We start from the raw sequence: 288,358 nt of genomic DNA, 5'->3' as shown, positions 1-288,358 counted from the left end.
TTTCTCCTTTGCCTTTCACTTCTCTTTTCACAGCTACTTGTAAGGCCTCCTCAGACAGCCATTTTACTTTTTTTGCATTTCTTTTTCTTGGGGATGGTCTTGATCCCTGTCTCCTGTACAATGTCCCGAACCTCCGCCCATAGTTCATCAGACACTCAATCAGATCTAGTCCCTTAAATCTATTTCTCACTTCCACTGTATAGTGGTAAGGGATTTGATTTAGGTCATATGAGAATGGCTTAGTGGATTTTCCTACTTTCTTCAATTTCAGTCTGAATTTGGCAATAAGAAGTTCATGATCTGAGCCACAGTCAGCTCCTGGTCTTGTTTTTGATGACTGTATAGAACTTCTCCATCTTTGGCTGCAAAGAATATAATCAATCTGATTTCAGTGTTGGCCATCTGGTGACATCCATAGGTAGAGTCTTCTCTTGTGTTGTTTGAAGAGGATCTTTGCTATGACTAGTTCATTCTCTTTGCAAAATTCTATTAGCCTTTGCCCTGCTGCATTCTGTACTCTAAGGCTAAATTTGCCTATTACTCCAGGTGTTTCTTGACTTATTACTTTTGCATTCCAGTCTCCTATAATGAAAAAGGCATCGTATTTGGGTATCAGTTCTAAAAGGTCTTGTAGGTCTTCATAGAATTGTTCAACTTCAGCTTCTTCAGCATTGCTGGTCAGGGCATAGACTTGGATTACTGTGATATTGAATGGTTTGCCTTGGAAACGAACAGACACCATTCTTTTGTTTTTGAGATTGCATTCAAGTACTGCATTTTGGACTCTTTTGTTGACTGTGATGGCTACTCCATCTCGTTGAAGGGATTCTGGGCCGCAGTAGTAGATACAGTGGTCATCTGAGTTAAATTCACCCATTCCAGTCCATTTTAATTCACTGATTCCTAAAACATCGATGTTCACTCTTGCCATCTCCTGTTTGACCACTTCCAATTTGCCTTGATTCATGGACCTAACATTCCAGGTTCCTATGTAATATTGCTCTTTACAGCATCGGACCTTACTTCTAGCCCCAGTCACATCCACAACTGTGTGTTGTTTTTATTTTGGCTCCATCTCTTCATTCTTTCTGGATTTATTTCCCTACTGATCTCCAGTAGCGTATTGGGCACCTACTGACCTAAGGAGTTCATCTTTCACTGTCCTATCTTTTTGCGTTTTCATCCTGTTCTTGGGGTTCTCAAGGCAAGAATACTGAAGTGATTTGCCATTCCCTTCTCCAGTGGCCCACATTTTGTCAGAACTCTCCACCGTGACCCTTCTGTCTTGGGTGGCCTTACACAGCATGGCTAGTTTCATTGAGTTAGACAAGGCTGTGGTCCATGTAATTAGATTGGTTAGTTTTCTGTGACTGTGGTTACAGTCTGTCTGCCCTCTGATGCCCTCTCTCAGCACCTATCGTCTTACTGGAGTTTCTCTTACCTTGTGTGGCAGCGCAGCGCTGGAGCAGCAAGCAGCTGAGAGGAGATACCCCACGTCCAAGGTCAGTAACGGTGGCTGGGAGGAGATACCCCACATCCAACGTCAGGAACAGTGGCTGTGCTTTGCTGGAGCAGCCGTGAAGAGATACCCCACGTCCAAGGTAAGAGAAAGTGGCCAAGGGCATGAAAAGGGTGGTGACTTAATCTCAGGATCAAGTTCAGCTCAGTCCTCAGTCCTGTCTGACTTTGTGACCCCATGGGCTGCAGCATGCCAGGCTTCCCTGTCCATCACCAACTCCCAGAGCATGCTCAAACTCATGGCCATTGAGTTGGTGATGCCATCCAACCATCTCATCCTCTGTCATTCCCTTCTCCTCCTGCCTTCAATCTTTCCCAGCATCAGGATCTTTTCCAATGAGTCCGTTCTTCCCATCAGGTTTCCAAAGTATTGGAGTTTCAGCCTCAGCATCAATCTTTCCAATGAATATCCAGGACTGATTTCCTTTAGGATAGACTGGTTTGATCTCCTTGGAGTTCAAGGGACTCTCAAGAGTCTTCTCCAACACCACAGTTCAAAAGCATCAACTTTTTGTCACTCATATCCAACTCTCATATCCTACATGACTACTCAAGAAGCCATAACTTTGACTAAGACCTTTGTTGGCAAAGTAATGTCTGCTTTTTAATATGCTGTTTAGGTTGATCATAGCTTTTCTTCACAGGAGCAAGCGTCTTTTAATTTCATGGCTGCAGTCACCATCTGCAGTGATTTTGGAGCCCAGGAAAATAAACTCTGTCACGATTTCCATTTTTTCCCCATCTATTTGCAATGAAGTGATGGGACCAGATACCATGATCTTCGTTTTTTGAATGTCGAGTTTTAAGCCAGCTTTTTCACTCTCCTCTTTCACTTTCATCAAGAGGCTCTTCAGTTCTTCTTTGGTTTCTGCCATTAGGGTGGTGTCATCTGCATATCTGAGGTTATTGATATTTCTCCCAGCAATCTTGATTGCAGCTTGTGCTTCATCCAGTCTGGCATTTCACATTATATACTCTGCATATAAGTTAAATAAGCAGGGTGACAACATATAGCTTTTACATACTCCTTTCCCAATTTGCAACCAGTCCAAAGGATCAAGGCAAGCCATAAAGATGTTTAGTATCTTGACTTTTAAATTGATTTGTTAGAAATTATGTGATTTAAGGAAGGATATAAAAACTGCTATAGTCCCACTAGGAGGATTCTTTGCACCTTCTCAGTTTCTATGCTGATAGCTTTGTACTTTCCTCCTCTTTAATAAATCCTATTTGCTTGCTACTGTGGGTGTTCACCTGTTCGTGGATTCCATTCTTTGTCTCCACAGTACTTAATTCAAATTTCCCATTTCAGTGTCATCTGCACGTCTGAGGTTATTGACATTTCTCTCAGCAGTTTTGGTTCCTGATTGTGCTTCATCCTGTCCAGCATTTTGCATGATGTACTCTGCATAGAAATTACATAAGCAGGGTGACAGTATACAGCCTTGATGTACTCCTTTCCCAATTTGTAACCAGTGTGTTGTTCCATGCACACTTCTAATCTGTATGCTTCTTGACCTGCATACAGATTTCTCAGGAGGCAGATAAGGTGGTCCAGTATTCACATCTCGCACAATTTTCAGCAGTTTGTTGTGATCCACACAGTCAAAGGCTTTAGCATAGTCAATGAAGCAGAAGTAGATGTTTTATTTCTGGAATTCTCTTGCTTTTTCTATGATACAGCAGATGTTGACATTTTGATCTCTGGTTACTGTGACTTTTCTAAATCCAGCTTGTACATCTGGAAGTTGTCAGGTCACATATTGTTGAAGTCTAGCTTAAAGGGTTTTGAGCATTACCTGGCTAACATGTGGAATGAGTGTAATTGTGTGGTAGTTTTAACGTTCTTTGGCATTGCTATTCTTTTTTTGTTGTTGTTGAAGGATAATTGCTTTACCGAATTTTGCTGTTTTCTGTCAGACCTCAACCTGAATCAGCCATAGGTATACATGTATTCCCTCTCTTTTGAAACTCCCTCCCCATCACACCCCTCTAGGTTGATACAGAGCCCCTGTTTGAGTTTCCTGAGCCATACAGCAAATTTCCTTTGGCTATCTATTTTATATATGGTAATGTAAGTTTCCATGTTACCCTTTCCATACATCTCACACTCTCCTACCCTCTCCCCATGTCCATAATTTTATTCTCTATGTCTTTTTCTCCATAGCTTCCCTGTAAATAAATTCTTCAGTACCATTTTTCTAGATTCCATACATATGCGTTAGAGTACAGTATTTATCTTTTTCTTTCTGACTCACTTCACTCCGTATAATAGGTTCTTGGTTCATCCACCTCATTAGAACTGACTCAAATGTGTTCCTTGTTATGGCTGAGTAATATTCCATTGTGTCTGTGTACCACAACTTCTTTATCCATTCTTCTGTCGATGGACATCTAGGTTGCTTCCATTTTCTAGCTATTGTAAATAGTGTTGCAGTGAACGATGGGATACATGTGTCTCTTTCAATTTTGGTTTCCTCAGGGTATATGCCTAGGCATGGGATTGCTGGGTCAATATGGTGGTTTCATTCCTAGTTTTTTAAGGCATCTCAATACTGTCTTCCATACTGGCTGTATCAATGGACATTCCCACCATCAGTGCAAGAGAGTTCCCTTTTTCCCACATCCTCTCTAGCATTTATTGTTTGTAGACTTTTTAATGAGAGCCATTCTGACCAGTGTGAGGTGATAGGTCATTGCAGTTTTGATTTGCAATTCTTTAATAATGAGCCGTGTTGAACATCTTCTCATGTGCTTGTTAGCCATCTGTAATACATTCTTTGGAGAAATGTCTCTTTAGGTCTTTTTTCGACTTTTTGATTGGGTTGTTTTTCTGGTATTGAGTTGTATGAGCTGCTTGTATGTTTTGGAAATTAATCCTTTGTCAGTTGTTTCATTTGCTATTATTTTCTCCCATTCTGAGGATTGTCTTTTCGCCTTGCTTATAGTTTCCTTTGTTGTGTAAATGCTTTTAAGTTTAATCAGGTCCCACTTGTTCACTTTTGTTTTTATTTCCATTACACTAGGAGGTGTTTCATAGAGGATCTTGCTTTGATTTATGTCATCAAGTGTTCTGCCTATGTTTTCCTCTAAGACTTTTATAGTTTCTGGTCTTATATTTAGGTCTTTAATCCATTTTGAGTTTTATCTTTGTGTATAGTGTTAGGAAGTGTTCTAATTTCATTCTTTTACATGTAGCTGTCCAGTTTTCCCAGCACTATTTATTGAAGAGGCTGTCTTTGCCCCATTGTATATTCTTGCCTCTTTTGTCAAAAAGAAGTTAGCCATAGGTGTCTGGGTTTATTTCTGGGCTCTCTTGTTCCATTGGTCTGTATTTCTGTTTTTGTGCCACTACCATCCTGTCTTGATGACTGTAGCTTTGTAGTATAATCTGAAGTCAGGAAGGTTGATTCCTCCAGCTCCATCCTTCTTCTTCAAGACTGCTTTGGCTAGTCTGGTTCTTCTGTGTTTCCATATGAATTGTGACAATTTTTGTTCTAGTTCTGTGAAAAAGGCCATTGGCAGTTTGATAGGGATCACATTGACTCTGTAGATTGTGTTTTTGCAGTATTGATTCTTGCTGCCCAGGAACATGGAATAGCTCTCCATCTGTTTATGTCATCTTTGATTTTTTTCACTTGTGTCTCATAATTTTCTGTGTACAGTTCCTTTGTTTTCTTAGCTAAGTTTATTCCTAGATAGTTAATGCTTTTTGTTGCAATGGTGAACAGGCTTGATTCCTTAATTTCTCTTTCTGAATTTTCACTGTTAGTATATAGAAATGCAAGTGATTTCTGTGTATTCATTTTGTATCCTGCAGCTTTTCAAAATTCCGTGATTATCTCTAGTAATTTTCTGATACTATCTTCAGGGTTTTCTATGTACAGTATCATGTCATCTGCAGACAATGACAGCTTTACTTCTTTTCTGATATGGATTCCTTTTATTTGTTTTTCTTCTGTAGTCCTAGCTGTAGCTGTAGCTAGGACTTCCAGAACGGTGTTGAATAATAGTGGTGAAAGTGGACACCCATGTCTTGTTCCTGATCTTGGAGGGGATGCTTTCAGTTTTTCACCATTGAGAGTAATGTTTACTGCAGGCTTATCATGTATGGCCCTTACTCTGTTGAGGTAGGTTCCTTCTATGCTCATTTTTTGAAGAGTTTTAATCCTAAATGGGTGCTGAATTTTGTCAAAGGCTTTTCTTCATCTATTGAGATAATCATATGGTTTTTATCTCTCAATTTGTTAATATGGTGTATCACATTGATTGATTTCTGTATATTGAAGAATCCTTGCATCCCTGGAATAAATCCAACTTGTTTATGGTGAGCTTGTTGATGTGTTGCTGAATTCTGTTTGCTAAAATTCTGTTGAGGATTTTTGCATCTATGTTCATCAGTGATATTGGCCTATAGTTTTCTTTTTGTGTGTTGTCTTTGTCTGGATTTTTGTTATCAGGGTGATGGTGGCCTCATAGAATGAATTTGAATATGTTCCTTCCTCTGCAAATTTTTAAAGAGTTTTAGAAATATAGGCATTAGCTCTTCTCTGCATGTTTGATAGAATTCTGCTGTGAACCCATCTGGTCCTGGGTGTTTGTTTTTTGGGAGATTTTTGATCACAGCTTCAATTTCAGTGCTTGTAATTGGGTTGTTCATAATTTATATTTTTTCCAGGTTCAATCTTGGAAGATTGAACTTTTCTAAGAATCTGTCCATTTCTTCCAAGTTATCTGTTCTTTCATTTCTAATTTTGTTGATTTGATTCTTCTCTCTTTTTTTCTAGATGAGTCTGGCTAAAGATTTGTCAATTTTGTTTATTTTCTCAAAGAGCCAACTTTTAGTTTTATTAAGCTTTACTATTATTTCTTTTATTTCTTTTTCCTTTATTTCTGTTCGGATCTTTACGATTTCTTTCCTTCTATGAATTTTGAGGTTTTCTTCTTCTTCTTTTTCCAGTTGTTTCAGGTGTAAATTTAGGTTGTCTATTCGATGTTTTTCTTGTTTCTTGAGGTAGGATTGTATTGTTATAAACTTCCCTGTTAGAACTGCTTTCTCTGCATCCCATAGGTTTTGTGTTGTCATGTTTTCATTGTCATTTGTTTCCAGAATTTTTTTATTTCTTCAGTTGCCTGTTGATTATTTAGAAATGTGTTGTTTAGTCTCCATGTGTTTGTGTTTCTCTCATTTTTTTTCTTGTAAATGATATCTAGTATCATAGCATTGTTGTGAGAGAAGATGTTTGATATGATTTAAATTAACTTCAATTAACTGAGGTTTGATTTGTGACCCAAGATGTGGCCTATCCTGGAGAATGTTCCATGTGCACTTTAGAAGAAGATGTATTCTTCTGCATTTGAATGGAATGTCCTGAAGATATCAATGAAATCCATCTCATCTAATGTATCATTTAAGACTTGTGTTTCCTTATTAATTTTCTGTTTTGATGATCGGTCCATGGGTGTAAGTGGGATGTTAAAATCTCCTGCTATGATTGTGTTACTGTCAATTTCTCCTTTTATGTCTCTTAGTGCTTGTCTTATATATTGAGGTTCTCCTATGATGGGTGCATAGATAATTACAATTGTTATGTCTTCCTCTTGGATTGATCCCTTGATCATTATGTAGTGTTCTTCCTTATCTCTTGTAATCTTCCTTATTTTAAGATCTATTTTGTCTGATATGAGGATTGCTACCCCAGCTTTCTTTTGCTTCCCATTTGCATGGAATATGTTTTTCCATCCTCTCACTTTCAGTCTCTATGTGTCTTGAGGTCTGAAGTGGATTTCTTGTATACAGCATATATATTAGTGTTGTCTTTGTATCCATTCAGCCAAGCTGTGTCGTTTGGTTGGAGCATTTTATTCATTTACATTTAAAGTAATTATTGATATATATGTTCCTATTGCCATTTTCTAATTTTGGGGTTTTGATTTTGGGGATCTTTTTTCTTCTCTTGTATTTCTTGACTATATAAGTCCCTTTAACATTTGTTGTAAAGCTAGTTTGATGGTACTGAATTCTCTTAAATTTTGCTTGTCTGAAAAGCTTTTTATTTCTCCATCATTTTTGAATGAGATCCTTGCTGGGTACAGTAGTCTTGGCTGTAGCTTTTTCCCTTTCAGTACTTTAATTATATCCTGCCATTGCCTTCTGGCCTGCAGAGTTTCTGCCTAAAGATCAGCTATTAAGCATATGGGATTCCCCTTTTATATTGCTTGTTTCTCCCTTGCTGCTTGTGATATTCTTTGTGTTTAGCCTTTCTTAGTTAGTTGGTATGTGTCTTGGCATGTTTCTCCTTGAGTTGACATTGCCATTCTTTGGGATTGGAGTGAAAACTGACATTTGCAATTCCTGTGGCCACTACTCAGTTTTCCAAATTTGCTGGCATATTGAGTGCAGCACTTTAACAGCATCATCTTTTAGGATTTGAAATGTTACCCAAATGTTCATCCAAGATTAACTGGTTTATAAATCAAAAGAAGCACATCATTTTGCCACAGTACCCTTTATTTTACTCCATGTATTTCTTCTTCTTCTTTTTTTTAATCATGCCCCTTATCTCAAGGATCTGAAATCAGTTACTAGGTTGTGCTCAGTTGCTGTTGTGTCCTACTGTTTGCAACCCCAAAGCCTGTAGCCCACCAGTCTCCTCTGTCCATGGGGCTTCCTAAGCAAGAATACTGGAGTGGATTGTCATTTCCTTCTCCAGGGGATCTTCTCGACCCAGGGTTGGAATCCCCCTGTCTTGCAATTGCTGCATTGGCAGGCAGATTCTTTACCACTGAGCCACCAGGGAAGCCCTCATTTACTAGATTACCATGTAATTAAGGAATCACATGAAACAGTTTGAAGTGAAAATATTGTAGTGAGTGCAACATGTCACCTGGATTGAGCTATTTATTGTAATTGGATTCGAAATTTGCTTTGTAGCTTCATAGCACTAGAATGTAGGTACCTTGAATGTAGAACTAATAAAACATTTTTTCATTACCACCTTAACAGAGCTGAAACTATCTGAATTAACAGATCCAACTGAAATTAAAAATATCATGATACATTTTATTTTAGAATATGAAAATTTTAAAATAATGCTTGTTCAACAAGTAGTGTGTTTATATTTGTGTCTAACATTCAGTAATGAACAAGGCCAGGTTGCTTTTTTTCAAGGAGCTTATAGCTTGGTGAGTGAGTCAAGAAAATAAGCAATTTCAATACATTGTAAAGAGTTTTAAGACACCACAATTTCACTTGTTACATAGAAACATAAAACAGAACCTAACAAATAGTGGGGACCTAGAAGAACAAATTCTTGACACATTATGTGATGGACAAGGAGGCGTGGTGTGCTGCATTTTTTGGGGTCGCAGAGTCGGAGACGGCTGAGCGACTGAACTGAACTGTGCTGAACTTTCTCCTTTTCCCTCCTTCTCTGTTTCCTTCTCCCTTTTTTGCTCTCCCTTCAGTTCTTTTCCTGCCCCTCTGTACATTTGTGGTATAGTAGTATTTATTGCTGAATAACAAATATCCACACATTTGGTGATTTATTGCAACTCCCAGGTGCTGTTTCACCGCTGTACACATCAGAAGTTGAGACAGGCCATTGCTGGATTCTCTGCTTGGTGTCTCTGAAGTCCAAAATCAAACTGTCAGCCCAGCAACATTCCTCTTTGGAACTTTAAGTCCTCTTCCAAGCACATGTGTTTGTAGCAGAATTCAACTCCTTGCAGATTTGTTGAAACATTACCTTATCTAGTCACACTAAAATGCTATGCAAGTAGAAACATTTTGAAACAAATTTCTGCATTCCTTTCCATTAGCCTTATTTCCTTGATGAAGCTCAACATTCTTTCACCTGTTTATACTTGACAAATATAAATGGTTACTTAATGATTTGTAAAAGCCAAAGACAGTGTTGGATGTTTGAAGGTTGGAGGGAATAGGAGGGGAGGGGATAAGTCTCAAAGCTAAAAGAAGCTACAGCACCTGCTAATAGGAATGTAAAGACACTATGAGGTAGCCACACATATATGAAGTTGGAGGTCTGATATGAAATTGGGATTCAATATTTTTGATAAATTTTTAACAATCACAGAGGAATAAAGGAAAGAAGAGATCTTGTCTAAGTTAAGATAAGGGATACAAACCATAATTCATGACAGTGAGAGATGAGTTTTGTCTTAAAAGGGAAAGGGAAGAGTTTAAATTTGGAAAAGAAGAGCATCCCTGGAAGAGGATGGATCCAAGCAAGTGTCATAGCAGTTAAGCCACAGCTAGGCCGACTTAGAGTGTACACTGACGTAGACCAAGCCACCATCAATGAACCTAGAACAGTGACCTGAGTTATTGACAAAACATAGAGCCAAATTAGTCCTGATTTTCTGTTCTTATGAAAATAAGGCAGTAGAATCAGGCATGCTCAAGAGACAGAGCAGAAAGATTAAAGCTGTCACTTCTCTGGACTACCTTGGTGGTCCAGTGACTAAACTCTGTGCTCCAATGCAGGGGGCCTGGGGTTTGCTTTTTGGTCAGCGAACTAGATCCCACATGCTACAACTGAGATCCAGCACAGCCAAATTACTAAACACATTTTAAAACACATACACATCTAAAGCTGTCACAAATCAAATGTATTTTTTCTAGATTTTTTTTTTTCATTGAAGGATAACTGCTTTACAACATTGTGTTGGTTTCTGTCATCCACCAACATGTATCAGCTACAGGTATACATATGTCCTCTCCCTCTTGAACCCCCCTCCTGTCTCCCTCCCCACCCCAACCCTCTAGGTTGTCACAGAGTGCTGGGTTGAACTCCCTTTGTCACACAACAAATTCCCTCTTGCTGTTTATTTTACATATGGTCATGGAAATGTTTCCATGCTATTTCGTCAATTATTCCCACCCTCTCCTTCCCCTACTGTGTCCACAAGTCTGTTCTCTATGTCTGTGTCTCCACTACTGCTCTGCAAGTAGGTTCATTGGTACTATCTTTCTAGATTCCATGTTGTTGTTCAGTCACCTAGTCATGTCTGACTCTTTGCGACCCCATGGACTGAAGCATGCCAGGCCTTTCTGTCCCTCACCAACTCCCAACTTTGCCAAAGTTCATGTCCACTGCGTCAGTGATACCGTTCAGCCATCTCATCCTCTGACATCCTCTTTTCCTTCTACCCTCGATCTTTCCCAGCATCAGGGACTTTTCCAATGAGTTGTCTGTTCTTATCCGATGGCCAAAATACTGGAGCTTCAGCTTCAGTATCAGTTCTTCCAATGAGTATTTGGGGTTGATTTCCCTTAGGATTGATTGGTTTGATCTGCTTGCTGTCCAAAGGACTTTCAGGAGTTTGAAGACATTATTCTTTGGTGTTACGCCTTCTTTACAGTCCAGTTGTCCCAGCCATACACGACTACTGGAAAGACCATAATCTTGACCATAGTGGACCATTGTCGGCAGAGTAATGTCTATGCTTTTCAACACACTGTCTAGGATTGTCACAGCTTTCCTGCCAAGAAGCAGTTGTCTTCTGATTTCATGGCTTGTGGTTACCATCCACAGTGATTTTAGAGCCCGAGAAGAGGAAATCTGCCACTTACTTCACATTTTCCCCTCCTATTTGCCATGAAATAATATGGTCAGGTGACATGATCTTAGTTTTCTTTTTTTTAATATTTAGTTTTATGCTGACTCTTCCACTCTCCTGCTTCACCCTCATCAAGAGGCTCTTTAGTTCCTCTTCCCTTTCTGCCATTAGAGTGCTATCATCCGCATATCTGAGGTTGTTGGGTGTTTCTCTCACCTATCTTGATTCCAGCTTGTAACTCATCCAGGCTGGCATTTCTCATGATGTACTCAGCATATGGTTTAAATGAACAGAGTGGCAGCACACAGCTCTGTCATGCTACTTTCTCAATCTTGAACCAATCAGTTGTTCAGTACAGGGTTCTAATTGTTGCTTCTAGATTCCGTACGCATGTGTTAATATACAATATTTATCTTTCTCTTTCTGACTTACTTCACCCTGTACAATAGGCTCCAGATTCATCCACCTCATTAGAACTGACTCAAATGCATTCTTTTTTATAGCTGAGTAATATTCCATTGTTTGCTTTGTGAATGGCAGAGAGAATGCAGTTGGAAATTGAAGCCAGAGAGTTAATTCTTCCAAAAATAATATCACACACTTTGTTAAAACTTGGAAATTCCAGCCATTGATCATGTGTGTATTATGCAGTACACTCTCCATATCTGCTTGCATATTCTCCTAAAATGGGTGTGATTATACCTTACCCCATGGCATACATGTCTGAGGCAACACAGCATCCAAATGCAGGTCAAACACTTCTCCTGAGACTGTGGACTGCTACATTGTTTTCTATTTAATGTGGTTTATTTCAACCAATTCAATATTATTTAATGACAGTAGTTCACCTAAAGGTATTAATTCTGATGAAGTTCAATATAAGGTGCTAGAATATTTCAAAAATACCCTGGTATCATTATGAAGGAGAACATTATTTCTCAGCATATTTAAAGCTTTTTCAATGTATTAATGCAAAAACACATAAGAGTCAGAGTAGATTCCTGTTTTATACTCCTGAAAAACATTATCAGTTCATTAAGAACATTACAACTGATTCTGATTAAAGTAGTTAAGGAATACAGTCTGTTAAAACTGTACAATGGAATATTATTGGAGCAAAACTTACAAAAAGTATGTGTTATTAGTGTCAAAGTATATAAAAACTGAAAGCAATTCAGTTTAGCCCTAACATATTTCACTGTATTGGGTTTTATAGTTGAAACCTATAGCATGCCTTTTTTTCCTTAGCAGAGTATTTCCCTGATGACCTCATTTGCAGTAATTATGAAAGGAAGTTATGCATATTTTGTTGGAAGATTTTATAACATTTTAACTTGATAAGACAATATGTCATTTTAAAAATGAACTATTGTTTGAATCAAATTAAACTTGGCAATGCTATTGGAATTAAAAAAAAACAAAAAATCTTGGAATGGTGGAGCACACAATCCTGAGAAACTCTTAAAATATTGAGGGATAAGAAATGTAGAGACCACTATTCATGATAAGCATTTTAACATACTTTACTATGTAAGTGGATGTTAGTTAAACGCTCTATTCAAAATGAGTGAAACTCACCATATAAGGGACAATTGATATTCAGAGTATTAAAAGGCACAATATTCATGATGGATGATGAATTTTTAACTCTAAGAAATATTTTTTACAAGAAGCAGTGAGAATCAAATGATTGTCAAGGCATAGAACTCATAAAATAAGTTCTGATTATAAGCAATTACTGATGCAAGAGAGGAAACAGGCAGCTTCCTTGAAGAACACAAATATATCAATAATTCACTTAGTAAAGAGTCTCAAAAATACTCTGAAAACTCATAGTTTGATATGACTTTACTTGGCTTCTAATACTTCCAGTCAAACCATGAATGTACATTGCTCTGAAACAGCAATGTTAGGGACTGAAATAAAGGTCCATAATAACGATCCTGAAGGCTAGAAAGGAAGAGGGAGCTTAGTATGGAAGGCAGGTGCACTGGCCTACTGAGGGAGGCATTTCTGAAAACGTGCTGATGTTAGAAAAGCTTTTCAAAAGCAATTTTCCATATGAAATAACGGCAAAAGATGTCATTATCTAGTTTTCAAGATACCGAACACTGCAGTTGATTAGTTGTCAGTCCCTGGGCTGCAGTGAAGGGCTGCTGGGTGTCCCTGCGTCTTCCTCCTGCCCGGGGAAGAACTGGTGTTCTGAGCATTGTGCCCTTACCTCCTACCAAGATGGCATCATTTTGGTTCACTGGAAACTCTGGTGACAAAAGTACATGAAAGCCATTCACTGAACTTAAAAAAAAAAAAAAAAAAATCTAGTGACTTTCACTCATCCGAGACTTCTAGTGGCTTTGTAAGCACCCTTTCTCTATATTTAATTTATTTTTGCTTGAAGTACCTAAAATAGTTTTTGGTTTCTTTAAAAAAAAAAGTATGAATGAAACAAAAAAGAGTGCTGTGTGTCTCTAAGAACTGGAAAATCAAAAATGGAAAATGAGAATTGTTTATTGGAGATTTGATATATTCTTAGTGAACAATGTATACTGACTTTCCAGAGTATGGTATTTCAAGTAACTCCTTACATTATCATGTGTGCTCGAATAAAGTGTCTTTTGAAGACATGGCTTAGGGAGGCTAACTTAATTGTGCTCAGATACTCAGGCATGTTCCACCATTTGCGACACCATGGACTGAAGCCTGCCAGGCTCCTCTGTCCATGGGATTTCCCATGGGACTCCAGGCAAGAATAATGGAATGAGTAGCCATTTCCTTCTCCAGTGGATCTTCCCGACCCAGGGATCGAACCTGTGTCTCTTTCATTACAGGTGGATTCTTTACTACTGAGCCACCTGGGAAGTCCGGAAGTCTAACTAACTTTTACCAAAACCAAAACAAAACAAAATAACAACAACAAATGTAAAAGGTTGGCCACTACAAGACTTGGTGGGCTGGTTACTTCTGTCAGTATAGAATCGCCTGTAGATAGAAATTACTAGTTTGGGATTTCAGCTCTTCAGCCCAAGCATGATAAAAAGGCTTTGATGCATTTTAAAGGGGTTCCTAGGTGGCGCAGCGGTAAATAATCTGCCTGCCAATGCAGGAGATGAAAGAGTTTTGAGTTTGATCCCTGGGTTGGCGAGATACCCTGGCGCAATAAATGACAACCCACTCCAGCATTCTTGCCTGGAAAATTCCATGGACAGAGGAGCCTGGCAGGCTACCGTCCATGGGGTCGCAAAGAGTCAGACAAAACTGAGCATGCACTCACAGCACGGCCTTTTAAAAATCACTCTTTAAGTGATCGTTTACATTTTATAGTTGTAGAATATAGCAATCTACAAACACAAGACCCACCTAATCCTGTGGTTTTAATTGAGCAGTAACTGAATTAAAACCATCAATTTCTTACATGAAATTTAGAGCATTAATTAGGAAAAATTATCACCCTTAAATTTCAGCTGAGTATATATGTGGAAGGATTTAGATGGATCTGGGCATTGAGCTATAAGCTGGATAGTTTACATGCTACGTGTTTCATGGCTCTGGAAACAACTGGCAGTGGTGTGGGTTATTATTTTGGGTGGAGTGATGGATCCTGCCACATAATGGTTGTAAAGATGTGTATCTGGAGTTCAGAAGATTTATGGGTGAACTGCATTGTCTTTCCAAGTCTAATTAGTAAAACCAGTGACTCCAACACAGTCAAGGGTAACAAGAAACTTCCACCAAGTTAATAATCACAAAAAATTGAAATGATGGCTGAGAGTAAGAAAGAAAAGGTAGTAGAAAAAGGAAATTTAAAATGTTTGCAGGTAGTGGGAAAAGGAAATTAAAAAATTAAAAACACCAATACCTCAAGAGTAGTTTCAGGCCTTTAGTAATAGTGAGGTAGACTTCATCCATTACATTTTAATTGGCACATATTTGGTTGATTAATATTACTAGTTAATGTCATATATTTAATACATTTAATTGCCACTATTTCCTTATTCCTAAATATTGCATGTAAGATGTGTTGGTGCTCCATGTCCTGGCTGCTGTAAATAGTGCTGCAGTGAACATTGGACTGCGTGTATCTTTTCAACCCTAAGTCTTAACTGACAAATAACTGCAAATTAGAGCTTACTACTTGTCCTTAGGCCAGTGCCTTCCTAAGTACTTGATTTTCTGAAGACTCTTCATGTCTTTGGATGTGGATCAGTGCATTTAACTTTCCCTGAGTATGAAAACTCGTAGCTCACTGCTCTTTTTATAAATGTAATACTCCATTTTTTTTCTTGTACAAATTATTACAAAAAGGTTGATGAAATTCTAATTTTTGTGTAGTATATGTCACTTGAATTTTTTGTTCTAGACTACCAAAAAACTTTCTTTAAAGCCCAGCAGTTTCAGCAGCATATGCTCTGCCCTTACTACATCCAAGTTCTGTGCTCAGTGCACTCTTTTAATGTGCAGTTTCAAAGCACTTTTGGAGATTTTTCCCCCAGAACTTAGTCTGTTCACTTAGAAAGACATGTTGGACCACTTCCCCATTCTTCTCTCCAGGGAATCCTGATATGTTCATGGATTTCCACTTGGGGATCCTTATTGAGAGACATTTAGGATCTTTTCCAACATTTCCCTTTCAGAAAGTGATGCAAAGAAACTAGATTTTAGATCTCCTGGGCCAAGGTAACTACAGGAAACACTCCTAGAAGTGAAGACGCGGAGCCCATAGGAGTGGGAAGATTCAGTGTTGACACATGGGGCCAATGGCGCCTCACAGAGGCTAGCCACTGCCTTGTCCACTCAGCAGGGTGATTGTCACCGCGGGGGCTGGGAGCTGCCTGTGCACTCTGCAGTGAGGAAGGGCCTTGACCTCTGACCCCTCCTGCCACAGGGGCTTGCCTTTCATCATGTTACCTCCACACCTGCCTGCCCAGTCTGCACCCTCGTCCCTCTTTTTCTTCTCCAGCTGCCTTCACATTCAAAATGCCTCTCTCTGCCTTCCTAGTTGCACCTCAGGACCATCAGGCTCCTCCCTCACCGGTGCGACCAGCTCCTGGTCCATGTGGCAGCCGACCTGTGGTCTCCTTTAAACCTTCAATGACCCTGTGTTAAAACTGGGCTCTGTCTGCATCAATTTAATAGTTTGTGTTTTAGGGGAAATCAACAGTTTCATCGATATTTCCAAGTTCACTGGAAAGTGACATACATTACTCTCATACAACAAAAGCAAACCCATCCCTCACTATAGCCCTCTTTGTTCCCAGTGTTTTTATACCAGGTTTTACTGACTGTCTTGTGTGAGATTTGTCTATATCATTAGTTTGTTCACTAGCCATTAGCTTTGTTGAGATCCTTCACTTTATTTTTCTGGGCAACTGCTGGTCTGATGAGGGCTTGCCAGGTGGCTCAGTGGTAAAGAATTCTCCTGCCACTGCACGAGATGTGGGTTCGATCCCTGGGTGAGGAAGATCCCCTGGCATAGGAAATGGCAACCCACTCCAGTATTCTTGCCTGGAGAATCCCGTGGACAGAGGAGTCTGTTGGGCTATAGTCCATGAGGTCACAAAGAGTTGAACATGACTGAGCAACTGAGCACGCACACACACACACACACACACACACACACACACACACACACACTGATCTGATTGTGGTTGCTTATTATCAGTTGCATTGATGTATAATTTATATATTATATATTCACCCAATATAAATATACACTTCAGTAATTTTAGTGTATTATTAAGTTGATTAATCAACATAATCCAGATTTAAAATATTTCTATCACAGTGTCTGTTGAAATGAAAAACTAATTTTATTATACAATTTACTAAATTTTGTTTCATTACTCATTTTTTTTAGGTGTGTGTGTGTCATATCTAAGAACTCTGTATGTAGTTCAAACTCACAAAGACTTTACCCTATGTTTTATCCTCTTAAAAATAATTTTAGCCATTACATTTGGTGTCTAGGGTACATTAGGAAAAAACAAAGACAAGCCCACTAACAGGGAGACCATACTTGCAAATCATTTACCCAATAGCAGACTGGCATCCAGAATGTATAGTGAAATCTTAGAAATCAGAAATAAGACACACTTACACATGGCAAAATATTTGAATAGACATTTCTCCAAAGAAGATATGCAAGCATGCAGAAATGCATTCCTCACAGTTCTCTGTTAGGAAATACAAGTTAAATCTACAGTGAGACATCACTACACACATTCTAGTGTGTTTCTACATTCTAGTAGAAACACATGTCAGAGGAGGGTAAAAAATTAAAAAGGTAGAAATGTATTTTATTCAGTCAGGTCAGGTTTTCCGCCATTTCAGTTTTGGGGCCAGACTTAAGGAGAATGCCATTTTAAAGAGAGCTTTATGGATTCAGAATTGTGGGGAAGATCCAGAAATGGATTATTGCCTAAAGAAGTGTATTTGAATTTTCAGCATGACCCCATCACCCTTCAGGTGAGCAAAGCTAGAAGGAACAAAACATCCTTGACCTCCTTCATCACAGGGCTTCTAAGGCTAAAAGGGAAAGTGATCACCATGCAAATTGTACACGGATCCATGAATCCTTACAAGCATGTGCACTGCATTGGAAGAGAAGTGCAGGAAGCTATAGGGGCACATAAACCATGCTTTCTGATGTGGGAATGAAGAAGGTGTTTCCTTGCTAGAACAACATTAGAGGGAGACATCATGCTTTATCTCACAACCATTGTATACGGTTTCCTACATGTTTGTGTTTACTTGTGAAAAGGCTTATAGTGGTGGAGGCAGGAGTTCAAACTGCAATTACCTCACCCTTGATTTTATGCTAGGAGGCCACTGTTCTGTCTCACATGTGTTGAAGCACTACCTCTGCTACTGAGGTCTTCTTTAATTGAAGTACAGCTGATGTACAATATTTTATAATTTGTTGTTGCTGTATTATTCGCTGAGCCATGCCAACTCTTTTGCGACCCCATGGACTGTAACCCACCAGACTTCTCTGTTCATGGGATTTCCCAGGCAAGAATACTGGAGTGTGCTGCCATTTACGTCTCTATGGGATCTTCCTGCTCCTGGGATGGAAACATCTCCTGTGTCTCCTGCACTGCAAGCAGATTCATTACCGCTGAGCTACCATCAGAGAAGCCCCGTGATATAAGTTACAGGTGTGCGACATAGTGATTCGTAGTTTTTAAACGTTATACTCCATTTACAGTTATTATACAATACTGGCTATTTTCCCCATGTAGTACAATATATCTCTGTAGCTTATTTATTTTACACATGGCAGTTTTATCTCTTAATTGCCCATCATTATTCTGCCCCCCCTACCCTCTCCCCACAGGTAAACACTAGTTTGTTCTTTATATCGGTGAGTCTGCTTTTTTGTTACATTCACTAGTTTGTTGTGTTACTGAGATTCCACATATATGTGATATCATTCAGTATCTGTCTTTCTCTGATTTATTTCACTGAGCATAATACTCTCCAAATCCACCCTCCACACACACACACACACACAAATACATATATATATATGTATATATACACACACATATACCACATCTTCTTTATTCATTCATCTGATGACAGACACTTAGGTTACTTCCGTATCTTCAGTTCAGTTCAGTTCAGTCACTCAGTTGTGTCCGATTCTTTGCGACCCCATGAACCGCAACACGCCAGGCCTCCCTGTCCATCACCAATGCCCAGAGTCCACCCAAACCCATGTCCATTGAGTCGGTGATACCATCCAACCATCTCATCCTCTGTCATCCCCTTCTCCTCCTGCCCTCAATCTTTCCCAGCATCAGAGTCTTTTCCAATGAGTCAGCTCTTCGCATCAGGTGGCCAAAGTATTGGAGTTTCAGCTTCAACATCAGTCCTACCAATGGACACCCAGGACTGATCTCCTTTAGGATGGACTAGTTGGATCTCCTTGCAGTCCAACGGACTCTCAAGAATCTTATCCAACACCACAGTTCAAAAGCATCAATTCTTCAGCACTCAGCTTTCTTTATAGTCCAACTCTCACATCCATACATGACCGCTGGAAAAACGATAGCCTTGACTAGACAGAACTTTGTTGAGAAAGTAATGTCTGTGCTTTTTAATATGCTGTCTAGGTTGGTCATAACTTTCCTATTAAGGAGTAAGCGTCTTTTAATTTCATGGCTGCCGTCACCATCTGCAGTGATTTTGGAGCCCAGAAAAATAAAGTCAGCCACAGTTTCCACTGTTTCCCCATCTATTTGCCATGAAGTGATGGGACCAGATGCCCTGAACTGATGTATACATATATAAAAATCAAAATTTACTTTGCAATTTTCTTCTCTAATAAGTTTAAAAAAGTGATATTTTTCTTTCCTCATGAAAATTAGATGAGTAATACTGTCAGATTTAAGACAAATTCTGAAAATCTTCAGAGTGAAAACTATGGAGGAAATACGCAAAAGCCACCATATGTTCTTTTGCATTTATCTTTCATGATTCCTGAGTCCAGATGCAGTCGTTACAGACGTCAACTCCATATGAAACTGCTGTTGCTGCTGCTAAGTTGCTTCAGTCAGGTCCAACCCTGTGCTACTCCATAGATGGCAGCCCACCAGGCTCCTCTGTCCCTGCGATTCTCCAGGCAAGAATACTGGAGTGGGTTGCCATTTCCTTCTCCTAGACAACTTATTTATTTTCAATAAGAAAAAGGATTAATGCCTCATATTAGCAGCTCTTAGGACTTTGAGAAAATGTTTCCCGAACCCTCTTCTCAGCAATACACATACTCACCTGTGATATTATAAGAAAGACATTTTAGTAATACCATATTAAATACAGTTATTTCATAACTATAAAAGTCATATATATATATGTATATATATTTAGTTGTCGTAATAATAGGGTCAAAATTTTCAAATAGATTTAAGGTATTTACATTTTAGGGTTACACAGCATTAACTAGACTTTTACATACTAAGATAATTATATAAGTAAAAAGTGTAATGACTATATTTGACTAATATATTTGAAGTTATCCAGGGCAACACAGCTGCCCAGAATATATAAAGTAGGTTGCTATGCGAAATTCTTAATATTCTATGAATCTACTGCTCAAAAAAGAGAAAGAAATTTTGAACAGGTGGTATTTTTACTGTTTATTTTAAATTATTCTCTGGTTTCTTCCCTTTGGCTACCATTTCCTATCAGATGTGCTTTTTATTTTTCCTTTTAATTAAAAAAGAAGCTTTAATGTGATCTATATTTTCAGTTGGCTTCATACCCCAGAAAAACTAGACATTTATATACTATATTTAATCACCATGATAAGAGAATATTGTAGAGTTAAAGAAAATAATACTAAGTTAATCAAACATGTCAAAGCTATGGTTTTTCCAGTAGTCCTGTATGGATGTGAGAGTTGGATCATAAAAGAAGGCTGAGTGAAGGATTGATGCTTTTGGACTGTGGTGTTGGAGAAGACTTTTGAGAGTCTCCTTGGACTGCAAGGACATCAAACCAGTCCATCCTAAAGGAAATCAGTCCTGAATATTCATTGGAAGGACGGATGCTGAAGCTGAAACTCCAGTACTTTGGCCACCTGATGCGAAGAACTGACTCATTGGAAAGGACCCTGATGCTGGGAAAGATTGAAGGCAGGAGCAGAAGGGGATGACAGAAGATGAGATGGTTGGATGGCATAACCGACTTGATGGACATGAGTTTGAGCAAGCTCAGGCAGTTGGTGATGGACAGGGAAGCCTGGCGTGCTGTAGTCCATGGGGTCACAAAGAGTCAGACACAACAGAGTGACTGAACTGAACTGAATGAAACAAGTAGAAAGTAGTTATTTAACAAATATTAGATACATTGGGTATTATTTTTTAAAAAATTGGGGAGCACAAAGCCACTTTTCAGTTTCTGGTTACAATGTAATCTCATAGTTATATATTTCTAATCGTAAAATGCATTTACATCACTTTATATCAGTCTTCTGATGGTAGATGAAATACACTTTCTATATTAAAATGTTCTCAGTATCTGTGCATAATATGGTTCTAAAATATGTAGACTTAGCGATTTTACTCTCTTTTAGAATTAGTTTCATGACAGAATCATAAATTAACTCTTAAATACTGAAAGACTGAGAAAAAAAATCTTCTTTAAGAAGTCACAGTCACAGGGTTTTTCTATTTATATTAAATGCGGATGACTTAGGCATTATTTTAATCATACTTTTTTAATTTGTATATTTAGAAATTAAAAAGCCAAATATAAAAACATGTAGTGAATAGAATGGTTGCCAATTGTGTTAAATCCCTAACTATTCAGAAATAAATAGTCATTCCTTGGCCATGGGCATGATGGAGAAGATGTAAATGTAAAGAAGGATTTCATATATAAAACTTGAATAGAATGATTATAAATGTTATGTCTGAGTGTTAATGAGCCCTAAATTTAAAAAAAGTGACCTAAACTAAAGGAATAAAGGAAAATAACTCATAGGAAATAAGAATGGCTTTTATCTTGAAAAATGAGAAAAAAATCAATATAAATTAATGGAAGGGAGCTATTTATGAGGGAGCTCTGGGAAGGGGCAGTCCTAGAAGCTGAAGGACCACTTATATTCTAAAAGTGTTTGCATGAATAGGAAACACAGATGCTACTAAAATTGTAGTGTGTTTTCTACCATCTACACACACACACACACACACACACACAGCCCCACCTCCCCTTTTTTATACTATGACCAAGATAAATGAGCAACTGAGTAGAGATAAGAAAGGAAATCCTCCTGTGATTTAGATGTGGGAGTATACAGGGAAATGAACACAGCACTTAGATGCTTATCTATTTCCCTTTAAGAGTTGCTATCTTAGACTAAAGAAACGCACACACACACGTTCTTTAAAACAATAAGAAGCATAGTTCTCACTGCACTGGAGATGCCATACTGGTTTCCAAAATGCTCAAAGAGCATTGGAACTAGAGTGAAAAACCACTCTACCATGGCACAATACTTTTGCAAAACCTGCAATCCTGTCTTTTTTGTGCAGTCTCAACTCCTTCTATACCCACCCGGTCCTTCAAATTTAGAACATCTGCTCTGTAGAGCCATGGGACCATTGGAGTGAGGGCACATGGACACAGGGATCCTACGTTGCACATCCAATTTATAAACTCAGTTTTTAAAATGCCGAAAAATTTTCAGCATGTATAACTCTTCCTAGTACAGGCTTTTTCTGTTCAATGCTTTGCGTTCCACTGAAATCATGTTCTAGCTATGAGTCTGCAGCAGTGAGAGTTGGTGGTTTCTGAAGCAATCAGCATCCTTTTTTTTTTTTTTTCATTTTTTAATGGAAGAATAATTGCTTTACAGAATTTTGTGGTTTTTCTGTCATGCATCAACAAGAATCAGCCATAGGTATACATATGTCCCCTCCCTCCTGGGTCTCCCTCCCCCCTCCCTCCCCATCCCACCCTTCAGCCTGTTGCAAAGCCCACATTTGAGTTCCCTGAATCACAGAGCAAATTCCCATTGGCTATCTATTTTCCATATGGTATTGTAAATTCCTAAGTAACTGGATCCATACATAATCAGCATCCTTCTGAGGCAGGCAAAGCTCTGCCTGAAGCCAAGGCATTACAGAGGCCTTTAGGGCTTCCCAGGTGGTTCAGTGGTAAAGAATCAGCCTGCCAAGCAGGCTGACCCGCTTCAGTCCCTGGGTTGGGAAGATCCCCTGGAGAAGGAAATGGCAATGCTCCCCAGTCATCTTGCCTGAGAAATCCCATGGACAGAGAAACCTAGGGAGCTATTGTCCATGGGGTCACCAATGAGTTGGACATGACTTAGTGACAAAACAACAAACAGAAGGGTCCTCTCATCTCTCCAAAGGAGGGAGAAGGGGTGGAAGAGAGATGGGAGGTAAGCAGACTGACAGGAGTCTATCAAAGTTACTCATTCTCAGGGCCTTCTTTCCCAATCCAAACTAGAAATTTCAAGTAAAAGAACATTTGAAATTACATTATAATATTGCTACTCTCGTGATTAAATTGGAGAACTTAAATTCAGATAGATGTGTTTTCTGCATTTCCAAGAAACTAGAGACTGAGAGTGCCCACAGAAGAAGTTCTTTGGCCCCAAACCTGTAGCATGATTCCAGAAGAGCACAGGGGGTAAGTTTTGTGGTTGTTGCTGTTGTTTGCTACTGAATTGCATTGACTTCCACTCTCCCAGTTCCGTGAAGAATAAACCATTGCCATCCTCTAACCTAACCAAATTAGACAACCGATTCCTGATTCCAGCTTTAAGGGTCTCTTTCCTGGAATCACTTCAGTAGCATATGGTTTCTATTTTGTCTCTTTTTATCCTTGATTAATTTTTCAAGAAAACAAATTATTATATACTTGGTCATATTAGTTCTCATATAACTTAACATCCATGTAGTTGTGTAATTTTTCTTCTCATTACTCCTTCAAATATAAATTTCAATGTAAATATTTATGGGGTAACTCTTCTGAAGAGGAAAGTGTATGAGAAACATATATATATATACACACACATATATATATACAGATGTGTAAAGTGAAAGAAAGTGAAGTCGCTCAGTCGTGTCCGACTCTTTGCAACCTCATGGACTGTAGCCTACCAGGTTCCACCATCCATGGGATTTTCCAGGCAAGAATACTGGAATGGGTTGCCAATTCCTTCTCCAGGAGATCTTCCCGACCCAGGGATTGAACCCAGGTCTCCCGCATTGTAGGCAGACACTTTACCTTCTGAGCCACCAGGGATAGACAGATGTGTATATATATGTATATATTCACACACACAAATGTATGAATTATCCCCTCATATTTGAAGGTGATCTAGTTGATAAAATTTTGATTCCAGCATTCTTTTTTGTGTGATTTTTTAAAAAGTTAAATTTTATTGGAATGTAGTTGCTTTTCAACGCTGTGTTAGTTTCTAATGTATAGCAACATGAATCAGCATACTTTACATACATCCCCTCCCTTTTGTACTTCCTTGTTATTCAGCTCACCACAGAGCATTAAGTAGAGTTCCCTGTGCTGTACATAACGTTCTCACTAGTTTTGTTTTAAAATACATAAAATATTGCATTATATTACTACTGAGCAGTCTGATGGCTAGCCCAATCCTTGTCACAGTCTCAGATGCAGTCCTTGGGAATATCAGCCTGTTGTATAAATTGTGTATGGGGAAGCAATTGCAGGCAAGGCCCTAACTTGTACATATCTTTTCTAGTTTATGTAAAAATGAGTGCCCAATTTAAAAGACAGCTATATTATGTCATGAAACTCATAAAGATCATTTTTAATTACTTCCATGTCCAGCTTCCCCAAAGGGCAATTCCATTCATGGGACTGGAGATATACTGAATTCATGGTGACTTAGAAGGAAAGGAAGAAGAGAGTTGAATGTCCACAGATGTGTGGTTAGTGTAAACCAATATTCATCTCTTCTGATAATGACCTGTGAACACATAGGCTAGGTGTCAAATATTGTGAAAGAAAAAGAAGGTCATAATTATCCTGGGGAACCAGAGAGAAATAAGAGGTCAATGGAAACATTCCACACTATTCTATTTAATACATATGCAGTATTCATTGCAACACTGATGCATATTTTTCCGACCTAAGAGATTCTTTTGTGAAGATTTTTGTACTTAAGGCTTTATATAAGAGCAATTCAAGGGTATATACCTGGAAGTGGAGTTTTGGGATCATGTGCAAGGGCATCTTAAACTTTCTCAGATATTAGCCAAATGTAATCTAAAGTACCGTAAAATATTTCTATTTATATTCCAGCAGTGTGTTAAGAGTTTCCTTTACATTTTTTTAAAAAAAATAATATTTTAGACTATTTAAAATCAATATTAAATAGGTGTATAGTAGTATCATTGTCACTGTTGTTCAGTCGCTCAGTTGTGTCCGACTTTTTGCAACCCCGTGGACTGCAGCACGCCAGGCTTCCCTGTCCTTCACCATCTCCTGCAGCTTACTAAAACTCGTGTCCATTGAGTTGATGATACCATCCAACCATCTCATCTTCTGTCGTCCCCTTCTCTTCCTGCCTTCAATCTTTCCCAGCATCAGGGTCTTTTCTAAGGAGTCAGCTCTTCACATCATGTGGCCCAAGTATTGGAGCTTCAGCTTCAGCATCCGTCCTTCCAATGAATATTCAGGATTGATTTCCTTTAGGATTGATTGACTTGATATTCTTGAAGTCCAAGGGACTCTCAAAGTCTTCTCCAATGCTACGGTTCAAAAGCATCAATTCTTCAGCACTCAGCCTTAAAAATTAGTATTTTAGACTATTTTAAATCCATATTATAGGTGGACAAGCGTATCATATAATCTTTTAATTTGAATATTCCTGATCATCATGTGATTGATTATTCTATTTGTTTTCTGACTATTTTGATTATTCTTCTGCAGATTAGCTGACAATCCAGATTTTTCATCAATTATGCTATTGGTCTTTTCCCTGTTTGTGTGCACACATTTAATGTGTATCTTTGAGACTAACATTGGTGATTTAGTTACATTGCATATTTGTCATAGTATTTAAGGTCAATTTTTAAAAAATAAATTCTTTGCTTCTGTGTGTGTGCTTAGTCACTCAGTCGTGTCTGACTCTTTGTGACCCCATGGACTGTAGCCTGCCGGGGTCCTCTGTCTATGGGGAATCTCCAGGCAAGAATACTGGAGTGGGTTGCCATGCCCTGCTCCAGGGGATCTTCCCAAACCAGGGATTGAACCCAGGTCTCCCGCACTGCAGGCAGATTCTTGACCATCTGAGCCACCAGGGAAGCCAGTGTTATTTTATATTGTAAATGTATAGAAGGTTGATTCCCCCTTTGTACTTCTCTCTTTTTGATTGGAATTGTGTTTATTTTAGAGATTATTTAGGAAACATAATTCCTATCAGTGATATTGTTACTGTACCACTTATCACCTTTATTTTTGCATGAGCACATTTTTGTTTTAAACTTCAGTGTTACTTCTGAGCATTTTAAAAGTGGCATCTTAATGTTTTTATATTCAGAATTTATAGAGAACTAACTTGGCATGTTTATTTAATTAATTTATTTAATCTTTTTATTCCTTAACACTATATATATATATATATATATATATATATATAAAACCTTTTGGCCATGCCAAGTGTCATGTAGGATTTTAGTTACGCAACCAGAGATTGAACCTGTGCCGCTTCAGTGGAAGCTGAGAAATCTAACCACTGTATCTCCAGGGAAATCCCTAACACCTGGCATGTTTTTATTTTGCTTGTTTATTTAATTAATTTATTTTTTAATGAAGGATATTTGGTTTATAAAATTTGTTGGTGTCTGCCAAACATCAACATGAATCAGCCATAGGTATACATATGTCCTTTCCCTCTTGAACCTCCCTCCCATCTCCCTCCCCAACCCACCCCTCTAGGTTGATACAGAGCCCTTTTTTGAGTTCCCTGAGCCATAGGACAAATTCCCATTGGCTATCTATTTTACATACGGTAATGTAAGTTTCCATGTTCCTCTCTCAATACATCCCACCCTCTCCCTCCTCCCTTCTCCCCATGTCCATAAGTCTGTTCTCTATGTCTGCGTCTCCATTGCTGCCCTACAAATAATTTCATAAGTACCATCTTTCTAGATTCCATATATATATGTGTTAGTATACCATATTTATCTTTCTCTTTCTGACTTACTTCACTCTGTAATAGGCTCTAGGTTTATTCACCTCATTAGAAAGGACTCAAGTGTTCCTTTTATGACTGAGTAATCTTCGATTGTATATATGTACCACAGCTTCTTTATCCATTCATCTGTCAATGGACATCTAGGGTGCTTCCATGTTCTAGCTGTTGTAAATAGTGCTGTAATGAACAGTGGGGTCCATGTGTTTTTTTCAGCTGCTCTAACCTGGCACGTTTTTAATAAGCTTTATTTGTGGTAAATAATTATAAAATGATTAATAAAACGTATTCAAAGTTTGTTTCTTTTTACAGCATGTTTTTTAACTCTGGTGCAATATATATATATAAATATCGAAGCATAGAAAATGAACATTTACCAGTAATTTGAAGAACTACAAAAGTATTATTAGTATTGAATCTAGATGTCTGATCTAGTGTAGTTTAATTTCACCCTATTTTCTTTCGCAGTTTATTGCTCTTTTAAATGTAAGTTATGCTTTCAGATATAATTTTGAACATCTTTTTCAGACTTATTTCAAGACTTTGAAATGTTGCTCATTTTTACAGATTAACTTTACAGAAACAAATTTTTAGCTGTCAACTTTGTTGGGATTTTCAGGATTGCATTACGTATTGTTTTGTTTTAACTTTTGTTGAGAGTTCATTTTCAGCAAGAGCTTTTGGATTTTTTTTTTCTCTCTTCTTCTGTTTGGCTTTTTGAAATTTTGTACCTCATGAGGAATTACAGCCTTAAGACATGTCTGAGCGAGTGAGTGCTGAGTCCCTCAGTCGTGTCCAACTCTTTGTGTCTCCATGAACTGTGCCCACCAGGCTGCACTGGACATGGAATTTTCCAGGCAAGAGTACTGAAGTGGGCTGACATTTCCTCCTCCATGGGATCTTCCCAATCCAGGGAGATATGTTTAGTAATATTTAATTATTTTCCCTTCTTTTATTCACTGATAAAAGTGGAAATACTGACTTCAAGTATTAAGTTAACCTGAGGTCCCCATGATCATAACAAGTAAATTAGCATACCAACCAAGAAGGAGCAACACTCATGTGATAGACAGATTCCCTGTTCTCAGGGATTTATTTCATATATGAACCTAACTGTCTTTTTTAGCTTTCTTCATGTTTATAGTTGCTCTGATTTTAAAGCAAAGGGCAACATCAAAGCTAGATATAACTTGCTATACTGTCCCGGTTGTTTGGGCTGAGTTTCAAAACTGCTTCAGAATCAGATAGAAAACGCAATTTTCAATTATTGGAAATAAGTACAATATACTTGACAATATAATAGGTAACCTAAACTGTATACAAAGGGCCATTCTATTTCATACTGCCTTCAAATTTATGATTTTGAGGAACCATCGAGAATTTTTGTGCAGCATTAATTAACATTTTAATCTATGCTGATTTATTTATTTAGATTAGAAAGTTTTACGTTTTCTAGTTTTGTGGATAACTTCTCAATAACGTTGCTTGTGTAATCATATGTATTAGTACGTATAGTATATCAGCAACTTCATTTTTTAGTTTGAACTATTTCTGTTACCTATATTTTATTTCCTTTTTTCTTGTGGAAAAGTTAGAGTGACCTAAAAATAAATTTACTTAAATTTACAAAATGCATTATAAGAGGCAGAAAACTGCTGCCTCTCACTTTGGCCTATACAGACAAGACTGGAGATTGACATACTATGAGGAACTGATATTCTTCGGGAAGACTCAGCTTATGCCTTTATCTATCATTAGTGTTTATGTGATAAGTGTATTCAGCTATTCATGAATTCTGATGTTTGTTTCACAGTAAGAACTACCTAGTCAAATACCTTAACTTTATGACTAAGAAAAACAAGGATCAGACTTGTGACATTTGCTATAAAGTGTCACAAGTTGGAATGCATTATGAAGATGATAAAAATTTATAAGTAAAAGGATACAATTCTTTGACATTAAGCATTGTAAAACTGCACACTTAAGTTTAACTGTAAAACTCCTACATTAACAGTTAAAAAGTATATTCAAGTTTAAGAACTGGGTTATCATTTTTTAACCTGATTTTTTCTTACATAATACAGTAGCCTGTAATTGGGTTACTCCCATCAGATAATTCAGTTTTAAGAAAACATAATTTGACAACGGACTGGAATATATAATGGCTGCTTCTATGTACTATTCTGCTTGAGTGCATGCTGTCATGTTTGATTCTTTGTGACACCAAGGACTGAAGCTCTCCAGGCTCCTCTGTCCCTGGAAGTTTCCAGCAAGAATACTGAAGTGAGTTGCCACTTCCCCCTCCAGGGGATCTTCCTGACCTAGGGATCAAACCAATGTCTCCTGTGTCACTTGCATTGGCAGGCAGATTCTTTACCACTGACCCACCTGAGAACTTCAATGTACTATTTTCCTAAGGCATTTAAATGTTTCTGGGAGGAAAACCTACTTTATCAAAATGATAGCTTGATGGTACATACATTTCTTTACTCTTTGCAATGTCAGTTATACTGACTTTGCTATTAACATAACTTTTCTTTACTTCCAACAGTGCTGCTCTATGCAAAACAAATTACACACCCTCATTATCCTAGACTAATGTCAGCCATGAAGTCTCCTGAATAACAACTTTTAACTTTGTTAGGGAAATTAGGTGTGACAGCAATGCAGATTTGCCTTACCAAGCAATAAGTAAGAGCTTGTTTTATTTTGGTTAGGCTATGTGACTTCAAAAAACAAAAGTTTAAAAATATCCCATAAAATGGTTATTTTCTACATTATATAGATGTTCTGAAATAAAGGTTTTAGTCAGTACTTTTTATACATATCAGAAGATGGAATGTAAACAAAATTTCGACTTGAAGGTGGAAGATTAACTATATTAATTTAGATCCACAAAATTGGTTTTCTAAGTGTGAATGAGTGTTATCCAATTTTTATGGATCTTTCTATAAAAATGAGATTTCTTGTTTTAAAATCTTCTGCTCTTGGATACGTGCCTTACTCCTTTTCAGAGAATTAATGTGGTTTGCATCATTTCTCAGACAGGACTCTCGGTGTCTCTTTCTTTCATCTGGACTGGTGTCAGTCCTGACGTTTTGCAAGGTCTGTATAGACACAGGAATCTTATCGAAAAGTACACTCTAGCTAGCTCTGTAGAGAAACACAAGTGATGTTCTGTTCTTCTTGGGCACATTTCGGGCTTATATCAGAAAGTTTTGGTTCATATTCTGATCAACAGAAGTGATATTTATTATACCTTATCAGTTATTTTATTTTTTACTATAAAAGTACATTTAATTATACTAATAAAGTTACTTGCTCACCTATTTTCTGTATTGAAATCTAATTCTGTAGTTTCTCTTTTATATTTTCCCTTGTGTACAGGAATAATAATTACATTTACACTTGTTGGATGTAGCAACTAGTTTAAACACACACACACAATTTATTCTTCTCTACAGTTTTATGACATAGCTGTTATTATGTCTCAGATTAGGAAGACAAGATAGGAGAAGGATGACTAACCACTCCTAGGATACAGACCAAGTAAATGGTAAACTAAGGATTCAAGCAGCCTAATTTCAGAGTTCATATCTTTTAAAATTTATTTTATATCTCACATAGCATTTTTACTACTTTCTTCTTTACAATTATATATAACATAAAATAAAACAAAGTAGTTATTCCAAACAACTGATGGTATACTTCAGTTCAGTTCACTTCAGTTGCTCAGTCGTGTCTGACTCTTTGTGACCCCATCAACTGCAGCTTGCCAGGCTTCCCTGACCATCACTCCCTCCCGGAGCTTGCTCAAACTCATGTCCACCGACTAGGTGATGGCAGTGGCACTGAACAACCTCTCTATCTGCCAGGAATGCTTTGAGCACCGTTAGATCTGCTGACCCATGTGACTTAAGTGGCAGAGCAGTTTCAGCTGGTGCCCCTGGGCTTCCAGTCTGCTGCAGTCTTCCTGTCTGACTGCTGCCTGTAGACATTAAGCTTCAGCTCGGTGTTGAATATTCTCGACTCTTAATGAATATTGCTTGTACATGTGAGTAGAAATAGGATGTTTGAATCAATTTGCATCTTATCATTATTAATATTATTAATTTTTCTATTCCTGTTCATCATGAGGCAAGATATTCTGACCTACCAAGGCACAAAGTCAGGCACGTGTGACAGTGCTCCATTATCCACTGGAAGTGGGGGTGAAGGAGACAGAGCCTGAGCAGGGCTGAGGGAAAAGTAGCTTGTGTGAAGGAAGTAGCTCACATCCCCATGGCTCCTACTCATATACCACATTCTTGAGCCCAATAAAGACACTGTGGGATATAAAGAGACCACCCAAAGCTGACAGCTGTGGCCATCTAGTTTCTATCTGGGGGTACCCCTAAAGGACAGGGCTGAATGGAGACTTGCCCAGGAGACTTGTAACAGAGCACAGCCAAGTGCAGACCTCAGCACAGCCATACCTATTAGCTATTACTCTGTACCCTGTCACCAGGCAACAAGTCCTGTTCAGCCATTTGCAATGGGCTCCTCCCCCAAGGAAGCAACTGTCAGTGAGTGACCGTTAGTGGGGGCATTCTGACAAAGTCAGTGGAGCAGGGATTGTCAGGTAAGAAAGTGAGGTAAGAGTCAATCTTGGCCTTCTCCCCAGGGGGCTCCAGTTCATCCAGCCTGAGACCAGTGGGTGATCTGAGGGTTCAGGGGACATGTAGGGGGCTGTGTCCTGCTGACCTCCAGAGCCCTCACTGTGGGCCCTACTGGCCGGGCCCAGGCCTTGAGGAGGCAGTGACCCTCTCCCCGCCTCTGCCACCTCCTCCTGGCAGCACTATCTGCCTGGGATGCCATCTGCAGGACCTGCTCCCACATTCCCACCACATGGCCGGCCTGAGTAGCCTGAGGACCAGTTGGGTTGGGCACCCGGCTCCCTCAACGATAACGGCTGGGCAGGATCTGAGGACCCAGACCTAAGGGCGCTGCCAGCTGAGCTCTGACTCAGCCAGGACTGGACCCTGGAGGGTAAGTTGTGCCTCAGGCCCTGCCCTTTCTTGTCAGAACAGAGACTAACACTCATGAGATATTTAGGGGAACAGTTACCTGACCATGACCTGACTCCCAGAACAAGGGCTCTGACACCAAGTTGTTTATAACTCACCACGCCCCTGCCTCACCTTTGTAGGAAAGGGCTTCACTGAGAGCTTTCATGGAGTTTGGGGTTTTTAAGGCATGAGCCATTCCTCTGCTTGCAGGGCCCTCAGTACATCTTTCTGGGCTCCACACCCTGACCTTCTTTCTTGTTTAGCCTCCCTGTAAGTTGGGCATAGGGACTTCTTTTTCAGTAAAAGGCAGAGTTTCAGTCAGCGTAATTGCCTGTTTGTTTTTGCCTATAAGGAGAGATGCCAAATGACCAGCTCGATACCAATTCATGAAATGTGGCCAGTGGTTTGGTGGAATGATCAGGGCACAATTGTAAGATCCATGAAAAAAGAGTCTTGAAGATGGTATGTAGATAGATTCTTTAGAAACAGGATAGGAAGATAATTGTGTTCCATGTGAGTTAGTAAAAACAAAACAAGACAAACAAATAAAAAAAAAAAGGGACATTAGCAATCAAGTGACTAAAACGGCCTCTACTATGATTGTCTGTCAGCATCCTGCTCAGCTACCTCTATTTGCTCAGTGACTCATGAACAAAGCAGCCCTGGTGACAAGGACGGGATCAGCATAAGCTTAGCAATGCTGAATTCCAACCCCAGGGCTGGTCTGGCTGTAGACACTGTTGAATGTCCATATACCAACAATGGAGACTGATGCTGAGCTCTCTGAGATGATCAGCCAACTACGTGGTGGCAGATTGACTACCATATATGCCTTTCTTTATAGAATTGGGTAACATCTTGCTTTTAATGGAAAATACACTTACTCAGAAAATGAATTTGCTTTCCTTGTCCACAGTGTTTCCCACCAGACTACCATGACTGCTATATCCACCGTCATGGTTTCCCACACAGCTTTGCTTCTGAACTAAATCCTCCAGAATTCCCTTTCTAGTGTGTTTCTACATTGGGTAGGCTACAAGAGCTGCAGTCCTGGACAACTTCAAGGAGGCTTTGAAATAGTGCACACACACACACACACACACACACACACCTCCTAATGACTTAGTTACACACTCATCTTTGCACTGGTGTAGGAATTTTGAAGCGCAATGAAATTGATTTAATGAACAGTCCTCAGCAGTCAGTTTTATTAAAAGATATATCATCTTGGGTGGGCCAAACTTAATTAATCAAAAGGCCTTTAAAAGAGGGTGTGCGCGCGCTCAGTCGCTAAGCTGCGTCCGAGTCTTTTGTGACCCCGTGGATGGAAGCCCACCAGGCTCCTCTGTTCATGGGATTTCCCAGGCAAGAATCCTGGAGCATATTGCTATTTCCTTTTCCAGGGGATCTTCCTGACTCAGGGATCAAACCCAGGTCTCCTGCATTAGCAGGAGGCTTCCTTACCATTGAGCCACCTGTGAAATCCTGTTAAAAAAGGATAGACCCTTTCTGTGTCCAGAGATTCCAGGCTTCAGTTCATATAATTTCCAGTCATGATTTTTAGCTCCTGACTGTATGCTTTGCTAACGTTCTCTTCTGTAATCAGCCACCAGAAATGGGTGAGCCAATCCCTCGTAATAAGTATTGCTTCTTTTATTGAATTTCTGTGCACAAAATAATTCATGTTATTAGAGATTATTTCTAACACCACAAAAAGCACTTTTATTTATTACATTTCTGTATTTTTTATTATAATTTTTACACCTGATGGACCAGTGTTGTCACATGATTATTAAGTAAGCACCATAATTTATGTTAGGCATCACTCTTCCTGTTGTACAGTTCTATGGGTTTTGACAAACGCATCATGCCATGTGTCCACCACTGTAATATTGTATAGATAGTTTTAGGACCCTAAAGACCCCTGGGCTCCACTTATTCATCCCTCTTTCTCCTCCCCTTCCACCAAACTCTTCCACCAAACTTCTGGCAATCCCTGATCTTTTCAACACCTGTAGAACTTTGCCTTTTCCAGAATATCATATAAGTGAAAGCATCCCTTTTTATTCAGGATTTTGAGAATGACTTCTTTCACTTAGTAATAGCTCTTTAAACCTTCTCCATTTCTTTCACGGCTCAGTAACCCATTTCTTTTACTTGCCAAATAATAATCTATTGTATGAATGCATCAAAGTTTATTCACTTATTGAAGGACAACTTGATTACTTCCAATTTTTGACAATTATGAATAAAGCTGTTCTGAACATCTGTGTGGAGGCTTTCATGTTTTCAATGCATTTGGATAATTAACTAGAAGTGAGATTGCTGTATTACATGGTAAGTAGCCTATATTTAGCTTCACAAGAAGCCCACAAATTGCTTGTACCATTTTATATTCCAACAGCAGTTAATGGATTGAGTACCTGTTGCTTTGTATCGTCACCAATATTTGGATTTTTCTGTTTATTGGAGTTTAGCCACTCCGATAATTGCATAGTGGTATACCTGTTAAAAGAAATGAATTTTTCATTCTGTCTTACTTTACTTTATACCTTATTTTTGTATTTATTTATTTAGTGGTGTAGCTATAGTGCAGTACCTGAAAACTTTAATCCTAGAACCAGGTTTCTTAGATTCAAATTCCAACTCTACCTTTTGCCCTTGGGTGACATAGGTTAGCTACTTAACATGTGCTTCAGTAACCTTATGGGTTTCCACAGTAAAGAGCTCAGATGCTAAAGAATCCACCTGCAGTGCAGGAGACCTGGGTTTGTACCCTGGATCTGGAAGATCCCCTGTAGGAGGGAATGGCAACCCACTCCAGTATTCTTCTTTGGTGAGTCCAGTGTCCAGAGGTTTTAGTCCAGGGGGTCACAAAGAGTTGGACAGGAATGAGTGACTTTCACTTTTTTCAGTAGCCTCTAGGATAAGATGTACCTCACAGAGTTGTTAGAGTTATTAGGCTTAGATTATTTTGGAACATATAAATAGCCATGAGTATCTGGGCTGAAGTAAACACTTTTATTATTTAATTGTATAAAATAACATCGTTTTTTGTCAAGAGGAAGCCATTTAGAATGTAAATAATTCCAAATATTGATGGAATTATGGTAATCATTTTAATTTTAAATTAATTTTTAGGAAAACTTTCACATAATGATAACATTCCTCCATTGCTGCAGCATTACCATATTCAGCTATCACTACACTATTTAAATTGTAATTCAGTAACTTCACTGTTGTAGGTCTTTTCACAAACTTTCAATATTGAGAAGGGCAGCCTAAAGAAGTCTTCCTTCCTTCCTCTCTTTCTTTCTTTCTTTCTTTAGTGAAAGGGAGAAGGATACATTTGGTTTTCTTTTTTTTTTTTTCATTTTGACACTTAGATTGTATTTTTTTTTTAACTTTACAATATTGTATTTGTTTTGCCATACATTGACATGAATCCACCATGGGTGTACATGTGTTCCCCTTCCAGAAGCCCCCTCCCACCTCCCTCTCTATCACATCCCTCCGGGTCATCCTGGTGCACCAGCCCCGAGCACCCTGTGTCATGCATCTAACCTGGACTGGCAATTCGTTTCACATATGATAATTTACATGCTTCAGTGCTATTCTCCCATATTATCCCGCCCTCGCCCTCTCCCATAGAGTCCATAATACTGTTCTGTATATCTGTGTCTCTTTGCTGTCTCGCATACAGGGTTATCTTTACCGATTTACTAAATTCCTAAATTCCATATATATATGTGTTAGTATACTGTATTGGTGTTACATTTTAACCACCACTATTTTGTAATTTTGTTTGGTCATGGCTTTGACTTGATGAAACTGAGTTCAGTATAATAAATGAAATTGCAAGTTCAAGATTTTGATCCTATATTTATTGTTAACAATTTAATAAACTGAATTCCTAAAATTTCAATTCTCTCTAGAAGATGCCATAGCTAAGCATCTTAATTTCCATATATAAGCGGATTGTTATTGGTGCTCTGATTCATCTACCACAACTGAATAGCCTGTGGCCTGACCCTACGAAGGCACAAAGTTCAGAGAATTAATTATTACAAACAGTAAGTCTTCTGTTTTAATTTTCTAATGGAGAGTAACTGTAAGTCACTTATGCAAGGAACTGACTTATGTTTCGTGGCCTTGAAAAATGTTGCTACCTCAGTTTAAATTAACCATCTAACCACTTTGACCATTTTGGCAGAACTGTCAGTAGTTATATGTCCTAAATTTGGCCAGTTTCATATTAGCATTGTTAAGAAGTTATAGGACTTCCTCAGTGGTCCAATGGTTAGGACTCTGAAGTTTTACTGCCCAGGCCCAGGATTCAGTCCTTGGTCAGGAAACTAAGATCCTGCAAGCCACAGATGTGGCAAAAAAAGAAAATAAAACAACCCCACCTCCCTTCCGAAACATTGATAAAACTCAGAACTAAATTGTGCTTCTTACGGACCTCATATTTAAGAGTTTTTCTATTACATCAAAATTTTCATTGACACCACCAAAGTTTAGAGCTGATTAGATTTTTTTACTATATATATATTTACTACATATATAGTTTTATTATATATATATATATATATATATCATAAATGTCTTAACTTTTTCATAGAATTTGTCCTGTGAACTTTCAGCCTTATCATGACACTGAGTAATGCTATTTGTCTTCAATAATGTTATTTTTGGTTGTTGAATGTGGGGCCTAATTTTTCTCCCGCATTCAAGAGATAATCCCTTATAAACTCTCCATTCCTAAAGAGTTTTAATGAACAGAGGATATTTTTCAATTCCTATGCAATTAGATTTTATAGAATAATTATTTGTTATATTTTTAATATTGATATTTTATAAATCTGGGGAATTTCCAACTATGCTGAGGAATACTACTGGAAAAAACAAAAGAAAGAAATAATCAAATAATAATACCCTGTACTACTCTGTGCTCTTATCTTGGCAGTGCAAAGCACATTTCTAAGAAAAAAATTAATTTCAACAACACTAATATCTTTAAGGTAAATATTTCCCTTAAACTTGCCTTATCATACAACTATACAAAAAGTAGATAGACTAAAAAAATATGTCAGAATTTTTTATCTGATTGATCAGAGCCAAAGGGCCAGTGATTCTTTTTTTAATATTGAACTAATATATAAAATAGAGTGAAACATACTTTTGTTGTTTGTAAGTCAAAGCCATCCTTAAATGATATTATATTTATCATATCAAATTTTATTTTTTATGCTATACTTTCCAGTTTATTTATTTTTTTAATTTATTTATTTTAATTGGAGGCTAATTACTTTACAGTATTCAATGGCACCCCACTCCAGTGCTCTTGCCTGGAAAACCCCATGGATGGAGGAGCCTAGTATAGGCTGCCGTCCATGGGGTCGCTAAGAGTCAGACACGACTAAACGACTTCACTTTCACTTTTTCACTTTCATGCATTGGAGAAGGAAATGGCAACCAACTCCATTGTTCTTGCCTGGAGAATCCCAGGGACGGCGGAGCCTGCTGGGCTGCCATCTATGGGGTCACACAGAGTCGGACACGACTGAGGTGACTTAGTAGTAGTAGTAGTGGTTTTCTCATACATTGGCATGAATCAGCCATGGGTTTACATGCGTTCCCCATCCTGAACCTCCCTCCCACCTCCCTCCCCATCCCATCCTTCTGGGTCATCCCAGTGCAACACTCTGTCTCTTGCATCAAACCTGGACTGGCGATCTGTTTCACATATGATGATATACATGTTTCAATGCTATTCTCTCAGATCATCCCACTCTTGCCTTCTCCAAAAGGCAAAAAGACTGTTCCAAATGACTGTTCTATACATCTGTGTCTCTTTTGCTGTCTTGCATATAGGGTTATCATTACCATCTTTCTAAATTATATATATATGCATTAGTATACTGTATTGGAGTTTTTCTTTCTGTCTTACTTCACTCTGTATAATAGGCTCCAGTTTCATCCACCTCATTAGAAATGATTCATATGTATTCTTTTTAATGGCTGAGTAATATTCCTTTGTGTACATGTACCACAGCTCCCTTATCCATTCGTCTGCTGATGGACATCTAGGTTGCTTCCATGTCTTGGCTATTATAAACAGTGCCTCGATGAACATTGGGGTACACGTGTCTCTTTCAATTCTGGTTTCCTCAGTGTGTATGCCCAGCAGTGGGATTACTGGGTCATATGGCAGTTCTATTCCCAGTTTTTTAAGGAATCTCCACACTGTTCTCCATAGTGGCTGTACTAGTTTGCATTCCCACCAACAGTGTAAAGGGTTCCCTTTTCTCCACACCCTCTCCAGCATTTATTGTTTGTAGATTTTTGGATAGCAGCCACTCTGACAGGCATGAGATGGTACCTCATTGTGGTTTTGATTTGCATTTCTCTGATAATAAGTGATGTTGAGCATCCTTTCATGCGTTTGTTAGTCCTCTGTATGTCTTCTTTGGAGAAATGTCTGTTTAGTTCTTTGGCCCACTTTTTGATTGGGTCATTTAATTTTCTGGAATTGAGCTGCAGGAGTTGCTTGTATATTTTTGAGATTAATTCTTGGTCAGTTGCTTTGTTTACTATTATTTTCTCCCATTCTGAAGGCTGTCTTTTCATTTTGCTTATAGTTTCCTTCATTGTGCAAAAGCTTTTAAGTTTAATTAGGTCCCATTTGTTTATTTTTGCTTTTATTTCCATTACTCTGGGAGGTGGGTCATAGGGGATCCTGCTATGATTTATGTCAGAGAGTGTTTTGCTTATGTTTTCCTCTAGGAGTTTTATAGTTTCTGGTCTTTTGTTTAGATCTTCAATCCTATGGTGTTAGAACGTGCTCTAGTTTCATTCTTTTACAAGTGGTTGACCACTTTTCCCAGCACCGTTTGTTAAAGAGATTGTCTTTTCTCCATTGTATAGTCTTGCCTCCTTTGTCAAAGATAAAGTTTCCATATGTGCATGGATTTATCTCTGGGCTTATTATTTTGTTCCATTGATCTATATTTCTGTTAAATTTTAAAACCCTAGTTTTCAAACAATATTGACAACAGAGAGATTAAGAAAAATTACCAACAACCTTTTGGATATTTTCTTTTTTTTTAAAGATAGCAAATGGTAGTTTATTAAATTTTTTAATAAATTGTGTACAATTTAGAAATACATTCCATGTACACTATTCTTGGACATTTTCTTACAATTGTAAATATTCAGAGCACTTCATTATATTCCACAATGACATTTTTAAGTTTATTTTCCATTCTATTCTGATCTATTGTGTACATATGTTTTTGTGCACATCAAGGAAAATGTCAAAGTGGTTTCGTATTACATTTTCATTACAAAAGGTAAGCTTCCATAAAGGAACAACTGTGAAAAAGATCAAACAGTATCAATTTTCTGTTTTATTGCTCTCCAAAGCAACCTGTGGAATTAAACAATTGCAACTTTGAGCTCTATTGCAAATGATTAATCAGCTAAGACATATTAAATGCTCTTAATATGACTGACAAAAGAAGATACAATTGGCCAACGAAATGGCCAGAGATGTATTAATCTTAGTTTTTAAATCTTTATTTGCACAATGACAGATATAAATATTCAACTCTTTCATTAAATTTATTCAATAAATACTAATGGTTTTCCCAGTGGTCATGTACAGTTGTGAGAGCTGGACTGTAAATAAGGAAGAATGCCAAAGAATTGATACCTTCGAACTGTGGTGCTGGAGAAGACTCCTGAAAGTCCCTTGGACAGCAAGGAGATCAAACCAGTGAATCTTAAGGGAGATCAACCCTGAATTTTCACTGAAAGGACTGATACTGAAGCTAAAGCTCAAGCTCCAATATTTTGGTCATCTGATGCAAACAGAAAACTCATTGGAAAAGTCCCTGATGCTGGGAAAGATCGAGGGCAGCAGGAAAAGAGGGCATCAGAGGATGAGACGGCTGAACTGCATCACCGATGCAGTGGACATGGGCAACTTGGGCAAACTCTGGGAGATAGTGAGGGACAGGGGAGCCTGGGGGGCTGCAGTCCATGGGGTCACAAAGAGCTGGACATGACTGGGCGACTGAACAACAACAACAGCGAGTATTTATTTAGCAGCTAACAGGCATTAGGCACTAGTCGTTTGGGATCTAGAAGAGCAAACAAAACATAAAATCCCCTTTATCTCACGGTACAAGGATTATTTTGAGAAGACGGATATTTACAGAGGAAAAAAGTAAACATATCGCATTGTATGATAGATTACTTGTTAGATTGTGATAAAAGCTAGGGAGACAAACCAACATTGGAGTAAGAGTGCCTGTGGTGAGATGTGTTAATAGAATAATGAAGGGTGGCTTATCTAATAAAGTTACCTTGAGCAAGCCTCAGAAGAAAGTAAGTGAATAAGCCAAGCCTTGAGGATGAACTCAGCAGGCAGAGAAGATGCCTAAAGCAAAGGCCCCTTCTGTGGACTGTGCCTACCAGGAACAGCGAGGAAGTCAAGGGAGTGGACATAAAGTGAGGTGTTAGGTGGTGAGTTTGGAGGAGTCAAGAAGAGCACGCGTGGCCTGACCTAACTTACTGTGTGTATGTGTGTGTGTGTATGTGTGTGTTTAGATCTGTTTAATCAGAAAGAGTGTAAGAAAAGTAGCAAAGTGTATATCTCTGTGTGTTCTTATTCTTTCCTACTAACAGTGCTAAATTCTTTGTCTGATTCTTGGACTTCTCTGATAGCTCAGTTGGTAAAGAATGCACCAGCAATGCGGGAGACCTGGGTTCAATCCCTGGGTTGGGAACATCCCCTGGAGAAGGGAAAGGCTACTCACTCCACTATTCTGGCCTAGAGAATTCCATGGTCTGTATAGTCCAAGGGGTTGCAAAGAGTCTGACATGACGGAGCAACTTTCACCTTCACTTTTGATTTAATTAAATAACTCTCCGTGTTAGAAATTTTATTTCTAGTTTACATGTGAAGATATGGTCTTCAGATTGTGTTTTTTTCTGCTTCCTAAACACATCCTCTTACTACCTGCCAAAACAGTCTTTCTAGGATCCCAGGGAGGCCATTGAGAAGTGCTAAAGAATGCCTTCAAGGCAGCATGGTGTAGATAGGGTGTGGAAATTGGCCCCAGGTTTATCTGGGTTTGAATCCCAGTGTCACTACTAGTTAGCTAAATTGACATTTATTCCCAGAGCTATACAAATATTTCAGATGATCATTGGTTTCATTGTCTATGAAATGAGTGTAATAATTTCATGTATGTAAAGATGGGTTTCCCAGATGGGACAGAGGTAAAGAATCTGCCTTTCAATGTAGAAGAGGCAAGAGACTCAAGTTCAGTCCCTGGGCTGGGAAGATCCCCTGGAGAAGGAAATAGCAGCCCACCCCAGTATTCTTGCCTGGAGAAATCCATGGACAGAGGAGCCTTGTGGGCTACACTCCATGGGACCGGCAAAGAGGTGGACCCTACAGGCACACACACAATTAAAAAGGGAGCTAGCCTTGAATTGCCAGATGTAGATAATATCAGTTCCTTTCTTCTCCCTACCTTTAATTAGAGATAATGGGGATCAAGCGGTTTGATCAGCCTGCTTTGGGGAAATTGATGGAGAAAAAGAGCATGTGTGGCATTGCCCTGTGAGGCAAAGCTCCCTTGCTGGAGGAGAGTTGAGGTGTGTGGTCTGGTCTTTCGCAGGGTTTGTGGTTCAAGGACTGAAAAGAGCTAATGGAAGGGGAGGTGTGATTCAGAATTGGTGGAGGTGGAGGTGGGGTGAGTCGTCACATTCTGAAGGTTGTGAAATGGGATGTGAAAGAAAGTGAGGGATTAATCCTGATTATCAGCTTTTTGTCAAGAAAAAAGCTGTAAGGAGTCTATGGGACTATGAAGTGATGCAGACTGCGGCAGAGAAAGATCCCTTCTCTTGAGTTGATGGCACACTTGAATATGACTCACAAATTCCAGGCAGAAGAGCTGGGACCCCCGACAAATTGGCATTTAAATAGGAAACCAAAAATGCATTAATTGCTTATACAATAAGATGAAGTCATTTTCATTTTATATTTAGTTACATTGTAATACTGTAAGAATTTCTAAGGGTGTTATTCATTTCAAAATTTTTCATTTAAAGAAAAACAATAATATTCTAACAGCCATATTGATAAAGAATAGTATTACCAGAATGAGAAGAAAGTAAAAATAAGACAAGATATTATTTGAATAATATTTTGTAAATTTTATGCAAACAAACTTTCTCTAGATGCCTTGGACTATTAACTTTTTTCTCTTCTCATTTTCTTTGCCCTTATATTGATAACATGAACCACTGACGGGATTGAATTTGTTGTTGTTTAGTTGCTAATTCATGTCCGACTCTTCGCAACCCCATGGACTGTAGCCCACCAGGCCTCTCTGTCCGTGGGATCTCCCAGGCAAGAATACTGGGGTGGGTTGCCTTTTCCTTCTTGAGGGGATCTTCCCAACCCAGGGATCAAACCCACATCTCCTGAATTGGCAGGTAGTTTCTTTACCTCTGAGTCACCAGGGAAGCCCTGAGAATGAGTTCAGTGAGTAGTTAATTGGAATTGGAAGTCACAGGAAAAACATCCCAAGAGAAAATAAGATTTATAGGGATGTACATCATGGTCTCTAGATTATTTCACTTGTTAGCCAACACAATCTGTTGTCATTATAAGCTATATAAACAGCTAAAGTAATTTAGATTCAGAGATGTTTTAAGGTCTTGTCTTAGTTTACTAAGGCTGCCATCACAAAATACCACAGACCCGGTTGTTTAAAAGACAGAATGCTGTTCTTTCCTGTTCTAGAGGCTGGGAGTTAAGATCGAGTTGGTTTCTCCTGAGCAGTCCATCCTTGGCTTTGAGATGACTGTCTTCTCATTGGGTTCTCTCATGGCTTTTTCTCTGTGCAGATACAGAATTAAGACTCCAACAGAAAAGTGTAGGATGATAATATTAAGTTGAGAACATGCAGGTGGCTATTAAACAATAAAACTGGGATTTTCCTTTTCCCAGAGTCCACAATGAAAGCTGTGCATGTGTAGTGTTTGACTTCAGAATGAGGCCTGAGACTAGAGATACACGTAGGAGCAAACAGTGGGTAGGGAACAGGGGTTACTTGAAGAGTCTTATGTAATGGAGATCTATAAATGCTGATACTTAAATTATTGCTTACTTTGCTTGGAGTCAAATTACCTGTAGGCCATTTAAAAATGTGTTGATTTTTTGAATTAATATTTAACTTTTATTGAAGTATAGTTGATTTGCAATGTTGTGTTTATTTCAGGTATACAGCAAAGTGATTCAGTTTTACATATATATATCTCCATACATATCTGTGGGCTTCCCTGGGCTTCCCTGGGCTTTCCTTCTGCAGTAAAGAATCCGCCTGCCAATGCAGAGATGATGATTCAAGTCCTAGGTGGGGAAGGTGCCCTGGAGAAAGAAATGCTAACCACTGGTAACCACTAGTTTGGTCTCTCTATCTGTGAGTCTGCTTCTTTTTTGTTACATTCACTAGTTTGCTGTGTTACTGATATTCCACATATAAGGCATATCATTCAGTATCTGTCTTTCTCTGATTTATTTCACTGAGCATAATACCGTCCAAATTTACCCATGTTGCTGCAAATGGCATATTTTAATTTTTATGGATGAGTAGTATTCTATTGTATGTGAATATATATATATATATACACACACACACACACACACACACACATACATATAACATCTTCTTTATCCATTCATTGAGTGATGGATACTTAGGTTACTTTCATATCTTGGCAACTGTAAATAATACTGCTTTGGACAGTGGGCTTCATGTACTTTTTTGAAATAGTGGTTTTGGTTTTCTTCAAATATATACTCAGGAATAGAACTGCTAGATCATATGGTAGCTCTATTTTCATTTTTTTTTTCTGTAGTGTCTGTTGTAATCTACATAGCCACCAACAGTGTTGGAGGGTTCACTTTTCTCAGTATCCTCACCAACATTTGTTATTTGTATACCTCATTGTTTGTTTTTTTTAATCTGCATTTCCCTGATGATTAATGATGCTGAACATCTTTTCATGTGTTGCTATTGAGTATGTTTAAACTGATATGTACAGGTATAAATCTTAACACCTATGCAATTTCTTTTATATTTCTCCCACTTAGATGTGGATCTAGGCCCTTTCCTTTAACAAGAGTTGATACAGAGTGATGAGGGTTTACTTACCACTGACAGATGTCCTGGAAATAACACTGTGTAATGTCCACAGTTAAGCCTGAAAAGGCCATGAGCCACTCAGGTCAGTCTCCTGTTGGAGCCCTCCACCACCAAGAATGAGCTCTGTGATCCTGCCTTCTAGGAGGAAGCCCAGGCCTCTCGGGGTGGCTTCCTGAAACTCCGCCAGCAAACCCAGCTTCAGCTGCAGATGTGGCAGTGACGTCACCTCCACAGGAGTCCAGCTCCTGGTGTTAGTGTCAACCCCAACTGGTGAGTCTCCTCTCCTGAGACCCCAACATCCTAGAGCAGAAAGAGCCATCCCTACTGTGCCCTGTCTGAATTCTGCACCTTGGGACCAAAGTGGGTGTCACATGCCATGACATGGGGGTTAGTTTATAAAAATATTTTATATTAAAAGCAACGAGAAAAACACACTTGTGAAAAATTCACAGGTTACAACAGAACATACATTAAAATCTGTTCCCTTCCTTCCCTATTCTGTAGCCTTCTAGATGCTATCTCTGGAAGTAATGTTATTTTTTCCAGATTTATTAATGGAACTATCAGATAGTGCTGACACTCTGACACGCATGTTTCTAAGAGCTTTACCTACATTTACTCATTTGCTCTTCGTTCACTATGAGTTCTCAAGTGGTAGCTGGAAGGGAAGTCTTCTGCTTCATTCTGATTTCCTTCCAAAACTGGGTGTCTGAACTGCTGTCCTTTACTCCTTTTTGAATTATATTCCTCCAATATATTTGAAAGTACAGTCCCTAAGGATTTGCCTGGCAGTCTAGTGGCTAGTGTTTCCCCTTCCAAAGTAGGGGGAGTGGGATGTGGGTTCAATATCTGGTCAGGAACTACTATCCTACGTGCCTGGGAGCCAAAAATTCGAAAACATAAAAAACAACTAAGCAATATTGTAACAAATTCAATACACTTAAAAAAAAATCTTATTAAAAAAGAAAGATTCCCTAATTCTTTTTTATAATTTTATTCCTCAATTTCCTTATTTATACACACACACACACACACACACACACACACACACACATTTTCCATCAGGCTGACAAGCACTAAAATTCTTCATTTAAAATAACAATATTACCTGTTATTTTCTACCCTCATATCTCAGTTGGGTAATCCTTAGAAAACATTTGACACCATCTTAATTATTGTTTTACTTCATCAAGGACCCACTTAATCTGTTAGTTCAGATATTTGGAGGTGAGGTGAGTCAGCAATGACGGGCTTCCCTGCTGGCTCACACAATAAAGAATCTACCTTCAGTGCAAGAGATACAGGTTCGATCCCTGGGTTGGGAAGACCCCCTGGAGAAGGGAATGGCTACCCCACTCCAGTATTCTTGCCTGGAGAATCCTATGGACAGAGGAACCTGGCAGGCTAGAGTCCATGGGGTTTCAAAGAATCAGATGCTGTTGAACACAGAGGTATACACACACAATACAGGATTCCATACTTTGTAAGGGCACCTAATTTGCTTTAAATGTGGCAACTTTTGGAGAAGGAAATGGCAACCCACTCCAGTATCCTTCCCGGAAAATCCCATGGACGGAGGAGCCTGGTAGGCTATAGCCCATGTGGTCGCAAAGAGTTGGACATGACTGAGTGACTTCACTTTCACTTTTTCATCCTTCTCTTAAAGTTCTCACTTCTGTGTTTTAGGGGGCTGGTCACTTATCATCCTATAGCCACTGTTCATGACCATGAGAATGGGGAGTGGTTAGGTGTTGAATTATGACCCAGAACACACATTTAATCCTAGAGTTTTGTGTTGTCTAATATTCTTCATGTAGAAAAACAATAACTACACTTTCACCTAACCTACAGGTGAAAACACAGTGAATTGTTTCTTGTTACTTGTTCAGTGAATAGCCATGCTTTACACACAATAACAGATAAATTGTTAAATGAATTGGCAGAGACTGAGAGATAAGTAAGTCTGTACATTTAGATGCATACAGAGAAAAGGAAGTAATACATGTAGAGAAGAAGAGAAGGATTTACATAATTTGATAAGTATATGCATTTTACAATAAGACTATGACATTTTTCAATTGAATTTCAATTAATGTTGCTTTTTATTTCAACTGGAACATATTTTAAATTATTTGATCTAGAAGTATCTGGTTACTTAGAAATCTTAGAAATGATTGACAATGAAATATGTACAGGAATAGAATTCATTTTATTCTCAACGTGTTAGCCTTGTTCCTCTTCAACGTGAGATGTTCACAAACAACTATATTTGGGGGGCAGGACTTTTTCTCTCATATACATTATTTTCTTAATCAGAGAGGAATCTGTGAACCTGGGATTCAGTTTGGAAATAAAATATTTACTTTGAAAAGCCCAGTTTGTCCATAGAAACACACTTTCTGGACAGTAGCTGTTGGGCTCATCCTGTGCAGAGTCCAGTTCACTCTGAAAAGTTCTGTGATGAATCGTCTCCACTGTAATGTGATAATGCACATTCTACACCAGGTGTCGCTTTGTGAGCTGAGAAGTTCACATATGGTGTCAAGTGAGAAGAGCTCACCTTCAACCTTGAGAGTGAAAATGGGCAACCTGAACTATTGGTCTGGAGGTAGGTTCCTACTGATCCTCTGTAGGCTGTTTCTTCAGATGGGCTGGTTAACTTTTACTGACTTTTTTGCCTCATTTGTTTTTTTTTCATTTCCATCACTTTACAGAGATATAAATGTATTTTATAGTTTTGTTTGATTCCTTAATTTATATTTTTTGGTTCTTCTGTCAGATAGCTGCCTTAAATATCTTCCTAAATTAGGAAAATGTACAATTGCCTGGTGATAGTTTTGTACACACTCTTCCAGAGAACACATGGAAAGAACCGAAGCAGGAGAACCATGAGGTCTCCCCATCAATGGACATTGCACGAAAAGGGAATTACAGCTCAACAGACAGGAGGGTCGTAGGTCTTAAAGCTGGCATGCATTTTAGTGTTTCTTTTTCCCCATCCATTAGGTTATCATTAGTTAATATGCAGAAGCTGTACCTCATTTCTTTCCTGCTCCTCTCCTTTGCTCTCCTTCATCCAGCAAAGAGAATGATTCAATGGCAGCTCAGTACATAGTTACTAACCTCCCACATGCATACACTCCACCCTGTGTCTCCATCAAACAAAAAGAAAACACTGAGGGATTGGTGAGCAGCCTCACCAGTGTCCTGACAGCTACTCTGTGTCTCACTAATTCCCCAGGTGGACCTGGTGGAGGAACTTCCCCAGGGCTGGAATGAAGAACAGGAACTGAGTACCCTGAAGGTATGGTCACCTCTCTTTATCTGGGATAAGACTATTGCTTCACTTCCTTCTTTTTTATTCAGTCGAATACAACTATTTTAGTCTGACAATGTACATTATCACTGATGCATACAGTTTACTTGGTTGCTGAAATATTGAGGGTATATCAATTATCAACACAGACCTGATTCAAAAGGACATTTTAAAACGAAAGCGTCAGTTACTACTGTATAACAGAAGTTACTTTCCTCAGCAGAAATTTTTCCTCTTTGAAAAATAATTTTGTAATTGTTGGTCAAATGGAAACTGAGCGATCTTACATGAAATAGGCCACGCTTTTCAGCAGGGGAGCCTTTCTATTTTCTTTTGGGGCCATTGAATTAAGGACTTTCAGTTTTCTGAGAAGAAAAATCAGAGAACAGAAGACTTAGTGCAGAGAATGAAAGATGCTGACACCCTCACACCGTTTTCTTTTCTCTCATCACAGGTTTATGAAACAGCCAAAGAGATTTCTTCATATTCAGGGTTATACATCCCTCTGCTCAGATACAATCTAATTGGTGAAGGTGGAGCTCTTTGCTGCTTCAATTTGGGGAGGAGCCCTGAATTTGGGTTCTTACAGGTGGTGAGACCAAGAGATTGACCTCCCAGAAAAAAGTGCTGGCCCAGTTCTAGTGTCTCCAGAAGCAACTGCATCATTTAGATGGTGTGGGATTGTGTGAAGGAGGGTGTTTAGAGGTGGGCATGTGTTGAAACCACATAGTATGACTGTGAATCTGCAGGTCTGTGTATTTACTCAGAAAAAAAAGAGGGACACATGCCCTCTTTGGCCTCACCTTTTCATGCCATGCCTGTCGTCCACACTTGCTCGTCCAGGTCTTCATCATCATCAATGACATCCCCAAAAGCATTCCTCAAAAAGATGAACAGAGAGTTTTCTGACATCTAGAAGGAAGAGATCAGTCAGGCAGGTCCAAGCCCTCCCAGGGCAGGAAAGCAACCATATGGGGTAGCCAAGGGCAGTGCAAACTTCATGGGGCCCGCTGAGCTGTGTGGGTCTAGACCTACTGACTCCAGCCTCAACTCCTGCTCAGGCCACTCATGGTGACAAAGCCCGGTTCAAGGGTGCAGACCTGAGGTCAGGAGCAAGGACGATGCTAAGAAAGTGGAGGAAGAGGGCTGCAGAGAGATTTCATAGATTTTATATAAGGTCCCAGGAACCCAATTGCCTGTGAAGACCTGGCCCTCCAGAATGATAATCATAAAAAGATGGAAAGAGAAGATGGGAAAGGGTTACCAGGAAGAGTCTAGGGATCAGAAAAAGGGGGAAAAAAATTAAAAGATATGAAAGAAGAAATAAATATCTTCCATATTCTTGCTCTTCTTCTCTCCTTCTTCATTATCTGCCGTACAGTTATCTGGTGTCGGCGGGCGGCAGTCATGTGGAGTGACTGTGAGAAAGCAAAGGGGAGATTTAGAGTCAGGATGTGACCAGGGGACGCTGTGCTTCTCGGAGCGCGGACTTGGGCCCCTGGTGTCCTTGTCTCCAGGGACCTCCCAGGGCCTCGGTGTTTTACCTCTTTATTGAAAACGTGGGTCTCTGACCTCCAACATCCTGTTGCCACCCTCAACATGTCTACCTGTGTCCAGGAATGAGGCTGTGCCTACCCGTTCCTCCTCCAGGTGTTCACTGTCTCCGTGTATCTCTGCCCGTGACCTTGTGAGAGAGCCATTTCCTAGGCAGGTTGATAAGAAGTCTAGGGGTCCCCAAGGAGAGAGGGGTCTGGAATTCTCAAGGAGGAAGAAAGGACAAACTTATTTTTTTCTCTTTCCCTCTACATTCCTTAGGATTATATGACAATCATGTATCAAGCTCGAAGACAGTGTCTGGAAAAAACCTTCTGGCTAATCCTGTTATCTTAAAATGTAAATTATGGGAGTAGGTCTAGTGAGGTCTTTACAACCTCCAGGCATTCTTTTGATTCAGTGTAATAACTGATTGGAGAGTATATAACTGCATTGCTAACACTAGCAAGGGGGTACTCTTTCTCCCCCGCTCTGATGTCTATGTCAGAAGCTTTCTCTATCTCTTTTATACTTTAATAAACTCTATTGCACAAAAGCTCTGAGCGATCAAGCCTCGTCTCTGGCCCCGGATTGAATTCTTCTCCGGAGGCCAAGAATCCTGGCGTCTATTCGTGGTCCAGCAACAACCTTTCATTTGGAGGCTCGTCCAGGATTCTTTAGGACAAGGTAAGGATGCTTGGAGCTCTAGTTCTTTGTTCTCCTAGTGAACACGTTTTCTGCTGTACTTCACTAAAACTCTACGGTGTGCTTGTGTGAATGAGTGAAACGCCCTGTGCAAAGCAAGTGAGGAGCCCTGCTCTGTGGTTCCACAGTGCCCTCATACGGCTTATGGCAGAAACCTGTCGGCGGTTATACCAACCTGCCAATGCCAAGAGGCACCCAATGTCTCCTTCGGGAACTGAGCAGAAATGGGCAAAGCGTGTGGACTGAGCGCTTCTTTCTTGGTCAAACTTCTCAGTCTCTTTGACCATTTCATAACTCCTTGGAAATTAGAAATACTAACCTAATCTGCCGCATCATAGACTTTCAAGGGACTTGTGATCTGTGCTGTTACTTTGTACTGTTACTTAATCCCAAACTTGGATTGATAATTAGGAAGTGCCTAGCCTCGCTAGGAATCGAAAGTTTGGAAGTTAGATGGAGCTCTAGCTCCAAGAGCATCTCTGAGGTTAGTTACTCAGGTTGGAACTGCAATGGGGTTTTTTCCTTTGGTAACGCTGGCTCTTAGTGGACCAGAGGAGGCTCTTATACTGTTGTGGTGATGCTTGGAAGGAACATCTCAGTCTTACGTTCATATCGGTCTTATTGTGGTCAGGAATATACTCAGGGTCGTGCACAGGCACTCAGGTGACAAATGTTTCCCTCAGGGTCTTAGCCTGGGAGGCATTCCAGAAGGTTACTCTGATTGCACCCCGGGTGGCATCAGAGGCAAGCAAGGTTTTAATGGTGAAGAACTGGATGTCAGTCAGGGATGCCATCAAGTCTACCCTTTGTGCATACCCCCCCCCGCCCCCCATCTCGGTGGTAGAACCGGGAGGGACGAGTACGGTGCCTGCGTCGGTAAGGGACAGACGAAGTCCGACCAGGAAAGGAAAGCTTTGGTGTAAAGTCTGTCTACACCCCCATCTAGAGCAGAGAGGGACGTCTCCGGTAGAAAGATGGCGATGGTCGCTTTTTTCTCTCTTACAGATGGGACAAAACAATTCCAGCCTCACTCCTTTGATCTGTATCCTGAAAAACTGGGATAGACTTGATCCCCAGGGCTTAAAGAAGACACACCTGGCCTTCCTATGTGATACTGCATGGCCGCGGTACCCACTGGAGGACGGCAAACGGTGGGTCTCTTAAGTATAATACTGTTTTACAATTAGACCGGTTCTGTAGAAAACAAGGGAAATGGGTAGAAGTAGCATACGTGTTGCCCTTTTTCTCTCTGTGAAACATGGCAGACTTGTGTCCTAAGGGTACAGATTTGGGTGTGACTCCTTTAGCTCCCTCCTGTTCTCCTACTTTGCTGGATAAGATGGAGGACAGGAGACAAAGAGATAAAGAAAAGCAGATTTGTCCAAACTATCCCTGCGATCATATGCACAGAGTAGCCGGAGAGACTGCGAAACAGCCACACAAGCTGTTGCCTCTTCATGAAGCACCCACTGGGAGAAATAATCAGTCTATGAGCGTTAATAAGCCTTTTTCTTATTGAGAAATACAAAGAATCAAGGAGGATCTGGGAGACTATTTAGAGGACCTAGAAAAATATTTTAGAGCTTTTAAAGGTGTTAATCTGCTTTATGACCTTACTTGGAATGATGTGATGTATTATCTTGGGACCAACACTGACTCCTGACTCACAAGAGTTGAGTCTTGGGAAAAGCGGTGGCTTATGGAGATGAATGGCTTGGTAATGAATCAGCAGGGAAGAGGAGAGACGAGATAGCCGCCCTCCCCACTGGGAATCAGGCGGTCCCAACTATAGAACCAGACTGGGACTACAACACAGCTAAAGGAAGATGGGATCAGAGTCATTTTGTCGGATGCATTCTTGAAGGACGCAGGAAGGCGCGTGCTAAGCCTTTAAACTATGGCAAATTGGCAAACATAGAAGAGGAGGAGAAGGAAGCTCCTGGTAAATTCCTAAATAGACTGAGAGAAGCCCTTCGCAGATTCACTGAGATTGATCCCGAAAGTGAAGAGGGAAAAGTGATCTTAAAAGATAGATTTCTCACTCAGTCGGCTCCAGATATCTGCTGTAAGCTATTAAAACGGGCGTATGGACCAAATCAGTCTTTATATAATGTGTTACAACTGGCTCAGAAAGTCTATTACGGTAGGGAATATGAGGAATAGAAAGAAAGGCAGAAAAAGACAAAGGAACAGGCGGAAGCCCTCGTAACGGCTGTAAGAGCCGTTCTGAAACAGCCTGAGAAAAATGCCCAGAGTGGGACCCAGGTGAAAAAGGGATGGGCTTGCTATTACTGTGGAAAGGAGGGGCACCTCAATTAGGATTGTCCTCAGGCATCTAAGCTGCCCCTGGCTCCATGTCCAGTCTGCAAAAGACCACACTGGAAGAGAGACTGCCCCCAGAGGCGTAGCTTTCAGGGGTCGGACTCTCAAGACAATCAGGACTGAAGGTGCCCAGGGGTCCCCACACAAGCTCCTGTCCTAATTACACCTGAGGAACCCCGGGTATTAATAACTGTGGGGGGCTAATCCGTCGATTTCCTTTTAGACACTGGGGCAACTTACTCTGTGCTTACTGAAGCCCCTGGCCCACTTTCTTCCCTATCCGCTTCCATAATGGGACTGTCTGGACGAGCCAAAAGGTATTATTTCACTTGTTCTTTAAGCTATAACTGAGACTCTGTGCTATTTTCACACAAGTTTCTGATCGTGCCAGAGTCTCCCTCACCCCTTTTGGGGAGGGATATACTGAGCAAGGTCCATGTCTCTGTTTTCATGAATATGGAGCCCTCCCTTTCTCTCCCTTTAACTGAACAAAAATGTGTATCCTAGAGTATGGGCTGATGGAAAAATCTGTGGGTCGAGCACAAACTGTTTTTCTTGTAGTTGTCAAGCTCAAAGACCCACACTTATTTCCACATAAGAAGCAGTATCCACAGAAACCTGAGGTTAAAGAAGGGTTAAAACCCATCATTGAAAATTTAAAGGAGAAGGGACTATTAATTCCCTGTAACAGTCCATGCCACACTCCTATTTTGGGTATAAAGAAATCCAATGGTAAATGGAGACTAGATCAAGGTTTAATAATAAATGAGGCTGCAGTTCCTTTACACCTCGTGGTGCCTAATCCTTACACTCTATTGTCTGAAATTCCTGAAGGAGCCAAATATTTCTCAGTAACTGATTTGAAAGATGCCTTCTATTCAGTGCCTTTGGCAGAGGAAAGTCAGTTTCTATTTGCCTTTGAAGACTGTAGGCAGCCAGCTTCTCAGTTAACCTGGACAGTTTTGCCCCAGGGATTTCGTGACAGTCCTCACTTATTTGGGCAGAGTTTGTCACGGGATTTACAAAACTTTAATAGCTCCGAAGTGGTGGTGTTACAATATGTAGATGATATTCTGCCCTGTGCCGAGACAGAGGAAGCTTGTTCACCAGCCTCAGAAGATTTCTTAAACTTTCTGGCAGGCTGCGGTTACAAGGCATCAAGAGAAAAGGCTCAGCTTTGTCAACAGTCTATTAGATATCTGGGCCTAATGATATCAGAAGGGACTAGGGCCATAGGCCCTGTGAGAATTAAACCTATACTAAATCATCCCCTACCTATAACTTTAAGACAACTGAGAGGATCTTTAGGAATCACAGGCTACTGTCTCATTTGAATTCCGGGTTATGGGGGACTTGCCCAGCCTTTATATAAACTTATAGCTGAAACTCAGCAGTCCCAAACCGACAAACTGTTTGGTCTCCAGATACTCAAAAGGCTTTTAAGGATCTTTAGACTGTTCTCCTGTAAGCTCCGGCTGTGAGCTTGCCCACAGGGTCAGAATTTAATTTGTTTGTCACTGAAAGAAAAGAGTTTTGACACAACCCTAAGGGCCTCACCAGCAACCTATTGCTTATCTAAGCAGAGAACTAGATGTAATTTCATGTGGGTGGCCCCACTGCCTAAGAGTAATTGGGGCAGCGGCTTTATTAGCACCTGAAGCTTTAAAAATAAAAGATGAAACCTTACTGTACTGACTTTTCATGATGCCTTACTGTACTGACTTCTCATGATAAATTAGAGTGATGGAAAAGAAAAAAAAAAGGATGAGGAAAATTCATCAGTAAAAGTTAACCAGCCCATTTGAAGGAACAGCCCTCAGAGGATCAGTGGGAACCTACCTCCAACACAGCAGTTCAGGTTACCCATTTTCAAAGGTTGAAGGTGAGCCCTTCTCACTTGACACTATAGGTGAACCTCTCAGCTCACTAGCTGGCATTGGTACAGAACGCATCATATTACCACATTACTGTGGCAACAATACATCACAGATCTTTCAGAGTGAACTGGACTCTGGACAGGATGAGTCCAACAGCTACTGTCCAGAAAGTGTGTTTCTATGGTCAAGTTTGGCTTTTCAGAGCAAACATTTTATTTCAAAAACAATCAGGCTCACACATTCCTCTCTGATTAAGAAAATAACTTATATGAGAGAAAATGGCCTGCCCCCATATTGTTGACAGTGAGCATTTCAGGTTGAGGAGAGATGAAGCTAACACATTGAGAATAAAAAAAGGTTCTCTTCTTGATTAGAAAATCAAATCTTGGTACTGATCACAAGTTTGTGTTCCTAACACACAGTGAAGCCAAACAATACCAAAACATCAGGAGCCTGGAGCAGAGAAAGCCTTACTTCAGGGCCACACAAGGACAAAAGACAAAAAAACCTGAGCTCTCAGAAAGCTTTCAGCAAAGCGCTTTTCTAGGGAAGCTGAGGCAGTGGCCTGGTTACTTCTGGGGTCAGAGTCTTTGTTCTTGAGGTCAGGTCATGGTCAGGTCGTAATGTGCCTGTAAACCAAATGCTACTCTGAGTTCTGACAAGAAAGGGTCAGGTCCCAAGGCACCACCCTCTACCTCGGAGGCCCAGGCCCAGGCCAGGAGGAGGGGTCCTGGGCGGGCAGGTTATCCTGCCGGGGTTCAGGAGGGCATCCATCCAGCACCCAGTCTGGGTCCTCCTGCCAGTGCCCTGCCCTGGCTGAGAGGGCAGGTCTCAGCTGGCAGCAGCCTCAGAGCCAGGTCCCAGACCCCACCCAGCCAACTAAATTGCTGTTATTACAAGGGTGAATGCTGGTTTCAGGCAAAAAATACCTTGACTTAGATCAGATAGAGAGAGACTTCTGCTCTGCTAGGCAGGCCTACGCCCATGCACAGCAGGAAGAAGTTACAGAAGAAAGAGACCTCCGCCCCAATTCCCAAGCAGTATCTTGAGTAAGAAGTCTCTCAGGGGGGAGTTGGTAGGGGAAGCACAGTGATTGAAACCGCCCACTCTGGCCAGGCACCATAGTAAGCATTTGCATGAGTTGTTTTACCACAGGAGGTCCTGCTAAGGAACATGGAACTAATATGCCACCACCAACTGGAAGAGTTCAGGAAAGGTCAATAGCAGACACCGCATGTCTGACCACCTCCCAGAATCCTTCTGTCTGGCATCCATCTTGGCTGAGCAAGGCGTGAACCACCAGGAAGGACTCTGAGTCAGAATGATTGGCTAAGGACAACCCAGAAACTTATCCCATCACCATAAAACCAAAGAACACCAAAGACTGCAAGCCGTGTGACAGAGCTATTCTCCTGGGTTCCCTTACCCTACTGCTCTCCACTCGGGTGCCCTTTCCCAATAAAATCTCTTGCTTTGTCAGCACGTGTGTCTCCTTGGACAATTCATTTCTGAGTGTTGGACAATAGCCCAGTTTTGGGCCCTGGAAGGGGTCCCCCTTCCTGCAACAACCCCACTGTGGATAGCAGATGGCAGTCATCTGTGCTCTGTGAAGTCAGAGCCCTTCAGTAAGACACTGATCTCAGTTGCAAACCTAAGGATAGTGATGCTGAAAGAGTCAGTTCTCAACCTCTCATTTCTACAGGCCCATTAGAGCTCTCACCTTCATACTAACCAATCTGAAATCACAAGTGTTTTGACACATGTATAGCATGTTTTTAAGCAAATTATAGCAGTCACATCTCGCTAGTGGCTACCAACTATAATACACAGAAACCACTATATATGTTTATATATGTGTACAGATAACTCATGCAGTTGATTTCAGCAGTTTGTGAGCCCATGGACTAGCCTGCCGGGGCCCTCTGTCATGGAATTCTCCAGGCAAGAATACTGGAGTGGTTAGTCATTTCCTTCTTCAGGGGATCTTCCTGACTCAGGATTCTAACCCAGGTCTTCTCGATTGCAGGTGAATTCTTTATTGTCTGAGCCACCAGGGAAGACTGAATGAATCTTAACATCAGAACCACTTGTTCTGCCATTTCTGACAGATTATGGCAGAACAGGAACTTTGGTACAAGGGAAGGTGTAGGGATTCCCAGGTGGCTCAGTGGTAAAGAATTTGCATGCCATGCAGGAGACATGGGTTCAATCCCTGGGTTGGGAAGATACTTTGAAGGAGGAAATGACAATCCACTTCAATATTCTTGCCTGGAAAATACCATGGACAGAGGAGGCTGGTGGGATATAGTCCATGGGGTCACAAAAAGTAGGACACAACTAAGTGACTGAGTATATACAGGATGTTCACACCCCTCTCTTGTTTATTCCCTTTGTGTTTTCTGGCCATTTCAAGATGGCTGTTTGCTGATAGATTAACAAAGAAAAGACCTCTGACCCATGAGAGTATTTAGCCTGAGGGGCTAAGAGGAATGTGGCCCTCTTCTGGTTTCCATGGTAACCAGTGAGCCAATCTGCTGTTCATTCCCAGGGTAACTGGTAGACTCCTTATCCCCCCAGAGTAAAGAATGTTGTAGCTGCTGTCTTCTGCCTGTCCCCTGCTATCCACTGGGGGTGTCTCTCTGAGAGGGTAACAGGCAGGAAGACCAGGGGTCTCCAAATGGAGGAAATAGGCTACAAGTGTCAGACATTTTTCTCTCTCTTAAGCGGCAGGAGGAAACAAACTAGTGATACATTTTTTCCCTTTTCTATACAAATTTAAAAGGAGGTTTCTCTTAAAATACTGTGTTGCCATAATGACACCTGGTTTCACCTGAAGTGAACTATTCTCAAACCTTGAGTTAACCAATGCATTCTTCTTATGGAGATGTTTGTCTTAAGCTATGTTAATGTGCTATGCATTTACCCCAAACTCTGTCCTCAAGTCAGTTCTGCCTAATGGCTCAGAACCTACTTGACAAACCATTATGTTATACTCAGACATTGTTCCCCTAATCTATGGAAACAAAACTATTTGTGTGGTAATCTGCCTTTCTACAAGATTCAAGTCAATCATTTTATGGCCCAGGTTGACTGTCTGGTGCCAAGATTATCCCCAAATACATCTTATGGATGAGGGGCCTGATGCCATTCTGAGATTTATGACATTCCTTTCTTTCATTTACAAGCTGCTAGTGACTATATAACATCCAGCTGAAGACTATCAGGGGGGTACTCTTTCTGCCCCCTTCTGATGCCTATGTCAGAAGCTTTTTCTATCTCCTTTATACTTTAATTAAACTTTATTACACAAAAGCTCTGAGCCATCAAGCCTCGTCTCTGGCCCCGGATTGAATTCTTCTCCTCCTGACGCTGACAATCCCGGCGTCTTGTTGTGGTTCAGCAACAACCTTTCATCTCCAGGACCCTTTTACTTCAGATATGTAAGACATCCCATCTATTAAACCTTTGATATCTCTGTCAACTCTGGAGTCTTTCTTTGGTCTCAAGTCCAGGTAATGGACAGGGCTTGCAGGCCTGTAAAGTGTAGCCCAACAGCTTCTGCAGAGTATTTGGCTGGTCTGATTTGATGATTCATTTGTAGGTATTTCCTGAGTTCATGCATACATCCCAAGTACTCATGAGCCTTTGGGACACTGAAACAGCAATGTCAACACCGAGATCTTAGAGGATTTCCCAGCAGGTGTTCCACTTGAGGGGAGAGGTATGGACACAGGGCCCAGGGCACCTGTGCTGAACTTCATCAGAGAAGAGGTGAGGAGGGAGGGGGGGAGGGACACTGAGTCTCCTCATGAACCCATCCCTCCACCACTGACTCTGAGATCAGGGAAGGACACAGGGCCTTCAGAGAGAAACGTCCAGCTCAGTGAACACTACACACCACACTAAGAGAGTGAAACAAGGCAGGAGGAACTGAAATGACAGATCATGCTCATAGACTTGAGACTTAGTACTGCTGACATTTCTACACTACCCAAAGCTAAGTAAAAATTCATTGCAACACCAATCAAAATATTAACATTTTCATAGAAATGGAAAAAACAAATCCAAAAATATATGTGGAACCACTAAGGACTCCACATAGACAAGATAATCTTGAAAACAAAGATCAAAGTATCTCATCTCCTGATTTCAAAACACATTATAAAGATATAGGAATCAAAGCTGTAAGATAGTGACATAGAAATAGATACATAGCCCTAAAGACCAGAATAAAGAGCCCCAAGAAAACTCATGGATACACGGTCAAATGAAATTCATCAAGGTTCTAAGACAATGAAATAAGAAAAGGGTAGTCTCTTCAGTAAATCAGGATGAAAAGATAACCTACAGAAAAATTACAAGCCATATATCAGATAAAAAGCTCACACTCCAAATACATAAGAAAATACCACAGCTCAAATGCAAAACAAATAAAATATTTAAAAGAGTAAATAAGGGAGTTGAGGAATGTGTAAAGATTTAAGCTGATGTTTCAGGAACAAGACATACATATGGCTAGCATGCAAAGGGAAAGGTTTTCAACCTCACTAATCATCAGGGCAAAGTAAATCAACACCTCATGCCTGTTAGGTTGTATATTATAAAGGCAACGAATTAACAGGTTAAGGCCATGATGTGGGGAGCTGGAACCTTTGTACACTGCTGGTGGGAATGTAAATTGTGTGGCTATGTTGTGGAAACCATTAAGAGGTTCCTTATAAAAGTATAAAAAATATCATATGATTCAGCAAACACAGTTCTTGATATTTATAGAAAGGAAATTAAATCAGTATCACAAAGAGATATCTGCAGTCCGAAATTCACTGCATGACTTTCCACAACAGCCTCGATACACAACCAACTTCAGGTAACAAGTATTCTGTGCCTGAGGTAACTTTAGATAACTGGGAGAAACTTAATTCTCAAAATAACTGCTTAAGTCTCTTAGCCCCTTAGGGAGGATGAAAACAATATTATAATTAAAGTAGTGTGTCCAAATTATCTTACTCTGAAGTGATGCCACAAAGGTTTTCCAGATAGGGAAGCCTCATATACACATAGAACCAGCCAGGATTTACCCCAACCTTGGAAGGACTGGGAGGAATGAAACCTGGGAAAGTTTGAGTAAAGGTCACAGGTTGGGCAGGACTGGGGTGTAGGGAGCAGGGGCAGGGCTGTCTGGGTGGAGCATTGGGTTCTACGGGGAACAGTGATCTTGTGTCCTGCTGCTCTGAGTCTCTGACCTAGGTCTGGTCAATCCCAGGAGACCAGGTCAGCAGGGCTGTGAGAGCAAATGTGTTAAGAAAGCCAGCGGCTCCTTCACATTTGCTAGAATCTGTGGCCATGTTGGTCTCTAGGGGCAGCTGGACATGGACTGCTCTCACGTGAAAGCACCTTCAGCACAGCATCCTTGGGTGGGAAGCTGAGATGAGCTCCAGGAGACTCAGTCCAGGCTGGGACGCCAGAGCCTGTGTGCTTTGACTTATCCAACCCCGAGAACACCCTTTACATGAGAAATAAACAATGAAGACAAACGTGAGGGGAATCTACAAGTCCTGCAAATGCAGAAATAGAGAGTTCATGTCTCACCCAGAACCTGACACTCACTGCAAGAACTTGGTCTGCAGTGTCAAGTAACTATTAGACTTTTGGTCCCATTAGGATATGGCCATCATAGGAGAATTTAAACAGGAAGCCAAAGTCCCTTGTATATAAGACCCTGAAGGCACTAACTATAAGCCACTCTTTCATATTTGTCAACGAAAGGACAAAGAAAGAGGAGTCTTGTGAGAAAGGACATTAATAAACGTAAAAGCAAGAAGAGATGCCTATAACAAGAGATGACTATGGGCACAGCACAACAAAACACATGGACACATAGTTCTATTATTTCATTAAAATATGAGGAGCAAATCACAACTTTACACATATTTCCTTCTTCTTCTTCAGTTTATATTCACCTTCTTTTATCTCCCAGTTGGACCAGAAACCCTCTCCCTCCAATTTAAATCCTCAGTTCCTATTCATCTATTTTATCTCCAAAGAAGCAGGTAAAATCTAAGTGGTTCAGGAAACCTCTCCCTCTAAATGCTACTCGCCCAGAGAACTGTGCCCTACCTAGGTCTCTTCTACATCACTGTTGCTTATCCTCTCTAGGATACATTCTGTAGAAAGACAACCATGAGCAATAATACAGTTATTACACAAGTTGACCCATCCATCATTCCTCCTCCTCTTGGCTCACAAAGCATCTCCCTGGTCTTCCCTCCAGGTTCACAGACCTTCCCTATGCTTGGTGGAGTCAGAGCCCTTCAACAAGATGTTGATCACAGTTGCAAAATTTCACATGGCAGAGAGATGCTGAGAGAATCACCTTTCAACCATACATTTCCACACGCTCAATATAGCTCTTACTTTCAATCTTATGAAACTGAAATTCCAACATTCATGGACACAAGTAATTGTGGCTTTTGTGAGTTTTTTTTTAATCTAACACGTTAATTATTGTTTGAAGTATATTCATTATAAATAGGCTGATCTGAGTAGTGGCTACTACACTGGAACATTCAGCTCTAAGAGCTCCAAAGGTAAGGAAAAGACACTGAACTGCTGTTCTGGGTTTTCTTTATTGCAGAAGATTTGATGGTCTGATATGCTCATTCATATGTAGGTATACCTGGGGCTCTTGGACACAGGCCAGGCATTGGAAGAGTGCTTGTGGACATTTCAATAGTAAGGTGAACACTCAGATTCAAAGAAAATTCCCAGTAGGGGGCTCACTTGTAGGCAGAGGTGAAGGGCATGTCCCTGCACACCTGTACTACAAGTAACCAGAGGGTAGGTAGAGAGGGGAAGGAGGACATTCCCTCTCTTCATGAGCCCATCTTTCCCATCCCTGACTCAGATGACTCAAACAAGGAAATGCAAAAGGCTCATTAGGAAGTGAAAGATTTGTGCACTGAAAACCGTAGGACACTGTTGAAAGAAAGAAGAGACAAGTAAATGGAACGACATACCATTTTCATAGACAGGACTATTTAGTGCTGTTGACCTTATACAACTAAAAGTGATGTACATATATATTGAAACCACTAACAAAAACTCATTTCAATTTTATAGAAATGGAAAAAAAATCCCGAAATGCTAATACTTATGGAACCTAAAAGAAACCCAAAGTGAAAAAATCTTAAAAGCAAAGAACAATGGGGCCTTAAGGCGTCCTGAATTCAAAACACATAAGAATGCCACAACAGTCAAAAGAGTGTTGTACCAGCAACAGAATAGGAAGAGAGACCAATGAACCATAAGAAGGGAATTGCAAATAAATTGACACATGTGTGGCCAAATGATCCTTGCCGAGCTTCTAAATTTACCAAGTGAAGAAAGGACAGTCTCAACAATCAACAACAGGCAACCTATAGAATGAGAGGAAGTATCTGGAAAATTTGCATCTGAATAAAGGGCCTATATCCAGAATATCAAAGAAACTACTACAACTCAACTTCAAAACAACAGTAGGCAGATAACTGAATTTTCAGTCAGTCAGTTCAGTTGTTCATTCGTGCCCGATTCTTTGTGACCCCATGGACTGCAGCATGCCAAGCCTCCCTGTCCATCATCAACTCCTGGAGTTTACTCAAACTCATGTCCATTGAGTCGGTGATGCCATCCAACCATCTCATCTTCTGGCGTCCCCTTCTCCTCCTGCCTCAATCTTTCCCAGCATCAGGGTCTTTTTAAATGAGTCAGTTCTTTGCATCAGGTGGCCAAAGTATCAGAGTTTCAGCTTCAACATCAGTCCTTCTAATGAACATTCAGGACTGGTTGGATCTCCTTGCAGTCCAAGGGACTCTCCAGAGTTTTCTCCAACACCACAGTTCAAAAGCATCAATTCTTCAGTGCTCAGCTTTCTTTATAGTCCAACTCTCACATGTGTAAAAAGCGACAATATCATTTCTTCATAGAAGTGATCAATATACATAAGAAAAGTGCTCAACATCACTAAGTATCAGTGAAACAGAAATCAAGTCAAAAGGAGATAACACCTATCAGGATTTGTATTATAAATAGAAAATTACCGATGTAGCAAGGATGTGGAGAAGTGCAACTTTTGTATCCTGTTGGTAGGAATGGAAAATGACATACCCATTATGAAACCTTTTGGAAGTCCCTCCAAAAATTATTAAGATCCAAAAATTATCATAGGATCCAGCAATCACTTATTTGAGTTTATGTCCAAAGGATATAAAGCTAGAATGTTCCAGGATATATCTACAGTCTCATATCCATTGCCACATTGTACACAACAACCAAGATGGAAATACTGTCCAGCATCCACAGGCAGATAAATCAATAAAGAAAATGTGATGCATAGATACAGTGGAATGTGATTCAGTCTTTAAAAATGAAGGAAATCCTGTCAGCAATAAATGAAGTGGAAAGATATAGTTAAGAGTGAAATTAGCCAGTCAGACAAACAGCACACGATTCCATTTACCTGAGGTATCCAAATGAAAACTCAAAGAGAAGCAGAGAGTAGAAGGGTAATTCCAAGAGCTGGAAGGAAGTTGACATTGGGAGGATCTGTTAAATGGTTGTAAAACTTGAGTTGCAAGGTGGAAAAGTTCTAGAGACATGCAGAGCAAAATGTTGCATTGAGTTAACAGGACTGACTGGACACTACAAAGCTGGACTGAACTTCCTCCATCTATGCCTGGAGGCTCCTCCTTTCTCAGATTCCTCTAGAACTGGGTGTGTCATCTGGGTACCACCAGGGGCTCCCGGCAGAAGGAAGAAGCCTCCCCAGTACCACTAGGTGCCTTAGATGGGGTGGGGTTGGGGGGGGGGACTCATTCTGAGGCTGGAATAGGAAAGAGTTTGAATGAGGAAAGTGGCATAGTGATGAATCCTGACCAATCAAAACGCCATAAGACCTACTAAGAGGTGAGATTTACTATTAAATGAAGGTGTAATTGACCCAGTAAGGGGGCTTCTGAAACACAGTTTTGCTCATTAAGAAGCCTGTAGGGCTTCCCTGGTGGCTCAGTGCTTAAGAATCTACCTGCCAATGCAGGAGATACAGGCACAATCTCTGGTCTAGAATGATTCCACATGCCCTGGAGCAACTGAGCTAGTGAACCACAACTACTGAGCCTGTGCCCTAGAGCCCAAGAGCCGCAGCTACTGAAGCTACGTGCCAAAACCACTGAAGCTTGAGAGCCCTAGAAGTCATGTTCTGCCACAAAAGAAACCTCCAAAGTGATGTCTATGCATCACAGCTATAGAGTTGCCCTCGTTCTCCACGAGTCGAGAAAAGCCTGTGCAGCAATGAAGATCTAGCGGAGACTAAAAATATTAATAAAAAATTTAAAAATCCTGTAAATATTTTCCTGGATAATGATCTAATTTGTCTTCCAAGTTAGAGGATTTCTTTTGCTATAAAATCAAATCATACAGGAAATGTGTATACTTTGTTTAATTGTTATACACATACTCATTCATGGTACAATGGTGATGCGAATTTTTAGGGGGAAGATGACACCAGTAACAGTGACATTTAGGGTAACATAAATCGAGAAAAACACAACACAAAAAAATCACACACACACAAAGAATCACACTCTTCATTACACATAGAGATATACCTAGTCCCATGGACACAAACCTACACTATTAACCATAATACAGCTTCTTCCTGGAACTATAGTACTGGCCACATGATTCTACTTGCAAGATACTTTTACCAGCAGGGCCCCTATACTCATTCCCAGCAGGAATTTGGAATCAGTGTGTGTCTGCCCTAACACCAGTGAGAAAGCCCCAAACTTCCCATCTACAGAGCTTTTTCTGCCCAAGTGAATGATTCTAGAATACTTAACCACTTTCACATTCTGGAAGGGCCACCTGCAAGTACAGAAGAGAAGACGCTGTGAGGAAAAGATCACAAAGATGCACAACCTTTGGTTCATTTGGTGACAGTAGAAAACCTGATGAGGAACAGTGGTGGAATCCAGGGAAGCCAGCAAGATCAGAGCATTGGTACTCAGGATGAAAGGCAAGACCTGTGCCTGGAGGATGGAACTTCCAAGTCCATTTGCGTTGGAAATTGCAGACTTCTTTTCCTAGGGGAAATGTTGCTGCAGGAGAGAGACCTCTGTACTCTACAGAGTGTAATGGATGCTAACAATTTTAATATCCTGTGGACTGAGGCATCGTGAGTCTGTAATAAGACTCTCACTCTACATTATCTCAACCCAGGGAATCGTCTCTAAATGGAACAAACACCCTCAAAGATTCATAACTTAATTCTACTGAAAGAAAAATGAAACAATATTTCTATCTCAGACCAGACCAAACAAACAAACAAACAAACAAACAAAAAGACAGCTTGCCTTGGAGACACAAGGAGTCTCTTCTGCCCTGTCGCAAGGTGGGTTGACTGGCAGGTCCTCAGTTAGATCTAGAGGGACACAAAATAGCTGTCACAACACTGGTGAGGCTGCTGTGTAAACATTCAGGGGGTTTTCTCTTCGTGTAGACACGGGGCGGTGTGTATGGCTATAGGATATTAATGAGCATGAGCTGAATTTGTGTTCATGCATTCTCTTCAGAGGAGGAAGGAAAGCAAAGGAGAGGAGGAAGGAAATGAAAACAGAGCTTTGCCTTCTAGCTAAGAGACACCTAATCAGAAGGAAATATTCAATCTAATGAAAAGAAAACTCAAAAATGAATGCTACCGTTCAATGAAAGAGACCCATGACGCCTCCTGCTTATTTTGAGCTCCTGCTAAATTGTCACTGTCTCTTGATGTTTCCCACATCATTCTTCCTCCAGGATCCACAGTTGCTGCTACTACATCATGTTTTCTATGAGACTTTGTGCTTGACTAAAAGTAAACTGTTAGAGGACTGAAGTCAATCCTGAGAGAAATATGCTGTTCTATTAATTCACTAGTCACGTGTCTTAAAGAAAATCAAATATACAAGATTTGATAATACAGAATTCCTACCATTTAAATACAGCTACTATCAATAATATCATATTGTTCTATAAATGTTTGTTTTCTATACAGTGTGTGCCTGTCCACTGAGTCAGTGGCTGTCCATAGTCACAGGGGCCAAATGTTTAGTGGGACAACTCCTTAGAAAAAGCACAGAGTAAGCATTGACCATCTCTAAACCACAGAGGTAAGAGATTTTCAACAAGAGTCATGGTCACCAAGCTAACAATCAAGTTTTACTTTGAGTTCTTGGTTGCTGCTGTCCCTCGGGTGTGCACTACAGGATTTCATCAAGCGACAGGCTTATGGTAATGCTACCCAATACAATAGCACATCTCCCTGATTCATATCTGTTTGTGCCCTAGTTTAAGCTCTGACACCTGCCCTAACGGATGTGACCTGTATTGTCTGCATGAAGCCGCACAACTCTCTGTGAGCTGTCAGAAGGATGAGGGTCCAGAGGTAACTTTCACACTAAAGACGGTGCCAAAGTCGGCCATCAATCCCCCAGTAGCTGCCCTGGGTTCTGTGACCACAGAGGCCACCTTATAATGAAGGGCAGGGTCTGGAACTCTGGAGCTACTAGTACTTCCAGGCATGAACATGGAGCAGGGACCCCTTGCTCCATGACTGAGGATCACTCGTCTCACTGACACAGCCAGGTCAGGGGTCCAGAGCATTCATACTCAGACCTAGCCCTGGGTTTTCAGTTTGACTTTTCCACTTAAGAGATCAAAAGCTGAGAACATCGATCTCTGCACCATCTCCAGCCAACTAATGGGAACATGAACCAAACCTGGGGAAGAGCTATGTTGATGGCATAAGAGGGAATGCGCAGAGACTGTGCAGTGTTAATGAGACTTTTTTTTTCCATATACACGTGTCAGACAAGAGGTGGTAATAATCCACACAGATAAGTGGAGGATGCCCTGAGCACGTCTCCCCAGGGCACAGGTCCCGTCCCCAGAAACCCCCGAGGTTGCTGGGCTGGCTCCTCCGGCCCCTCTTACATTTGCAGGGAGGCTAGGGGCACTGTGCGGCCACCGTGTGCAAGAGTCCAGGAGCTGCTGTTCCAGTGTGTTCTCTTTGAAGATCCCCACCGGGGGCTTCCTCATCTCCCTCTGAAGGACCCAGCTCTGCCCTCCAAACCCCCTAAAGGCAGCAGGGGGCACCCCTAGTTCATCACCAGCTGCAGAGAGAGGTTGGGGCAGCCCTGCCCTCCCCAGTCCTGGGCTCCTGGGAGCAGAGTGAAGGAGACATAGGCTCCCAGAGCTCGTCCAGGCAGGGGGTCACCTGGCAGCTCCACATACCTGTGGGTGCTCCCTGGTCCTGAGGGTCCCAGAAAGCCTGGGGGGTGCGCGAGTCTGGGGTTCCTCAGGTTCTGGAACCCTGGGGTCCTGGGTCACCTCAGGGCACCATCTCTCAAGCTGAAGTTGGAGGTTCTGTAGATACTTCTCTGTATGTATACAACTCCAACTAAAGAATACCGTAATGCATTTTAGTGCAGTGTGCACTTGGGAGGGTTGTGCTAGAGGTAAAGAACCTGCCTGCCAATGCAAGAGATCCAAGAGACTCACGTTCAATCCCTGGGAAAGGAAGATCCCCTGGAGAAGTAAATAGCAACCCACTCCAGTATTCTTGCCTGGAGAATCCCAGCAACTGTGGAGCCTGGTGGGCTATAATCCATAGGATTGCACAGAGTCAGACATGACTGAAGCAAATGAGCAGCACACTTGGGATGAGTGGGCAGGATTCAAGTTACTCATGTTCCTTTTATTTTTTTTTCCGGTTCTGTCATTAATAACATATTTTGATATATTACAGTTTAAAAAGCAGTGTCTTCTCTCAGATTTCCATGTTGTAATATGCTAAACAGGTAAAATGTCCTTTTTTATTACAACAACCTAATAACAGTTTAAAATCATCAATCTCAGGAGCATTTGGTCGTGGGTTAGAAACAATTATTAGGGAATATTGAGACTCCAAGTGTCTGTCCATTTCCAAGGCTCAGGTCCCAGGAGCAGTTGTACTGAGTGTAGGGTGGGTTGGCGTGTTCTCCTATCCACTGTGTCATCTGACCTCCTGCTCCTCCCAGGGCCTAGAGGGAAGGGGGAGACCCAAGCTTTCAGTCCTGGATTCCAGAGTCCCCTGTTCCTCTGCCTGAGTCTCACTGTCCAGGGGACCCATGAGTTGAGGTTTGACAGCCAGATGCCCAGGTGTACTTGCTCCTGTGGGACATTTCTAAACACTTCCCACTAACAGACAATGCCTTCAGCAAATAGCAGCAAACAGGCCCTGTGCTCTGCAGATGTGAGCCCCAAAGCCAAGTCTAGATCCTGGGAGGTCTTCTGGGTCCTGCTCACCCTCCGCAGGGAGCCCTCCTCTGTCTGACTCTGCACCTCCCAGGGACTATCACCTGTGTTGGTGTTGCAGGCTCTGCTCTGAATCCTTGAAGACCTGCACCTGGACGTCATCCTGGACCCCAGAGTGTTGTTTGGTTGTATAGATTTAGTGTTAGTTTCATCTACTGTTTTATCTATAAGCTCTGTATGTATCTATATGTTCCATATTTATATGTAAGTTTATTCATTAAATATTTTAATCTATTTGTTACTTTATTTATTCATTTATTTATTTTGTGAAAACTCACATGCATAGAATAACACCCTCAACAGACGTAGAACTTAATGAATTGTTGTAAGCCAATCACCTCAGTGTCCACCATCAGGATCACTCCCCCTTTCACACAACTCAGTCTGGGTTGAGTAGGGAACTGCAAATTTAGTTCTCACATCTGTTCTTATGTCATTGTCTTTAAGAATTCTGTTTTCTCACATCTGCTCATTCCACTAGTCATAGGAGATCAGTATTACCCTAGATATTTCATGACTTGCATGTCAGAAGTTTTTGAAACTCTGCAAGTAGTGTAAGAAGTTCATGATAAATCCTGCCCCCCTTGTATAACTGAAATGCGTTTCTCTCTTTTCTTCTTCTTTTTTTTTAAATTAGTTTATTTATCTATTTTTTTTCTTTACAATATTTTATTTGTTTTGCCATACATTGATATGAATCCACCATGGGTGTACACGTGTTCCCCTTCCAGAACACCCCTCCCAACCCTCCCTCCCCATCCCATCCCTCCAGGTCATCCCGGTGCACCAGCCCCAAACACCCTGTATCATGCATCGAAACTGGACTGGTGATTCGTTTCTTCTAATACAGAGAATTTCTCTCTGAAAAGGCTCTTAAAATTCTATTTTTTTATTCCCTTATATTTCTCCTGCTCTTTTATTCCAGCTGCCCAAAGGACAGTTCTCATTGACTGTATTCTCATGGTGTTGATTTTGTCAAGAATTTCTCTCTGAAAAGGCTCTTAAAATTCTATTTTTTTATTCCCTTATATTTCTCCTGCTCTTTTATTCCAGCTGCCCAAAGGACAGTTCTCATTGACTATTCTCATGGTGTTGATTTTGTCCCACAAACTCATTCATTTTGTAAGAGAAGTTTGTAAATCTTAATCTCTCACCTAGTTTTCTCATCACCACATCCCTCTCCTCTCTGGAAACCACTTCTTTGTTCTCTGTATCTATGACTACATTACTGTTTCGTTATTTTGGTTCATTGGTTTTGGCTTTCAGTTTCCACATACAAATGACATCATACTGTGTTTGTCACCCTGACATATTTTACTTAGCATAATCCCCTCTAGGTCCTTCCATGTTGTCACAAATGACAAGATTTTATTTTTCTTTATGGCTGAGCAATAATCCATGTATACCACATCTTATCCATTCACCTCTTGATACACACTTTGAAAAAATAACCATAAGTGGAAGTGCTGGATCATACGGTATTTCTATTTTTAATTTTGGGGGAAAACTGCATACTTAGTGTATATAACTTAAGATATTACTCAATAATGCCCCCTAATACCTAAAGTTGGTATTTTCCCTAACTGAATTATTTAGAGTGACACTTGGACATCTATCAGTTCAGTTCAGTTGCACAGTCATGTCTGACTCTTTGCGACCCCATGGACTGCAGCATGCCGGGTTTCCCTGTCCATCACCAACTCCTGGAGCTTGCTCAAATTCATGTCTATTGAGTCAGTGATGCCATCCAGCCATCTCACCCTCTGTTGTACCCTTCTCTTCCCGCCTTCAGTATTTCCCATCATCAGGTCTTTTATAGGTGGCCAAAATATTGGAGCTTCAGCTTCAGCCTCAGTCCTTCCAATGAATATCCAGGACTGATTTCCCTTAGGATTGACTGGCTTGCTCAAATTCATGTCTATTGAGTCAGTGATGCCATCCAGCCATCTCACCCTCTGTTGTACCCTTCTCTTCCCGCCTTCAGTATTTCCCATCATCAGGTCTTTTATAGGTGGCCAAAATATTGGAGCTTCAGCTTCAGCCTCAGTCCTTCCAATGAATATCCAGGACTGATTTCCCTTAGGATTGACTGGTTTGATGTCCTGCAGTCCAAGGGACTCTCAAGAGTCTACTCCAATGCCACAATTCAAAGCATCAGTTCTTCAGCACTCAGCCTGAAAAGTTAGTATTTTAGACTATTTCAAATCAATAGTATAGCTGTATAATGGTATCATATAATCTTTTTGATTATATGAATATTTGAATGTTCATTCAAATATAAAAATTGAATATTCCTGATCATCAATGCGATTGATTTTTTCCAATGATTTTTATTATTCTGCAGATCAGCTGCCAACCTGAAGTATTTATCAATTATGCTATCAGTTTTTTCACTTTTTGTGTGTACATATTTAACGTGTATCTTTGAGACTAACAATGGTGATTTATGTGCATTGCATATTTGTCATAGTATTTAATATCAGTTTTTAAAAATAAATTCTTGTCTTGTTTGTGTGTGTGCTTAGTTGTTCAGTCATGTCTGACTCTTTGAAACCCTATGGACCATAGCCTGCCAGGGTCCTCTGTCTATGGGGATTCTCCAAGCAAGAATACTAGAATGGGTTGCCATGACTTCCTCCAGGCATCTTCCCAACCCAGAGATCGAAACCAGGTCTCCCACACTACAGGAAGATTCTTTACCATCTGAGCCACCAGGGAAGCCAGTGTTAGTGTATATTTCAGTTGTATAGTAGGTCAAATGATTCCCCCTTTGTACTTCTCTTCTGTTGACTGGAACTATGTCTCTTAGTGGTTATTTAGAAAAAAGAAGTTTTATCATGATATTGTTACTGTTGGAGAAGGAAATGGCAACCCATTCCAGTATTCTTGCCTGGAGAATCCCATGGACAGAGAAGACTGGTGGGCTATAGTCTATGTGGTTGAAAGAATTGGACACGACTGAAATGACTTAGCATTGTTACTGTACCACATATCCCCATTGTTTTTCTTTAAGCACATTTTTACTGACTCTAATGTTACTTCTGAGCTTTTTAAAAGTGGTATATTAATGTTTTATGTTTGTGTTTTATATTATTCTTACAGTTTTTCATGTCCTCATCTCTTTTTTCCAGTTTTTATATTCAGAATTTATAGAAAACTAACTTGCCATTTTTCTGTAATTTATTTATTTAATTTTTTTTTATTCCTTAATACAAGCTTTTGGCCATGACAAGTGGTATGTGGGATGTTAGTTACCCAACCAGATATCGAACCTGTGCCCCTTCAGTGGAAACTCAGAGACCTAACCACTGGATTTCCAGGGAAATTCCTTACTTGGCATGTTTTTTTCTTTTTAAATAATTTATTTTTTAATGAAGTATAATTTTTTAACAGAATTTATTGGTTTCTGCCAAACATCAACATGAATCAGCCATAGGTATACATGTGTATCCTCCCTTCTTGAAACTCTCTCCCATCTCCCTCCCCACTCCACCCCTCTAGGTTGCTACAGAGCATCTTTTTGAGTTCCCTGAGTCATACAGCAAATTCCCATTGTCTATCTATTTTACATATGGTAATATAAGTTTCCATGTTACTCTCTCTATACATCTCATTCTCTCCTCCCCACCCCCGCCCCATGTCCATAAGTCTGTTCTCTATATCTGTGTCTCCATGGCTGCTCTGCAAATAATTTCATCAGTACCATCTTTCTAAATTCCATATAAATGCAGTAGTATACGATATTTATCTTTCTCTTTCTGACTTACTTCACTCTGTGTAATATCTCTAGGTTCATCCACCTCCTTAGAAAGAACTCAAGTGTTCCTTTTATGACTGAGTGATATTCCATTGTGGCTACAGGACTGGAAAAGGACAGTTTTCGTTTCAATACCAAAGAAAGGCAATGCCAAAGAATGCGCAAACTACCGCACAATTGCACTCATCTCACATGCTAGTAAAGTAATGCTCAAAATTCTCCAAGCCAGGTTTCAACAGTAGGTGAACTATGAAATTTCAGAGGTTCAAGCTGGTTTCAGAAAAGGAAGAGGAAACAAAGATCAAATTGCCAACATCTGCTGGATCATTGAAAAAGCAAGAGAGTTAAAGAAAAAATATCTATTTCTGCTTTATTGATCATGCCAAAGCCTTTGACTGTGTGGATCACAATAAACTGTGGAAAATTCTAAAAGAGATGGGAATACCAGACCAACTGACCTGCCTCTTGAGAATCCTGTATACAGGTCAAGAAGCAAAAGTTAGAACTGGAAATGGAACAACAGACTGGTTCCAAATAGGAAAAGGAGTATGCCAAGGCTGTATATTGTCACCTTGCTTATTTAACTTATATGCAGAGTACATCATGAGAAACGCTGGGCTGGATGAATCACAAGCTGTAACCAAGATTGCTGGGAGAAATATCAATAACTTCAGATATGCAGCTGACACCACCCTTATGGCAGAAAGTGAAGAAGAACCAAAGAGTCTCTTGATGAAAGTGAAAGAGGAGAGTGAAAAAGTTGGCTTAAAGCTCAACATTCAGAAAACTAAGATCATGGCATCCGGTCCCATTACTTCATGGCAAATAGATGGGGAAACAGTGGAAACAGTGGCTGACTTTAATTTTCTGGGCTCCAAAATCACTGCAGATGGTGATTGCAGTCATGAAATTAAAAGATGTTTACTCCTTGGAAAGAAAGTTATGACCAACCTAGACAGCATATCGAAAAGCAGAGACTTTACTTTGCCAACAAAGGTCCGTGTAGTCAAGGCTATGGTTTTTCTAGTAGTCATGTATGGATGTGAGAGTTGGAGTATAAAGAAAGCTGAGGGCAGAAGAATTGATGCTTTTGAACTGTGGTGTTGGAGAAGTCTCTTGAGAGTCCCTTGGACACCAAGAAGATCCAACTAGTCCATCCTAAAGGAGATCAGTCCTGGGTGTTCATTGGAAGGACTGATGTTGAAGCTGAAACTCCAGTACTTTGGCCACCTGATGTGAAGAGCTGACTCGTTTGAAAAGACCTTGATGCTGGGAAAGATTGAGGGCAGGAGGAGAAGGGGTCGACAGAGGAAGAAATGGTTGGATGGCATCACCGACTCGATGGACATGGGTTTGGGTGGACTCCGGGAGTTGATGATGGGCAGGGAGGCCTGGTGCGCTGCAGTTCATGAGGTTGCAAAGAGTCGGACACGACTGAGTGACTGAACTGAACTGAATCTTCCATTGTGTATACGTACCACAGCTTCTCTATCCACTCGTCTGCCGATGGACATCTAGGGTGCTTTCGTGTTCTAGCTGTTGTAAATAGTGCTGCAATGAACAGTGGGCTACATGTGTCTTTCAATTTCTCTAACCTGGCATGTTTCTAATAAGCTTTATTTGTGGTAAATAATAACTATAAAATAATTGATAAAACTTTTTCAGAGGTTTTTTTTTTTACAGTATTTTGTTAACTCTGATGTAATATATTTATATAAATATTTATGCATAGTCAGAAAATGAACATTTGCCAGTCATTTCAAGAACTACAAAAGTATCATTAGTATTGAATCTAGATGTCTGTTCTAGTGTAATTTAATTTCACCTTACTTTGTTTCATACTTTTTTGGTCTTTTAATGTATGTTATGCTTTCAGATATAATTTTGACCATCTTGTTCAGACTCACTTCAAGACTTTGAAATGTTGCTCTTTAAAGATTAATTTTATCGGAAAGAAATTTTTAGCCATCAACTTTATTGGCCTTTTGAGCATTGCATTTCTTATTGCTTTGTTTTTAAATTTTATTGAGAGTTCATTTTCAGCAAGAGGACTCAGTTGTTTTTGTTTTTGTTTTTTTTTCTCTTTCTCTTTTCTTCTGTTTAGCATTTTGAAATTATGTATCTCATGAAGAATAATAGCCTGAAGACATGTTTGAGTGAGTGGGTGCTGAGTCACTCAGTCGTGTCCAACACTTTGTGTCTCCATGGACTGTGCCCACCAGGCTGCTCTACCCATGGAAGTTTCCAGGCAAGAGTACTGGAGTGGGCTGACATTTCCTCCTCCAGGGCATGTTCCCAATCCAGGGAGACATGTTTAGTAGTATTATTTTTTCCTTTTTTTATTCACTGATAGAAGTAAAATACTGACCTCAAGCACTGAGTTAACCTCAGGTTGCCATAATCATAACAAGTAAATAAGGGCACCATCCAAGAAGGAGCAATACTCATGTGATAGACAAATTCCCTGTTCTCAGAGATTTATCTCATATATGAACCCATATGTCTTTTTTAGTTTTCTTCATGTTTATAGTTGACTTTAAAACAAAGGGCAACCCACTAGGCTCCTCTGTCTCAAAATCATCTGCTCTTTGATATGTGCCTTAATCCTTTTCAGGGAATTAACACAGTTTGCATCATTTCTCAGTCAGGACTCTCAGTGTCTCTTTCACACATCTGGATGGGTGTGAGTCCTAACATTCCATACGGTCTGTATAGGCACAGCAATCTTACAGAAAACATATACCCTATCTATCTCGGCAGAGAAGCACAAGTGATCTTCTGTTCTTCTTGGTCACATGTCTTTCTTATATCAGAAAGTATTTGTTCATATTCTGATCAATAGAAGTGATATTTATTATGCCTTCTCAGTTATTTTATTTTTCACCATAAAAGTGCAACTAATTATAGTTAAAAGGTTACTTGCTCACATATTTTCTGTATTGAAATCTAATTCTATATTGTTTCTTTTTTAAATTTTCCCTTGTGTATGAGAATAATAATAATTACATTTAGAGATGTTAGATGTACCAGCTATTTTAAACACATACACATAATTTATTCTTCACAACAACTGTATGAAATAGATGATATTATATCTCAGATTAGAATGACAATTTAGGAAAAGCATACTTAACCATTCCTAGGGTATAGACCAAGTAAATGGTAAACTAAGCATTCGTACTCAAGCAGCCTAATTTCAGAGTTCATATTTCAAAATTTATTTTATATCTCACATAGCATCATTACTTACTTCAGTAAAATTGCATATAACATAAAACAATGTAATTTTTTGAACAACTGATGGTGTGCTTACTTGTTATTAACAGTATCAAAATTAAGTGATTTTCACAATATAAAGCAAGTTCAGTAAAGGACAATAAATATGGAATTTATCCTGTTCAATTGCTCAGTCATGTCTGACTCTTTGTGACCCTATGGACTACAGCATGGGAGAATTCCCTGTCCTTCACCATCTCCTGGAACATGCTCAAACCCATGTCAATTGAGTTGGTAATGCCATCCAAAAATCTCTTTCTCTGTCATCCCCTTCTCCTCCTGCCTTCAGTTCCACCAAGCATCAGGGTCTTTTCTAATGAGTGAGGTCTTTGCATCAAGTGGCCAAATTATTGGAGCTTCAGGTTCAGCATCAGTCCTTCTAATGAATATTCAGGATTGTATGATCTCCTTACAGTCCCAGGGACTCTCAAGAGTCTTCTCCAGATCCACAGTTCAAAAGCATCGATTCTTTGCTGCTCAGCTTTCTTTATGGTCCATCTCTCACATCTGTACATGACTACTGGAAAAACTATAGCTTTGACTAGGTGGAACTTTGTTGCAAAGTAATGTCTCTGCTTTTTAAAATGCTGTCTAAGTTTGTCATAGTTTTTCTTCCAAGGAGCAAGCATCTTTTAATTTCATGATTGTAGTCACCATCTGCAGTGATTTTGGAGCCCAAGAATACAATGTCTGGCATCATTTCCCCATTGTTTCCTGATGTATTTGCCATGAAGTGATGGGACTGGGTGACACGATCTTCATTTTTGAACGTTGAGTTTTAAGCTGGCTTTTTCACTCTTGTCTTTCACCTTCATCAATAAACTCTTTAGTTCCTCTTCTATTTCTGCCATAAGAGTGTTGTCATCTGCATATCTGAGTTTTTTGATACTTTTCCTGGCAATCTTAATTCCACCTTATGCTCCATCCATCCCAGAATTTTACATGATTTACTCTACATAGAATTTAAAGAAGAAGGGTGAAAATACAGCCTTGACGCATTCCTTTCCCAATTTTGAACCAGTCCGTGGTTCTATGTTTGGCTCTAACTGTTGCTTCTTGACCTGTAGAGAGGTTTCTCAGGAGGCAGGTAAGGTGGTCTGGTATTCCCATCTCTTAAAGAAATTTCCACAGTTTGTCGTCATCCACACAGTCAATGGCTTTATCATAGTCAATGAAACAAAAATAGATGTTTTCTTCTGGACTTCTGCTTTTTCTATGATCCAACAGATGTTGGCGATTTGCTCTCTGGTTCCTCTGCCTTTTCTAAATCCAGATTAAACTTCCGAAAGTTCTCAGTTCACATAGTATTGAAGACACGCTCGGAGAAATTTGAAAAACACTTTGCTAGCTCGTGAAATGAGTGCAATTGCGTGGTGGTTTGAACATGACAATGCCTTTCTTTGGGATTGGTATGAAAACTGACCTTTTCCAGTCCTGTGCCACTGCTTCAGTTTTCCAAGTTTCCCGAAGTGGAAAAATAAGCAATGTGAGCAATAAAATTGCCTAGAGACACAGTGAGGCTTCCCTAATAGCTCAGTTGGTAAAGAATCCACCTGCAATGTAGGAGACCCCAGTTTGATTCCTGTATTGGAAAGATCCACTGGAGAAGGGATAGCTATCCACTGCAGTATTCTTGGGCTACTCTTGTGGCTCAACTTATACAGAATCTGCCTGCAATGCAAGAGACCTGGGTTCAATCCCTAGGTTGAGAAGATCCCCTGGAGAAAGGAAACGCTACCCACACTAGTATTCTGACCTGGGGAATTCCATGGACTATACAATCCATGGGGTCGCAAAGAGTCAGACATGACTGAGCGACTTTCACTTCACTTTGCAACACTTCAGAGACACATTAGGGATCACAGTGCAGAGACAGAAATCCCAGCTAGAGTGCAGTAATATCACTGAGCAAAGCATATAGGTAAAGAATCTGCCTGTGATGCAGGAGATGCAAGAGGCATGGGCTCAGTCCCTGGGTCAGTAAGATCTCCTGGAAGAGGGCATCACAATCCACTCCAGTATTCTTAACTGGAAAATCCCATGGACAGAAGAGCCTGGCAGGCTACAGCCCATAGGGTCACAAAGAGTCAGACCTGACTCAAGTGACAGATCACAGGTGTGGAACATACAGAGATTAAAGTTTAGGTGCACTTGAGGTAGTTGTAAGTTGCAAGGCAGAGTTCAACATAAGAGGAATCTATATAGAAAAACTCTGCATAGCAATCGCTCTGTGACTTCAAAGAATACTAAACTGCATATGTGTACAATGAAAGTTTATGAGACTAGGAGAAAAACGATGGGGTGATGATATAAGCTAAATAATTCTCAGATTACATGAGGTGCAGAGATATTAATGATACAAACAACATTACAGGAAAGTCAACTGTCAGTAACCTATGCAATTCAGTAAGGTTCCCTGGAGGTTAATATTTTAGTAGTAAAACAATAACAGTAGTATGCCTAATTTGTCTAGTCTAGAACCAAGATAATAATAATAATATTAATAATAATAATAAGCCTAAATTTTCTCCAGAGAAACATCTATTTTACACTCAAAATAGCAATCCTTAAAAGTAAGTCTAGAGTGGAGGCGGGGCTAAGATGGCGGAGGAATAGGACGGAGAGACCACTCTCTCCTCTACAAATTTATCGAAAGAACATCTGAACGCTGACCAAACTTCACAAAACTACTTCTGAAGGCTGGCTGAGGACGTCAGGCTTTCACAAAAACTGCGCATTATCTTCAAAAGAGGTAGGAGAAATTATAAAAGATAAAAAGAGAGACAAAAGAGTTAGGGACGGAGACCCGTCCCGGGGAGGGAGTCGTAAAAGAGGAGGAATTTCCAAGCACCAGGAAACCCTCTCACCGGCGGGTGTGGGGGAGGATTTTTTATCTCGGAGGGCAACGTAACTGGGAGGAAAAAATAAATAAAATCCACAGATTACGTGCCTAAAGCAACTCCCAGCAAAGAACCCCAGACGCTCACATCATCCGCCACCAGCAAGTGGGGGCTGAACGGAGAGGAGCGGGCGGCATTGCCTAGGGTAAGGACCGGGCCCGAGTGCCCCGAGGGCGATCTGAGGGAGCTAACGTGAGATAGTAACCTAAACTGTGGGACAGCGAGAGAGAGAGAACTATCCCGCGAAAAGCCCAACTCTAAGGCACTGCCGGCCCGCTCACAGAACAAAGGACTGAGCGATACCAGAGGAGAGCTAGCCGGCTGCGGACCGCCCCATCCCCCGCCGGACACAGCGGGCAGGCGGGGCCCGCCAGAGCCGGAAAGGGGCAATCTCGGCTCCAGAGAGGGCACCCCCTACCAAACTGCAAACAGGCTCCCAGTTTCTAAGCAAAGACTGCCTGAGATCCCGGAGGGTCGACAGCCGCCGGGAGGGTAGCAGCCAGAGACCAGCTCCCCAGAACCGACACAAAGCACACCGGAGCCGGGCGCGCCCGTAAACCGAGGCGGGGACCAGGGTGGTGATAAGCCGCACCGCCCCAACAGGGGACAGAGCCCTCGCCAAACTTCTGGCCGCCTGGGCAGCTCCGACCGGGAACGGCACAAGCCGCGGGCGAAACCGAGTCTGCGCCTTTGTGGAGTAACCGGGAGCCTGAACCTGAGCGGCTTAGACCTGGGAAGTGCACGCAGCTCAGGGCCCGCTCCCCGGCCGAGTAACCTGAAGCCTGAGCAGGGTAGACGGGGAAAGCACACACGCCGTGAGCGGGGGCGAACCCAGTGCGGCCGAGACACTGCGAGCTTACCACACACACGCCAGAATTGCAGTGTTCCTTCCTCCCCACAGCACGATTGAACAAGCGAACCTAAAGAGATCACCTCCACCGCTTTGTTGCAGGGCGGAAATTAGATACTGAAGAGATCTCCAAACAGAAGCCAAAAAAACAGAGGGAAGCGCTTTGGAAGGGACAGGCCAACAGATTAAGATCCCTGTAGTTAATACCGATTGCATTAAAAAGGACCTATAGATCTTGAAAAGTATAAGCAGGAATAAGGATCTATCTAAAACTGAGCAGATCCCACACTGCTCACAACAGCTCCAGAGAAAGTCCGGGATATATATATTTTTTACTATTATTATTATTATTTTTTTAATTTTTTTTAAAATTTTTTTTTAATTAAAAAAAAAATTTTTTTTTCTCTTCTTTCCTTTTTCTTCAAGTCCTCTATTACACCTTTAACTTTCATTTTCATAACCCACTATTAACTTGCAAAAAAAAAAAAAAACAACCCTATTTTTGAAGCAAACTACATACATATATCTTATACCTTTTGTGTTTTCTTTTTTTTAATGTTTTTTTTCCTGTTCTACATTTTTTTACTGTTTCTTTTTTTACTGTTTTACTGTATTTTTTCTTTTTACAGTTTCCTTTTTTTTTTTTTTTAGATTGTAAGTTTTATAAGAGTCTAACCTCTACTCTAGATTTTTAATCTTTGTTTTACATATTTGATATCAACTTTGTACATTTAAGAACCCAATCTTTAGGACCCATTTTTACTCAGGAGTGTGATCACTGGCCTAATCACTCTCTCCCCCTATTGATGCTCTTTCTTCTCCCCCAGGGAACCTCTATCTCCCACTCTCCTCCTTCTCTTCTCAACCCAATTCTGTGAATCTCTGAGGGTGTTCTGGGTACCGGAGAACACTTCAGGAACAAGATACTGCCCAGATCTCTCTCTCCCCTCTTAATTTCTCCCTTTCTACTCATGCTCACCTCTATTACCTTCCTCCCCCCTCTCTATGTATCTCTGTGAATCACTCTGAGGGTTCCAAACTGTGGAAAGCACAGAGGGAAGTGCTTACTGGCTAGATTGCTCTCTCCACATTTGAATTCCCCTCTTCCCCTCCTGGTCACCTCAACCCCCCCTCCACCTCATCTCTCCATGTAACTCAGTGAACCTTTCTGGGTATCCCTCACTGTGGAGAATCTTTTCACCATTAACCTAAAAGTTTTATTATTGAGGCTGTATGGAAGGAGAAGTCTTGAGGCTACTGCAAGAATAAGACTGAAAGCCAGGGGAAACATTAATTAATAAGAGACCATCCAATAGCTTCCATAAATTCACTGAAACCAAGCTCCACCCAAGAGACAATAAGTTCCAGAGCAAGACATACCACACAAATTCTCCAGCAACGAAGGAACATAGACCTGAGCATCAATATACAGGCTGCCCAGAGGCACACCAAAACCATAGACATCTCAAAAATTAATACTGGTCACTCCATTACACTCTAGAGAGCAGAAATCCAGCTCCACCCACCAGAACACCGACACAAGCTCCCCCAACCAGGAAACCTTGACAAGCCACCTGTCCAACCCCAGCCGCAGTGAGGAACCTCCACAACAAAGAGGAACTTCATACTACCAGAATACAGAAGGGCCACGCCTAACACAGCAATCTAAACAAGATGAAAAGGCAGAGAAATACTCAGCAAGTAAAGGAAAATGAGAAATGCCCACAAAGCCAAACAAAAGAGGAGGAGATAGGGAATCTATCTGAAAAAGAATTTAGAATAAGGATAATAAAAATGATCCAAAATCTTGAAAGCAAAATGGAGTTACAGATAAATAGCCTGGAGACAAAGATTGAGAAGATGCAAGAAATGTTTATCAAGGACTTAGAAGAAATAAAAAGGAATCAATATAGAATGAATAATGAAATAAAGGAGATAAAAGACACTCTGGAGGGAACCAACAGTAGAATAACGGAGGCAGAAGATAGGATAAGTGAGGTAGAAGATAGAATGATGGAAATAAACGAAGCAGAGAGGAAAAAAGAAAAAAGAATCAAAAGAAATGAGGAAAACCTCCGGGACCTCTGGGACAATATGAAACGCCCCAACATTCGAATCATAGGAGTCCCAGAAGAAGAAGATAAAAGGAAAGGCCATGAAAAAATACTCGAGGAGATAATAGTTGAGAATTTCCCTAAATTGAGGAAAGAAATAGTCACAGAAGTCCAAGAAACCCAGAGAGTTCCAAACAGGATAAACCCAAGGCGAAACACCCCAAGACACATATTAATCAAATTAACAAAGATCAAACACAAAGAACAAATATTAAAAGCAGCAAGGGAAAAACAACAAATAACACACAAGGGGATCCCCATAAGGATAACAGCTGATCTTTCAATAGAAACCCTTCAGGCTAGAAGGGAATGGCAGGACATACTTAAAGTAATGAAAGAGAATAATCTACAACCCAGATTACTGTACCCAGCAAGGATCTCATTCAGATATGAAGGAGAATTCAAAAGCTTTACAGACAAGCAAGAGCTGAGGGAATTCAGCACCACCAAACCAGCTCTCCAGCAAATGCTAAAGGATCTTCTCTAAACAGGAAACACAGAAAGGATGTTTCAACACGAACTCAAAACAACAAAGTAAATGGCAACGGGATCATACTTATCAATAATTACCTTAAATGTAAATGGGTTGAATGCCCCAACCAAAAGACAAAGGGTTGCTGAATGGATACAAAAACAAGACCCCTATATATGCTGTCTACAAGAGACCCACCTCAAAACTAGGGACACACACAGGCTGAAAGTGAAAGGATGGAAAAACATATTCCATGCAAACGGAGACCAAAAGAAAGCAGGAGTCGCAATACTCATTTCAGATAAAATAGACTTTAAAATAAAGGATGTGAAAAGGGACAAAAAAGGACACTACATAAAGATCAAAGGATCAATTCAAGAAGAAGACGTAACAATCATAAATATATATGCACCCAACATAGGAGCACCACAATATATAAGGCAAATACTAACAAGTATGAAAGGAGAAATTAACAACAACACAATAATAGTGGGAGACTTTAATACTCCACTCACGCATATGGATAGATCAACTAAACAGAAAATTAACAAGGAAACACAAACTTTAAATGATACAATAGACAAATTAGATTTAATTGATATTTACAGGAGTTTCCACCCCAAAACAATCAATTTTACCTTTTTCTCAAGTGCACATGGAACTTTCTCCAGGATAGATCACATCCTGGGCCATAAATCTAGCCTTGGTAAATTCAAAAAAATTGAAATCATCCCAGCCATCTTCTCTGACCACAATGCAGTAAGATTAGACCTCAATTACAGGAAAAAAACTATTAAAAGTTCCAACATATGGAGGCTAAACAACACGCTTCTGAATAACCAACAAATCACAGAAGAAATCAAAAAAGAAATAAAATTATGCATAGAAACGAATGAAAATGAAAGCACAACAACCCAAAACCTATGGGACACTGTAAAAGCAATACTAAGGGGAAGGTTCATAGCAATACAGGCGTACCTCAAGAAACAAGAAAAAAATCAAATAAATCAACTAACTCTACACCTAAAGCAACTAGAAAAGGAAGAAATGAAAAACCCCAGGGTCAGTAGAAGGAAAGAAATCTTAAAAATTAGGGCAGAAATAAATGCAAAAGAAACAAAAGAGACCATAGCAAAAATCAACAAAACTAAAAGCTGGTTTTTCGAGAAGATAAACAAAATTGATAAGCCATTAGCCAGACTCATCAAGAAACAAAGGGAGAAGAATCAGATCAACAAAATTAGAAATGAAAATGGAGAGATCACAACAGACTTCACAGAAATACAAAGGATCATAAGAGACTACTACCAACAGCTATATGCCAATAAAATGGACAACTTGGAAGAAATGGACAAATTCTTAGAAAAGTATAACTTTCCAAAACTGAACCAGGAAGAAATAGAAGATCTTAACAGACCCATCACAAGCACGGAAATCGAAACTGTAATCAGAAATCTTCCAGCAAACAAAAGCCCAGGACCAGACGGCTTCACAGCGGAATTCTACCAAAAATTTAGAGAAGAGCTAACACCTATCCTACTCAAACTCTTCCAGAAAATTGCAGAAGATGGTAAACTTCCAAACTCATTCTATGAGGCCACCATCACCCTAATTCCAAAACCGGACAAAGATGTCACAAAAAAGGAAAACTACAGGCCAATATCACTGATGAACATAGATGCAAAAATCCTTAATAAAATTCTAGCAAACAGAATCCAACATCATATTAAAAAGATCATACATCATGACCAAGTGGGCTTTATCCCAGGAATGCAAGGTTTTTTTAACATCCGCAAATCAATCAATGTAATACACCACATTAACAAATTGAAAGAAAAAAACCATATGGTTATCTCAATAGATGCAGAAAAAGCCTTTGACAAAATTCAGCATCCATTTATGATTAAAACCCTCCAGAAAGCAGGAATAGAAGGAACATATCTCAACATAATAAAAGCTATATATGACAAACCCACAGCAAACATTATCCTCAATGGTGAAAAATTGAAAGCATTTCCCCTAAAGTCAGGAACAAGGCAAGGATGCCCACTTTCACCACTACTATTCAACATAGTTTTGGAAGTTTTGGCCACAGCAATCAGAGCGGAAAAAGAAATAAAAGGAATACAGATAGGAAAAGAAGAAGTAAAACTCTCACTGTTTGCAGATGACATGATCCTCTACATAGAAAACCCTAAAGACTCTACTAGAAAATTACTAGAGTTGATCAATGAATATAGTAAAGTTGCAGGATATAAAATTAACACACAGAAATCCCTTGCATTCCTATACTCCAATATTGAGAAAACAGAAAGAGAAATTAAGGAAACAATACCATTCACCACTGCATCAAAAAGAATAAAATACTTAGGAATATATCTACCTAAAGAAACAAAAGACTTATATATAGAAAACTATAAAACACTGATGAAAGAAATCAAAGAGGACACAAACAGATGGAGAAATATACCGTGTTCATGGATTGGAAGAATTAATATAGTGAAAATGAGTATTCTACCCAAAGCAATCTACAGATTCAATGCAATCCCTATCAAGCTACCAATGGTATTTTTCACAGAACTAGAACAAATCATCTCACAATTTGTATGGAAATATAAGAAACCTCGAATAGCCAAAGCAATCTTGAGGAAGAAGAATGGAACTGGAGGAATCAACCTGCCTGACTTCAGGCTCTACTACAAAGCCACAGTCATCAAGACAGTATGGTATTGGCACAAAGATAGAAATATAGATCAATGGAACAAAATAGAAAGCCCAGAGATAAACCCACGCACATATGGACACCTTATCTTCGACAAAGGAGGCAAGAATATACAATGGAGAAAAGACAATCTCTTTAACAAGTGGTGCTGGGAAAACTGGTCAACCACTTGTAAAAGAATGAAACTAGAACACTTCCTAACACCGTACACAAAAATAAACTCAAAATGGATTAAAGATCTAAACGTAAGACCAGAAACAATAAAACTCCTAGAGGAAAACATAGGCAAAACACTCTCCGACATAAATCACAGCAGGATCCTCCATGACCCACCTCCTAGAATATTGGAAATAAAAGCAAAAATAAACAAATGGGACCTAATTAAAATTAAAAGCTTTTGCACAACAAAGGAAACTATAAACAAGGTGAAAAGACAGCCTTCAGAATGGGAGAAAATAATAGCAAATGAAGCAACAGACAAACAATTATATATAGGGGTGGGGGGTGGAAGAGGCGAAGCAGGAAGAAGTCACTTCTACATTTGACTGTATGTACATTAATAAGGTTTGAAATTGCTACAATGAATATGTATCACCTTTGAAATTTAAATAAATGAATACAAATAAAAAAAAAAAAAGCAAAAATAAACAAATGGGACCTAATTAAAATTAAAAGCTTTTGCACAACAAAGGAAACTATAAGCAAGGTGAAAAGACAGCCTTCAGAATGGGAGAAAATAATAGCAAACGAAGCAATGGACAAAGCATTAATCTCAAAAATATACAAGCACCTCCTGCAGCTCAATTCCAGAAAAATAAACGACCCAATCAAAAAGTGGGCCAAAGAACTAAACAGACACTTCTCCAAAGAAGACATGCAGATGGCTAACAAACACATGAAAAGATGCTCAACATCACTGATTTTCAGATAAATGCAAATCAAAACCACAATGAGGTACCATTTCACACCCATCAGAATGGCTACTATCCAAAAGACTTCAAGCAATAAATGCTGGAGAGAGTGTGGAGAAGTGTCTTTGGAAACAGGATAGTAAGATAATTTTGTTCCATGTGAATTAGTAAAAACAAAACAAAACAAACAGAAAAGAGGGACTTCAGCAATCAAGTGACTAAGACGGCCTCTACTACACTGCCTCTCTTACACTGTTGGTGGGAATGCAAACTAGTACAGCCACTATGGAGAACAATGTGGAGATTCCTTAAAAAACTGGAAATAGAACTGCCATATGACCCAGCAATCCCACTGCTGGGCATACACATTGAGGAAACCAGACTTGAAAGAGACACGTGTACCCCAATGTTCATTGCAGCACTGTTTATAATAGCCAGGACACGGAAGCAGTCTAGATGCACATCAGCAGATGAATGGATAAGGAAGCTGTGGTACATATACACAATGGAATATTATTCGGCCATTAAAAAAGAATACATTTGAATCATTTCTAATGAGGTGGATGAAACTGGAGCCTATTATACAGAGTGAAGTAAGCCAGAAAGAAAAACACCAATATAGTATACTAACACATATATATGGTATTTAGTTAATCAGTAAAGATAACCCTGTATGCGAGACATCAAAGGAGACACAGATAAATAGAACAGTATATGGACTCTATGGGAGAGGGTGAGGGGGGGATGATATGGGAGAATGGCATTGAAGCATGTAAATTATCATATGTGAAACGAATCTCCAGTCCAGGTTCGATGCATGATACAGGGTGCTCGGGGCTGGTGCACCGGGATGACCCGGAGGGATGGGATGGGGAGGGAGGTGGGAGGGGGGTTCTGGAAGGGGAACACATGTACACCCATGGTGGATTCATGTCAATGTATGGCAAAACAAATTCAATATTGTACAGTTAAAAAATAGATAAACTAATTTAAAATAAAAAAAATAAAAAATAAAAAAAATGACAACATCAATTAGAAACTGTGGTCAGGAGCACATTCTTCAGAAGAAAATTTTCCTTCTTGAAATAAAATGTTCTAATTGCTGGTCAAAATGGGCTCGAGAGATATTTCAGGACAAGCTCGTGCCTTTCCCACCGGCATCCTCTCTGTTTTCTTTTGGGGCTGTGGACTCAACAACAAATTCCCATTTAGTTTTCTGAGAGCAAATATGAGAATGAAAGACCTGTATGCACAGTACACAAGATGCTGACACCCTCACACTGTTGTCTTCTCTCTAATCTCAGGTGGATGGTACAGCCAACAGAAGCAATTTGCATGCACGGACATCCCTCTGCTGAGGAACAATCTAGCTGATGAAGGTGAGGTTCTCTTGCTGGCTCTGGTTGGAGAGGAGCCCTGATCCCAGGTGCCTACTGGGGGTGAGGGCTGGGAGTGCAGAGCAAGAGAATGATCCATATATATATATATATATATGGTGGTCTCTGTGTTCACAGAACCCAGGGGAGCTATGGGCAGATTAACAGTGGACTTTTGGCCCAGGTATTAGTAAGAAAGTCACCTCGAGACCTACATCCTTCTGTCAACTTACAGAGAGTTGTGTAGGTTCATGTAGACAATACAGGTCTCATCCATCAGTGCACGTGTCACTGCATAAATAGATAAGAGTGGGGAAAATGTGTTATTGTATCGGGTAACATTACCTTTCAAGTGATCAATTCCTGCAGCACATACCCAAGGGTTAGTGGCAACAAAGAACTCAAAATAAAACTTGATTGCTAGCCTGGTGAACATGAGTCTTACTGCAAATCTCCTACCTGGATTACAGACAGTCAGTGCTTACCCTGTGCTTTCTATAAGTAACTGTCCCAACAAATGTATGGTCCTTGTGAGTATGGAGAGACACTGACTCTGTGGACATGCACAGCCTGTATAGAAAATCTGATATTGATAGACAAATATGATATTATTGATAGTGGCTGTATTTAAATAGTAAGAATTCAGTATTATCAGATCTTGTATATTTGATTTTCTTTAAGACAAATGATAAATGAATAAATATAGTAGCATACTTTATCCAGGATTGAATTCCGTCCTCTAACAGAGATTACTTTTAATCAAGAACAAAGTCTCATAGAAAGCATGCTAATTAGAGTAGCAGCAACTGTGGATCCAGGAGGAAGAGTGATCTGGGAAAAATCAACAGACCGTGGCAATTTAGTAGGAGCTCAAAATAAGCAGGAGGACTCATGGGTCTCTTTTACTGAACAGTATCATGTGCTTTAGAGTTTTCCTTTTTTTTGTTTTTTTCATTGAATATGTCCTTTTGATTAGGTTCCTCTTAGCTAGAAAGCCAAAGCTCTGTTTTCATCTCCTTCCTCCTCTACTTTCCTTCCTCCTCTAAAGAGGATGGATGGACACAAGTTCAGCGCATGTTTACTAAACGTCCACATCCGAACACACCACCCCATGTCCACACAAAGAGAAAACCCCCTAAACGGTTTCCAGGCAGCCTCTCCAGTGCTCAAATAGCCACTCTGTGCCCCTCTAGGTTTCACTGAGGACCTGCCAGTCAACCCAACTCGTGACAGGACAGAAGAGACACTGTTTCTCCAAGGCGAGCCTTTTTTTGTTTTCAAAAAGTAGATTCCGTTTATGAGTATTGAGGGTGTTCATTCTGGATATAGACAATTCCCTTGATTGGGATAATGTGGAGTAAGAGTCTTGTTACCAACTCATGATGCCTCAGTTCACAGTATATTAAAATTGTTAACATCTGTTACACTCTGTAGAGTAGAGTTCTCTCTCCTGCAGCAAATTTCCTCTAGGAAAGGAATTTGGTAATTTCCAACCCAAATGGGCTTGGAAGTTCCATCCCCCAGGCAAAGGTCTTGCCTTTCATCCTGAGTGTGTGTGCTCTGACCTTGCTGGGTGCCCTGGACTCCACCACTGCTCCTCATCAGGTTTTCTACTGTCCCCAAATGAACCAAAGACTGTGCCTCCGTGTGACTTTTATCCTCATTGTGTCTTCTCTTCTGTATTTGTATCTGGCCCTTTCTGCACGTGAAAGCGATATGTATTCTAAAATCTTTCACTTGGGGAGTAAAAGCTTTGTAGATGAGAAAGTTGAGGCTTTCTCGCTGATTTTAGTGTAGAGGGCAAATTGTTTTCAAATTCCTGCTGGTAATAAGTGTAGGGGCCCTGGTAATAGAAAGTAATGTATAAATAGAGTAATAGGGCTGATTGCTGTGGTTCCAGGAAGAAGCTGCATTATGGTTAATAGTGTGAGTTTCTGTCCATGGGAATGGGTGTGTCTCTATGTGTAATGTGTAGTGTGATTTTTGTGTGTGTGAATATTTTTGTGTTGTGGTTTCCTTGACGTTTGTCACCCTAAACATCACTGTTACTGGTGTCAACTCCCCCACATAAATTCCCATCACCACTGAATGAGTGTGTATATAAAATGAAAGTATACACATTCACTGTTTGCACTGATTTTATATGAAGTGAACATCCTTTAACCTGGAAGACAAATTTCATCACTACCCAAGAAAATGTTTACAGGAATATTTATAATTTTTATTAATTTTTTTACTGACTGTGCTGGGTCTTCTTTGCTGTGCAAGCTTTTCTCAACTTGTGGAGAGCAAGGCCTAGTCTCTAGCCATGGAGCGTAGCCTTCTTGCTGTGGAGGCTTCTTTGTTGCAGAGCACAGGTTCTAGGGTTCTGGGGCTGCAGTAGTTTTGGCCTGCGGGCTCAGTAGCTGCGGCTTCTGGGTTCTAGAGCACAGGCTCAGTAGTTGTGGTGCATGGGTTTAGTTGCTCTGCGGCATGTGGAATCTTTCTAGACCAGGGATCGAGCCTGTATCTCTTGCATTGGCAGGAAGATTCTTAGCACTGAGACACCAGGGAAGCCCTACAGGATTCTTAATGAGCAAAACTGTGTTTCAGAAGCCCCCTTACTGGGTCAATCACACCTTCATTTAATAGTAAATCTCATCTCTTAGTGGTCTTATGGGATTTTGATTGGTCATGATTCATCACTCTGCCATGTGTCCCATTCACAACCTTTCCTTTTAGAGCCTCTGAATGAATCCTCCCCCCTCATCTCAGGTACTCAGTACTGGAGAGGCTCCTTCCTTCTGCAGGGAGCCCCTGCTAGTTTCCACATGCCACACCCTTTTCTTGAGGAATCTGGGGAAAGAAGAGCCTTCACAAATAGATGGAGGAACTTCAGCCCAGTTTTGACTCTTAAGCTTTCAAGTGTCCAGTCAGCCCTGTTAACTCCATGCACTGTGTTGTTCAGCTGGTCTCTAGAACTTTTCCATCTTGAAACTAAAATTTTATAAACATTGAACAGACACTCCCCGTGTTACCTCCTCCCAGCTCTTTAAACCACCCTTCTGCTCTCTGCTTCTCTGAATTTTCCTTTAGATACCTCAGGTAAATGGAGTCATGCAATACTTGTCCTCCTCTGACTGGCTTATTTCCCTCTTACCAGTGTCCTCCAGTTTTATTCATATTCCTGCAAATGACAGGATTTCCTTCCTTATAAAACACTGAGTCACACTCCAGTGTATGTATACGCCACATTTTCTTCATTGATTCAGCTGCTTTTGGGCACAGGGCAGTTGTTCTCTCTTGGTTGTTGTGTATAATGTGGCAATGGACATGAGGTTATATATATCTCTTGGACACTGTAGTTTTATCTCCTTTGGACATGAACTGAAAAGAGTGATTTCTTGATCTAATGATAATTCTGCTAATAATATTTTGGGGGACTTCCAAATTGTTCCATAATGGCTATGCCATTTCTACAAACCGGGTACAGAAGTTCCACTTCTCCACATCCTTGCCAATATCTGGGTGTTTTTCTTCCTCTTTTCTTTTTTAATGATACACATTCTGAAATGTGATATTTCCTTTTGACTTGGTTTCCATTTCACTGATACTTAGTGATGCTGAACACTTTTCCTATATGTATTGATCACTTCTCTGTCTTCTATGAAGAAATATATATTGAAGCTTTATACACATTTTTTTAAACTCAGTTATTTGCCTGCTGTTGTTTTGAAGTTGAATTGTACTCATTTCATTCTGCATATTGGTCTCTTATTCAGATATAAAGTTTGCAGATACTTCCTCTCATTCTATAAGTTACCTTTTTTTTCTGTTGATTGTTGAGAAGACTGTTCTTTCTTCACTTGGCTATTTTAAGTCCTTGGCAAAGATCATTTGGCCACACATGTATCAATTTATTGGAGATTCCCTTCTTATGGTTCATTGGTCTCACTGCCTATTTTGTTGCCGGTAGAACACTGTTTTGACTGCTATGGCATTCTTATGTGTTTTGAATTCAGGAAGCCTTAAGACCACATTGTTCTTTGCTCTCAAGATTATTTTGTCTCTTTGGGTTACTTTTGGTTTTCATAAGTATTTTGGAATGAATTCTCCATTACATGAAAATGACATGAGATGTTGTGAGAGGTTTTGATATATATGTACATCACTTTTAGTAGTATAGAAAGTTCAACAACACTAAATATTCCAGTCTATGAATATGCTATGTCATTCCAATTACTTGTGTCTTTTTGATTTCAACAGTGTCCTATGATTTTCAGTGCACAAATATTTCACTTCCCAAGGAGACTTTTCCACTGCCTTGCTTGGATCCTCTAGAGTCAGGGATGGGAAAGATGAGCTCATGAAGACAGTGAAATTTCCTCCCTCCCCTCTATACCTGCCCTCTTGTTACTTGTAGTACAGGAGCTCTGGGCCATGCTCTTCACTTCTGCCTATAAGTGAGCCACCTACTGGGAATTTTCTTTGGATCTGAGTGTTCACCTTACTACAGGAATGTCCACAAGGACTCTCCCAATGCCTGGTCTGGGTCCAAGACCCCAGATACCTACAAATGATCATCTCAGGCCATACAACCTTCTGCAATAAAGAACAACTACAACAAATAGTTCAATGCTTTTTGCTTATTTTTGGAGCTCTTAGAGCTGAACTTTCCAGTGTAGTAGTCACTAGTCAGATCTGCCTATCTATAATGAACATATTTCAAGCAATAATTAACTTTAAATTAAAGAAACAACAAAAATCATGCAATTGCTTGGTCACACTATCCGTATTTCAAGTGTGTCCATAAGAGTTGGAATTTCAGGTTGGTAAGCTTGAAGGTAAGAGCAAAACTGGGCCTGTAAAAGTGTAAGGTTGAAAGGTGATTCAGCATTTCTCTCTCAGGTGAAATTTTGCAACCATGATCAAAGTCTTGTTGAAGGGCTCTGACTCTGCAAAGCACAGTTGAGGCCTGAGAACCCAGAGTGAAGACCAGGGAGAGGCTGTGTGAGCCAAGCAGAGGAGGAGAGATGGATGGGTCAGCTTGTATAATAAGTGTATTACTGCTCATGGTTGTCTTTCTACAGAATGGAACATGGAGAGTATTTGTGGCAGTGATGTGGAAGAGAATGCAACTCTAAGGTGAGACTTAGAGAGACAGGGTTGCCGGACCAATCAGGTCGCACCTGTTTATTTTGAAATGAAGGGAGGTGAATATAAACTGAGGAAGAAAAGAAAAAGTGTAGAATTGTGATTTTTTTTCATATTTTAATGATGAAATAGAGCTATGTGTCCATATGCTTTATTGTGCTGTACTTAGAGTCATCCCTTCTTGCTTTTCCATTTAGAAATGTCCTTTCTCACAAGACTCCTCTTTCATTGCCTTTTCACTGTCAAATATGAAAGCTTGACACCTGGTAAGTACCTGCAGGGTATTATGTACAAGGGACTTTGTCTTCATCTTTAAATGCTCCTATGATAATCATATCCTAGTGGGCACAAGTCTCATAGCTACTGAAGACCAAGTTCTTGCAGTGAGTGTCAGGTGGTGGGGAGATGTGAACCCTCTCCCTCTGCATTTTCAGGACGTGTGGCTTCCCCTCATGTTTGTCCTCACTGTTTATTCCTCATGTAAAGGGTGCTCTCGGGGTTGGATGAGTCAGAGCTCACGTACTCTGGCATCCCTGCCTGGACTGAGTCTCCTGGAGCTCATCTCAGCACCGCACCTCCCCAGGGATGCTGTGCTGAAGGTGCTTCCTCGTGAGAGCAGTTCATGTGCCCCTAGAGAGCAGCATGGCCATGGATTCTAGAGACTGTGAAGGGGCCGCTGGCTTTCTTTACACATTTGCTCTCGCAGCCCTGCTGACCTGGTCTCTTGGCACTGACCAGACCTAGGTCAGAGACTCAGAGCAGCAGGACCTGGGGTGACTGCTCCCTTTAGAACCCACTACTCCCTCCAGACAGCCCTGCCCCTGCTCCCCACAGCCCAGTCATGCCCACCTTGTGACCTTTCCTCAGATGTTCCCAGGTGTCATCTTCCCAGTCCTTGCAAGATTGGGGTAAACCCTGGCAGGTGCTGTGTGTATATGAAGCTTCACTATCTGTAGAACTTTGGGGGCACCATTTCATACTAAGAAAATTTGGGCACTTTAATTTTAATATTCTTTTCATCCTCTCTAAGAGGCTAAGAGTCTTATGCAGTTATTTTGAGAATTAAGTTTCTCCCAGTAATCTAAAGTTATCTCAGGCATAGGACACTTATTTTTTACCTGAAGTTGGTTGTGTGTCCAGTCTGTTGTGAAAAATGTTGTAGTAAATTTAGGATTGCATATATTGCTCTGTGATGCTGATTTAATTTCCTTTGTATATATATCCAGAACTGTGTTTGCTGAATCATATGATATTGTTTATACTTTTATAAGGAACCTTTGTACTGTTCTTTGTGGCTCAGCTGGTAAAGAAACCACCTGCAATGCAGGAGACCTAGGTTCAACCCCTGGGTTGGGAAGATACCCTGGAGAAGGGAAAGGCTACCCACTCCAGTATTCTCGCCTAGAGAATTCCATGGACTGTATAGCCCATGGGACACAAAGAGTCGAACATGACTGAGCAACTTTCACTTTCCACAAAATAGCTGCACAATTTACATTCCTACTAGAAGTGTACAAAGGTTTCAGCTCCTCACATCATGGCCTTAACCTCTTAATTTTTTACCTTTATAATGCTCAACATAACAGGGCGTGAGGTATTGATTTGCATTGCTCTGATGGTTAGTGAGGTTGAAAACCTTTTCCTGTGTATGTTATTCATTTGTATGTCTTGCTATGGAAATGTCTGTTTAAGTCTTTGCACAGTCCTCAACTTGTTTATCTACCATTTTAATTTTTTGTTTGTTTTGCATTTGAGTTGTGGTATTTTTTTATATATTTTGAGTATGAGCTCTTTATCTGATATTTGGTTTGTAAGTTTTCTGTAGGTTATCTTTTTGTCCAACTGATTATTGAAGAAACTAACCTTTCCCTATTTTGTTGTCTTAGAACCTTGGTGAATTTCATTTGACCATGAGTTTACTTGGGGCCTTTTATTTTGGTCTTTAGGGCTATACATCTGTTTCTGCCAGTATCATACAGCTTTAAATCCTATATCTTTGTAATGTATTTTGAAATCAGAGGTGAGAAATCTGATCTTTGTTCTCAAGATTATTCTGTCTATTTGAGGTCCTTAGTGGTTCCACATATACTTTTGGACTTGTTTTTTTCATTTCTATGAAAATGACATTAACATTTTGATTGGAGTTGCAATGAATTTATACTTCGCTTTCTGTAGTGTACAAATGTCAACAGTAGTAACTCTCAAGTCTATGAGCAAGATATGTCATTTCAGTTCCTCGTGCCTTGTGTCACTCTCTCAGTGTGGTGTGTAGTGTTCAGTGTGCTGGTCGTGTCTCTCTGAAGGCCCTGTGTCCCTCCCTCCCTGATCTCAGAGTCAGTGGTGGAGGGATGGGCTCGTGAGGAGACACAGTGTCCCTCTCTCCCTCCTCACCTCTTCTCTGATGATGTTCAGCACAGGCACCCTGGGCCCTGTGTCCATACCTGTCCCCTCAAGAGGAACACCTGCTGGGAATTCCTCTAAGATCTGGGTGTTGACATTGCCATTTCAGTGTCCCAAAGGCTCATGAGTACCTGGGATGTGTGCGTGAGCCCAGGAAATACCTATAAATGAATCACCAAATCAGGCCGGACAAATACTCTGCAGAAGCTGTTAGGCTACACTTCACGGGCTTGCAAGCCCTGTACTTGCCTGGACTTGAGGCCAAAGAAAGATACCAGAACCAATGACAGAAATACCAAAGTAAAATAGATGGGATGTCCTGCACGTCTGAAGTGAAAGGGTCCTGGAGAGACACCCACTATGGTAGCAGGTAACAGGAAGAACACAGCAGCAGCGTTCTTCACCCTGGGGGAATAGGGAGTCTACCAGTTAGTTACAGGGGGAATTAACAGCAGATTGGCTCATTGGTTAGCAGGGAAACCAGCAGAGGGCCACAATCCTCTTAGCCTTTCAGGCTAAAACCTTTCATCAGGCACCAGTCTTTCCTTTGTTAATCAGCAAACAGCCATCTTGAAATGGCCAGACAATGCAGGTGAAATAGCAAGGAGCGGGATGGTAGCATCCCATATATATTGTACTGGCTGTGCTGGGTCTTGGTGTCTGCCCAGGCTTTTCTCTGCTTGTGGAGAGCGAGGCCTACTCTCTAGTTGTGGTGCACAGGTTTCTCACTGTGGTGGCTTCTTTGTTCCAGGGCGTGGGTTCTAGGGCTCTCGGGCTTCAGTTTTGGCATATGCGCTCAGTGGTTGCTGCTCCTGGGATCTAGAGCACTGGATCAGTAGTCATGGCCCACTGACTTAGTTGCTCTGCGGCATGGGAATCTTCCCAATCAGGGATCAAGTCTGAATCTCCTGCATTGGCATGCAGATACTTAACCACTGAGCCACCAGGGAAGTCTACAGGATTCTTAATGAACAAACTCCATTTCAGGATCCCCCTTACTGGGTCAATCGCAGATTCATTTAATAGTAAATCTCACCTCTTAGTAGGTCTCATGGCATTTTGATTGGTTGTGATTCATCACTCTGCCACTTCCCCCATTCAAACTCTTTCATATTAGAGCCTCGGAATGAATCCTCTCCCCTCACCCGAGACACCTAGTCCTGGGGTTGGGGGCTCCTTCCTTCTTCAGGGAGCCCCTGTTGGTACACACATGCCACACCCAGTTCTAGAGGAATCTGAGAACGGAGGAGCCTCCAGGCATAGAGGAAGTTCAGTCCAGTTTTGCCTTGTAGGTTTTGATGTGTCCAGTCAATCCTCTTAACTCCATGCACCCTGTTGTACAGCAGGTCTCTAGAACTTTTCCATTGCAACTAAAACTTTGTAACTATTGAACAGACACTCCCCATAACAGACACTCCCCGTATCAACCTCCTCCCAACTCTTGGAACAACCCTTCTACTCTCTGCTTCTCGGAGTTTTCCTTTAGATACCTCAGTTAAATGGACTCATGCAGAATTTGTCCTCCTTTGACTGGCTTATTTCACTCTTACTAATGTCCTCCAGCTTCATGCATATTGCTGCAAATGACAGGATTTCCTTCTTTTTTAGACTGAATCACAGTCCACTGTACATATACACCACATTTTCTTTATTGATTCATCAGCTTTTGGGCACTGGGTTGTTTTTCTATCTTGATTGTTTTACACAGTGCAGCAATGGACATGAGGTTGTAGATCTCTCCTGGACATTCTAGTTTTATCTCCTTTGGACATAAACTCTAGTAAGTGATTGCTGCATCTTATGATATAGTTTTCTTAGTAAATTTTTCAAGGACCTCCACTGTTTTCCATAATGGCTATGCCATTTCAAATTCCTACCAACAGGGTAAAAAAGTTCCACTTCTCCACATCCTTGCCAACATCTGTTTTATATATTTATATACATATAAAATGTGCATCCTCAAAGGTGATATCTCCTTTTGGCTTTGTTTCCATTTCTCTGATGCTGACTGATATTGAGCACTTTTCCTATATGTATTGATCACTTCAATGTCTTCTATGAAGAAATGTCTATTGAAGCTCTTGACACATTTTTTAAACTCAATTATTTGCCTGCTGTTGTTTTCAAGTTGAGTTGTACCTGTTTCTTATATATTCTGGATATCGGACCCTTATTCAGTTACAAAGTTTGCAGATGCTTCCTCTCATTATGTAGGTTGGTTTTTTATTCTGTTGATTGTTGAGGAGACTATTCTTTCTTCACTTGGTAATTTTAGAACCCTGACAAAGATCATTTGTCCACCTGCTTGCTGTCCAAGGAACTCTCAAGAGTCTTCTCCAGCCACAGTCCAAAAACATTACTTCTTTGGTGCTCAGCTTCTTTATGGTCCAACTCTCATATCCATATTTGACTATTGGAAAAACCACAGCTTTGACTAGTCGAACCTTTGTTGGCAATTAATGTCTCTGCTTTTTAATACGCTGCCTAGATTTGTCATGGCTTTTCTTCCAAAGAGCAAGCATCTTTTAATTTCATGGCTGCAGTAACAACCATCAGCAGTGATTTTGGAGCACAGGAAAATAAAATCTGTCTTTGTTGCCATTGTTTTCCCATCTATTTGCCATGAAGTGATGGGACCGGATGCTCATTTTAGTTTTAACTTTAGTGTTTTGAATGGTGAGATTTAAGCTAGCTTGTTCACTCTCCTCTTTCACTTTCATCAAGAGGTTGTTTAGTTCCTCTTTGCTTTCAGCCATAAGGGTGGTGTCATCTGCATATCTGAGGTTATTGATATTTTTCCCGGCAATCTTGACTCTAACTTGTGCTTCATCCATCCCAGCATTTTGCATGATGTACTCTAAATATAAGTTAAATAAGCAGAGTGACAATATACATCCTCGTCGTACTCCTTTCCTAATCTGAAAGCAGTCTGTTGTTCCATGTCTGGTTCTAAGTGTTGCTTCTTTACCTGCGCACAGATTTCTCAGGAAACAGGTAAGTTGGTTTGGTATTCCCATCTCTTGAAGGATTTTCCACAGTTTGTTGTGATCCACACAGTCAAAGGCTTTGGCATATTCAATAAAGCAGGAGTAGATGTTTTTTTCTGGAGCTCTCTTGCTTTTTTTATGATCCAACAGATGTTGGCAATTTGATCTCTGGTTCCCCTGCCTTTTCTAAATCCAACTGGAACATCTGGAAGCTCACGGTTGACATACTGTTGAAGCCTGGCTTGGAGAATTTTGAGCATTACTTTGTTAGTGTGTGAGATGAGTGCAATTGTGCTCTAGTTGGAACATTCTTTGGCTTTGCCTCTCTTTGCAATTGGAATGAAAACTTTACAGAAATGCTTAGCAACTTCTCCATGGATATAAACGTTCTCATTCATGCATGATGCTGTGCTTAACAATAAGGAGTAAACACTGTAAACAACAAAAAGTAGAGAAAAAAAAATTCAAGTTTTGAAAGGACATCATACGTCAGAATTGAGAAAACTCAGAAATCAGTGTGAGGAACTCAGAAAATAATAAGAAAAAGTTAAAAAATCACTTTGAAAATGAAAGTGAAAGTAGGAGAAACACACTGAGAAATAATGCCTTATAAGAAACAGTAGATGAAAAGAAGAGCCTCTTAAAAAAATATGTCTTTTAGAAAACTCCTGGAAAATAAATCAAGGAAAGAGATGTAACATATTTGATGAATATGTTAAAAGTGGAAGATCATCATAAGAGATCTGATAAGTGAATGATTGCTGTTGTTCAGTTGCTCAGTTGTGCCCTACTCTCTGCAGCCCCATGGACTGCGGCACAATAGGCTACCCTGGCCTTGTATGAATGACGGGAGTCTCTGAAAGTAAAATCACAGCAAGGATATACAGCAAATATTAAACATTATGATGCAAAGTTTTCTGGATAAAAGGGTTTGAAGCTGTTTATTAAAAAGAATAATGGGTATATTCTTGCAATGACTAATAGCAAATGAACTGTAGTAAAGCTACTAGGTTTTAAAAATAATAGTCCTTTGGGTAGCTGGAATAAAAGAGAGGGAGAAATATAAGGGAATAAAAACTAGAATTTTAAGAGCCTTTTTGGAGAGAAATTCTTTGTGTTAGAAGAAAAGAGACAAACACATTTAAGTAACACAAGGAGAGAAGTGATGAATTATGAACTTTTTACCAGCCAAGCAGAATGAGTTTCAAAAGTCCTTACATGCAAATAATGAAAGATCTAGAGTATATTGATCTCCTATGACTAGTGGAATGAGCAGACGTGAGAAAACAGAATCCTTAAAGACAATGACATGCGGACAGATATAAGGACTAAATTTGCAGTTCCTTACTCAGCAAAGACTGAGTTGTGTGCGAAGGTGGAGATCTTGGTGGTGGACACGAGGGTGATTGCCTTACAACAATTCATTAAGTTCTACCTCTGTTGAGGTTGCTTTTCCATACATGTGTGTATTTTTACAAAAAAGTATTTAAAAAGTAACAAGATAGATTAAAAACTTTAATGAAACACCTTACCTATAAATATTGAACATAGAGATACATACAGAACTTGTAGATAAACTAACACTAAATCTATACAACAAAACAACTTAAGTTATACTAAATGAGGGCTCTCAGGAAAGAAGCAGTGAGGCCTCCCATGGTCTGGTCCAGATGAGGCTCCTGGTGCTGTGGCGGCTCCATCCCCTCTGGGGTCCAGAATGGGGTCCAGGTCTTCAGGAATTCAGCGTAGAGCCTGCAACATGAACACAGGTGATGGAGTCCCTGGGAGGTGCACTGTCAGACAGAGGAGGGTTCCCGGGGGAGGGTGTGCAGGACCCAGAAGACTTCCCAGGATCTTAACTTGGCTTTGGGGCTCAGATCTGCAGGGCACTGGGTCTGTTTGCTGGTCTTTTCTGAGGATGCTGTCTGTGAGCGGGAAGTGTTTAGAAATGTCCCACAGAAGCAAGTACACCTGGGCATCTGGCTGGCAACCCTCAACTGATGGGTCCCCCGGATAGTGAGACTCAGGCAGACGAACAGGGCATTCTGGGATCCAGGACTAAAAGTTTGAGTCCCCTTTTCATTTCAAGCCCTGGGAGGAGCATGAGGTGAGATGACACAGGGATAGGAGAACCTGCCACCCACCCTACACTCAGTACAACTGCTCCTGAGACCTGAGTGCTGGAAATGGACAGACACCTGGGGTCTCTCTTTTCCCTAATAATCCTTTCCAACCCCCAGCCAAACTCTTCTGAGGTTTATGATTTTAAACTGGCATTATGTTGTTGTAATAAAAATGTATATTTTATATGTTTAGCATATTGCGGCATTAAAATTGACAAAAGACACTGCTTTTTAAATGGTAATAAAACAAGATATGTTATTAATGACAGACTTGGAAAAAAATAAAAGGAACATGAGTAACTTGAATCCTGCCCCTCATCCCAAGTGTGCTGCTCCGTCTCTTCAGTCGTGTCTGACTCTGTGCAACCCTATGGATGATAGCCCACCAGGCTCCTCAGTCACCGGGATTCTCCAGGCGAGAATACTGGAGTGGGTGACCATTTCTTTCTCCAGGGGACCTTCCCTACCCAGAGATCGAACCCGAGTCTCTTTCCTCTCTTGCATTGACAGGTGGGTTCCTTACCACCAGCACCATCATCCCAAGTGTACACGGCACTGAATTGCATTCTGGTGTTTCTTTATTTGGGAATTGGAAACACACACAGAAAAAAAAAACAGAACCTCCAACTTCAGGTTGAGAAAAGGTGCCTGAGGTGACCAAGGACCCCAGGGTTCCAGAACCCGAGGGACCCCAGACTCGGGCACCCCCAGGCTGGCTGGGATCCTCAGGACCAGGGAGCACCCAGGGATGCAGAGCTGCCAGGTGACCCCCTGCCTGCACGAGCTCTGGTCTCCTTCACTCTGATCCCAGGAGCCAGGACTGGGGATGGAGGGGCTGCCCCAACCTCTCTCTGCAGCCGGTGATGGACTAGGGATGCCCGTTGTTGCCTTTAGGGGGGTTGGAGGGCAGAGCTGGATACTGCTGAGGGAGATGAGGAAGCCCCCAGGGGGGACCTTCAAAGAGAACACACTGGAACGGCAGCTCCTGGACTCCTACACACAGTGGCCCCACAGTGCCCCCCCGCTTCACCGGAAATATAAGAGCTGCAGGCAGAGCCAGACAAGCAACCTCAGGGGCATCTGGGGATGGGACCTGTACCCTGGGGAGATGTGCTCAGGGCATCCTCCACTCATCTGCACGGATTGTTACCACGCTCTTGTTTCCACTTTTGTGGTCACACACAGCAGCAGACCCTAGTATTTTTGCTGGTTATTCTGAAGCACCACCAAGCAAGTTGAGGACATGATGGAGACACATGACCTTGTCTGCCTCACCTTTTCACCCCAGGTCCCACGTTCACTCTTGCTCTTTCTGGTTTTCTTTATCATCATCATCATCATTGTTGATATCTTCAAAAGCATTCCCCAGGGAAACAACCAGAGAGTTTTCTGACATCTGGAAGGAAGAGATCAGTCAGGCAGGTCCACGCCCTGCCAGGGCAGCAAAGTAGCCATATGGAGGAGCCCAGGGCAGTGCAGACTTCATGGGGGCCCTTCAGCTGTGTGGGTCCAGACCTGCTGACTACAGCCTCAACTCCAGCTCAGGCCAGTTACAGTGATAAAGTCAGGTTCAAGGGTGCAGACATGAGGTCAGGAGACAGGGCGATGCTAACAGAGTAAGGGAATAGGGCTGCAGACAAATTCATAGATTTTATATAAGCTCCTAGGATCCCCAGTGTCTACAGGAGACCAGGTGCTCCAGGAGGATAATCATAAAAACATGGAAAGAGGAGATGGGGAAGGGATACAAAGAAGAGACTATGGATCACAAAAAGAAAATTTTAAGAGGTGTGAATGAAATAAATGACCTCCATATTTTTGCTCTCCTTCTTTGAGTGTTCATCATCTGCCATGCAATTTTCTGGTGTCTGAGGGCAGAGGCCATTTGGAGAGGCTGTGGGAAAACAAAGGGGAGATTTAGTCAGGATGTCACTTGGAACCCCTGGTGTCCTTGTCTCCAGGGACAACCCAGGGCCTCAGTGTTTCACCTCTTCAATGAAAAAGTGAGTCTCTGACCGCCAGCATCCTGTTGCCACCCTCAACTTGTCTAAGTGTGACCAGGAATGATGCTGTGACAGCCTGTTCCTCCTCCAGGCGGTCACTGTCTCCATGCATCTCTGCCCACGACCTTGCTTGCCTCCTTCGCCCGCTGCTTCCTCTCTACTTCCTTCCTCATTTCTCTCCTCTAGTCACTGTTCCTTTCCTTCCTCCTTGAACCTCCACCAACCCTAGAGGTTACAATGTGGACACATTGGAAGAAGGACCATGGGTGTATGGCTACAATCTCCAATCAGTCCATTATTTAATGAAACAATCCTTCCCTCCCAAGGAGGACCTGGGATGGACTTGAGAGTGTTTTGTGCCCTGGGGGAGGGAAGGACAAAAAATTCACATAACAGAGACGCTCTCGTTGCCAGGGGTGACCTTAGTTACTTGGGAGATACTTAACGCTCACAGCAAAACCTTTAAGTTTTGCAGGCCCAGGGGATAGAGACAAACACTTCCAATTTCACTTAGCCAGAATGATGTGACAAGGGTCACCCATAAACACATGGTAGCACCAGGTTTGCACTGAAACTTGGAAAATTGGGAGGGATGAGACGTGGCAAGGTGTAAGGAAAGGACAGAGGATGGGGCAGGACTGTCTGGATGGACCAGTGGGTTCTGACAGCAGCAGTGACCCCAGGACCAGCTGTGCTGGGACTGCTCAATCCCAGGAGACCAAGGTCAGCAGGGCTGTGAAAGCAAGTGTGTGAAGAAGCCCAGTGGACCCTTCACAGACTCTAGAATCTGCAGTTATGGAGGGTCTCTAGGAGCAGCTGGACATGGACCTCTCACACGGAAGCACCTTCAGCACATCAGCCTTCACTGGTTCGGAGGCTTCAAGAGTCCGAGCCCAGGCAGGGACCCAGATCCTGTGTCCTGTGACTCATCCACCCCTGGGAGTGCCTTCTACATGAGGGATTAACAGTGAAGACACACAAGAGTGGAAGTCACAATTCCTGAAAGTGGAGGAGAAGAGAATTGATGTGCACTACAGGGGCGTGGTCTCCAGTGTCAAGTGACAGTTTTGTGCCCACTAGGATATGGCCATCATAGTTCAACACGCAATAGAAAACAGAGTCTGCAGGGCACAATACCCTAGATGTGCTGACCAGAGACCAGGCTTCCATACTAGTCAGTGACAAAAGCAGGAAAAGGAAACTCTTACAGGAAAAATAATCTTTGAAGAGAAAAGCAAGAAAAGGTCATTAGAGCACAATGCAAGTCCAGGACATAATTTCTCTATCATATCATTAAAATATGAAAAGAATAAGTCTACACACATTTCCTTCTTCCTAATTTCATGTTCTCCTTCCTTAGCCTCCAAGCAGGGTGCTGCTGCCTCTGCTAAGTCGCTTCAGTCGTGTCTGACTCGGTGCGACCCCATAGACGACGGCCCTCCAGGCTCCCCCGTCCCTGGGATTCTCCAGACAAGAACACTGGAGTGGGTTGCCATGTCCTTCTCCAATGCATGAAAGTGAAAAGTGAAAGTGAAGTCGCTCAGTCGTGTCCGACTCTTAGCGACCCCATGGACTGCAGCCTACCAGGCTCCTCCGTCCATGGGATTTTCCAGGCAAGAGTACTGGAGTTGGGTGCCATTGCCTTCTCCACCAAGCAGGGTGTTTAACGCTAAATTTCCAGGAACCCTCTCCCATCGGATCCCAACTGAATGTTGTTTCCTACTTATGTCCCTTCCTCATCACTGCACCAAATGCTCTCCACAATGCATTCCATAGAAACACAACCATGAGCAACAAGGTTGCTCAAGTGACCCACCCACTTCTGCTCCGGTTGAGGCCCTGCTGGCTCTCACAGCATCACCCTGAAATTTTTCCTAGGATTCTGGAAAGACACTCCACTGTGGATAACAGATGGCAGTCATCTGTGTTCTGTCCAGTCAGAGCCCTTCAATAAGACACTGATTTCAGTTGCAAACCTAAAGACAGAGATGCTGAAAGAGTCAATTTTCAACCTCTCACTTCTACAGGCCCATTAGAGCTCTCACCTTCATGCTAACCAACCTGAAATTCCAAGTGGTTTTGACACGTGTAATACATGCCTTTAAGCAAATTATAACAGTCACATCTGGCTAGTGGCTACCACACTATAAAACACAACCACTATATAAGTTTATACATGTGCACGTGCTTAGTCACTGCGTCATGTTCAACAATTTGCGACCCCATGGACTGTAGCCCTCCAGGCCCCTCTGTCATGGAATTCTCCAGGCAAGAACACTGGAGTGGGTAGTCATTTCCTTCTTCAGGGGATCTTCCTGACCCAAGTTTCAAACCCAGGTCTCCTGCACTGCAGGTGGATTCTTTACCATCTGAGTCACCAGGGAAGATTAAATGAATCTGGAAATCAGTACCACTTGTTCTAACACTTCTGCTAGATTGTGGTAGAACAGTTTTTGGAATGCCAGGGGACTTTGTTACAAGGGAGGGTGTAGGGCTTCCCAGGTGGCTCAGTGGTAAAGAATCTGCCTAGCAATGGAGGAAACATGGGTTGGATCCCTGGGTTGGGAAGAGGCTTTGGAGGAGGATATGGCAAACCAATGTAATATTCTTCCCTGGAGAATACATGGACAGAGGAGCCTGGTGGCATATGGGTCCATGGGAATTCAAAGGGTCAGACAAAACTGAGTGACTGAGCATGCAAGGCTATATAGAGGATGTTACCACCCCTCTGCTATCTTCCCTCTCCTGATTATTTCCTTTGCATTTTCTGGCCATTTCAAGATGGCTGTTTGCTCATAGATTAACAAAGACAAGACTTCTGCCCCATGAAAGTATTTAGCCTGAGGGGCTAAGAGAGGGATATTACACTCTGCTGGTTTACATGGTAACCACCTTAACCAAGGAGCCAACCTCCTGCTCATTCCCACTGTAACTGGTAGACTCCCTATCCCCCCGAGTGAAGAATGCTGCAGCTGCTTTCTTCTGCCTGTCCCATGCTATCCACAGTAGGTGTATCTCCAGGATCCTTTTACTCCAGACATGGAAATCATCCCATCTATTAAACCTCTGATATCTCTGTCAACTCTGGGATCTTTCTTTGGTCTCAAGTCTAGATAAGCACAGGACTTGCACTCCTGTGAATTGTACCCCAACAGCTTCTGCAGACCATTTGACTGGCTTGATTGGATGATTCATTTGCAGGTATTTCCTGGGCTCATGCACACATCCCAGGTACTCATGAGCCTTTGGGACACTGAAATGGCAATGTCAACACCCAGATCTTAGAGGAATTCCCAGCAGGTGCTCCTCGTGAAGGGACAGGTATGGACACAGGGCCCAGGGTGCCTGTGCTGAACATCATCAGAGAAGAGGTGAGGAGGGAGAGAGGGACATCGTGTCTCCTCACGAGCCCATCCCTCTACCACTGACTCTGAGATCAGGGATAGAGGGACACAGGGCCTTCAGAGAGACACGACCAGCACATTGAACACTACACACCACACTGAGAGAGTGACACAAGGCACGAGGAATTGACATGACATTCCATGCTCATAGACTGGAGACTTAGTACTGTTGACATTTCTACACTACCTAAACCTAAGTACAGATTCATTGTAACAGCAATCAAAATGTTAATGTCATTTTCATAGCAATAGAGAAAACAAGTCCAAAAATATGTATGGAACCACTAAGAACTCCAAATAGACAAAATGATCTTGAGAACAAAGACCAAAGTTTCTCACCTCTTGATTTCAAAAAACATTACAAAGTTATTGGAATCAAAGCTGTATAATACTGATATAGAAACTGATGCATAGCCCTAAATATCAGAATTAAAAAAAAATCAAACAGGTAAACTCATGGATACAAAGTGAAATGAAATTCAGGAAGGTTCTAAGACAACAAAATAGGGAAAGGGTAGTCTCTTCAACAATCAGTAGGACGAAAAGTTAACCTACAGAAAAATTGCAAACCATATATCTCATTAGGACCTCATACTCAAAATATATCAGAAAATTCCACGGCTCCAATGCAAAACAAATACAAAAATAAAAGGTAAATAAATGAGTTGAGGAGTGTGCAAAGCCGGTGATCAAAACCATCTGGAGCTTTGGTCTGGAGGGAGTAGTGGGTTCTAAGGGAGCAGTCTCCCCAGGTCCTGCTGCTCTGAGTCTCTGACCTAGGTCTGGTCAGTCCCAGGAGGCCAGGTCAGCAGGGCTGCGAGAGCAAATGTGTAAAGAAAGCCAGTGGCCCCTTCACACTCTCTAGAATCTGTGGCCATGCTGGTCTCTAGGAGGACATGGACTGCTCTCACGTGGAAGCACCTTCAGCACAGCATCCTTGGGGAGGTGTGGTGCTGAGATGAGCTCCGTGAGACTCAGCCCAGGCAGGGAAGCCAGAGCACGTGTGCTCTGACTCATCCAACCCTGAGAGCACCCTTTACATGAGGAATAAACAGTGAGGACAAACGTGAGGGGACGCCACAAGTCCTGAAAATGCAGGAGGAGAGAGTTCACGTCTCACCCACTACCTGACACACTGCCAGAACTTGGTCTCCAGTGTCAAGTGACTGTGACAATTTTGTGCCCACAACGATGTGGCCAGCATAGGAGAATTTAAACATAAAGCCAAAGTCCCTCATACATAAAACCCTGCAGGTACTAACCAGAAGCCAAGCTTTCACATTTATCAGTGAAAGGACAAGGAAAGAGTAGTCTTGTCAGAAAGGACATTTTTTAATGGAAAAAAAAAAAGAGATGTCTTTAAGCTCAGTACAATATAGCACATGATCACATGGGTCTATAAAATCATTAAAATATGCAAAGAACAAATCAAAATTCTACACATCTTTCCTTCTACTTCCTCAGTTTATATTTACCTTCTTTCATCTCCAAAAGTTAGGTGTAACCCAAGTGGTCCTGGAACCCTCTCCCTGTTAATCCCACCTGAGAGTTGTTCCCTACCTGCATTCTCTTCTGCATCAGTGCTGCTAATACTTTCCAGGAAGCAGTCTGCAGAAAGGCAACCATGAGCAATAACACAGTTATTATACAAGTTGACCCACCCATTTCTCCTTCTCCGCTTGGCTCACATAGCATCTCCCTGGCCTTTCCTCCAGGTTCACAGACCTCCCCTGTGTTTGTGGAGTCAGAGCCCTTCAACAAGATGTTGATCCCAGTTGCACAATTTCATATGAGAGAGAGTCGCTTTAACCTTACACTTCTACAGGCCCAATATAGCTCTTACATTCAAGCTTACAAAGCTGAAATTCCAACACTTATGGACACACTGGAAATATGGCTACTGTCATCAACAAATGTGTGTTTTTTGTGACTTTTAAAAAATATGTTAATTATTGTTTGAAATATGTTAATTATAGAGAGGGAGATCTGACCAGTGGCCACTACATTGGAAAGGTCAGCTCTCATAGCTCCAAAGACAAGGAAAAGGCAACTAATTGCCTCTTCAGGCTTTTCTCTGTTGTAGACAATTTGATGCCCTGATGAGATCATTCATATGTAGGTATACCTTGGGCACTTGAACCTAGGCCAGGCATTGGGAGAGTGCTTGTGAGCATTCCAATAGTAAGGTGAACACTCAGATTCAAAGCAAACTCCCAGTAGGGGGCTCACTTGTAGGCAGCAGTGAAGGGCATGGCCCAGAGCTCCTGTATGACAAGTAACTAGAGAGTAGGTACAGAGGGGAGGGAAGGGACATTCACAATCTTCAAGAGCCCATCTTTCCCATCTCTGACTCTAGAGGTCCCAAGCAAGGCAACACAAAAGGCCACTTAGGAAGTGAAAGATTTGTGCACTGAAAACCATTGAATACTTTTGAAAGAAAGAAGAGACAAGTAATCAGAATACCATACCATATTCATAGACTGGAATGTTTAGTGTTGTTGACCTTCCTATACTCCTAAAAGTGATGTACATATATATTGAAACCACTCACAAAGTCTCATGTCATTTTTATAGAAATGGAAATAAAAAATCCCCCAATACTAAAACTTTTGCAATCGAAGAGAAACCCAAAGAGCAAAAACAATCTTGAGAGCAAAGAACAACAATGGGGCCTTCAGGCTTCCTGAATTCAAAACAGGTAAGAATGCCACAGCAGTCAAAACTGTGTTCTACCTGCAGCAAAATAGGCAGAGAGACCAATGACTCATAAGGAGGGACTCTTGAATAAATTCACACATGTGAGGCCAAATGATCTTTGCCAGGGTTCTGAAATGATCAAGTGAAGAAAGGAGGGTCTCTCCTCTGCAATCAACAGAAAGGCGATTGATGGAATGAGAGGAAGTATCTGCAAACTTTGTATCTGAATAATGGGCCAATATCCAGAATATATAGCAACTACTACAACTCAGCTTCAAAACAACAACAGGCAAATAGCTGACTTTAAAAAATGTGTAAAGGCTTCAATAGACATTTCTTCATAGAAGACAGAGAAGTGACCAATATACATAGGAATAGTGCTCAACATCACTAAGTATCAGTGAAATGGAAACCAAGTCAAAAGGAGATATCACCTTTGAGGTTGTGTATTCTAAAAAGAAAATAAAAGATTTTGGCAACAAAGTAGAGAAATGGAACTTTTGTACCTGTTGGTAGGAATGTAAAATGACATAGCCGTTATGGAACAGTTTGGAAGTCCCTCAAAATAGTATTAAGAGAACGATCATAAGATCCAAGAATCACTCTTTTGAGTTTATGTCCAAAGAAGATAAAATGAGAATGTCCAGGAGATACCTACAATCACATATCCGTTGCTGTATCGTACACGAAATCCAAGAAAACTGCCCGGTGTCCACGGGCAGATAAATTGAAAAGAAACTGTGGTGTATACACACACTGGAAGGTGTTTCAGCATTTAAAAATGAAGGATATCTTGTCATTCGCAGCACTGTGAATGAAGCTTGAGGATATTGGTAAGAGTGAAATAAGGTAGTCAAAGGAGGACACGTATTGCACAATTCCATTTACCTGAGGCTTCTAAAAGAAAATTCAGAGAAGCAGAGAGTAGAAGGGTCGTTCTAAGAACTGGGAAGAGGTTGACCGAGGGAGTATCTGTTCAATGGTAATAAAATTTTTGTTGCAGGATGGAAAAGTTCTAGAGACAAGCTGAATAGCACAGTGCATTGAATTAACAGGACTGACGGGACACTTCAAAGCTTAAGAGGCAAATCTGGACTGAACTTCATCTATGCTTTTAGGTTCCTCTTTCTCAGATTCCTCTAGACCTGGGTGTGGCATATGGGTACCACCAGGGGCTCCCTGCAGAAGGAAGGAGCCTCCCCAGTACTGGGGGCCTTGATTGAGGGGGGAAGATTCATTCTGAGGCTCTAATAGGAAAGAGTTGGAATGAGGGAAATGGCAGAGTGATGAATCATGACCAATCAAAATGCTATAAGACCTAGTAAGAAATGGGATTTATGGTTAAATGAAGGTGTGATTGACCCAAGAGGGGGATACTGAAACACGGTTTTGTTTTTTGAGAATCGTGTAGGGCGTCACTGGTGCCTCAGTGGTAACAATCTACATGTCAAAGCAGGAGATACAAGCTCAATCCCTGGTCTGGAAAGCCTCCACATGCCGTGGAGAAACTAAACCCGTCAGTGTACCACAAGGACTGAGCTGTGTTCTAGAGCTCAGGAGCCACAAGTGCTGAGCCCACCTTCCAAAACTACTGAATTCCAAGAGCCCTAGAAGCCATGCTCTGCAACAAAAGAGGCTACTAAAGCAATAAGCCTATGCAGCTAGAGAGATGCCCTCACTCTCCACCTGTAGAGAAAAGCCTGCACAGCAATGAAGACCCAGCAGAGACAAGAAAAAATTTAAGAAAAATTAAGAAGACTCCAGTAAACATTCTCCTGGGTAGTGATGGGATTTGTCTCTCAGGGTAATGGAAGTCCCCTTGGTATAAAATCAATGGATACAGTGAATGTGTATACTTGGTTTAATTTTTATATACATACTCATTAATGGTACATGGTGATGGGAAATTTTGGGGGGAAGTTGATACCAGTAACAGTGATGTTCAGGGTGACAACTATCCAGGAAAACACAACACAAAAAATTCACAGACACATGAAGAATCACACTATTCATTACACATAGAGACACACCCAGTCCCATGGACACAAACCTACACTATGAACCATAATACAGCTTCTTCCTGGAACTACAGTAATCGTCCACATTGCTCTACTTATAAATTACTTTCTATCACCAGGGCCCCTATACTCATTGCCAGCAGGAATTTGGAATCAGTTTTCCCTCTACACTAAAACCAGAGAGAAAGCCCCAACTTTCTTATTGACAAAGTTTATCTCCCAAAGTGAATGATTCTAGAATACATACCACTTTCACATCCTGAAAGGGCCACCTGCAAGTACAGAAGAGAAGACATCATGAGGGTAAGATCACATAGATGCACAATCTTTGGTTCATTTGGTGACAGCTCCTGATGAGGAGCAGTGGTGGAGTCCAGGGAACACAGCAATATCAGAACACACATACTCAGGATGAAAGGCAAGACCTTGGCCTGGAGGATGGAACTGCCAAGATGATGTGGGTTGGAAATTGCAGAATTCTTTTCTTAGAGGAAATCTTGCTGCAGGAGAGAGAACTCTGTACTCGACAGGGTGTAATGGATGCTAATATTTTGATATACTGTGGACTGAGGCATCATGATTTGGTAACAAGTATCTCACTCCACATTATCCCAACCAAGGGAATTGTCTCTATCTGAAACGAACACCTTCAAAGACTCATAAGTTAATTCTACTGAAAGAGAAAGGAAACAATATTTCTATCTCAGACCAGAAAAAAAAACAATGAACAAACAACTTTCCTTGGAGACACATGGAGTCTCTTCGGTCCTGTCACAAGCTGGGTTGACTGGCAGGTCCTCAGTGAAACCTAGAGGGACACAGAGTAACTGTTAGAACACTGGTGAGGCTGCTCAGGAATCATGCACAGAGTTTTCTCTTTGTGTGGACTTGGGGTGCTGTGTATGAATGAGGGAGGTTAATAAGCAGGGACTGAACTAGTGTTCATCCATCCTCTTTAGAGGAGGAAGGAAAGTAAAGGAGCAGTGGAAGGAAATGAAAACAGATCTTTGGCTTTCTAGCTAGAGGAACCGAATCAACATGAAATATTCAATCTAAAAAATGGAAAACTCTTAAACGTGTGTACTGTTCAACGAAAGAGACCCATGACTCCTCCTGTTCATGTTGAACTCCTGCTAAATTGTCACTGTCTCTTGATTTTTCCCAGATCAGTCTTCCTCCAGGATCCACAGTTGTGGCTATTGTTCATCATGTTTTCTATGAGGCCTTGTACTTGATTTAAAGTAAACTCTGTTAGAGGACTGAAATCAATCCTGGGCAAAGTATGCTATTCTGTTAATTCACTAATTACTTGTCTCAAAGAAAATAAAATATACAAGATTTGATATTACTGAATTCCTACCATTTAAAAATAGCCATTATGAATAATATAGTATTTTTCTATCAATATTCATTTTCTATACAGTGAGTACATTTCCACTGAGTCAGTAGCTGTCCATACTTACAGGGGCCATCTGTTTAGTGGGACAGTTGATTATAGAAAGCACAGTTCCTCCACCAGGTCTTCCTGGGGAGCTAGAGGGACAGAGTAGCTCTTCGGACACTGGTGAGGCTACTCACCAGTTACTCAGCTTTTTTTTTTTTTTTTGATAGGGACAAGGGGTGGAGTGTATGCATGAGGGAGGTAAGTAACTATGGACTAAGCTGCTGTTGAATCATCCTCTCTGCTGGATGAAGGAGAGCAAAGGAGAGGAGCAGGAAAGAAATGAAAGAGAGAGTCTGCATTTTAACTAGTGATCTAATGATAACCTAACCATTGGGGAAAAAAGAAACACTAAAATGCATTCCAGCTTTAAATGACAGAGATGAACGTCCCTCCTGCTTGTTTCGAGCATCTGCTAAATCAGCCCTGGATTTCTTCCTAGACCACTCCCTCCCCAGGATCCAAAGTTGCAGCTATTGAACTTACCAAGTTTTCTATGAGATTTTGTTCTTGATTAAAAGCAAGCTCTGTTAGAGGACTGAATTCAATCCTACTTTTCCAAATATCTATTATCAATCATGTGATATTTTTCCCAGTCTTCATTTTTCCAAGCAATATTTGCATGTCCACTGAGACAGTGGCTGTCCACACTGACAGAACTGATACATTTAATGGGACAGTTCATAATGGAGAAGAAGCATAGGGTGAATGCTGACTGTCTCTGACCCAGCTGTTTAGGAGATTACAATGAGTCACGGTCATTAGGCTAACTACCGAGTTTGAACGTGAGATCTATTTGACATGTTCCTTAGAGTGTGTGCTACCAGGTTTAATCAATGTAAGGCTTATGGTAATGCTGCTGCTGCTGCTAAGTAGCTTCAGTCATGTCCTACTCTGTGCAACCCCATAGACGGCAGCCCACCAGGCTCCCCCGTCTCTGGGATTCTCCAGGCAAGAACACTGGAGTGGGTTGCCATTTCCTTTTCCAACGCATGAAAGAGAAAAGTGAAAGTGAAGTTGCTCAGTCGTCCGACTCTTAGCGACCCCATGGACCGTAGCCTACCAGGCTCCTCCGTCCATGGGATTTTCCAGGCAAGAGTACTGGAGTGGGGTGTCATTGCCTTCTCCAGCTTATGGTAATATCACCCAGTAAAATGAAATATCTCCCTAATGATAATCTGCTTTATTCCTTGTTTAAGCAATGTCACTACCACCAACAGATAGGACCGACATTGTCTACACAAGGCCACACAACTCTCACAATCTGTGAGTTCACCAGGAGGATGTGACCCCGAGGGGATTTTCACACTAATGACTGTGCCAAAGTTGGCTGTTACTCCACCTATGCTTGTCCTGGGTTCCATGACCACTGGGCGCACCTTATAATGATAGGCATGGTCTGGAACTCTGGAGCTGCTACTACCTCCAGGCATAAACATAGATGCAGGGACCCCCTTCCCCATGACTAGGATCCCATGGCTGAGTGATAAGTGCAGGTCAGGGGTCCAGAGCAGTCACACTGGGACCACCCCTAGGTCCTCAGTTTGACTTGTCCACTTAGGAGGTCAAGAGCTTGGGCCATTTTTCTCAGCACCATCTCCATCTGAGGAAAATGAATATGAACCAAACTGGAGGGATGGCTGAATTGAGGAAAGAATCAGGTAATGTATAGTCAGTGTGCAGTGGTGATGAGAAGCATTTAGAAAGTTCACAGTTGACTTGTGCTGTGTAAGAGGGAAACATCTCCTGAGGAAACACACATACACAGAGCTTCAGAAACACAACACATGGGCTCACACATGGGCCTCCAACCCTGATTCACACAAACCCACAACCTCTAAATGATGGAGTTGTTTCCAGGGCCCATAGAACACAGACATTGCTCTTTCCTGGGAAATTAGTCTCTTCTCTGCACCCCCAGCCCTCACCCACTGTAGGAATCAAACATCAGGGCGACTCTCCAACCAGAGCCAGAAAGAGAGCCCCACCTTCATCAGCTAAATTGTTCCTCAGGAGAAGGATGATCCCTGAATACTTACCGTGTTCACTGGCTGCTCCGGCTGCCTGTGATTAGAGAGAAGAAAACAGTGTGAGGGTGTCAGCATCATGTGTTCTCTGCAGTAACTTTATTGTTATCTGATTTTTTTCCTCGGGTAACTAAAACTCTTTAAAAAGTCAATCATTCCCAAAGAAAACACAGAGGACCCTTGTTGAAAAGGCTGGGCTGTTTCACTTAAGATCTTTCAGTTTCAAGGAGGAAAATATCCTACTGATGAAAGTACCTACAGTAGTAGCTGATGGTATTTTTTAGTGTCCTTTTGAACCAGGTCTGTGTTGATAATAGATTTATCCTCAATATTTCACCAGCCAGGAATTGCAAACATAAGTGTTAATATGTCTTGTCAGATTACTATAACTGTATTCCATTGAATAAAAAATAAAGAAGTGAAGCCACAGTCTTATCTGAGATACAGACAGTTGAGCTTACCTCCAGGGTACTCAGAGGCTGTTCCTCTGCCAAAGCCTGGGGCAGTTCCACCTCCAGGTCCTCCTGGGGAGCTAGAGGGAAACAGAATGTCATCAGGACAGACGTGAAGCTGCTTACAAATATCTCAGGTTTTTGTTTGCTTGTTTGATGGGCACATGGGGTGGAATGTGTACATGAGAGTGGTTAGTACCTATGGACTGAGCTGCTGTTGAATCATCCTCTTTGCTGGATGAAGTACAACAAAGGAGACAAGCAGGAAGGCAATGAAAGAGAGTGTCTGCATTTAACTGGTTATAACCAAACCAGTGGGGAAAAGTGAAACATTAAAATGCACGCCAGCTTTCAATGACAGAGACCCATGACCTTCCTGCCTGTTTAGAGCTTCTGGTAAATCACACCAATCTTTTGGATTTCTCCCTGGATCACTGCATCTGCAGGATCCGCTGTTTCAGCTATTGTACTTACCAAGTCTGTGAGACTTTATTCTTGATTAAAAGCAAACTCTTGTTAGAGGACTGAATTCAATACTACCTTTCCAAATAGCTATTATCAATCATGCGATGTTACTTCCCAGTCTTGATTTTCCAAACAATGTTTGCATGTCCACTGAGTCAGTGGCCGTTCACACTCACAGAAGTCATACATTTAGTGGGACATTTCATTATGGAGAGGATGCATGGAGTGAACCTGACTGTCTCTGACCCAGCTGTGCATGAGATTTACAACAAGAGTCATGGTCACTAGACTAACTATCAAGTTCCACTGTCAGATTTATTTGACAATTTCCCTTGAGTATGTACTACAGTGTTTAATCAATGTAAGGTTATGGTAATGTTACCAGTACAATGAAATACATCTCTGATGATAATCTGCTATTGTCCTTGTTTAAACAATGACAGAAACACCAACACATATGACTTACACTCTACAAAAGGCCACACAACACTCGGAATCTGTGAGTTGACCAGGAGGATGTGAGTCCCGAGGTAATTTCCACAATCATGACTGTGCCAAAGTTGGCATTAATCCACCTATGGTTAGCCTGGGTTCCTTGACCACTGAGCCCACCTTATAATGATGGGCAGGATCTGGAGCCCTGGACCTGCGAGTACCACCAGGGAAAGTCATAGATGCAGGGATCCCCTTGCCCCATGACTGAGGATCACGTGGCTGAGTGGTAGGAGCAGGTCACTGGTCCAGAGGAGCCAAAATGGGATCAACCCTAGGTACTCAGTTTGGCTTTTCCACCTGGAAGTCAAGAATTTGGGCCACTTTTCTCATCACCATCTTCACCTGAGGAAAATCAATATGAAGCTAGTTTGAGGAATGGATTCCTTGATACCTCAGTTGTTAAAGAGTCCACCTGCAATGCTGGAGACCTGTGTTCGATCCCTGGGTTGGGAAGATCCTCTGGAGAAGGGAAAGTTTACCCACTCCAGTATTCTGGCCTGGAGGATTCCATGGACGGTATAGTCTATGGGGCTGCAAAGAGTCGGACACAAACTTAGTGACTTTCACTTTTGTTTTTGAGGAAAGACTGAGTTGAAGAAAGAATCAGGTAATGTATAGTCAGTGTGCAGTGGTGGTGAGAAGTGTTTAGAAAGTTTACAGTTGATTTGTACTAAGGCGGTAACATCTCCTGAGGGAACACACACACACAGCTTCAGAATCATACCACTTGGGCTCACACATGGGCCCCCAACTCTGATTCACACAAACCCACAGCATCTAAATGATGTAGTTGCTTCCAGGGACCATAGAACAAAGACATTGTTCCTTCCTGGGAGATCAGTCTCTTCTCTGCATCTCCAGCCCGCACCCCAAGTAGGAATCCAGCATCAGGGCCACTCTCCAACCAGAGCCAGTCAGAGAACCCCACCTTTTTCAGCTGGATTGCACCTCAGCAGAGTGATGATCCCTGAATATTTACCGTGTTCATAGGCTTCCTCAGATTCCTGTGATTGGAGAGAAAAAAACAGAGTGAGGATATTAGCATCTTGAATTTTCTGCACTAAGTCTTCTGTTATCTGGTTTTTGTCCTCAGATAACTAAAACTCTTTATTTCAGTGGCTCCAAAATAAAACAGATAGTCTCCTGTTGAAAAGACTGCTCTGTAATACATAAGATCTCTCAGTTTCAATTTAAGCAACAATCACAAATTATTTTTCAAGAAAGAAATCTTTCTGCTGAGCAAATTACCTATAGTAGTAACTGATGCTGTCTTTTTTTAATGTCCTTTTGAATCAGGTCTGTGTAAATAAATAGATTTATCCTCACTACATTCCCAGACAAGGAATTGCATGTCTCAGTGGTAATGTAAATTGTCAGATTACTATAACTGTATTCGACTGAATAGAAAATAAAGAAGTGAAGCAACACTCTTATCCCAGATTAAGAAAGGTGCGCTTACCTTCACAGTACTCAGAGGCTCTTCCTCAGCCCAGTCCTGGGTCTGTTCCACTGCCAGGTCCTCCTGGGGAGCTAGAAGGACACAGAATAGCCATTGGGACACAGGTGAGGCTGCTCACTAATCACTCAGGAACCTTCTTTTGGGCGTGTGGTGCATGGGATGAAGTGTATGCATAAGGCATTTTAACTACGGACTGAGTTGCTCTTGAATCATCCTCACTGCTATATGAAGAAGAGCAGATCAGAGGAGCAGGAAACAACGAAGCAGAACTAAATTTTAACTAGTGATAACCTCACAGCTTGGGAAAAAAGAAACACTAAAATGCATGCTGCCTTTCAATGACAGAGATTCATAAGACTCTTGCCTGTTTATACCTTCCGGTAAATTGCCACTGTTGAGAATGATTTCTTCCTAGATCACTGCCTCCCCAGGATTCACACTTACACCTATGTACTTACCAAGCTTTCTATGAGATTTTGCTCTTTTTTTAATTTATTTTTTAATTGAAGGATAATTGCTTTCCAAAATTTTGTTGTTTTCTGTCAAACCTCAACCTGAATCAGCCAAACGTTAACATGTATCCTCTCCATTTAGAACCTCCCTCCCATCTGCCTCCCCATCCCACCCCTTTTGGTTGATACACAGCCCCTTTTGAGTTTCCATTTTACATATGATAATGTAAGTTTCCATGTTACTCTTTCCATACATCTCACCCACTCCTCCCCCCTCCCTATGTCCATAAGTCTATTCTCTATGTCTGTTTCTCCATTCAGTTCAGTTCAGTTCAGTTCCATCACTCAGTCATGTCTGACTGTTTGTGACCCCGTAGACTGCAGCACGCCAGGCCTCCCTGTCCATCAGCAGCTCCCAGAGTTTACTTAAACTCATGTATATGAAGTTGGTGATGCCATCCAATCATCTCATCCTCTATCATCCCCTTCTTCTCCTGCCTTCAATCATGCCCAGCATCAGGGTCTTTTCCAAAGACTCAGTTCTTCGCATCAGGTGGCCAAAGTATTGGAGTTTCGGCTTCAACATCAATACTTCCAATGAATATTCAGGACTGATTTCCTTCAGGATGGACTGATTGGATCTCCTTGCAGTCCAAGGGACTCTCAAGAGTCTTCTTAAACACCACAGTTCAAAAGCATCAATTCTTCAGCGCTCAGCTTTCTTTATAGTCCAACTCGTACATCCATATTTGACAACTGGAAAAACCATAGCTTTGACTAGACAGACCTTTGTAGGCAAAGTAATGTCTCTGCTTTTTAATATGCTGTCTAGGTTGGTCATAACTTTTCTTCAAAGGAGCATGCGCCTTTTAATTTCATGGCTGCAGTCACCATCTGCAGTGATTTTGGAGCTCCCGAAAATTAAATCTGTCACTGTTTCCACTGTTTCCCCATCTATTTGCCATGAAGTGATGGGACCAGATGCCAATATCTTAGTCTTCTGAACGTTGAGCTTTAAGCCATCTTTTTCACTCTCTTCTCTCACTTTCATCAAAAGGCTCTTTAGTTCTTCTTTGCTTTCTGCCATATGGGTGGTGTCATCTGCGTATCTGAGGTTATTGATATTTCTCCCAGAAATCTTGATTCCAGCTTGTGATTCACCCAGCCCAGCGTTTCTCATGATGTACTCTGCATATAAGTTAAATAAACAGGGTGACAATATAGAGCCTTGACATACTCCTTTTCCTATTTGGAACCAGTCTGTTGCTCCATGTCCAGTCCTAACTGTTTCTCCATTGCTGTCCTGTAAATAAATTCTTCAGTACCATTTTTCCTAGATTCTGTATTTATGTGTTAGAAAATGATATTTATCTTGCCATTTCTGACTTACTTCACTCTGTATAACAGGTTCTAGGTACACGTACCTCATTAGAACTGCCTCAAATGCATTCTTTTTTATGGCTGGTAATATTCCATTGTGTATATGTACCACAACTTCTTTATGCATTCATCTGTCGATGATTATCTAGTTTGCTTCTGTATTCTAGCTATTGCAAATAGTGCTGCAATGAGCAATGGGATACATTTGTCTTTATCAGTTTTGGTTTCCTGAGGATATATGCCTAAGAGTGGGATTGCTCGGTCATATACTGGTTTTCTTGGAGAAATGTCTGTTTAGGTCTCTTTCACACTTTTTGATTGGGTTGTTTTTCTGGTATTGAGTTTTATAAGCTGCTTGTATGTTATGGGAATTAATCCTTTGTCAGTGGTTTCATTTGCTATTATTTTCTCCCCTTCTGAGGGCTGTCTTTTCACCTTGCTTATAGTTCCCTTTGCTGTGCAAAAGCTTGAAAGTTTAATCAGGTCCCACTTGTTTATTTTGTTTTCATTTTTGTTACTCTAGGAGGTAGGTCCTAGAGGATCTTGCTTTGATTTATGTCATTGTTTTGTCTATGTTTTCCTCTAAGAGTTTTATAGATTCTGGTCTTACATTTAGGTCGTTAATCCATTTTGAGTTTATCTTATATATGGTGTTAGGAAGTGTTCTAATGTCATTCTTTTACAAGTAGCTGTCTAGTTTTCCTGGCATCATTTATTGAAGAAGCTGTCTTTGCCCCATTGTATATTCTTGCCTCCTTTGTCAAAAATAAGGTGCCCATGGGTGCCTAGGTTTATTTCTGGCCTTTCTATCTTTTTCCATTGGTCTATATTTCTGTTTTTGTTCCAGTACCATACTGTCTCGATGACTGTAGCTTTGTAGTATAATCTGAAGTTAGGAAGGTTGATTCCTACAGATGAGATTTTGTTCTTGATTAATAGCAATCTCTGTTAGCTGAATGAATTAATCCTACCTTTCCAAATAGCTATTATCAACCATGTGATGTTTTTCCCAGTCTTCATTTTCCAAGCAAAATCTGCATGTGCACTGAGTCAGTGGATGTTCACACTCAGAAAAGTCATACATTTAGTGGGACAGTTCATTATGGAGAGGAAGAATGGGGTGAATACTGATCTTCTCAGCCCCAGGTGTGCAGGAGATTGACAACAAGAGTCATGGCCACCAAGCTAACTGTCAAGATCCACTGTGAGACCTAATTGAAACCTTCCCTTGAGTGTGTGCTACCAGGTTTAATCAATGTAAGGTTTATGGTAATGTCACCCAGGCCAATGAAATATCTCCCTGATGATAATCTACTCTTGTCCTTGGTTAAGCAATGAGACTAGCACCAAGAGATATGACTGACAGTTTCTGCACAAGGCCACACAACTCTCAAATCTGTGAATTGACCAGGAGGATATGAGTCTCGAGGTGACTTTCACAGTAATGACTGTGCCAAAGCTGGATTTAATCCACCTAAGTTTGCCCTCAGTTCCATGACCATTGAGCCCATCTTATAATGATGGTCATGGTCTGCACCTCTGGAGCTGCTAGTACCTCCAGGCATAAACATAGATGCAGGGAGCCCCTTGCTCCATGACTGAGGATCCCATGTGAGTGGTAAGTGTAGGTCAGGAGTGCAGAGCAGACACACTGAGACCACCCCTATGTTCTCAGTTTGGCTTTTCAACACAGGAAGGTTAAGAGGTTGGGCCATTTTTCTCAGCACCATCTTCATGTGAGGAAAATGAATATTAACCAAATTTGAGGAATGGCTGAGCTGAGGAAAGAATCAAGTAATGTATAGTCAGCGTGCAGCGGTGATGAGAAGTGTCTAGAAAGTTCACAGTTGATTTGTGCTGTGGAAGAGGGAAACATCTCCTGAGGAAACACACACACACACAGAATCATACCACTTGGGGTCACACATGGACCCCAACCCTGATTCACACAAACCCACAGCATCTAAATGATGTAGTTGCTTCCAGGGACCATAGAACAAAGACATTGTTCTTTCCTGAGAGATTAGTCTCTTCTCTGTACCTCCAGCCCACACCCCAAGTAGGAATCCAGCATCAGGGCCACTCTCCAACCAGAGCCAGTCAGAGAACCCCACCTTTATCAGTTAGATTGTACCTTAGCAGAGTGATGATCCCTGAATATTTACCGTGTTCACTGGCTTCCCCAGATTCCTGTGATTGGAGAGAAGTAAACAGAGTGAGGATGTCAGCATCTTGAATTTTCTGCACTAAGTCTTCTGTTATGTGGTTTTTGTCCTCAGATAACTAAAACTCTGTATTTCAGTGGCTCCAAAATAAAACAGAGAGTCTCCTATTGAAAAGACTGGTCTGCTTCACATAAGATCTCTCAGTTTCAATTTTATTTTTCAAGAAAGAAAACTTTCTGTTGAGCAAAGTACCTGCAGTAGTAAATGATGCTGTCTTTTTTAAATGTCTTTTTGAATCAGGTTTGTGTTGATAATAGATTTATCCTCACTATTTTCCCACCCAAGATACTGCATGCCTTAGCGGTAATGTAAATTATCAGATTACTATAACTGTATTTGATTGAATAACAAATAAATGAAGCAACAGTCTTATCCCAGATTAAGAAAGGTGCGCTTACCTTCACAGTACTCAGAGGCTCTTCCTCAGCACAGTCCTGGGTATGTTCCACCACCTGGTCCTCCTGGGGAGCTAGAAGGACACAGAATAGCCATTGAGACACAGGTGAGGCTGCTCACCAATCATTCAGAAACCTTCTTTTTTGGGGCGAGGGAGCATGGGGTGGAGTGTATGCAGAAGACGTTAGTAAGTATGGACTGACTTGCTGTTGAATCATCCTCTTTGTTGTATAAGTAAGAGCAAATCAGAGGAGCAGGAAATAATGAAACAGAAATTCTGTATTTTAACTAGTCATAAGCTAACAGTTCAGGAAAAAAGAAACGCTAAAATGCATGCCGCCTTTCAATGACAGAGACTCATGAAACTCCTGTCTGTTCATATTGTCTGCAAAACCACCCCTACCCAGAAGGATTTCTTCTTAGATCACTACCTCCCCAGGATTCAGTTAACAGCTGTTGCACTTACTAAGTTTTCTGTGAGATTTTGTTCTTGATTAAAAGTGGTCTCTGTTAGAGGACTGAATTCAGTCCTACCTTGCCAAATAGCTATTATCAATCATGTGAGGTTTTTTCCCAGTCTTCATTTTCCAAACAATATTTGCATGTCCACTGAGTCGGTGTCTGTTCACACTCAGAGAAGTCATACATTTAGTGGAACAGTTCATTATGGACTGAAAGCACGGGGTAAACTTTGACCTTGTTGGACCCAGGTGTGCAGGAGATTTACAACAAGAGTCAAGGCCACCAAGCAGACTGTCAAGTTCCACTGTGAGATCTACTTGACACCTTCCCTTGAGAGTGTGCTACAGGGTTTAATCAATGCAAGGCTTATGGTAATGTCACCCAGTACAATGAAATATCTCCCTTATGATAATCTGCTTTTGTCCTTGGTTAAGCAATGACACTAGCACCAACAGATATGGCTTGTACTGTCTAAACAAGGGCATACAGCTCTCAGATCTGTGACTTGACCAGGAGGATGTGAGTCTTAAGGTGCCTTTCACAATAATGACCGTGCCAAAGTTGGCGTTAATCCACCTATGTTTGCCCTGGGTTCCATGACCACCGAGCCCATCTTAGAATGATGGACACGGTCTGGACCTCTGGAGCTCTAGTACCTTCAGGCATAAATGTAGATTCAGGGACCCCCTTGCTCCATGACTGAGGATCACATGGTTGAGTGTAAGTGTAGGTCAGGGGTCCAAAGCAGACACACTGGGATCACCCCAAGGTTCTCAGTTTATTCTTTTCCACTTAGGAGGTCAAGAGCTTGGGCCATTTTTCTCAGCACCATCTCCATTCAAGCAAAATGAATATTAGCCAAACTTGAGGAATGACTGAGTTGAGGAAAGAATCAGGTAATCTATAGCCAGTGTGCAGTGTGATGAGCAGTGTTTAGAAAGTTCACAATTGACTTGTGCTGTGTAAGAGGGAAACATCTCCTGAGGAAACACACACAGACGCATAGCTTTAGAATCACACCACGTGGGGTCACACATGGGACCCAAAGCCACACATCTAAATGATGTAGTTGTTTCCAGGTACCATAGAGTACAGACATTGTTCATTCCTAGGAGATTAGTCACTTCTCGGTACCCCTACCCTTCACCCCCTTTAGGAATCCAGCATCAGGGCAACTCTCCAAACAGAGCTAGCGAGAGAATGCCACCTTCATCAATAGATTATTTTAATCAGAGGGATGATCCCTGAATATTTACCGTGTTCACTGGCTGCTTCACACGCCTGCAATTAGAAAGAAGAAAATAGTGTGAGGGTGTCAGCATCTCGTCAGGTCTTTGTTCTCATTTTCTTTTCAGAAACTAAATGGGAATGTGCTATTGAGTCCATAGCCACACAAGAACACATAGAGGACACCTGTGGGAAAGGCTGCAGCTCCTCCTGGAAGATCTCTCCAGCCCATTTTGACCAGTAATTAAAACTTTTTATTTCAGGAAGGAACATTTTCTGCTGAGGAAACTACTCCCAATTCCAGTTTTTAATTCCTGTTGTCATTTTTGAAAAATGTCCTTTTGAATAGGTTATCTGCTGGGAGAAATTCATCCATCAAGTTAAAAATTGTTTATATCAACTGTCTTGAATATTTTGAACCTTTATCTGAATTCAGCTAGAAAATAAAGTCATTAAGCAACACTTTTATCTCAGATGAGTAGGAAGCACTTACTATGGAGGTGGGCAGAGCCTCTTCTGCCACCGTTGGAATGGATAGCTCCTCCAGCTGGTCTTCAGGGAGCTCTACGAGGACATAGAGGAATTGTCAGGACATTTGTGATGCTGATCGGGAAGACCTTGTTAATGTGGACACACAGGGGAAGTGTGTGGATGTGGGTGGTTAATAAGTGTGGGCTGAGATCTGCTGGACAACCTTCCTCATGGGTGGAGGAAGGCAAAGGAGATGAACATTTCAGAAATGAGTCAGAGACCCTGAAGCTTTCTAGCTAATGGGAACCTGATCGACTTGAAACTCTCAGTCTGACAGAGGGAAGCATAAAAATCACACTATGTTTCAGTAGTCATATACAGTTGTGAAATTTGGACCGTAAAAAAGGCTGAATGCCAAAGAATTGATGCTTTAGAACAGTGGTGCTGAAGAGACCCTTGAGAGTTCTTAGGACAGCAAGGAGATCAAACCAGTTAATCCTAAAGGAAATCAACCATGAATATTCATTGAAAGGACTGATGCTGAAACTTCAATACTTTGGCCACCTGATGTAAAGAGCAGACTCACTCAAAAAGCCCCTGATGCTGGGAAACACTGAGGACAGTAGGAAAAGGCAGGGCCACAGAGGATGAGATGACTTGATAGCATCAACTCAATGGACATGAATTTGAGCAAACTCCAGGAGATAGAGAAGGACGGGGAAGCTTGGTGTGCTGCTGTCCATGGGTTCACAGATGTAACTTAGCGACTGAGCATAGTGATCAAAGATACATTGTATTTATTCTTTTCATAATTTTTAAGAATTAAAAAGTTCCATAGCATTTTCTATATTCACAATTCAGTGTACCTATCAACACCATCTACATGTACATCTTTTGCATCAGATCCAATATAACCTTTGTACCCATTAAGTAATTATCCACCTTCTCCCTTGCCTCCTTGCATTGGTAATTTCTATTTCCAGTTTTTGTGATTAGCCTATTCTGTGTACCTGAAACCAGTGGAATCATAAAATATTTGTCTTTCTGTGCCTGCGTTATCTCACTCACTATAATAAATTTTAGTATTAAATCGTCCATCCATTTTGTAGCATATTTCAATTCTTAATTCGTTTTTATGGCGGGATAGTATTCCATTTTGCTGCTGCTGCTGCTGCTGCTGCTGCTGCTGCTGCTGCTGCTAAGTCGCTTCAGTTGCGTCCGACTCTGTGTGACCCAATAGAGGGCAGCCCACCAGGCTCCCCCTCCCTGGGATTCTCCAGGCAAGAACACTGGAGAGGGTTGCCATTTCCTTCTCCAATGCATGCAAGTGAAAAGTGAAAGTGAAGTTGCTCAGTCATCTCTGACCCTTAGCGACCCCGTGGACTGCAGCCTACCAGGCTCCTCTGTCCATGGGATTTACCAGGCAAGAGTACTGGAGTGGGCTGCCATTGCCTCTCCGATTCCATTCTGAGTACATATCGTATTTCATTTATCCATTCATCACATGATGGTCTTTCGGTTGTTTCTATCATTTAAGTACTAATGATACACTGTGAACATTAGTGTACAGATTCCTGTATAGTACCATAATTTAAATGTGCATATTTAAAATATCACTGAATGTAACAACACAAAGTGTGACTGTTAGGTAAACTATAGACTTTGAATTACTAAAAATATATTATCTCACTAATTGTAAAAACTGTATCACACATAAGTTATCTGTGAGTAGAATTTGATAGCTGAAACTGAAGTGATATGATATAGGAATTTTCTGGATAATCCATACAATTTTTATGTCAATGTAATCCTGCCTTAAATAAAGTCTAATAATTTAAAGAAATCTTGAAACATAACTTCAGGGGGGAATATATTACAGCTAGTGTTAAAAATTTGGAGAAGGAAATGGCAACCCACTCCAGTGTTCTTGCCTGGAGAATCCCAGGAACGGCGGAGCCTGGTGGGCTGCCATCTATGGGGTCGCACAGAGTCGGACACGACTGAAGCAACTTAGTAGTAGTAGTAGTGTTAAAAAATTAGCTAATGTTCAAATCATAGCTAGAGAGCATCTTCACTTTGAAGAATGAACCAAATGTTGAATTTGAAAGGCATCTTTCCTTTCATAGTTAAAGCAGTACCAACTGATATAGTAAGTTTCATTTTGAACACATGAAATAAAAGAAGAACATTGCTTAATACTTCAGTTTTTTCTTAGGTATGAGACACTGAACATACTACAATAATTATTCTTGGGTGAACTTAATGAGAAAATTTTCACAGTACCTTCAGCTGAGTCAGTTATAGGGTGCACCTTATTTTGTGGCCAAAAACGAACTCTCTTCATCCAGCTGGTTGATGTTCTTGACCTCCGAGGAATGTCTCTTCTGATCTTCCGGACAAAGTGTCCTGAGAAATGCACTGCAATGGAGACAACTGTTGACATCTTGCTGGTAGAAGACCACATGAAAATTAATAATAACTGATCCACAGTTCAATCCTCGGTCCCCTTCCTCACCAGATGCCTAGCAGAGCCTCCTGAATCCAAGGTGGACTTAGGAAGATCTGCGGTTTTTTGTGCACTGAAAACACCCAACAGACTGGTTGTGTGTGCAGATGTCTATATTTAACTGAGACCTAGAAGCTCAGCAGAGCATAGAGACCATGCCTGATGGAATGGACTCAAATCTCGTTTAGGAGAAGCAGGTACTTGGGAAAGACGTATGGATCCCTCTTTGCCTCAGTTCCCTGTGCTGAGTTGGAGAAATGTTAATATGGCCTAATTTTAGTATTATGAGGCCCAGAATGTTTAAATGCAGGTAAAATATCAGAAAAATAAAGAAGGGATTCCCTGGCAATCCAGTGGTTAAGAATCTGCCTTGCAATGCAGGAAACGGGGTTTGATTTCTGGTCGGCAAACTCCGGTCCCACATGCCTCGGAGCAACTAAGCCCTCATTCTGCAACTACTGAGCCCAAGCACCTCACTAGAGAGTCAGTGCCCTGCAGTGAAAGCTCTGCCTGATGTGATGAAGATCCCATGTGCCACAACTAAGACCTGATGCAGCCAAATAAATGAATAGATAGACAAATAAATAAATAGAAGAGGAAAGGACTGGTGGTTCATAAATGCTCTGGAAGTGTTTAATATTGAATGATGGCAAGAGTAAGGTGGACATTTAGCAGTGGTTGAAAGCAGATAGGGCATTTTGATGGCTCCAATAAGCAGGGGTGGAAGCTTATTCTTCAGCTTTTTCACAGAAACAAGGCTTTATAGCTCAGGGACAGTATCTATTATCAACTCTTCTGATACCCAGCCCTGTTCAAGAGGAAGGGCAGACAAAGTAGGGGCTGTAACCCGTATGTTACATTAGAAGGTGTTGAATTTAGAAAGATGAAGTGACTTTCCAAGAGTCACACAATGATAAATAGTGGATCTGGGACAGGATTGTAGATGGTCCCTGAGGACACAGATACCTGCACCCCTGAGACCTGTGTTAAAACCCCTTACCAGGACCTCAACCCTTCCCCCACCTCAAATTATCCTGCCCGTAGTTTTCTGTGGATGAGAGCTGATACCCTGGAGAAGACGCCTCAGCCTTAAAAAGAGCTCAAATCCTCCTTCTACCACTCATCTCTATATTTCAGTTCCTGATCCAAAATACAAGTTTCTTCTGAGCAAAGCCCCTCAGAAAGACCACAGGATTCCAACTCTGTCCATCCTCCAAAGCCTCTTCACACACTCAACTATCTCACAAGCAGCCTTCCCAAAGCCCAGTTCACCTTTCTAAGTGACCAGTGGTCGGTCTGGCCCCCAAGTTGGCTCAGAACTCAGAACCTTATAAACCAAAGGCCACATGATGGTTCTAACAAGAATTAGCTTCCCTTCCACTGACCAAGTCTGGATGAGCAGTTAATGTGAGTTAGCTGGGGAGGTGGCCATCTGTGCTGGGCTTTGGTGGCTTAATTAAGTCTATGATGCTCAAAGTCTCACAGCTGATCTGAACACTTATTTGAGCAGCCTGGACCTGGCGCTGTGTAAGAATGGGCAGGAGTTCAAGTCTGTCCTCACTAAAATTCTGACTCTATCAACTCCTTATCATGCTCTAGATCCTGTAGTGGCAGACAATAGAGCCCCAAATGCTTTTTGAAAATCATCTCCATACTCACAACCTAGAGACCACAACCCAAGATTCTTCTTGAGGATCAACAGAGAGACCCTCCTTCCCTCAGTGACCAAATGTTCATCCTACTAACCCGACAGCCCTGCCCTGTCTCAGCAAACTCCCTGGCAACAGCCAAACAGTGATCCTGTCCACATCAACCCATAGAAATCCCACAAGTAAATCCAGTTTCTTTCCTTTTTAAGTCTCTGGATTTATACTGCTAGTGTTTGTAGATTTGGGCAGCAATATTGAGATGAGTTGAGATGTAATGCCCTTCTACTGTAATGTCCAATGTTGGGGAGACCTCATGGTTCTCCTGTGTTAGTTCTTTCTGTCTGTTCTCTGGTAAGAGTGTGTATAAAACTGACATTGAGAAATTGTAAATTTAGAAAGATATTTAAGGCAGCCAGCTGATAGGAGAATCAAAATGTAATTTAAGAAATAAAACAAACTTATAAAGCACATTTATAATTCTGTAGATAAATTAGAATGATGGAAAAGAAAAAAAAAAAAAAAACAGATGAGGAAAATTCATCAGTAAAAGCTCACCAGCCCATTTGAAGGAATAGCCTTCAGAGGATCAGTGGGAACCTACCTGCAAAACAACAATTCACATTACCCATTTTCAGAAGGTTGAAGGTGAGCCCTTCTTACTTGGTACCTTAAGTGACCCTCTCCGCTTGCAAAGTGGCAGTTGGTACAGAATGCAGAATGTGTATTACCACATTACCATGGTGATGATACTCCACAGAACTTTCAGAATTAACTGGACTCTGCACAGGACGAGTCCACCTGCCACCGTCCAACTGCTACTGTGTTTCTATGGACAAGTTTGACTTTTCAGAGCAAACATTTTATTTCAAAATTGAATCTCAGGCTCACACATTCCTCTCTGATTAAGAAAATAATTTATATTGAGTGAAAATGCTCTGTCCCCAAATATAGTTGATAGTGAACATTTCAGGGTGAGGAGGGACAAAGCTAACACATTGAGAATAAAAAGATATTCTATTCTTGATTAGAATATCATCTTGGTACTGATCACAAGTTTGTGTTCCTAACACACAGTGAGGCCAAACAATACCAAACATCAGAGGCCTGGAACAGAGAAAGCCTTGCTTCAGGCCCAAACAAGGAGAAAAGACAAACAAAAAAACCTGAGCTCCCAGAAAGCTTTCAGCAAAGCGCTTTTCTAGGGAAGCTAAGGGAGTGGCCTGGTTACTTCAGGTGTCAGAGTCTTTGTTCTTGTGGTCAGGTCATGGTCAGGTCACAGTGTTCCTGGGGTGGTGGTGGTGGTTTAGTCACTAAGTAAAGGCCGACTCTTGCGACCCCATGGACTGTAGCCTGCCAGGCTCCTCTATCATGGGATTCTCCAGGCAAGAATACTGGAGTGGGTTGCCATTTCCTTCTCCAGGAGATCTTCCCAACCCAGGAATTAAACCCAGGTCCCCTGCACTGCAGACAGATTCTTTACTGAAGGAGCTATGAGGGAAGCCCTAAAGTTCCTATAAACCTCCAACAAAACAAATGCTACTCTCAGTTTTGATAAGAAAGTGTCAGGTCCCAGGCACCACCCTCTACCTCTGGGGTCTAGGCCCAGGCCAGGAGGAGGGGGTCCTAGGAGGGCAGGTTATCTTGCTGGCAGTGGGAGGGGGGCATCCATCCAGCACCCAGTTTGGGTCCTCCCGCCACTGCTCTGCCCTGTCTTAGGGGGCAGGTCTCAGCTGGCAGCAGCCTCAAAGCCAGGTCCCAGACCCTACCCAAACTTCATCTCTGAGGGAGCCTGGCGCCCAGGACCTAGCCGGGCCTCAGACTTTTCATTTAAACTGGAGAGACGCACTTGTAGCAAATACCAATTGGATTAATCCCCAGTTCACAACAACTACCCTCTTTGAGAGAAGTCCCAACAACAGAGGCAAACCTGAACTAATGATGTGTAAGATCCTTGTACACCAACCCTAACCTCCTGCCACATCCTGGAGGTGGACAACTGATCAACACTGGACCAAGTGTGGAAATGTGAATGGAGAGACAGAAGCTGGTGAACTCTTAACTTAACAGCCAGGGTCATATCCTCCAGCTGCCCAGAGCTCCGGGGACCATGCCTGTATCGACCTCTACAGATTATAGGTCATGGAGGCGGGGACTGGGGAGAGGTTTGCTGCTTTGTGGCCTGGATCTGGCCTGTGGGCACCTGTGGCGAGGGCTCTGGGACTCTGTGGGACACAGTTCCCAAACTGTTCTGGGCCCCCATCTCACCTCTCTGCCCTGAGGCCTGAGGGCCTGGATAGCACATGGACAAGGCCTCTGTCCCACACTCGCCACACCCTGGCGAGGACTGCTGACTGGTTGCCTGTTCATGGAGCATGAGCTCTAACCCCTGTCTAAGGGTCCCGCTAAAGGTCTTACAATATTGACTGTGTGCCCACCCCACCCCAGTACAGTCTCCACCCATTTCTACTCTTCCTGAGTCCCCAGCCTTCCCTAGAGGAAATAAAGAGTAAGACTTAACCTTATAAACAAAGTTAAGTTTTTCATGTCTAATGTATCCAGTTGTACTCTTTATTTGGAGCCCTGTAAATTCTTCTGGCAAAAATGAATGTTTTTGTCTTGTGTTGCAAGCATGTTTTCAATTTATCATTATCTTTAATTTTTATTTTTGTTTATTTGTCTCTGCCTGTGCTGGGTCTTCCTTGTCATGTGTCTTCTCTCTAGCTGTCCTGAGTGGGGGCTGTTCTCTTGTTGGGGAGCACAGGCTCTAGGCGTACAGGCTTCAGTAGCTGTAACTTGCAGGCTCTAGAGCCTTGGAGCAATAGTTGTGGTGCACAGGCTTAGTTGCTCAGCAGTATGTGGGATCTTCCCAGACCAGGGATCAGACCCATGTCCCCTGTATTGGCAGGCAGATTCTTAACCACTGGGCCACAAAGGAAGTCCTATCACTGTCTTTTTATTATGGTTACTTTTACTTATATCAAGAAGACATTTATTTTCAAAAACATCATTAAGTTAAATGTTTTTGTTATTTTGTTTGTGAGAAGGAAAAGGGGAAGAATGTTATGACTAATATTCTTATTAAAGGCTAAGTATTCCTTTAAAAATATTAATCTCAAAAATATACAAGCAACTCCTGAAGCTCAATTCCAGAAAAATAAACGACTCAATCAAAAAGTGGGCCAAAGAACTAAACAGACATTTCTCCAAAGAAGACATACAGATGGCTAACAAACACATGAAAAGATGCTCAACATCACTCATTATTAGAGAAATGCAAATCAAAACCACAATGAGGTACCCATTTCACGCCTGTCTGAATGGCTGCTATCCAAAAGTCTACAAGAAATAAATGCTGGAGAGGGTGTGGAGAAAAGGGAACCCTCTTACACTGTTGTTGGGAATGCGAACTAGAACAGCCACTATGGAGAACAGTGTGGAGATTCCTCAAAAAACTGGAAATAGAATTGCTATATGACCCAGCAATCCCACTGCTGGGCATACACACTGAGGAAACCAGACTTGAAAGATACACGTGTACCCCAATGTTCATCATAGCATTGTTTATAATAGCCAGGTCATGGAAGCAGCCTAGATGCCCATCAGCAGATGAATGGATAAGGAAGCTGTGGTACATATACACAATGGAATATTACTCAGCCATTAAAAAGTATACATTTAAATCAGTTCTAATGAGGTGGATGAAACTGGAGCCTATTATACAGAGTGAAGTAAGCCAGAAAGAAAAACACCAATATAGTATACTAACACATATACATGATATTTAGTCAATTTGTTAAGATAAGCCTGTATGCAAGACATCAAAAGAGACACAGATAAATAGTACAGTATTATGGAGTCTATGGGAAAGGGCGAGGGTGGGATGATATGGGAGAATGGCATGGAAGCATGTAAATTATCATATGTGAAACGAATCGCCAGTCCAGGTTCGATAAATGATACAGGGTGCTCGGGGCTGGTGCACCGGGATGACCCGGAGGGATGGGATGGGGAGGGAGGTGGAAGGGGGGTTCTGGAAGGGGAACACATGTACTCCCATGGTGGATTCACGTCAATGTATGGCAAAACAAATACAATATTGTAAAGTTAAAAAATAGAAAATAAACTAATTAAAAAATATATTTTAATAAATAGGAAAATAACAGCAGGTGTTTAAAGACACTTTTCTATTAAACAATTCTAAACATTTCTAAAGATGTTCGTCAAAAAGGACTAATTACTTTTTTAGGATAATGATAGAAATTTTCCCTCAGAAATGATATAGAGTAGAAATATCCTGATACAGTCATAAATGGAACTGAGTATTTCATAAAGCACATGTGGTAATTTATGTCTCAAAAACCTTAGAACATTTTGGAAATGATTATTATGGTACATCAATGATTAAGTCATTTTAACAGATTTAATTTACAATGTGCCTATTCATCAGATAGTGAACTTGTAGTTGTTTTCTGAGAAAAGAGGGGCATGTTCAATTAATGTTAGTTAAAGAACTTTAAAAGAATTTGTGATTAAATTTGTTATGTCCTATTAATGATTTCAATGGTGGAAAATTCACTGAGTTTTAATATAGTTCCAATTTGCCAAGTAGATTTGTATTTCTTTGACCAAGCAACATACTGGACTTTTTGAAAATTTTCCTATAGTTGATTCAAGAACCGTTTATAAAAGTTAGTGAATATTTATAATAATTAAACAGGATAAATTATGTAAAACAAGGAAACAGGACCAACTTAGAGAATATCACTCTGTTAAGTGCATAGTACCTTGAACATCTTAACTAAATTCTGCTTACTATAAGTAGTGTGAGCTATTATTGTTATGGACTGAATCTTTGTGTCCCCACATAAATTAATACATTGAAACCCTAACCTCCAGTGGGATGGTCCCAGGAGGTGAGGCCTTTGGGAGGTAATTAGGTCATGAGGGTGGAGTCCCCATGACATTACCATCTTTCTGAAAAGAGGCATTGAAACATGTATATTATCATATGTGAAACAGAACACCATTCCATGTTCGATGCATGTGACAAGGGCTTAGGGCCGGGGCAATGGGATGATCCAGAAGGATGGGTTGGGGAGGGAGGTGGGTGGGGGGTCCAGGAAGGGGAACACATGTAAACCCATGGCTGATTCATGTCAATGTATGGCAAAAACTATTACAATATTGTAAAGTAATTAGCCCCCAACTAAAATAAATAAATTTATAAAAAAATAAAAAAATAAAAAAAAAAATAAAAAGAGGAATAGAGCTAGTCCTTTCTCTCTTTCTGCCACATGAAGATAAATGAGAAGGTGGCAAAATCTAAGTAAGAACACATTCACCAGAGCCTGACCTTGCTGCCTCCTGACCTTGACTCTCAACCTTTAGACTATGAAAAACAAATAATTATTGTGTAAGCAGCCTCATCCAATGTATTATGTTACTGCAGCCCGAACTGACTGCAGTATGGGTTTTGAGAGTAAGATTTTTCTTTAGTTATTTAGTTAATAGAAAGGAGCCACAGATCCTCCCAAAAACATTGCACTGGACAGAGTTAAATAGGTAAGGGCAGCTTTATTCAAGACATTGTGATAAAGGTCAAGACTACTGCAGGGAGAAAGATTGAACTCAACTCCCCTGAAACAAGTGGCTGGGGGTAGGGGGATTTGTAAACACTGAGTGAGCTGATGAAAAGATAACACAGGTTCTCAGCCTCAGCCTTAAGATTCCCATCTGTACTTAGTCATCGGCACTTGTGGAAATGAAGCTTCCACCTTTCCACACAGACTGGGATAAAGGGACCCATTTTTCAGATTATTACTTTTAGGAAGGCAGATTGGCAGGTTCTAGAGAAAGACCTTCCTGGGTTATAAAACATTAACATATCATCATGGTAGAGAAGAACTGGCACACCTTCTAAAGTAGATGGTCAAAGAATAAGGAGATCAAGAAAAAGTGTCTAGAATAAATTGGGAGGTTGGGATTGATATTTACACACTGTTATATACAAAGTAGATAATTAATAAGGGTCTACTATACAACACAGAGAACTCTATTCAATACTCTATATGCTGTGCTTAGTCACTCAGTGGTGTCCAATTCTTTGTGACCCCATAGACTGTAGTCCATCAGGCTCCTCTGTCAATACTCTATAATGACCTATATTGGAAAAAGAGTCTAAAAATGAGTGAATATATGCAACTGATTCACTTTGCTGTGCAGCAGAAACTAACACAACATTGTAAAGCAACTATACTCCAAGACAAGTTAGTTTTTAGAAATGTCTGAAGTTTAGACATGCTGTGGGGACTGTTAAGGCCTTTTTGGTAAAGTCCTAGTTCTTGTTTATTAATACTTGACAGCAAGGCAAAAATAAACAGAATAAAATCTGTTGATCTGATAGACATGCACTACTAATCATTTTACATTGTGGTTTATTCATGAAAAACTTCTGAATTAACGAAGCAATAAAAATTATCCCTCAGCATTCTCCTTAACACCTTTTCATTAATACATACTTTACAAGTCTATCCTTTTAATGAGGAACAAATATGATAATGACAACAAATCAAAGATTCTGTATGTTTTGCTCTATGATAATTCCAGTATATATTATAATGACTATTCTTGTAGTGGTAACAATGTGAGGGGCTAGATATAACATGGAGTCTTGCCAGACTTCTATCAGCTTGGGATCCCGCTGAGACACCCAGACCCCTGAACACATACAGATACATGCTTATTCCTATTTGCAAGCATATTAGACAGGATAAAGTTGAAGAAACTTATTAAAATACAGTTTGTTGTTGTAATTCAGTCACTAATTCATGTCTGACTCTTTGCAACTCCATGGACTGCAGCACGCCAGGTTTCCTAGTCCTTCACAGTTTATGGTATTTGTATCATAATTAAATCCATTTGTGAGTACCTGGCATCACTTATTTCTCGTTGAAAATATTTCTTATATAATACAGTTTGCTGGATGTGAGAGTGTAATTTAAAAAGTCTTGATCTTTTAAATCTAAAACAGAGTAGTCACTGTGTGACATTGTTATTATGCAGTCACTAAGTCATATCCAGTTCTTTGCAACCCTGTGGACTGCAATATGCCCGACTTCCCTGTCCTTCACTCTTTCCCAGAGTTTGCTCAAATTCATATCCACTGAGTCAGTGATGCTAACTAACTACCTCTAACTACTTCATCCTTTGCTGCCCTCTTCTCCTTTTGTCTTCAGTCTTTCCCAGCATCAGGGACTTTTCCAATGAATCTGATCTTCACAACAGGAGGCTAAAATGTTGGAAGTTCAGCTTCAGCTTCAGTCATTCCAATGAGTATTTGACGTTGATTTCCTCTAGGATTGACTGGTTTGACCCCCTTACAGTCAAACAGACTCTCAAGCGTTCTCCAGTGCCACAATTCAAAAGCATCAATTCTTTGGCACTCAGCCTTCTTTACAGTCCAACTCTTACATTTGTACAACTACAATTACTGGAACAACCATAGCTTTGACTCTAGGGACCTTTGTTAGGAAAGTGATGTCTCTGCTTTTTAATATGCTCTCTGGGTTTGTCATAGTTTTCCTTCCAAGCAGCAAGCGTCTTTTAATTTCATCACAGCAGTCACTGTCCCCAGTCATTTTGGAGCCCAAGAAAATAAATTTGCCACAATTTCAACTTTTTCTATGTCTATTTGCCATGAAGTGATGGAACTGGATGCCATGATGTTAGTTTTTTGAATGTTGAGTTTTAAGCCAGCTTTTTGCAATTTCTTCTTTCACCCTCATCAGGTAGCTCTTTAGTTTCTCTTCACTTTCTGCCATTAGGATGGTATCATCTGCATATCTGAGACTGTTGATATTTCCTCTGGCAATCTTGATTCCAGCTTGTGATTCATCCAGTCCAGCATTTCACATTATGTATTTTGCATATGAGTTAATTAAACAGAGTGACAATATATAGCCTTGATGTACTCCTTTCCCAATTTTGAAACAGTCCATTGTTTCATGAAAGGTCTAACTGTTGCTTCTTGATCTGCATACAGGTTTCTTAGGAGACAGGTAAGATGGTCTGGTATTCCTATCTCTTTAAGAATTTTACATAATTTGTTGTGATCCACACTGTCAAAGGTTTTAGTGCAGTCAATGAAGCAAAAGTAGATGTTTTTCTGGAATTGCTTTGCCTTCACTATGATCCAAGGAATATTGGCAAATTGATTTCTGGTTCCTCTGCCTTTTCTAACCCAGCTTGTACATTTGGAATTTCTTGGTTCATGTACTGCTGAAGCCCAGCTTGAAGGATTTTGAACAGAATCTTACTAGCATATGAAATGAGGTACAGTAGGTTGAACATTTTTTGGTATAACCCTTCTTTGGGACTGGAGTGAAAGCTGACCTTTTCCCAGTGTGTTTACACTATGTAAACTATTTATGTTTTTGTGCATGATAATTTCATATATAAAATTGGATTAACCATATCATCTACTTTCATAAATATTTTGAGTATTACATGATAAACCTTATGAATGCTAATTGTATTGTGGTTTGTATTAAAGGCACAGTGTACGAGAGCTAGCTAGTAGTTTTAATAACTGTGACAGTAGTAGCAACTGGAGTGTAGTAACAGTACTGAATAATCTGTCAAAAATATTTCTTGCTCTATAGTTAGATATTATCCTTGATTGTTTTGTTTCAAATATGTGGTCTTCACATGTGATATGGTTGGTTGAAGTTGTCAAACTCTTTATGATATCTGTAGTATTGTATAGCTAATCTTGAATTGTGAAATGAGAACTTGTTTTTTCCTTCTTTGGGCCTACCTTGGTGGCTCAGATGGTAAATAATCTGCCTGCTGTTGGAGAGGCCTGGGTTTGATCCCTGAGTCAGGAAAATTCCCTGGAAAAGAGAATGACAACCCACTCCAGTATTCTTGTCTGGAGTACTCCATGGACAGACGAGTCTGGTGAGTTACAGTCCATGGGGTCTCAAAGAGTTGGACAAACTGAACTACTAACATTTTCCTTCTTGAGTAGCAAACACTATGCTCTTTCTCAGGCAGTCTGTGTTTATCCTCTACCCTTTTTATACCATGTAAAATCAAAGAATCTTTATGAGAAACTGACAATCTACATAAAATAATTCACTCAAGGATAATACTTTTTCTCTTTTGCAGTATTGGGTTGGCCAAAACATTCACTTTGATTTTTCTATGAGATGTTATGGAAAACCAGGGCAAACGTTTTGGTCAGCCCAATAGTTTTAGAAGAACTCTCAGTCTGGTATGATGGAATGAGAATATATGATGGTCATCGTAGGGCATTAAAAAACAAAAAACACAGAAAAAGAAAATAAAAAAAAAATCCTTTATTTATGACTTTCCTAAGTAGAGTGAAATCTTTCCTAAGAAGAAATTCACCAAATAACCTGATTGAATTAATATAAAATTTGCATTTGTCTTACCAAAGTGAAGAAAATCAATGCCTAGTGTTTGATTTTTTTAAATTACCTACCTAACTTGCTAATATACTTTATATATATATATGTATTTATGTATGTATATATGTGTGTGTGTGTGTGTATATCACATAGAAATTTGAAGCTATACTTTAATAAAGGAGGCACTTATTAAAGTGCAAATATGGAAGAAAACTGCATATAACCACATGATCAATATCTTATCAAACTTTCTTAATAAATGGTGGTCTCTCTAACAGCTATTCAATAAAAAAGAGATAAGGTCAGCAGAAAATGTACCTGAACTTTAGATTTTAAATTATAATTTCATCAAAAAAAGAATAAAATACCTATTTAGTAAAGAAAAGTGAGAGATTTTTAAACTGCAAACAATAAGACATTGAGAAAAGAAATTGGGAAAGGCAAAAGGAGCAAACTGATTCTGTGCTCATGAATTGAAAGAATTATTATTGCTAAAATCACCAAACTACCAAAAGCAATCCACAGAGTAAATGAAATCTCTATCAGAATATCAGTGGCATTATTCAAAGGAGTGAAACAATCCTCTTTTGTGTACAGCAATATAAAAGGCCCAAATAGCAAAAATAACCTTGAGAAAAACAAAGCTGGATGCTTCATGTTTTTTAAAATTACATTACAAAATTATGGTAGTCAAAACAATATGATGTAGATAGAAAAATAGACATAAATCAGTGGAACAAAATAGAGAACACAGTAGTCAATCCACACATCAGTGATCAATTAATTTAGAATACAATTAATTGTGACTAGAATAGTCACTTCAATGATATATTGGGGAAAATGGACAGTCACATCCAAAAATGAAACTGAATTTCTATCTTACATCGTACACAAAAATCAACCCAAAATGGACCAAAAAATATCCAAGTTTTCATTTTTAATGGTCTTTTAGTTTGAAACACTTTGATGATCTAGTTTATTTCACTTATAGTTGTGTGAAGAAACCACTGCCTACTTTGGGTACTTCAAGCAAATATATATATATATTTTATATATATTTTATATTTTATATAAAATATAGATAACTTATACTTACAAAAGTGTCACATCACTTTTCTGACAAAGGTCCATCTAGTCAAGGCTATGGTTTTTCCTGTAGTCATGTATGGATGTGAGAGTTGGACCATAAAGAAGGCTGTGTGCCAAAGAATTGATGCTTTCGAATTGTGGTGAAGAAAAAGACTCTTGAGTATCCCTTGGACTACAAAGAGCTCAAACAAGTCTATCCAAAAGGAAATCAACCCTGAATATTCACTGAGAGGACATGCTGAAGCTCCAATACTTTGGCCAGTTGATGTGAAGAACTGACTCATTGCAAAAGACCCTGATGCTGGGAAAGATCGAGGGCAGGAACAAAAGGGGTCAACGAGGATGAGATGGTTGAATGGCATCATCAACTCAATGGAAATGAGACTGAGCAAACTCCGGGAGATAGTGGAGGACAGAGGAGCCTAGTGTGGTGCAGTGCATGGGGTAGCAAAGAGTTGGACACAACTGAGCGACTGAACAACAACAGTAACCTTGAATGAGTGAAAGCCCCTAGATTCTTGAGTGCTATCTTATTAGTAGTGGTCTAAATAATCAGAAATTTTTCATTATGACACAGGTCATAAATTGATTGGAAATCCCCGACAATTATTGAGACTTTCCTAACTATTATTATAGTTAGGAGAGAATAACCTGCAGCCCCTATAATGTGTGATTATAGGGATCAACAGAAGGGGGAGAAACAATTCCCCTGAAGTAAAAAGGAGACATAAAAGTAAAAAATCTTAACATAGACTCAGAGGTGTCCAGCTCAGGGTTATGATATAAAGTGACATGGAAAACCTGGTAAAGATCATTTATTTTGATTCAGATTCTTATAAATATTTTCCAAATGATAAAATGTAATAGGCACAACAGTGAATTCTGGGAATATTACAGGAAACTAGCAACATTCTTGTTATCCCACCATATCTTTGAGTCTGTGTGTATGTGCTCAGGCACTCAGTTGTGTCCAGCTCTTTGCAGCCCCACAGACTGCACCCCACTTGTCTAGGGAGGAATAAGTAGGCAGAGTTACAAACTTATGTCGAATGTGTTTTGTTGGTGAAGATATGGGAGAGCAGTATTAGTTAGCAAATTTAATTTTAAATTAAGTTTTAAAACCCATTACATTTCTGTGTCTTTTTCTCATGTAAAACCAGAGATTCTGAAGGCTGACTAGCTTCAGGAAAGGCTGGGCCCACTGATTGATCACTGTTGTGAGCACGCTGTCACTTGCTCTCCATTCTTCATTCTCTTCCCTATCATTGGCTCCTTTTAGAAGGTTTTCCTTTATCATTTTGTAAGTATGTCACAAACTATCAACTGCCTGTTGATAGACCTTGCATCATTTCTTGGAACCATCACTGACTTCAGGGATATAAGGGGGTCTTTAAATTTAGCCTGGCATAGATTGTTGTTTAGTGGCTAAGTTGTGTCCAACTCTTTGCACACCCATGGACTGCAGCACTCCAGGCTTCCCTGTCCTCCACTATCTCCTGGAGTTTGCTCAAATTCATGTCCTTTGAGTCGGGGATGCCATCCAACCATCTCATCCTCTGCTGTCTCCCTTTCCTTTTGGTGGAGGGGAATCACTTTATTAAAAATTCCACCAGAATCAAGAGGGTAAGGGAGGTACAGTTCACACATGGGAAATAGGAAGGAATGGGAAAAGGAATTGGGCAGACAAAATCTAAATCTGTCAGTTGGAATCATTCCAGTGTTAAGGATGACTTTGCAAAGAATGAAAATGCTCAGATATGTGAGGTTTGAAGAGACCCTAGTAGTTAATCTTTGAAATGTAAGGGGCAAGACAGACAGATAAAGTAGTTCAGGCAGAGGGAACTCTGCAAGTTGAGGCACAAAGTTAAAAGACAAAATTTTGTGAAAATCATAGGTGTGTCTTATAAAGGGAGGAGGGACCACGATTAAAATGTGCTTCAAGTGGGATATGGCATTAGATTACCATTCTGGAGGAATATTGATGGATTTGAGACAGATTTATTGAAAGATGACTTCTTCTTTAAGCAACCTAGACACCAAGCACAATCACTCCATTCTCTGCTCACCATGACACCTGCATTTTGACTGTTTTACATTTATGCATACTACATCATCCATAAAAGTGTTATTTATGGGGCTACCATAACCTCTTTATCTAATGTAGTAATTGCCATCACGTTTTGACCCCTTAATGTGGTTTATTTTTCTTCATAGTCCCTATGAAGAATTCAGTCATTTTATTTATTTATTTATTTTTTATAAATTTATTTATTTTAGTTGGGGGCTAATTACTTTACAATATTGTAGTGGTTTTTGCCATACATTGACATGAATTAACCATGGGTTTACATGTGTTCCCCATCCTGAACCCCCCTCCCACCTCCCTCCCCATCCCATCCCTCTGGGTCATCTCATTGCCCCAGCCCTGAGCATTTGTCTCATGTGTCGAACATGGAATGGTGTTCTGTTTCACATATGATAATACACATGTTTCAGTGCTATTCTCTCAGAATGTCCCATCCTCACCTTCTCCCTCAGAGTCCATAAGACTGTTCTATGCATCTGTGTCTCTTATTCTGTTTCACATATAGGGTTATCGTTACCGTCTTTCAAATTCCATATATATGCATTAGTATACTGTATTGGTGTTTTTCTTTCTGGCTTACTTCACTCTGTATAATGGGCTCCAGTTTCATCCATCTCAATAGAACTGATTCAAATGCATTCTTTTTAATGGCTGAGTAATATTCCATTGTGTATATGTACCACAGCTTCCTTATCCATTCGTCTGCTGATGGACATCTAGGTTGCTTCCATGTCATGGCTATTGTAAACAGTGCTGCGATGAACATTGGGGTACACGTGTCTCTTTCAATTCTGGTTTCCTCAGTGTGTATGCCCAGCAGTGGGATTGCTGGGTCATATGGCAGAAGACCTACAGATGGCTAACAAACACATGAAAAGATGCTCAATATCACTCATTATTAGAGAAATGCAAATCAAAACCACAATGAGGTACCATTTCACACCAGTTAGAATGGCTGCTATCCAAAAGTCTACAAGAAATAAATGCTGGAGAGGGTGTGGAGAAAAGGGAACCCTCTTACACTGTTGGTGGGAATGCAAACTAGTACAGCCACTATGGAGAACAGTGTGGAGATTCCTTAAAAAACTGGGAATAGAATTCAGTCATTTTATAATGCATGTTCGTTTGCTTATCTGTTTGTCAGTATTTCATGAAATTCTTTTGAAAATAAGATTTAACCTCTTTGTTCACTGCTAGATCCCTGCTACTGAGCGACTTCACTTTCACTTTTCACTTTCATGCACTGGAGAAGAAAATGGCAACCCACTCCAATATTCTTGCCTGGAGAATCCCAGGGATGAAGGAGCCTGGTGGGCTGCCGTCTATGGGGTCGCACAGAGTCAGACACGACTAAAGAGACTTAGCAGCAGCAGCAGCAGCAGATCCCTGCTAAAACAGTGCTGCTACACATTGCTTAAATAACACTGTCTCAAAGGGTGCAATCAGAGGCTGCCTCTCAAAAGATGGGTATTAAGATTCATTGAGGGATCACAACTCGTCACCATCAGTGGCTGGTAAGAAGCAGCTGCACCGCCTACAAGACCACTCCGTCTCTTGCCTGGAAGAACTCTTCGTGGTCATCAGCGCTGGTGGAAGCTGACTCTGACTTTCTGATCACTTGCACTGTGCCCTTACCTCCTGCCAGCACATCATCGTTTGGTTCACTGTTTCTTTTGGTACATGAAAGCCATTCACTGAAGTTGCTTTTCGTCCCTACTATTCTGTAGGTAGAGTGAGTATGGAAGGAACCCAGGGATGGTTTGTGAGCGGGTCCTCTCTGCTTAGAGCACCAGTTCTTCCCTGGGCAGGAGGCAGATGCGGGACACCCAGCAGCCCTTCACTGCAGCCCAGAGACTGGCAACTAATCAATGCAGTGTTAGGCATCTTGAAAATAAGGCAATGACATCTTTTGCCAGTATTTCATATGGAAAATTGCTTTTGAAAAGCTTTTCTAAGATCAGCACGTTTTCAGGAATCCCTCCCTCAGTTGTCAAGTGTACCTGCCTTTCATACTAAGCTCCCTCTTCCTTTGTAGCCTTCAGGATCGTTATTATGGACCTTTATTTCAGTCCCTAACATTGCCGTTTCAGAGGCAATGTGCATTCATGGTTAGACTCATAGTATTAGAAGCCAGGTAAAGTCATATAAAAATATAAGTTTTCAGAGTATTTTTGAGACTCCTTACTAAGAGAATAATCATGGTTCTTCAAGAAAGCTGCCTCTTTCCTCTCCTGCATCAATAATTGCTTATAATCAGAACTTGTTTTATGAGTTCTATGGCTTAAAAATCATATGATTCTTACTGCTGCATGTAAAAAATACTTTCTTAGAGCAAAAAATTCATCATGAATATTGTGACTTTTAATTCTTTGAATATCAATTGCCTCTAATAAGGTGAGTTTCACTCATTTGGAATAGGGTGTTTAACTAACATTCACTTATATTGTAGAGCATGTTAAAATGCTCATCGTGTATGGTGGTCTCTACATTTCGTACCCCTCAGCATTTTAAGAGATTCTCAGGATTGTGTGCTCCAATGTTTGAAGATTTTTTTTAAATTCTAATATCATTTCCAAGTCTAATTTGATTAAAATAATAGTTCATTTTTAAAATGCCATACTGTCTTATCCTCAAGTTAAAATATTATCAAGTCTTCCAACAAAATATTTCCTTTCATAATTATTGCAAATTAAGTCATCAGGAGAATATTCTGCTAAGGAAAATAATCATGTTTTAGGATTCAGCTATTCAAATACAAAACCCAATACAGTGAAATATGTTAGGTCTAAACTGAATTACTTTTAGTTTTATAGACTTTTACATTAATGACGCATACTTTTTATAAGTTTTCTGCAGTAATATTCCACTGTGTTTTTTAATATATTGTATTCCTTAATTACTTTTGTCAGATTCAGTTGTAATGTCCTTAATGAATTTATAAAGTTTTTCAGGAGTATAAAACAGAAATCTACTCTGACTCTTTTCTTATGCACTTTTGCATTAATACATTGTAAAAGCTTTAAATATGATGAAAAATAATGTCCTCCTTCATAATGTTACCAGGTATTTTTGAAACATTCTAGCACCTTATATTGAACCTCACCATAAATTACACCTTTAGGTTAACTATTGTCATTAAAAAATATTGAATTGGTTGAAATAAATCATCTTACATAGAAACAAATGTAGCAGTCCACATCCTCAGGAGAAGCATTTGCCATGCGTTTAAGGAGATGCATCCCATGGGGTGATGTATAATCATACCCAATTTAGGGGATCAGGCAAGCAGATGTGGATAGTGTACTTATAATACACACATGAATAATGGCTGGAATTTCCAAGTTCTAGTGAAGTGTGTGATATTCTTTTTACAAGTATTAACTCCCTGGCTTCAATTCCCAACTGCATTCACAAAATTTCTGACATTCACAAATCACACAATGGAATGTTACTCAGCTATAAAAGAGAATGCATTTGAGTCAGTCCTAATGAGGTAGATGAATCTAGAGCCTATTATACAGAGTGAAGTAAGTCAGAGAGAGAAAGACAAATATTGCATATTAACACATGCGTATGGAATCTGGAAACAACAGTTAGAACCCTGTATGGAACAACTGATTGGTTCAAGATTGAGGAAGGTGTACAATAGGTCTGTCCACTGTCACCCTGTTTTTTTAATCTATATACTGAGCACATCCTGAGAAATGCCAGGCTGGAGGAGTTACAAGCTGGAATCAAGATAGGCAAGAGAAATACCCAACAACCTCAGATATGCAGATGATATCTCCCTAAGGGCACAAAGTGAAGAGAAACTAAAGAGCCTCTTGATGAGGGTGAAGGAGAAGAGTGGAAGAGATGGCTGAAAACTAAATATCAAAAAAAACTAAGATCATGGCATCCAGCCCCATTACTTCATGGCAAATAGAAGGGGAAAAGGTGGAAGTAAGTGACAGATTTCCTCTTCTTGGGCTCTAAAATCACCGTGGATGGTAAACACAGCCATGAAATCAGAAAATGATTGTTTCTTGGCAGGAAAGCTATGACAAACCTAGACAGTGTATTGAAAAGCAGAAACATTACTCTGCCAAAAAAGGTCCTTACAGTCAAGGCTATGGTCTTTCCAGTAGTCCCGTATGGCTGTGAGAACTGGACCATAAAGAAGGCAGAAAGCCAAAGAATTAATGCCTTCGAACTCCTGAAAGTCCCTTGGACAGCAAAGAGATCAAACCAATCAATCTTAAGGGAAATCAACCCTGAATACTCATTTGAAAGGACTGATGCTGAAGCTGAAGCTCCAGTATTTTTTTGGTCATCTGATGCAAACAGACAACTCACTGGAAAAGTCCCTGATGCTGGGAAAGATTGAAGGTAGATGGAGAAGAGGATGTCAGAGGATGAGATAGCTGGGTTGTATCACCGATGCAATGGACATGAACTTGGGCAAACTTCAGGAGTTTCAAGGGAGGGATAGAGAAACCTGGAGTGCTGCAGTCCATGGGGTCGCAAAGAGTCAGATACGACTGGGTGACTGAGCAACAACATGGAATCTAGAAAGATAGTACTGATGAAACTATTTGCAGAGCAGCAATGGGGATACACACTTAGAGAACAGACTTCTGGACACAGTTGGGGAAAGAGAGGGTGGGACTAATTGGCAGAATAGCATGGAAACATATATATTACCACATGCAAAATAGATAGCAAGTGGGAATTTGTCATGTGACAAAGGGAGCTCAACCCAGTGCTCAGTGACAACATAGAGGGGTGGGGTGGGGAGGGAGATGGGAGGGGGCTTCAGGAGGGAGAGGACATATGTACACTTGTGGCTGATTCATGTTGATGGATGACAGAAACCAACACAGTGTTGTAAAGCAGTTATCCTCCAAATTAAAAAAAAATCTAGAAAAAAATGCATTTGATTCATGGCAGCTTTAGATGTGTGTGGGTTTTAAAATTAATTTAGTTACTTGGCTGTGCTGGATCTTAGTTGCAGCATGTGGGATCTAGTTCCCTGACCAAGGATGGAACCCCAGGCCCCTGCATTGGAGCATGGAGTTTAGCTACTGGACCACCAAGGAAGTCCCGAGAAGGGACAGCTTTATTCTTTCTGTGCTGTCTGTTGAGGATGCCTGATTCTGTTGCAACATAAGATTTCAGAAGAACAGAAACTCAGTATTATGTTGACTCTGTGTTTTGCCAATGTCTCAGGCCACTGTTCTTCTCCTTTCATTGACGGTGGCTTGGTCTACGTCAGTGTATATTCTAAGTCAGCCTAGCTGTGGCTTAACTGCTATGACATTTGCCTGGATCCATCCTCTTCATGGGATGCTCCTCTTTTCCACCTTTCAACTCTTCCCTTGCCATTTGAAGACAAAAGGGCATCTCATCTGACTGTCATGAATTATGGTTTGTATCTCCTGTCTTCACCTTAGACAAGATCTCTTCTTTCCTTTATTCCTCTATGATTGTTAAGTGTATTCATTTGTTTCAAATTTATCAAAAGATATTGAACCCCAATTTTGTATCAGCACTCTTAACTTCATCTATGTGTTTCTACCTCATAGTGTCTTTACATTCCTATTAGCAGATGCTGTGGCTTCTTTAGCTTTCAGACTTATCCCTTCCTCTCCCATTCCCACCAACCTTCAAACATCCAACACTGTCTCTGACTTTTACAAATCATTAAGTAACCATTTATATTTGGCATTTATAAACAGGTGAAAGAATGTTGAGTTTCATCAAGGAAATAAGACTAATGGGAAGCAGTGGAATGCAGAAGTTTGTTTCAAAATGTTTATGCTTGCAAAGCATTCAAGTGTAACTTGATAGATTAATGTTTTAAAAAAATCTGCAAGAAGTTGACTTCTGCCACAACCACAGGTGCTTGGAAGAAGACCTCAAGTTCCAAAGCAAAATGGTGCTGGGCTGACACTTTCATTTTGGACTTCAGAAACACCAAGCAGAGAATCCAGCAATGGACTGTCTCAACTTCTGATCTGCACAGCCCTGAAACAGCACCTGGGAGTTGCTGTAAATCACCAAGTGTGTGGATGTTTGCTATTCAGCAATAAAAACTGCTATGCCACACATGCACAGAGGGGCAGTAAAAGAAGGGAAGAGAGAAGGAAAAAGAGAAAGAGGGAAAAGGAGAAAGAGAGAGATTTAAATAGCAAGAAGGGACTACAATTCCTCCTGCTTCTACTCAGGACAACTTTCCCTCAGAGTGAGCGTGTGGTGGAAGACACAACAGCACTTCCTTCCAGTGCCCTAGTTTGTCCACAGCTTTCACAGAATGAACTTCACGCATTACTGAGACTGATCTTTTCTTTCAGAAAAGTCATTTTCTATTAAATATAGCCGTAAACTCAATCCAATAGCCTCATCTCATGTTCAAACAAAGACATATTTATCTGTATCAATATTAGAGGAAAATAGGACTGAGCTGGGTTGATTAAGAAATGCATATAATTAATATGAGGCAGGAGTATAAACATGTATTCAGTTTAGGTGATTTAATAAACTATCAAGATAATTTTACTTAAACATTTTCAGTGCTTTATAAACTGAATGTATATCTAATTCTTGAATGAGAGCTAACTTCACTATGGTCCTAGGTCTTATTACTGTTATGAATTCAATAGAGAAAGGAGGTTCTAGTTAATTAAAATGATTTAATTTTACAGGATTTATGAAGTGGGAAAACATGTTGTCATTTTTTGTGTGCAGAAACACTCATAAAATAAGCTTCTGTGGGACTTTCCTGTTGGTCCACTGGTTAAGACTTCAGGCTTCCAGTGAAGAGTGTATGGGTCCCTCCCTGGTCTGGGGACTAAGATCTCACATGCCACGTGGCAAAAAAAAAAGAAAAGAAACAAATAGTATTGTGATTTGAGTTAGTATAAAAGGAGATAACTGGAGAAGAGAATGGCAACCCACTGCAATGTTCTTGCCTAGAAAAATCCCATGAACAGGGGAGCCTGGCCGGCTATAGTCTATGGAGTCGTAAAGAGTCAGACAAGACATAGCAACTAAACCACCATCACCAAAAGAGATAAATAAGTAGTGGCAAGAAATTGATAAAATAATCCATAAGTACTGGCTGTGCATGCAACAATTCTATCTATCAGCTCAGTTCAGTCACTCAGTCGTGTTCAACTCTTTGCGACCCCATGGACTGCAGCACGCCAGGCCTCCCTGTCCATCACCAACTCCCGGAGTCTACCCAAACCCATGTCCATTGAGTCGGTGATGCCATCCAACCATCTCATCTTCTGTCATCCCCTTCTCCTCCTGCCCTCAATCTTTCCCAGCATCAGGGTCTTTTCCAATGAGTCAGCTCTTCACATCAGGTGGCCAAAGTTTTGGAGTTTCAGCTTCAACATCAGTCCTTCCAATGAACACCCAGGACTGATCTCCTTTAGGATGGACTGGGTGGATCTCCTTGCAGTCCGAGGGACTCTCAAGAGTCTTCTCCAACACCACAGTTCAAAAGCATCAATTCTTCAGCACTCCGGTTTCTTTATAGTCCAACTCTCACATCCATACATGACTACTATGACTTATATTATAAAAACTGGAAATGGAAGAATGAAATTTGCATTATAGACAGAAGGAATATCAAGAGAAATTACTGATCCTTTTATACTTTTACCTGGCTGTAATACCAGGAGCAATTTATGCAAAACAATATTTCTGTAAATAAAATAAAATAAGCTTCTGTAAAGGAATGCTTCTGCAGATTAAGATATTAGTCTGTCTAATCAGAATGTTGTTTATAACTTGGTTAATTTTTACTTATTGATCACGTAAAATGTCCCAAGAATTTTTTTTTCCTAAGTTGCCCCCTCTTGCTTAAGTTCTGTTTTATGTTTTTTTTGTAACATATGAACTTGCCTTGTCTTAAAACAATTTACAGTGTATTGAAATTGCTTATTTTCTTGACTCACTCACCAAGCTATAAGTTCCTGGAAAAAAAGCAATCTGCTTTTGTTCACTATTGAATGTTTGACACAAACATACACAGTACTTATTTAACCAGTATTATGTTTAAAATTTTTTATTATAAAATAAAATATACCATAATTTATTTTTGATTTTAACTGGATTTGTTAATTCGGATAATTTCAGTTCTATTCAGGTGGTAATGAAAAAAATGTTATATGAGTTCTCAACGCCAGGTGTCCACACTCTAGTGCCATGAAGCTGCAAAGTAAACTTATGAGTCCAATTATAATAAATAGCTCAATCCAGGTGACTTGAAACAGTCACTCCAATACTTTCACTTCAAATTGTTTCATGTGCTTCATTAATTGCATTAAAAACAATTGTTATATTCACTAATAATATTAATATATATAACATATTATTAATTAATCATTAATATATATTATGCTATATAATATTATAACTATATAATATATAATATATACTTATATATTATATAATATAATAATTATATAACATATACAACATATAATTTATATGTATTTATAATATAGAATAAATATAATATAACCTAATATAAATTATTATAACATATAATACAAATTATAATATAATAAAATATATAATAATTATATATATAAATATATATTATCTAATATGTTATATATTATATAACATATATTATACAATATTTATATTATACATGTAATAATTATATATAAATATATGATAATTATACATGTAATAAATATTATATAATATATTCTATATAAACAATATTATATATATTATATATAATTTTACAACATAAAATTATTATAATTATGAAATAATATAATATAACATAAGCATATATAACATATATTACATATGTATATATTATATATGTATATGTATATATGTGTATATATTTATTATATATGTATCTATATATGTGTGTATATATAATATGCATGTTTATATGCATAATTAATTATACATAATATATATTATATATTATATATAATAAATAATATATAATATATTATAATTGTATATAATTAGTATATATATAATATTCATTATATTTTATTATGTATGTTATATTTATATTATATATAATAATTATTTTTTATATATTATATTATATTATTTAATATATATTATAATTATAATAGTTATACTAATAAAAGAATATAATATTTATTATTTTAATATATAATAGTATAATACTAAAATATATACTATAATATATATTGATATAATATATATAATATATTATATAATATATCAATTATATATGTAAATATAATATATATAATATGTATATTTCATATATATAATATATACTGCATATATTTCCATAATATACAATATACATAGTCTATATAATATATTACATAACATACATATTATATATATAATATATATACTATATTTGTTAAAATGGTATATAATTATAATAATTATATGTAATTATTATTTATTATGTATAATATATAAGATATAGATAATTTATAAAATGTAATATATTTTTAATGTATTATATGTTTATATTATATATTATATGGGTATATATTGTATATATTATCTTTAGATTATATATACATTTTATTTTATATATTTTATAAATATTATATATCTAATATTAGCATATATATTATGATATTATATATTATATAATTATATGCTAATATTATATACTAATATATACTAATATGCTAATATATATACTATATTATAGCATATATATACTATATATGTATATATATATGTACTATACTATAGATATATATACTAATATACTAATATATATACTATATTATAATATATATATGTACTATATATTAGTATATTTTTACATACTAATATATAATATATAATATATTACTATATAATATATAATTTGATATATAAGTATATATGTAATATACATTATGTATATTTTATATTAGTATATGATATTATATATATTATATAAATAGATATATAAAATATATATATATTCATATAATTATTTACATAATTTATATATTATATACATTTATATATTTACTCATTTATATATTTATGCATATTTATATATTTTTATATTTTATATATTATATGTGTTTATATATATTTATATTTATGTCATTTATAATATTTATATTTACATAATTTTTATAATCATATATATAATTATATATTACATAATCTATATTATATTTATCAGTATATATTATAATATATATATTATATAATTATATACTATAATATACTATATATAATATTATTATATACTACTAATAATATATACTATATATACTATACTATATATAATATTATATTAAATATTATAACATTATATTTTATACATTATGTATGTAATATATAAATTGTAATATATATAATATATTATATTAAGTAATACATAATATATAATATATTAATTAATTATATTAATATATAATTAATATATTATAACCGAGTAAATGGGGGCTTCCCTGGTGGCTCAGTGATAAAGAATCTGCCTGCCAATACAGGAATTGCAAGAGACAGAATCACGGATTCGATCCCTTGGTTGGGAAGATCCCCTGGAGAAGAAAATGACAATCCAATCCAGTATTCTTTCCTGGGAAATCCCATGGACAGAGGAGCCTGTCAGGCTCCAGTCAAAGGGATTGCAAAGAACTGGACACAACAGCAACTGAGCCTAAACTAGCAAATGATTTCCAATCTGTGAGATAAGAAGCGTGATAAAAAATTAAGAGATAGATTGAGTAAAATGAAGGGTACTGTGGCAAAGTGATGTGCTTCTTTTGACTTATAAAACAATTAATCTTGAACGAACATTTGAGTAATCTGGTTTGTCAGCCCATTTTACTGATTCAAGTTCACTTGGAAGAATTTCGTTGATTCCTGCTGGACTTAAAACTTCAATTGAATGACTACCATTCTAATTCCCATGAGATCTAGCTTAACTGCTTCAATTTTTCTTCATAATTCACGTCTCTGAGAGCAGGAACATATTGGTTGAATAATTTTGTATCCCAGTAGGAGCAATTATACATTTTCTCATGTGACTGATACTGCGTGCAAGTCTATTCCTAAACAGTAACCTGCGCCTTGTAATTCCTTTAATTTTAGTTATATTCAGCTGGGAAAGGAGCCAACATTTTCCTGACTTCTGCATATTAGTCGCGGGTTAGACAGTAAAGACGGTTTTTATTTTACCCTCTGTACTTGCAGATTTGTCAGCTATAACACTTGCTTCTTTTTGCGACAGTTTTTGTCACTAACTAGTTATTCACCAATGGCAGCACACTCCAGTACTCTTGCCTGGAAAATCCCATGGACGGAGGAGCCTGGTAGGCTGCAGTCCATGGGGTCTCGAAGAGTCGGACACGACTGAGCGACCTCACTTTCATTTTCACTTGCATGCATTGGAGAAGGAAATGGCAACCCACTCCAGTGTTCTTGCCTGGAGAATCCCAGGGACGGCGGAGCCTGGTGGGCTGCCGTCTATGGGGTCGCGCACAGAGTCGGACACGACTGAAGTGACTTAGCAGCAGCAGCAGTTATTCACCAGGAATAAATTTTTTGCATTTATCATGTTTACCCAAAAAGTTTCCCATTCCATTACTTTGTAATGTAAATTCATTTGAATCCCTTTTAAATAGCCTAGATTTGGAACCACAGATTAAAACTTCTTAAGATAAAAAGTTGCCAAGAGGCTGTATTTCAGAAACATTTTGTTTACTATGTATGTCAGAAATTTACATATTATTGATATACTCCGTATATCTCGGCATCTGTTATACAATTTCTCAACTATAAATGAATACATTTTACCTTTCCTGATTGTTCTCCCCAGCAAACAGAAAGATAGCTGATCTTGTGATCTTGATTTTATAGTCTGACATGTGATTTTCATTTTTAATTTGGAATTGACAGGGCTACAATTGGTAAATATGAATTTTCAACATTTGTATTGTTTAAAAGAGAGTGATAAATTTAAGGTGCATCCATCCTTATTCTCAAAAATTTAAGAGAAATCAGATGAAAAAGAGGGGAGTGTTACCAAAGACTGTGTATATCAAATATCAGAATTACTGTTTTATAAAAACTCTCTGCTCCTGGTAATGCAACCAGGTTAACAGTATAGTAGACAGGGTAATTTCTCTTGTTCTTCTCTCTGTCTATACAAAAGTGTGTGTGTGTGTGTGTGTGTGTGTGTGTTATCTGGCAAAATCATGTCTGACCCTGTGAAGCCATGGACTGTAATCTGCCAGGCTCCTCTGTCCACGGAGTTCTCCAGGCAAGAATACTGGAGTGGGAAGCCATTCCCTTCTCCAGTCTATACAGAGTACATTCTTTCAATTCGTTTTCACAATGTAAATCATTAACGAACAGAATGGTTGCACTCATAGCCAGTACATTTATTAATTCTTTTATCAATCTGTTGCCAATTTCTTATTTATCTCCTTTTAAATTGCAATGCTATTTTAACAAGTTTTTGATTATATTCATTGTATGATTGAGTCTTTTATTAAAATTTGTGATATCATAATTGTAAAAATTTCTTAATGTTCTGTGGGACATTTCCTGTATTTGAATGAAGTTTTTGAGGAATTGGGGACTGTGATACATCCCATTGACACAAACATGCTCTCTGCCCACTAGTCCAGCAATACTGGCCCTTGAAAATTCATACAGCTAATAAACTAAGATCCATTAAATTATATTTCTTCAGAATATAAAGGACAAATCTTGTCAACCTGCTGAAAATTGCTTTCTTAATAAATGTACTAACTATACAATTTAATATTTAAATATATAAGCATACACACATATATGTAATATGGGCATTAAAAATATATATACATATATATGAGGGAGGAGCAAGATAGGGATAGGGAAAGAAGACATAAATTACCATGTGTCAAGTAAGTATGTTACAAGGAATGCAATATACAACACAGGGAGTATAGACAATATATAGTAACTTTATAGTAAGTTTAAAGGGATTATAATTTATAGAAATACTGGATCACTATGTTATGCACTTGAAAATAAGATAAACTATACTTCAAAAAGTATATAGATTTATATATATGTGTGTGTGTATATATATATATATATATATATATATAATACAAATAATACAAGTGAACACTCTTTTACACATCCCTCCCATTTGCAGATGGAAGAATACCATTATCTTTGAAACTTATTTTCACTCTTAAGTGATTGTATTTTTCCGACAAATATTACCTACTTTCTTGAATATTTCATTAGCCAGTCAACTCTTCTCTGCATTTTTACCATGCAAGTATGTTTACCAAGGGCTTCCCAGATGACTCAGTGGTAAAGAATCCAGGTGTCAATACAGGAGACACAAGAGATGTGGGTTCAATCCCCGGGTTGGGAAGATCCCCTAGAGGAGGAAATGGCAACCCCCTTCAGTATACTTGCCTGAAAAATACCATGGACAGAGGAGCCTGGTGGGCTACAGTCCATGGGTAGAAAAGAGTCTTCAGACTTGACTGGGTGACTATGCATGCACCCATGTTTATCTAAGTAATATATTTAAAATATAATGTGTGGATTCATTTGTAAGTATTATTTCTGACTGTGTTATCTTTGAGAGGCAATCATGCTATATTTTGTTGTTTTGTTTTCATATTTTTATTGGAGTATAATTGATTTACAATGCTGCATTAGTTTCTGCTGTACAAAGAAGTGAATCAGCTATATGTATACATACATCCCCTCCTTGTCAGACCTCCCTCCCACTCCTACCATCCTACTTGTCTAGGTCATTACAGAGCACCGAACTGAGTTCCCTGTGCTTTATAGCATGTTTCCACTAGCTGTCTGATTTACACGTGGTTATATATATATATATATATATGTATGTATATATGTATATACATACATATATATATATGTGTGTGTGTCTACTCTAATCTCTCAATTCCTCCCACCCTCTTTTACCCTCACCACTGTGTCCACATGTCCATTTTCTATGTCCATGTTTCTATTCCTGCCTTGTAAATAGAATCATCTATACCATATTTTTAGATTCCGCATATGTTCATTAATATGCAATATTTGCTTTTCTCTTTCTGACTTACTTCACTCTATGACAGATGCTAGGTCCCTCCATAGATATTTCACTTCTTTCTGTGGCTGCATATTATAATATTCCATTGTATATATGAACCACTCTTCCTTATCCATTCAGCTGTCAATGGACATTTAGATTGCTTCTGTTTTGGTGATTTTAAATAGCATTGCTACAAACATTGGGGTACATACATCTTTTCGAAATGGTGTTTTTTTCCAGATATATGGGCAGGAGTAGAACTGCCGAATCATATGATAGTTCTCTTGGGCTTCCCTGGTAGCTCACATAGTAAAGAATTTGCCTGAAATGTAGGAGAAACCTGGGTTGAATCCCTTGATTGGGAAGATCCCCTGGAGAAGGGAATCACAGTCTACTCCAGATTTCTTGCCTGGAGAATCCCATGGACAGAAGAGCCTGGCAGGCTACAGTCTACAGTATCACAAAAAGTCAGACACATGGGGAAGAATCCCCTAGAAGGAATGGAGTAGCCCTCATAGTCAACAAGAGTCTGAAATGCAGTACTTGGGTGTAGTCTCAAAAGTGACAGAATGATCTTGGTTTGTTTCCAAGGCAAGCCATTCAATATAACAGTAACCCAAGTTTATGCCCAACCACTAATGCTGAAGCAGCTGAAGTTAACCAGTTCTATGAAGACCTACAAGACCTTCCATAACTAAACATCCTCCCCCTAAAAAAAAAAAAGATGTCCTTTTCATCATAGGTGACTGGAATGGAAAAGTAGGAATTCAAGAGATACCTGGAGTAACAGGCAAGTTTGACTTTGGAGCACAGAATGAAGCAGGGCAAACAAAGGCTAACAGAGTTTTGCCAAGAGAAAACACTGGTCATAGCAAGCACCCTCTTCCAACAACACAAGAGATGACTCTACATGTGGACATCACCATATGATCAACACTGAAATGAGATTGATTATATTCTTTGCAGACGAACACAGAGTTCTATACAGTCAGCAAAAACAAGACCGGGAGCTGACTGTGGCTCAGATCATGAACTCCTTATTGGAAATTTCAGACTTAAATTGAAAAAATTAGGGAAAACCACTAGACCATTCAGGTATGACCTAAATCAAATCCCTTATGATTATACAGTTAAAGTGACAAATAGATTAAAGAGATTAGATCTGTTAGACAGAGTGCCTGAAGAACTATGTATGGAGATTTGTAACACTGAACAGAAGGTGGTTATCAAAAACATCCCCGAGAGAAAGACACTCAACAAGACAAAATAGCTTTCTGAGGAGGCCTTACAAATACCTGAGGAAAGAAGAAAAGCGAAACACAAAGGAAAAAAGGAAAGATACACCCATCTGAATGCAGAGTCCCAAAGAATAGCAATGAGAGATAAGAAAGCATTTTTGAGTGAACAAGCATTTCTGAAGAAATAGAGGGAAACAAGAGAATGGGAAAGGCTAGAGATCTCTTCTAGAAAATTAGAGATACCAAGGAAACATTTCATGCAAAGATGGGCACAATAAAGGACCTAACAGAAGCAGAAGATATTAAGAAAAGGTGGAAAGAATACATAGAAGAACAACACACAAAAAGATCTTAATGAGCTAGATAACCACGATGGTGTGATCAGTCACCTAGAACCAGACATCCTGGAGTGTGAAGTCAAACGGGCCTTAGGAAGCATTACTACAAACAAAGCTAGTCGAGTTGATGGTATTCCAGCTGAGGTATTTCAAATCCTAAAAGATGATACAGCTAAAGTGCTGCTCTTAATATGCCAGTAAATTTGGGAAACTCAGCCATGGAAAGTCCAGCTAGGACTAGAAAAGGTCAACTTTCATTCCAGTCCCCAAAAAAGGTAATGCCAAAGAATGTTCAAACTATCACACAATTGCACTCATCTCACACTCTAGAAAAGTAATGCTCAAAATTCTCCAAGCTAGGCTTTACCACTATGTGAACTGAGAACATCCTGATGCTCAAGCTGGATTTAGAAAAGGCAGAGGAACCACAGATAAAAATTGCCAACATCCATTGGATCACAGAAAAAGCAAGAGAATTCCAGAAAAAACATCTACTTCTGTGCAGGTACATCATGTGAAATGCCAGGCTGGATGAAGCACAAGCTGGAATCAAGATCGCTGGGAGAAATATCAATAACCTTACATATGCAGATGACACCACCCTTATGGCAGAAAGTGAAGAATAACTAAAGAGCCTCTTGATGAAAGTGAAGGAGGAAAGTGAAAAAGCTGACTTAAAATTCAGCATTCAAAAAACAAAGATCATGGCATCCAGTGCCATCACCTCATTGAGAATAGATGGGGAAAAATAGAAACAGTGACAGACTCTATTTTCTGGGATCCAAAATCACTGCAGATGGTGACTGAAGCAATGAAATTAAAAGACACTTGCTCCTTGGAAGAAAAACTATGACTAACGTAGACAGCATATCAAAAAGAGACATTACTTTACCAACAAATGTTCATATAGTCTAAGCTATGGTTTTTCCAGTAGTCATGTATGGATGTGAGAGTTGGACCATAAAGAAAGCTGAGTGCCAAAGAGTTGATGATTTTCAATTATGGTTTGGAGCAGACCCTCCAGAGTCCCTTGGACTGCAAGGAGATCAAACCAGGAATCCTAAAGAAAATCAGTACTGAATATTCATTGGAAGGACTGATGCTGAAGCTGAAGCTCCAATAATTTGGTCACCTGATGTGAAAGACTGACACACTGGAAAAACCCTCATGTTTGGAAAGATTGAGGAAAGTAGGGGGAGAAGGGGACTACAAAAGATGAGACGGTTGGATGGCATCACTGACTCGATGGACATGAGTTAGAGCAAGCTTCAGGTGTTGGTTACAGACAGGGACGCCTGGCATGCTGCAGTCCATGGGGTCACAAAGAGTCGGATAGGACTGAGCGACTCAACTGAACTGAACTGAGTATGGACACAACGTGGACCATGATTTCTGTCCCCACCAGCGAGGATCCAATTATCTCAGACACACATTAAGTAAGCTCCCAGTAAAAACCAGCAAAACTCCTCAAATAGGTGATTACAGATACAAGCCCACTGGACCTAACAGACATGTACAGAACAACACCCAACAATCGCAGAATACGCATTCTTCTCAAGTGTACATGGAGCATTCTCTGAGATAGACCAGGTGTAAAACCACAAAAGAAATCTGAACAAATTTAATAAGATGAAATTATACAAAGTATTTTTTCCAACCAAAGTGCAATAAAACAAGTAATCAATAGCAGAAGTAAAATAGAAAATCTACAAATGTGTGAAATTTATCATGGTCATAAAAAACTACTGGTTCTAAGAAGAAAAAAAGATCACAAACAGGGCTTCCCAGGTGGCTTAGTGGTAAAGAACCTGCCTGCCAATGCAGGAGACATGGGTTCGATCCCTGATTCAGGAAGATCCCACATGCTGTGGAGCAACTAAGCTCGTGCACCACAACTACTGAGCCCGTGCTCCAGGGCCCAGGAGCTGCAGCTGCTGAAGCCTGTGCACCCTGCAATCTGTGGTCCTCAACAAGAGGAGCCACAGCAATGAGAAACCCACACACCACACCTAGGGAGAGCCCCCGCTTGCCACAGCTAGAAAAAGACTGCACAGCAAGGAAGACCCAGCACAGCCAGAACAAATACAAAATTTTAAGAAATCACTAATTTAGATTTTTCTATTTTTTTTGAAGCAACTTAATTACATTTAGATTTTTTTAAATGGAAAGGAATTTAGAGAAATATATGGAGACACATGAACGTAAGTATACAATATACCAAATTTATGGTATGCAACAAAAGCAGTACTATATGAGAAGTTAATGACAGTAAACACTGCTATTAAATAAAAGAAAAATCTCAAATCAAAAATCTAAACTTACATTTCAAGGGACAAGAAAATGAAGAACAAATTAAGCCCAAACTACACAGGAAAAATGGGGACAATAAAGATGAAAACAGATATAAATAGAGAATTTTTAAAAATGGAAAAAAGTTAACAAAACCAAGAGCTGATTTTTGAAAATCTCAACAAAGTTGACAAACCATTAGCTGGACTAAGAGAAAAGGGCAAAACGTGAATGTCTAAAATTAGGAATGAAAGAGGAGACATTGCAAATAATGTCACAGAAATAAAAATGATATCACAGAAATAAACTTCTATGAAAAATTGTATGTCAAAAAACTAGATTATGTTGGAGAAATAGATAAATTCAAAGAAACATACAACTTACTAAGGATGATGAAAAAATTAAAAATCTAGACTGATGTATGACTAGAGAGATTGAAGCATTAATCAAAAGCCTTTCAACAATGAAAATACTAGGCAGTCTCATTAGGGAATTTTATCAAACATTTTAAAAAGAAGAGGAGGAGACACTCCCAAACTCATTCTATGAGGTCAGCTTTACCCTTACATAAGAACCAGACAAAGAAAACAAATGACCAATATGTTTGATGAATTTTGACCAAAAAATAATAAGAATAATAACAATAAACAAATACTAGCAAAAAATTAACAGCATAGTATAAGGATTATACATCATAACCAGGTTGGATTTATACCTAATATAAGGGTGGTTCTATATATGAAAATCAAGCAATATACTAAACTTCAGTAACAAAAGGAAGATCAAAAACTACATTATCATATCGATTGATGCAGCAAAAGTTTTTGACAAAATTAAATACCTTTTATAAAAAGAAACACTCAACAAACTAATAATAGGAGGAAATAATCTGAACATAACAAAAACCACATGTGAGAAACTTGCAGCTACCATCATACTCTATGAGGAAAGACTGAAAGTTTTTCCTCTAAGGTGAGGAACAAGGCAAGGACACCCACTAGCACCGCTTCTATTCCACATAGAACTAGATGTTCTAGCCAGAAACACCCAATAAGAAAACATAAGTAAATGGCATATACGTTTGTAAAGAAGAATTAAAATGAGTCTGTTCATAGGTAATATAATCTTATTTGTTAAAACAAAAAAATAGAAAGACCTTAATGACTCCAGGAAAAAAAAAAAAAAAAACAGAACTAGTAATCAAATTTTTGCAGGATACAAAACAGCACTCAAACACCAGTGTGTTCCTGTACAACAGCCAGGACCAATCCACAGGGAAATTAGGAAAACAATTTCATTTACTGAAGTCTCTGAAAAGATGAAATATTTAGGAATAAAGACCAAGGAGTTGAAAAAACTTGTACACTAAAAACTACAAAACATTGTTCAAAGAAATCAAAGAAGATACAAATAAATGGAAAGACAGCCGGTAGATTGGAAGACATAATATTGTTAAAATATTCATACCACATGGATATAAAATACTATGAACAGTTGGTACCTTTACCAGAATCAAGTTATTTAGTGTTCAAGCTATACAAAGAATGGCATATTTTATACTTGTTCTGCACCTCCCTTTTAATGTATCAACTATCATGTAGATAATTTTCTATGAATTCATAAGAAGTTTCTTAATCATATTTTATAACTGCTTTGTACTCTATGGTATACCATGATATATTTTATTCTATACCTGTTGCTTAAGAAACAGTATTGTCATATATTAGTAAGCTAACTGGTAGTAAACTGTAGTCATATATGTCAGTAAATTAGTCATTTTATACCTGAAAAACTTTATCTATAGAATAGATCTCTAGAATTTGAATAACTTAGCAAAAAGAATATGTGTGTTTGTAGTTTTTATATATATTGCAAAGATTTACCATAAATGTTGTACCGATTTATTCTCCCAACAGAAATGTGTGAACATATTGACTAGCCGTAATTTTGGTCCACAAAATTTAACCTAACTTTTTTAAAATTTTCAATACAATAAATAAAAGATAACGTTTCAATGTGCTTTAAATAAATAAATGTGGTTAAACATCTCTTCATGAGTTTAACAACTACGTACTTTCATTTACAGCCTTTGAGTATTCTTTGTTACTTGGTAAATGCCATTGATTTAATATGAATTTTTATAAATACATATTGTGTAGTCTTTATACGTATTTGGAAATTACTGTGAAGGTTTTTCACCCTGATTGTTGGATATGTGCTTGAAATAGCCCAATTTATATAATCGGTTGGATCATTCTTCATTTCTTGTGTTGTTATGAGTATATATCAATCTTTTTATTGGCCCCTGGACACTGGAAGTACACATTTCAATAATATTCTTACTTATAAAGATATTATAATTTTGTGGAAAGATAATTAAAATAGAATGATAAATCCTAAAAAGTTATCCCAACAATATATAGGAATATGGGAAAATTGCCTAATCCAGAATTGAGGAGACAGGAAAGCCCTACTAGAGGTCAATCCTTACTGTTAAGTAAAACATAACCAGTAAAATAATGAAAGGAGGGCATTCTTTAAAGTGGCATTCAGCAGCATTCGTTATTGCTCAAAGTCAGGAAAATATGCTTTGAATTTAAGAAACGTAAATCAAAAATATTCTTTAAATTTCAGAAGTCTAAGTAGTCTTAGAACTAGTGTTCCACATCAATCAAGTAGGTAAGATTTGTGAAAGATGAGGTTGGAGAGATAAATGGAAGTTTAGAGGCTGGAGTTTACACTGAAGAGCCCCTCGAGGATTGTAATTACCCAAGTGACACAGAATCAGGCAGTTTAAGAAAAGACGTTAACTCAGCAAAGACTGAAGAATGAATTGAGGCAGTGATAACCATGGCAGAAACAAGGCAAGAAAAGCATCGTGGATGATTGGATGTGAGGAATCAACTAGAGGTCCATGGAAGACATTGCCAACCAGACAAGGTTTACCTGCAATGCATGCGTTTGAAAGTCTGGAGTTTCCTGGAAGTAGCTTTCCGAAACAAGGAAAATATAAAACTTCCCAACACTTGAAGGTACATGAGATACATAGTTACCATATAACAGCACTTAGGAGCACAAAACAGTTTGCTAGTTTAGAACTGGGGTCACAGGGAAGCATCTAGACTGGGGTGTTGGACACGGAGGACCCTCAAATTTAGAGATCTATGAAGTGGTATCGTTTGGGATGGACTTGATATTTTTTTGAGGCAACAAGGTGTAGTGAACATTCTGTAAACAGAGTAAAGGTATATTTTGCTTATCATATAGTGAACTTTTCCGAGTCACAATCAAAAGATTATGGAGGGTAGCGTACAGTGAGAGACTGGGTTCTGGGAAGAGAATCAAAGAGCATTTTGAGAAAGAGGGGAAAAATAAGTGACCTGAATGGGGACAATACAATGGGCTAAAAGCAGAGAAGACAAGGAGGTAAACAACACAAAAGTAATTAGTCTCAAACATTCATATAAAACTTGACATTAGAGCAGCAAAGAAGTCATGCTTTTGAACTGTGGTGTTGGAGAAGACTCTTGAGAGTCTCTTGGATAGCAAGGAGATCAACCCACTCAATCCCAAAGAAAATCAGTCCTGAGTATTCATTGGAAGGACTGATGCTGAAGCTGAAGCTCCAATCCTGTGGCCACCTGATGTGAAGAGACAGCTCATTGGAAAGACCCTGATACTGGGAAAGATGGAAGGCAGGAGGAGAAGGGGATGACAGAGGATGAACTGGTTGGATGTCATCACTGACTCTATGGACATGAGTTTGAGCAATCTCTGAGTGTTGGTGATGGACAGGGAAGCCTGGCATGCTGCAGTCCATGGGGTCTCAAAGAGTTGGACATGACTAAGTGGCTGAACTAACTCCTACATTGCAGGTGGACTATTTCCATCTGAATGACCAGTGAAGCCCATTTAAAAAATGGTAATGGAGATGTCAATTGAGGATTCAGTCAGAAATTAGAGGTTTGGCAAAATCATCAGGAAGTCTGGACTTGGTGTTGCATATGTTTGTTTTTAAAGAGTTCTTGGGGATAAATGAAGACCATCCTCACTGAAAACCTGTTTCATTGTTAATTCTGTAACTATCTTTATTAATAAAATAGCTAGAGCATCTCATTTAACCATTGAAATTTTAAAAAGCTTTATTTCTTATTTGTGTACTAAAAGAACTGCATTTCCCAACTTTTGACTGAACTAATAAGGCTATGAAATTTCTGAGTTTTCTGTATAACATCTGGATCAGAGTCCAATGTGAAGAGAGAAATTACTTTGATTTATTTTAACAGAGAAGTATTTTTAAACGTATTAACTCAGTGTATTATTGGCAACTGAAAAGGGAAAAAGTGAACTCATTTTGGAAGGAGCAATTGTATGAGGCAGCTATGACATCTACATCTGAACAAGCAGATGTCAAGGCTGGAGTTACTGAGCCTAGAAGTCTGGGGAGGGAGCCCTGGGCTGCTGAGACGCTACCCTCAGGGAAGGGCACCGTGCTTGGCTTGGGCTGGCATCTCTGAGTTTGGGGAAGGCACCCTGGGGACAGGGACTCAGAACTCTGAGTTGACATGTGGAGGGAGCTGCATTGAGATTGGGTCCTGCTGTGTTATTAATAGCAAGATTGCAAGTTGGACTCAGATGCTGACAGAAATAAACGCTGCTGCCACTGCTCTGAGTTGTGTTAGTCCCTCAGTCTTGTCGGACTCTTTGTGACTCCATGGAGCCCGCCAAGCTCCTCTGTCCATGGGATTCTCCAGGTAAGAATACTAGAATGGGTTGCCATTTCCTTCTTCAGGGTATCTTCCTGACCGAGAGATCAAAACTGGGTCTCCTTCATTGCAGGCAGGTTCTTTACCACTGAGCCACTTTACCACTCTACAGATGCTTTACCACTGAGAGGGAAGATGCTCTGAGGAAGGGGGGCTACGATGATTTCCACAAGAACAAGAAGTCGCCCTCCCCTAAAGGAGGAGGAAGGAAGGAGTCCAAGCCTCCCAGCCTTCCTCTAGCAGCTCCTATTAGTGAAGTCTACCAGGGAGACACCTGGTAAAGCAGAAAAGTAGTTTGCAGAGTTCTGGATTCAGTATCACAAAGCTGACCAGACTTCATAGCTAAGAATCAGCACAGTATCCATGACTCACAGTGCATAGCTTATACCTGAATACCTGACTCAGAAAAACTGCTTACATATAACTCTATGCATATGCATGTATGCATGTGTATGTGGTGTGTAATATATACATTATATATGGACATGTATATTATTTTTATAGCTTTATATCATTTGTTTGGTCACTAAGTTGTGTCTGACTCTGTGACTCCATGTACAGTAGCTCACCAGGCTTCTCCATCCATGGGATTTCCCAGACTAGAATACTGGAGTGGGTTGCCATTTTGTTCTCCAGGGGATCTTCCTAACCCATGGTTTCAAACCACATGTCCTGCATTGGCAGGCAGATTCTTTACCGCTGAAGCTCCAGGGAAGCCATAGATGATTTTATACATATGTAAAATATATCTACTACAAAGACTACCCCCTAGGCATAATTTAAAAGCCTCAATCCTCAATGGATAAACAAGGTCATACTGTATTGCACATAACTGTATTTAATATCCTGTGATAAACCATAAGGAGAAGAATATAAAAAATGTATGTGTATGTATATATGTATTTCACTACCAAAATCAGATTGATTATATTCTTTGCAGCCGAAGATGGAGAAGCTCTATAGAGTTAGCAAAAATAAGACCAGGACTTGACTGGCTCAGATAATGAACTCTTTATTGCCAAATTCAAACTTAAATAGACGAAAGTAGGGAAAAGCACTAGACCATTCAGGTATGACCTAAATCAAATCCATTACGATTATACAGTGGAAGTGACAAATAGATTCAAGGCATTAGATCTGATAGACAGAGTGCCTGAAGAACTATGGATGGAGGTTTGTGATATTGTACAGGAGGCAGTGATCAAGACCATACCTCATAAAAAGAAATGCAAAGAGGCAAAATGGTTGTCTGAGGAGGCCTTAACATAGCTGAGAAAATAAGAGAAGCTAAAGGCAAAGGAGAAAAGGAAAGATAAACCCATCTAAATGCAGAGTTCCAAAGAACAGCAAAGAGAGATAAGAAAGCCGTCCTCAGTGAACAGTGCAAAGAATTAGAGGAAAAAAAAAATAGAATAGGAAAGATGAGAGATCTCTTCTAGAAACTTAGAGATGCCAAGGGAACATTTCATGCAAAGATGGACACAATAAAGGACAGAAATGTTGTGGACCTAACATAAGCAGAAGATATTAAGCAGAGGGGGCAAGAATACACAGAAGGAGTATTCAAAAAAAGATCTTAATGATCCAGATAACCGTGAGGGTGTGATCATCACTGACCTAGAGCCAGACATCCTGGAGTGCAAAGTCAAGTGGGCCTTAGGAAGCATCACTACAAACAAAGCTAGTAGAGGTGATGGGATTCCAGTTGAGCTATTCCAAATCCTAAAAGATGATGCTGTGAAAGTGATGCACTCGATATGCCAGCAAATTTGGAAAACTCAGCAGTGGCCATGGGACTGGAAAAGGTCAGCTTTCATTCCAATCCCAAAGAAAGGCAATGCCAAAGAATGTTCAAACTACTGCACAATTGCACTCATCTCAGATGTTAACAAAGTAATGCTCAAAATTCTCCAAGCATGGCTTCAACAGTACATGAACTGATAACTTCCAGATATTCAAGCTGGATTTTCAAAAGGCAGAGGGACCGGAGATCAAATTGCCAATATCTGTCAGATCATCGAAAAAGCAAGAGAGTTTCAGAAAAACATCTACTTCTGCTTTATTGACTATGCAAAGCCTTTGATTGTGTGGATCACAACAAACTGTGGAAAATTCTTAAAGAGATGGGAATACCAGACCACCTGACCTGTCTCCTGAGAAATCTGGTTGCAGGTCTAGTAGAAACAGTTAGAACCAAACATGGAACAAAGGACTGGTTTCAAATTGGGAAAGGAGTATGTCAGGGCTGTATATTGTCACTGTGCTTTTTTAACTTATGTGCAGAGTACATCATGCAAAATGCTGGGCTGGATGAAGCACAAGCTGTAATCAAGATTGCCAGGAGAAATATCAATAACCTCAGGTATGCAGATGACACCATCCTTATGGTAGAAAGCGAAGAGGAACTGAAGTGCCTTTTGATGAAAGTGAAAGAAGACAGTGAATAAGCTGGCTTAAGACTCAACATTCAAAAAACGAAGATCATGGCAACTGGCCCCATCACTTCATGGCATATAGATGGGCAAACAATGGAAACAATGACAGACTTAATTTTCTTCAGCTCCAAAATCACTGCAAATGGTGACTTCAGTCATGAAATTAAAAGATCCTTGCTCCTTGGAAGAAAAGCTATGAAAACCCTAGACAGTGTATTAAAAATCAGAGACATTATTTTATTGACAAAGTTCTGTCTACTCAAAGCTATGTTTTTTCCAGTAATCATGTTTTGATGTCAAAGTTGGACCATAAATAAGGCTGAGCATTGGAGAATTGACGCTTTTGAATTGTGGTGTTGGAGAGGATTCTTGAGAATCCCTTGGAGATTCCAAGAAGTCCCAAGGAGATCAAACCAGTTAATCCTGATAGAAATCAGTCCAGAATATTCATTGATGCTGATGCTGAAGCTGAAGTTCCAATGCTTTGGCCACCTGATGCGAAGAGTTGACTCATTTGAAAAGACCCTGATCCTGGGAAAGATTAAAGGCAAGAGATGAAAGGGAAGACAGAGGGTGAGATAATTGTATGGCACCACTGACTCAACGGACTTGAGTTTGAGCAAGCTCTGGCAGTTGGTGAAGACCAGGGAAGCCTGAAATACTTCAGTCCATGTGGTTACAAATCATCAGACACGACCGAGTGACTGAACAACAACAACAAAGAGTAAAGTGTGAACTGGATGAGGACAGTCATCCTGTTTAGTTCACCATCATGACCAAGGTCCAGTGCTCTGCTTTGTACATAGGTGGCTCTGGGGGAAATAAAAAAGACTGAGTGAATTCAGCAAGTATTCATTGAATTCACATCACACTATTTCCCCAGAATCCTATAGTGAACAACTAGATATGATCATATGATATGATCTTCTCTCTTAAAGCCTCTCTCTCACGGTGACTCCAAAGGTAGCACCCCTCACAAATGAAATGTCCGTGGAATAAAAATTGAGAAGGTGCTTATGATGTTGTCAGAGCTATCTAGAGGTTGGGATAGTAAAAGCTCTGAAAATTTAACTTGCAACATTTTTTTTTCCTTCTATCACAGCATAAATATTCTCACATAATTCCAAGTTATTCTTGCTTGTTTTCTATGTTTATTCTAATGGGAGATAAGTTGGCAGTACCAAACGTCAGCCTGGCCCTTTGGACTTTTCATCAAACAGACTTTTGGCCTAAGATGTTTCCCTCCCTCATTCCTTCCATGAATCATTCACTCTGTGCCTACAGCGCTCTTGTCTCTACAAATAATTCATTTTTTGAGGTAGAAATGGATGTTGTGTGCATGGGGTGCTGAGCAAGGGGGTGGAATGACTGATGGAAGATGTGTAGTTTGATGTGTAAAGTATGATTCTGTCTGGGCAATATGTGAGCAGGACTCTGAAATAAATGGACTGAGAAAGTTGTGCCAAACTTTGGATGGAAAATGTTATGAGCACAAAAAACGAAGAGTGCAACAGGGTACTGAAGTGAGAATGTGGACCTCTTTGAGGAACAACCAAGAGGGCCAGTGTGGGATGAGCCAGTAGGCTGTTGAAATAAAATGCAGCCCATTTCTCTGTGGCCTCAGTTCTTGTTGAGTTGTGCTGAGACACTCCCCAAACCTTCTTTTTCTTTTCCTTTTTTTTTCATGATTGTAGCACATTTTTAAACATTGAAGTATAAATGACATAAACACTTCCTTTTCTTAAAAAAGCTTTAGATGCTGTCATCAGGCCATAGTAGGATTTAATCCATGTTTCAAGCTGTGACTTTTCATGATTTTGTAAGAAACTACAGGACAGCCTTATCTTGAATACAAAGGCAATCCTGAAATCGTAAACAGACGTTGATTGCTTCAAACCACTCAGATATGTTTCTCTCCTAATTGCCCAACTTGTCTGCGGACTTTTTCAAGAACTTACAAATTTAAATTCAAAACAGAATAAAACACATCTCAAGTCTTTACATTAAAACAAAGTAGAAATCTTGAGCCCTCTCCCTTCACAGTCCAGCCAATCAGCACATCCTTCATATTTAACTTCCTAAATGTCTCCCTTATGTAGTCTCTTGGCAAATGAGCCAGACATTCTGGTAGGTCCTGGGAGAATTAAGAGGCTTCCTTGATGGCTCAGATGGTAAAGAATCTACTTGAAATGTGGGAAGCCTGGGTTCGATCCCTGGGTCCAGAAGATCCCCTGGAGAAGGGAGAATTAAGACAAGAGTCTCAGCCATCATAATGAGATTCCTATGTTATTACAAGTATATATATATATGTAATGTATATATATATATATACATATTTCCTCCAATATCATACCATTCTCTATTTTTTTTTTTTTTTTCTGAAAACGTTGATTTGATCACATTGTGACCCTGTGTAGAACCTTCTTTTGCTTTACTTGGTTTGGAAGATAATGTCCAAATTCGTCAGCACAGACTGAAAAGTCTTTAACTCTGGTCTTGACCTTGCCTCCAAACTAAGTTTCTAGCTCATTTTCCCCAGCCATGTTTATGTTCTAGCCCAATGGTTCTCAAATCTGGCTACTATTAGAATCAACATAGGAGCAAGAATGCTCATACCCAGGTACCATCCCAGAAAAATTATACCAGATTCACTCTGAGTGAAGGCTGGATGGCAATATTTATTAAAAGTTCTCTGTATGGATCTAATGTGCATTTGGCTGAAGGTGGTTGAAATGTATCCTTACTGCATGTTGCTCTTTCTGTTGGCAATTTAGCCTAATTTCCAGATGGACTAGTTCTTAATCAAATAAAAGGGGAAAGTAAAAATAACCACACTGAACATATTATTTCTCAAACATCCACAGGTCTGTAAGATCACAAGTGTTTTAAGTCATCTTAGAACAATCTTACGCACCTTCTCAATCTGGCAGCTTCCTACTTATATTTCAAAACGTAACTTAAGTACAGACATAGAGCACAGACTTGTGGTTGGTGAGGGAAGGGAGGAGAGGGAAGGGTTGGAAGTTTTGGATTAGCAAATGCAAACTATTATACACAGGATGGATAAACATCAACGTCCTGGATAGCACAGGGAACTTTATGTGACATCTTGTGATAAACCATTATGGAATAGATTATGAAAAAGAAAATATGTACGTATAACTGAATCACTTTTCTGCACACCAGAAATTAGTACAACAGTATAAATCAACCATGTTTCAATTTTTTAAAAAAGACAGCTTCAGTACCATCCCTTGGATATGCCCACAGGGCAGTAGTAATTCCTGATCCTAAACACCATGGCACTTTGAATTTATCTCTCTTAAGACACCCTAGAACTATTCTGGTGCATCAGCTTACCACCTGCACAGCTAAATATCATCTCCTTAAGGACAAGGAGCCAGCCATGTTTTCTCTGCTTTTCTGCCCTGCTCCTCTTGAGAAGGGTAATCAATGAGGTAGAAGGAAAATCAGGGGACTGTGGAATCCCAAAGCCAATGGAAGAAGATTTTTGAAAAAGAAGAAATAATTACTTTGTTAAATGCTGCTGCTAAATGGTTGGAGGAGATGAGAATCAATACTTGATAATTAGATTTAGAATGTGGAAATTATTAGTGCCTGAGGGAGGTGACAGAGTGTAGATGGACTTCTGAGGTGACCGCCTGGATGTTAATCCCACCTCCACTTCTTATAGTTACCTTTCAGGCTGTTCTGAGGATTAGAAAAACAGCTACACAGTCTTATAAAATGCTTGAGATGTAGCAAGTTGTATAACAGTGTGAGCTGTTATTAGCAATATTTTTATGTAAACAGTTTCACTAAAGCAGAGAGGATAGAACAATACCTGGAGTACATTTGAGAGAGATTTGGAGGAGAGAAAGGAGGATGTGCATTTTTTTTGAAGAATATTACCAAGAAGAAAAGAGCAGAAATGAGTTAATAGCTGGAGGCAATATTAAATCAAGAGAGTATTTTTAGTTTTAAGAGACAAGAAAAACACCATGTTTTTTTACTAAGGGAATTGGCTCAGTGCAGAAGAAAATTAGCGAAATTACTGAAATGATGTCTTTGAGGAGATGAAAAATAAAAAAAGCATAGGAATCAGTACACACATGGAAAGACTGGACTTGGAAGGACCAACAGGTTATCTTTGGTCATAGAAGGCAAAGAAGAGATCATGATTCCTGAAACCTCAGAGCAGAAGAATGGTAGGTGGATAGATGTGCTGGGGGAAAATTGCTGAAGTTCTTTTTCAATTGTTTTGATTTTCATAATGAAATGGAAGGTGGAATCATCAGCTGATGAGAGCGAGGTTAGCGGTGATTTGCAGAGAGAGCTGGTGACGTGAAACACTTGGTTGGAAGAGTGGGAGAGTAACTGGATGAGGGGACTGTATCAGAACTGCCAGATGGAATTACAATTATCCATCACACTTGTCATAATAGGCTTGACTCTGAGCTACTGGAGGGGCAAAATTTATGCTTACTAAGTACCTGGTAGAAAATAAGCATTCAGAAATGGTTTAGTAGGCTCTGAAAATACCTGTAACACAACCAGTATTCAAGCCCCCTGGTGTGATAGAGTAATGCACTCCAGAGACGTATGTATTCTAATCCCCAGAATTACCAATTATGTTGCCTTACATGACAAAAAGGATGTTGCACATTTGATTAAGTTTGAGATAGTGAGATTATTCTGAATTATCTAGATGAGTTTTGTACACAAATCTTCCTGGAGTTAAAATGGTATTATGTCCTGATAAACCCATTGTAAGTTGCAAATACCAGAAGTCAAAAATGCAGGTATTATAATAGCCTAATCCATTGAACATCTCTGCTTTGCTTCGCCTACCCATTGGGCAAAATCATCTAACACAAAGCTTATTTATAATAAAGTGTTGTCTATCTCATGGAATTCATTGATTACCACACCAAAAATGAAGAACAGAATGATGTATGGTTACAGCATGGGCTGTTCATCCTTGTGATCACGTGACTAATTGCTGCTGCCCAGCATCACAAGAGGGTATCTTAATTCTTATCATTAGCCTGAAAAAAGATCAAAATTCAAAAAAGTCTGGCAAAGAATTGATACTTTTAAACTGCACTGCTGGAGAAGACTCTTGAGCATCCTTTGGACGGCAAGGAGATCAAACCAGTGAATCCTAAAGGAAATCAACCCTGAATATTCATTGGAAGGACTGATGCTGAAGCTGAAGCTCCAATACTTTGGCCACTTGATGCAAAGAGTTGACCCATTGGAAAAGAGCTTGATACTGTGAAAGATTGAGGGCAGGAGAAGAGAGTTACAGAGGATGAGAAGGTTTAATGGCATCACTGATTCAATGAACATGAGTTTGAGCTCCTATCTCCAGGAGATAGTGAAGGACAGAGGAGGCTTGTGTCCGTGGGTTCGCAAAGAGTTGGACACACCTTAGCTACTGAACAACAATAATGTGGTTTTGGACACACCTTAGCTACTGAACAACAACAATGTGGTTTCTACAGAATGCATATTGCTTTAACATAATAAAGCTGAAAAATTCTAAATGGAGCCATAAGTCAGGGGACATCTGTAATCATAGAGGTTCATCATCAGAGGGAGGCAAGAGGTGCTTGGGGATGGAAGCAGAGGTTGGATGACACATTTGATGAGGGAGGGAAAGGCCAGGAGCCAACAAGTGCAGGCATCTCCAGCAACTAGGAGAGGACTTCAGGATACTCCCCTGAATTCTAGCCAAGAAACACACACCTTGATGTTATCCCTTTAAGACTCATTTTGGACCTCTGGCTTCCAGAAATATCAGATAAGTTTATGCTGTTTTAAGCCAAGAGCTTGTGGTAACTTGTTGCAGCACCAGTAGGAACTAACAGACATGGTGATTAAATTGATTATTCCTGTGACTGTAAACAGAACACTCTCTACCTCTATAAAGGGGCTGGAACCACCCCTAGGAACTGTCATTAACCTGAGTGCTAAATTTCTATCTCACTTCCACATAAATACTGAGATAGCTTTCCTCTGACTTCTATTAGCCCATCATTTGTTCTTCAAGTTGGAGAATAAATGAATTTCATAATGATGATATAGAAATGTGACACGGTTACATCTTCATGTCCTGAGTGGTTATAATAGTATAACAAAAGCCCCAGCATTGTGGGCATGTTTCATTTGAGTTGTAAACAGCATTAGACGTATTTTCATTCTTATATACATGATAGCAATTCCCTTTGTGCTTCAAGCTCAGAAACCATCTGGGAAATGCATGCAGGTAGATTCAAATTTGAGAAAATATTGGCAGCCCAGCTAACAACTTCTTGCACAGTCAGTTGTGAAAGTGACTTACAGTGCCAAATATATTCCACACACTAAATTTTTAACATTTCTGGACATATCATGAATCATGAAGCAATGGGTATTTTATTTCCAATGCCATGAAATGCATCTGCAGCTTGATGGCCCTCATAAGTACAAATCTGGACTGCCTATCAGAAGAGAATGCCAGAGTTATTTACAAAGAAAAACCTAACCCAGTAACTCAAGGTGTCACCATTTTATGCAGCAATAAAGTGAATCTGGCAGAAGGAATAATGAAATGAGATAGGCCACACACTTGAAATCTTATATTTCACATAAAGAAATCTTTGTAAAAACTATTTATAGACATCTATAGGTTTACTGAAATAGAATTCATATAAAGTATATAGATGATCAGCTAAAGAACTGATTCTGAAAGTCCTTGTAATGAATCCAATCATACATGGCTCCCCAAAGTTTTGTACAAGTCAGATCTTCGAGCAGCCATGCCTCAGGCTGACTGTCTCTGGGTTTCTCCTTCCCCTCAATTCCTCTAAAACAGAGCCTGTTCATTCCACAGATTGCATGTCTGTCTACCATTCCTCTGTGACTTAATGGAATCAGTCAGCCCATAAAATACTCTTCACATAATCCTTCATCTTATTCAGAAGATACCAGCATTTTGATCATAATGATTATCATTCAGATTAAACAAAAATATGTTTTCTTTGCATTTGGCCTATGACTTCTGTTTGTAACTTCCTCACAGGCTTTTTTTTTCAAGTCCTTTAACTTTTTCATTTGTACTATGTTCACAACTGACCTTCATTTCCCCGTGATTTGTAATTATTACTGTATTTTATAATCATTGCTTAAGAGGAGAGCAGGGATGTTACAGGAAGAACATGTAGTTTCTGCAGACAACCTCAGCTATTACTTAGTTATTTACAGTTCTGAACAGGTTCTTCCTTCATGAAAATGGAGGAAGAGGTACAATTCAGGATGTTGAAAGGAAATAATTAAGCTGAAGTATATGGAAGACTCTAACACCAAAGTTGGCACATTTGGTGTATAATGTGTTTTCTCTTCCTTCAGTATTTAGAGATATTAGTAGTCAAACAAGAAAAACAGATCATGAGCTCCTTAGTGCAAGATTTAGGTTTAATTTAAAAAAAAAAGAGAAAACCACTAGGACATTCAGGTATGATCGAAATCAAATCTCTTACAATTATACAGTAGACGTGACAAATAGATACAAGGGATTAGATATGATAGACAGAGTGCCTGAAAAACTAAGGATAGAGGTCTGTAACATTGTACAAAACCATCCCCAAGAAGAAGAAATGCAAAACCACAAAAATGTTTGTCTAAGGAACCTTACAAACAGCTGAGAAAAGAAGAGAAGGGAAACACAAAGGAGAAAATGTAAGATATATCCATCTGAATGCAGTGTTCCAATGATTGGCAAGGAGAGATAAGAAAGCCTTCCTAAGTGATCAGTGTAAAGAAATAGAGGAAAACTATAGAATGGGAAAGACTAGAGGTCTCTTCAAGAAAATTAGAGATACCAAGGGAACATTTCATGCAAAGATGGGAACAATAAAGGACAGAAATGGTATGGACCTAACAGAAGCAGATGATACTAAGAAGAGGTGGCAAGAATACACAGAATAAGTATAAAGAAGAGACCTTCATGGCCAAGATAACCATGATGATGTAATCACTCACCTAGAGTCAGACATCCTGGTTTGTGAAGTCAAATGGGCCTTAGGAAGCATCACTATGAAAAAAGCTAGTGTAAGTGATAGGATTCCAGTGGAGCTATTTCAAATCCTAAAAGATGATACAGTTAAAGTGTTGCACTCAATCTGCCAGCAACTTTGGAAATCTCAGCAGTGGCCACAGGAGTGGAAAAGGTCAGTTTCATTCTAATCCCAAAGAAAGACAATGCCAAAGAATGCTCAGACTACCACACAATTGCACTCATCTCACATGCTAACAAAGTAATGCTCAAAACTCGCCAAGCAAGGCTTTAACAGTATGTGAACTAAGAACTTCCATATGTTCAAGCTGGATTTAGAAAAGGCAGAGGAATCAGAGATCAAATTACCAACATCTGGTAGATCATAGAATAAGCAAGAGAGTTGTAGAAAAACATCTGCTTCTGCTTTATTGACTATGCAAAGCCTTTGACTTGGGTGGATCACAACAAACTGTGGATAATTCTTCAAGAGATGGGAATACCAGACCACCTTACCTGCCTGCTGAGAAACCTGTATGCAGTGTATTAAAAAGCAGTGACACTACTTTGCCAACAAAGGTCTGTCTAGTCAAAGTTATGCATTTACCAGTAGTCATGTATGGATGTGGAAATTGGGCCACAAAGAAAGCTGAACACTGAAGAATTGGTGCTTTCAAATTGTGGTGCTGGAGAAGATTCTTAAGAGTCCCTTGGACTGCAAGGAGATCAAACCAGTCAATCCTATAGGAAATCATTCTGAATATTCATTGGAAGGACTGATCGTGAAGTTGAAGCTGCAATACTTTGGCCACCTGATGCGAAGAACTGACTCATTGGAAAAGACCCAGATGTTGGGAAAAATTGAAGGCAGGAAGAGAAGGGGATGACAGAGGTAGTTGCATGGCATCACCGAGTCAATGGACATGAGTTTGAGCCATCTTCGGGAGTTGGTGATGGACAGGGAACCCTGGTGTGCTGCAGTCCTTAGGGTCTCAAAGAGTTGAACATGACTGAGTGACTGAAGAGAAGTGAAACAGAAAAAAAGTGAAAGTGTCAGTCGCTCTGTCATGTCTGACTCCTTGCCACCCATGGACCCTAACCCACCAGGCTCCTTTGTCCATGGAATTTCCCAGGCAAGAATACCGGAGTGGGTTGCCATTCCCTTCTCCAGGTAACCTTCCCAGCCCAAGGATCTAACCCATGATCTCTTGCAATTGCAGGCAGATTCTTCACATCTGAGCCACCCGGGAAGCCCAAACAGATAAAGCCCTTGCCTAAAGAGGGAAGGGTGCTGTGTTTGCCTCTGGCAGCATCCACCCAGGAGCAAGTGCAGCAGCTACAAGCATCGACTCAACCGTCTGGTTCCTTAGCCCTGTGATTCTCAAAGGGACCCTGGAAGTCTTTTACAGCAGACCCATAAGGTCAAAAATGTTTTCAAAATAACCCCGAGACACTATTTATCTTCTCCTCTCTTATTCTCTTGCAAGTATTCAGTGGAGTTTTCCAGAGGCTGTGTGATCTCCTTATCCCAATGGAGTAAGGGAAGAGGCCAACGGGAGAGTTTAAAGTTCCTTTAAGACTTTATTCAAGAAATTTGCAAAGATGTAAAGTAAGACCGCTCTTTTCACTATGATTTTGAAAAATATAGTTATTGACCATAAAATACATGTTAAAACGTAACGAGCGTGTTATTGTTAACTAAATTATTTAATATTCTTAAATGTCTCAGCTTTAATTTCTAATACCGTAATGGAGATAATCTGCAAACACACAAGCTTTGTGGGCTTTGGGGGAGGTGGCCCTCAATAATTACTAATGTAAGAAGATCCTGAGAAGGTTTTGGAGTGGCCGCTTTAGATTTTCTTCTCTTGGTGGATCACTCACTGTCACCCTCATTCCACTTGAGTCACTTTACTAACCCCACTGCTTTCTACTGTAACGAGTCTTGCTAGAGTTCGCAGTGAGTATTAAACATAAGATTGCCCTTTAGGCTTGAATATGCTCAACCACAACAATTGTATACAAAGTCTTGTCTTACTGGAAAAGTCCCAGGGCTCTGATCTACATCTGTTAATTCCATGGGGGACAATAATTCACAACAGGGACCACAGGGCCCTCTCAGTTTCCCTGGATATGAAGGCACCTTCCCTAATGCCCAGGCTGAATCCTGGACAATTCATCTCCCTACATATCCTTGCATCCTGTCTCAAAATCTGTCCCTTAAACCAAGCAGGAGCTGTAGACACCAAAGACTGATTTTCTGCTCACATGTGGCATCTTCCTTCTTCCCTACCATGTTGACACTGGCTCTGACTGTAACATCTTGCTTGAAAATCATGGCATATGCTAACTACTTCCTACCAGTTAATTTATCCTAGGGGAAGGCTTATTGACTTATGCTGATGGACTAGTAGAAGTAGAGTCTCCCAAAGAACATTGATTGTAAAAATCACTGTGCCCACCCTCTTTAGCTAAGCCAGAAGTGACCTATATTTTTAGAATATCATACTCTGACAAAGGGCTTGGTTTTTGTTATTGCTAACTGTTTGTTTGGAAAAGTGATGTTTCTAGAGCATGTCAAGTCCCATCTTCTAGAGCCATGTTGTCCTGTGTGGCTGTTGAGCACATTGGCTGAGATGTGTTGCAAGTGTAAAACACACACCAGGTTCTGAAGAGAATGGAAGACTCTCTATCACTCTACTTTCAATTGCATTGTTCTGCTCTTCCCGCTTTTGTTCCTCTGTTCCTGTAATCCATTCTCTAGGTACCAACCAGAATGAAAACAATAAATCACTCCTTAAGACTGTCAAGATCATGAAAAACAAAGTGAATAATGCACAAAGGAGTCAGAGGACACCTGTCCATTAGACAGAGGAGACTAAGGAACATGACAGCTAAATGCACTGGAAAATTTGGCAAAATCCAAAGTCTGGAGTCTAGTTAATAATAATGTACCAGTGCTGCTTGGTTTTCATAAGCTGCTGTGGTCACATTAGACATTAACAATGAGAAAAATTGGGTAGAGGCACACAAGGCCTTCCTGTAGTATCTTTACAACTTTTATATAGCTCTAAAATTATTCCAAAATAAAAAGGGAATTAAAATTAAATTAAGGGCGTTAATTAAATTACAATTATATCAGCCCATGTTATCTATTTCCTTTGATCTTTCACTTTTCCTAAAAAGTAAAGGGTTTCACTTTTCATGCAGTAAAATCTAAGGTTCCCTAATCATTCATGAACAGGGCCACTATTTCCATCTCAAATACTTTCAAACCCTTTGGTATTGGTTAGTTTCCTGGGCTCCAATCTTCTCCTTAAATACGTTGAGGTAATTCCTATATAAGATTCTTTGTATTTACTGATCCTTCTTTCTAGAACTCAAGATGTTGCATGGCTGGCTATGCAACTGTTCATATCTCAGTTATTTTTTCAGAAAATTGTGTCATGATCTTCCTGCCTTAAATGACCACTCCATGTGAGGCAGTCAAGATCACCTGACCTTATGATACACATTGTACTTAGTTGCTCAGTTATATTCAACTCTCTGTGACTCCAAGGACTGTAGCCCTTTGGGCTCCTCTGTCCAGAGGATTCTCCAGGCAAGAATACTGGAGTGAGTAGCCATTCTCTTCTCCAGGGATCTTCCTGACCTAGGGATCAAACTCGGGTCTCCTGCATTGGCAGGTAGATTCTTTGCCATTGAGCCACCTGGGAAGCCCAAAGATGCACATTACTTTTGTTTATGTATGTGTGCAAATGTGTGTTATTCTATAGAACTTATCACAATGTGAAACTAAAATTTTCTGCTGACCATCACACTTTAAATTTTTTCTGTTTCTTCCAACTCAAAAGTGAGCAGAACTGTGTTTATTTTATTCACTGTTGTCTATGCAGCACCAAGGAAAGTGCTGGTAGATGATAGGACTGTTCTGGTTACTCAGCGCTTCGTGACATTCCAGGAGTTAGTGACTCAAAGCAAGCCCATGTCTCTGCGGTCAGCAGATCAGACAGAGTCTAGCAGGGGTGAGTGGAGCTTCAGGTGGAACAAAGCAAACGGTTCAACTGAAACACTCAGTATGTGTCCATCAGTCACACTGTGGTCCAGCAATGTCATCTCTTCATCATGGCATGCTCTCCCAGGCCTCCTCACAGGAGAGAGGGTTCCAAGAGAAAGCAAGCAGAGACTGCAGCCCAGTAGACTTCCTTTTCCTTATCTGTTGGCCCAAGTTCTCATGGGCCAGAATCAAGGAGGGTGAAAGGAAAAGACTTTACCTCTTGATGGAACAGTGACAGGAGCACAATGTGGAGTGGCTTGTGGGATGGGCAGCATCTTTGTCCACAGTGGTTCACAGGGCAAATGCACTTACTTCATATCTGATAGTCTCAGAGTAGCATCCAATTATGGTGCCATGACATCTGCCATGTGATACATGCAGCTTCAGCTGAGACGACTGTAACAACTGAGGGTGAAAAACAGGGGCAAGTTGGTACTGAGGGACCCCAGCTAGGCTGCCGATGGGGCTGTGGGTCTTATCTGTTTGGACCTCTTCATGGTTCGCTCAAAGCCACCTTCTTAGTGGAATAGACAGAAGCTTCCTGCCAAAGATGATCTATGCTTGTATTTAACCAAAGCAGCATAGAGCCAACCCAAAGGGGTGGAGAAACAGTTCACAGTCAAGGGATGCTGGGAAAGCAAGTCTCCAGGATTTTCAGTGTCAATGGGCAATTTCTTCCACCAAGTTACATAAATCATGAGATACCCTAAGCACATAGACAAGATTCAAAGTACAAAAAGAAAAGCGAAAGAAAATTGTTCCTGACAGAACAGTTATGATTAGTCCAAATTTTTTGGAAGTAATAGTATAAGTTAACCACAAGTTTATTTTGCAGTTTTAAAATATGCACTGATTGCACTGGCACATTGCAGTATTTGTTTCTAAGGTCAGAAGAAATGCTTTTCACTTTTCTAATTATAAATAAAATATGCCTTTAGAGCTGGTGAGGTAGCAACTAGAAATCCCCTTTTTGTTCTGTGTCTTGGGTTTGAAAATGAAAATTGATGTCATTTTACTGTAAGTACTTTATAATTTAAATTAGCTACTAAGGTGGTAAAAATAAAGAAAAAGTTCTTGGCATTTTAGGTGCAAAATCTGTGTATGTGTATGTCTCTGTTCGCAAGTTTGTTGTTTGAATCAGGCGCTTATCCTGGCTTTAGGCATAGACTGACATCAAAATATAATTTCTAACGAATAGTCAAGCGTCTAGTTGATATCCAATCTAAAATGCATCTTGTTTAATCTCCCATCCAACTTATAAAACACACATGCAATTGAAAAAAATAAAACGTTGAAACAGAAACTAATGCAGTATGGATTCAAGCATAATACAATCACAACTAAACACATTGGAAAAGGATAAATATTCTATTCATGATGTACACATTTTGATTTTAAATTTCTTTGGAACTGTTTTAGGAGAAAAAATCTATTTCTTTCTGGTCATCTCTATTTTATTTCTTTAGGAAACTGTGATTGTTAGGCATGAGTGAAATAGATCTTAAATTAGGAGCAAAAGAGTTACAAAGAAAAAGAAGAAAAGATGAGTAAGAGTTTAAAGAAATGGTAATGAACGATGCACAATTACTACTAAGTTATGAAACTATCTGTCTGGGGAAGTGTTCTGCCTTATTTCTTATTTTGTATAAGTTCCTGCCTTCAGGAACTTCTGAAAGTTTCTCCAGAATCCACTAAGAAAAACTTACGCGCAGAGAATGAAGCAAGGAAAATAACTTTGTCATCAATGAGGACTTTAGTATACATCCCAGAACAGACGTCTGATGAGTTGATCAGCCCCTAAGTATTTCTTATCTTCTAAGCACAGTGTTCAATGCTAGGACGACAAAAAAGCAATCAACATAGTACCTGGCCTTTTGGAGCTTATAGTTAAGTGGGAAATATACAGATTAGACAAATAATCTCAGATGAGTAATTCAACCAGTGCCAAGTGCTGCAGACAGGCTGTATTAGAGGGTTGTAAATGGTACCTCATTCATCATGGAGTGCTGAGAAGGGGCTTGCAGTTAGGTTGGGATTTGCAGAGTAAATGAGAGGCAGGAAGATGGAGAGATGAGTGAAGTCATGGAGGTGGGGGGAAAAAGCATGACAAATTTGAATTTACAGAAATCCAGTAGACGAAGTGAGGGATTGGGGGAACAGAAGGCAAGTCTTCAGAGGGAGCCAAGAATGAAATCACTCTGACTTTGAAAAGGTCTGTAACTTTTTAACTTTGTCTAAAGGTGATAGGGATCTATTGCTCTAGGTAATTGTGTGCTTAGTGGCTCAGTCATGTCCAACTCCTTGTAACTTCATGGACTGTAGCCCAGTTCTTCTGTCCATGGGATTCTCTAGGCAAGAATACTGGAGTGAGTTGCCATGCCCTCCTCCAGGGGATCTTCCCAATCTAGGGATAGAACTCATGTCTCCTGCATCTCATGCTCTGCAGGCAGATTCTTTACCAGTGTGCCACCTGGGAAGTCCCCATACTACACTTGGTCTTAGCCAAAAGGCCAAGAAGCAATTCTAGGGAATTACAGGATATAATTTACATTTTACAAGTGGTTTTCTATCTCTAACAAGGAGAATGAGTTAGTTGAAAAAAGGCATGGAAGAGGGATGAGCATTTAGGTGGCTACTGTGGGGGTCTGAGTGGATGGCTAACCCAGCAAAATTCCTCCCCTGAACCAGATCATCCCAAAAGGAAAGAAGCACAATTTGTCAACCTACCTTACTTCCCTTATTCCCAAACCCAGAGCCAGTTCATGCGGAAGCATTTAGTGGAAAGTTGTAAGAGTGTGCTTGCTGTGTTGTTGAAATTGTCTGCTGCCTTGTGTTCTGTGAAATACGTGTAGCCAGATGCAAGGAGGAGTCTGAGCTGACATCACTGGAAATGCAAGCAGCCCGTCCGTCACCAACTGAAAACCCTTCTCTAACATCTGGCTCTGATATCAGGGTATCCTGGCACAGAGTCTAAATTTACACAATTTAAAAATTACAAATTTACAAAACTTGCACAGTTTGGAGGGCTTTCACAAAAATAATTAGCCTATCTTGTAAAGCTTTTCCCTTTCAACAACCATTTTAAGTCTTCTCACTGAGGAGGACATTACCCAGTCATATTAAATAACCCCCAAATTCTGTGATTCTATTTCTCTTCAGATGAAATGTGTGTGTGTGTGTGTGTGTCTGTGTGTGTGTGTGAGTGTGCATGTTGGAACTGGAAGGTGGGCAGGGCTGTAGGAAGGGCATACAATAGAGAACTCTTTGGCTTCAGGGACTGAAAATCAACTAAAAATGGCAGAGGTTATCAGTGCACTGGCTGAATTTCATGCTCGTTTCGTATCTGTGCGTCTGCCTCTGTGCTACTCTAGCTTAGCATGAGGTTGAAAAGTGAGGAACGGAGATTAATGAGATTCACCTGCCCAGTCACACTATGAGCTAAACTCACCGATCTTTGCTAGCAAAATACCAGGACTGGAGGGGTTCTGAAACGGCCCTCCACTCAGATGGCATCCTCTGAAAGCTTAAAATCTCCGAGAAGAATTCTGAAACGGAAAGCCTGAGAACCTGAGTGACTGACAGCAGTGCTGAGCACTTTGCCCGGAGCGCCAGGGTCACCAGCTTCCTTCTACATCCTTTAAATAGTCCCCCTGGCTTGATTTACTGAAGTGTGTCTGGACTGCTCTTTTTATTAATCTGAACAAACTGTCGACAAGATAGCTGTGCACTTTCCTGGCAGAGGTCTGACTATCTGGATTCTGACAGCATCAGAATCTAGTTTAGGATGCACACTTGGGGTCTCCATACCAGTGAATCCATAAAAAGTGTGTTTTGATACCTCAATGAGGTATGCACACTTGGGGTCTCCGTACCAGTGAATCCATAAAAAGTGTGTTTTGATACCTCAATGAAGTATCATTTCACACCAGTCAGAATGGCTGCTATCCAAAAGTCTACAAGCAATAAATGCTGGAGAGGGTGTGGAGAAAAGGGAACCCTCTTACACTGTTGGTGGGAATGCAAACTAGTACAGCCACTATGGAGAACAGTGTGGAGATTCCTTAAAAAACTGGGAATAGAACTGCCATATGACCCAGCAATCCCACTGCTGGGCATATACACCGAGGAAACCAGAATTGAAAGAGACACGTGTACCCCAATGTTCATCGCAGCACTGTTTACAATAGCCAGGACATGGAAGCAACCAAGATGTCCATCAGCAGACGAGTGGATAAGGAAGCTGTGGTACATATACACAATGGAATATTACTCAGCCATTAAAAAAAATACATTTGAATCGGTTCTACTGAGATGGATGAAACTGGAGCCCATTATACAGAGTGAAGTAAGCCACAAAGAAAAACAACAATACAGTATACTAATGCATATATATGGAATTTGAAAGATGGTAACGATAACCCTATATGCGAGTCAGAATAAGAGACACAGATGCATGGAACAATTTTATGGACTCTGAGGGAGAAGGTGAGGGTGGGACGTTCTGGGAGAATAGCATTGAAACATGTATATTATCGTATGTGAAACAGAACACCATTCCATGTTCGATGCATGAGACAAGGGCTCAGGGCCGGGGCAATGGGATGACCCAGAGGGATGGGATGGGGAGGGAGGTGGGTGGGGGGTCCAGGAAGGGGAACACATGTAAACCCATGGCTGATTCATGTCAATGTATGGCAAAAACTATTACAATATTGTAAAGTAATTAGCCCCCAACTAAAATAAATAAATTTAATTAAAAAAAAAAAAAAGTGTGTTTTGAAACAGACAGAAGAGCCACAGCAGCAGGCCCTGGCTGAGAAAAAAAGACTACAGGCCAGTCATCTCCCCTGGGGCCTTGGGAGAACCCTGCTCCTCTGATGTTGCAAAGGAGGCTGCAGACACCCACCCTGAGCAGAGCCTGGGGCAGACTCAGGGGTCCTACAGTGTCAGTCAGGGGCCTTTCAGACTTGATGTCTATCCCATGCAGCTGCTCACTACACATCCTTTATTTTTTATTTTTTAAATTAATTTTTATTGGAAAATAGTTGCTTTACAATGTTGTGTTAGTTTCTAGTACAGAAAAATGAATCAGCCATGTATGTATGTGTATATATATGTATATGTGTGTGTATATATATATATATATATATATATATATATGTATATATAACAGTTCTGGTCTGTTATTTTGTTAGCAAAGCTCAGTGAGTTCAGCTCATACTGTGACTGGGGAGGTAAATCCTGTTAATCTCTCTTCCTCACTATTCAACCTAATGACATATATATATATATATATATATATGTATGTATGTATATATTCCTCACTATTCCACCTAATGCCATATATATATGTGTGTATATATATACACACACACACACACACACATATATATATGTATGCACACACACACACACACACACACACACGCGCACGTAGCCCCTCTCTTTTGGATTTCCTTACCATTCAGGTTGCCACAGAGAGTTCCCTGTGCTATTCAGTAGGTTATCATTATTTGCTTATTTTCTACATAGTAGTGTATATATGTCAATCCTGATCTCCCAACTTACCCTATCCCCACTTTCCCCCTCAGTGTCCGTATGTTTGTTCTCCATGTCTGCGTCTCTATTCCTGCCCTGAGAGTAGGTTCATCTCTACTATTTTTTCTAGATTCCACGTATATGCATTAATACACAAAATTTGTTTTTCTCTTTCTTTCTTGTTCACTCTGTATGACAGTCTCCAGGTCCCATCCTTTAAAAGACACTTACTAACCTCCTCTCAGGCACTGCTTTTTGCTAGACTTGCTATTGAAGACACCAAGTAAGTCAGTCATTGCATCTCTGAGACTGGAGATGCAATGACTACATATTTTTTAAGAAAATCATTTAAATATGGAAGGGGAATATTTTTTAAAAAATTCACTAATTTAATGATAAAGGCAATTAACCGCACTTCTCTAGAGGAGAGGTGGCACCTACAGATGCCTAGATACAAACCCCAAGCTTTTGCTCACCTGATTCAGATGCCAGGATGTCAAAGGCACATTGGTTAGCAGTGGAGACAGAACGCTTGATATTTGGCTAAAGACTGGGGGGCGGCCATGTGAGAGTGACTCCCTGGGCTGCAGACACTGGGGGATTGTCTCTCTCTTGTGGGCTTTATATCCATGAACATCAGCAGGCATCTGAGGGGAATCTTGGGGGGAGTCCTGGGAAAGTTTACCTGTATGGCCACCTGGAGGATGCAAATGGTGGGCATTGTGAGAATTCTGCATGAATCCATCTCCTCCCTCCCCTCCATGGAAAGCTTTCATCTATATTTCTCCCTGAAGTCATGATAGAAATCTACAGCTCCTGGGGTATGAGAACAGGGAAACTTGACTGCTGGAGAAGGAGCAGGAAGGCATCTTAGGATCAAAGTTACACCTGCAGAAGAGACCGAAAACCTTGTGACACCTTCATCCCAAAGCCTAGGTTGACAGGGCTGCCTACAATCCACGCCTAATCAGAACATCAGACAAGACCCGGTGTCCACTCCACCACACACTGACAAGCACAAAATAAAAATGGGTACACTGGGCAGAGCTGCCCTAGGCAGATTTTCTTGAAGGACAGCACAGTGGGAGGCCCAGAGACAAGCAGAGAAAAGACGTTCAAGGATAAAAACACACGAGCAATTAGCTCACCACAAACACGGAGTGTCGCTAGAGTAGTCTGATATCTGTGCAGTGAAAGTCACCACAGCACAGGAACAACTATGAGCTCAGAGGAAATCCTGAAGCGATGGACACAAACCCCCATGCTCAAGGCCTGTCAGAAGGAAAGGAAGACTTGCCTTCAAGCAAAAATGATATTTACTTTAGTACTAGCTGTCTTTGGGCTTCCCAGGTGGCTCAGTGGTACAGAATGAGACTGCCAACGCAGGAGACACAGGTTCAATTCCTGGGTGGGATGATTCCTTGGAGGAGGGCATGGCAACCCACTCCAGTATTCTTGCCTGGAGAATCCCATGGACAGAGGAGCCTGGCGGGCTACAGTCCATGGGGTCGCAAAGAGAGACAGGATTGAGCGACTAACTTCTACTTTCAAATCATTTGTTATATGGATTTTCTAGGTGCAAGGCATTTTACTGCTATCCAGAGAAAATTGTTCTAAGAAATCTAAAAATTTTCAATGTGAAATTAGGATGGGTACCCGCTTTAGATTTATAACCATACATGTTAGTCCCATCTTGGTTTATTTATTCATCATAAGATTGATTTTCTTGGTCCCATGTAACCAGGACACCTCTTTCATGGACGACCCCATCCCCTTCCTTCTATACAGCAAATAGCTTGTCTCTAACCCTGCATCTCATCCTTCATTGTTCTCTCCTTTTGCTTTTGTATATTGACAAAAAAACTCAAAAGGAAAAAGAAAGATGAATGGAAGATAGATTATCTGAGTCCTTCCGTATCTCAAAAATGACTTTGTCTACCCTCTGAAGATGCTGATAGTTTTATTTGGTATAGAATCAAAGTGGAAAACGATTTCCTTTAAACTTTAAAAGCGTAGCTCCATTCTAGACAAAGCGTTAAAAAGAAATCTGTTGCTGATCTGAAATTCATTTACCTCTAGATGACCTGTTTTATTTGTACCTGTTTGTTTTTCTTTGTTTCTCTGGGAGCTTTTAGGTTGTTTTTATGACTCAAGGCCCTGAATCTCAGGGCATGTCTGGGTGTACGTGGCAGCAGCCATTGGTTACGCTCATTAAGTATCTCCAGCTCTCTCTTCTGAGTCCTTGAGGCAGTTTGGACCACACAACCAGCTATGCACAGGAAGGGTGAGTGAATGCGTTCGTCGTTTTTCTACATCCCCACAGATATGGGGACAATCTAATCTAAAGAAAGAAGCCTGGCATGCTGTAGTCCATGGGGTCACAAAAAGTCAGACACCACTGAGCAACTGAACTGAACTGATAATAGGGAGAAAATTTGTTTTTAATTTTCCGGACAAAATTTTGCTGAAAGAAGAAAGCTCATCCCTTAAGGAAATCGAAGGAACAAACACTCCCACAATGAATGTGTCTACCAGAAGTCTGTTTCCTGTGAAAAACAAGTTTAATGACAATAGATAAACTGTCAAAACCAATGGGGAAAACATGTATTCATGACCATATGTATTTTTTAATCAATGAAATACACAAATGTAAAGACTAAACATTTTTGGTATTTTCTTCCTCTGTTCCCAACCATATAAAAAGTCAGATGGAGACAGTATCAGAAAAATCCAGGGAAATGAATCTGTGGTACAGGGTTATCCTTTGTTTCACATATTTATTCCAAGTATTCAGAGAGACTATTTCACTGAAGATGTAATGAAAGAAACAAAGTCTAAAAGGTCATGATATTTTTCAACAGGACTTTGAGGATACATAAAAAAGTTGATCCATGAAGTTTTAATGGGTATAAAATGGGTTACTATTTATGACTTTGATACAAAAACTATTAGCAACAATTTCACCTTCAGAACTTTAGTTCAGTGGCTTTCTATGAGGTTTTTGTCTATATGAAATTCTGCTAGAAGATGGTACAAGCCAATGGATATTTATCTGCAAGTACAACACCCAGATTTTTTTTCTTCTGGCACTGGATATGTGCTTTCAGGATCTTTGACCTTAAACATCTACACTGCATCTTTCAGCATTAGATACAAACATTTAGAAGATCCGCAGGTAGGGCTAGGTCATCAGAGTTTATGATTCTCAATAAAATTACCACCCAGAATATCATTCTTTAATTTACATAAACTTAAATTTTCTGTCTCTCTTTTTTAATAACCTTATTACCCTCATTATTATTTTTTTTTCTACTGAGATGATTATATTCCAGAAACTTTGTTCAAGCTGGTAAGAACTCTTGTTCTGAAGAAAGAATTGACTCTATCACAAAATTTTTGGGCTCTCATGATTATCTGTGTTCCCTCTATGAAATTCAACCTATACCATAATTATGAGATTCAAATTTGACTCCATCCTAATTTTAATATCAAAAGAAAAAAATATAGATAAAGGTTTTGAAGATGGTTTGAATATCTGAAGATATTGATTCCCTACTGATTTTTTCATGGGTATATAGGTTTGAGAATTAGGATGGACTTAATGAAAGTAAATTCATATCAAGAAGTATTAAATGATTACAGAAAGCATAAGAGTTACTCTGTGGGAATGCGATAGTGAAAAATAAATGGTTTGTTACGGCTTTGCATATGAACAATTTTCTCCTACCAAACTTATTTCCCAATTTCATCATGTGGGTACCAAGGCCAGTAGTTTCCAGCCCTCAAAGCCTTGGACAAAACATATCAGTTGGTAAGAAATGGGCACAGAAACACTTGCCATGGTACAAGATTGAGGAGCTGGTGCTGGATGAAAAATCACCTTTGCACACAGCCAAAATTTCTCACCTCTTAGCTTCATCTGCACACCCAGCACAAGGTAGCTGCCTCTGTAAGTGGGTGCAGTAATCACTACCAGGACATAAGATGTGTCAATCACAACACAGGTAAATCTACAGAAGTGATCAATATCATGTACACAAAACAAATTACTTACCCTTGATCATCATCTGTATCCTGTAGTTTATTCTGTGATGATATTTGGAGAGTTACAAAGAAACAATAGGTTTTGGACTCAGAGGAAAATTGTCTTTTATCCATGATACAAAAAGATTAAATTACTTCACTAAGTTCCTTCAAGGTTACATGAATTTAGTAATTGTTTGGTGGCTATTTTATATCAACAGGTAAGCAAAAGGAGGGTGTTGAGGAATATTGAAAAATGTCAGGGAAGTTTGATTCTTTTAACACAGAAAAGTGAAGCCGCTAAGTCGTGTCCAACTCTTCGCAACCCCATGGACTGCAGCCTACCAGGCTCCTCCATCCATGGGATTATCCAAGCAAGAGTACTGGAGTGGGTTGCCATTGCCCTCTCTGGAAAGGGTGTATAAACTCGAACCCAAAACAACAACGTAAATGGCAACGAGATCATACTTATCAATAATTACTTTGTATGTAAATGGGTTGAAGGCCCCAATCAAAAGACAAAGACTGGCTGAATGGATACAAAAACAAGACCCCTATATATGTTGTCTACAAGAGACCCACCTCGAAACAAGGGACATATACAGATTGAAAGTGAAGGGCTGGAAAAAGTTATTCCACACAAATAGAGACTGAAAGAAAGCAGGCGTAGCAATACTCGTATCAGATAAAATAGACTTTAAAATAAAGGCTGTGAAAAGAGACAAAGAAGGATACTACATAATGATCAAAGGATCAATCCAAGAAGAAGATATAACAATTATAAATATATATGCACCCAACATAGGAACACCAAAATATATAAGGCAAATACTAACAAGTATAAAAGGGGAAATGAACAATAACACAATAATAGTGGGAGACTTTAATACTCCACTCACACATATGGTTAGATCAACTAAACAGAAAATTAACAAGGAAACACAGACTTTAAATGATACAATAGACAAATTAGATTTAATTGATATTTACAGGACTTTCCACCCCAAAATAATCAATTTCACCTTTTTCTCAAGTGCACATGGAACTTTCTCCAGGATAGATCACATCCTGGGCCATAAATCTAGCCTTGGTAAATTCCAAAAATTGAAATCATCCCAGCCATCTTCTCTGACCACAATGCAGTAAGCTGCTGCTGCTGCTGCTAAGTCGCTTCAGTCGTGTCCGACTCTGTGCGACCCCATAGACGGCAGCCCACCAGGCTCTGTCGTCCCCGGGATTCTCCTACAGAATACTAGGGACAAAAAGCAATTTCGGTGAATGGCTTTAGTGTACTTTTGTCAGCGAGTTTCCAGTGAACCAAAATGATGCCATCTTGGCAGGAGGTAAGGACACAACGCAAGTGGTCAGAAAGTCAGAGTCAGCTTCTACCTGCGCTGACGACCTTGAAGAGGTCTTCCAGGCAGGAGAGGGAGTGAAGCCTTGTAGGCGGTGCAGCTGCATCTTACCAGCCACTGATGGTGATGAGTTATCATCCCTCAATGAATCTTTAATACCTATCTTTTGAGAGGCAGCCTGCGATTGCACCATTTGAGACGCTTTTATTTAAGCCATGTGTAGCAGCTTAGCATTTTAACAGGGATCTAGCAGTGAACAAAGGGGTCAAATCTTGCTTTCAAAACAATTGCAGGAAATACTGACAAACATAAGTAAAATAACATGTATTATAATGTGACGGAATTCTTCACAAGGACTATAAAAAAAAAACATAGCAAGGGGGGAAAATGTGACGGGAATTACTACATTAGATAAAGCAGTTATGTTAGCCATATAAATAACATTTTTATGATGATGTAATATGTGTAAATGTAAAAGAGTCTAAATGTACACGGGTCATAGTGACGGGAGGATGGAGTGATTGCGCTTAGTGTCTAGGTTGCTTAGAGAAGAAATCATCTTGCAATAACTCTCTCTCAAATGCATCGATATTCCTCCAGACTGGTAATCTAATGCCCAATCATCTCCTACTTGAAGCACATTTTAATCTTCGTCTCTCCTCCCTTCATAAGGCACATCTATGATTTTCACAAAATTTTGTCTTTTAACTTTGCACCTCAACTTAAAGAGTTCCCTCTGGCTGAACTATTTTATCCGTCTGTCTTACCGCTTACATTTCAAAGATTAACTACCAGGGTCTCTTCAAACCTCAAACATCTGAGCATTTTCATTCTTTGTAAAGTCATCCTTAACACTGAAATGATTCCAACTGACAGATTTAGATTTTGTCTGCCCAATTCCTTTTCCCATTCCATCCTTGTGCTTAAATACCTGCTTCCCATTGCTGAACTGTACCTCCCTTACCCTCTTGATGCTGGTAGATTTTAAATAAAGTGATTCCCCTCCACCAAAAGGAGAAGGAGACAGCAGAGGATGAGATGTTTGGATGGCATCCCCAACTCAATGGACATGAATTTGAGCAAACTCCAGGAGATAGTGAAGGAAGGGAAGCCTGGAGTGCTGCAGGCCATGGGTTCACAAAGGGTTGGACACAACTTAGCCACTAAACAACAATCTCTGCCAGGGTAAGCATATTTGCCAGGCTAAATTTAAAGAGCCCCTTACACCCCTGAAGTCAGTGATTGTTCCAAGAAATGGTGCAAGGTCTATGAATAAGCAGTCAAAAATAGTCTGTGACATACTTACAAAATGATAAAGGAACATCTTATAAAAAAGAACCAATAATAGGAAATTGAATGAAAAGATGGAAAGCAAGTAACAGAGTGCTGACAACAATGATCACTCTGTGAGCTCAGCCTTTCCCGAAGCCAGTCAGCCTTCAGAATCTCGGGTTTTATATAAGAAAAAGACCCAGAAATATAATGGGTTGTCACCAACCCATTAATTGAAAATTAAACTTGCTAACTAATACTGTTCTCCCATATCTTCACCAACAAAAGACATAAGGCATTAGTTTGTAACTCTGCCTACTACCAATTTCTCCTAGACTAGTGGGCTAAACTCTGTGGGGTTGCAAAATGTCAGACACAACTGAGTGACTGAGCACATACGCACACTCTAAAATATGGTGGGAGAAGGAGAATGTTGCTTGTTGGTTGTACTATTCCCAGAGTTCACTGTTGTATCTATTACCTTTGATCATTGGGAACATACTTATAAGAATCTAAGTCAAAGCACAACAATCTTTATCATATTTCCCATGTTACTTTATAGCATGGTTTTATTACTGGGTTCTCTACTCTGTTCCACTGATTTATGTCTATTTTTATATCAATGCCATATTGTTTTGACTACTGTAGCTTTGTAATGTAATATTCAATCAAAGAGCATGAGACATCCAGCTTTTTTTGGTTTTCTCAAGGTTGTTTTTGCTATTTGGATCTTTTATGTTTCTCTACACATAGCAGGATTGTTTCGCTACTGTGAATAATGCCGCTGATATTCTGTTAGGGATTTCATTGAATCTGTGGATTGCTTTGGGTAATATGGTGATTTTAGTAATAATAATTCTTTCAATCCATGAGCACAGAATATCAATTTGCTTCTTTTGCGTTTCTCAATTTCTTTTATCAATGTCTTATAGTTTGCAGTGTAAAAAACTCACTTTTCTTTACTAAATTTACTCCTAGACATTTTATTATTTTTTTGATGCAACTATAATATCTAAAGCTCAGGTACATTTTCTGTTGATCTTATCTCTTTTTTATTGAATAGCTGTGACAGAGACCACTATTTATTAGGAAAGTTTGATCAGATATTGATCACGTGGTTATACACAGTTTTCTTCAATATATACACTTTAATAAATGCCTCCTTTATTATGGTTAAGCTTCAAATTTCTATGGCAGATTTATTTCCTTGGACTCTAAAATGACTGAGATGGTGACTGCAGTCATGAAAATAAAAGATGCTTGCTGCCTGGAAGGAAAGCTGTGACAAACCCACACAGCACTTTTAAAAGACATCACTTCGCTGACCAAGGTCCATCTAGTCAAACCTATGGTTTTTCCAGCAGTTGTACAAATGTAAGAGTTGGACCATAAAGAACACTGAATGCCAAAGAATTGATACTTTTGAATTGTGGGCCTGGAGAAGACTCTGGAGAGTGTTTGACTGCAAGTGGATCAAGCCAGTAAATCCTAATGGAAATAAACACCAAATACTCATTGAAATGACTGAAGCTGAAGTTGCAACCTTTTAGCCTCCTGTTGTGAAGATCAGACTCATTGGAAAAGTCCCTGATGCTGGGAAAGATTGAAGGCAAAAGGACAAGAGGGAAGCAAAGGATGAAGTAGTTAGATAGCATCACTGACTCAATGGACATTAAGTTGAGCAAACTCCAGGAGGTAGTGAAGGACAGGGAAGCTGGGTGTGCTTCAGTTCACGGGGTCACAAAGAGCTGGACATGACAGAAACTGAAAAACAAGTGTCACACAGTAACTACACTGTTTTAGATTTAAAAATAAGACCAAGACTTTTCCAATTACACTCTCATATCCAGCAAATTGTATTATATAGGAAATATTTTCAGTGAGAAATAAGTGATGCCAGATACTCACTAATGGATTTAATTATGATTCTAATACCAGAAGCAATGAAAGGCTAGGAAACCTGACATGCTGCAATCCATGGAGTCGCAAAGAGTCGGACATGACTTAGTGACCGAACAACAACAACAAACTATATTTTAATAAGCTATCTTCAACTTTACCCTGCCTAATATGCTTGCAAATAGGAATAAGCATGTATCTGTATGTGTCAGGGGTCCGGGTGTCTCAGTGGGAGCCCAAGCTGATAGAGGAAGTCTGGCATGACTCAGTGTTATATCTAGCCCCTCACACTGTCACCATCACAAGAACAGACATTGTAATAGATACTATAATTATCATAGAGCAAAACATCCGGAAGCTTTGATTTGTTGTCGTTATTATATCTGCTCCTCATTAAAGTATAGAATTGTAAAGTATGTATTAATAAAAAGGATTTATGGAGAATGCTGAGGGATTATATTTACTACTTCATTAATTGAGAGGTTCCTCATGAATAAAACAAAATGTAAAATGATTAGCAGTGCATGTCTATCAGATCAACAGATTTTCTTTTGCTTATTTTTGCCTTTCTATCAAGTATTAGTGGGCTTCCTGATAGCTCAGTTGGTAAAGAAACTGCCTGCAATGAAGGAGACCCCAGTTCGATTCCTGGGTCAGGAAGATCCTCTGGAGAAGCAATAGGCTACTTGCTCCAGTATTCTTGGGCTTTCCTTGTGACTCAGCTGGTAAAGAATCTTCCCACAATGTGGGAGACTTGGGTTCAATCCCTGAGTTTGGAAGACCCACTGGATAAGGGAAAGGCTACCCACTCTGGTACTGGCCTGGAGAATTCCATGGATCTTCTGCACAGCAAAGTGAATCAGTTATATATATATGGACAGGGAGGCCTGGCATGCTGCGATTCATGGGGTTGCAAAGAGTCGGACAAGACTGAACGACTGAACTGAACTGATACATGTATATGTATATGTATATATATATATATATATATATATATTCACTTTTAGACTCTTTTCCAATACAGGTCATTATAGAGTATTGACAGAGGAGTCTAATGGACTACAGTCAATGGGGTCACAGAGAGTTGGACATGACTGAGTGACTAAGCACAGCACATACAGTATCGACTAGAGTTCCCTGTGTTATATAGTAGATCCTTATTAGCTACCTACTTTGTATATAATAGTGTGTAAATATCAATCCCAATCTCCAAATTTATACCAGACATTTTTTCTCAATCTCCTTATTCTTTGAGCATCTACTTTAGCAAGTGTATCAATTCCTTCTCTACCATGATGATATGTTAATGTTTTACACCCCAGGAATGTCTTTCTCAAGAACCTGTGAGCCCACCTTCCTAAAAGTAATAATCAAGAAAAATGCGTCCCTTTATCCCAGTCTATGTGGAAAGTTGGAAGCCTCATTTCCACAAGTGCCGATGACTAAAGCACAAATGGCCAACCTTGAGGATGAGGACCTGTACTATCTTCTCATTAACTAACTCAGTGTTTACAAATCCCCCTCAGTCAGTTGTTTACAAATCCCCCCTAGTCAAATCCCAGGGGAGTTGAGCTCAGTCTTTCTCCTTGCAATAGTCTTGACCTTTATCACAATGTCCTCAATAAAGTTTTCCTTGCCTACTTAATTCTATCCAGTGCAATGTTTTTGGAAAGATCTGTGGTTCTTTTCTATTAACTAAATAACTAAAGAAAAATCTTACTCTCAAAATCCACAATGATAGGTGCTTCAGTCAGTTTGGGGTACAGTGCCAGAATACTTTGGATGAGGGTGTTTCTACAATAATTATTTGTTTCTCATAGTTCTAAAGGTTGAGAGTTCAAGGTCAGGCTGCAGCAAGGTCAGGTTTTAGTGAATGTGTTTTTACTTGCATTTTGCCACCTTCTCATTTATCTTCACGCGGCAGAAAGAGAGAAAGGACTAGCTCTACTCCTCTTTTTCTAAAGATGGTAATGTCATGGGGACTCCACCCTCATGGCCTAATTACCTCTCAAAGGCCCCACCTCCTGGGACCATCCCACTGGAGGTGAGGGTTTCAATGTGTGAATTTACATGGGGACACAGAGATTTAGTCCATAACAATAATAGCTCATGCTATTCATAGTCAGCAGAATTTACTTAGAATGTTCAAGGCACTATACATTCTCTAAGGTGGCCCTGTTTCCTTGTTCTTACATAATTTATCCTGTTTAATTATTAGAAATATTCATCAGCTTTTATAAACAGTTGTTGAATCAATTATAGGAAAATTTTTTAAAAATCCAATATGTTGCTTGGTCAAAGAAATAGAAATCTACTTGGCAATTGGAGCTATATTAAAATTCAGTTAATTCTTCACCATTTAAATCATTAATAGAACATAGCAAATTTAGTCACAAATTCCTTTAATGTTCTTTAACATTAATTGAAAGTGCCCCTCTTTTCTCAGCAAACAACCACAAAGTTCATCTGATGAATAGGCACATCGTAAATGAAATCTGTTAAAATGACTTAATTGATGTACCATCATCACTTCCAAAATGTTCTAAGGTTTTTGAGATCTAAATTGCCACATGTGCTTTACAAAATACTGTGTTCCTTTTATGACTGTATCAGGATATTTCTACTCTATATCATTTCTGGGGGAAAATTTGTATCATTATCCTAAAAAATTAATGAGTCCATTTTTACATACATCTTTAGAAATATTCAAAATTGTTTAAGTTTGACTTGAAACACCTGTAGTTATTTTCCTGTTTGTTAAAATATTGTAAAGGAATATTTAGCCCTTAATAAGAATACTAGTCATGATATCCTTCCCCCTTTTTCCTTCTCATAGCCAAAATAACAAAAATATTTAACTTAATCATGTTTTTGAAAATAAAATAAATGTCTTCTTGATATAAGTAAAAGTAGCCATAATAAAAAGACAGTGACAGGACTTTCTTTGTGGCCCAGTAGTTAAGAATCTGCCTGCCAGTGCAGGGGACATGGGTCTGATCCCTGGTCTGGAAAGATCCCACATGCTGCTGAGCAACGAAGCCTGTGCACCACAACTACTGCCCCAGGGCTCTAGAGCCTGTGAGTTACAGCTACTGACGCCTGTGTGTCTAGAGCCTGTGCTCCCCAACAAGAGACCAGCCCCCACTCAGGACAGCTAGAGAGAAGCCACACGACAAGGAAGACCCAGCACAGACAAAGACAGATAAACAAAACAAAAATAAAAATTAAAGATAGTGATAAACTGAAAACATGCTTGCGACACATGACAAAAACATTCATTTTTGTAAGAAGAATTTATAGGAATTTTTGTTTTCTTCCAGATAAAGAATACAAGTGGATTCATTAGACATGAAACACTTAGTTTTGTTTATAAGATTAAATGTTAGGCTTTGTTTCTTCTAGGGAAAGCTGGGGACTCAGGAAGAGTAGAAATGGGTGGAGACTGTACTGAGGTGGGGTGGGCACACAGCCAATATTGTAAGACCTTTAGCGGGACCCTTTGACTAGGGTTAGAGCTCATGCTCCACCAACGGGCAACCAGTCAGCAGTCCTCACCCGCGTGTGGAGAGTGTGGCACAGAGGCCTTCTCCATGTGCTATCCAGGCCCTCAGGCCTCAGGGCAGGCGGGTGAGATGGGGGCCCAGGACACTTTGGGGACTGTGCCCCACAGAGCCCTAGAGCCCTCGCCACAGGTGCCCACAGGCCAGATCCAGGCCACAAAGCAGCAAACCTCTCCCCAGTCCCCGCCTCCATGACCTATAAGCTGCAGAGGTCGATACAGGCATGGTCCCTGGAGCCCTGGACAGCTGGAGGATATGACCCTGGCTATTAAGTTAAGAGTTCACCAGCTTCTGTCTCTCCATTCACGTTTCCACACTTGGTCCAGTATTGATCAATTGTCCACCCCCAGGAGGTGGCAGGAGGTTAGGGTTGGTATACAAGGATCTTATACATCCTTTCAGGCTTGCCTCTGTGGATGGGACTTCTCTCAAAGAGGGTAGTTGTTGCAAACTGGGATTAACCCAATTGGTATTTGCTACAAGTGTGTCTCTCCAGTTTGAATGAAAAGCCTGAGGCCGGGCTGGGTCCTGGGCGCCAGGCTCCCTAAGAGATGAAGTTTCGGTGGGGTCTGGGACCTGGCTCTGAGGCTGCTGCCAGCTGAGACCTGCCCCCTCAGCCAGGGCCAGGCACTGGTGGGAAGACCCAGACTGGGTGCTGGATGGATGGCCCCCCAACCTCAGGAGGATAACCTCCCTGGCCACGACCCCAGAGGTAGAGGGTGGTGCCCGGGACCTGACACTTTCTTATCAGAACTGAGGGTAGCATTTGTTTTGTTGGAGGTTTACAGGAACATTAGACTTCCCTGGTAGCTCAGACGGTACAGCGTCTGCCTACAATGCAGAAAATCCAGGTTCAATCCCTGGGTTAGGAAGATCCTCTGGAGAAGGAAATGGCAACCCAACCCAGTACTCTTGCCTAGAAAATCCCATGGACAGAGGAGACGCAAAGAGGTGGACACGACTGAGTGACGTCACTTTACAGGAACATTAGGGATTTCCTCATAGCTCCTTCGATAAACAATCTGTCTGCAGTACAGGGGACCTGGGTTTGATTCCTGGGTTGGGAAGATCTCCTGGAGAAGGAAATGGCAACCCACTCCAGTATTCTTGCCTGGAGAATCCCGTGATAGAGGAGCCTGGCAGGCTACAGTCCATGGGGTCGCAAGAGTCGGCCTTTACTTAGTGACTAAACCACCACCACCACCCCAGGAACACTGTGCCCTGTGACCTGACCATGACCATGACCTGACCTCAAGAACAAAGACTCTGACACCTGAAGTAACCAGGCCACTCCCTTAGCTTCCCTAGAAAAGCGCTTTGCTGAAAGCTTTCTGGGAGCTCAGGTTTTTTTGTTTGTCTTTTCTCCTTGTTTGGGCCTGAAGCAAGGCTTTCTCTGTTCCAGGCCTCTGATGTTTGGTATTGTTTGGCCTCACTGTGTGTTAGGAACACAAACTTGTGATCAGTACCAAGATGATATTCTAATCAAGAATAGAATATCTTTTTATTCTCAATGTGTTAGCTTTGTCCCTCCTCACCCTGAAATGTTCACTATCAACTATATTTGGGGACAGAGCATTTTCACTCAATATAAATTATTTTCTTAATCAGAGAGGAATGTGTGAGCCTGAGATTCAATTTTGAAATAAAATGTTTGCTCTGAAAAGTCAAACTTGTCCATAGAAACACAGTAGCAGTTGGACGGTGGCAGGTGGACTCGTCCTGTGCAGAGTCCAGTTAATTCTGAAAGTTCTGTGGAGTATCATCGCCATGGTAATGTGGTAATACACATTCTGCATTCTGTACCAACTGCCACTTTGCGAGCGGAGAGGGTCACTTAAGGTACCAAGTAAGAAGGGCTCACCTTCAACCTTCTGAAAATGGGTAATGTGAATTGTTGTTTTGCAGGTAGGTTCCCTCTGATCCTCTGAAGGCTATTCCTTCAAATGGGCTGGTGAGCTTTTACTGATGAATTTTCCTCATCTGTTTTTTTTTTTTTTCTTTTCCATCATTCTAATTTATCTACAGATTTATAAATGTGTTTTATAAGTTTGTTTTATTTCTTAAATTACATTTTGATTCTCCTATCAGCTGGCTGCCTTAAATATCTTTCTAAATTTACAATTTCTCAATGTCAGTTTTATACACACTCTTACCAGAGAACAGACAGAAAGAACTAACACAGGAGAACCATGAGGTCTCCCCAACATTGGACATTACAGTAGAAGGGAATTACATCTCAACTCATCTCAATATTGCTGCCCAAATCTACAAACACTAGCAGTATAAATCCAGAGACTTAAAAAGGAAAGAAACTGGATTTACTTGTGGGATTTCTATGGGTTGATGTGGACAGGATCACTGTTTGGCTGTTGCCAGGGAGTTTGCTGAGACAGGGCAGGGCTGTCGGGTTAGTAGGATGAACATTTGGTCACTGAGGGAAGGAGGGTCTCTCTGTTGATCCTCAAGAAGAATCTTGGGTTGTGGTCTCTAGGTTGTGAGTATGGAGACGATTTTCAAAAAGCATTTGGGGCTCTATTGTCTGCCACTACAGGATCTAGAGCATGATAAGGAGTTGATAGAGTCAGAATTTTAGTGAGGACAGACTTGAACTCCTGCCCATTCTTACACAGTGCCAGGTCCAGGCTGCTCAAATAAGTGTTCAGATCAGCTGTGAGACTTTGAGCATCATAGACTTAATTAAGCCACCAAAGCCCAGCACAGATGGCCACCTCTCCAGCTAACTCACATTAACTGCTCATCCAGACTTGGTCAGTGGAAGGGAAGCTAATTCTTGTTAGAACCATCATGTGGCCTTTGGTTTATAAGGTTCTGAGTTCTGAGCCAACTTGGGGGCCAGACCGACCACTGGTCACTTAGAAAGGTGAACTGGGCTTTGGGAAGGCTGCTTGTGAGATAGTTGAGTGTGTGAAGAGGCTTTGGAGGATGGACAGAGTTGGAATCCTGTGGTCTTTCTGAGGGGCTTTGCTCAGAAGAAACTTGTATTTTGGATCAGGAACTGAAATATAGAGACGAGTGGTAGAAAGAGGATTTGAGCTCTTTTTAAGGCTGAGGCGTCTTCTCCAGGGTATCAGCTCTCATCCACAGAAAACTACGGGCAGGATAATTTGAGGTGGGGGAAGGGTTGAGGTCCTGGTAAGGGGTTTTAACACAGGTCTCAGGGGTGCAGGTATCTGTGTCCTCAGGGACCATCTACAATCCTGTCCCAGATCCACTATTTATCATTGTGTGACTCTTGGAAAGTCACTTCATCTTTCTAAATTCAACACCTTCTAATGTAACATACGGGTTACAGCCCCTACTTTGTCTGCCCTTCCTCTTGAACAGGGCTGGGTATCAGAAGAGTTGATAATAGATACTGTCCCTGAGCTATAAAGCCTTGTTTCTGTGAAAAAGCTGAAGAATAAGCTTCCACCCCTGCTTATTGGAGCCATCAAAATGCCCTATCTGCTTTCAACCACTGCTAAATGTCCACCTTACTCTTGCCATCATTCAATATTAAACACTTCCAGAGCATTTATGAACCACCAGTCCTTTCCTCTTCTATTTATTTATTTGTCTATCTATTCATTTATTTGGCTGCATCAGGTCTTAGTTGTGGCACATGGGATCTTCATCACATCAGGCAGAGCTTTCACTGCTGGGCACTGACTCTCTAGTGAGGTGCTTGGGCTCAGTAGTTGCAGAATGAGGGCTTAGTTGCTCCGAGGCATGTGGGACCGGAGTTTGCCGACCAGAAATCAAACCCCGTTTCCTGCATTGCAAGGAAGATTCTTAATCACTGGATTGCCAGGGAATCCCTTCTTTATTTTTCTGATATTTTACCTGCATTTAAACATTCTGGGCCTCATAATACTAAAATTAGGCCATATTAACATTTCTCCAACTCAGCACAGGGAACTGAGGCAAAGAGGGATCCATACGTCTTTCCCAAGTACCTGCTTCTCCTAAACGAGATTTGAGTCCATTCCATCAGGCATGGTCTCTATGCTCTGCTGAGCTTCTAGGTCTCAGTTAAATATAGACATCTGCACACACAACCAGTCTGTTGGGTGTTTTCAGTGCACAAAAAACCGCAGATCTTCCTAAGTCCACCTTGGATTCAGGAGGCTCTGCTAGGCATCTGGTGAGGAAGGGGACCGAGGATTGAACTGTGGATCAGTTATTATTAATTTTCATGTGGTCTTCTACCAGCAAGATGTCAACAGTTGTCTCCATTACAGTGCATTTCTCAGGACACTTTGTCCGGAAGATCAGAAGAGACATTCCTCGGAGGTCAAGAACATCAACCAGCTGGATGAAGAGAGTTCGTTTTTGGCCACAAAATAAGGTGCACCCTATAACTGACTCAGCTGAAGGTACTGTGAAAATTTTCTCATTAAGTTCACCCAAGAATAATTATTGTAGTATGTTCAGTGTCTCATACCTAAGAAAAAACTGAAGTATTAAGCAATGTTCTTCTTTTATTTCATGTGTTCAAAATGAAACTTACTATATCAGTTGGTACTGCTTTAACTATGAAAGGAAAGATGCCTTTCAAATTCAACATTTGGTTCATTCTTCAAAGTGAAGATGCTCTCTAGCTATGATTTGAACATTAGCTAATTTTTTAACACTACTACTACTACTAAGTTGCTTCAGTCGTGTCCGACTCTGTGCGACCCCATAGACGGCAGCCCACCAGGCTCCGCCGTTCCTGGGATTCTCCAGGCAAGAACACTGGAGTGGGTTGCCATTTCCTTCTCCAAATTTTTAACACTAGCTGTAATATATTCCCCCCTGAAGTTATGTTTCAAGATTTCTTTAAATTATTAGACTTTATTTAAGGCAGGATTACATTGACATAAAAATTGTATGGATTATCCAGAAAATTCCTATATCATATCACTTCAGTTTCAGCTATCAAATTCTACTCACAGATAACTTATGTGTGATACAGTTTTTACAATTAGTGAGATAATATATTTTTAGTAATTCAAAGTCTATAGTTTACCTAACAGTCACACTTTGTGTTGTTACATTCAGTGATATTTTAAATATGCACATTTAAATTATGGTACTATACAGGAATCTGTACACTAATGTTCACAGTGTATCATTAGTACTTAAATGATAGAAACAACCGAAAGACCATCATGTGATGAATGGATAAATGAAATACGATATGTACTCAGAATGGAATCGGAGAGGCAATGGCAGCCCACTCCAGTACTCTTGCCTGGTAAATCCCATGGACAGAGGAGCCTGGTAGGCTGCAGTCCACGGGGTCGCTAAGGGTCAGAGATGACTGAGCAACTTCACTTTCACTTTTCACTTGCATGCATTGGAGAAGGAAATGGCAACCCTCTCCAGTGTTCTTGCCTGGAGAATCCCAGGGAGGGGGAGCCTGGTGGGCTGCCCTCTATTGGGTCACACAGAGTCGGACGCAACTGAAGCGACTTAGCAGCAGCAGCAGCAGCAGCAGCAGCAGCAGCAGCAGCAGCAAAATGGAATACTATCCCGCCATAAAAACGAATTAAGAATTGAAATATGCTACAAAATGGATGGACGATTTAATACTAAAATTTATTATAGTGAGTGAGATAACGCAGGCACAGAAAGACAAATATTTTATGATTCCACTGGTTTCAGGTACACAGAATAGGCTAATCACAAAAACTGGAAATAGAAATTACCAATGCAAGGAGGCAAGGGAGAAGGTGGATAATTACTTAATGGGTACAAAGGTTATATTGGATCTGATGCAAAAGATGTACATGTAGATGGTGTTGATAGGTACACTGAATTGTGAATATAGAAAATGCTATGGAACTTTTTAATTCTTAAAAATTATGAAAAGAATAAATACAATGTATCTTTGATCACTATGCTCAGTCGCTAAGTTACATCTGTGAACCCATGGACAGCAGCACACCAAGCTTCCCCGTCCTTCTCTATCTCCTGGAGTTTGCTCAAATTCATGTCCATTGAGTTGATGCTATCAAGTCATCTCATCCTCTGTGGCCCTGCCTTTTCCTACTGTCCTCAGTGTTTCCCAGCATCAGGGGCTTTTTGAGTGAGTCTGCTCTTTACATCAGGTGGCCAAAGTATTGAAGTTTCAGCATCAGTCCTTTCAATGAATATTCATGGTTGATTTCCTTTAGGATTAACTGGTTTGATCTCCTTGCTGTCCTAAGAACTCTCAAGGGTCTCTTCAGCACCACTGTTCTAAAGCATCAATTCTTTGGCATTCAGCCTTTTTTACGGTCCAAATTTCACAACTGTATATGACTACTGAAACATAGTGTGATTTTTATGCTTCCCTCTGTCAGACTGAGAGTTTCAAGTCGATCAGGTTCCCATTAGCTAGAAAGCTTCAGGGTCTCTGACTCATTTCTGAAATGTTCATCTCCTTTGCCTTCCTCCACCCATGAGGAAGGTTGTCCAGCAGATCTCAGCCCACACTTATTAACCACCCACATCCACACACTTCCCCTGTGTGTCCACATTAACAAGGTCTTCCCGATCAGCATCACAAATGTCCTGACAATTCCTCTATGTCCTCGTAGAGCTCCCTGAAGACCAGCTGGAGGAGCTATCCATTCCAACGGTGGCAGAAGAGGCTCTGCCCACCTCCATAGTAAGTGCTTCCTACTCATCTGAGATAAAAGTGTTGCTTAATGACTTTATTTTCTAGCTGAATTCAGATAAAGGTTCAAAATATTCAAGACAGTTGATATAAACAATTTTTAACTTGATGGATGAATTTCTCCCAGCAGATAACCTATTCAAAAGGACATTTTTCAAAAATGACAACAGGAATTAAAAACTGGAATTGGGAGTAGTTTCCTCAGCAGAAAATGTTCCTTCCTGAAATAAAAAGTTTTAATTACTGGTCAAAATGGGCTGGAGAGATCTTCCAGGAGGAGCTGCAGCCTTTCCCACAGGTGTCCTCTATGTGTTCTTGTGCGGCTATGGACTCAATAGCACATTCCCATTTAGTTTCTGAAAAGAAAATGAGAACAAAGACCTGACGAGATGCTGACACCCTCACACTATTTTCTTCTTTCTAATTGCAGGCGTGTGAAGCAGCCAGTGAACACGGTAAATATTCAGGGATCATCCCTCTGATTAAAATAATCTATTGATGAAGGTGGCATTCTCTCGCTAGCTCTGTTTGGAGAGTTGCCCTGATGCTGGATTCCTAAAGGGGGTGAAGGGTAGGGGTACCGAGAAGTGACTAATCTCCTAGGAATGAACAATGTCTGTACTCTATGGTACCTGGAAACAACTACATCATTTAGATGTGTGGCTTTGGGTCCCATGTGTGACCCCACGTGGTGTGATTCTAAAGCTATGCGTCTGTGTGTGTTTCCTCAGGAGATGTTTCCCTCTTACACAGCACAAGTCAATTGTGAACTTTCTAAACACTGCTCATCACACTGCACACTGGCTATAGATTACCTGATTCTTTCCTCAACTCAGTCATTCCTCAAGTTTGGCTAATATTCATTTTGCTTGAATGGAGATGGTGCTGAGAAAAATGGCCCAAGCTCTTGACCTCCTAAGTGGAAAAGAATAAACTGAGAACCTTGGGGTGATCCCAGTGTGTCTGCTTTGGACCCCTGACCTACACTTACACTCAACCATGTGATCCTCAGTCATGGAGCAAGGGGGTCCCTGAATCTACATTTATGCCTGAAGGTACTAGAGCTCCAGAGGTCCAGACCGTGTCCATCATTCTAAGATGGGCTCGGTGGTCATGGAACCCAGGGCAAACATAGGTGGATTAACGCCAACTTTGGCACGGTCATTATTGTGAAAGGCACCTTAAGACTCACATCCTCCTGGTCAAGTCACAGATCTGAGAGCTGTATGCCCTTGTTTAGACAGTACAAGCCATATCTGTTGGTGCTAGTGTCATTGCTTAACCAAGGACAAAAGCAGATTATCATAAGGGAGATATTTCATTGTACTGGGTGACATTACCATAAGCCTTGCATTGATTAAACCCTGTAGCACACTCTCAAGGGAAGGTGTCAAGTAGATCTCACAGTGGAACTTGACAGTCTGCTTGGTGGCCTTGACTCTTGTTGTAAATCTCCTGCACACCTGGGTCCAACAAGGTCAAAGTTTACCCCGTGCTTTCAGTCCATAATGAACTGTTCCACTAAATGTATGACTTCTCTGAGTGTGAACAGACACCGACTCAGTGGACATGCAAATATTGTTTGGAAAATGAAGACTGGGAAAAAACCTCACATGATTGATAATAGCTATTTGGCAAGGTAGGACTGAATTCAGTCCTCTAACAGAGACCACTTTTAATCAAGAACAAAATCTCACAGAAAACTTAGTAAGTGCAACAGCTGTTAACTGAATCCTGGGGAGGTAGTGATCTAAGAAGAAATCCTTCTGGGTAGGGGTGGTTTTGCAGACAATATGAACAGACAGGAGTTTCATGAGTCTCTGTCATTGAAAGGCGGCATGCATTTTAGCGTTTCTTTTTTCCTGAACTGTTAGCTTATGACTAGTTAAAATACAGAATTTCTGTTTCATTATTTCCTGCTCCTCTGATTTGCTCTTACTTATACAACAAAGAGGATGATTCAACAGCAAGTCAGTCCATACTTACTAACGTCTTCTGCATACACTCCACCCCATGCTCCCTCGCCCCAAAAAAGAAGGTTTCTGAATGATTGGTGAGCAGCCTCACCTGTGTCTCAATGGCTATTCTGTGTCCTTCTAGCTCCCCAGGAGGACCAGGTGGTGGAACATACCCAGGACTGTGCTGAGGAAGAGCCTCTGAGTACTGTGAAGGTAAGCGCACCTTTCTTAATCTGGGATAAGACTGTTGCTTCATTTATTTGTTATTCAATCAAATACAGTTATAGTAATCTGATAATTTACATTACCGCTAAGGCATGCAGTATCTTGGGTGGGAAAATAGTGAGGATAAATCTATTATCAACACAAACCTGATTCAAAAAGACATTTAAAAAAGACAGCATCATTTACTACTGCAGGTACTTTGCTCAACAGAAAGTTTTCTTTCTTGAAAAATAAAATCGAAACTGAGAGATCTTATGTGAAGCAGACCAGTCTTTTCAATAGGAGACTCTCTGTTTTATTTTGGAGCCACTGAAATACAGAGTTTTAGTTATCTGAGGACAAAAACCACATAACAGAAGACTTAGTGCAGAAAATTCAAGATGCTGACATCCTCACTCTGTTTACTTCTCTCCAATCACAGGAATCTGGGGAAGCCAGTGAACACGGTAAATATTCAGGGATCATCACTCTGCTAAGGTACAATCTAACTGATAAAGGTGGGGTTCTCTGACTGGCTCTGGTTGGAGAGTGGCCCTGATGCTGGATTCCTACTTGGGGTGTGGGCTGGAGGTACAGAGAAGAGACTAATCTCTCAGGAAAGAACAATGTCTTTGTTCTATGGTCCCTGGAAGCAACTACATCATTTAGATGCTGTGGGTTTGTGTGAATCAGGGTTGGGGTCCATGTGTGACCCCAAGTGGTATGATTCTGTGTGTGTGTGTGTTTCCTCAGGAGATGTTTCCCTCTTCCACAGCACAAATCAACTGTGAACTTTCTAGACACTTCTCATCACCGCTGCACGCTGACTATACATTACTTGATTCTTTCCTCAGCTCAGCCATTCCTCAAATTTGGTTAATATTCATTTTCCTCACATGAAGATGGTGCTGAGAAAAATGGCCCAACCTCTTAACCTTCCTGTGTTGAAAAGCCAAACTGAGAACATAGGGGTGGTCTCAGTGTGTCTGCTCTGCACTCCTGACCTACACTTACCACTCACATGGGATCCTCAGTCATGGAGCAAGGGGCTCCCTGCATCTATGTTTATGCCTGGAGGTACTAGCAGCTCCAGAGGTGCAGACCATGACCATCATTATAAGATGGGCTCAATGGTCATGGAACTGAGGGCAAACTTAGGTGGATTAAATCCAGCTTTGGCACAGTCATTACTGTGAAAGTCACCTCGAGACTCATATCCTCCTGGTCAATTCACAGATTTGAGAGTTGTGTGGCCTTGTGCAGAAACTGTCAGTCATATCTCTTGGTGCTAGTCTCATTGCTTAACCAAGGACAAGAGTAGATTATCATCAGGGAGATATTTCATTGGCCTGGGTGACATTACCATAAACCTTACATTGATTAAACCTGGTAGCACACACTCAAGGGAAGGTTTCAATTAGGTCTCACAGTGGATCTTGACAGTTAGCTTGGTGGCCATGACTCTTGTTGTCAATCTCCTGCACACCTGGGGCTGAGAAGATCAGTATTCACCCCATTCTTCCTCTCCATAATGAACTGTCCCACTAAATGTATGACTTTTCTGAGTGTGAACATCCACTGACTCAGTGCACATGCAGATTTTGCTTGGAAAATGAAGACTGGGAAAAACATCACATGGTTGATAATAGCTATTTGGAAAGGTAGGATTAATTCATTCAGCTAACAGAGATTGCTATTAATCAAGAACAAAATCTCATCTGTAGGAATCAACCTTCCTAACTTCAGATTATACTACAAAGCTACAGTCATCGAGACAGTATGGTACTGGAACAAAAACAGAAATATAGACCAATGGAAAAAGATAGAAAGGCCAGAAATAAACCTAGGCACCCATGGGCACCTTATTTTTGACAAAGGAGGCAAGAATATACAATGGGGCAAAGACAGCTTCTTCAATAAATGATGCCAGGAAAACTAGACAGCTACTTGTAAAAGAATGACATTAGAACACTTCCTAACACCATATATAAGATAAACTCAAAATGGATTAACGACCTAAATGTAAGACCAGAATCTATAAAACTCTTAGAGGAAAACATAGACAAAACAATGACATAAATCAAAGCAAGATCCTCTAGGACCTACCTCCTAGAGTAACAAAAATGAAAACAAAATAAACAAGTGGGACCTGATTAAACTTTCAAGCTTTTGCACAGCAAAGGGAACTATAAGCAAGGTGAAAAGACAGCCCTCAGAAGGGGAGAAAATAATAGCAAATGAAACCACTGACAAAGGATTAATTCCCATAACATACAAGCAGCTTATAAAACTCAATACCAGAAAAACAACCCAATCAAAAAGTGTGAAAGAGACCTAAACAGACATTTCTCCAAGAAAACCAGTATATGACCGAGCAATCCCACTCTTAGGCATATATCCTCAGGAAACCAAAACTGATAAAGACAAATGTATCCCATTGCTCATTGCAGCACTATTTGCAATAGCTAGAATACAGAAGCAAACTAGATAATCATCGACAGATGAATGCATAAAGAAGTTGTGGTACATATACACAATGGAATATTACCAGCCATAAAAAAGAATGCATTTGAGGCAGTTCTAATGAGGTACGTGTACCTAGAACCTGTTATACAGAGTGAAGTAAGTCAGAAATGGCAAGATAAATATCATTTTCTAACACATAAATACAGAATCTAGGAAAAATGGTACTGAAGAATTTATTTACAGGACAGCAATGGAGAAACAGTTAGGACTGGACATGGAGCAACAGACTGGTTCCAAATAGGAAAAGGAGTATGTCAAGGCTCTATATTGTCACCCTGTTTATTTAACTTATATGCAGAGTACATCATGAGAAACGCTGGGCTGGGTGAATCACAAGCTGGAATCAAGATTTCTGGGAGAAATATCAATAACCTCAGATACGCAGATGACACCACCCATATGGCAGAAAGCAAAGAAGAACTAAAGAGCCTTTTGATGAAAGTGAGAGAAGAGAGTGAAAAAGATGGCTTAAAGCTCAACGTTCAGAAGACTAAGATATTGGCATCTGGTCCCATCACTTCATGGCAAATAGATGGGGAAACAGTGGAAACAGTGACAGATTTAATTTTCGGGAGCTCCAAAATCACTGCAGATGGTGACTGCAGCCATGAAATTAAAAGGCGCATGCTCCTTTGAAGAAAAGTTATGACCAACCTAGACAGCATATTAAAAAGCAGAGACATTACTTTGCCTACAAAGGTCTGTCTAGTCAAAGCTATGGTTTTTCCAGTTGTCAAATATGGATGTACGAGTTGGACTATAAAGAAAGCTGAGCGCTGAAGAATTGATGCTTTTGAACTGTGGTGTTTAAGAAGACTCTTGAGAGTCCCTTGGACTGCAAGGAGATCCAATCAGTCCATCCTGAAGGAAATCAGTCCTGAATATTCATTGGAAGTATTGATGTTGAAGCCGAAACTCCAATACTTTGGCCACCTGATGCGAAGAACTGAGTCTTTGGAAAAGACCCTGATGCTGGGCATGATTGAAGGCAGGAGAAGAAGGGGATGATAGAGGATGAGATGATTGGATGGCATCACCAACTTCATATACATGAGTTTAAGTAAACTCTGGGAGCTGCTGATGGACAGGGAGGCCTGGCGTGCTGCAGTCTACGGGGTCACAAACAGTCAGACATGACTGAGTGATGGAACTGAACTGAACTGAACTGAATGGAGAAACAGACATAGAGAATAGACTTATGGACATAGGGAGGGGGGAGGAGTGGGTGAGATGTATGGAAAGAGTAACATGGAAACTTACATTATCATATGTAAAATGGAAACTCAAAAGGGGCTGTGTATCAACCAAAAGGGGTGGGATGGGGAGGCAGATGGGAGGGAGGTTCTAAATGGAGAGGATACATGTTAACGTTTGGCTGATTCAGGTTGAGGTTTGACAGAAAACAACAAAATTTTGGAAAGCAATTATCCTTCAATTAAAAAATAAATTAAAAAAAGAGCAAAATCTCATAGAAAGCTTGGTAAGTACATAGGTGTAAGTGTGAATCCTGGGGAGGCAGTGATCTAGGAAGAAATCATTCTCAACAGTGGCAATTTACCGGAAGGTATAAACAGGCAAGAGTCTTATGAATCTCTGTCATTGAAAGGCAGCATGCATTTTAGTGTTTCTTTTTTCCCAAGCTGTGAGGTTATCACTAGTTAAAATTCAGTTCTGCTTCGTTGTTTCCTGCTCCTCTGATCTGCTCTTCTTCATATAGCAGTGAGGATGATTCAAGAGCAACTCAGTCCGTAGTTAAAATGCCTTATGCATACACTTCATCCCATGCACCACACGCCCAAAAGAAGGTTCCTGAGTGATTAGTGAGCAGCCTCACCTGTGTCCCAATGGCTATTCTGTGTCCTTCTAGCTCCCCAGGAGGACCTGGCAGTGGAACAGACCCAGGACTGGGCTGAGGAAGAGCCTCTGAGTACTGTGAAGGTAAGCGCACCTTTCTTAATCTGGGATAAGAGTGTTGCTTCACTTCTTTATTTTCTATTCAGTCGAATACAGTTATAGTAATCTGACAATTTACATTACCACTGAGACATGCAATTCCTTGTCTGGGAATGTAGTGAGGATAAATCTATTTATTTACACAGACCTGATTCAAAAGGACATTAAAAAAAGACAGCATCAGTTACTACTGTAGGTAATTTGCTCAGCAGAAAGTTTTCTTTCTTGAAAAATAATTTGTGATTGTTGCTTAAATTGAAACTGAGAGATCTTATGTATTACAGAGCAGTCTTTTCAACAGGAGACTATCTGTTTTATTTTGGAGCCACTGAAATAAAGAGTTTTAGTTATCTGAGGACAAAAACCAGATAACAGAAGACTTAGTGCAGAAAATTCAAGATGCTAATATCCTCACTCTGTTTTTTTCTCTCCAATCACAGGAATCTGAGGAAGCCTATGAACACGGTAAATATTCAGGGATCATCACTCTGCTGAGGTGCAATCCAGCTGAAAAAGGTGGGGTTCTCTGACTGGCTCTGGTTGGAGAGTGGCCCTGATGCTGGATTCCTACTTGGGGTGCGGGCTGGAGATGCAGAGAAGAGACTGATCTCCCAGGAAGGAACAATGTCTTTGTTCTATGGTCCCTGGAAGCAACTACATCATTTAGATGCTGTGGGTTTGTGTGAATCAGAGTTGGGGGCCCATGTGTGAGCCCAAGTGGTATGATTCTGAAGCTGTGTGTGTGTGTTCCCTCAGGAGATGTTACCGCCTTAGTACAAATCAACTGTAAACTTTCTAAACACTTCTCACCACCACTGCACACTGACTATACATTACCTGATTCTTTCTTCAACTCAGTCTTTCCTCAAAAACAAAAGTGAAAGTCACTAAGTTTGTGTCCGACTCTTTGCAGCCCCATAGACTATACCGTCCATGGAATCCTCCAGGCCAGAATACTGGAGTGGGTAAACTTTCCCTTCTCCAGAGGATCTTCCCAACCCAGGGATCGAACACAGGTCTCCAGCATTGCAGGTGGACTCTTTAACAACTGAGGTATCAAGGAATCCATTCCTCAAACTAGCTTCATATTGATTTTCCTCAGGTGAAGATGGTGATGAGAAAAGTGGCCCAAATTCTTGACTTCCAGGTGGAAAAGCCAAACTGAGTACCTAGGGTTGATCCCATTTTGGCTCCTCTGGACCAGTGACCTGCTCCTACCACTCAGCCACGTGATCCTCAGTCATGGGGCAAGGGGATCCCTGCATCTATGACTTTCCCTGGTGGTACTCGCAGGTCCAGGGCTCCAGATCCTGCCCATCATTATAAGGTGGGCTCAGTGGTCAAGGAACCCAGGCTAACCATAGGTGGATTAATGCCAACTTTGGCACAGTCATGATTGTGGAAATTACCTCGGGACTCACATCCTCCTGGTCAACTCACAGATTCCGAGTGTTGTGTGGCCTTTTGTAGAGTGTAAGTCATATGTGTTGGTGTTTCTGTCATTGTTTAAACAAGGACAATAGCAGATTATCATCAGAGATGTATTTCATTGTACTGGTAACATTACCATAACCTTACATTGATTAAACACTGTAGTACATACTCAAGGGAAATTGTCAAATAAATCTGACAGTGGAACTTGATAGTTAGTCTAGTGACCATGACTCTTGTTGTAAATCTCATGCACAGCTGGGTCAGAGACAGTCAGGTTCACTCCATGCATCCTCTCCATAATGAAATGTCCCACTAAATGTATGACTTCTGTGAGTGTGAACGGCCACTGACTCAGTGGACATGCAAACATTGTTTGGAAAATCAAGACTGGGAAGTAACATCGCATGATTGATAATAGCTATTTGGAAAGGTAGTATTGAATTCAGTCCTCTAACAAGAGTTTGCTTTTAATCAAGAATAAAGTCTCACAGACTTGGTAAGTACAATAGCTGAAACAGCGGATCCTGCAGATGCAGTGATCCAGGGAGAAATCCAAAAGATTGGTGTGATTTACCAGAAGCTCTAAACAGGCAGGAAGGTCATGGGTCTCTGTCATTGAAAGCTGGCGTGCATTTTAATGTTTCACTTTTCCCCACTGGTTTGGTTATAACCAGTTAAATGCAGACACTCTCTTTCATTGCCTTCCTGCTTGTCTCCTTTGTTGTACTTCATCCAGCAAAGAGGATGATTCAACAGCAGCTCAGTCCATAGGTACTAACCACTCTCATGTACACATTCCACCCCATGTGCCCATCAAACAAGCAAACAAAAACCTGAGATATTTGTAAGCAGCTTCACGTCTGTCCTGATGACATTCTGTTTCCCTCTAGCTCCCCAGGAGGACCTGGAGGTGGAACTGCCCCAGGCTTTGGCAGAGGAACAGCCTCTGAGTACCCTGGAGGTAAGCTCAACTGTCTGTATCTCAGATAAGACTGTGGCTTCACTTCTTTATTTTTTATTCAATGGAATACAGTTATAGTAATCTGACAAGACATATTAACACTTATGTTTGCAATTCCTGGCTGGTGAAATATTGAGGATAAATCTATTATCAACACAGACCTGGTTCAAAAGGACACTAAAAAATACCATCAGCTACTACTGTAGGTACTTTCATCAGTAGGATATTTTCCTCCTTGAAACTGAAAGATCTTAAGTGAAACAGCCCAGCCTTTTCAACAAGGGTCCTCTGTGTTTTCTTTGGGAATGATTGACTTTTTAAAGAGTTTTAGTTACCCGAGGAAAAAAATCAGATAACAATAAAGTTACTGCAGAGAACACATGATGCTGACACCCTCACACTGTTTTCTTCTCTCTAATCACAGGCAGCCGGAGCAGCCAGTGAACACGGTAAGTATTCAGGGATCATCCTTCTCCTGAGGAACAATTTAGCTGATGAAGGTGGGGCTCTCTTTCTGGCTCTGGTTGGAGAGTCGCCCTGATGTTTGATTCCTACAGTGGGTGAGGGCTGGGGGTGCAGAGAAGAGACTAATTTCCCAGGAAAGAGCAATGTCTGTGTTCTATGGGCCCTGGAAACAACTCCATCATTTAGAGGTTGTGGGTTTGTGTGAATCAGGGTTGGAGGCCCATGTGTGAGCCCATGTGTTGTGTTTCTGAAGCTCTGTGTATGTGTGTTTCCTCAGGAGATGTTTCCCTCTTACACAGCACAAGTCAACTGTGAACTTTCTAAATGCTTCTCATCACCACTGCACACTGACTATACATTACCTGATTCTTTCCTCAATTCAGCCATCCCTCCAGTTTGGTTCATATTCATTTTCCTCAGATGGAGATGGTGCTGAGAAAAATGGCCCAAGCTCTTGACCTCCTAAGTGGACAAGTCAAACTGAGGACCTAGGGGTGGTCCCAGTGTGACTGCTCTGGACCCCTGACCTGCACTTATCACTCAGCCATGGGATCCTAGTCATGGGGAAGGGGGTCCCTGCATCTATGTTTATGCCTGGAGGTAGTAGCAGCTCCAGAGTTCCAGACCATGCCTATCATTATAAGGTGCGCCCAGTGGTCATGGAACCCAGGACAAGCATAGGTGGAGTAACAGCCAACTTTGGCACAGTCATTAGTGTGAAAATCCCCTCGGGGTCACATCCTCCTGGTGAACTCACAGATTGTGAGAGTTGTGTGGCCTTGTGTAGACAATGTCGGTCCTATCTGTTGGTGGTAGTGACATTGCTTAAACAAGGAATAAAGCAGATTATCATTAGGGAGATATTTCATTTTACTGGGTGATATTACCATAAGCTGGAGAAGGCAATGACACCCCACTCCAGTACTCTTGCCTGGAAAATCCCATGGACGGAGGAGCCTGGTAGGCTACGGTCCATGGGGTCGCTAAGAGTCGGACGACTGAGCAACTTCACTTTCACTTTTCTCTTTCATGCGTTGGAAAAGGAAATGGCAACCCACTCCAGTGTTCTTGCCTGGAGAATCCCAGAGACGGGGGAGCCTGGTGGGCTGCCGTCTATGGGGTTGCACAGAGTAGGACATGACTGAAGCTACTTAGCAGCAGCAGCAGCATTACCATAAGCCTTACATTGATTAAACCTGGTAGCACACACTCTAAGGAACATGTCAAATAGATCTCACGTTCAAACTCGGTAGTTAGCCTAATGACCGTGACTCATTGTAATCTCCTAAACAGCTGGGTCAGAGACAGTCAGCATTCACCCTATGCTTCTTCTCCATTATGAACTGTCCCATTAAATGTATCAGTTCTGTCAGTGTGGACAGCCACTGTCTCAGTGGACATGCAAATATTGCTTGGAAAAATGAAGACTGGGAAAAATATCACATGATTGATAATAGATATTTGGAAAAGTAGGATTGAATTCAGTCCTCTAACAGAGCTTGCTTTTAATCAAGAACAAAATCTCATAGAAAACTTGGTAAGTTCAATAGCTGCAACTTTGGATCCTGGGGAGGGAGTGGTCTAGGAAGAAATCCAGGGCTGATTTAGCAGATGCTCGAAACAAGCAGGAGGGACGTTCATCTCTGTCATTTAAAGCTGGAATGCATTTTAGTGTTTCTTTTTTCCCCAATGGTTAGGTTATCATTAGATCACTAGTTAAAATGCAGACTCTCTCTTTCATTTCTTTCCTGCTCCTCTCCTTTGCTCTCCTTCATCCAGCAGAGAGGATGATTCAACAGCAGCTTAGTCCATAGTTACTTACCTCCCTCATGCATACACTCCACCCCTTGTCCCTATCAAAAAAAAAAAAAAAAGCTGAGTAACTGGTGAGTAGCCTCACCAGTGTCCGAAGAGCTACTCTGTCCCTCTAGCTCCCCAGGAAGACCTGGTGGAGGAACTGTGCTTTCTATAATCAACTGTCCCACTAAACAGATGGCCCCTGTAAGTATGGACAGCTACTGACTCAGTGGAAATGTACTCACTGTATAGAAAATGAATATTGATAGAAAAATACTATATTATTCATAATGGCTATTTTTAAATGGTAGGAATTCAGTAATATCAAATCTTGTATATTTTATTTTCTTTGAGACAAGTAATTAGTGAATTAACAGAATAGCATACTTTGCCCAGGATTGATTTCAGTCCTCTAACAGAGTTTACTTTAAATCAAGTACAAGGCCTCATAGAAAACATGATGAACAATAGCCACAACTGTGGATCCTGGAGGAAGACTGATCTGGGAAAAATCAAGAGACAGTGACAATTTAGCAGGAGTTCAACATGAACAGGAGGAGTCATGGGTCTCTTTCGTTGAACAGTACACACGTTTAAGAGTTTTCCATTTTTTAGATTGAATATTTCATGTTGATTCGGTTCCTCTAGCTAGAAAGCCAAAGATCTGTTTTCATTTCCTTCCACTGCTCCTTTACTTTCCTTCCTCCTCTAAAGAGGATGGATGAACACTAGTTCAGTCCCTGCTTATTAACCTCCCTCATTCATACACAGCACCCCAAGTCCACACAAAGAGAAAACTCTGTGCATGATTCCTGAGCAGCCTCACCAGTGTTCTAACAGTTACTCTGTGTCCCTCTAGGTTTCACTGAGGACCTGCCAGTCAACCCAGCTTGTGACAGGACCGAAGAGACTCCATGTGTCTCCAAGGAAAGTTGTTTGTTCATTGTTTTTTTTTCTGGTCTGAGATAGAAATATTGTTTCCTTTCTCTTTCAGTAGAATTAACTTATGAGTCTTTGAAGGTGTTCGTTTCAGATAGAGACAATTCCCTTGGTTGGGATAATGTGGAGTGAGATACTTGTTACCAAATCATGATGCCTCAGTCCACAGTATATCAAAATATTAGCATCCATTACACCCTGTCGAGTACAGAGTTCTCTCTCCTGCAGCAAGATTTCCTCTAAGAAAAGAATTCTGCAATTTCCAACCCACATCATCTTGGCAGTTCCATCCTCCAGGCCAAGGTCTTGCCTTTCATCCTGAGTATGTGTGTTCTGATATTGCTGTGTTCCCTGGACTCCACCACTGCTCCTCATCAGGAGCTGTCACCAAATGAACCAAAGATTGTGCATCTATGTGATCTTACCCTCATGATGTCTTCTCTTCTGTACTTGCAGGTGGCCCTTTCAGGATGTGAAAGTGGTATGTATTCTAGAATCATTCACTTTGGGAGATAAACTTTGTCAATAAGAAAGTTGGGGCTTTCTCTCTGGTTTTAGTGTAGAGGGAAAACTGATTCCAAATTCCTGCTGGCAATGAGTATAGGGGCCCTGGTGATAGAAAGTAATTTATAAGTAGAGCAATGTGGACGATTACTGTAGTTCCAGGAAGAAGCTGTATTATGGTTCATAGTGTAGGTTTGTGTCCATGGGACTGGGTGTGTCTCTATGTGTAATGAATAGTGTGATTCTTCATGTGTCTGTGAATTTTTTGTGTTGTGTTTTCCTGGATAGTTGTCACCCTGAACATCACTGTTACTGGTATCAACTTCCCCCCAAAATTTCCCATCACCATGTACCATTAATGAGTATGTATATAAAAATTAAACCAAGTATACACATTCACTGTATCCATTGATTTTATACCAAGGGGACTTCCATTACCCTGAGAGACAAATCCCATCACTACCCAGGAGAATGTTTACTGGAGTCTTCTTAATTTTTCTTAAATTTTTTCTTGTCTCTGCTGGGTCTTCATTGCTGTGCAGGCTTTTCTCTACAGGTGGAGAGTGAGGGCATCTCTCTAGCTGCATAGGCTTATTGCTTTAGTAGCCTCTTTTGTTGCAGAGCATGGCTTCTAGGGCTCTTGGAATTCAGTAGTTTTGGAAGGTGGGCTCAGCACTTGTGGCTCCTGAGCTCTAGAACACAGCTCAGTCCTTGTGGTACACTGACGGGTTTAGTTTCTCCACGGCATGTGGAGGCTTTCCAGACCAGGGATTGAGCTTGTATCTCCTGCTTTGACATGTAGATTGTTACCACTGAGGCACCAGTGACGCCCTACACGATTCTCAAAAAACAAAACCGTGTTTCAGTATCCCCCTCTTGGGTCAATCACACCTTCATTTAACCATAAATCCCATTTCTTACTAGGTCTTATAGCATTTTGATTGGTCATGATTCATCACTCTGCCATTTCCCTCATTCCAACTCTTTCCTATTAGAGCCTCAGAATGAATCTTCCCCCCTCAATCAAGGCCCCCAGTACTGGGGAGGCTCCTTCCTTCTGCAGGGAGCCCCTGGTGGTACCCATATGCCACACCCAGGTCTAGAGGAATCTGAGAAAGAGGAACCTAAAAGCATAGATGAAGTTCAGTCCAGATTTGCCTCTTAAGCTTTGAAGTGTCCCGTCAGTCCTGTTAATTCAATGCACTGTGCTATTCAGCTTGTCTCTAGAACTTTTCCATCCTGCAACAAAAATTTTATTACCATTGAACAGATACTCCCTCGGTCAACCTCTTCCCAGTTCTTAGAACGACCCTTCTACTCTCTGCTTCTCTGAATTTTCTTTTAGAAACCTCAGGTAAATGGAATTGTGCAATACGTGTCCTCCTTTGACTACCTTATTTCACTCTTACCAATATCCTCAAGCTTCATTCACAGTGCTGCGAATGACAAGATATCCTTCATTTTTAAATGCTGAAACACCTTCCAGTGTGTGTATACACCACAGTTTCTTTTCAATTTATCTGCCCGTGGACACCGGGCAGTTTTCTTGGATTTCGTGTACGATACAGCAACGGATATGTGATTGTAGGTATCTCCTGGACATTCTCATTTTATCTTCTTTGGACATAAACTCAAAAGAGTGATTCTTGGATCTTATGATCGTTCTCTTAATACTATTTTGAGGGACTTCCAAACTGTTCCATAACGGCTATGTCATTTTACATTCCTACCAACAGGTACAAAAGTTCCATTTCTCTACTTTGTTGCCAAAATCTTTTATTTTCTTTTTAGAATACACAACCTCAAAGGTGATATCTCCTTTTGACTTGGTTTCCATTTCACTGATACTTAGTGATGTTGAGCACTATTCCTATGTATATTGGTCACTTCTCTGTCTTCTATGAAGAAATGTCTATTGAAGCCTTTACACATTTTTTAAAGTCAGCTATTTGCCTGTTGTTGTTTTGAAGCTGAGTTGTAGTAGTTGCTATATATTCTGGATATTGGCCCATTATTCAGATACAAAGTTTGCAGATACTTCCTCTCATTCCATCAATCGCCTTTCTGTTGATTGCAGAGGAGAGACCCTCCTTTCTTCACTTGATCATTTCAGAACCCTGGCAAAGATCATTTGGCCTCACATGTGTGAATTTATTCAAGAGTCCCTCCTTATGAGTCATTGGTCTCTCTGCCTATTTTGCTGCAGGTAGAACACAGTTTTGACTGCTGTGGCATTCTTACCTGTTTTGAATTCAGGAAGCCTGAAGGCCCCATTGTTGTTCTTTGCTCTCAAGATTGTTTTTGCTCTTTGGGTTTCTCTTCGATTGCAAAAGTTTTAGTATTGGGGGATTTTTTATTTCCATTTCTATAAAAATGACATGAGACTTTGTGAGTGGTTTCAATATATATGTACATCACTTTTAGGAGTATAGGAAGGTCAACAACACTAAACATTCCAGTCTATGAATATGGTATGGTATTCTGATTACTTGTCTCTTCTTTCTTTCAAAAGTATTCAATGGTTTTCAGTGCACAAATCTTTCACTTCCTAAGTGGCCTTTTGTGTTGCCTTGCTTGGGACCTCTAGAGTCAGAGATGGGAAAGATGGGCTCTTGAAGATTGTGAATGTCCCTTCCCTCCCCTCTGTACCTACTCTCTAGTTACTTGTCATACAGGAGCTCTGGGCCATGCCCTTCACTGCTGCCTACAAGTGAGCCCCCTACTGGGAGTTTGCTTTGAATCTGAGTGTTCACCTTACTATTGGAATGCTCACAAGCACTCTCCCAATGCCTGGCCTAGGTTCAAGTGCCCAAGGTATACCTACATATGAATGATCTCATCAGGGCATCAAATTGTCTACAACAGAGAAAAGCCTGAAGAGGCAATTAGTTGCCTTTTCCTTGTCTTTGGAGCTATGAGAGCTGACCTTTCCAATGTAGTGGCCACTGGTCAGATCTCCCTCTCTATAATTAACATATTTCAAACAATAATTAACATATTTTTTAAAAGTCACAAAAAACACACATTTGTTGATGACAGTAGCCATATTTCCAGTGTGTCCATAAGTGTTGGAATTTCAGCTTTGTAAGCTTGAATGTAAGAGCTATATTGGGCCTGTAGAAGTGTAAGGTTAAAGCGACTCTCTCTCATATGAAATTGTGCAACTGGGATCAACATCTTGTTGAAGGGCTCTGACTCCACAAACACAGGGGAGGTCTGTGAACCTGGAGGAAAGGCCAGGGAGATGCTATGTGAGCCAAGCGGAGAAGGAGAAATGGGTGGGTCAACTTGTATAATAACTGTGTTATTGCTCATGGTTGCCTTTCTGCAGACTGCTTCCTGGAAAGTATTAGCAGCACTGATGCAGAAGAGAATGCAGGTAGGGAACAACTCTCAGGTGGGATTAACAGGGAGAGGGTTCCAGGACCACTTGGGTTACACCTAACTTTTGGAGATGAAAGAAGGTAAATATAAACTGAGGAAGTAGAAGGAAAGATGTGTAGAATTTTGATTTGTTCTTTGCATATTTTAATGATTTTATAGACCCATGTGATCATGTGCTATATTGTACTGAGCTTAAAGACATCTCTTTTTTTTTTTCCATTAAAAAATGTCCTTTCTGACAAGACTACTCTTTCCTTGTCCTTTCACTGATAAATGTGAAAGCTTGGCTTCTGGTTAGTACCTGCAGGGTTTTATGTATGAGGGACTTTGGCTTTATGTTTAAATTCTCCTATGCTGGCCACATCGTTGTGGGCACAAAATTGTCACAGTCACTTGACACTGGAGACCAAGTTCTGGCAGTGTGTCAGGTAGTGGGTGAGACGTGAACTCTCTCCTCCTGCATTTTCAGGACTTGTGGCGTCCCCTCACGTTTGTCCTCACTGTTTATTCCTCATGTAAAGGGTGCTCTCAGGGTTGGATGAGTCAGAGCACACGTGCTCTGGCTTCCCTGCCTGGGCTGAGTCTCACGGAGCTCATCTCAGCACCACACCTCCCCAAGGATGCTGTGCTGAAGGTGCTTCCACGTGAGAGCAGTCCATGTCCTCCTAGAGACCAGCATGGCCACAGATTCTAGAGAGTGTGAAGGGGCCACTGGCTTTCTTTACACATTTGCTCTCGCAGCCCTGCTGACCTGGCCTCCTGGGACTGACCAGACCTAGGTCAGAGACTCAGAGCAGCAGGACCTGGGGAGACTGCTCCCTTAGAACCCACTACTCCCTCCAGACCAAAGCTCCAGATGGTTTTGATCACCGGCTTTGCACACTCCTCAACTCATTTATTTACCTTTTATTTTTGTATTTGTTTTGCATTGGAGCCGTGGAATTTTCTGATATATTTTGAGTATGAGGTCCTAATGAGATATATGGTTTGCAATTTTTCTGTAGGTTAACTTTTCGTCCTACTGATTGTTGAAGAGACTACCCTTTCCCTATTTTGTTGTCTTAGAACCTTCCTGAATTTCATTTCACTTTGTATCCATGAGTTTACCTGTTTGATTTTTTTTTAATTCTGATATTTAGGGCTATGCATCAGTTTCTATATCAGTATTATACAGCTTTGATTCCAATAACTTTGTAATGTTTTTTGAAATCAAGAGGTGAGAAACTTTGGTCTTTGTTCTCAAGATCATTTTGTCTATTTGGAGTTCTTAGTGGTTCCATACATATTTTTGGACTTGTTTTCTCTATTGCTATGAAAATGACATTAACATTTTGATTGCTGTTACAATGAATCTGTACTTAGGTTTAGGTAGTGTAGAAATGTCAACAGTACTAAGTCTCCAGTCTATGAGCATGGAATGTCATGTCAATTCCTCGTGCCTTGTGTCACTCTCTCAGTGTGGTGTGTAGTGTTCAATGTGCTGGTCGTGTCTCTCTGAAGGCCCTGTGTCCCTCTATCCCTGATCTCAGAGTCAGTGGTAGAGGGATGGGCTCGTGAGGAGACACGATGTCCCTCTCTCCCTCCTCACCTCTTCTCTGATGATGTTCAGCACAGGCACCCTGGGCCCTGTGTCCATACCTGTCCCTTCACGAGGAGCACCTGCTGGGAATTCCTCTAAGATCTGGGTGTTGACATTGCCATTTCAGTGTCCCAAAGGCTCATGAGTACCTGGGATGTGTGCATGAGCCCAGGAAATACCTGCAAATGAATCATCCAATCAAGCCAGTCAAATGGTCTGCAGAAGCTGTTGGGGTACAATTCACAGGAGTGCAAGTCCTGTGCTTATCTAGACTTGAGACCAAAGAAAGATCCCAGAGTTGACAGAGATATCAGAGGTTTAATAGATGGGATGATTTCCATGTCTGGAGTAAAAGGATCCTGGAGATACACCTACTGTGGATAGCATGGGACAGGCAGAAGAAAGCAGCTGCAGCATTCTTCACTCGGGGGGATAGGGAGTCTACCAGTTACAGTGGGAATGAGCAGGAGGTTGGCTCCTTGGTTAAGGTGGTTACCATGTAAACCAGCAGAGTGTAATATCCCTCTCTTAGCCCCTCAGGCTAAATACTTTCATGGGGCAGAAGTCTTGTCTTTGTTAATCTATGAGCAAACAGCCATCTTGAAATGGCCAGAAAATGCAAAGGAAATAATCAGGAGAGGGAAGATAGCAGAGGGGTGGTAACATCCTCTATATAGCCTTGCATGCTCAGTCACTCAGTTTTGTCTGACCCTTTGAATTCCCATGGACCCATATGCCACCAGGCTCCTCTGTCCATGTATTCTCCAGGGAAGAATATTACATTGGTTTGCCATATCCTCCTCCAAAGCCTCTTCCCAACCCAGGGATCCAACCCATGTTTCCTCCATTGCTAGGCAGATTCTTTACCACTGAGCCACCTGGGAAGCCCTACACCCTCCCTTGTAACAAAGTCCCCTGGCATTCCAAAAACTGTTCTACCACAATCTAGCAGAAGTGTTAGAACAAGTGGTACTGATTTCCAGATTCATTTAATCTTCCCTGGTGACTCAGATGGTAAAGAATCCACCTGCAGTGCAGGAGACCTGGGTTTGAAACTTGGGTCAGGAAGATCCCCTGAAGAAGGAAATGACTACCCACTCCAGTGTTCTTGCCTGGAGAATTCCATGACAGAGGGGCCTGGAGGGCTACAGTCCATGGGGTCGCAAATTGTTGAACATGACGCAGTGACTAAGCACGTGCACATGTATAAACTTATATAGTGGTTGTGTTTTATAGTGTGGTAGCCACTAGCCAGATGTGACTGTTATAATTTGCTTAAAGGCATGTATTACACGTGTCAAAACCACTTGGAATTTCAGGTTGGTTAGCATGAAGGTGAGAGCTCTAATGGGCCTGTAGAAGTGAGAGGTTGAAAATTGACTCTTTCAGCATCTCTGTCTTTAGGTTTGCAACTGAAATCAGTGTCTTATTGAAGGGCTCTGACTGGACAGAACACAGATGACTGCCATCTGTTATCCACAGTGGAGTGTCTTTCCAGAATCCTAGGAAAAATTTCAGGGTGATGCTGTGAGAGCCAGCAGGGCCTCAACCGGAGCAGAAGTGGGTGGGTCACTTGAGCAACCTTGTTGCTCATGGTTGTGTTTCTATGGAATGCATTGTGGAGAGCATTTGGTGCAGTGATGAGGAAGGGACATAAGTAGGAAACAACATTCAGTTGGGATCCGATGGGAGAGGGTTCCTGGAAATTTAGCGTTAAACACCCTGCTTGGTGGAGAAGGCAATGGCACCCAACTCCAGTACTCTTGCCTGGAAAATCCCATGGACGGAGGAGCCTGGTAGGCTGCAGTCCATGGGGTCGCTAAGAGTCGGACACGACTGAGCGACTTCACTTTCACTTTTCACTTTCATGCATTGGAGAAGGACATGGCAACCCACTCCAGTGTTCTTGTCTGGAGAATCCCAGGGACGGGGGAGCCTGGAGGGCCGTCGTCTATGGGGTCGCACCGAGTCAGACACGACTGAAGCGACTTAGCAGAGGCAGCAGCACCCTGCTTGGAGGCTAAGGAAGGAGAACATGAAATTAGGAAGAAGGAAATGTGTGTAGACTTATTCTTTTCATATTTTAATGATATGATAGAGAAATTATGTCCTGGACTTGCATTGTGCTCTAATGACCTTTTCTTGCTTTTCTCTTCAAAGATTATTTTTCCTGTAAGAGTTTCCTTTTCCTGCTTTTGTCACTGACTAGTATGGAAGCCTGGTCTCTGGTCAGCACATCTAGGGTATTGTGCCCTGCAGACTCTGTTTTCTATTGCGTGTTGAACTATGATGGCCATATCCTAGTGGGCACAAAACTGTCACTTGACACTGGAGACCACGCCCCTGTAGTGCACATCAATTCTCTTCTCCTCCACTTTCAGGAATTGTGACTTCCACTCTTGTGTGTCTTCACTGTTAATCCCTCATGTAGAAGGCACTCCCAGGGGTGGATGAGTCACAGGACACAGGATCTGGGTCCCTGCCTGGGCTCGGACTCTTGAAGCCTCCGAACCAGTGAAGGCTGATGTGCTGAAGGTGCTTCCGTGTGAGAGGTCCATGTCCAGCTGCTCCTAGAGACCCTCCATAACTGCAGATTCTAGAGTCTGTGAAGGGTCCACTGGGCTTCTTCACACACTTGCTTTCACAGCCCTGCTGACCTTGGTCTCCTGGGATTGAGCAGTCCCAGCACAGCTGGTCCTGGGGTCACTGCTGCTGTCAGAACCCACTGGTCCATCCAGACAGTCCTGCCCCATCCTCTGTCCTTTCCTTACACCTTGCCACGTCTCATCCCTCCCAATTTTCCAAGTTTCAGTGCAAACCTGGTGCTACCATGTGTTTATGGGTGACCCTTGTCACATCATTCTGGCTAAGTGAAATTGGAAGTGTTTGTCTCTATCCCCTGGGCCTGCAAAACTTAAAGGTTTTGCTGTGAGCGTTAAGTATCTCCCAAGTAACTAAGGTCACCCCTGGCAACGAGAGCGTCTCTGTTATGTGAATTTTTTGTCCTTCCCTCCCCCAGGGCACAAAACACTCTCAAGTCCATCCCAGGTCCTCCTTGGGAGGGAAGGATTGTTTCATTAAATAATGGACTGATTGGAGATTGTAGCCATACACCCATGGTCCTTCTTCCAATGTGTCCACATTGTAACCTCTAGGGTTGGTGGAGGTTCAAGGAGGAAGGAAAGGAACAGTGACTAGAGGAGAGAAATGAGGAAGGAAGTAGAGAGGAAGCAGCGGGCGAAGGAGGCAAGCAAGGTCGTGGGCAGAGATGCATGGAGACAGTGACCGCCTGGAGGAGGAACAGGCTGTCACAGCATCATTCCTGGTCACACTTAGACAAGTTGAGGGTGGCAACAGGATGCTGGCGGTCAGAGACTCACTTTTTCATTGAAGAGGTGAAACACTGAGGCCCTGGGTTGTCCCTGGAGACAAGGACACCAGGGGTTCCAAGTGACATCCTGACTAAATCTCCCCTTTGTTTTCCCACAGCCTCTCCAAATGGCCTCTGCCCTCAGACACCAGAAAATTGCATGGCAGATGATGAACACTCAAAGAAGGAGAGCAAAAATATGGAGGTCATTTATTTCATTCACACCTCTTAAAATTTTCTTTTTGTGATCCATAGTCTCTTCTTTGTATCCCTTCCCCATCTCCTCTTTCCATGTTTTTATGATTATCCTCCTGGAGCACCTGGTCTCCTGTAGACACTGGGGATCCTAGGAGCTTATATAAAATCTATGAATTTGTCTGCAGCCCTATTCCCTTACTCTGTTAGCATCGCCCTGTCTCCTGACCTCATGTCTGCACCCTTGAACCTGACTTTATCACTGTAACTGGCCTGAGCTGGAGTTGAGGCTGTAGTCAGCAGGTCTGGACCCACACAGCTGAAGGGCCCCCATGAAGTCTGCACTGCCCTGGGCTCCTCCATATGGCTACTTTGCTGCCCTGGCAGGGCGTGGACCTGCCTGACTGATCTCTTCCTTCCAGATGTCAGAAAACTCTCTGGTTGTTTCCCTGGGGAATGCTTTTGAAGATATCAACAATGATGATGATGATGATAAAGAAAACCAGAAAGAGCAAGAGTGAACGTGGGACCTGGGGTGAAAAGGTGAGGCAGACAAGGTCATGTGTCTCCATCATGTCCTCAACTTGCTTGGTGGTGCTTCAGAATAACCAGCAAAAATACTAGGGTCTGCTGCTGTGTGTGACCACAAAAGTGGAAACAAGAGCGTGGTAACAATCCGTGCAGATGAGTGGAGGATGCCCTGAGCACATCTCCCCAGGGTACAGGTCCCATCCCCAGATGCCCCTGAGGTTGCTTGTCTGGCTCTGCCTGCAGCTCTTATATTTCCGGTGAAGCGGGGGGGCACTGTGGGGCCACTGTGTGTAGGAGTCCAGGAGCTGCCGTTCCAGTGTGTTCTCTTTGAAGGTCCCCCCTGGGGGCTTCCTCATCTCCCTCAGCAGTATCCAGCTCTGCCCTCCAACCCCCCTAAAGGCAACAACGGGCATCCCTAGTCCATCACCGGCTGCAGAGAGAGGTTGGGGCAGCCCCTCCATCCCCAGTCCTGGCTCCTGGGATCAGAGTGAAGGAGACCAGAGCTCGTGCAGGCAGGGGGTCACCTGGCAGCTCTGCATCCCTGGGTGCTCCCTGGTCCTGAGGATCCCAGCCAGCCTGGGGGTGCCCGAGTCTGGGGTCCCTCGGGTTCTGGAACCCTGGGGTCCTTGGTCACCTCAGGCACCTTTTCTCAACCTGAAGTTGGAGGTTCTGTTTTTTTTTTCTGTGTGTGTTTCCAATTCCCAAATAAAGAAACACCAGAATGCAATTCAGTGCCGTGTACACTTGGGATGATGGTGCTGGTGGTAAGGAACCCACCTGTCAATGCAAGAGAGGAAAGAGACTCGGGTTCGATCTCTGGGTAGGGAAGGTCCCCTGGAGAAAGAAATGGTCACCCACTCCAGTATTCTCGCCTGGAGAATCCCGGTGACTGAGGAGCCTGGTGGGCTATCATCCATAGGGTTGCACAGAGTCAGACACGACTGAAGAGACGGAGCAGCACACTTGGGATGAGGGGCAGGATTCAAGTTACTCATGTTCCTTTTATTTTTTTCCAAGTCTGTCATTAATAACATATCTTGTTTTATTACCATTTAAAAAGCAGTGTCTTTTGTCAATTTTAATGCCGCAATATGCTAAACATATAAAATATACATTTTTATTACAACAACATAATGCCAGTTTAAAATCATAAACCTCAGAAGAGTTTGGCTGGGGGTTGGAAAGGATTATTAGGGAAAAGAGAGACCCCAGGTGTCTGTCCATTTCCAGCACTCAGGTCTCAGGAGCAGTTGTACTGAGTGTAGGGTGGGTGGCAGGTTCTCCTATCCCTGTGTCATCTCACCTCATGCTCCTCCCAGGGCTTGAAATGAAAAGGGGACTCAAACTTTTAGTCCTGGATCCCAGAATGCCCTGTTCGTCTGCCTGAGTCTCACTATCCGGGGGACCCATCAGTTGAGGGTTGCCAGCCAGATGCCCAGGTGTACTTGCTTCTGTGGGACATTTCTAAACACTTCCCGCTCACAGACAGCATCCTCAGAAAAGACCAGCAAACAGACCCAGTGCCCTGCAGATCTGAGCCCCAAAGCCAAGTTAAGATCCTGGGAAGTCTTCTGGGTCCTGCACACCCTCCCCCGGGAACCCTCCTCTGTCTGACAGTGCACCTCCCAGGGACTCCATCACCTGTGTTCATGTTGCAGGCTCTACGCTGAATTCCTGAAGACCTGGACCCCATTCTGGACCCCAGAGGGGATGGAGCCGCCACAGCACCAGGAGCCTCATCTGGACCAGACCATGGGAGGCCTCACTGCTTCTTTCCTGAGAGCCCTCATTTAGTATAACTTAAGTTGTTTTGTTGTATAGATTTAGTGTTAGTTTATCTACAAGTTCTGTATGTATCTCTATGTTCAATATTTATAGGTAAGGTGTTTCATTAAAGTTTTTAATCTATCTTGTTACTTTTTAAATACTTTTTTGTAAAAATACACACATGTATGGAAAAGCAACCTCAACAGAGGTAGAACTTAATGAATTGTTGTAAGGCAATCACCCTCGTGTCCACCACCAAGATCTCCACCTTCGCACACAACTCAGTCTTTGCTGAGTAAGGAACTGCAAATTTAGTCCTTATATCTGTCCGCATGTCATTGTCTTTAAGGATTCTGTTTTCTCACGTCTGCTCATTCCACTAGTCATAGGAGATCAATATACTCTAGATCTTTCATTATTTGCATGTAAGGACTTTTGAAACTCATTCTGCTTGGCTGGTAAAAAGTTCATAATTCATCACTTCTCTCCTTGTGTTACTTAAATGTGTTTGTCTCTTTTCTTCTAACACAAAGAATTTCTCTCCAAAAAGGCTCTTAAAATTCTAGTTTTTATTCCCTTATATTTCTCCCTCTCTTTTATTCCAGCTACCCAAAGGACTATTATTTTTAAAACCTAGTAGCTTTACTACAGTTCATTTGCTATTAGTCATTGCAAGAATATACCCATTATTCTTTTTAATAAACAGCTTCAAACCCTTTTATCCAGAAAACTTTGCATCATAATGTTTAATATTTGCTGTATATCCTTGCTGTGATTTTACTTTCAGAGACTCCCGTCATTCATACAAGGCCAGGGTAGCCTATTGTGCTGCAGTCCATGGGGCTGCAGAGAGTAGGGCACAACTGAGCAACTGAACAACAGCAATCATTCACTTATCAGATCTCTTATGATGATCTTCCACTTTTAACATATTCATCAAATATGTTACATCTCTTTCCTTGATTTATTTTCCAGGAGTTTTCTAAAAGACATATTTTTTTAAGAGGCTCTTCTTTTCATCTACTGTTTCTTATAAGGCATTATTTCTCAGTGTGTTTCTCCTACTTTCACTTTCATTTTCAAAGTGATTTTTTAACTTTTTCTTATTATTTTCTGAGTTCCTCACACTGATTTCTGAGTTTTCTCAATTCTGACGTATGATGTCCTTTCAAAACTTGAATTTTTTTTTCTCTACTTTTTGTTGTTTACAGTGTTTACTCCTTATTGTTAAGCACAGCATCATGCATGAATGAGAATGTTTATATCCATGGAGAAGTTGCTAAGCATTTCTGTAAAGTTTTCATTCCAATTGCAAAGAGAGGCAAAACCAAAGAATGTTCCAACTAGAGCACAATTGCACTCATCTCACACACTAACAAAGTAATGCTCAAAATTCTCCAAGCCAGGCTTCAACAGTATGTCAACCGTGAGCTTCCAGATGTTCCAGTTGGATTTAGAAAAGGCAGGGGAACCAGAGATCAAATTGCCAACATCTGTTGGATCATAAAAAAAGCAAGAGAGCTCCAGAAAAAAACATCTACTTCTGCTTTATTGAATATGCCAAAGCCTTTGACTGTGTGGATCACAACAAACTGTGGAAAATCCTTCAAGAGATGGGAATACCAAACCAACTTACCTGTTTCCTGAGAAATCTGTGCGCAGGTAAAGAAGCAACACTTAGAACCAGACATGGAACAACAGACCGGTTTCAGATTAGGAAAGGAGTACGACGAGGATGTACATTGTCACTCTGCTTATTTAACTTATATTTAGAGTACATCATGCAAAATGCTGGGATGGATGAAGCACAAGTTAGAGTCAAGATTGCCGGGAAAAATATCAATAACCTCAGATATGCAGATGACACCACCCTTATGGCTGAAAGCAAAGAGGAACTAAACAACCTCTTGATGAAAGTGAAAGAGGAGAGTGAACAAGCTAGCTTAAATCTCAGCATTCAAAACACTGAAGTTAAAACTAAAATGAGCATCCGGTCCCATCACTTCATGGCACATAGATGGGAAAACAATGGCAACAAAGACAGATTTTATTTTCTTGTGCTCCAAAATCACTGCTGATGGTTGTTACTGCAGCCATGAAATTAAAAGATGCTTGCTCTTTGGAAGAAAAGCCATGACAAATCTAGACAGCGTATTAAAAAGCAGAGACATTAATTGCCAACAAAGATTCAACTAGTCAAAGCTGTGGTTTTTCCAATAGTCAAATATGGATATGAGAGTTGGACCATAAAGAAGCTGAGCACCAAAGAAGTAATGTTTTTGGACTGTGGCTGGAGAAGACTCTTGAGAGTTCCTTGGACAGCAAGCAGGTGGACAAATGATCTTTGTCAGGGTTCTAAAATTACCAAGTGAAGAAAGAATAGTCTCCTCAACAATCAACAGAATAAAAAACCAACCTACATAATGAGAGGAAGCATCTGCAAACTTTGTAACTGAATAAGGGTCCGATATCCAGAATATATAAGAAACAGGTACAACTCAACTTGAAAACAACAGCAGGCAAATAATTGAGTTTAAAAAATGTGTAAAGAGCTTCAATAGACATTTCTTCATAGAAGACATTGAAGTGATCAATACATATAGGAAAAGTGCTCAATATCAGTCAGCATCAGAGAAATGGAAACAAAGCCAAAAGGAGATATCACCTTTGAGGATGCACATTTTATATGTGTATAAATATATAAAACAGATGCTGGCAAGGATGTGGAGAAGTGGAACTTTTCTACCCTGTTGGTAGGAATTTGAAATGGCATAGCCATTATGGAAAACAGTGGAGGTCCTTGAAAAATTTACTAAGAAAACTATATCATAAGATGCAGCAATCACTTACTAGAGTTTATGTCCAAAGGAGATAAAACTAGAATGTCCAGGAGAGATCTACAACCTCATGTCCATTGCTGCACTGTGTAAAACAATCAAGATAGAAAAACAACCCAGTGCCCAAAAGCTGATGAATCAATAAAGAAAATGTGGTGTATATGTACAGTGGACTGTGATTCAGTCTAAAAAAGAAGGAAATCCTGTCATTTGCAGCAATATGCATGAAGCTGGAGGACATTAGTAAGAGTGAAATAAGCCAGTCAAAGGAGGACAAATTCTGCATGAGTCCATTTAACTGAGGTATCTAAAGGAAAACTCCGAGAAGCAGAGAGTAGAAGGTTGTTCCAAGAGTTGGGAGGAGGTTGATACGGGGAGTGTCTGTTATGGGGAGTGTCTGTTGAATAGTTACAAAGTTTTAGTTGCAATGGAAAAGTTCTAGAGACCTGCTGTACAACAGGGTGCATGGAGTTAAGAGGATTGACTGGACACATCAAAATCTACAAGGCAAAACTGGACTGAACTTCCTCTGTGCCTGGAGGCTCCTCCGTTCTCAGATTCCTCTAGAACTGGGTGTGGCATGTGGGTACCAACAGGGGCTCCCTGAAGAAGGAAGGAGCCCCCAACCCCAGGACTAGGTGTCTCGGGTGAGGGGAGAGGATTCATTCCGAGGCTCTAATATGAAAGAGTTTGAATGGGGGAAGTGGCAGAGTGATGAATCACAACCAATCAAAATGCCATGAGACCTACTAAGAGGTGAGATTTACTATTAAATGAATCTGCGATTGACCCAGTAAGGGGGATCCTGAAATGGAGTTTGTTCATTAAGAATCCTGTAGACTTCCCTGGTGGCTCAGTGGTTAAGAATCTGCATGCCAATGCAGGAGATTCAGACTTGATCCCTGATTGGGAAGATTCTCATGCCGCAGAGCAACTAAGTCAGTGGGCCATGACTACTGATCCAGTGCTCTAGATCCCAGAAGCAGCAACCACTGAGCGCATATGCCAAAACTGAAGCCCGAGAGCCCTAGAACCCACGCCCTGGAACAAAGAAGCCACCACAGTGAGAAACCTGTGCACCACAACTAGAGAGTAGGCCTCGCTCTCCACAAGCAGAGAAAAGCCTGGGCAGCCACCAAGACCCAGCACAGCCAGTACAATATATATGGGATGCTACCATCCCGCTCCTTGCTATTTCACCTGCATTGTCTGGCCATTTCAAGATGGCTGTTTGCTGATTAACAAAGGAAAGACTGGTGCCTGATGAAAGGTTTTAGCCTGAAAGGCTAAGAGGATTGTGGCCCTCTGCTGGTTTCCCTGCTAACCAATGAGCCAATCTGCTGTTAATTCCCCCTGTAACTAACTGGTAGACTCCCTATTCCCCCAGGGTGAAGAACGCTTCTGCTGTGTTCTTCCTGTTACCTGCTACCGTAGTGGGTGTCTCTCCAGGACCCTTTCACTTCAGACGTGCAGGACATCCCATCTATTTTACTTTGGTATTTCTGTCATTGGTTCTGGTATCTTTCTTTGGCCTCAAGTCCAGGCAAGTACAGGGCTTGCAAGCCCGTGAAGGGTAGCCTAACAGCTTCTGCAGAGTATTTGTACGGCCTGATTTGGTGATTCATTTATAGGTATTTCCTGGGCTCACGCACACATCCCAGGTACTCATGAGCCTTTGGGACACTGAAATGGCAATGTCAACACCCAGATCTTAGAGGAATTCCCAGCAGGTGTTCCTCTTGAGGGGACAGGTATGGACACAGGGCCCAGGGTGCCTGTGCTGAACATCATCAGAGAAGAGGTGAGGAGGGAGAGAGGGACACTGTGTCTCCTCACGAGCCCATCCCTCCACCACTGACTCTGAGATCAGGGAGGGAGGGACACAGGGCCTTCAGAGAGACACGACCAGCACACTGAACACTACACACCACACTGAGAGAGTGACACAAGGCACGAGGAACTGAAATGACATATCTTGCTCATAGACTTGAGAGTTACTACTGTTGACATTTGTACACTACAGAAAGCGAAGTATAAATTCATTGCAACTCCAATCAAAATGTTAATGTCATTTTCATAGAAATGGAAAAAACAAGTCCAAAAATATATGTGGAACCACTAAGGACCCCAAATAGACAGAATAATCTTGAGAACAAAGATCAGATTTCTCACCTCTGATTTCAAAATACATTACAAAGATATAGGATTTAAAGCTGTATGATACTGGCAGAAACAGATGTATAGCCCTGAAGACCAAAATAAAAGGCCCCGAGTAAACTCATGGTCAAATGAAATTCACCAAGGTTCTAAGACAACAAAATAGGGAAAGGTTAGTTTCTTCAATAATCAGTTGGACAAAAAGATAACCTACAGAAAACTTACAAACCAAATATCAGATAAAGAGCTCATACTCAAAATATATAAAAAAATACCACAACTCAAATGCAAAACAAACAAAAAATTAAAATGGTAGATAAACAAGTTGAGGACTGTGCAAAGACTTAAACAGACATTTCCATAGCAAGACATACAAATGAATAAAATACACAGGAAAAGGTTTTCAACCTCACTAATCATCAGAGCAATGCAAATCAATACCTCACGCCCTGTTATGTTGAGCATTATAAAGGTAAAAAATTAAGAGGTTAAGGCCATGATGTGAGGAGCTGAAACCTTTGTACACTTCTAGTAGGAATGTAAATTGTGCAGCTATTTTGTGGAAAGTGAAAGTTGCTCAGTCATGTTCGACTCTTTGCGTCCCATGGGCTATACAGTCCATGGAATTCTCTAGGCGAGAATACTGGAGTGGGTAGCCTTTCCCTTCTCCAGGGTATCTTCCCAACCCAGGGGTTGAACCTAGGTCTCCTGCATTGCAGGTGGTTTCTTTACCAGCTGAGCCACAAAGAACAGTACAAAGGTTCCTTATAAAAGTATAAACAATATCATATGATTCAGCAAACACAGTTCTGGATATACATACAAAGGAAATTAAATCAGCATCACAGAGCAATATATGCAATCCTAAATTTACTGCAACATTTTTCACAACAGACTGGACACACAACCAACTTCAGGTAAAAAATAAGTGTCCTATGGCTGAGATAACTTTAGATTACTGGGAGAAACTTAATTCTCAAAATAACTGCATAAGACTCTTAGCCTCTTAGAGAGGATGAAAAGAATATTAAAATTAAAGTGCCCAAATTTTCTTAGTATGAAATGGTGCCCCCAAAGTTCTACAGATAGTGAAGCTTCATATACACACAGCACCTGCCAGGGTTTACCCCAATCTTGCAAGGACTGGGAAGATGACACCTGGGAACATCTGAGGAAAGGTCACAAGGTGGGCATGACTGGGCTGTGGGGAGCAGGGGCAGGGCTGTCTGGAGGGAGTAGTGGGTTCTAAAGGGAGCAGTCACCCCAGGTCCTGCTGCTCTGAGTCTCTGACCTAGGTCTGGTCAGTGCCAAGAGACCAGGTCAGCAGGGCTGCGAGAGCAAATGTGTAAAGAAAGCCAGCGGCCCCTTCACAGTCTCTAGAATCCATGGCCATGCTGCTCTCTAGGGGCACATGGACTGCTCTCACGAGGAAGCACCTTCAGCACAGCATCCCTGGGGAGGTGCGGTGCTGAGATGAGCTCCAGGAGACTCAGTCCAGGCAGGGATGCCAGAGTACATGAGCTCTGACTCATCCAACCCCGAGAGCACCCTTTACATGAGGAATAAACAGTGAGGACAAACATGAGGGGAAGCCACACGTCCTGAAAATGCAGAGGGAGAGGGTTCACATCTCACCCACCACCTGACACTCACTGCAAGAACTTGGTCTTCAGTAGCTATGAGACTTGTGCCCACTAGGATATGATTATCACAGGAGCATTTAAAGATGAAGACAAAGTCCCTTGTACATAATACCCTGCAGGTACTTACCAGGTGTCAAGCTTTCATATTTGACAGTGAAAAGGCAATGAAAGAGGAGTCTTGTGAGAAAGGACATTTCTAAATGGAAAAGCAAGAAGGGATGACTCTAAGTACAGCACAATAAAGCACATGGACACATAGCTCTATTTCATCATTAAAATATGAAAAAAAATCACAATTCTACACTTTTTCTTTTCTTCCTCAGTTTATATTCACCTTCCTTCATTTCAAAATAAACAGGTACGACCTGATTGGTCTGGGAACCCTGTCTCTCTAAGTCTCACCTTAGAGTTGCATTCTCTTCCACATCACTGCCACAAATACTCTCCACGTTCCATTCTGTAGAAAGACAACCATGAGCAGTAATACACTTATTATACAAGCTGACCCATCCATCTTTCCTCCTCTGCTTGGCTCACACAGCCTCTCCCTTGTCTTCACTCTGGGTTCTCAGGCCTCAACTGTGCTTTGCAGAGTCAGAGCCCTTCAACAAGACTTTGATCATGGTTGCAAAATTTCACCTGAGAGAGAAATGCTGAGAGAATCACCTTTCAACCTTACACTTTTACAGGCCCAGTTTTGCTCTTACCTTCAAGCTTACCAACCTGAAATTCCAACTCTTATGGACACACTTGAAATACGGATAGTGAGACCAAGCAATTGCATGATTTTTGTTGTTTCTTTAATTTAAAGTTAATTATTGCTTGAAATATGTTCATTATAGATAGGCAGATCTGACTAGTGACTACTACACTGCAAAGTTCAGCTCTAAGAGCTCCAAAAATAAGCAAAAAGCATTGAACTATTTGTTGTAGTTGTTCTTTATTGCAGAAGGTTGTATGGCCTGAGATGATCATTTGTAGGTATCTGGGGTCTTGGACCCAGACCAGGCATTGGGAGAGTCCTTGTGGACATTCCTGTAGTAAGGTGAACACTCAGATCCAAAGAAAATTCCCAGTAGGTGGCTCACTTATAGGCAGAAGTGAAGAGCATGGCCCAGAGCTCCTGTACTACAAGTAACAAGAGGGCAGGTATAGAGGGGAGGGAGGAAATTTCACTGTCTTCATGAGCTCATCTTTCCCATCCCTGACTCTAGAGGATCCAAGCAAGGCAGTGGAAAAGTCTCCTTGGGAAGTGAAATATTTGTGCACTGAAAATCATAGGACACTGTTGAAACAAAAAAGAGACAAGTAATTGGAATGACATAGCATATTCATAGACTGGAATATTTAGTGTTGTTGAACTTTCTATACTACTAAAAGTGATGTACATATATATCAAAACCTCTCACAACATCTCATGTCATTTTCATGTAATGGAGAATTCATTCCAAAATACTTATGAAAACCAAAAGTAACCCAAAGAGACAAAATAATCTTGAGAGCAAAGAACAATGTGGTCTTAAGGCTTCCTGAATTCAAAACACATAAGAATGCCATAGCAGTCAAAACAGTGTTCTACCGGCAACAAAATAGGCAGTGAGACCAATGAACCATAAGAAGGGAATCTCCAATAAATTGACACATGTGTGGCCAAATGATCTTTGCCAAGGACTTAAAATAACCAAGTGAAGAAAGAACAGTCTTCTCAACAATCAACAGAAAAAAAAAGGTAACTTATAGAATGAGAGGAAGTATCTACAAACTTTGTATCTGAATAAGAGACCAATATGCAGAATATATAAGAAATGAGTACAATTCAACCTCAAAACAACAGCAGGCAAATAACTGAGTTTAAAAAATGTGTATAAAGCTTCAATATATATTTCTTCATAGAAGACAGAGAAGTGATCAATACATGTAGGAAAAGTGTTCAGCATCACTAAGTATCAGTGAAATGGAAACCAAGTCAAAGGGAAATATCACCTTTCAGAATGTGTATCATTAAAAAAGAAAAGAGGAAGAAAAACACCCAGATATTGGCCAGGATGTGGAGAAGTGGAACTTCTGTACCCGGTTCGTAGAAATGGCATAGCCATTATGGAATTAAAATGGCATAGCCATTATGGAACAATTTGGAAGTCCCCCAAAATATTATTAGCAGAATTATCATTAGATCCAGAAATCACTCTTTTCAGTTCATGTCCAAAGGAGATAAAACTACAGTGTCCAAGAGATATATATAACCTCATGTCCATTGCCACATTATACACAACAACCAAGAGAGAACAACTGCCCTGTGCCCAAAAGCAGATGAATCAATGAAGAAAATGTGGTGTATACATACACTGGAGTGTGACTCAGTGTTTTATAAGGAAGGAAATCCTGTCATTTGCAGGAATATGAATAAAACTGGAGGACACTGGTAAGAGGGAAATAAGCCAGTCAGAGGAGGACAAATATTGCATGACTCCATTTACCTGAGGTATCTAAAGGAAAATTCAGAGAAGCAGAGAGCAGAAGGGTGGTTTAAAGAGCTGGGAGGAGGTAACACGGGGAGTGTCTGTTCAATGTTTATAAAATTTTAGTTTCAAGATGGAAAAGTTCTAGAGACCAGCTGAACGACACAGTGCATGGAGTTAACAGGGCTGACTGGACACTTGAAAGCTCAAGAGTCAAAACTGGGCTGAAGTTCCTCCATCTATTTGTGAAGGCTCTTCTTTCCCCAGATTCCTCAAGAAAAGGGTGTGGCATGTGGAAACTAGCAGGGGCTCCCTGCAGAAGGAAGGAGCCTCTCCAGTACTAAGTACCTGAGATGAGGGGGGAGGATTCATTCAGAGGCTCTAAAAGGAAAGGTTGTGAATGGGACACATGGCAGAGTGATGAATCATGACCAATCAAAATCCCATAAGACCACTAAGAGATGAGATTTACTATTAAATGAAGGTGTGATTGACCCAGTAAGGGGGCTTCTGAAACACAGTTTTGCTCATTAAGAATCTTGTAGGGCTTCCCTGGTGTCTCAGTGGTAAGAATCTTCCTGCCAATGCAAGAGATACAGGCTCGATCCCTGGTCTAGAAAGATTCCACATGCCGCAGAGCAACTAAACCCATGCACCACAACTACTGAGCCTGTGCTCTAGAACCCAGAAGCCGCAGCTACTGAGCCCGCAGGCCAAAACTACTGCAGCCCCAGAGCCCTAGAACCCGTGCTCTGCAACAAAGAAGCCTCCACAGCAAGAAGGCTACGCTCCATGGCTAGAGACTAGGCCTCGCTCTCCACAAGTTGAGAAAAGCTTGCACAGCAAAGAAGACCCAGCACAGTCAGTAAAAACTTAATAAAAATTATAAAAATCCCTGTAAACATTTTCTTGGGTAGTGATGAATTTGTCTTCCAGGTTAAAGGATGTTCACTTCATATAAAATCAATGTAAATAGTGAATGTGTATACTTTCATTTTATATACACACTCATTCAGTGGTGATGGGAATTTATGTGGGGAAGTTGACACCAGTAACAGTGATGTTTAGGGTGACAAACGTCAAGGAAACCACAACACAAAAATATTCACACACACAAAAATCACACTACACATTACACATAGAGACACATCCATTCCCATGGACAGAAACTTACACTATTAACCATAATGCAGCTTCTTCCTGGAACCACAGCAATCAGCCATATTACTCTATTTATAAATTACTTTCTATTACCAGGGCCCCTACACTTATTACCAGCAGGAATTTGAAAACAATTTCCCTCTACATTAAAATCAGCGAGAAAGCCTCAACTTTCTCATCTACAAAGCTTTTTCTTCCCAAGTGAAAGATTTTAGAATACATATTGCTTTCACGTGCAGAAAGGGCCAGATACAAATACAGAAGAGAAGACACAATGAGGATAAAGTCACACGGAGGCACAGTCTTTGGTTCATTTGAGGACAGTAGAAAACCTGATGAGGAGCAGTGGTGGAGTCCAGGGTACCCAGCAAGGTCAGAGGACACACACTCAGGATGAAAGGCAAGACCTTTGCCTGGAGGATGGAACTTCCAAGTCCATTTGGGTTGGAAATTACCAAATTCCTTTCCTAGAGGAAATTTGCTCCAGGAGAGAGAGAACTCTACTCTACAGAGTGTAACAGATGTTAACAATTTTAATATACTGTGAACTGAGGCATCATGAGTTGGTAACAAGACTCTCACTCCACATTATCCCAATCAAGGGAATTGTCTATATCCAGAATGAACACCCTCAATACTCATAAACGAAATCTACTTTTTGAAAACAAAAAAAGGCTTGCCTTGGAGAAACACTGTCTCTTCTGTCCTGTCACGAGTTGGGTTGACTGGCAGGTCCTCAGTAAAACCTAGAGGGACACAGAGTGGCTATTTGAACACTGGAGAGGCTGCCTGGAAACCGGTTAGGGGGTTTTCTCTGTGTGTGGACATGGGGTGGTGTGTTCGGATGTGGACGTTTAGTAAACATGCGCTGAACTTGTGTCCATCCATCCTCTTTAGAGGAGGAAGGAAAGTAGAGGAGGAAGGAGATGAAAACAGAGCTTTGGCTTTCTAGCTAAGAGGAACCTAATCAAAAGGACATATTCAATGAAAAAAACAAAAAAAAGGAAAACTCTAAAGCACATGATACTGTTCAGTAAAAGAGACCCACGAGTCCTCCTGCTTATTTTGAGCTCCTACTAAATTGCCACGGTCTGTTGATTTTTCCCAGATCACTCTTCCTCCTGGATCCACAGTTGCTGCTACTCTAATTAGCATGCTTTCTATGAGACTTTGTTCTTGATTAAAAGTAATCTCTGTTAGAGGACGGAATTCAATCCTGGATAAAGTATGCTACTATATTTATTCACTTATCATTTGTCTTAAAGAAAATCAAATATACAAGATCTGATAATACTGAATTCTTACTATTTAAATACAGCCACTATCAATAATATCATATTTGTCTATCAATATCAGTTTTTCTATACAGGCTGTGCATGTCCACAGAGTCAGTGTCTCTCCATACTCACAAGGACCATACGTTTGCTGGGACAGTTACTTATAGAAAGCACCAGGTAAGCACTGACTGTCTGTAATCCATGTAGGAGATTGGCAGTAAGACTCATGTTCACCAGGCTAGCAATCAAGTTTTATTTTGAGTTCTTTGTTGCCACTAACCCTTGGGTATGTGCTGCAGGAATTGATCACTTGAAAGGTAATGTTACCCGATACAATAACACATTTTCCCCACTCTTATCTGTTTATTCAGTGACACGTGCACTGATGGATGAGACCTGTATTGTCTACATGAACCTACACAACTCTCTGTAAGTTGACAGAAGGATGTAGGTCTCGAGGTGACTTTCTTACTAATACCTGGGCCAAAAGTCCACTGTTAATCTGCCCATAGCTCCCCTGGGTTCTGTGAACACAGAGACCACCATATATATATATATATGGATCAGTCTCTTGCTCTGCACTCCCAGCCCTCACCCCCAGTAGGCACCTGGGATCAGGGCTCCTCTCCAACCAGAGCCAGCAAGAGAACCTCACCTTCATCAGCTAGATTGTTCCTCAGCAGAGGGATGTCCGTGCATGCAAATTGCTTCTGTTGGCTGTACCATCCACCTGAGATTAGAGAGAAGACAACAGTGTGAGGGTGTCAGCATCTTGTGTACTGTGCATACAGGTCTTTCATTCTCATATTTGCTCTCAGAAAACTAAATGGGAATTTGTTGTTGAGTCCACAGCCCCAAAAGAAAACAGAGAGGATGCCTGTGGGAAAGGCACGAGCTTGTCCTGAAATATCTCTCGAGCCCATTTTGACCAGCAATTAGAACATTTTATTTCAAGAAGGAAAATTTTCTTCTGAAGAATGTGCTCCTGACCACAGTTTCTAATTGATGTTGTCATTTTTTTTATTTTTTATTTTTTTATTTTAAATTAGTTTATCTATTTTTTAACTGTACAATATTGAATTTGTTTTGCCATACATTGACATGAATCCACCATGGGTGTGTATGTTTTCCCCTTCCAGAACCCCCCTCCCACCTCCCTCCCCATCCCATCCCTCCGGGTCGTCCCGGTGCACCAGCCCCGAGCACCCTGTATCATGCATCGAACCTGGACTGGAGATTCGTTTCACATATGATAATTTACATGCTTCAATGCCATTCTCCCATATCATCCTGCCCTCATCCTCTCCCATAGAGTCCATAATACTGTTCTATTTATCTGTGTCTCCTTTGATGTCTCGCATACAGGGTGATCTTTACTGATTAACTAAATACCATATATATGTGTTAGTATACTATATTGGTGTTTTTCTTTCTGGCTTACTTCACTCTGTATAATAGGCTCCAGTTTCATCCACCTCATTAGAAATGATTCAAATGTATTCTTTTTTAATGGCTGAATAATATTCCATTGTGTATATGTACCACAGCTTCCTTATCCATTTGTCTGCTGATGCGCATCTAGACTGCTTCCATGTCCTGGCTATTATAAACAGTGCTGCAATGAACATTGGGGTACACGTGTCTCTTTCAAGTCTGGTTTCCTCAATGTGTATGCCCAGCAGTGGGATTGCTAGGTCATATGGCAGTTCTAGTTCCAGTTTTTTAAGGAATCTCCACATTGTTCTCCATAGTGGCTGTACTAGTTTGCATTCCCACCAACAGTGTAAGAGGGTTCCCTTTTCTCCACACCCTCTCCAGCATTTATTGCTTGAAGTCTTTTGGATAGTAGCCATTCTGATGGGTGTGAAATGGTACCTCATTGTGGTTTTGATTTGCATTTCTCTGAAAATGAGTGATGTTGAGCATCTTTTCGTGTGTTTGTTAGCCATCTGTATGTCTTCTTTGGAGAAGTGTCTGTTTAGTTCTTTGGCCCACTTTTTGATTGGGTCGTTTATTTTTCTGGAATTGAGCTGCAGGAGGTGCTTGTATATTTTTGAGATTAATTCTTTGTCCGTTGCTTCGTTTGCTATTATTTTCTCCCATTCTGAAGGCTGTCTTTTCACCTTGCTTATAGTTTCCTTTGTTGTGCAAAAGCTTTTAATTTTAATTAGGTCCCATTTGTTTATTTTTGCTTTTATTTCCAATATTCTGGGAGGTGGGTCATAGAGGATCCTGCTGTGGTTTATGCTGGAGAGTGTTTTGCCTATGTTTTCCTCTAGGAGTTTTATAGTTTCTGGTCTTACATTTAGATCTTTAATCCATTTTGTGTTTATTTTTGTGTATGGCACACACCTTCTTTTAAATGCCTTTTGATTAATTAAGTCAGGCCCACCCAGGATGATATATCTTTTAATAAAACTGACTGCTTAGGACTGATTAACTAAACTAATTTAATTACAGTCGCAAAATTCCCACACAGCATTGCTGAGAATAACTGAGTCTCTGGGAAGTGTATGAACACACTATAAACTAGTTATTTCACAGCCTCCTTGAAATTTCATAGGAGTGTATCTCCTGTAGCCTACCCAAAGTAGAAAAACACTAGAAAGGGAATTCTGGAGGATTTAGTTCAGAAGCAAAGCTGTGTGGGAAACCATGACAGTGGATACAGCAGTCATGGTAGTCTGGGGGCAAGCACTGTGGACAAGGAAAGCAAATTCATTTTCTGAGTAAGTGTATTTTCCATTAAAAGCAAGATGTTTCCCAATTCTATAAAGAAAGGGATATACGGTAGTCAGTCTGCCACCAAGTAGCTGGCTGATCCCCTCAGAGGATTCAGCGTCAGTCTCCATTGTTGGTATATGGACATTCAACAGTGTCTATAGCCAGGCCAGCCTTGGGGGTGGAATTCAGCATTGCTAAGCTTATGCTGATCCCATCCTTGTCACCAGAGCTGCTTTGTTCATGAGTCACTGGGGAACGACAGAGGTGGCTGAGCAGGATGCTGACAGACGTGCATAGTAGAGGCCGTCTTAGTCACTTGATTGCTAAAGTCCCTCTTTTCTGTTTGTTTTGTTTTGTTTTTACTAATTCACATGGAACAAAATTATCTTACTATCCTGTTTCCAAAGACATCTATCTACATACCATCTTCAGGACTCTTTCTTCGTGAATCTTACAATTGTGCCCTGATCATTCCACCAAACCATTGGCCACATTTTATGAACTGGTATTGAGCTGGTCATTTGGCATCTCTCCTTATAGGCAAAAACAAACAGGCAATTACGCTGACTGAAGCTCTGCCTTTTACTGAAAAAGAAGTCCCTATGCCCAACTTACAGGGAGGCTAAACAAGAACAGAAGGTCAGGGTGTGGAGCCCAGAAAGATGTACTGAGGGCCCTGCAAGCAGAGGAGTGGCTCATGCCTTAAAAACCCCAAACTCCCTGAAAGCTCTCAGTGACGCCCTTTCCTAGGAAGGTGAGGCAGGGGCGTGCTGAATTGTAAACATCTCGGTGTCAGACCCCTTGTTCTGGGGGTCAGGTCATGGTCAGGTAACTGTTCCCCTAAATATCTCATGGGTGTTAGGCTCTGTTCTGACAAGAAAGGGCAGGGCCTGAGGCACGACTTACCCTCCAGGGTCCAGTCCTGGCTGAGTCAGAGCTCAGCTGGCAGCGCCCTCAGGGCCAGGTCCTCAGACCTTGCTCAGCCGTCATCGCTGAGGGAGCCGGGTGCCCAACCCAACTGGCCCTCAGGCTCCTCAGGCCGGCCATGTGGTGGGGGTGTGGGAGCAGGTCCTGCAGATGGCATCCCAGGCAGACAGGGCTGCCAGGAGGTGGCAGAGACGGGGAGAGGGTCACTGCCTCCTCAAGGCCTGGGCGCGGCCAGTAGGGTCCACAGTGAGGGCTCTGGAGATCAGCAGGACACAGCCCCCTACATGTCCCCTGAACCCTCAGATCACCCACTGGTCTGAGGCTGGATGAACTGGAGCCCCCTGGGGAGAAGGCCAAGATTGACTCTTACCTCACTGTCCACCTGACGATCCCTGCTCCACTGACTTTGTCAGAACGCCCCCACTAACGGTCACTCACTGACAGTTGCTTCCTTGGGGGAGGAGCCCATTGCAAATGGCTGAACAGGACTTGTTGCCTGGTGACAGGGTGCAGAGTAATAGCTCACAGGTACGGCTGTGCTGAATCTGCACTTGGCTGTGCTCTGTTACAAGTCTCCTGGGGGAGTCTCCATTCAGCCCTGTCCTGTAGAGGTACCCCCAGATAGAAATTGGATGGCCACAGCTGTCAGCTTTGGGTGTTCTCTTTATATCACACAGTACTGTCTTTATTGGGCTCAAGAATGTGGTATATGAGTAGGAGCCATGGGGCTGTGAGCTACTTCCTTCACACAAGCTACTTTTCCCTCAGCCCTGCTCAACCCGTGTCTCCTTCATCCCCACTTCCATTGGATAATGGAGCACTGTCACACCTGCCTGACTTTGTGCCTTGGTAGGTCAGAATATCTTGCTTCATGATGGACGGCTCAAGATGCATGGTAACTCGGTGGCCCACGATTAAGCTTTAGTCTTTACCAAGACCCAGAAACCAGCCAAAAGCTATGTTCAAAAGGATACTCATTTTCCTTTTGAAAAGGATGTAGATGACATCATAGATGATGTCTGAGCTTTGCTTCAAAACCATAAGGGTAGGATTTGTGATTCACCTATAGGGACCTGCCAGTAGCAACAAACAACCTCTCTGTCTACCAATAATGCTTCGAGCATCATTAAATCTGCTGACCCACGTGACTTAAGTGGCAGAGCAGTTTCAGCTTGTGCCCCTGGGCTGCCAGTCTGCTGCAGTCTTCCCGTTCCGACTGCTGCCTGTAGACATTAAACTTCAGCTCGTTGAATATCCTCTGACTCTTAATGAATGTTGCTTTTATATGTGAATAGAAATAGGGTGTTTAAATTATTTTGCATCTTATTATTATGTAGTTTTCTATTGCTGTCCTCAAGCAACTGCTTCTTTTTCACCCATAGTTTCCCACCATCTAATATTGATCCTGGGCTTCCCTGGAGGCTCAGTGGTAGAGAAACCGCTTGCTGATTCAGGAGATGTGGTTCGATCCCGGAATCGCAAAGATCCCCTAGAGGAGGAAAATGGTGATCCAGTATTATTGCCTGGGGAATCCCATGAACACAAGAGCCTGGCAGGTACAGTCTTTGGAGTTACAAAGGAGTTGGACATGACAGCAACTAAACAACAATATTAATGTCTGGTATATAACAGGCCCTTTAAATAAATGTATTGAATTCATCTGAATTGAATATGTGTTGCTTATAAAATTAATTATCCCCATACATATGTAACTTCTAAGATGCACATGTACACACACACACACACGTGTGCACACGTGCACACATCAATAGAAAAGCAGTTCTGAAGAAAGAAATCACCAAGTAATAACCTCATCATTCATTACCCCCTAATGAAGATATATCTAGTACTGTTTATTTGGATTAAGACCTTGATGATTAGATATTTTAAAAATCATTTCATCTCACCAATTTTGGGCTTATATGTGCTTTAAAAGGTCTCTACATGTGCTTTATCTATGCATGTGCTTTAAGAAGTCCTATTCTGTCTGATTCAGTGAATCATACATGGCTTTCATTTCCTCGTTGAACTAACATCATTGCAAAACCACAAGCTTAGACATTAGCAGTTTCTCATGAATATATTATATATAACTAATATAGTTACTCTGAGCAATTATGTGATTGACACATTCTCAGATTGGTCTTGGAACAGACTGTTGGCTCAGCTTGCTGCTGCTGCTGCTGCTAAGTCGCTATAGTCGTGTCCGACTCTGTGCGACCCCATAGACTGCAGCCCACCAGGCTCCACTGTCCCTGGGATTCTCCAGGCAAGAATACTGGAGTGGGTTGCCATTGCCTTCTCCAGTGCATGAAAGGGAAAAGTGAAAGTGAAGTTGCTCAGTCGTGTCTCACTCTTAGTGACCCCATGGACTGTAGCCTACCAGGCTCCTCCATCCATGGGATTTTCCAGGCAAGAGTACTGCTTAAAAGTTAATAAATTATCTGGCTGTTCTCCACACACCTTTTATATTTGGTTCAATTAATACCCAAGCTTTTGGCAAAGGAACTGGGCAAAAGGCTAAAACTTACCTAATCGACTTTCAACAGTTACATGTTTTAATGGTATATATCACTCCTGAGTACTTGATTCCTTTGTTTTAATATATACGTAGTGCTTATATATATATAGTGCTTATATATATATAGTTGCTTATGACAATGATTATTATTTTCCTTTTATTTGCATACAGTCTAGGTATCAGAAGGCTTCTGTGAGACTGTCTCAGTGATATAAGTGAGTAATTTTAGGAAATCCAAAAATATTGTATAAAAATGCATGAAATTAAACTATGATTTTAGTTCTCTGGCATCTGGTGATTTCCTAGAGAATTACAGGCAAACTTCTTTTCCCTTGACAAATACTGTTGACTTCCTCCAAATCTTCATTTTTACCTAATTCTATGTATGCTCTGCTGTGTGCTCAGTGGCTCAGTTGTCCAATTCTTTGTGACCCCATGGACCATAGTCCACCAGGCTCCTCTGTCTATGGGATTTCCCACTGGAGGGGGTTGCCATTTCCTCCACCAGGGAAATATTCCTGACCCAGAGATTGAAGCTGAGTCTCCTGCGGCTCCTGTGTTCCTGTGTTGGCAGCAGTTTCTTTGCGAGTGAGCCATCTGGGAAGCCCAATTCTATGTATAGGACCCATGAAAAATAGAGGTTGCTTTTAAAGTTATTTGCATGTCTTTGAGTGAAATAAAAAAATAATATAATAATATTAATATATGTGTAACTTCTGGTAGTGTTTCTATTCCACAGAGTAAATCTACCAAAGTTGTATTTGCATTTAATTATTTTTTTAAATGTAGCTATATTATAGTCTCCCTAACATTGTGTTAGTCGCTCAGTCATGTCCGACTCTTTGCAGCCCCACAGAGTCCAAATCCACTGATGCATACACTCAGTCAGTAATTAGAAAGTATTAAAGTGTGGGCTAATTATAACGTGAGAGCTAGTGCATGATCAGAGCTCATTCACCAGGTGGTGAGTAATACAGATTTTTATTCAAACCTATGTTACTTTAAACCTAACTAAATCTATATCTAGTCTAAAATACATTCTCATAGCAACTTATATAAATGATGAAAATTATGCATTTAGCTGCAAAAAACATGGATCAATCATAATCATCCACTATTTTTATCAGAAAAATATTTTAATTTGATATTGTAATAGTGTCTCTTCAATATAGAAATAATTGTTAGTAGTCCACTGGCATGTTTGATAGAATTCTCATTAGTAACTTAGTAACCTGCCCTTCTCATGGACATTATAATCCCAAGCCTTATTAAGTTTTGTCCATCACACATTATTTTACTTTTAGACACTTAGTGCTCACTAGCAACCTTTTCCCATTATCCCTACACCTACCCACTAGGAACAACTAGTCCATTTTTCACGTCTGCACTCTAGTCTATGTTCAGTCGTGTCTGACTCTTTGTGACCCTTTGGATTGTAGCCCACCAGGCTCCGCTGTCCATGGAATTTCCCAAGCAAGAATACTGGAGTGGGTGGCCATTTCCTCCTCCAGGGGATTTTTCCAACACAAGAATCAAACTTGCGTCTCTTGCATCTCCTGCACTGCAAGCGAATTCTTTACCACAGAGCTATTGCATTGGGGAAGCCCTGTCTCTGCACTCGATTTTGGATAATCCCTACTGACATTTTTCAAGTGTGTTCATCTTTGCTGCAGTATCTAATCTGCTTTTAGTATCATCAAACAGCTTCTCTTTGACAGTGACTTCTTTACAGCTAGGTTTTCATGTTTCTATTTTTCCTTTAATTTCTTGAATCCTATATCACAGAAACACACGGAGTACTGTTTTAGTACTCTCATCTTTTCTACCATTATTCTTCTGTCAATGAGTCACATTTTCCTGTCTCTTGGCATGTGTAGAAATTTTCTTAATTGGATGGTGTGGTGGTTTAGTCAGTAAGTCATGTCCAATTACCATGACCCTGTGGAGTAGGTTACCATGCCCTCCTGCAGGGAATCTTCCTGACTCGGGATCAAAGCTGCCTCTCCTGCATTGAAGGCAGGATATTTCCTTCTGAACCACCAGGGAAACTCTTAATTGGGTGTTGGACATTATAACTACTACATTGCTGAAAGTCTAGAATTTATTTTTTTCTTGAAAATAGTGTTGACTTTTGTTCTAGAAGTCAATTAAATTATTCTCACATCAGGTTGATTTTTCTCTAGACTTACTTTTAAGGATTGCTATTTTGAGTGTAAAATAGATGTTTCTCTGGAGAAAATTTAGGCTTATTATTATTATTAATAGTATTATTATTATCTTGGTTCTAGACTAGACAAATTAGGCATACTACTGTTATTGTTTTACTACTAAAATATTAACCTCCAGGGAACCTTACTGAATTGCACAGGTTACTGAGAGTTGAGTTTCCTGTAATGTTGTTTGTATCATTAATATCTCTGCACCTCATGTAATCTGAGAATTATTTAGCTTATATCATCACCCCATCGTTTTTCTCCTAGTCTCATAAACTTTCATTGTACACATATGCAGTTTAGTATTCTTTGAAGTCACAGAGCGATTGCTATGCAGAGTTTTTCTATATAGATTCCTCTTATGTTGAACTCTGCCTTGCAACTGACAACTACCTCAGTGCACCTAAACTTTAATCTCTGTATGTTCCACACCTGTGATCTGTCACTTGAGTCAGGTCTGACTCTTTGTGACCCTATGGGCTGTAGCCTGCCAGGCTCTTCTGTCCATGGGATTTTCCAGTTAAGAATACTGGAGTGGATTGTGATGCCCTCTTCCAGGAGATCTTACGGACCCAGGGACTGAGCCCATGCCTCTTGCATCTCCTGCATCACAGGCAGATTCTTTACCTATATGCTTTGCTCAGTGATATTACTGCACTCTAGCTGGGATTTCTGTTTCTGCACTGTGATCCCTAATGTGTCTCTGAAGTGTTGCAAAGTGAAGTGAAAGTCGCTCAGTCATGTCTGACTCTTTGCGACCCCATGGATTGTATAGTCCATGGAATTCCCCAGGTCAGAATACTAGTGTGGGTAGCGTTTCCTTTCTCCAGGGGATCTTCTCAACCTAGGGATTGAACCCAGGTCTCTTGCATTGCAGGCAGATTCTGTATAAGTTGAGCCACAAGAGTAGCCCAAGAATACTGCAGTGGATAGCTATCCCTTCTCCAGTGGATCTTTCCAATACAGGAATCAAACTGGGGTCTCCTACATTGCAGGTGGATTCTTTACCAACTGAGCTATTAGGGAAGCCTCACTGTGTCTCTAGGCAATTTTATTGCTCACATTGCTTATTTTTCCACTTCGGGAAATTTGGAAAACTGAAGCAGTGGCACAGGACTGGAAAAGGTCAGTTTTCATACCAATCCCAAAGAAAGGCATTGCCATGTTCAAACTACCACGCAATTGCACTCATTTCACGAGCTAGCAAAGTGTTTTTCAAATTTCTCCGAGCGTGTCTTCAATACTATGTGAACTGAGAACTTTCGGAAGTTTAATCTGGATTTAGAAAAGGCAGAGGAACCAGAGAGCAAATCGCCAACATCTGTTGGATCATAGAAAAAGCAAGAGAAGTCCAGAAGAAAACATCTATTTTTGTTTCATTGACTATGATAAAGCCATTGACTGTGTGGATGACGACAAACTGTGGAAATTTCTTTAAGAGATGGGAATACCAGACCACCTTACCTGCCTCCTGAGAAACCTCTCTACAGGTCAAGAAGCAACAGTTAGAGCCAAACATAGAACCATGGACTGGTTCAAAATTGGGAAAGGAATGCGTCAAGGCTATATTTTCACCCTTCTTCTTTAAATTCTATGTAGAGTAAATCATGTAAAATACTGGGATGGATGGAGCATAAGGTGGAATTAAGATTGCCAGGAAAAGTATCAAAAAACTCAGATATGCAGATAACAACACTCTTATGGCAGAAATAGAAGAGGAACTAAAGAGTTTATTGATGAAGGTGAAAGACAAGAGTGAAAAAGCCAGCTTAAAACTCAACATTCAAAAATGAAGATCATGTCACCCAGTCCCATCACTTCATGGCAAATACATCAGGAAACAATGGGGAAATGATGCCAGACATTGTATTCTTGGGCTCCAAAATCACTGCAGATGGTGACTACAATCATGAAATTAAAAGATGCTTGCTCCTTGGAAGAAAAACTATGACAAATTTAGACAGCATTTTAAAAAGCAGAGACATTACTTTGCAACAAAGTTCCACCTAGTCAAAGCTATAGTTTTTCCAGTAGTCATGTACAGATGTGAGAGATGGACCATAAAGAAAGCTGAGCAGCAAAGAATCGATGCTTTTGAACTGTGGATCTGGAGAAGACTCTTGAGAGTCCCTGGGACTGTAAGGAGATCATACAATCCTGAATATTCATTAGAAGGACTGATGCTGAACCTGAAGCTCCAATAATTTGGCCACTTGATGCAAAGACCTCACTCATTAGAAAAGACCCTGATGCTTGGTGGAACTGAAGGCAGGAGGAGAAGGGGATGACAGAGAAAGAGATTTTTGGATGGCATTACCAACTCAATTGACATGGGTTTGAGCATGTTCCAGGAGATGGTGAAGGACAGGGAATTCTCCCATGCTGTAGTCCATAGGGTCACAAAGAGTCAGACATGACTGAGCAATTGAACAAGATAAATTCCATATTTATTGTCCTTTACTGAACTTGCTTTATATTGTGAAAATCACTTAATTTTGATACTGTTAATAACAAGTAAGCACACCATCAGTTGTTCAAAAAATTACATTGTTTTATGTTATATGCAATTTTACTGAAGTAAGTAACGATGCTATGTGAGATATAAAATAAATTTTGAAATATGAACTCTGAAATTAGGCTGCTTGAGTACGAATGCTTAGTTTACCATTTACTTGGTCTATACCCTAGGAATGGTTAAGTATGCTTTTCCTAAATTGTCATTCTAATCTGAGACATAATATCATCTATTTAATACAGTTGTTGTGAAGAATAAATTATGTGTATGTGTTTAAAATAGCTGGTACATCTAACATCTCTAAATGTAATTATTATTATTCTCATACACAAGGGAAAATTTAAAAAAGAAACAACATAGAATTAGATTTCAATACAGAAAATATGTGAGCAAGTAACCTTTTAACTATAATTAGTTGCACTTTTATGGTGAAAAATAAAATAACTGAGAAGGCATAATAAATATCACTTCTATTGATCAGAATATGAACAAATACTTTCTGATATAAGAAAGACATGTGACCAAGAAGAACAGAAGATCACTTGTGCTTCTCTGCCGAGATAGATAGGGTATATGTTTTCTGTAAGATTGCTGTGCCTATACAGACCGTATGAAATGTTAGGACTCACACCCATCCAGATGTGTGAAAGAGACACTGAGAGTCCTGACTGAGAAATGATGCAAACTGCGTTAATTCCCTGAAAAGGATTAAGGCACATATCAAAGAGCAGATGATTTTGAGACAGAGGAGCCTAGTGGGTTGCCCTTTGTTTTAAAGTCAACTGTAAATATGAAGAAAACTAAAAAAGACATCTGAGTTCATATATGAGATAAATCTCTGAGAACAGGGAATTTGTCTATCACATGAGTATTGCTCCTTCTTGGATGGTGCCCTTATTTACTTGTTATGATTATGGCAACCTGAGGTTAACTCAGTGCTTGAGGTCAGTATTTTACTTCTATCAGTGAATAAAAGAAGGAAAAAATAATACTACTAAACATGTCTCCCTGGATTGGGAAGATGCCCTGGAGGAGGAAATGTCAGCCCACTCCAGTACTCTTGCCTGGAAACTTCCACGGGTAGAGCAGCCTGGTGGGCACAGTCCATGGGGACACAAAGTGTTGGACACGACTGAGTGACTCAGCACCCACTCACTCAAACATGTCTTCAGGCTATTATTCTTCATGAGATACATAATTTCAAAATGCTAAACAGAAGAAAAGAGAAAGAGAAAACAAAAACAAAAACAACTGAGTCCTCTTGCTGAAAATGAACTCTCAATAAAATTTAAAAACAAAGCAATAAGAAATGCAATGCTCAAAAGGCCAATAAAGTTGATGGCTAAAAATTTCTTTCTGATAAAATTAATCTTTAAAGAGCAACATTTCAAAGTCTTGAAATGAGTCTGAAAAAGATGGTCAAAATTACATCTGAAAGCATAACATACATTAAAAGACCAAAAAAGTATGAAACAAAGTAAGGTGAAATTAAATTACACTAGAACAGACATCTAGATTCAATACTAATGATACTTTTGTAGCTCTTGAAATGACTGGCAAATGTTCATTTTCTGACTATGCATAAATATTTATATAAATATATTACATCAGAGTTAACAAAATACTGTAAAAAAAAAAAACTCTGAAAAAGTTTCATCAATTATTGTATAGTTATTATTTACCACAAATAAAGCTTATTAGAAACATGCCAGGTTAGAGAAATTGAAAGACACATGTAGCCCACTGTTCATTGCAGCACTATTTACAACAGCTAGAACACGAAAGCACCCTAGATGTCCATCGGCAGACGAGTGGATAGAGAAGCTGTGGTACATATACACAATGGAAGATTCAGTTCAGTTCAGTCACTCAGTCGTGTCCGACTCTTTGCAACCTCATGAACTGCAGCACACCAGGCCTCCGTGCCCATCATCAACTCCCGGAGTCCACCCAAACCCATGTCCATCGAGTCGGTGATGCCATCCAACCATTTCATCCTCTGTCGACCCCTTCTCCTCCTGCCCTCAATCTTTCCCAGCATCAAGGTCTTTTCAAATGAGTCAGCTCTTCACATCAGGTGGCCGAAGTACTGGAGTTTCAGCGTCAACATCAGTCCTTCCAATGAACACCCAGGACTGATCTCCTTTAGGATGGACTAGTTGGATCTTCTTGGTGTCCAAGGGACTCTCAAGAGACTTCTCCAACACCACAGTTCAAAAGCATCAATTCTTCTGCCCTCAGCTTTCTTTATACTCCAACTCTCACATCCATACATGACTACTAGAAAAACCATAGCCTTGACTACACGGACCTTTGTTGGCAAAGTAAAGTCTCTGCTTTTCGATATGCTGTCTAGGTTGGTCATAACTTTCTTTCCAAGGAGTAAACATCTTTTAATTTCATGACTGCAATCACCATCTGCAGTGATTTTGGAGCCCAGAAAATTAAAGTCAGCCACTGTTTCCACTGTTTCCCCATCTATTTGCCATGAAGTAATGGGACCGGATGCCATGATCTTAGTTTTCTGAATGTTGAGCTTTAAGCCAACTTTTTCACTCTCCTCTTTCACTTTCATCAAGAGACTCTTTGGTTCTTCTTCACTTTCTGCCATAAGGGTGGTGTCAGCTGCATATCTGAAGTTATTGATATTTCTCCCAGCAATCTTGGTTACAGCTTGTGATTCATCCAGCCCAGCGTTTCACATGATGTACTCTGCATATAAGTTAAATAAGCAAGGTGACAATATACAGCCTTGGCATACTCCTTTTCCTATTTGGAACCAGTCTGTTGTTCCATTTCCAGTTCTAACTTTTGCTTCTTGACCTGTATACAGGATTCTCAAGAGGCAGGTCAGTTGGTCTGGTATTCCCATCTCTTTTAGAATTTTCCACAGTTTATTGTGATCCACACAGTCAAAGGCTTTGGCATGATCAATGAAGCAGAAATAGATATTTTTTCTTTAACTCTCTTGCTTTTTCAATGATCCAGCAGATGTTGGCAATTTGATCTTTCCTCTTCCTTTTCTGAAACCAGCTTGAACCTCTGAAATTTCATAGTTCACCTACTGTTGAAACCTGGCTTGGAGAATTTTGAGCATTACTTTACTAGCGTGTGAGATGAGTGCAATTGTGCGGTAGTTTGCGCATTCTTTGGCATTGCCTTTCTTTGGTATTGAAACGAAAACTGTCCTTTTCCAGTCCTGTAGCCACAATGGAATATTACTCAGTCATAAAAGGAACACTTGAGTTCTTTCTAATGAGGTGGATGAACCTAGAGATATTACACAGAGTGAAGTAAGTCAGAAAGAGAAAGATAAATACCGTATACTACTGCATTTATATGGAATTTAGAAAGATGGTACTGATGAAATTATTTGCAGAGCAGCCATGGAGACACAGATATAGAGAACAGACTTATGGACATGGGGCGGGGGTGGGGAAGAGAGAATGAGATGTATAGAGAGAGTAACATGGAAACTTATATTACCATATGTAAAATAGATAGACAATGGGAATTTGCTGTATGACTCAGAGAACTGAAAAAGATGCTCTGTAGCAACCTAGAGGGGTGGAGTGGGGAGGGAGATGGGAGAGAGTTTCAAGAAGGGAGGATACATATGTATACCTATGGCTGATTCATGTTGATGTTTGGCAGAAACCAACAAATTCTGTTAAAAAGTTATACTTCATTAAAAAATAAATTATTTAAAAAGAAAAAAACATGCCAAGTAAGGAATTTCCCTGAAAATCCAGTGGTTAGGTCTCTGAGTTTCCACTGAAGGGGCACAGGTTCGATATCTGGTTGGGTAACTAACATCCCACATACCACTTGTCATGGCCAAAAGCTTGTATTAAGGAATAAAAAAAAATTAAATAAATAAATTACAGAAAAATGGCAAGTTAGTTTTCTATAAATTCTGAATATAAAAACTGGAAAAAAGAGATGAGGACATGAAAAACTGTAAGAATAATATAAAACACAAACATAAAACATTAATATACCACTTTTAAAAAGCTCAGAAGTAACATTAGAGTCAGTAAAAATGTGCTTAAAGAAAAACAATGGGGATATGTGGTACAGTAACAATGCTAAGTCATTTCAGTCGTGTCCAATTCTTTCAACCACATAGACTATAGCCCACCAGTCTTCTCTGTCCATGGGATTCTCCAGGCAAGAATACTGGAATGGGTTGCCATTTCCTTCTCCAACAGTAACAATATCATGATAAAACTTATTTTTTCTAAATAACCACTAAGAGACATAGTTCCAGTCAACAGAAGAGAAGTACAAAGGGGGAATCATTTGACCTACTATACAACTGAAATATACACTAACACTGGCTTCCCTGGTGGCTCAGATGGTAAAGAATCTTCCTGTAGTGTGGGAGACCTGGTTTCGATCTCTGGGTTGGGAAGATGCCTGGAGGAAGTCATGGCAACCCATTCTAGTATTCTTGCTTGGAGAATCCCCATAGACAGAGGACCCTGGCAGGCTATGGTCCATAGGGTTTCAAAGAGTCAGACATGACTGAACAACTAAGCACACACACAAACAAGACAAGAATTTATTTTTAAAAACTGATATTAAATACTATGACAAATATGCAATGCACATAAATCACCATTGTTAGTCTCAAAGATACACGTTAAATATGTACACACAAAAAGTGAAAAAACTGATAGCATAATTGATAAATACTTCAGGTTGGCAGCTGATCTGCAGAATAATAAAAATCATTGGAAAAAATCAATCGCATTGATGATCAGGAATATTCAATTTTTATATTTGAATGAACATTCAAATATTCATATAATCAAAAAGATTATATGATACCATTATACAGCTATACTATTGATTTGAAATAGTCTAAAATACTAACTTTTCAGGCTGAGTGCTGAAGAACTGATGCTTTGAATTGTGGCATTGGAGTAGACTCTTGAGAGTCCCTTGGACTGCAGGACATCAAACCAGTCAATCCTGAGGGAAATCAGTCCTGGATATTCATTGGAAGGACTGAGGCTGAAGCTGAAGCTCCAATATTTTGGCCAACTATAAAAGACCTGATGATGGGAAATACTGACGGCGGGAAGAGAAGGGTACAACAGAGGGTGAGATGGCTGGATGGCATCACTGACTCAATAGACATGAATTTGAGCAAGCTCCAGGAGTTGGTGATGGACAGGGAAACCCGGCATGCTGCAGTCCATGGGGTCGCAAAGAGTCAGACATGACTGTGCAACTGAAATGAACTGATAGATGTCCAAGTGTCACTCTAAATAATTCAGTTAGGGAAAATACCAACTTTAGGTATTAGGGGGCATTATTGAGTAATATCTTAAGTTATATACACTAAGTATGCAGTTTTCCCCCAAAATTAAAAATAGAAATACCGTATGATCCAGCAATTCCACTTATGGTTATTTTTTCAAAGTGTGTATCAAGAGGTGAATGGATAAGATGTGGTATACATGGATTATTGCTCAGCCATAAAGAAAAATAAAATCTTGTCATTTGTGACAACATGGAAGGACCTAGAGGGGATTATGCTAAGCAAAATATGTCAGGGTGACAAACACAGTATGATGTCATTTGTATGTGGAAACTGAAAGCCAAAACCAATGAACCAAAATAACGAAACAGTAATGTAGTCATAGATACAGAGAACAAAGAAGTGGTTTCCAGAGAGGAGAGGGATGTGGTGATGAGAAAACTAGCTGAGAGATTAAGATTTACAAACTTCTCTTACAAAATGAATGAGTTTGTGGGACAAAATCAACACCATGAGAATACAGTCAATGAGAACTGTCCTTTGGGCAGCTGGAATAAAAGAGCAGGAGAAATATAAGGGAATAAAAAAATAGAATTTTAAGAGCCTTTTCAGAGAGAAATTCTCTGTATTAGAAGAAACGAATCACCAGTCCAGTTTCGATGCATGATACAGGGTGTTTGGGGCTGGTGCACTGGGATGACCTGGAGGGATGGGATGGGGAGGGAGGGTGGGGGGGGTGTTCTGGAAGGGGAACACATGTACACCCATGGTGGATTCATATCAATGTATGGCAAAACAAATACAATATTGTAAAGAAAAAAAATAGATAAATAAACTAATTTAAAAAAAAAGAAGAAGAAAAGAGAGAAACGCATTTCAGTTATACAAGGGGGGCATGATTTATCATGAACTTCTTACACTACTTGCAGAGTTTCAAAAACTTCTGACATGCAAGTCATGAAATATCTAGGGTAATACTGATCTCCTATGACTAGTGGAATGAGCAGATGTGAGAAAACAGAATTCTTAAAGACAATGACATAAGAACAGATGTGAGAACTAAATTTGCAGTTCCCTACTCAACCCAGACTGAGTTGTGTGAAAGGGGGAGTGATCCTGATGGTGGACACTGAGGTGATTGGCTTACAACAATTCATTAAGTTCTACCTCTGTTGAGGGTGTTATTCTATGCATGTGAGTTTTCACAAAATAAATAAATGAATAAATAAAGTAACAAATAGATTAAAATATTTAATGAATAAACTTACATATAAATATGGAACATATAGATACATACAGAGCTTATAGATAAAACAGTAGATGAAACTAACACTAAATCTATACAACCAAACAACACTCTGGGGTCCAGGATGACGTCCAGGTGCAGGTCTTCAAGGATTCAGAGCAGAGCCTGCAACACCAACACAGGTGATAGTCCCTGGGAGGTGCAGAGTCAGACAGAGGAGGGCTCCCTGCGGAGGGTGAGCAGGACCCAGAAGACCTCCCAGGATCTAGACTTGGCTTTGGGGCTCACAGCTGCAGAGCACAGGGCCTGTTTGCTGCTATTTGCTGAAGGCATTGTCTGTTAGTGGGAAGTGTTTAGAAATGTCCCACAGGAGCAAGTACACCTGGGCATCTGGCTGTCAAACCTCAACTCATGTGTCCTCTGGACAGTGAGACTCAGGCAGAGGAACAGGGGACTCTGGGATCCAGGACTGAAAGCTTGGGTCTCCCCCTTCCCTCTAGGCCCTGGGAGGAGCAGGAGGTCAGATGACACAGTGGATAGGAGAACACGCCAACCCACCCTACACTCAGTACAACTGCTCCTGGGACCTGAGCCTTGGAAATGGACAGACACTTGGAGTCTCAATATTCCCTAATAATTGTTTCTAACCCACGACCAAATGCTCCTGAGATTGATGATTTTAAACTGTTATTAGGTTGTTGTAATAAAAAAGGACATTTTACCTGTTTAGCATATTACAACATGGAAATCTGAGAGAAGACACTGCTTTTTAAACTGTAATATATCAAAATATGTTATTAATGACAGAACCGGAAAAAAAAATAAAAGGAACATGAGTAACTTGAATCCTGCCCACTCATCCCAAGTGTGCTGCTCATTTGCTTCAGTCATGTCTGACTCTGTGCAATCCTATGGATTATAGCCCACCAGGCTCCACAGTTGCTGGGATTCTCCAGGCAAGAATACTGGAGTGGGTTGCTATTTACTTCTCCAGGGGATCTTCCTTTCCCAGGGATTGAACGTGAGTCTCTTGGATCTCTTGCATTGGCAGGCAGGTTCTTTACCTCTAGCACAACCCTCCCAAGTGCACACTGCACTAAAATGCATTACGGTATTCTTTAGTTGGAGTTGTATACATACAGAGAAGTATCTACAGAACCTCCAACTTCAGCTTGAGAGATGGTGCCCTGAGGTGACCCAGGACCCCAGGGTTCCAGAACCTGAGGAACCCCAGACTCGCGCACCCCCCAGGCTTTCTGGGACCCTCAGGACCAGGGAGCACCCACAGGTATGTGGAGCTGCCAGGTGACCCCCTGCCTGGACGAGCTCTGGGAGCCTATGTCTCCTTCACTCTGCTCCCAGGAGCCCAGGACTGGGGAGGGCAGGGCTGCCCCAACCTCTCTCTGCAGCTGGTGATGAACTAGGGGTGCCCCCTGCTGCCTTTAGGGGGTTTGGAGGGCAGAGCTGGGTCCTTCAGAGGGAGATGAGGAAGCCCCCGGTGGGGATCTTCAAAGAGAACACACTGGAACAGCAGCTCCTGGACTCTTGCACACGGTGGCCGCACAGTGCCCCTAGCCTCCCTGCAAATGTAAGAGGGGCCGGAGGAGCCAGCCCAGCAACCTCGGGGGTTTCTGGGGACGGGACCTGTGCCCTGGGGAGACGTGCTCAGGGCATCCTCCACTTATCTGTGTGGATTATTACCACCTCTTGTCTGACACGTGTATATGGAAAAAAAAAGTCTCATTAACACTGCACAGTCTCTGCGCATTCCCTCTTATGCCATCAACATAGCTCTTCCCCAGGTTTGGTTCATGTTCCCATTAGTTGGCTGGAGATGGTGCAGAGATCGATGTTCTCAGCTTTTGATCTCTTAAGTGGAAAAGTCAAACTGAAAACCCAGGGCTAGGTCTGAGTATGAATGCTCTGGACCCCTGACCTGGCTGTGTCAGTGAGACGAGTGATCCTCAGTCATGGAGCAAGGGGTCCCTGCTCCATGTTCATGCCTGGAAGTACTAGTAGCTCCAGAGTTCCAGACCCTGCCCTTCATTATAAGGTGGCCTCTGTGGTCACAGAACCCAGGGCAGCTACTGGGGGATTGATGGCCGACTTTGGCACCGTCTTTAGTGTGAAAGTTACCTCTGGACCCTCATCCTTCTGACAGCTCACAGAGAGTTGTGCGGCTTCATGCAGACAATACAGGTCACATCCGTTAGGGCAGGTGTCAGAGCTTAAACTAGGGCACAAACAGATATGAATCAGGGAGATGTGCTATTGTATTGGGTAGCATTACCATAAGCCTGTCGCTTGATGAAATCCTGTAGTGCACACCCGAGGGACAGCAGCAACCAAGAACTCAAAGTAAAACTTGATTGTTAGCTTGGTGACCATGACTCTTGTTGAAAATCTCTTACCTCTGTGGTTTAGAGATGGTCAATGCTTACTCTGTGCTTTTTCTAAGGAGTTGTCCCACTAAACATTTGGCCCCTGTGACTATGGACAGCCACTGACTCAGTGGACAGGCACACACTGTATAGAAAACAAACATTTATAGAACAATATGATATTATTGATAGTAGCTGTATTTAAATGGTAGGAATTCTGTATTATCAAATCTTGTATATTTGATTTTCTTTAAGACACGTGACTAGTGAATTAATAGAACAGCATATTTCTCTCAGGATTGACTTCAGTCCTCTAACAGTTTACTTTTAGTCAAGCACAAAGTCTCATAGAAAACATGATGTAGTAGCAGCAACTGTGGATCCTGGAGGAAGAATGATGTGGGAAACATCAAGAGACAGTGACAATTTAGCAGGAGCTCAAAATAAGCAGGAGGCGTCATGGGTCTCTTTCATTGAACGGTAGCATTCATTTTTGAGTTTTCTTTTCATTAGATTGAATATTTCCTTCTGATTAGGTGTCTCTTAGCTAGAAGGCAAAGCTCTGTTTTCATTTCCTTCCTCCTCTCCTTTGCTTTCCTTCCTCCTCTGAAGAGAATGCATGAACACAAATTCAGCTCATGCTCATTAATCTCCTATAGCCATACACACCGCCCCGTGTCTACACGAAGAGAAAACCCCCTGAATGTTTACACAGCAGCCTCACCAGTGTTGTGACAGCTATTTTGTGTCCCTCTAGATCTAACTGAGGACCTGCCAGTCAACCCACCTTGCGACAGGGCAGAAGAGACTCCTTGTGTCTCCAAGGCAAGCTGTCTTTTTGTTTGTTTGTTTGTTTGTTTGTTTGGTCTGGTCTGAGATAGAAATATTGTTTCATTTTTCTTTCAGTAGAATTAAGTTATGAATCTTTGAGGGTGTTTGTTCCATTTAGAGACGATTCCCTGGGTTGAGATAATGTAGAGTGAGAGTCTTATTACAGACTCACGATGCCTCAGTCCACAGGATATTAAAATTGTTAGCATCCATTACACTCTGTAGAGTACAGAGGTCTCTCTCCTGCAGCAACATTTCCCCTAGGAAAAGAAGTCTGCAATTTCCAACGCAAATGGACTTGGAAGTTCCATCCTCCAGGCACAGGTCTTGCCTTTCATCCTGAGTACCAATGCTCTGATCTTGCTGGCTTCCCTGGATTCCACCACTGTTCCTCATCAGGTTTTCTACTGTCACCAAATGAACCAAAGGTTGTGCATCTTTGTGATCTTTTCCTCACAGCGTCTTCTCTTCTGTACTTGCAGGTGGCCCTTCCAGAATGTGAAAGTGGTTAAGTATTCTAGAATCATTCACTTGGGCAGAAAAAGCTCTGTAGATGGGAAGTTTGGGGCTTTCTCACTGGTGTTAGGGCAGACACACACTGATTCCAAATTCCTGCTGGGAATGAGTATAGGGGCCCTGCTGGTAAAAGTATCTTGCAAGTAGAATCATGTGGCCAGTACTATAGTTCCAGGAAGAAGCTGTATTATGGTTAATAGTGTAGGTTTGTGTCCATGGGACTAGGTATATCTCTATGTGTAATGAAGAGTGTGATTCTTTGTGTGTGTGTGATTTTTTTGTGTTGTGTTTTTCTCGATTTATGTTACCCTAAATGTCACTGTTACTGGTGTCATCTTCCCCCTAAAAATTCGCATCACCATTGTACCATGAATGAGTATGTGTATAACAATTAAACAAAGTATACACATTTCCTGTATGATTTGATTTTATAGCAAAAGAAATCCTCTAACTTGGAAGACAAATTAGATCATTACCCAGGAAAATATTTACAGGATTTTTAAATTTTTTATTAATATTTTTATTGTCTCCGCTAGATCTTCATTGCTGCACAGGCTTTTCTCTACTCGTGGAGAACGAGGGCAACTCTATAGCTGTGATGCATAGACATCACTTTGGAGGTTTCTTTTGTGGCAGAACATGACTTCTAGGGCTCTCAAGCTTCAGTGGTTTTGGCACGTAGCTTCAGTAGCTGCGGCTCTTGGGCTCTAGGGCACAGGCTCAGTAGTTGTGGTTCACTAGCTCAGTTGCTCCAGGGCATGTGGAATCATTCTAGACCAGAGATTGTGCCTGTATCTCCTGCATTGGCAGGTAGATTCTTAAGCACTGAGCCACCAGGGAAGCCCTACAGGCTTCTTAATGAGCAAAACTGTGTTTCAGAAGCCCCCTTACCGGGTCAATTACACCTTCATTTAATAGTAAATCTCACCTCTTAGTAGGTCTTATGGCGTTTTGATTGGTCAGGATTCATCACTATGCCACTTTCCTCATTCAAACTCTTTCCTATTCCAGCCTCAGAATGAGTCCCCCCCCACCCCACCCCACCCCATCTAAGGCACCTAGTGGTACTGGGGAGGCTTCTTCCTTCTGCCGGGAGCCCCTGGTGGTACCCAGATGACACACCCAGTTCTAGAGGAATCTGAGAAAGGAGGAGCCTCCAGGCATAGTTGGAGGAAGTTCAGTCCAGCTTTGTAGTGTCCAGTCAGTCCTGTTAACTCAATGCAACATTTTGCTCTGCATGTCTCTAGAACTTTTCCACCTTGCAACTCAAGTTTTACAACCATTTAACAGATCCTCCCAATGTCAACTTCCTTCCAGCTCTTGGAATTACCCTTCTACTCTCTGCTTCTCTTTGAGTTTTCATTTGGATACCTCAGGTAAATGGAATCGTGTGCTGTTTGTCTGACTGGCTAATTTCACTCTTAACTATATCTTTCCACTTCATTTATTGCTGACAGGATTTCCTTCATTTTTAAAGACTGAATCACATTCCACTGTATCTATGCATCACATTTTCTTTATTGATTTATCTGCCTGTGGATGCTGGACAGTATTTCCATCTTGGTTGTTGTGTACAATGTGGCAATGGATATGAGACTGTAGATATATCCTGGAACATTCTAGCTTTATATCCTTTGGACATAAACTCAAATACGTGATTGCTGGATCCTATGATAATTTTTGGATCTTAATAATTTTTGGAGGGACTTCCAAAAGGTTCCATAATGGGTATGTCATTTTCCATTCCTACCAACAGGATACAAAAGTTGCACTTCTCCACATCCTTGCTACATCAGTAATTTTCTATTTATAATACAAATCCTGAAAGGTGTTATCTCCTTTTGACTTGATTTCTGTTTCACTGATACTTAGTGATGTTGAGCACTTTTCTTATGTATATTGATCACTTCTATGAAGAAATGATATTGTAGCTTTTTACACATGTGAGAGTTGGACTATAAAGAAAGCTGAGCACTGAAGAATTGATGCTTTTGAACTGTGGTGTTGGAGAAAACTCTGGAGAGTCCCTTGGACTGCAAGGAGATCCAACCAGTCCTGAATGTTCATTAGAAGGACTGATGTTGAAGCTGAAACTCTGATACTTTGGCCACCTGATGCAAAGAACTGACTCATTTAAAAAGACCCTGATGCTGGGAAAGATTGAGGCAGGAGGAGAAGGGGACGCCAGAAGATGAGATGGTTGGATGGCATCACCGACTCAATGGACATGAGTTTGAGTAAACTCCAGGAGTTGATGATGGACAGGGAGGCTTGGCATGCTGCAGTCCATGGGGTCACAAAGAATCGGGCACGAATGAACAACTGAACTGACTGACTGAAAATTCAGTTATCTGCCTACTGTTGTTTTGAAGTTGAGTTGTAGTAGTTTCTTTGATATTCTGGATATAGGCCCTTTATTCAGATACAAATTTTCCAGATACTTCCTCTCATTCTATAGGTTGCCTGTTGTTGATTGTTGAGACTGTCCTTTCTTCACTTGGTAAATTTAGAAGCTCGGCAAGGATCATTTGGCCACACATGTGTCAATTTATTTGCAATTCCCTTCTTATGGTTCATTGGTCTCTCTTCCTATTCTGTTGCTGGTACAACACTCTTTTGACTGTTGTGGCATTCTTATGTGTTTTGAATTCAGGACGCCTTAAGGCCCCATTGCTCTTTGCTTTTAAGATTTTTTCACTTTGGGTTTCTTTTAGGTTCCATAAGTATTAGCATTTCGGGATTTTTTTTCCATTTCTATAAAATTGAAATGAGTTTTTGTTAGTGGTTTCAATATATATGTACATCACTTTTAGTTGTATAAGGTCAACAGCACTAAATAGTCCTGTCTATGAAAATGGTATGTCGTTCCATTTACTTGTCTCTTCTTTCTTTCAACAGTGTCCTACGGTTTTCAGTGCACAAATCTTTCACTTCCTAATGAGCCTTTTGCATTTCCTTGTTTGAGTCATCTGAGTCAGGGATGGGAAAGATGGGCTCATGAAGAGAGGGAATGTCCTCCTTCCCCTCCCTACCTACCCTCTGGTTACTTGTAGTACAGGTGTGCAGGGACATGCCCTTCACCTCTGCCTACAAGTGAGCCCCCTACTGGGAATTTTCTTTGAATCTGAGTGTTCACCTTACTATTGAAATGTCCACAAGCACTCTTCCAATGCCTGGCCTGTGTCCAAGAGCCCCAGGTATACCTACATATGAATGAGCATATCAGACCATCGAATCTTCTGCAATAAAGAAAACCCAGAACAGCAGTTCAGTGTCTTTTCCTTACCTTTGGAGCTCTTAGAGCTGAATGTTCCAGTGTAGTAGCCACTACTCAGATCAGCCTATTTATAATGAATATACTTCAAACAATAATTAACGTGTTATATTAAAAAAAAAACTCGCAAAAGCCACAATTACTTATGTCCATGAATGTTGGAATTTCAGTTTCATAAGATTGAAAGTAAGAGCTATATTGAGCGTGTGGAAATGTATGGTTGAAAGGTGATTCTCTCAGCATCTCTCTGCCATGTGAAATTTTGCAACTGTGATCAACATCTTGTTGAAGGGCTCTGACTCCACCAAGCAAGCATAGGGAAGGTCTGTGAAACTGGAGGGAGGACCAGGGAGATGCTTTGTGAGCCAAGAGGAGGAGGAATGATGGATGGGTCAACTTGTGTAATAACTGTATTATTGCCCATGGTTGTCTTTCTACAGAATGTATCCTAGAGAGGATAAGCAACAGTGATGTAAAAGAGACCTAGGTAGGGCACAGTTCTCTGGGCGAGTAGCATTTAGAGGGAGAGGTTTCCTGAACCACTTAGATTTTACCTGCTTCTTTGGAGATAAAATAGATGAATAGGAACTGAGGATTTAAATTGGAGGGAGAGGGTTTCTGGTCCAACTGGGAGATAAAAGAAGGTGAATATAAACTGAAGAAGAAGAAGGAAATATGTGTAAAGTTGTGATTTGCTCCTCATATTTTAATGAAATAATAGAACTATGTGTCCATGTGTTTTGTTGTGCTGTGCCCATAGTCATCTCTTGTTATAGGCATCTCTTCTTGCTTTTACGTTTATTAATGTCCTTTCTCACAAGACTCCTCTTTCTTTGTCCTTTCGTTGACAAATATGAAAGAGTGGCTTATAGTTAGTGCCTTCAGGGTCTTATATACAAGGGACTTTGGCTTCCTGTTTAAATTCTCCTATGATGGCCATATCCTAATGGGACCAAAAGTCTAATAGTTACTTGACACTGCAGACCAAGTTCTTGCAGTGAGTGTCAGGTTCTGGGTGAGACATGAACTCTCTATTTCTGCATTTGCAGGACTTGTAGATTCCCCTCACGTTTGTCTTCATTGTTTATTTCTCATGTAAAGGGTGTTCTCGGGGTTGGATAAGTCAAAGCACACAGGCTCTGGCGTCCCAGCCTGGACTGAGTCTCCTGGAGCTCATCTCAGCTTCCCACCCAAGGATGCTGTGCTGAAGGTGCTTTCACGTGAGAGCAGTCCATGTCCAGCTGCCCCTAGAGACCAACATGGCCACAGATTCTAGCAAATGTGAAGGAGCCGCTGGCTTTCTTAACACATTTGCTCTCACAGCCCTGCTGACCTGGTCTCCTGGGATTGACCAGACCTAGGTCAGAGACTCAGAGCAGCAGGACACAAGATCACTGTTCCCCGTAGAACCCAATGCTCCACCCAGACAGCCCTGCCCCTGCTCCCTACACCCCAGTCCTGCCCAACCTGTGACCTTTACTCAAACTTTCCCAGGTTTCATTCCTCCCAGTCCTTCCAAGGTTGGGGTAAATCCTGGCTGGTTCTATGCGTATATGAGGCTTCCCTATCTGGAAAACCTTTGTGGCATCACTTCAGAGTAAGATAATTTGGACACACTACTTTAATTATAATATTGTTTTCATCCTCCCTAAGGGGCTAAGAGACTTAAGCAGTTATTTTGAGAATTAAGTTTCTCCCAGTTATCTAAAGTTACCTCAGGCACAGAATACTTGTTACCTGAAGTTGGTTGTGTATCGAGGCTGTTGTGGAAAGTCATGCAGTGAATTTCGGACTGCAGATATCTCTTTGTGATACTGATTTAATTTCCTTTCTATAAATATCAAGAACTGTGTTTGCTGAATCATATGATATTTTTTATACTTTTATAAGGAACCTCTTAATGGTTTCCACAACATAGCCACACAATTTACATTCCCACCAGCAGTGTACAAAGGTTCCAGCTCCCCACATCATGGCCTTAACCTGTTAATTCGTTGCCTTTATAATATACAACCTAACAGGCATGAGGTGTTGATTTACTTTGCCCTGATGATTAGTGAGGTTGAAAACCTTTCCCTTTGTATGCTAGCCATTTGTATGTCTTGTTCCTGAAACATCAGCTTAAATCTTTACACATTCCTCAACTCCCTTATTTACTCTTTTAAATATTTTATTTGTTTTGCATTTGAGCTGTGGTATTTTCTTATGTATTTGTAGTATGAGCTTTTTATCTGATATATGGCTTGTAATTTTTCTGTAGGTTATCTTTTCATCCTGATTTACTGAAGAGACTACCCTTTTCCTATTTCATTGTCTTAGAACCTTGATGAATTTCATTTGACCGTGTATCCATGAGTTTTCTTGGGGCTCTTTATTCTGGTCTTTAGGGCTATGTATCTATTTCTATGTCACTATCTTACAGCTTTGATTCCTATATCTTTGTAATGTCTTTTGAAATCAGGAGATGAGATACTTTGATCTTTGTTTTCAAGATTATCTTGTCTATGTGGAGTCCTTAGTGGTTCCACATATATTTTTGGATTTGTTTTTTCCATTTCTATGAAAATGTTAATATTTTGATTGGTGTTGCAATGAATTTTTACTTAGCTTTGGGTAGTGTAGAAATGTCAGCAGTACTAAGTCTCAAGTCTATGAGCATGATCTGTCATTTCAGTTCCTCCTGCCTTGTTTCACTCTCTTAGTTTGGTGTGTAGTGTTCATTGAGCTGGACGTTTCTCTCTGAAGACCCTGTGTCCTTCCCTGATCTCAGAGTCAGTGGTGGAGGGATGGGTTCATGAGGAGACTCAGTGTCCCTCCCCCCCTCCCTCCTCACCTCTTCTCTGATGAAGTTCAGCACAGGTGCCCTGGGCCCTGTGTCCATACCTCTCCCCTCAAGCGGAACACCTGCTGGGAAATCCTCTAAGATCTCAGTGTTGACATTGCTGTTTCAGTGTCCCAAAGGCTCATGAGTACTTGGGATGTATGCATGAACTCAGGAAATACCTACAAATGAATCATCAAATCAGACCAGCCAAATACTCTGCAGAAGCTGTTGGGCTACACTTTACAGGCCTGCAAGCCCTGTCCATTGCCTGGACTTGAGACCAAAGAGACTCCAGAGTTGACAGAGATATCAAAGGTTTAATAGATGGGATGTCTTACATATCTGAAGTAAAAGGGTCCTGGAGATGAAAGGTTGTTGCTGAACCACAACAAGACGCCGGGATTCTCAGCCTCAGGAGGAGAAGAATTCAATCCGGGGCCAGAGACGAGGCTTGATGGCTCAGAGCTTTTGTGTAATAAAGTTTAAAGTATAAAGGAGATAGAAAAAGCTTCTGACATAGGCATCAGAAGGGGGCGGAAAGAGTACCCCCCTGATAGTCTTCAGCTGGATGTTATATAGTCACTAGCAGTTTGTAAATGAAAGAAAGGCATGTCATAAAACTCAGAATGGCATCAGGCCCCTCATCCATAAGATGTATTTGGGGATAATCTTGGCACCAGACAGTCAACCTGGGCCATAAAATGATTGACTTGAATCTTGTAGAAAGGCAGATTACCACACAAATAGTTTTGTTTCCATAGATTAGGGGAACAATGTCTGAGTATAACATAATGGTTTGTCAAGTAGGTTCTGAGCCATTAGGCAGAACTGACTTGAGGACAGAGTTTGGGGTAAATGCATAGCACATTAACATAGCTTAAGACAAACATCTCCATAAGAAGAATGCATTGGTTAACTCAAGGTTTGAGAATAGTTCACTTCAGGTGAAACCAGGTGTCATTATGGCAACACAGTATTTTAAGAGAAACCTCCTTTTAAATTTGTATAGAAAAGGGAAAAAATGTATCACTAGTTTGTTTCCTCCTGCCGGTTAAGAGAGATAAAAATGTCTGACACTTGTAGTCTATTTCCTCCGTTTGGAGACCCCTGGTCTTCCTGCCTGTTACCCTCTCAGAGAGACACCCCCAGTGGATAGCAGGGGACAGGCAGAAGACAGCAGCTACAACATTCTTTACTCTGGGGGGATAAGGAGTCTACTGGTTACCCTGGGAATGAACAGCAGATTGGCTCACTGGTTACCATGGAAACCAGAAGAGGGCCACATTCCTCTTAGCCCCTCAGGCTAAATACTCTCATGTGTCAGAGGTCTTTTCTTTGTTAATCTATCAGCAAACAGCCATCTTGAAATGGCCAGAAAACACAAAGGGAATAAACAAGAGAGGGGTGTGAACATCCTGTATATACTCAGTCACTTAGTTGTGTCCTACTTTTTGTGACCCCATGGACTATATCCCACCAGCCTCCTCTGTCCATGGTATTTTCCAGGCAAGAATATTGAAGTGGATTGTCATTTCCTCCTTCAAAGTATCTTCCCAACCCAGGGATTGAACCCATGTCTCCTGCATGGCACGCAAATTCTTTACCACTGAGCCACCTGGGAATCCCTACACCTTCCCTTGTACCAAAGTTCCTGTTCTGCCATAATCTGTCAGAAATGGCAGAACAAGTGGTGCTGATGTTAAGATTCATTCAGTCTTCCCTCGTGGCTCAGACAATAAAGAATTCACCTGCAATCGAGAAGACCTGGGTTAGAATCCTGAGTCAGGAAGATCCCCTGAAGAAGGAAATGACTAACCACTCCAGTATTCTTGCCTGGAGAATTCCATGACAGAGGGCCCCGGCAGGCTAGTCCATGGGCTCACAAATTGCTGAAATCAACTGCATGAGTTATCTGTACACATATATAAACATATATAGTGGTTTTTGTGTATTATAGTTGGTAGCCACTAGCGAGATGTGACTGCTATAATTTGTTTAAAAACATGCTATACATGTGTCAAAACACTTGTGATTTCAGGTTGGTTAGTATTACGGTGAGAGCTCTAATGGGCCTGTAGAAATGAGAGGTTGAGAACTGACTCTTTCAGCATCACTATCCTTAGGTTTGCAACTGAGATCAATGTCTTACTGAAGGGCTCTGACTTCACAGAGCACAGATTGCTGCCATCTGCTATCCACAGTGGGGTTGTTGCAGGAAGGGGGACCCCTTCCAGGGCCCAAAACTGGGCTATTGTCCAACACTCGGAAATGAATTGTCCAAGGAGACACACGTGCTGACAAAGCAAGAGATTTTATTGGGAAAGGGCACCCGAGTGGAGAGCAGTAGGGTAAGGGAACCCAGAAGAATAGCTCTGTCACACGGCTTGCAGTCTTTGGTGTTGTTTGGTTTTATGGTGATGGGATAAGTTTCCGGGTTGTCCTTAGCCAATCATTCTCAGAGTCCTTCCTGGTGGTTCACGCCTTGCTCAGCCAAGATAGAAGCCAGAGAGGATTCTGGTAGGTGGTCAGACATGTGGTGTCTACTTTTGACCTTTCCTGAACTCTTCCAGTTGGTGGTGGCATATTAGTTCCATGTTCCTTAGCAGGACCTCCTGTGGTAAAACAACTCATGCAAATGGTTACTATGGTGCCTGGCCAGAGTGGGCGGTTTCAATCAGTGTGCTTCCCCTACCAACTCCCCCCTGAGAGACTTCTTACTCAAGATACTGCTTGGGAATTGGGGCGGAGGTCTCTTTCTTCTGTAACTTCTTCCTGCTGTGCATGGGCGTAGGCCTGCCTAGCAGAGCAGAAGTCTCTCTCTATCTGATCTAAGTCAAGGTATTTTTTGCCTGAAACCAGCATTCACCCTTGTAATAACAGCAATTTAGTTGGCTGGGTGGGGTCTGGGACCTGGCTCTGAGGCTGCTGCCAGCTGAGACCTGCCCTCTCAGCCAGGGCAGGGCACTGGCAGGAGGACCCAGACTGGGTGCTGGATGGATGCCCTCCTGAACCCCGGCAGGATAACCTGCCCGCCCAGGACCCCTCCTCCTGGCCTGGGCCTGGGCCTCCGAGGTAGAGGGTGCTGCCTTGGGACCTGACCCTTTCTTGTCAGAACTCAGAGTAGCATTTGGTTTACAGGAACATTACGACCTGACCATGACCTGACCTCAAGAACAAAGACTCTGACCCCAGAAGTAACCAGGCCACTACCTCAGCTTCCCTAGAAAAGCGCTTTGCTGAAAGCTTTCTGAGAGCTCAGGTTTTTTTGTCTTTTGTCCTTGTGTGGCCCTGAAGTAAGGCTTTCTCTGCTCCAGGCTCCTGATGTTTTGGTATTGTTTGGCTTCACTGTGTGTTAGGAACACAAACTTGTGATCAGTACCAAGATTTGATTTTCTAATCAAGAAGAGAACCTTTTTTTATTCTCAATGTGTTAGCTTCATCTCTCCTCAACCTGAAATGCTCACTGTCAACAATATGGGGGCAGGCCATTTTCTCTCATATAAGTTATTTTCTTAATCAGAGAGGAATGTGTGAGCCTGATTGTTTTTGAAATAAAATGTTTGCTCTGAAAAGCCAAACTTGACCATAGAAACACACTTTCTGGACAGTAGCTGTTGGACTCATCCTGTCCAGAGTCCAGTTCACTCTGAAAGATCTGTGATGTATTGTTGCCACAGTAATGTGGTAATATGATGCGTTCTGTACCAATGCCAGCTAGTGAGCTGAGAGGTTCACCTATAGTGTCAAGTGAGAAGGGCTCATCTTCAACCTTTGAAAATGGGTAACCTGAACTGCTGTGTTGGAGGTAGGTTCCCACTGATCCTCTGAGGGCTGTTCCTTCAAATGGGCTGGTTAACTTTTACTGATGAATTTTCCTCATCCTTTTTTTTTTCTTTTCCATCACTCTAATTTATCATGAGAAGTCAGTACAGTAAGGCATCATGAAAAGTCAGTACAGTAAGGTTTCGTCTTTTATTTTTAAAGCTTCAGGTGCTAATAAAGCCGCTGCCCCAATTACTCTTAGGCAGTGGGGCCACCCACATGAAATTACATCTAGTTCTCTGCTTAGATAAGCAATAGGTTGCTGGTGAGGCCCTCAGGGTTGTGTCAAAACGCTTTTCTTTCAGTGACAAACAAATTAAATTCTGACCCTGTGGGCAAGCTCACAGCCAGAGCTTACAGGAGAACAGTCTAAAGATCCTTAAAAGCCTTTTGAGTATCTGGAGACCAAACAGTTTGTCGGTTTGGGACTGCTGAGTTTCAGCTGTAAGTTTATATAAAGGCTGGGCAAGTCCCCCATAACCCGGAATTCAAATGAGACAGTAGCCTGTGATTCCTAAAGATCCTCTCAGTTGTCTTAAAGTTATAGGTAGGGGATGATTTAGTATAGGTTTAATTCTCACAGGGCCTATGGCCCTAGTCCCTTCTGATATCATTAGGCCCAGATATCTAATAGACTGTTGACAAAGCTGAGCCTTTTCTCTTGATGCCTTGTAACCGCAGCCTGCCAGAAAGTTTAAGAAATCTTCTGAGGCTGGTGAACAAGCTTCCTCTGTCTCGGCACAGGGCAGAATATCATCTACATATTGTAACACCACCACTTCGGAGCTATTAAAGTTTTGTAAATCCCGTGACAAACTCTGCCCAAATAAGTGAGGACTGTCACGAAATCCCTGGGGCAAAACTGTCCAGGTTAACTGAGAAGCTGGCTGCCTACAGTCTTCAAAGGCAAATAGAAACTGACTTTCCTCTGCCAAAGGCACTGAATAGAAGGCATCTTTCAAATCAGTTACTGAGAAATATTTGGCTCCTTCAGGAATTTCAGACAATAGAGTGTAAGGATTAGGCACCACGAGGTGTAAAGGAACTGCAGCCTCATTTATTATTAAACCTTGATCTAGTCTCCATTTACCATTGGATTTCTTTATACCCAAAATAGGAGTGTGGCATGGACTGTTACAGGGAATTAATAGTCCCTTCTCCTTTAAATTTTCAATGATGGGTTTTAACCCTTCTTTAACCTCAGGTTTCTGTGGATACTGCTTCTTATGTGGAAATAAGTGTGGGTCTTTGAGCTTGACAACTACAAGAATAACAGTTTGTGCTCGACCCACAGATTTTTCCATCAGCCCATACTCTAGGATACACATTTTTGTTCAGTTAAAGGGAGAGAAAGGGAGGGCTCCATATTCATGACAACAGAGACATGGACCTTGCTCAGTATATCCCTCGCCAAAAGGGGTGAGGGAGACTCTGGCACGATCAGAAACTTGTGTGAAAATAGCACAGAGTCTCAGTTATAGCTTAAAGAACAAGTGAAATAATACCTTTTGGCTCGTCCAGACAGTCCCATTATGGAAGCGGATAGGGAAGAAAGTGGGCCAGGGGCTTCAGTAAGCACAGAGTAAGTTGCCCCAGTGTCTAAAAGGAAATCGACGGATTAGCCCCCCACAGTTATTAATACCCGGGGTTCCTCAGGTGTAATTAGGACGGGAGCTTGTGTGGGGACCTCTGGGCACCTTCAGTCCTGATTGTCTTGAGAGTCCGACCCCTGAAAGCTACGCCTCTGGGGGCAGTCTCTCTTCCAGTGTGGTCTTTTGCAGACTGGACATGGAGCCAGGGGCAGCTTAGATGCCTGAGGACAATCCTAATTGAGGTGCCCCTCCTTTCCACAGTAATAGCAAGCCCATCCCTTTTTCACCTGGGTCCCACTCTGGGCATTTTTCTCAGGCTGTTTCAGAACGGCTCTTACAGCCGTTACGAGGGCTTCCGCGTGTTCCTTTGTCTTTTTCTGCCTTTCTTTCTATTCCTCATATTCCCTACCGTAATAGACTTTCTGAGCCAGTTGTAACACATTATATAAAGACTGATTTGGTCCATACGCCCGTTTTAATAGCTTACGGCAGATATCTGGAGCCGACTGAGTGAGAAATCTATCTTTTAAGATCACGTTTCCCTCTTCACTTTCGGGATCAATCTCAGTGAATCTGCGAAGGGCTTCTCTCAGTCTATTTAGGAATTTACCAGGAGCTTCCTTCTCCTCCTCTTCTATGTTTGCCAATTTGCCATAGTTTAAAGGCTTAGCACGCGCCTTCCTGCGTCCTTCAAGAATGCATCCGACAAAATGACTCTGATCCCATCTTCCTTTAGCTGTGTTGTAGTCCCAGTCTGGTTCTATAGTTGGGACCGCCTGATTCCCAGTGGGGAGGGCGGCTATCTCGTCTCTCCTCTTCCCTGCTGATTCATTACCAAGCCATTCATCTCCATAAGCCACCGCTTTTCCCAAGACTCAACTCTTGTGAGTCAGGAGTCAGTGTTGGTCCCAAGATAATACATCACATCATTCCAAGTAAGGTCATAAAGCAGAGTAACACCTTTAAAAGCTCTAAAATATTTTTCTAGGTCCTCTAAATAGTCTCCCAGATCCTCCTTGATTCTTTGTATTTCTCAATAAGAAAAAGGCTTATTAACGCTCATAGACTGATTATTTCTCCCAGTGGGTGCTTCATGAAGAGGCAACAGCTTGTGTGGCTGTTTCGCAGTCTCTCCGGCTGCTCTGTGCATATGATCGCAGGGATAGTTTGGACAAATCTGCTTTTCTTTATCTCTTTGTCTCCTGTCCTCCATCTTATCCAGCAAAGTAGGAGAACAGGAGGGAGCTAAAGATGTCACACCCAAATCTGTACCCTTAGGACACAAGTCTGCCATGTTTCACAGAGAGAAAAAGGGCAACACGTATGCTACTTCTACCCATTTCCCTTGTTTTCTACAGAACCGGTCTAATTGTAAAACAGTATTATACTTAAGAGACCCACCGTTTGCCGTCCTCCAGTGGGTACCGCGGCCATGCAGTATCACATAGGAAGGCCAGGTGTGTCTTCTTTAAGCCCTGGGGATCAAGTCTATCTCAGTTTTTCAGGATACAGATCAAAGGAGTGAGGCTGGAATTGTTTTGTCCCATCTGTAAGAGAGAAAAAAGCGACCAGCGCCATCTTTCTACCGGAGACGTCCCTCCCTGCTCTAGATGGGGGTGTAGACAGACTTTACACCAAAGCTTTCCTTTCCTGGTCGGACTTAGTCTGTCCCTTACCGACGCAGGCACCGTACTCGTCCCTCCCGGTTCTACCACCGAGATGGGGGGGGGGATGCACCAAGGGTAGACTTGATGGCATCCCTGACTGACATCCAGTTCTTCACCATTAAAACCTTGCTTGCCTCTGATGCCACCCGGGGTGCAATCAGAGTAACCTTCTGGAATGCCTCCCAGGCTAAGACCCTGAGGGAAACATTTGTCACCTGAGTGCCTGTGCACGACCCTGAGTATATTCCTGACCACAGTAAGACCGATATGAACGTAAGACTGAGATGTTCCTTCCAAGCATCACCACAACAGTATAAGAGCCTCCTCTGGTCCACTAAGAGCCAGCGTTACCAAAGGAAAAAACCCCATTGCAGTTCCAACCTGAGTAACTAACCTCAGAGATGCTCTTGGAGCTAGAGCTCCATCTAACTTCCAAACTTTCGATTCCTAGCGAGGCTAGGCACTTCCTGATTATCAATCCAAGTTTGGGATTAAGTAACAGTACAAAGTAACAGCACAGATCACAAGTCCCTTGAAAGTCTATGATGCGGCAGATTAGGTTAGTATTTCTAATTTCCAAGGAGTTATGAAATGGTCAAAGAGACTGAGAAGTTTGACCAAGAAAGAAGCGCTCAGTCCACACGCTTTGCCCATTTCTGCTCAGTTCCCGAGGGAGACATTGGGTGCCTCTTGGCATTGGCAGGTTGGTATAACCGCCGACAGGTTTCTGCCATAAGCCGTATGAGGGCACTGTGGAACCACAGAGCAGGGCTCCTCACTTGCTTTGCACAGGGCGTTTCACTCATTCACACAAGCACACCGTAGAGTTTTAGTGAAGTACAGCAGAAAACGTGTTCACTTGGAGAACAAAGAACTAGAGCTCCAAGCATCCTTACCTTGTCCTAAAGAATCCTGGACGAGCCTCCAAATGAAAGGTTGTTGCTGGACCACGAATAGATGCCAGGATTCTTGGCCTCCGGAGAAGAATTCAATCCGGGGCCAGAGACGAGGCTTGGTGGCTCAGAGCTTTTGTGCAATAGAGTTTATTAAAGTATAAAAGAGATAGAGAAAGCTTCTGACATAGACATCAGAGCGGGGGAGAAAGAGTACCCCCTTGCTAGTGTTAGCCATGCAGTTACACACTCTCCAATCAGTTATTACACTGAATCAAAAGAATGCCTGGAGGTTGTAAAGACCTCACTAGACCTACTCCCATAATTTACATTTTAAGATAACAGGATTAGCCAGAAGGTTTTTTCCAGACACTGTCTTCGAGCTTGATACATGATTGTCATATAATCCTAAGGAATGTAGAGGGAAAGAGAAAAAAATAAGTTTGTCCTTTCTTCCTCCTTGAGAATTCCAGACCCCTCTCTCCTTGGGGACCCCTAGACTTCTTATCAACCTGCCTAGGAAATGGCTCTCTCACAAGGTCACGGGCAGAGATGCACGGAGACAGTGAGCACCTGGAGGAGGAACGGGTAGGCACAGCCTCATTCCTGGACACAGGTAGACATGTTGAGGGTGGCAACAGGATGTTGGAGGTCAGAGACCCACGTTTTCAATAAAGAGGTAAAACACCGAGGCCCTGGGAGGTCCCTGGAGACAAGGACACCAGGGGCCCAAGTCCGGGCTCCGAGGAGCACAGCGTCCCCTGGTCACATCCTGACTCTAAATCTCCCCTTTGCTTTCTCACAGTCACTCCACATGACTGCTGCCCGCCGACACCAGATAACTGTATGGCAGATAATGAAGAAGGAGAGAAGAAGAGCAAGAATATGGAAGATATTTATTTCTTCTTTCATATCTTTTAATTTTCCCCCCCTTTTTCTGATCCCTAGACTCTTCCTTGTAACCCTTTCCCATCTCCTGTTTCCATCTTTTTATGATTATCATTCTGGAGGGCCAGGTCTTCACAGGCAATTGGGTTCCTGGGACCTTATATAAAATCTATGAAATCTCTCTGCAGCCCTCTTCCTCCACTTTCTTAGCATCGTCCTTGCTCCTGACCTCAGGTCTGCACCCTTGAACCGGGCTTTGTCACCATGAGTGGCCTGAGCAGGAGTTGAGGCTGGAGTCAGTAGGTCTAGACCCACACAGCTCAGCGGGCCCCATGAAGTTTGCACTGCCCTTGGCTACCCCATATAGTTGCTTTCCTGCCCTGGGAGGGCTTGGACCTGCCTGACTGATCTCTTCCTTCTAGATGTCAGAAAACTCTCTGTTCATCTTTTTGAGGAATGCTTTTGGGGATGTCATTGATGATGATGAAGACCTGGACGAGCAAGTGTGGACGACAGGCATGGCATGAAAAGGTGAGGCCGAAGAGGGCATGTGTCCCTCTTTTTTTTCTGAGTAAATACACAGACCTGCAGATTCACAGTCATACTATGTGGTTTCAACACATGCCCACCTCTAAACACCCTCCTTCACACAATCCCACACCATCTAAATGATGCAGTTGCTTCTGGAGACACTAGAACTGGGCCAGCACTTTTTTCTGGGAGGTCAATCTCTTGGTCTCACCACCTGTAAGAACCCAAATTCAGGGCTCCTCCCCAAATTGAAGCAGCAAAGAGCTCCACCTTCACCAATTAGATTGCATCTGAGCAGAGGGATGTATAACCCTGAATATGAAGAAATCTCTTTGGCTGTTTCATAAACCTGTGATGAGAGAAAAGAAAACGGTGTGAGGGTGTCAGCATCTTTCATTCTCTGCACTAAGTCTTCTGTTCTCTGATTTTTCTTCTCAGAAAACTGAAAGTCCTTAATTCAATGGCCCCAAAAGAAAATAGAAAGGCTCCCCTGCTGAAAAGCGTGGCCTATTTCATGTAAGATCTCTCAGTTTCCATTTGACCAACAATTACAAAATTCTTTTTCAAAGAGGAAAAATTTCTGCTGTGAAAAGTAACTACTGTTATACAGTAGTAACTGACGCTTTCGTTTTAAAATGTCCTTTTGAATCAGGTCTGTGTTGATAATTGATATACCCTCAATATTTCAGCAACCAAGTAAACTGTATGCATCAGTGATAATGTACATTGTCAGACTAAAATAATTGTATTCGACTGAATAAAAAAGAAGGAAGTGAAGCAATAGTCTTATCCCAGATAAAGAGAGGTGACCATACCTTCAGGGTACTCAGTTCCTGTTCTTCATTCCAGCCCTGGGGAAGTTCCTCCACCAGGTCCACCTGGGGAATTAGTGAGACACAGAGTAGCTGTCAGGACACTGGTGAGGCTGCTCACCAATCCCTCAGTGTTTTCTTTTTGTTTGATGGAGACACAGGGTGGAGTGTATGCATGTGGGAGGTTAGTAACTATGTACTGAGCTGCCATTGAATCATTCTCTTTGCTGGATGAAGGAGAGCAAAGGAGAGGAGCAGGAAAGAAATGAGGTACAGCTTCTGCATATTAACTAATGATAACCTAATGGATGGGGAAAAAGAAACACTAAAATGCATGCCAGCTTTAAGACCTACGACCCTCCTGTCTGTTGAGCTGTAATTCCCTTTTCGTGCAATGTCCATTGATGGGGAGACCTCATGGTTCTCCTGCTTCGGTTCTTTCCATGTGTTCTCTGGAAGAGTGTGTACAAAACTATCACCAGGCAATTGTACATTTTTCTAATTTAGGAAGATATTTAAGGCGGCTATCTGACAGAAGAACCAAAAAATATAAATTAAGGAATCAAACAAAACTATAAAATACATTTATATCTCTGTAAAGTGATGGAAATGAAAAAAAAAAAATGAGGCAAAAAAGTCAGTAAAAGTTAACCAGCCCATCTGAAGAAACAGCCTACAGAGGATCAGTAGGAACCTGCCTCCAGACCAATAGTTCAGGTTGCCCATTTTCACTCTCAAGGTTGAAGGTGAGCTCTTCTCACTTGACACCATATGTGAACTTCTCAGCTCACAAAGCGACACCTGGTGTAGAATGTGCATTATCACATTACAGTGGAGACGATTCATCACAGAACTTTTCAGAGTGAACTGGACTCTGCACAGGATGAGCCCAACAGCTACTGTCCAGAAAGTGTGTTTCTATGGACAAACTGGGCTTTTCAAAGTAAATATTTTATTTCCAAACTGAATCCCAGGTTCACAGATTCCTCTCTGATTAAGAAATAATGTATATGAGAGAAAAAGTCCTGCCCCCCAAATATAGTTGTTTGTGAACATCTCACGTTGAAGAGGAACAAGGCTAACACGTTGAGAATAAAATGAATTCTATTCCTGTACATATTTCATTGTCAATCGTTTCTAAGATTTCTAAGTAACCAGATATTTCTAGATCAAATAATTTAAAATATGTTCCAGTTGAAATAAAAAGCAACATTAATTGAAATTCAATTGAAAAATGTCATAGTCTTATTGTAAAATGCATATACTTATCAAATTATGTAAATCCTTCTCTTCTTCTCTACATGTATTACTTCCTTTTCTCTGTATGCATCTAAATGTACAGACTTACTTATCTCTCAGTCTCTGCCAATTCATTTAACAATTTATCTGTTATTGTGTGTAAAGCATGGCTATTCACTGAACAAGTAACAAGAAACAATTCACTGTGTTTTCACCTGTAGGTTAGGTGAAAGTGTAGTTATTGTTTTTCTACATGAAGAATATTAGACAACCCAAAACTCTAGGATTAAATGTGTGTTCTGGGTCATAATTCAACACCTAACCACTCCCCATTCTCATGGTCATGAACAGTGGCTATAGGATGATAAGTGACCAGCCCCCTAAAACACAGAAGTGAGAACTTTAAGAGAAGGATGAAAAAGTGAAAGTGAAGTCACTCAGTCATGTCCAACTCTTTGCGACCACATGGGCTATAGCCTACCAGGCTCCTCCGTCCGTGGGATTTTCCGGGCAAGAATACTGGAGTGGGTTGCCATTTCCTTCTCCAAAAGTTGCCACATTTAAAGCAAATTAGGTGCCCTTACAAAGTATGGAATCCTGTATTGTGTGTGTATACCTCTGTGTTCAACAGCATCTGATTCTTTGAAACCCCATGGACTCTAGCCTGCCAGGTTCCTCTGTCCATAGGATTCTCCAGGCAAGAATACTGGAGTGGGGTAGCCATTCCCTTCTCCAGGGGGTCTTCCCAACCCAGGGATCGAACCTGTATCTCTTGCACTGAAGGTAGATTCTTTATTGTGTGAGCCAGCAGGGAAGCCCGTCATTGCTGACTCACCTCACCTCCAAATATCTGAACTAACAGATTAAGTGGGTCCTTGATGAAGTAAAACAATAATTAAGATGGTGTCAAATGTTTTCTAAGGATTCCCCAACTGAGATATGAGGGTAGAAAATAACAGGTAATATTGTTATTTTAAATGAAGAATTTTAGTGCTTGTCAGCCTGATGGAAAATGTGTGTGTGTGTGTGTGTGTGTGTGTGTGTGTATAAATAAGGAAATTGAGGAATAAAATTATAAAAAAGAATTAGGGAATCTTTCTTTTTTAATAAGATTTTTTTTTAAGTGTATTGAATTTGTTACAATATTGCTTAGTTGTTTTTTATGTTTTTGAATTTTTGGCTCCCAGGCACGTAGGATAGTAGTTCCTGACCAGATATTGAACCCACATCCCACTCCCCCTACTTTGGAAGGAGAAACACTAGCCACTAGACTGCCAGGCAAATCCCTAGGGACTGTACTTTCAAATATATTGGAGGAATATAATTCAAAAAGGAGTAAAGGACAGCAGTTCAGACACCCAGTTTTGGAAGGAAATCAGAATGAAGCAGAAGACTTCCCTTCCAGCTACCACTTGAGAACTCACGGTGAAGAAGAGCAAATGAGTAAATGTAGGTAAAGCTCTTAGAAACATGCGTGTCAGAGTGTCAGCACTATCTGATAGTTCCATTAATAAATCTGGAAAAAATAACATTACTTCCAGAGATAGCATCTAGAAGGCTACAGAATAGGGAAGGAAGGGAACAGATTTTAATGTATGTTCTGTTGTAACCTGTGAATTTTTCACAAGTGTGTTTTTCTCGTTGCTTTTAATATAAAATATTTTTATAAACTAACCCCCATGTCATGTGACTGGCATGTGACACCCACTTTGGTCCCAAGGTGCGGAATTCAGACAGGGCACAGTAGGGATGGCTCTTTCTGCTCTAGGATGTTGGGGTCTCAGGAGAGGAGACTCACCAGTTGGGGTTGACACTAACACCAGGAGCCGGACTCCTCTGGAGGTGACGTCACTGCCACATCTGCAGCTGAAGCTGGGTTTGCTGGGGGAGTTTCAGGAAGCCACCCCGAGAGGCCTGGGCTTCCTCCTAGAAGGCAGGATCGCAGAGCTCATTCTTGGTGGTGGAGGGCTCCAACAGGAGACTGACCTGAGTGGCTCATGGCCTTTTCAGGCTTAACTGTGGACATTACACAGTGTTATTTCCAGGACATCTGTCAGTGGTAAGTAAACCCTCATCACTCTGTATCAACTCTTGTTAAAGGAAAGGGCCTAGATCCACATCTAAGTGGGAGAAATATAAAAGAAATTGCATAGGTGTTAAGATTTATACCTGTACATATCAGTTTAAAAATACTCAATAGCAACACATGAAAAGATGCTCAGCGTCATTAATCATCAGGGAAATGCAGATTAAAAAAAACAAACAATGAGGTATACAAATAACAAATGTTGGTGAGGATACTGAGAAAAGTGAACCCTCCAACACTGTTGGTGGCTATGTAGATTACAACAGACACTACAGAAAAAAAAATGAAAATAGAGCTACCATATGATCTAGCAGTTCTATTCCTGAGTATATATTTGAAGAAAACCAAAACCACTATTTCAAAAAAGTACATGAAGCCCACTGTCCAAAGCAGTATTATTTACAGTTGCCAAGATATGAAAGTAACCTAAGTATCCATCAGTCAATGAATGGATAAAGAAGATGTTATATGTATGTGTGTGTGTGTGTGTGTGTGTATATATATATTTATATTCACATACAATAGAATACTACTCATCCATAAAAATTAAAATATGCCATTTGCAGCAACATGGGTAAATTTGGACGGTATTATGCTCAGTGAAATAAATCAGAGAAAGACAGATACTGAATGATATGCCTTATATGTGGAATATCAGTAACACAGCAAACTAGTGAATGTAACAAAAAAGAAGCAGACTCACAGATAGAGAGACCAAACTAGTGGTTACCAGTGGTTAGCATTTCTTTCTCCAGGGCACCTTCCCCACCTAGGACTTGAATCATCATCTCTGCATTGGCAGGCGGATTCTTTACTGCAGAAGGAAAGCCCAGGGAAGCCCAGGGAAGCCCACAGATATGTATGGAGATATATATATGTAAAACTGAATCACTTTGCTGTATACCTGAAATAAACACAACATTGCAAATCAACTATACTTCAATAAAAGTTAAATATTAATTCAAAAAATCAACACATTTTTAAATGGCCTACAGGTAATTTGACTCCAAGCAAAGTAAGCAATAATTTAAGTATCAGCATTTATAGATCTCCATTACATAAGACTCTTCAAGTAACCCCTGTTCCCTACCCACTGTTTGCTCCTACGTGTATCTCTAGTCTCAGGCCTCATTCTGAAGTCAAACACTACACATGCACAGCTTTCATTGTGGACTCTGGGAAAAGGAAAATCCCAGTTTTATTGTTTAATAGCCACCTGCATGTTCTGAACTTAATATTATCATCCTACACTTTTCTGTTGGAGTCTTAATTCTGTATCTGCACAGAGAAAAAGCCATGAGAGAACCCAATGAGAAGACAGTCATCTCAAAGCCAAGGATGGACTGCTCAGGAGAAACCAACTCGATCTCAACCCCCAGCCTCTAGAACAGGAAAGAACAGCATTCTGTCTTTTAAACAACCGGGTCTGTGGTATTTTGTGATGGCAGCCCTAGTAAACTAAGACAAGACCTTAAAACATCTCTGAATCTAAATTACTTTAGCTGTTTATATAGCTTATAATGACAACAGATCGTGTTGGCTAACAAGTGAAATAATCTAGAGACCATGATGTACATCCCTATAAATCTTATTTTCTCTTGGGATGTTTTTCCTGTGACTTCCAATTCCAATTAACTACTCACTGAACTCATTCTCAGGGCTTCCCTGGTGACTCAGAGGTAAAGAAACTACCTGCCAATTCAGGAGATGTGGGTTTGATCCCTGGGTTGGAAGATCCCCTCAAGAAGGAAAAGGCAACCCACCCCAGTATTCTTGCCTGGGAGATCCCACGGACAGAGAGGCCTGGTGGGCTACAGTCCATGGGGTCGCGAAGAGTCGGACATGAATTAGCAACTAAACAACAACAAATTCAATCCTGTCAGTGGTTCATGTTATCAATATAAGGGCAAAGAAAATGAGAAGAGAAAAAAGTTAATAGTCCAAGGCATCTAGAGAAAGTTTGTTTGCATAAAATTTACAAAATATTATTCAAATAATATCTTGTCTTATTTTTACTTTCTTCTCATTCTGGTAATACTATTCTTTATCAATATGTCTGTTAGAACATTATTGTTTTTCTTTAAATGAAAAATTTTGAAATGAATAACACCCCTAGAAATTCTTACAGTATTACAATGTAACTAAATATAAAATGAAAATGACTTCATCTTGTTGTATAAGCAATTAATGCATTTTTGGTTTCCTATTTAAATGCCAATTTGTCGGGGGTCCCAACTCTTCTGCCTGGAATTTGTGAGTCATATTCAAGTGTGCCATCAACTCAAGAGAAGGGATCTTTCTCTGCCGCAGTCTGCCTCACTTCACAGTCCCATAGACTCCTTACAGCTTTTTTCTTGACAAAAAGCTGATAATCAGGATTAATCCCTCACTTTCTTTCACATCCCATTTCACAACCTTCAGAATGTGACGACTCACCCCACCTCCACCTCCACCAATTCTGAATCACACCTCCACCAATTCTGAATCACACCTCCCCTTCCATTAGCTCTTTTCAGTCCTTGAACCACAAACCCTGCGAAAGACCAGACCACACACCTCAACTCTCCTCCAGCAAGGGAGCTTTGCCTCACAGGGCAATGCCACACATGCTCTTTTTCTCCATCAATTTCCCCAAAGCAGGCTGATCAAACCGCTTGATCCCCATTATCTCTAATTAAAGGTAGGGAGAAGAAAGGAACTGATATTATCTACATCTGGCAATTCAAGGCTAGCTCCCTTTTTAATTGTGTGTGTGCCTGTAGGGTCCACCTCTTTGCCGGTCCCATGGAGTGTAGCCCACAAGGCTCCTCTGTCCATGGATTTCTCCAGGCAAGAATACTGGGGTGGGCTGCTATTTCCTTCTCCAGGGGATCTTCCCAGCCCAGGGACTGAACTTGAGTCTCTTGCCTCTTCTACATTGAAAGGCAGATTCTTTACCTCTGTCCCATCTGGGAAACCCATCTTTACATACATGAAATTATTACACTCATTTCATAGACAATGAAACCAATGATCATCTGAAATATTTGTATAGCTCTGGGAATAAGTGTCAATTTAGCTAACTAGTAGTGACACTGGGATTCAAACCCAGATAAACCTGGGGCCAATTTCCACACCCTATCTACACCATGCTGCCTTGAAGGCATTCTTTAGCACTTCTCAATGGCCTCCCTGGGATCCTAGAAAGACTGTTTTGGCAGGTAGTAAGAGGATGTGTTTAGCAAGCAGAAAAAAACAGAATCTGAAGACCATATCTTCACATGTAAAATAGAAATAAAATTTCTAACACGGAGAGTTATTTAATTAAATCAAAAGTGAAAGTGAAAGTCGCTCCGTCATGTCAGACTCTTTGCAACCCCTTGGACTATACAGACCATGGAATTCTCTAGGCCAGAATAGTGGAGTGAGTAGCCTTTCCCTTCTCCAGGGGATGTTCCCAACCCAGGGATTGAACCCAGGTCTCCCGCATCGCTGGTGGATTCTTTACCAACTGAGCTATCAGAGAAGTCCAAGAATCAGACAAAGAATTTAGCACTGTTAGTAGGAAAGAATAAGAACACACAGAGATATACACTTTGCTACTTTTCTTACCCTCTTTCTGATTAAACAGATCTAAACACACACATACACACACACACATACACACAGTAAGTTAGGTCAGGCCACGCGTGTTCTTCTTGACTCCTCCAAATTCACCACCTAACACCTCACTTTATGTCCACTCCCTTGACTTCCTCGCTGTTCCTGGTAGGCACAGTCCACAGAGGGGGCCTTTGCTTTAGGCATCTTCTCTGCCTGCTGAGTTCATCCTCAAGGCTTGGCTTATTCACTTACTTTCTTCTGAGGCTTGCTCAAGGTAACTTTATTAGGTAAGCCACCCTTCATTATTCTATTAACACATCTCACCACAGGCACTCTTACTCCAATGTCGGTTTGTCTCCCTAGCTTTTATCACAATCTAACAAGTAATCTATCATACAATGCGACATGTTTACTTTTTTCCTCTGTAAATGTCCGTCTTCTCAAAATAATCCTTGTACCGTGAGATAAAGGGGCCTTTATGTTTTGTTTGCTCTTCTAGATCCCAAACGACTAGTGCCTAACGCCTGTTAGCTGCTAAATAAATACTCGCTGTTGTTGTTGTTCTGTCGCCCAGTCATGTCCAGCTCTTTGTGACCCCATGGACTGCAGCCCCCCAGGCTCCCCTGTCCCTCACCATCTCCCAGAGTTTGCCCAAGTTGCCCATGTCCACTGCATCGGTGATGCAGTTCAGCCGTCTCATCCTCTGATGCCCTCTTTTCCTGCTGCCCTCCATCTTTCCCAGCATCAGGGACTTTTCCAATGAGTTTTCTGTTTGCATCAGATGACCAAAATATTGGAGCTTGAGCTTTAGCTTCAGTATCAGTCCTTTCAGTGAAAATTCAGGGTTGATCTCCCTTAAGATTCACTGGTTTGATCTCCTTGCTGTCCAAGGGACTTTCAGGAGTCTTCTCCAGCACCACAGTTCGAAGGTATCAATTCTTTGGCATTCTTCCTTCTTTACAGTCCAGCTCTCACAACTGTACATGACCACTGGGAAAACCATTAGTATTTATTGAATAAATTTAATGAAAGGGTTGAATATTTATATCTGTCATTGTGCAAATAAAGATTTAAAAACTAAGATTAATACATCTCTGGCCATTTCGTTGGCCAATTGTATCTTCTTCTGTCAGTCATATTAAGAGCATTTAATATGTCTTAGCTGATTAATCATTTGCAATAGAGCTCAAAATTGCAATTATTTAATTCCACAGGTTGCTTTGGAGAGCAATAAAACAGAAAATTGATACTGTTTGATCTTTTTCACAGTTGTTCCTTTATGGAAGCTTACCTTTTGTAATGAAAATGTAATACGAAACCACTTTGACATTTTCCTTGATGTGCACAAAAACATATGTACACAATAGATCAGAATAGAATGGAAAATAAACTTAAAAATGTCATTGTGGAATATAATGAAGTGCTCTGAATATTTACAATTGTAAGAAAATGTCCAAGAATAGTGTACATGGAAAGTATTTCTAAATTGTACACAATTTACTAAAAAATTTAATAAACTACCATTTGCTATCTTTTAAAAAAAAGAAAATATCCAAAAGGTTGTTGGTAATTTTTCTTAATCTCTCTGTTGTCAATATTGTTTGAAAACTAGGGTTTTAAAATTTAACAGAAATATAGATCAATGGAACAAAATAATAAGCCCAGAGATAAATCCACGCACATATGGAAACTTTATCTTTGACAAAGCAGGCAAGACTATACAATGGAGAAAAGACAATCTCTTTAACAAACGGTGCTGGGAAAACTGGTCAACCACTTGTAAAAGAATGAAACTAGAGCACGTTCTAACACCATAGGATTGAAGATCTAAACAAAAGACCAGAAACTATAAAACTCCTAGAGGAAAACATAAGCAAAACACTCTCTGACATAAATCATAGCAGGATCCCCTATGACCCACCTCCCAGAGTAATGGAAATAAAAGCAAAAATAAACAAATGGGACCTAATTAAACTTAAAAGCTTTTGCACAATGAAGGAAACTATAAGCAAAATGAAAAGACAGCCTTCAGAATGGGAGAAAATAATAGTAAACAAAGCAACTGACCAAGAATTAATCTCAAAAATATACAAGCAACTCCTGCAGCTCAATTCCAGAAAATTAAATGACCCAATCAAAAAGTGGGCCAAAGAACTAAACAGACATTTCTCCAAAGAAGACATACAGATGACTAACAAACGCATGAAAGGATGCTCAACATCACTTATTATCAGAGAAATGCAAATCAAAACCACAATGAGGTACCATCTCATGCCTGTCAGAGTGGCTGCTATCCAAAAATCTACAAACAATAAATGCTGGAGAGGGTGTGGAGAAAAGGGAACCCTTTACACTGTTGGTGGGAATGCAAACTAGTACAGCCACTATGGAGAACAGTGTGGAGATTCCTTAAAAAACTGGGAATAGAACTGCCATATGACCCAGTAATCCCACTGCTGGGCATACACACTGAGGAAACCAGAATTGAAAGAGACACGTGTACCCCAATGTTCATCGAGGCACTGTTTATAATAGCCAAGACTTGGAAGCAACCTAGATGTCCATCAGCAGACGAATGGATAAGGGAGCTGTGGTACATGTACACAAAGGAATATTACTCAGCCATTAAAAAGAATACATATGAATCATTTCTAATGAGGTGGATGAAACTGGAGCCTATTATACAGAGTGAAGTAAGCCAGAAAGAAAAACTCCAATACAGTATACTAATGCATATATATATGTAATTTAGAAAGATGGTAATGATAACCCTATATGCAAGACAGCAAAAGAGACACAGATGTATAGAACAGTCATTTGGAACAGTCTTTTTGCCTTTTGGAGAAGGCAAGAGTGGGATGATCTGAGAGAATAGCATTGAAACATGTATATCATCATATGTGAAACAGATCGCCAGTCCAGGTTTGATGCAAGAGACAGAGTGTTGCACTGGGATGACCCAGAAGGATGGGATGGGGAGGGAGGTGGGAGGGAGGTTCAGGATGGGGAACGCATGTAAACCCATGGCTGATTCATGCCAATGTGTGACAAAACCACTACTACTACTACTAAGTCACCTCAGTCGTGTCCGACTCTGTGTGACCCCATAGATGGCAGCCCAGCAGGCTCCACCGTCCCTGGGATTCTCCAGGCAAGAACAATGGAGTTGGTTGCCATTTCCTTCTCCAATGCATGAAAGTGAAAAAGTGAAAGTGAAGTCGTTTAGTCGTGTCCGACTCTTAGCGACCCCATGGACTGCAGCCTATACTAGGCTCCTCCATCCATGGGGTTTTCCAGGCAAGAGCACTGGAGTGGGGTGCCATTGAATACTGTAAAGTAATTAGCCTCCAATTAAAATAAATAAATTAAAAAAATAAATAAACTGGAAAGTATAGCATAAAAAATAAAATTTGATATGATAAATATAATATCATTTAAGGATGGCTTTGACTTACAAACAACAAAAGTATGTTTCACTCTATTTTATATATTAGTTCAATATTAAAAAAAGAATCACTGGCCCTTTGGCTCTGATCAATCAGATAAAAAATTCTGACATATTTTTTTAGTCTATCTACTTTTTGTGTAGTTGTATGATAAGGCAAGTTTCAGGGAAATATTTACCTTAAAGATATTAGTGTTGTTGAAATTAATTTTTTTCTTAGAAATGTGCTTTGCACTGCCAAGATAAGAGCACAGAGTAGTACAGGGTATTATTATTTGATTATTTCTTTCTTTTGTTTTTTCCAGTAGTATTCCTCAGCATAGTTGGAAATTCCCCAGATTTATAAAATATCAATATTAAAAATATAATAAATAATTATTCTATAAAATCTAATTGCATAGGAATTGAAAAATATCCTCTGTTCATTAAAACTCTTTAGGAATGGAGAGTTTATAAGGGATTATCTCTTGAATGCGGGAGAAAAATTAGGCCCCACATTCAACAACCAAAAATAACATTATTGAAGACAAATAGCATTACTCAGAGTCATGATAAGGCTGAAAGTTCACAGGACAAATTCTATGAAAAAGTTAAGACATTTATGATATATATATATTATAAAACTATATATGTAGTAAATATATATATATAGTAAAAAAATCCAATCAGCTCTAAAATTTGGTGGTGTCAATGAAAATTTTGATGTAATAGAAAAACTCTTAAATATGAGGTCCGTAAGAAGCACAATTTAGTTCTGAGTTTTATCAATGTTTCGGAAGGGAGGTGGGGTTGTTTTATTTTCTTTTTTTGCCACATCTGTGGCTTGCAGGATCTTAGTTTCCTGACCAAGGACTGAATCCTGGGCCTGGGCAGTAAAACTTCAGAGTCCTAACCATTGGACCACTGAGGAAGTCCTATAACTTCTTAACAATGCTAATATGAAACTGGCCAAATTTAGGACATATAACTACTGACAGTTCTGCCAAAATGGTCAAAGTGGTTAGATGGTTAATTTAAACTGAGGTAGCAACATTTTTCAAGGCCACGAAACATAAGTCAGTTCCTTGCATAAGTGACTTACAGTTACTCTCCATTAGAAAATTAAAACAGAAGACTTACTGTTTGTAATAATTAATTCTCTGAACTTTGTGCCTTTGTAGGGTCAGGCCACAGGCTATTCAGTTGTGGTAGATGAATCAGAGCACCAATAACAATCCGCTTATATATTGAAATTAAGATGCTTAGCTATGGCATCTTCTAGAGAGAATTGAAATTTTAGGAATTCAGTTTATTAAATTGTTAGCAATAAATATAGGATCAAAATCTTGAACTTGCAATTTCATTTATTATACTGAACTCAGTTTCATCAAGTCAAAGCCATGACCAAACAAAATTACAAAATAGTGGTGGTTAAAATGTAACACCAATACAGTATACTAACACATATATATATGGAATTTAGGAATTTAGTAAATCGGTAAAGATAACCCTGTATGCGAGACAGCAAAGAGACACAGATATACAGAACAGTATTATGGACTCTATGGGAGAGGGCGAGGGCGGGATAATATGGGAGAATAGCACTGAAGCATGTAAATTATCATATGTGAAACGAATTGCCAGTCCAGGTTAGATGCATGACACAGGGTGCTCGGGGCTGGTGCACCAGGATGACCCGGAGGGATGTGATAGGGAGGGAGGTGGGAGGGGGCTTCTGGAAGGGGAACACATGTACACCCATGGTGGATTCATGTCAATGTATGGCAAAACAAATACAATATTGTAAAGTTAAAAAAAAAATACAATCTAAGTGTCAAAATGAAAAAAAAAAAAAAGAAAACCAAATGTATCCTTCTCCCTTTCACTAAAGAAAGAAAGAAAGAAAGAGAGGAAGGAAGGAAGACTTCTTTAGGCTGCCCTTCTCAATATTGAAAGTTTGTGAAAAGACCTACAACAGTGAAGTTACTGAATTACAATTTAAATAGTGTAGTGATAGCTGAATATGGTAATGCTGCAGCAATGGAGGAATGTTATCATTATGTGAAAGTTTTCCTAAAAATTAATTTAAAATTAAAATGATTACCATAATTCCATCAATATTTGGAATTATTTACATTCTAAATGGCTTCCTCTTGACAAAAAACGATGTTATTTTATACAATTAAATAATAAAAGTGTTTACTTCAGCCCAGATACTCATGGCTATTTATATGTTCCAAAATAATCTAAGCCTAATAACTCTAACAACTCTGTGAGGTATATCTTATCCTAGAGGCTACTGAAAAAAGTGAAAGTCACTCATTCCTGTCCAACTCTTTGTGACCCCCTGGACTAAAACCTCTGGACACTGGACTCACCAAAGAAGAATACTGGAGTGGGTTGCCATTCCCTCCTACAGGGGATCTTCCAGATCCACGGTACAAACCCAGGTCTCCTGCACTGCAGGTGGATTCTTTAGCATCTGAGCTCTTTACTGTGGAAACCCATAAGGTTACTGAAGCACATGTTAAGTACCTAACCTATGTCACCCAAGGGCAAAAGGTAGAGTTGGAATTTGAATCTAAGAAACCTGGTTCTAGGATTAAAGTTTTCAGGTACTGCACTATAGCTACACCACTAAATAAATAAATACAAAAATAAGGTATAAAGTAAAGTAAGACAGAATGAAAAATTCATTTCTTTTAACAGGTATACCACTATGCAATTATCGGAGTGGCTAAACTCCAATAAACAGAAAAATCCAAATATTGGTGACGATACAAAGCAACAGGTACTCAATCCATTAACTGCTGTTGGAATATAAAATGGTACAAGCAATTTGTGGGCTTCTTGTGAAGCTAAATATAGGCTACTTACCATGTAATACAGCAATCTCACTTCTAGTTAATTATCCAAATGCATTGAAAACATGAAAGCCTCCACACAGATGTTCAGAACAGCTTTATTCATAATTGTCAAAAATTGGAAGTAATCAAGTTGTCCTTCAATAAGTGAATAAACTTTGATGCATTCATACAATAGATTATTATTTGGCAAGTAAAAGAAATGGGTTACTGAGCCTTGAAAGAAATGGAGAAGGTTTAAAGAGCTATTACTAAGTGAAAGAAGTCATTCTCAAAATCCTGAATAAAAAGGGATGCTTTCACTTATATGACATTCTGGAAAAGGCAAAGTTCTACAGGTGTTGAAAAGATCAGGGATGGCCAGAAGTTTGGTGGAAGAGTTTGGTGGAAGGGGAGGAGAAAGAGGGATGAATAAGTGGAGCCCAGGGGTCTTTAGGGTCCTAAAACTATCTATACAATATTACAGTGGTGGACACATGGCATGATGCGTTTGTCAAAACCCATAGAACTGTACAACAGGAAGAATTATGCCTAACATAAATTATGGTGCTTACTTAATAATCATGTGACAACACTGGTCCATCGGGTATAAAAATTATAATAAAAAATACAGAAATGTAATAAATAAAAGTGCTTTTTGTGGTGTTAGAAATAATCTCTAATAACATGAATTATTTTGTGCACAGAAATTCAATAAAAGAAGCAATACTTATCACAAGGGATTGGCTCACCCATTTCTGGTGGCTGATTACAAAAGAGAACGTTAGCAAAGCATACAGTCAGGAGCTAAAAATCATGACTGGAAACTATATGAACTGAAGCCTGGAATCTCTGGACACAGAAAGGGTCTATCCTTTTTTAACAGGATTTCACAGGTGGCTCAATGGTAAGGAAGCCTCCTGCTAATGCAGGAGACCTGGGTTTGATTCCTGAGTCAGGAAGATCCCCTGGAAAAGGAAAGAGCAATCTGCTCCAGGATTCTTGCCTGGGAAATCCCATGAACAGAGGAGCCTGGTGGGCTTCCATCCATGGGGTCACAAAAGACTCGGACGCAGCTTAGCGACTGAGTGCGCGCACACCCTCTTTTAAAGGCCTTTTGATTAATTAAGTTTGGCCCACCCAAGATGATATATCTTTTAATAAAACTGACTGCTTAGGACTGTTCATTAAATCAATTTCATTGCAGCTTCAAAATTCCTACACCAGTGCAAAGATGAGTGTGTAACTAAGTCATTAGGAGGGGTGTGTGTGTGTGTGTGCACTATTTCAAAGCCTCCTTGAAGTTGTCCAGGACTGCAGCTCTTGTAGCCTACCCAATGTAGAAACACACTAGAAAGGGAATTCTGGAGGATTTAGTTCAGAAGCAAAGCTGTGTGGGAAACCATGACGGTGGATATAGCAGTCATGGTAGTCTGGTGGGAAACACTGTGGACAAGGAAAGCAAATTCATTTTCTGAGTAAGTGTATTTTCCATTAAAAGCAAGATGTTACCCAATTCTATAAAGAAAGGCATATATGGTAGTCAATCTGCCACCACGTAGTTGGCTGATCATCTCAGAGAGCTCAGCATCAGTCTCCATTGTTGGTATATGGACATTCAACAGTGTCTACAGCCAGGGCAGCCCTGGGGTTGGAATTCAGCATTGCTAAGCTTATGCTGATCCCGTCCTTGTCACCAGGGCTGCTTTGTTCATGAGTCACTGAGCAAATAGAGGTAGCTGAGCAGGATGCTGACAGACAATCATAGTAGAGGCCGTTTTAGTCACTTGATTGCTAATGTCCCTTTTTTTTTATTTGTTTGTCTTGTTTTGTTTTTACTAACTCACATGGAACACAATTATCTTCCTATCCTGTTTCTAAAGAATCTATCTACATACCATCTTCAAGACTCTTTTTTCATGGATCTTACAATTGTGCCCTGATCATTCCACCAAACCATTGGCCACATTTCATGAATTGGTATCGAGCTGGTCATTTGGCATCTCTCCTTATAGGCAAAAACAAACAGGCAATTACGCTGACTGAAACTCTGCCTTTTACTGAAAAAGAAGTCCCTATGCCCAACTTACAGGGAGGCTAAACAAGAACAGAAGGTCAGGGGGTGGAGCCCAGAAAGATGTACTGAGGGCCCTGCAAGCAGAGGAATGGCTCATGCCTTAAAAACCCCAAACTCCCTGAAAGCTCTCAGTGAAGCCCTTTCCTAGAAAGGTGAGGCAGGGGCGTGGTGAGTTATAAACAACTTGGTGTCAGAGCCCTTGTTCTGGGAGTCAGGTCATGGTCAGGTAACTGTTCCCCTAAATATCTCATGAGTGTTAGTCTCTGTTCTGACAAGAAAGGGCAGGGCCTGAGGCACAACTTAGCCTCCAGGGTCCAGTCCTGGCTGAGTCAGAGCTCAGCTGGCAGCGCCCTTAGGTCTGGGTCCTCAGATCCTGCCCAGCCGTTATCGCTGAGGGAGCCGGGTGCCCAACCCAACTGGTCCTCAGGCTACTCAGGCCGGCCATGTGGTGGGAATGTGGGAGCAGGTCCTGCAGATGGCATCCCAGGCAGACAGTGCTGCCAGGAGGTGGCAGAGGCGGGGAGAGGGTCACTGCCTCCTCAAGGCCTGGGCCCGGCCAGTAGGGCCCACAGTGAGGGCTCTGGAGATCAGCAGGACACAGCCCCCTACATGTCCCCTGAACCCTCAGATCACCCACTGGTCTGAGGCTGGATGAACTGGAGCCCCCTGGGGAGAAGGCCAAGATTGACTCTTACCTCACTGTCCACCTGACTATCCCTGCTCCACTGACTTTGTCAGAACGCCCCCACTAACGGTCACTCACTGACAGTTGCTTCCTTGGGGGAGGAGCCCATTGCAAATGGCTGAACAGGACTTGTTGCCTGGTGACAGGGTACAGAGCAATAGCTAATAGGTATGGCTGTGCTGAGGTCTGCACTTGGCTGTGCTCTGTTACAAGTCTCCTGGGCAAGTCTCCATTCAGCCCTGTCCTTTAGGGGTACCCCCAGATAGAAACTAGATGGCCACAGCTGTCAGCTTTGGGTGGTCTCTTTATATCCCACAGTGTCTTTATTGGGCTCAAGAATGTGGTA

General features: G+C 40.7%; 2 protein-coding genes and 5 long non-coding RNA genes across 30 annotated transcripts; 4 read left to right on the top strand and 3 right to left on the bottom strand.

Moving 5' to 3' along the window:
* The first annotated feature begins 31,393 nt into the window (after positions 1-31,393).
* Positions 31,394-48,687, top strand: LOC145506684 (uncharacterized). Of its 5 annotated transcripts, XR_014054171.1 has the most exons (9): positions 31,394-31,440; positions 31,642-31,834; positions 32,207-32,316; positions 35,790-35,927; positions 43,155-43,328; positions 44,030-44,351; positions 46,587-46,689; positions 47,323-47,385; positions 47,852-48,687. It is a non-coding gene; the product is annotated as an uncharacterized LOC145506684 (long non-coding RNA). The 5 variants fall into 5 exon arrangements; XR_014054172.1 differs by lacking the exon at positions 43,155-43,328 and having other exon boundaries at positions 31,394-31,427; positions 44,224-44,351; XR_014054173.1 differs by lacking the exons at positions 32,207-32,316; positions 35,790-35,927; positions 43,155-43,328 and having other exon boundaries at positions 31,394-31,427; positions 44,224-44,351.
* On the bottom strand, positions 48,551-53,863 carry LOC145506687 (uncharacterized). Its single transcript, XR_014054178.1, has 2 exons — positions 53,797-53,863; positions 48,551-50,829 (listed from the first exon to the last, which is right to left on the bottom strand). It is a non-coding gene; the product is annotated as an uncharacterized LOC145506687 (long non-coding RNA).
* On the top strand, positions 48,884-55,316 carry LOC145506686 (uncharacterized). Its single transcript, XR_014054177.1, has 4 exons — positions 48,884-49,617; positions 50,641-50,786; positions 52,181-52,274; positions 54,990-55,316. It is a non-coding gene; the product is annotated as an uncharacterized LOC145506686 (long non-coding RNA).
* A 42,289-nt stretch (positions 55,317-97,605) lies between these two features.
* On the bottom strand, positions 97,606-238,683 carry LOC145506681 (uncharacterized). Of its 11 annotated transcripts, XR_014054163.1 has the most exons (20): positions 238,652-238,683; positions 235,286-235,360; positions 234,034-234,099; positions 230,136-230,190; positions 229,861-229,929; positions 123,584-123,718; positions 121,323-121,393; positions 120,859-120,883; positions 119,143-119,213; positions 118,685-118,709; positions 114,688-114,758; positions 114,208-114,232; positions 112,278-112,348; positions 111,829-111,853; positions 109,085-109,156; positions 108,596-108,620; positions 105,194-105,241; positions 100,035-100,120; positions 99,502-99,622; positions 97,606-97,855 (listed from the first exon to the last, which is right to left on the bottom strand). XR_014054163.1 is itself a non-coding variant. In XM_081491929.1 (16 exons), the coding sequence occupies exons 1-15, from the start codon at positions 126,082-126,084 to the stop codon at positions 99,524-99,526; spliced, it is 873 nt and encodes a 290-aa protein (XP_081348055.1). In that variant the 5' UTR covers positions 126,085-126,150; the 3' UTR covers positions 97,606-97,855; positions 99,502-99,523. The 11 variants fall into 11 exon arrangements, 7 of the variants coding, with proteins under 7 accessions (XP_081348055.1, XP_081348054.1, XP_081348057.1 ...); XR_014054162.1 differs by lacking the exons at positions 229,861-229,929; positions 230,136-230,190; positions 234,034-234,099; positions 235,286-235,360; positions 238,652-238,683 and adding an exon at positions 126,057-126,150 and having other exon boundaries at positions 114,157-114,232; XR_014054164.1 differs by lacking the exons at positions 229,861-229,929; positions 230,136-230,190; positions 234,034-234,099; positions 235,286-235,360; positions 238,652-238,683 and adding an exon at positions 126,057-126,150.
* LOC145506682 (uncharacterized) lies at positions 194,692-223,237 on the top strand. Of its 9 annotated transcripts, none has more exons than XR_014054170.1 (16): positions 194,692-194,764; positions 197,125-197,259; positions 199,450-199,520; positions 199,960-199,984; positions 201,630-201,700; positions 202,134-202,158; positions 206,085-206,155; positions 206,611-206,635; positions 208,495-208,565; positions 208,990-209,014; positions 211,687-211,758; positions 212,223-212,247; positions 215,602-215,649; positions 220,723-220,808; positions 221,221-221,341; positions 222,988-223,237. XR_014054170.1 is itself a non-coding variant. In XM_081491934.1 (16 exons), the coding sequence occupies exons 1-15, from the start codon at positions 194,761-194,763 to the stop codon at positions 221,317-221,319; spliced, it is 924 nt and encodes a 307-aa protein (XP_081348060.1). In that variant the 5' UTR covers positions 194,692-194,760; the 3' UTR covers positions 221,320-221,341; positions 222,988-223,237. The 9 variants fall into 9 exon arrangements, 5 of the variants coding, with proteins under 5 accessions (XP_081348060.1, XP_081348063.1, XP_081348061.1 ...); XR_014054168.1 differs by having other exon boundaries at positions 206,611-206,686; XR_014054169.1 differs by having other exon boundaries at positions 194,692-194,788.
* Positions 238,684-238,713: 30 nt separating the features above from the next.
* Positions 238,714-258,502, top strand: LOC145506685 (uncharacterized). Its single transcript, XR_014054176.1, has 3 exons — positions 238,714-238,809; positions 240,974-241,017; positions 255,184-258,502. It is a non-coding gene; the product is annotated as an uncharacterized LOC145506685 (long non-coding RNA).
* A 5,661-nt stretch (positions 258,503-264,163) lies between these two features.
* LOC145506680 (uncharacterized) lies at positions 264,164-288,077 on the bottom strand. Of its 2 annotated transcripts, XR_014054160.1 has the most exons (5): positions 275,114-278,938; positions 272,080-272,142; positions 271,476-271,613; positions 268,687-268,832; positions 264,164-264,483 (listed from the first exon to the last, which is right to left on the bottom strand). It is a non-coding gene; the product is annotated as an uncharacterized LOC145506680 (long non-coding RNA). The 2 variants fall into 2 exon arrangements; XR_014054159.1 differs by lacking the exons at positions 264,164-264,483; positions 268,687-268,832 and adding an exon at positions 288,023-288,077 and having other exon boundaries at positions 270,725-271,613; positions 275,114-275,241.
* Positions 288,078-288,358: the final 281 nt, after the last annotated feature.

Source organism: Giraffa tippelskirchi, chromosome 5 (genome assembly GCF_054371585.1).
Source record: "Giraffa tippelskirchi isolate mGirTip1 chromosome 5, T2T-mGirTip1v1.2.pri, whole genome shotgun sequence".
In the NCBI taxonomy this organism is placed as follows: domain Eukaryota; kingdom Metazoa; phylum Chordata; class Mammalia; order Artiodactyla; family Giraffidae; genus Giraffa; species Giraffa tippelskirchi.
This window is presented reverse-complemented; position numbering and strand designations above follow the sequence as displayed.

Excerpts from the sequence above, each read along its gene's own strand:
- LOC145506681 (XM_081491927.1), bottom strand. The coding sequence starts at position 126,084 with ATGGGTAATGTGAATTGTTGTTTTGCAG. Across the intron at positions 123,719-126,056 it reads TGTGAATTGTTGTTTTGCAG|TGCATTTCTCAGGACACTTT; the intron begins GTAGGTTCCCAC and ends TCTCCATTGCAG. Across the intron at positions 118,710-119,142 it reads AGCCTCTGAGTACTGTGAAG|GAATCTGGGGAAGCCAGTGA; the intron begins GTAAGCGCACCT and ends CTCCAATCACAG.
- LOC145506682 (XM_081491934.1), top strand. The coding sequence starts at position 194,761 with ATGGGTAATGTGAATTGTTGTTTTGCAG. Across the intron at positions 199,985-201,629 it reads TGAAGCAGCCAGTGAACACG|CTCCCCAGGAGGACCAGGTG; the intron begins GTAAATATTCAG and ends GTGTCCTTCTAG. Across the intron at positions 215,650-220,722 it reads TGATGCAGAAGAGAATGCAG|CCTCTCCAAATGGCCTCTGC; the intron begins GTAGGGAACAAC and ends GTTTTCCCACAG.